The 288,358-nt window shown below is 40.4% G+C and overlaps 2 protein-coding genes and 1 long non-coding RNA gene across 3 annotated transcripts; 1 reads left to right on the forward strand and 2 right to left on the reverse strand.

Moving 5' to 3' along the window:
* The first annotated feature begins 8,683 nt into the window (after positions 1–8,683).
* On the forward strand, positions 8,684–161,423 carry drosha (drosha ribonuclease III). The gene is made up of 32 exons (XM_055059367.1): positions 8,684–8,841; positions 9,720–10,470; positions 10,673–10,741; positions 11,192–11,468; positions 13,189–13,330; positions 15,304–15,464; positions 16,119–16,199; positions 17,359–17,445; positions 17,520–17,606; positions 19,711–19,782; positions 20,002–20,083; positions 20,727–20,801; positions 21,788–21,957; positions 23,851–23,975; positions 29,054–29,153; positions 32,555–32,662; positions 37,319–37,426; positions 48,303–48,441; positions 49,498–49,558; positions 49,764–49,823; positions 54,553–54,652; positions 56,514–56,616; positions 66,874–66,944; positions 75,056–75,100; positions 82,992–83,149; positions 138,147–138,252; positions 139,825–139,966; positions 143,614–143,696; positions 146,033–146,136; positions 148,474–148,566; positions 150,694–150,740; positions 161,076–161,423. The coding sequence occupies exons 2-32, from the start codon at positions 9,722–9,724 to the stop codon at positions 161,207–161,209; spliced, it is 3,939 nt and encodes a 1,312-aa protein (XP_054915342.1). The 5' UTR covers positions 8,684–8,841; positions 9,720–9,721; the 3' UTR covers positions 161,210–161,423.
* On the reverse strand, positions 56,516–59,077 carry LOC129378873 (uncharacterized). The gene is made up of 4 exons (XR_008608105.1): positions 58,972–59,077; positions 58,017–58,101; positions 57,538–57,677; positions 56,516–56,627 (listed from the first exon to the last, which is right to left on the reverse strand). It is a non-coding gene; the product is annotated as an uncharacterized LOC129378873 (long non-coding RNA).
* A 678-nt stretch (positions 161,424–162,101) lies between the features above and the next one.
* On the reverse strand, positions 162,102–239,260 carry LOC129378872 (cadherin-6-like). The gene is made up of 12 exons (XM_055059368.1): positions 238,935–239,260; positions 206,693–207,052; positions 194,585–194,879; positions 190,168–190,287; positions 186,922–187,089; positions 184,471–184,658; positions 177,155–177,408; positions 171,828–171,964; positions 170,621–170,742; positions 168,668–168,785; positions 167,676–167,927; positions 162,102–166,973 (listed from the first exon to the last, which is right to left on the reverse strand). The coding sequence occupies exons 2-12, from the start codon at positions 206,918–206,920 to the stop codon at positions 166,471–166,473; spliced, it is 2,385 nt and encodes a 794-aa protein (XP_054915343.1). The 5' UTR covers positions 206,921–207,052; positions 238,935–239,260; the 3' UTR covers positions 162,102–166,470.
* Between the last annotated feature and the right edge of the window lie 49,098 nt (positions 239,261–288,358).

The following is a 288,358-nucleotide window of genomic DNA, read 5'->3' on the forward strand; positions in this document are numbered from 1 at the left end:
GTTGCTTCTTGATCTTCAGTCTGACCTCGTGATAAATTAAAAGGTCACAAAATCAAAACAGAGCATTCGTGTGGACGGACTCAGACTGCCTATTATTCGCAGCTCGTTTGCTCCGGCGTTGGAAGTTTCCTTCGTGTCGGCTCCACGTTTTGTTTTATTTACAGACAGTGACTCATGAGTTGGGTAACCAATAAATCGAAGCCGGCTTTTCTTTTCTGTTCTCTTGGGAAAGTTTGGCAAAGGCCAAAAGTAAAGGAAGCAACAGTATATCTGATATGTCGTGAAAAATAAATTTTATGCTGATTGGATCAATGCAAACTCCCAAGAGTGGAAGTTGCCAAATCAGAAAGTATTTTGCAGATGTTTTTTTTTTTTTTTTTGTCCAAAGCTCCGGTAATGTGTTATAATTACCAGCCACAAAATCAATGCTACTTGCAGTGAAAGTAAATAAACTAAACCTCAAACGTTCCAACAGTATCTATGTGTTTATTAAGTAATGGAAATTATGAAAACGAATTTGCTTAATGGAAACATAGCAATTAAAAAAAATGCTGTTTTTAATAAAAAGTTGTCAGATGTGTTCAAATAGATATATTTCTCAGAACTGGAATGCAACCATTTTTTTTTTTTTGCATCACATGATTTTTTTTTTTTTTTTTTTTTTTTTTTTTTTTGCACAACAGCCGATTGTCACTACTGGAAAAAAAAACGACAAAAAAGGCAACAGGAAGTGGTACGACAAAGCTTCCTGTCTCTCCATTTTTGCTTTTGCAAAACCGGAAGTTGCGCTCGGTGTTTCCTTCAGAGGTTTCCATGTTGTTTCCTTCGGTAGTTCTTAGTGCAGCGCCCCCACAGGCGGGGAGAGGAACAGGTTCTTCAAAAACAAACTGCACCAGCTGAAAATGTAATGATTGTTGCTATTTTGGCCACAGATTGAACAGAATTTACATGTTAAACTTATTTTTTTATTAAGTGTGCGTGCGTGTGTGTGTGAATGTGTGTGGTTATCAGTTTGTATTGCAAAACCTTCATGTTTTCTGGTCAGCATACAGACAATAGTCTTCTATAAAAAAGAAAAACAATGACAATGGTTTTGCAGGGACAGCAGTGTCTCTTCTTCCTAATAAACCAGAGGGAAACCATGCTGCTTGAGAACATCCTGTTGTTATTCAATCACTGCTTCAAGAAAACCTCGATATGTTTTTCAATAAGAAAGTTCTGCAGGAGGTCGACTCGACAGAACAGCAAAACATTTTGTTCCCAAAGCAGAAATCTGTTGTCTCCAAATCCTGAGTGCTTCTTTTTCAGTCAGACGCTGCGATCAAAACAATGAAGCGCCGTCTAACAAAAGCTGCTGTATTGTTAGCAAAACTTCAGAACCCATAAAAGTGAAAGTTACACTCAATAAAATTTCCATTTGTTCTCATCCTGATCTTTGTTCCTGTTAAAGGTGAAGTCGACAACAGAAAGCTCTTCAAACTAAAGAACAGTTTCATGGAAAATGTAACACGGCCTTTTAAAGCTCTAATTAGCCATTAACATTTTCTCCCTTTTTAACAAAGTACCTTTAACATTCTAAACAGTCAAGAGTTTAATTTAGTCCTGCTGCTTTCTGCGCCTCTTCTCGTCCATTATCAGGAGAATGATGAGCCGTTTAATAAGTGTGACTGACTTAATGTGATATAGACAAATATCCAAACAGCAAAATTAAAATAAATGAAGTGTGCATGTTATGAAGTCAGAGGCTCTTTGGCTTCCATAAGTTATTTTTAGACTTTGTTCGACTCAAAAGTTTTACTTAAATTGTGTCAACTGTTTTGAAGTTAGTTCACTTTATGGTAAATCTTAATGCACTTGAAATAAGACAAAACCAACTTACCAGGAGTTTTTTTAAGTCAATAATTCCTTAATATTGATGAGAATTTAGTTTCACTGTTAGATAATTTCACTTATGTGGGAAAAGTTTCATTTTGTTGGAAATAATAATAGTACTTCTTCATCAATATTAAGGAATTATTGACTTAACACAAGCTCTTATTCCTGCTGAAAAGTTATTTTAAGTTAGTTTTGTCTTATTTCAGATGTGCAAAAACCAGAAACTTGGTAAGATTTTGTGTTTTTGCAGTTTGTGCTTTGAAGAAATTACATTTGACTCAAATATAACATTGGCATTAATTTGTAACATGCTGATTATCCTATAATGTATTTCAAATATTCAAATTCAGAATACTTTATTTCTGACAGGATTTCTTTTAATGCAGTTTTTTTTTACTCCAGTTCTTACCAGCATTTTTACTCTGATGTCACCCAGACAATTAGCATCTTTAATACCAAAAACATTTCATGGTATAAATATCATTATATCCATTGATAATCCCTCAAACGGAACAAAAAAACATGTAAATGTGAATTTTACATCAGACATCCCTTTAATGAGCCATGAAATAGATAACAAGGTACTTTTATAATACACAGTTACATAACTACAGTTTTTTGTTACTGTTTGTAATTAGAGGACAAACTCTTGAAGGTTTTCACTTCACTGCCTTATTAATCCACTTTATACTGAAGTTTGCTCTAAAATGTTTAATAGTTCAACTCCTCCATATGTATGTCTTATTTAAAAGAAGCTGACCTCAGGATGAGTTCGCCCTTCAGGCGTTTAGGAATATTATTAATGATAAATGTCCTTGTAAATGAACAGGAGTAATTAATTCCTTCTAATGTTCTTTTTTTCTCTTTTTGTTGTATTCATCAGGAATGATGAATGTTTTCTTTTCAGTTTTTCTAATAAAGGGACTAATTTAGTTTGGCTGTTATGTGAGCATCTCAATAGTATCAAAAAGTAACTTGCTTCATTGCAGTTATTAAGCAGAGACTAATCACAAAAATCCAGGAAACTTCAGTTTGAAAAGTTTCCAATTTGCTTGAAAAAATCAGAAATGTTGAAAATTTCAAAAGTCTAAAAATTTAAATCTTTGAAACTTATTGATTCCTGTGTTTTATGCCACCAAGATTTAACATAAATGCACTTAATTTCTATTTAGTTTAAAGTTAAATGCATTGCAATTGTAAAGTCTGTCATTCATTATGTCAGACTGAAGTCGGCTAAAAATCTGAACTGATTGAACTGTTTCCACTTTCTTCTCACTCATATTTTAAACTAGAAATTCAAAACCATTTCAACAGAAAATTGAGAATTGTTTCAGAATCGAATCACCAAACATTCACATCTCTACACTTCAAGACCTTAAGTCCAGAATCCAGAACATGCAGAACCAAATAAATAAACCACTTTCAGTGCTTTCTTTGTGTTGCATCTGCATGCAGGTTTGAACCTGCAAAAGATAACAGTGACTTTCTAAAAAGCCGTCAAACCTGCACATTTTTATTCGCAGTGGTTCTTTAATTACAGGAAGAAACAAAATGAGCTCTTCTTTTCTTCTACAGATGCACACAGTGGTAAGAATTTGGCAAAATGTCAAATTTAACTGCTGCGGTTCCAACTTCCAGCTCCGTCTGCATGAATAAAATCATTTTAAATCCCCCAGAAGGAATTCTGACAATTAGAATGATCATGTTTTTTAGTGCATTTCTAAAGAGTCTTGTTCCTGATAACTACTTTCTTTCAAAAAGCAGATGCTAATTACCAAGTCAGATTGAGTTTATTTGAACCCAAATGGCAGCTCAAAACATGCATATGTAAATATGCTTGAATTCCACCTGCTAATCTGCATTTATACTTGCTCTAACCGAAGCACATGAAAACACTGGGGAAAAATCGACTAAGTTTTAAAAAAAGGTTTGTTTTGACAAATTTAAGCCCTTCTTTTAATTCACCCAATGGGATTTATTATATTTTAACTTTCTGCTGCTTTAGCGAGGCTAAAGACGCCGCTCCAGAAACAGGAAGTGGACTACAACGCAGGGCATTTTGGGTAAATTCAACCAAAGCGAACATGTTAGCCTAATGCTAGCGAGAGAAATGACTCGTGTTTTTTCTAGACAAAAGAGAAACGGTTAAAATCTGATGCTACTCCACTGTTAACAAGGAAAATGCCCTCATCATCTTCTTCAGAGGTTTTCATGTCTTCTCTTTTCGAGGTTCTTGTTGCAGCGCCCCCACAGGCGAGGAGGGGAACAGATTTTTCAAATTGGTTTGATACTGCAGTGTGAAAGAGCAGCTGAAAATGTAGCAGATTTAACTGAGTTTACCAGATTATCAGGTGGGAAAACACCTGAAAACAGTTATTAAAATATGTCTTCTAAACAGTTAATTTAGATCCTTAGTTCCATAATTATTTAATGAAAAAAGAGGAAACTATTTTTTTTATTTTATTTTACTCTATACCCGTTTAATGCTTTTTATCTCGCATTGGTTAACTTAAAATGTATTTAAGCAAACTTTCCTCTCTTCAAAGACTCCAACATGCAGCTGAATTTTCTGATTTAGACACATTTCAGAGAACCTGAAGTCTTGCATGAACGCAACCTGTTCACATCCATGTGCAGCTTCCTCATCTGCCTCAACGTTTTGAAGAATTACTCATAATCACAGCAGCAACGAGCGCCTCGGCACTTAGGCTGGGAACATCAGAATACACTCGCTGACTGTTGTTTTTGCTCTGAAATTTATTTTCTCTTCTCTGCACCTCGACACAACACACCGTCTTCTGTCTCAAGTGGAAAATTTGTTTTCTGCTCTTTGTGTCACTTGAGGTAGTTATGTGTCTCCTTCTAGGCGCAGTGAACGCACAGGAGCTCATTTATGCAGAAAAGCAGCTCTGGAGGAAACATGTAAGTCCATTAAAAACATTTTTCTTTTTCTTTCTTTTTTTTTTTTTTGCTTTCACAGTTTCTTTGCTAAAACATTTTCCCAACAATTACAGGACATCCTAACTGTGCATTCATGAGTTGTGATGTTTTATGTTCCTGAATTATATAACAACATCCATACTTTTTATTTCATTTCATGTTACACAATTATACAACCTTACATCTTTGAAAAGCAGAAGTGGAGCCTCCTGCACAACCAACAAGAATGCAGCAGGTGGTTTCTGGGTGGTAAGTCGATAACGCCTTTGAAGGTAATCTATCATGCTTCCTTGAACAAGTTAGGAAAGGTCTAAACAAAACATGTTTTTCCACTTTAATTCTGACTAATGCTGCATTAGTCAGAATTAGGTACTGTCACTGTGAAACCAAATTATCTGCTTCTAACTCAAGGTTTACAGTTCCATGTGAAAATGGCTACAAACAGATACAAGCATATATCTTTGAAAAGCAGGAGTGGAGCCTCCTGCATAACTAACAAGAATGCAGCAAGTGGTTTCTGGATGGTACGTAACATATGGATCTCTGCTGGGGCTGCTAGGTAACCCCAGCAATAGAGAGGCTTTGTGAAATGGGTCGTTTTCCAGACACCAAAAAACATGATTATTGCCAAAAAAGCAATAAGTTATTGCCAAAAAAGAGCTGGAGTTTTTTTTTTTTAAAGTGCTGCACTGTTTTTAGACGTCAATTATACTCAAACGGAAGAACAAAAACATAGAAAATTGTAAATTAAGCATAATAAATCTCGTTTAACATTTCTTTTCACAGAGTAACTGAAGTAACTGGATGCTGGTTTTGTTCATTTAAGGTTCTGAAGAGAAGATGGCGGATATGTGACGGCTTTTTTTTTTGTCATAAATTCAAAGCAATCTTGATGCTTAAAAAGAAAAATGTAGCCGGTGCTGCTGGTTTGTTAATCTACCCAGACAGCAGCTTGGCAGAGCTGCAGAGTCCACCATGCTTCACTGTGTGTTGGGTCCAGCCTGTCCACTGCTTTCCCACACATTTCTCCGTCTCTTTCACACTCCACACATTTCTTTTCTCCTTCTGTTGCCCTGAAGGCTTCGGGGCATTACAAAGCCAGGCAGTGAACTCAGATCTGGCTTTCATGAGTTCTGTCACACAGAACCAGAACTTTGTTAAAAGACTTGAGCAAGTTTTTGTCTCCTCACAACATCAGGAAAATTCTCAGAAAGTTTTAGACCTGATGTGTAAATCACCAGAATTATGGAGCAAATATGAAGGAAGGAGAGTCGTTTAAATTAAAATGACAAGAATAAAGTCGTAATATTACAAGAACAAAACTCACATGAGAATAAACTCAAAATAATGAGTCTTTATATATGAGAATGAAGTCATATTTTTAGAATAGTCATATGAAAATAGTCGTAATGAAACAAGAATAATTCAAAATTAAAAGAAAAAAGTCATAATATCACAAAAATATCCAGTTGTGATATGAAAACAGTCATAATATTCACATAATAAATTCACAATATTATGAGAATAAAATTGTAATGATAACAGAATAAAATCATAAAAGTCAAAGAATAAAGTCATAATGTTATGAAATTAACCTGAGAATAAAGTCTAAATAAGAACAAAGTCATAAAAAACTTTAGTCAGAATATTCTGATAATAAAGATATAATAACACAAAATAATGTAGAAATTCAGAGAATAAAGTCACAAAATTACAAGAATAATACGAGCATATAAGCCATAATATTACAACAATGAAGTTTATTGATATTATTGATAACGTTTATTATGACCTGATTCTCATACGACGTTTGTAATTTTTCTGAATTTTTAAATTTAGCGTAATTCGCCGCAGATCGTTGAGAGACAAAGATGGAGGTTTGACAGGCGATTTCTTGTCATTCAAATGAAGTGTTTATAAAAACCTGAGGCAGAGTGTCAGGGAGAAAATCATCCGTTTTCTGAGGACTGAAGGGCAAAACCAGCAGAAGCCACAGAATATAGATGCTGTTTGAAGTGACTGGAAGTGAATTGTAATGGGATCCTGCTGCCTGCGGCACGTCACAGGAAAACTAACAAGCTTTGTCCAAATCTGTGGATCTTTTTCACAGCATAGATTTAAATAAGAGTTTTTTGCATTTAAGCATAAATATTTTAGTGCAACATGAATACCTGACAGGTTCACAGGGGCGGCGCTGCAGGGGGACAACGAACAAAGGCTGCAGGGAATATATTACCACTAAATACACTAAATAACCAATTCAACTTCTTTCTAAACTATTCATATAGTTCCTTATTTAAACATGATGCACTTTCTTCTGACTGTAAATGCTATGAATAAGCGCTCTACACTGGAAAGCCCTCCTGAATATTTAATGAGATAAAAAATATGAATTTGTTGAAGGACATGAAGGACAATCCTCTTGTTTGTGAAGTAAATCCTGAAGCAGTTCATCTCCAGGGAGAAGGGAGACGAGCCGTGCGCTGCAAAATTCAAAACCTTTCTTCAAAATTAAAGATGTTTTAATGTTTCCGATTACCTCTGCAGAAGAAAGTCAGTTAATTCGACTTAAACAGCTCTTCACTTACACGGAATAAATAAAAACTGATTTTTTAGTTTAGTTAGAATCAAAATTATTTCTATTTGCTAAATGCAAGAAATTACTTGTGAAGTACTGTTCATAACTTCTGTTTTCAAACTTGAAAAGTTGAATTTATTCCTGAAGTTTGGCTTTGGAAAGAGAAGAAACAACATGTGGGCAGCGTTCTCCAAGGTTTGAGTATCCTCATACTGTAACTGACCTTCAGCCTATCAGAAAATGTTTCTGCACTTCAATTCCCTTTGATGGACGATTAGTAATTTGGGACGAATCCTTCCCCCCAGCAAACTGTGTGGGCTTTGACTCCTTAACCTTTAAGACTCATCCATCAACCGCAGGATCTGGATAACGTCACATAAAAACTGGAGCTGGACAACGAGAATCTGCCTGTTTTGGCAAACACCTCAAGAGACGAGGTGAGGTGAAGTGCAAAACAATAGAGATTACACTGACAGGGTGCTGCAGGAGCTCTGACGTTTAGCCGTAAGGCAGAATATTTTGTATTCTTGCTCATCACTGATGTCCCTTTTGGTCAGAAAACAAGGTTTCCATAGTAATGCTACCCAAGACACATTTTCAACTTTATATGGTAAAAAAGAAACAGGAGAGGAAAAGAAATCCAATCCTCTGCTGCCCTCTAGGGTTGTAATGGTAGAAATATAAGCATACATGAATTAAATATATTAAAAAGTATCAGGTAAGATTAATTATGTGTTGTATAGGTCACAACATTTAAACAAAAACATATTTGCTGCCATTATGCCGTTGAAACCATAGATTTACATTCACCAAAGTAAAACACACAGATTACTGTAATTTTAATTCATACGTTCAACTTAATTTAGGTTTGTATAATGCAATCAGATTAAATGAGTTCCATTCTGACAAACTGATTTTTATGGACAGCAAATACTATAAATTTGAAAACATTTGCTCTTTATTTCCCAAAGATTTCATGGGGAACAGATTATTTCATACAATTAAAATATTTGGTTCCAATCTGGTCTCTAACTTTGGCAACAAAAAAAGAGAGCAAATGTTAACAAATGGATTTGTGTTCCATGATGAAAGGATTAAACAGAACAGAATTTCATGCAAGAGCGGCTCCATTTCAGGCTGCACTAAATGGATGTTTTCCCCTTTCAATATGGCGGAGTGGCTGACGTCTGAGTGCAACGTGCAGCTTGTCATACATCGGCAACGAAGTTCTGATTTCGTCATCGTTCGCGTCGTTGAATCTGATTGGTCCGTTGGTGTTCCAGCGTTCCAGATTCCGAGTGGAAACACGGACTCGCTGTTTTTACCCGCTATCCAGCGAACATCGCATCCTCTCGTTGTTACAGCGGCTGTTTAATTCACTAATCTGATGCAGCTAACGTCGTTGTAATCGTAAACGCTCGGAGCGACATAAACTCCGTCTTTTTCAGGTAATTTCTACGGGTTTTGTCCTGAAATGACTTGCTAGGTACCTGGCTAACACGAGTTTACATTAGCTCCTCCTTTTAGCGCTAACGCTCCGTAATTTACTACTTATTTGTTATTTAAGTACCTTTAAGAGGCCTTTCTGTGACATTTTTAATTATTGTCACAATTATTGGTCAGATTTAAACATTGTATGGAATTCATATCCAGGTTAAATCTGGTCTCAGTTTTGAGTGAAAATATTTAAAATATCATTTAATTCATATAAAAGTATAAAAATCAGTCTCTACCTAAATTTCTATCTCAACAAATGTTGTTTTATCCCATAACACTAGATAAAATAAACTATGCATGTTTTTCTAGAGAAGATTTTCATATCAATGTAAAACTGGACAGACGGCAGGGCCGGTCCAACAGTTATTGAGTCCCGGAGCAGAAAGGGGAGAAGATCCCCCTTTTTGGTTCCTACTGGTGAATCCACATGTTGCATTATTAAAAAGTCTCCATGTTTTCTATTAAAATTGCTAATCTGTCATTAACTGGAGTATAAGACATAAAAATGTTTTGCTAAGCCAAAAGTGCATATAATATATATACATTTTGAATTTAAGATGAAAACACATTTATGCTTTTTAACTCTTTATTTCACACAAAGGAAGCCCATGTTATTGCATATTGCAAGAAAAAAAATTTATTTAAGAAATTTTAATTTTTCATCTTGTGCCTTTTAATGTATTTTTAATTTTGCATAAGAGTGGCTACAGTAGTTAATTGTGTCAAATATTTTTATCTGATTAATCGATTATTAATATTATAGATGTAGTTTGTAAACACAGATAAAAACACTTTGAGAATATTTGCTGAATTTAGTTTTTGTCCCCAGTCATGTCTTTCCAGCCGGACCGTGGGGGTCCAAGGGGACAGATGCCCCCCGGCCAGAACTACCTGAGCTCTCCCCCTCCCCAGCCTCCTGCTCCACCCTACCGTTACGACCCACAGACAGGTTCGGGTTACCATGGCAGCGCCGGCTACATGCCCCCGCACCCTGACTTCATGCAGTACCCTCCCCCGGCTCCGTCACAGCAGAACCCTGGCGCTCTGAGTCAGTGCCCGCTGCGCCCACCTTTCCCCAAACCCCCTCCCAATTTCCCGCCTCCCACTTTGCCCAGCTCAGCAGGGGGTCCGACTCCCGGCTCCCAGGTGTCTGCTCAGACCTCCTACCCCCCCTACATGATGCCTCCGCCCCCACTGACTCACCCAACCATGCCTCCGCCCATGAGCTACCACCCCCCGTACACCATGAACTACCCTCCTTTCCCTCCTCCGCCTTTCAACCCCGGCTACACCCAGACCGCCGGCCCCTTCCAGCCGGACCACGGCGTGCGACATGGGGGGCCGTACCCGTACGAGAAGTCCGCCGACAGCCGGAGGTCGCCGGAAAGAGGGTATCGCCATGACGACCACAGGCAGAAGAGCTATGGCTACGGCGAGCGGCACAAAATGGAGTTCAGCGGAGAGAGGAAGGAGCGCGGCAGGAGTCCGGACCGGCGTGGGAGGGCGGAGGGGGTGCGCTACAAAGCTGACTACGACAGAGGGAGGAGTCCGCCGCGACACCGGAGCCGGGAGAGGAGCAGGTAGGGGTCAAACTGATGGCCCGGGGGCCAAAACCGGCACACTTCTGCTTTTTATATGGCCCTCCATCACTCAGTTTAATTTATATTTTAACAACAAGGCAGTTCAAGTGCTTTACATAAAATAAATAAACAAATGAGTATTGATTAATCAATGAAAACCTATTCAGTACTAAGGATCTCCCTCCCGTTTGCTTCCTCACAGGGAGCGGTACCGTCACCGAGATGTTCGCCGATCCCAGTCACCCGATCGCTACAGGAAGAGACCGCGCAGGTAAGACTTTCAGGTTCACACACTCATAATATTTCAAAGAGTAAAATGATACGGTTATGATAAAAGTACAGCCTCTCAAACTTTAATTTCCTCTTGGAACACGACAAAAAACACAAAACTATTTGTGTCTAGTTTCTAGTGCAAAAGTCTTAGTTCACCTGAAACTTTTCAGCAAGAAATCAGAGCTTTTTTTAGGTCAATAATTCTTTGACTCATTTATATGAATTAAAAAGTTCTACTTATAAGTGTAACAATGAGACATTTGTCCCATTTTATAACTTGGTACGATTTTGTGTTTACAGTGGATTAATTGGAATTTATTGTGACAGTGATAAATCAAAATGTTATCTGGAAAACATATTTTCCATGACAAATTATGACCAATAAAGTGATCTTTTTCAGAGTTTTAACCACTTTTAGAAGACAGAAATCTGTTTTTGTTTTGTGTAGTCGCTCAACGAGCCGAGACAGGAAGCGAGGGCGCTGGGAGGAGGAGAAGGAGCGGCGGTCCGACAGCTCGTCGGGGCCGAGCCGGGAGCGGAGCTACTCGTCCCTCCGGAGCCGGGACTCCGACGAGGCGTTCGCCGAGCGGGAGCGCGATCGACAGCGGGACAGAGAGAAGGAGAAGAACGACGAGGAGAAGGAGGAGGAAGAGCTGCTGAAACCCGCCTGGATCCGCTGCACTCATGCCGAGAGCTTCTACTCCAACGACCCCATGGACCAAGTGGTACGTTCTGCTCTGCACGCTCTGGTTCAGGGGTCAAACCCGGAACAGTTGTGTGCTTAAATATTATCAATCAAATCAAGTTACATCAATCAGTTCCTCCAGTTGTTTTTTTGCAATTTTACAATAAATTTAAATTTTCACACTGCAAAAACACAAAGTCTCACAATTTTATATCTTATTACACCTGAAATAAGACAAAACTAACTTACAAGTAACTTTTCAGGAAGAAATATGAACATGTTTATTTAAATAATTCCTTAATATTGATTTTAAAAAATTCTATTTCCATTGGCAGAATATTTTTTTTACATTTTTTTCTTTTTATAAGTAAGATAATCTGCCAGGGAATCCAGAACTTTGTCACCCTGATTAATTCCTCCAGGATTTCATGATTGTTTTTGATTTTTTAAAATCTTTTTTGCAATTAAAATCACACTTTTAGAAATGTTTACAAGAAACGTTGGAATATTTGCACTTAAGTATGATGTCAAATGAGACTTTCTGTCATTCTCCACGTCTATAAAGGATAACTTGACATCAACTAAAGCTGAAGCAGCAGTTTCGTAGAATTAAGAAACACTGCCACCTAGAGGTGGAAGTTAGCATCACTAAACCATTTCTTTGTCATATACAAGCAAAAATATTTAAAAAAATGTCTTGCAAATATTTCTAAATTATTGATTTAGACTGAAAATAAAATCACAAAAACAATCAGTGTGAAAAGATAATTTAACTTTAAGAACTTACTGAAGACAGAGTCAGGTATTTATTAATATTTTAACTGTTTTTAAATGGATTCTGTTATGCATTGTGGAGCATTCACGGTCCTGATGTGGCTGAAAGTGAGAGAGTTTTAGGCCGTGCTGCAGATCGTCAGGCGACGCCTCAGATCACCTCCCGCACGCTAAAAGCCTTCCTGATCCCAGCTCTGTGTTTTTCTCCAACGCTCTGACCTTTACCAGGAGTCTGTGAAGCTGCAGCAAGAACGCTGGCTGCTCTTCCAGGAACGTCAAAGTGACTGTAAATGTCGGAGTAAACCGATTTATCACGACTGTCTGTGCTTTTTCTGCCGGGACAGTGAGGATGTTATCACTGAGTGAAAAACAGAGGACGCAGAGTGACTTTGGCGCTCAGATCAAAGGTTAAATGGAGCCTCTTTATGGGAATGAAAGCTTCATAATTTAATGTGCTTCTCGTTCCGGGACAAAATGAAGTTTTCACGGTTTTCAAAATGAGATTTCAGGAGAGTATTTCAGGTTGCATTCTTCAAGCACTCAGTTTGTCTTGATGATCTTTGTTATTTGATCGGCCCACAGCGCGACTTTCAGTCTCTAGAAACCTAATATCTAATAAAGCGACCACATCCAGCCACTCAGACAGCCAGCCTGGTCGCTTCATACTCTGACATTCCTGTAAATGTCACGGAAAGTTGCTTTAAAGTGTTTTTTGTGTGTAACAATAATTTCTCAGCAATCGTTTGAGGCAGAAATCACATTAAAATCACTTCAGTCCTCTCTAACTGCTGCATGGACTTTAGAAATCGTTAGCATGTTTCTATCAGACGATTATTTTAGTCAGACACCACAGGAAAAAAATCCTTCTTTTAGAGTGATTGCTTCTTCCTCAGTGAGTGGCATTTCAGCCGTATTGTGGCATATTTGTGATTTACGCCTCATGTTTTTAAGCTGCTACACAGAGACCCGTCTCCGTTCTGTTTCAGGGCGACTCCACGGTCGTGGGAACCAGCAAACTGCGCGACCTTTACGAACGCTTCGAGGACGAACTCATAAAGAGGCAGGAACGAGCCAAAGCCGCTCGACCCAAATGGGAGCCGCCTAAAACCAAACTGGACGAGGATCCAGGTATGTTGTCCAAATCTTTACTGGTTCTTACTGTATGAAAAGATAAATCAATGTAACTTTAGTGGAGTTTTCTGACGCCTTAAATAGACCCTTTAATCCCAGTTATGAAGGGACGAATGTGACATAAAATACAACAAAATGACAACTTAGGTGTGTTTATTTGTAACTTTTATTTTTTTAAAATTTTGTATGAAGATTTAATCCTGACATGTTAACTGTTTACGTTTATTTCTGTGAAATAACATTTTAAAAAATAAACTACTATTGTGTCAAACTTTAAAAGTGATGAAAATGCCAGTTAATTATCTGTTTGGAAACTAAAATAAATCATTTAAAAATCACAGTAGAGATATTCTGACTCAGATTTATTCATTTAAAACACTGAAAGTGGATATTCACCATAAATATGCCAGATTTTAGCTCCAGGCGAGTTTCTGTCTGCAGACATTGAACAAGATTAATGAATATATGTCATTAATTCTTTAACTTATGCTACTTCCACTTCTTCTGTTAGTATTTTTACCTTTTCTGTTGCTACTTCTCCTTTTTCTCTTTATTCTCTGTCAGCTTCTACTTCTATTTCATTTTCTTCCACATCTTATGCTAATTTTATGTCATCCCCTACTTTTATTTTTTCTCTCACTTCTTCTTCTACTTTTACTTTTCTACTTCTGCCGTGATTTTAAGACAATAAATTAAAATGTCTATTTTTTATGTTGAAATATTTTCAGTATCTTTAAGAAAATACATGCAATTTACAGAAAAAGTATAACATTTATAATTAAAAGCATAATCTGGCCGAATTTCCTGCAAGGGCATAAACACAAGTAAAGTGCTTTGAAAAAATATCCTCCGAAAACCTTTTCAGAAGAACCAGGAGGTTTAGTTCGGATCAGTTTAAGACGTTTGCTCAGATATTTTGCTGCAACTCCCAGCCAGCGTTGGGTCCTTAAGGCTTTAATGGGGGCGTCCATCTTTTTCTTCTTCTGTGTAACTTTTTGCTACCAGAAACCATGTGCATTAGCCCTAATTTGTTTACGATGCTATCTGCATCTCTCCGTCTGTTTTTGCTCCTATGAATCCCTCTTGTTCGATTTCATTTTGTAAATAAGTGGCTCTGGCCACATGATGAAGTATTGGAGTTAAAAAGCTGATAAGAGCCGAAGAAGCAGTTTAGCTCAGAGCTACGAAACGTCTAAACTATCGTTTTAATCCTGCAGTTTGTTTTTTGTGAATGGAGAGGCGATGAAGGAAGTGAGGGATCCGAGCTCAGAGAGGAAACCGGACCTGCTGGGTCCATTAACCACTCTTTACGTCTTCCTTCCTTCTTTCCTTCCTTCCTTTCTTTGTCTCCTTCTGTCCTTTCTTGCTTCTGACCTTCTTTCCTTCTGTGGCTTCCTTCCTCTGTCCTTCCTTCCTTGCTTCTATCCTTTCATTTCTTTGCTTCTTTTTGACTTTCAGTCTCCTTTCCCTCCTTTCTTCCTTTCTTATATTGCTTCCTTTCCTCCTTCCCTCCTTTCTTTTTTCTTTCTTTCATGCATTAATTAATCTTTCTTTCCTTCTCTCTTCTTTATTCATTCTTCCTTCCTCCCAACCTTCCTTTATCAATTCATGCACCCTTTCTTCTTTCATTGGTTCCTTAATTCTTCTGCTATTCATTTCTTCCTTCATGTCCTTCTTCCTCTGATTCCTTCCTTCCTCTATTCTTTCCTTCTCTCTTGACCATGCATGAATCCATAAATTCTTTCTTGTTTTTTTTTTCCTTTCCTCCTTTCCTTCCTTCCTTGAACCGTCTGTATAATAATTTATTTGATGCCAGTCATTAATGAAGAGTCGGATGGAAATGAGGGCCGACCTCACAGTGAAAACTAAACCTTCTGGTTCCTTTATATTTACACGGTGACTCCTCTGATGTCGGTGACCTTTCAGTGACCTTTCAGAGACCTTTCAGAGCCTTTACCTTTTCGTTGCAGACGACAGCAGCAGCGAGTCGGACTGCGAGTCGGACGGCGACGGCAGCAGCTGCTCCAGCAGCTCCGACTCCGATGTTTTCGACGTCATCGCCGAGATCAAGAGGAAGAAGGCGCATCCGGACCGTCTGCATGAGGAGCTGTGGTACAACGACCCGGGCCAGGTGAGACGAAACCAGTTAGTGCCCAGTTCAGACCAGTGAGGGTTCTGGTGGAGGAGCAGCTGGTCAGGGGGCCGGCAGGAAAACCACAGAGGAAGTTTCTTTCTTCCTTCTTCCGTGTTTTCCTTTTCTTTCTATCTCTTACCTTCATATTTCTTCTTCTCTCTTTTCTTTCCTTCTTTTGTTCTTTGATCCTTCCTTCCCTCCTTCCTTCCTTCCTTCCTTCCTTCCTTCCTATCTTTTTCTTTCTCTCTTCCTTTCTTCCATTTCTCCCTCTTCTGTTCTCTTTTTCCTTTCTCTATTTCTTCTTTCGCTCCTCTTTTCTTCCTTCGTTCCCTATCCTCTCTTTTATTACTAATTCTCCATATTGAAAGTTTCACCACTTCTATCAATCTATAAATTTACATCTAGAATATATAAATGTACAGATGTAAAGATCCAGATTTCACTCCATTCCTCTATCGGGACCGTAATCTTTCAGTGGGAGTAAATCCCTGCAGATTAACTATCCCCTCCTGCCATGTTTCTGTGACGCCATCTTGATTTCTTCCTGAACCTGCGAAAACCTGGGAGCTAAAGGTCGGCAGCCTGCAGCGTTTCCGCCGGTTCTACCTGGCGCCATCATGGATCACTCTCTTCCTCTCTCTCTCTGTCCAGATGAATGATGGCCCCCTGTGCAAGTGCAGCGCCAAGGCCAGACGAACGGGGATCCGCCACAGCATCTACCCCGGAGAGGAGGTTGGTCGCGCTGTGAATAAATCACCCATCGTGACCTTGACGCTGCGCCACAGCACGGCCAAGGGCACCATCTCACTCATTCCCACACAAAGGCCATTCTCCCACGGACTACAATAAACGTGACTCCATCGCCTGTATAAGAAGATTAAAAAATAGACTCGGGTCCTTGTGACTCACTGATTATGTTTTTATGAGAAGCTTTAGCTTCTGTCAGCCTCTTCGGTGGAAGAATAAAACACATTTTAGCCTTGAGATCAGACCTTCATGCAGCATGAATTGATAAAAATTATGCATTGATTAATAAATCCTCCAACCTACAGGAGGTATTTTGGAGTTTGGTCAATTTGCACATCAGTTTTGAGAAGATTTGTTGCATATTTGCTACTTCACATGAGATTTCCAATCCACACGGATATAAAAAGTTGGTTCTCTGCTGTGAAAATGCAAAGTTGTTTAAAAAGTATTCTAGTTTTATTTTTACACATCTTAAAGAATTCAGGTGAAAGACAAGCAAGCTTGATTAAAATAAAGTCAACCTTTTGGCTGACTGAAATGATTAATCGATTATTCAAAGAATTATCAACTATTTATCAATTAGTCATTGACTGGAGTAGTGACTTAAAATAAGGCAATTTGCTGAAAAACAACACATTCAGATCAGATATTAGACCAAAACTGTAACAAGATATACATTTTGCATTAAAAACAGACCTTCACTCTGTAGCTAAAACTAAGATTTGCTACGTGAGATGAGATTTTTAGTTCAGTTCTTTACCAAGTTTTTCTAATGTAACGAAATCATCAATCATTTAGGAACTTAATTCAGTTGCATTGAGGCTCATCCTGTTCAATTCAACTGGAAAACAAACATTTTTGAGGTAAAAATCCTGTTTGAAGAAACGATTAATCGATTCTTCAAATAATTATAAACTCATAAAGTAACTAGAGGCAAAAACAAACATTTGCCAAAAGAAAACAGAAAACATATTCAGACGAGTAATTCAGCCAAAATATAAAAATATATTTTACATTTAAGATAAAATAAAAACTGTCTGTAAATATACAGATTAATTGAAAAGCTTAGTCGTCAATTAATTGTTTACTGAAATAGCAGTTTTATCTGAGATGTATTTATTTCCTGGTTGTAATTTTTGTTCAGCCTTTGAAGCAATGCCGCCCCATGAACAACAACGCCGGGAAACTGTTCCACTACAGGATCACGGTGTCTCCGCCCACCAACTTCCTGGTATGATGTCATCATTCCTCCCTTACAGCAGCTCAGATGTTTCACGCCACCGTTTTCATCCCCTTCTTTTCCAGACCGACCGGCCGACAGTGATCGAGTACGACGACCACGAGTATCTGTTCGAAGGATTCTCTCTGTTCTCCCACACTCCTCTCACCAACGTAAGTCTGAGGAAACGATTAATCGATTAACGTGTCGGTCAGACATGTTTACTGACCAGAAGGAGTTGATAGTTTAAAGCTATAACTCCTAATTCTTCCAGCTTTTATGAATTCATTTCATTACAAATTGTAAGTTTGTGGGTTTGCAGCATCTAAGCACTGCAAAAAGTACAAAATCTTACCAAGTATTTTTTCTAGTTTCTAGTGAAAATATCTTAGTTCACCTAAAATAAGAAAAAACAAACTTTTCATTAAATAGGAGCTTGTTTTCATTCCTAGCAGACATTTTATTTATTATCAGTCAGTTTATTGGTGTAAAATAAAACAGACAGTATTACTGGAAATAAACATGAATCAATTTATAAATGTGATTAAATGCAGTTTAGTGACGCATGTCATTATTTTTTTAAAATACGCGGCATCCTTAAAAAACTTATTTTAAATGGGAATAATTTTCAAGAATGGTATTTTGATCTGAGTTTTTATAAAACAATGAAACATTTGTGTGAGTGAAAGGCCAAGAGGTGTCTATGTCAAACATAATGGATATTTGCTATTGGCTCAAACCATTTTAATCAGGAGGAAAGCAGCTGATTTTTACTCTTCGCTCTCACCGCCGCGCTCCTTTGACCCTCCTCCAGTTAACGCGCTGAGCGAAGCCGTCCTCAGCTTTCAGCTCCAGTTTCCTCAAACGTTACTTCAAAAATCAGCTTCTGGCTGCGGGTCGGCTCCTTTATAGCCGGGCTGACCTCGCCGCCGAGTCGCCGCCGCCGCGCCGTTTGAAGGCCCGTCAGTGGCTGTCGGCCATTAAAGAGGAACGACTCGATCTGCAGCCGTTTGAGCTCAGCCTGGTTTCCGTCTCTTTCCAGAAAACTTAAACTCTGATTTATGGCCACAGACCTACAAAGTTTTTTACATACTGCCAGTATTTTTGTCTAGTAACTTTTCACCAAGATCCAGGAATTTGTTTTAAGTAGATAATTCCTTAATATTGATGAAAATGTTCCAGTTCCACAGGTGGATTATAAGATATCTTCCCCATGTTTTAAATGAGTCATATTGCTTTTCAGGGATGTAACTAATTATTAATTAGTTTAGTAATTGATTAATTAGTTAATCCCATTAAAAATTTGACAAATTTTTCATTTAACGACTTCAGCCTTTTTTTTTTTGTTTTACAATATTAGATTAAAAGATGCAAATGATTCAGTTTCTTTTTTAAAAAACAGCTTTTTTTGTTTTAGTTTAAATGTAAAATATATTTACAGTCCTAAATGCAAAATGCACATTTATTTTGCACAGTTTCGTCTTAATCGCTGCACTGAGTGCGTCGTTCTTTCTGGAAATTACCTTTTGTAGAATCTGTTTTTCTCCTGTTAACAATTAATCGATTGCTAAGCAAACTCATTATTTCAGTACTTGATTAATCACAATTAATCTGATTAAACATTTCAGCTCTAGTACTTTTTCATCAATATTAAGAAATTAGTGACTTAAAACAAGCTCCTGTAATTTCCTGGAAAGTTACTTACAAGCTGGTTTTGTCCTACTTCAAGTTTAAAAACCGCCGTGTTTTGTGTTTTTGCAGTGTATCCCACATGTTTGGCTAATGTGATCAATAGCATGAAAGGCCCTGGAGGACGCGGACCGATCTGAGGCGGATAATTTGAGCGGGCCTCGTTAAAAGCCGGAGCGAGGCGGATTAGGAAAGCTAAAAGCGCAGCGATATTAGCTCGCCGCTAGTTAGCCGCTGGGACGGGCAGGACTGAGCGCTGCTCCCAGGTTAATCTCTTAAAACGAACCCCTGCGCTCCGACAACAAAGACTGTGTAACTGGGGAGATTAAACACAGAAGAGCTGGCTTATCCTTTTAGCCAGATTTCAGTTGCTTAATTTCCACGAATCGGGCCTTTTTAATGCATCTGCCTGCGTGATTTTCTTTATTTTTTTCTGTTTTCCATACATCCTTCCAGTTTTTTTTTTTTTTAAGAAAAGGAGCTTTTAATGAGTTTTCCTTGAAAAGCTGTAACCTCTGCCTATCGCCGTGGTAATGAGACGCCGTGTCCTTTTCTTCTCCTTGTTCTCTGCTCCTTTCATCATCACAGATTCCATTGTGCCGAGTGATCCGCTTCAACATAGATTACACCATTCACTTCATAGAGGAGATGACACCGGAGGTCAGTAAGACACCATTTTATCTTGCGGCTCCTTTTTCTTCTCCTTCTTCTCTTTGTTTTTATCTCAAACGGCGGAGTCCAGCGGCTAATCCTTTCCAGGAGGAGGAGGAGGAGAAACCTCCGGGTTTGACCTACAAAAGTTGATCGGATCGATCAGTCAGATGAGCTTTCAGGTGAATGTTTGATGACATTTCTCTGGGTTTTCCTCCTTGTTCCCAGAACTACTGCGTCCGAGGTCTGGAGCTGTTCGCCTCCTACTTGTTCCGGGACATTCTGGAGCTTTACGACTGGAATCTGACGGGTACGAGACAAAAAACGATTGGCTTTAACATCGTCACAAGAAACGGTATAGAAAGGAAAACATTCCCACAGTATGATAGTACTGCCTCTACTCTGCAAAAACACAAAGTCTAGTTTCTACTGCAGATATCTTAGTACATTTGAAGTAGAACAAAACTAACTTTTCAGCACGATAGAGAAGTCTCTCATCCTCTGATGTGTTGTCCTGCCTCAATTAGAAGAGTTCAAGTATTTCGGAATCTTGTTCACCAATGCGGGAAAAACGGAGGAGATCGACGGGCGGATCGGTGCAGCAGTGAAGCAGCCGCTGCACTAGTCTGTCATGGTGAAGAGAGAGCTCAGTTAAAAAGCAAAGTTCTTGATTTTCCAGTTGATCTACGTTCATACCCTCATCTAGGGTCATGTCCAAAAGAACGAGGTCACGGATACAAGCGGCCGAAATGAGTTTTCCCTGCAGGGCGTCTGGATTCTCCCTCAGAGAGAGAAGCTCAGGCATCCAGGAGGGACTCAGAGTTAAAGTTGAAATGTTAGCTGCATAGATTCATGAAACATTTTAGGTTGAGTCACCTGACTTCAGATTTCATTTCATTCATTGGATCTCAGATTATTTGGACTTTTTGAAGCCTGTTTTCTCTGTTTTTCAGGTCCTGACTGCGACTCTGAGTCTTCTGGATGCCAGCGGTTCCATTTCATGCCTCGTTTCGTCAGATTCTTACCGGGTAGGACTCTTTAAAACCTTCACATGACTGAAATACGAAAGAAGCATCTCAGATTTCTCTGCCGTTTGTGCTGCAGTTCTGCTTGCAGCCACCGGGTGGTGCTGTTGTATTGCTACTATGGCAGCATTTGTCACAGCGGCTCCTGCCATCATGCCATCAAAAAACAATTCCTCTCGCAGCTCTCCCAATTTGAAGAAGCAGCAGACAGACACTTATCCTGCTCTCTTACAAAAGCACAGCAACGGCTAATCTAATGTTTTTGATGTGATCTGTGAGGAGGAACCAGGCTGGCTTCACATTTTTATACAGCCCAGGTGAAAAGAAATGCCCCGCTTCTCGTTTCTGCTGTGGTTCATGAATAACAAACTATTGTCTGGCTTTAAAATGAGACAGAAAGTTCTGGGTTCAAATCTCAGCTTGGATTATTTTGCATGTTCTTCTTGTGCCATTATGGGTCCAGAAACTTGACTGTTCTAACCCTAACCCATGTTCTGATAAACTGGTCCGCCTACAAACCTCAGTCTCTGTTCAGTTGAAGTGAACTCTGATGCTGTTTGAATGTGTATGTGAATGACAAGCGGACTGGATACTGCTCCAACAGCAGGAAGTGGAGCATTCTGGGTAAATGCAACCAAAAAAAGCCAAGTACTAAAAGGGGAAATTGAGAGAAATTCGATAAACCGATAAAATCTGACACCATTTCCATGTTGTTTTCTTCAGTAGTTCTTGATGCAGCGCCCCCGCAGGTGAGAAGGGGAACAGGTCTTTCCAATGATTTGGTTAGTTGAACCAAACTAATTGGTATTAATGAAAGCTAAAAGGTCAAAAGGTCAACCAGCCTTCAAAACATTTACCCAAATTTAATATCTTTAAAATAATTGCAGCACAAATGAAATGTTTGACCCAATTTGAAGAAGTCACTCGGGTATAAATAGCGCATCATATTCAGGTTTTGTACGACTCCTGCGTATGTTTTCTGATCGTAGACGGCGGGAAGGAGGTTCTGTCGATGCACCAGGTGCTGCTGTACCTCCTGCGCAGCAGCAAGGCGCTGGTTCCAGAGGAGGAGATCGCAGACATGCTGCAGTGGGAGCAGCTGGACTGGCAGAAATATGCAGAGGAGTGCAAAGGCATGATCGTCACCAACCCTGGCATGGTAAGGAGTTCTTCTTCTTCTGTCTTGAACTCTGACCCTGCAGGAAGCAGGTTGTGACATGAAGAACTTCCTCTGTTTTCCTCCACACTCAAAGCTTTTAGTCGGATGACATTCTTACCCGGCCTCCGTTTTCAGAGGACCAGCAGCAACTGTGTCCCTTTGAGGGTGAAGATGTGGAAAATATTCCCTCCCTCAGATGTTTTATTGCTTTTATTGATGCTATAAATCAACCTGAGCTACAAGATCCGGCTTTTTTGACAGAACAAAACTCTTTTAATATCAAAACAAGCTGATTTATACAGATTAGCAGTTGAATAAAAACATACAAGATATTATTTGGGTAAATATTTACACCTTTCAAGTCTCAGTAATGCTGCTCATCTGGATATTTTCAGTTTTCCGCCATTTTCTCGTTAAATATTTAAATATCGAGCTGTGAACATGGATGTAGGTGGATCCATAAATCTGATTTAGCTTCAGAAACTTTTGTTTCCTGCTCCAGTCTGAGTTCTTTTCCCAGTCCAATCCGGGTTGCTTTACAAATCCAGTCTAGATTCTTTTCCCAGTCCGGTTCGGGTCTTTTTCCCAGTCTGGTCTGGGTTCTTTTCCTGGTCCGGTCCAGGTTCTTTTGCAGCCCAGTCCGGTGCTTTGATTCCAGATGAATCAGATCATCTGAACTCTGGTTCTGCTTCCAGCAGCGGTGACCTCTGACCCTGGGATGAAACGCTTGGACGATGAGGGAGTCTGGAGGCGAGCCGGTGCCATCCGCTCCCTCTGACCCCCGAACCGGCCAACAGGCGGCTTGTGATCCGGGTTCTGGCGCCGGACGGGCTGCCTGTCATTCGCTCCATCATTCTGTGACGGATCACCTCGTGGTTCAGATTATTTATATCACATCCTGCGTCTCGCCGCTGATTGAGCGATGGCTGCCTGGTGGCTAAACACGTTGATACTGTGAAATGATTTTTCTCCTCCGTCTTTCATCCAGGAGCTCCAAATCCTTGAAATTCAGTTCGGTGTTTGATATTCAAGCTGCTCAGTTTTGTAATAAAGTGCAAACTAAAAATTGATTAAAACTTAAATCTGAAAAATGTTATTCAAAGTTGAAACCAGATATTTTCATTCACCTAATTGGGGCTTATTCTGTCAATTCATACATTTTTATCACAAATAATCAATTAATCATAAAAAAGCTGCATTTCTTCATTTACCCACTCATGTAGAAGTTGGTAACTTTGAAAGTCACTTGATAGATATCAAACTGAAGCAAACTTAATATAAATTTGGCCTGCAACTAATTATTATTTTATTAATTGATTATTCAATCAAATATTTTTGACGATTAATCATATTTAAATTGCACTTTTCCTATTTTACACACTTGGGTGGTACAAGGAGGTAAGTTTGAAAGGCTTTTGGTAGATATCAAACTAAAGCAGGGTTAGTATAAATTAATGTTGCAACTCTTTATTTTAGTCATCTATTATTTGGTAAATTGTTGGAGTGATTAATCAATTAATCATATTAAAAATTGTACTTTTTCATTTACCCACTTGGGTGGTAGAAGTAAGTAACTTTGAAACTAAATTATTTCTGCAACTAACGATTATCAGAATAAAGTTTGCTTTATGCATTCTCGGGCTGCAATTAGTGAGTATTTTAGTAATTGATTATTCAGTTGAATATTTGAACGATTAATCGATTTAGTCGTATAAAAAGTGACCCATTCGTTTATATTGTTTGTGCAGTTTTTGCTTAATTAATGATATAATTTTTACGTTAATTTGCGTTGTTTTTATCTCCAAAGTGGGAAAAGTTTGAAAACGCTCAAAAAGTTCTTGAATTTTTCTGACGGAAACACGAATGCCGTGCCCCTCCCCGCCTGTTTTTCAGAAACCGAGCTCGGTGCGCATCGACCAGCTGGACAGGGAGCAGTTCAACCCAGACGTCATCACCTTCCCCATCATCGTTCACTTCGGCATCCGGCCCGCTCAGCTCAGCTACGCCGGAGACCCCCAGTAAGATCACAGCAGAAGACACAAAACGCCGCGCAGTCGGGCACGGCGACGTTTTCGCATGCGTCGTCCCGGGTTTCTGTGGGGGCGCCGTGGATTCGCAGTGCGTCTGGTGAATAGTGACTTGACATCCGGGGGGCTCTGGGCGACAGAACTGTACTGTGTTGCTGCATAATTAACAGAAGACGAGGCGATGTGAGCGTTCTGACAACAAACACACACAACCTGTTTGCTGAGGCTAAATTTAAACTGATGCTCACAAACTTTAATTAATACCAGACCAGTTAACAGGTAAACATTAAATTCATCCACATTTCATCAGCTTAGAAATTCAAACTTTATCGTTTTTTTCTGGATGAAGAATATCAATATTTCCAGACTTTATTAACTCGGTTTCTTTATCTTCTTTTTGCTTCTTTTTGCCATTTTTTTACTCCCTTCATTTATCTTTATTTTGTTTCCTTCATGTCTTCATTGTGTCCTTTTCTTCTTTCCCTCCTTCATTCCCTCCTTTTTGCTTTCTATCCATCTTTTGTCCTTCTTGCTTACTTTAAGTTTCTTCCTTCTTTCTTTGGTGCTTTCTATCCTTTTTTCTTTTTTGCTCATTTGTTGTTTTTGATCTTTTCTTTCCTCCTTTCTTGTTTCCTTTGCTTTTCCTGCTCGCTCTAGTGAAGGACTTGACTGTTTTCACATGCATATAAATATCTAGATGTTTATCTGATTTCTACTCTGTGATTTAAACCAGAAGTATGTATGATTTACAGAAAACCTGGACTATTAATCTGGTTTTGGATGGTTAAGCTGTCCTGATGGCTGCTTATACTTTAACAGCACGGTGGTGGCTGCATCGTGCTGTAGGGATCCTCTTCTCTTGAGCATATAAAATGCAGACTGGTTGATAATTGGGAAATGAAACCTGCTGGAGGCTGAGATGGAAGATAATCAACCCTAAACATACAACCAGATGTGCAAACTGTGTTGGAATGGTCTAGTCAAAGCCCATGCTTGGATACATTTGAGAATTTGTGGGGGAAAAACGGCCCAGAAAGCTAAAAAAATTGGTTCTACTACCCATTAATCCAGAAACAAATGCACACCACACTTTTTAGATCTTGATTTCTTAAAAAATAGTGTGAAAATTGTGTATTTTTCTCCTTTCAGTTCACAATTACACCCTGATTAATGGAGGAAAGGTTATTGGAAGGAAAACCTTTGCTTGCTCTGTAGGATATAGAGACAAACAAGAGGATAATAATCTGAAAATAAATTTTCCTGATGCTGATGGATTTCGATCGCAGATAATGACGCGCGTAGCGGCAATGGTGGCGGCAATCGCAGCCGCAGACACATCAGCAGCAACATTGATTGAAGCTTCTTCTTCTTCTCCGCTCCCCGCCCAACGGACACACAAGCTATGATAAAGTCAGAGGTCAGGGGACGTACGTAGAGAAGAAATAAATCAGGATGATGGAAGAGGAGTGAAATCACTGCAGAGAATAAATTAAAAATGACAGAAAAAGGTAAACAGAAGATAAAATCTGCGGCTTCGCTTCAACCTGCTGTCTGTTTTCAACTTGCCCCTCCATTTCTTTATTTTTTGTATTTTTCTGAATCCATAAAAGCAGCACCTGACACGAGCTGAAAGTGATTCCTGTCACATTCATGCCTGCAGGAGCAGCCGAGTCTTTCCTGAACTGAAGCAGAGAAACTAATCAGCATTCTGCGCTGTGATTGGCCGCTTTATGTCCTGATGACATCTCCAGGTCTCGGTTTGGGCCTATTAAATAAAAACTGTTTACCTTGTTTTATCTTTATGTTGATATTCTGCAGTTATGTGTCAATTTAACGACATTCAGATGATTTTTACTCTGATTTATGTAAAGAAAACTGTGCAATTCACATCCTTTAAAAGCTACTGTAATCAAATTTTAATAAATGTTTAGCATTTATATTTTAATATCAAACTGAAATTTTTTTAATTTGTGGAATAAATTGAGTTTTAACAAATCAGTTTTTGATAGATTCCACTAATATAAACTAAAGCTAGCAGCAGCTAATCAAGCTAACTGCTACTTAAGCTAGCAGCCAGTAAAGCTAGCAGCTATTTGCGTCAACAACTAGTTATGCTAACAGTTAGCAGGATGGGCTTTGCCCATATTGCATGTCTTTTTTCTTCCTTCCACTAAACTTTCCATTGATATTCTTGTCTGCTGGATGATTGTAACAGACTTCCTCAGGACTGCAAAGGTCATAACATTTTTATATTTAAATTTAAACTTACTTCACTGTGCGTCATCAATTTGTTCCTATATCTAATTTAGTGAAAAAATGGCCGCTGTGCATGTTACACAGGTTGTTGCTAGGCAAACAAAAACTGAGCCGATTGCACCGGTTCTAGATCAGAGTTCAGTGAAATTATCAATTTTCCTTTAGATATACTTCCTGTTTGTTATATAGTTATTTTATTGCCTCCTTGTTGCTTGTCTTTATTTCCCTACCGTATTTTTTCGTTCCACTAAACTTTCCGTTAATGTTTGCATGTATCACTCTGTGAACAGCTCGGTATTTTAGCAAGAGCTTTTTATTGCTAAAGCTATGGAGGGTGTTGGGACTGAAATACTGTAAAGTTAACAGTCTTCCCTTTGATTATGAAGGGCATACACTGCAAAAAACTCAGATTTTACCAAATATTTTTGTCTAGAATCCAGTTCAAATATCCTGATTCTCTTAAAATAAAACAAATCTAACTTAGAAGTAACTTTTTCAGCAAGATTTTAAGTCAGTAATGTTTTAATATTGATGGAAAAAAATTGTTCCACTGGCAGATTATTTCACTTAAAACATACCATTAAGGACTTTTTTGTCAATATTAAGAAATTACTTACTTAACAAAAACGACATGATACAATTAAAGATTTGTATATTTATATAAATATCTTGTAAAGTGCACAAATGTAGCATTTATTACATATTACTAACCATTTTTAGTTTTTAGTTCATTTGAAATAAGACAAACTAATTTACAAATAACTTTTCAGATAGAAATAGGAATCAATAAAAAATATTAGCTTATTGACTATTATTTCACTTATAATATGGAAAAAATGTCTAGTAGTAATAAAATCATTTTTTAATTTAATTGATCGACTTAAAACAAGCTTCTTTTATCTTGCTGAAACAGTTTCTTTTGTTTCATATTTGCACCTAAAGCTGGACAAAAGTTATTGCTAAAATTTTGTTTTTGCACTTCTACATTTTAAAATAGTTTTTAAAATCATCTTCAAGCGATAATCATCAGAAATAACTTTTCTCAGCATGTTTAAATAATCTCTGGGCGATTCTATGGTTTTGTGAATCCGGCGGTTCGTTCCTCGCCGTGTGGAAGTTTTTAGTGACGGAGATTCAGACCAAAGTGTTGGAGAACTGGTGGTTCGCTAATGAAAGCTTCCCAGAGAGCCGCGGCGGATCCGCAGAAAGGTCAATGCGGCGGATTGGGGACCGCCCAGACTGGACCGACTCTCCTTCCCCTCATTTCTCTCTCCGTCATCGTTGTGAGCGGCGGCAGCGGCGGCGAGCTGATAATCGGGGCGGTAAAGCCGCCTTAGTCCCTCGCCTCAGCCTCTAATGAAGTCCCCACTAATAAAGCTCTGAAATTCATCCACTGCTCTCCTTCCTCATCAGTCCAACTGAAAAAACCCAAAAACTACCAAGAATTTTGTCCAGTTTCACTTGAGCTTGGCACAGAGTCGTAAACTTTGCCACATTTTTCATAATTTTATAATTTATTTGCGGGTGAAAACACTTGATAACTTTGTGTTCTTTGAGAAAAATTAACTTGAAAATCTTTATAAGGTTTATTTCCAAGACTTTCTAACTTACAAATAACCTTTCAGCAAGAAATAGGAGCTGGATTTAAGTCAATAAGTCCTTAATATTAATTTACAAAGGTGATATTTTCTCATTGTTGCATTTATAACATTTATTTCCTGATCAATGGAGAAAAAAAATCTGCCATTGAAACAATATTTTTTTCCTGTTAGGTTAAAAAGTAACTATTTGTTATTGAATTGTCTTTTTATGATACAAAACACTTTGAACTGCCTTGTTGCACTGCAAAAACACAAAATCTTACCAAGTAATTTTGGTCCAACTTAGTGCAAATATCTGCAAATAAAACATTTGAACTTGTTTTTATGTAAATAACTTGGATAAAACATGAGAAATTTCTAAAAAGTTACTTTTAAATTAGTTTGGTGTAATTAGTGCACTAATATATTTGCACTAGAAACTAAACCAAAAATACCTTTTTGTGTTTTTGCTTTGTAAGTACATAGTATTCACATTGCACTGCAAAAACACATTTTAAAAAGTAATCTTAATCTAGTTTCTTGTACATTTGAAATGAGATAAAACTAACTTACAAGTAACTTTTCAGCTTGTTTTTAGTAAATAATTTCTTAATATTGATGAAAAGTTGGAGTTCCATTGGCAGAAAAATTTATTTATTAGACATTTTTATCATGTGAAATAATGTCGATGATACTAGTTTTCTGTCATTAATTGACTTAAAATAAGCTCCTGTATTTCACTGAATAGTTACTTTAAGTTAGTTTTGTCTCATTCCAAGCAGACTAAGATATTTGCACCAGAAACTAGGTAACGTTTTGTGTTTTTGCAGTGCTCTCTGTCCTCGGTAATCATAAGTGAATAATGGCGTCTAAACGAGGAGAAAGTCCAGTGAATGGGAGCAGAACGGCCGCAGTCGGCCCCTCGGTGCATCAATCAGGGTTCTGATTGAAAAGAGAGTGGATGGAGGGATCGGGGAGTTCATGTCACCTTGCCGATAACGTCCGTCCTCCTTTCACATGCAAATCACAGCAAAGACGATGACATTTTATAGAGAAATGAGGCTTGAAACGAGCGTTTGAGACACTTTCTTTTTATCCGCTTGAACGATAAAACGGAAACAATCGACTCGAACTTCGGAGCTCAACAGCAGCTGATAGCGGCATGCAACTGTGTTGGAAATAAGGCAAAAATAAACATGAAGGATGATTTAAAAAATAGTTTTCTGATTGCAGGTACCAGAAGCTGTGGAAGAGTTATGTGAAACTGCGCCACCTGCTGGCAAACAGCCCAAAGGTCAAGCAGATCGACAAGCAGAAGCTGACACAGAGAGAGGTGGGTGGAAAGAAAACTGACAAATTTTATCTTCCTGGAACAGTTTTTATTAAGATAAAATAATTATTAATTTTTTTAAACTCATCCTTTGAGTTATGACGCATTTTGTCACTAAATGGGTTTCAAATGCATTCATTTCCACTGAACAGTCATAATATTCCTACCAAGTGTTAAAAACCTTAATCTACCAGGGGAACTAGTCCTTTTTTTAATCAAGAACTGTTGACCTCCTGTGTTGCTGAAAAGTTACTTTTTAAGTTAGTTTTGTCTTGTTTCAAAATATTTGCACTAAAAACTTGACAATATTTTAGTTCAAAGCAAAATACAGCAGCAAATTGTTACATTTTAATTTATAATAAAAGAAAAAAATCTGGTGGATTATTTCACTTTTAGAGAAATATATTATGTGCTTCAATCTGCCAGTGGAACTAAGACTTTTTCATCAAAATTAAAGAGTTTTTGGCTTCACACAGGCTTTAATTTCTTGCTAAAAAGTTATTCTTAAGTTAGTTTTGTCTTATTTCAACTAGAGGTAAAAAACTAGACAAAATGTCTTGGTAAAATAAAACCATTGACTGAACAAGCTTTCACTTTCTTACTGGATTTTAAAATTTTCACCCAACATTTCTATATTATTTTCTGTATTTTTTTCACTCGAAAGGTTTAAAATCTTTCCCTGTTTACTTTCTGTTCTGCTAAAACCCGACTCCCTGTTCTGCAGAAGTTGTGCGGCTCCATCTGTGCGGCCATTGTTTTAAGTCAGGCATGAAAAATGTGGAGCCCCCTTTTTTTTTGCTGCATAATTGAGATGAATTTGGAGCTGTGAATAAAGCGGCGGTAACTGCCCTCCTGAGCCGGGCGTGAAGGTCAGCCCGCTGCCGGGGGAGCGCGGGCGGAAAAGGTTTGGATTTGGTGAAGTAATGACCATGCAGCTGCAGGGAATCCCTCGGCTGCAGCGCTACGCGTGTGGCCCCCGGAACCGGCTCCTTCCTGCAGATCCGGGATCCTCCTCCGCATCGTTTGATTCACTCTCAACCAATAACGGCAACTCTGAGCTCAATTAGTTTGTTTCCCAGGTAGCGCCGCAAAGCTCTCCCAGCTAACAGGCCCTGACAATCCCACTGTCAACCCGCGCCGGAGCAATTAGTGAAGCCAAACACATGCACACTCACACCGCGGGTCCGTCAGGCTCCACCAGGAGCATTAGCCGTGTCAGCGGCGCTGCGGCTTTGCTGCTTACTTAATGCCTCGGGGAGCACTGCGAGACTAAAGCCTCTGATGGGCATCAGGACACAACCTGTCCGAGGTTTTCACACCAGCTGTGTGACGAGAACCGGCCCTCACACCAAAGCTGCAAACTACCTCCCTCTCATATCGTTAAAGGCGGCTTGTTCTGCTTCGTTGAGCAGGTTAGGGTGGGTTTATGGGCGATACGAAACATGTTTGTTACGTTTTCTGCACAAAATCCTCCTTTGATATTGAGATTTTAGGGCTGGTTTAGGGCTTCTGGTCACTTTAAATCCATATAAGCTGCAATCCAACGTGAAAATGGCTGCAACAGATGCACAGTGTAGAACTGTACATCTTTGAAAAGCAGAAGTGAAGCCTGCTGCACAACCAACAAGATTGCATGCAGCAAGTGGTTTCTCAGCTTCCTGGAAATTCATTTCAGTTACTGTCAGCAGGTCACAAAAAAGCTTGCTTTTATTTCTTCAGCTAATCTATGAAAATACCAAATATGACAGTTTAATTTGATTTATTACTAGAAAGTTTAGATACTGTTTAATGCAAAAAAACGCAAATTATTCTATGCTCAATCCTTATTTTCTAAGAAACTTACACTTCAGATGGCGTCTTATTAATAAAATAGTTTGTAATTACAAAGAAAATCTGTTTTATTTTAAATAAAAAAACACACTTTCATCCAAGAAATGTGGAGCTAAAAAGATCAAATTATGAAATTCACCAATCATTTTCTTCAAACATTGAACAATAGAGATGTTATAATGTCTTAACTCAAAACCTCTGTGGTAGATTAAGTCCCATTTCCAGTTAATCTGGGGCGTTTTGACGCAGAAAAGTCAAAACCCTCGACGGAAAGTGGGGACAACATGCAACAGATGTGCGCTCTCCTTTTGTCAGCCATTGATTTTCAGGAAGCATTTGGTGTTTGACCTCAGCCTGATCCAAAATATAAACAGTCCTCTCAGCAGAAGGAGATGACGGCAAAAGTCAAATGTGCCGTGACTTTGACCAGCAGAAACAGAGCGCCTGTACCTCCCTGGTTAATTATTTACTTTTCTTGTTTCCCTCAGTTCTCTGACCTCGCTGCAGCCCCTGCATAATAAACTGTTTACATACGATTCACGCTTCTTTGTGATGACTGCTTTCCATATACAGTGGCTGGCTGGCTGTCCACAGGAGGGTTTGCCGTGTGTGGTGGTGCATGCGCGTGGGCGAGCGAGTTTCTTTTTGATGCACAGTTCAAAGTGGGAAGGCATTATTTATTCATGCCTTTGTTGTTCTTATTTCCTCGGCGAGTCAAAAATTCCTGGCATTCCATTTTAGGCAGATCACGGCTAACGCAGAGCGAGTCGATGCCGTCTCTGCTGAATGAAACACACGCGTGAGCACACACATTAAGGAGGCGCAGTCTGTCAATACGGCCTCCATCTTGGTTATGTTATATCCAGGACTGCCTCATATCTGACTCAGACATTCTGGTCAGTCTCCTGATGTTAAGGTTGGATCCGTGTCCAACCAGCTTTGTGAGATCCTGTTTCAGTTCCAGATGAAACATAAGAGAAACAAGTAGATTTAGGGGAGGGAGAAAGATTGCTTTGATTCTTATTTTGATGAAAATAAGAACTTCTTTCACGCTGCAAAAATACACAATCCTACCAAGAATTTGTGTCTAGTTTCTAGTGTCAACAGTTAGCCTTTTCATTGTAATGGTTGTATGTTAACATTTAGCATTAGCCTAGTAACATTTTGACGTTAGTTTTAGCCTGTCAACATTAGCATTAGCTTGCTATTGTAATATGTTGACATTTTGGTTAGTATCTATGCTGTAAAATTAGAACATAATTCTAATAAAACTGTTTGGATGTTATAAATCTACTCAAACTGTTCTGTAATGCAGAGCAACAGTTTGTGCTCTTGCTAAAACTGTGTCGGTGAAGAGTCGATGGCAGACGTGTTACATCATAATTAAACCTCAACGTTCTGCCATGTTTGTATCTCGTACCATGTGAGGTTGCAGTATGTTGCATGTGGCAGTCTGTCATGGAAACTGAGGTAAAACAAGCATGGCGACAGGAGTGTGTTTGTGTGGACGGGGAGCCGTCTCCGGAGGCCGTGTTCAAGCCGATCAATAATTGACTGGCCTGGTTGTTTGGCAGGAAGCTCTTCAGAAGATCCGGCAGAAGAACACGATGCGCCGTGAGGTGACTGTGGAGCTCAGCAGCCAGGGCTTCTGGAAAACCGGCATCCGCTCCGACGTCTGCCAGGTAACATCCAGCAGCAACGCTGTCAAACTCCGCAACATGTAACGCATTAAAGCTCGTATCTCTGAGGGTTTCACCTTTTTAAATAAATGATAAGCAATCAAAGCAGACACCTTTTTAAATCATCCTTTAATCAAAACATAGACGTAGATCCTATGATGATGTCAAAGAATAAAGGCCTCAAAGCTCTGAAGTTGTAACTGGAGTTTGAATTGAGTTTCTGTTCTTAGAATAGTAAAAATCATAAATCGAATAAAACAGAAATTCAGTGACACATGAAGGCGTTTTGGGACTAATGAACTATTTCAGTTTCTGTTTTCCTTCAGATAGGAGTCATTTTTAGTTTCCTACTTGTTGGCTTGTTAAATATATCCTTTGTTTTTTTAAATTAACTCGCTATTGATTATTGAACGTAAAAAACTAAAGGTCTGGTGGATGTTGATGAGTCTTTTTTTTTTGTCTTTTTAGCCACTTTGAAAGGTGTTTATACCCCTTTTGTTTCACATTGCAGCCATGATTTATTGTATCTTATTGAGCTTTATAATTTATAGTTCCAAATTTTATAAAATTTATACTATCGTTGTTGCGTAACACGTACAATCAAACTGGAATTACAGCTTCAATTCTTTCGACAGTTTGTCTCTAAATCATAGTTTACATGTAGATTTTTAAAAATCGCTTGTTTTTCTTTCCAAAAGATCTCAAGCAGCTTGAACTATATTGAACTATGAGCCATTTTAACATTTTAAAATGATTTGATTGAGAAAAACCCTTAAGATTTTTAATTTTGACAAAGTTTTCCCACTGTGGTCACAACATGACACCATCGTGTTACACAACAGGACAAGTCAAGTTTATTTGTATCAATTATGTTTCTATGGCGTAAAGCTGCAGGTGGTTTACCTCATAAACACTTAATACTGGAACCAATAATGAAAGGAAATAAACATCATATATGTTGGTCAATGTTCCAGTTGTTACTAATCTAAAGGTGGTTAGGTGGTTTTTAGCCTTGAAGGAACTCAGTGTTTTGGCTGTTTTCTGGAAGTTTGACTTCTTAAAGCTTTCTTTGTTTGCTGAAATGAAACTGAAGGGAGTTTAATAAAAATGCAGGTTACATGGAGGAACATGGTGGTGGCAGCATCATGTCGTAGGGAAAAACTTGGAAGCCACTTTCTGTCTCAATCATAGTTGGGGAGAAACTAATTACATTTTTTAAATTTACATTTACTTTTTTAAAGTACTTTTATGTGTTTTTTACGTTGAACTTTTTACTTTTACTTGACTCGTATCATGAAGTATTATCTTCTCTTACTTGATTCAATTTCTGGATTTTCTCCCCACTGAATGAAAAAGAACCAAACATTCACCAGACACAGACACACACCTGCAGTTTCTGTTACTTTTTTATTGAAAGAAACTGATTTGGAAAAATGATCTTTTCTCTGATGCTTTTTATTCCCAATCCCAAAATTTCCACTTAACTTTACATTTTGGTTTGTTTATGTAATTTGTAAATATTAAATGATTAATAATTTGATCTGTTACTCAAGTAATTTATTGGACAGCGACTTTCTACTTTTATTTGAGTAAACATTTGCAAAAGTATCACTACGCTTACATACAATTTTTTGATACTTTTTCCGCCTCTGGACCCAATAAAGTTAGTCGATGAAATATTTGAATATTATTTGTGTCACATCCAGAAATCAGAGACTTCCAACTTTTGTTTTGTGTGATTTTGTCCGTTTTGCATGAATGCAGCTTTGATCCGTTTTCTAATTTCACCTGCTGACGTACAGAGTTGCCGATCTGTCTCTGCTAATAAAAAGGTAACTGATGGGAATGAAAGCTGAATTTCAAAGCGAAACAGAAAAAAGGAGAAGCTCTGCGATGCGACGTTGCTTCCCGAACATCCTCATGTCTGTGGCTCCACTCAGGCAGACGCTGTCAGAAACTTTGCCTGTGATCTCTCCTCTATCGCCGCGCTGCGTCTCCGTTCGAGTGTCAGAGTCTGTATGAGCAAAGTGGACCCCCGCAGAGCTGCAGCACTTACACCGTTCATCACGCAACGACTCCAACCTGACAGTTTATTTACATGCAGCTGCGCCGCCGCGCGACGTTTTCAGAATCGAAACGGGGCGGGAATTTATTTTTATCTGCGTCTTTATCTTTATTTCAGGGGAATATTTAGTTCTTTTACGTATATGTGCCGGTAATTTAGCAGATCTAATGAGGACTGAACTCCACAGCTGCATGTTTTGTTGAGTTCAAACTGGTGCTTAAAATCCTTGAAAATCCTTGAATTTCAACTGGATGATTTCTGTATAAAGTCCTGGGAAGTGCTTGATGTTTTATCTGCGCAGTTTTGTAATAAAGTGCAAAAAAATTGTTATCATATGGTAGTGAATTGAAAGAATTTTTTTTTACTTCATGTGTGTTGTTTTGTCTCCAAAGTGAAAACTTTGTTTGAGTTATCGTCCGCTCTGCTAACTCTGGCCTCAGGCGATTACCGGCAGTGGCTCTGCTCTCCGTCTCCGCCCCGGTTACGTCAGCGTCCGCGCCTCCGTCGGCCCGCGGCTGATCCTCCCGCTCACGTTCGGCGAGGAATGACAGAAAGTTGTAGCCTCACGAGTCAGACCCCGCTCCCCGCGAGGTCTGCCAGGGAAGAATCCGATCCATAATTGCTGTCCAATTATATTTGCTTCAAGCTGTACCGCCACGACTAATTGCTTCATGAATAATTTCAGTTGGAACCGCGGCGCTGCACTCCGAGCACTGCGTGACAGGGACGAGCGATGGCCGCTAAAAGTGACCCCTAATTTCTTCATTTTGAAAGCTGTCGGGTCTTTACAGGAGCCGCTCTCGACTACTGCAAGGTTTTTTATTTATTTAGTTTTCTTTTTTAGTGCTAAAAGGGTTTATTTTGATTTACTTTAGTAATCTTTGTTTTTTTTATTATTCATCTCCACGTATTTTTCCAGCCTTTATCACATCAGTGTCCAAAACACATTTTAGAACCAGGCCTTTTATCTCCTCTCCGGCAGCAGTGAATAGGCTGCTTGGCAGGGAATGGTCTTCTTATTCATGTTAAATAAACAAACTTACTGACTTCAGAAAAGGAAACAGAGCATGACCATGAAAAGAGTGAAATTATTAGAGAAAAATTCTGTTATCCTCCAAAGAAACTTCTAATTAATTCTGAAACTTCAAACTATAAATGTTTTTGTAGTTTTACTTTTATTTATAATAGTTTAGGAGAAATCAGGAGAAAAGGATTAGATGCACATGTTTTGTCTCATGTAGAGATGCACAAAGGACCAATATCCTGTTCATTTATATTTAGATAAACTCTTTTATGATTGCATTTAAAAATAAAAGGATTAAAATTATATTAATATGTATATAAAAAACATTTAAATTTAATGGTGGGACCCAATTAAAAATTTTATTGAGTTAATTGGACAGTCTGTATTTATTTATCTCAATTACGCCTGGGTGGATTTAGCTCCGCCTTCTAGGCGCAGCTCCTCCCCCACTTGGCTCCTTCAGACTAGCCAGCAGCAATTAGCGATCACCTTCTGAGCTCATTTTAGAAGCTACTTCTCAGAGCAACACTTGCTGGTAAAAATGTTAAAGGGTTAATAAATGACTTCCTGAAGGCAGAGCTTTTGAAAGAGAGAGGCTCAATTTCAAGGATTTAAACAAGTTATATTTGATATATATAGCATTTTTTCTATTTTATTATAAGTAAATTATTTAATGAAAATGTATTGTTATGAAATTAACATTAAAATATTTGCTTTATTATGTTTTAAAACGGCACTATGTGCCTTGAAAACACAATAATTTCCCTTTAAAGGATCCAATTTATGCTTTTCGTGTCTAAGCTGCATAAAAACTGTTGCTGGTCTGATGGGTGAAGGTAAATCAGATCTTTTCCCACCTTTTTAATTATCAGAGTGTCAGTTTTAACAAGCCTTCACTACACACACACTCACACTCACACACACGCTTTGTCCTCAGTCAGTCATCAGAACAGGTCAGGAGCCGCGCACACGACCGGGGCCCTGACTTTGTTTAATTGGCTGCTTAACAAGGCCTGGGGACCGTGTCGGTGTGGCCCCTGTAATGGCCCCGGGGCCGCGTGGCATCGCCGCTCGCCCACCCCTCCCTGCAGCAGCTCTAATTAAAACAGGCGGCGCTCCCTCGCCTCCTGCGCGGTGGCGCCGGGGTTAATGTGTGTACACTCGATGAGCCTCCCCGGTAATGACTCCATAAGATCTCGCCCCAACGCTCCTCTTCCTCTCCTCCTCGGCTACTTTTCCCTCCACTTTGTTGAAACTTTTTGCTTTCATATGAGGGTCAGGAAGGGCTGTCAGTGTTTGCTCAAAGCTGAGCGTGTCAGGCTGTCGGCGAGAGCTTCGATTCCACCGCTGTCCTGTCCAAATGTGAATTTCCCTTCCTGTCCTCTTGTCATTCCTTCTCACACTCCAGCAATTGGCTTTTTGATTATTTCATCTCTCTGTTGCAGAGCCCCTCTTAATAAATAATGGCCGGCTGATTGATTTCTCCTCTCGCTCGCTCTCTTCACTCTCCTTTCATATGAGACATGATCTCACCTGGGTGTTTTTCTCCTCCGTTTCTGTCGTCCCGCAGCACGCCATGATGCTCCCGGTTCTCACCCATCACATCCGATACCACCAGTGCCTGATGCACCTGGACAAGCTAATCGGCTACGTCTTCAAGGACCGCTGCCTCCTGCAGGTGAGGCGCAACTCTGTCAGTCACTGCTGCATTATTTAAGGGTCTCCTATAATTAGGGATGTACCGATATGAACATTTTGACCAAAATTTATTTTCTCTACCTTTTTGACATCTTAGGAAATAAAAACAACCAGAAACAATGTGGAAATAAATCAGTGTTTGATTTCAGTTTTATTTATCAGGCTGATACCAATATGTTCAAAAAGTTACTAATATTGACCAATATCACTGTTCTCATATGAGGCATCTCCACCTATTATGCTTCCTTGAACTTATTAGGATAGCATTATGGGCTAAAAAAAAAATGCTTATTACATTTTTCAGTCTGGTCAGTTCCTTACAGATGAGCTGTTTTAGGGTCTCTGTCACTTTAAATCCAAGTAAGCTGCTGGAGGCCACGCCTCTCAATTTAATGTTTACATTCACACATTAAAATGGCTGCAAACAGATGAGCAATTATGCAAACATACTTCTTTGAAAAGCAGAAGTGGCGCCTCCTACACAGCCAACAAGAATGCAGTAACTTGTCTTTTTCCAGCAGCCATTGCACAGAGCCTTCAGCAGTTAAACCAGCTGACCAAATGAGCTGGAACTCAGCTGAGTTTGTTTGTTGAATCACATTGCGCTGTTACTAATCTGGAGGTTTTTGAAACGGCTCATTTTCTAGACACCAACACTCATTAACTAGTTGCCAACAATTGTCAGGGTGCTGTTGTTTATTTATTAATTTTTAAACACATGGGTTGGTTTTAGCATCAATTGAGACTAAAATGGAAGTGCAAAAATGTTCATAAAGCGGTAAAACTAGCTGACCAAATGTGCTGGAATTCTGTTGGGGTTGCTAAGTAACGGGCGGAACTCTGCTGGGGTTGCTAGGTAACAGGCGGACTTGCTGGGGTTGCTAGGTGACGAGAAAATGCCTTCTGATTTGTGCTTCTACCATCTGAAGGTTTTTGGAACGGCTCATTTTTCAGACACCAATAAACATGAACTTCCTGCCAAAAAGCTGCTAGTTTTTTAATGTAAAGCCTTTGGAAACAGGAACCTGCACAAGTGGAAGCATAAAAACGTGCGATTTTTGCATAAAAGATCCTCTTTAAAGTAGTGCGTGCAACTTTTGGCGTACTCTACCCACCTCTGCTGATCACTAACGTGATAAATAAGGCCTTTTGGGAGGAAAAATCCAGAAACCAGGCTTGTGCTGGAGCTTGTTATGAGGAGTTCCCTCATTACTGCAGCTTCTGCTGGGATTGTCGAGGAGGAAACGGGGTTTCAGGAGTCAGCTGGGCGAACACACACCGACACCGACTCACTGTGACTGGCCTGAGTTTGTTTCCCGGCTCCCTGACTAGCAGTGACAGTAGTCAGGAGGACAACAACAAGCCCTCCTCCATAATGTCAGCTCTCCCCTGGCAGGTGTGTGTACACACACACCAGCCCGGCTCACCTCTCCCCGGCTGCCTGCAGCAGTATTGAAGAGCTGTCATAAGCTGATACATTAGAAATCAATGTGTTGTAGGCTGTACATAGTTAAAGAGGGGGAAGGATGCAATAGGACTCGCTCCGGGCTCGCTACTTCTCCGGCCGCATCGATCAGCGATCGGCTTCTTTGTCGTTGGCATAACGACGACCTGTCTCATTCGAGTGCTGGAAAGGAAACAGCGTCGTCCTCTTTTATAAATGAGTCCCGCCTCCCTCGGTTCTCATTCAGCCAAACAGAAACTAAGACGCGATCATTTGGACACAGCAGCTCACGTTGCGACCTGTGTGCGATGTGAGCTGCCACTTTCTATCACAATGATATCCACAGAGGTGTTAATACCGGCTCACTGGTGTTTGTTTTGTTTGTGTGTGTTGGCTTGTCAGAAATTCACCTGAAGCTGCGGCTGAAATGACCCGAATAGAGAACCATCATCAACACACACACTGCTGCACACCCGAGGAGCCAGCCTGCTCAGATCACTGTTATTATTATTATTATTACAATAAACTCTCATTTAATTATCATTCTAAAACCGGTATCACCTGTTAAATTATTATAAAATATGATAAAAAATTCAATTTATTGTATTAATTATGCAAAATATATGAAAATACTATTAGATATAAAAATAAAATTATTTAAAAAATTTTATATTTTCAATAATTTCTAATAATCAAATTACTGTTATAAACATAATGCAAAAATATTCTTAAAAATGAAATGTTTTGAAAAAATATTAACAATAATAATAATAATATTAATATCATGTAATAGTTAATATGTTAATAAATACAAAATAAAATAAAAACAATAATTTTTATTAGTATTAATAATAGTTTTATTCATAATATTAGTATAATATGATTGTTTTTTCCTTTTTAAAAAAATAGCATTAAATTATGAAATTCTAAGAACTAAATATACTAAAAAACGGCATTAAAAATTTACCAAAATAATATGAAAAAATGGATAATGTAATGACATAATTTACTGCTTTTGGGAGGTAAAAAATACATTTCACATCATTTCAAACGGCTAATAAACAGATTCATAAACACAAAAACGAAGGACATTATGTCTACACTTAGTTTGTTTTTATTAATGCAGCATATTGTTCTAGTTTCTCCATCAATTACAGTTTTTGGTTTTTCCAAAAACAAAAATGTTTTTATTTTGTTAGTTTTAGCTAACTGTGTTAGCCTTGTGCTTTTAGCTCCATGCTTCTGTTGGCTTGGATGAGGCCAGGCTGGTTCATTATGAACCAGAATGAGCTGCCAACTTTGCAACTCTGCAGTGTGAAACAGGAACCTGCACACGTCTTGTCCTTGGAGAGAAACCTTTTGGTCTGGCTCGGTCCGGTCGCTCTTCATGTCCACGTAAACACAGAGCTGGGTCCTCCGGGTCCGCTGGGTTCTGAGGGAATGTTCTCCCAGGGTGATCTGCTCATGAAAGGCGGTAGAGAGGCTTCACTGCTGCAGGCCTCAGTTCCAGGGATGAATAAAGGGAAGGGGTCACAAGGTCACCAGAGAAGCGGTTGGGGAAAGAGATGTTGTCTTTTTCCCAGTGGAAAAGAAAGGGAAAAGAAGAAATGTGGATTTGTTTCCCAGGAGATTGAGGTGTGAGGAAGTGGTTTCTCAATAAAGAACCAGATATTTATCAAGCACAAATGATTTTTATGCAATGGAAACAAACCTGTCGTCTGGATGGATTCAGACGGAGCGGTGGCGGCGCTCGCTCCCAAACGAGTCAGGTTTCACATCCTCCGTCACTTCTCATTTAGCTCCACTCTGAGGGGCCGACCGCCTTTAATGAGATGGATGTTTTTCACTGACAGTCTACTCATTAAACACGAGGGAATCTAGTACCACTCTTTGATTGCATTACAAATGAATTGTGGTTTGATACGAGGGCTTGTGTGCTTGGAATTAATCTGCCTCCAATGGGCTGTAATGTGCGGGTGGAAACCTTTCAACTGCTGAATTCCTCCTGAAAACCCTGAAAAGGTATGAAAGTATTACCTTAAATTCTCCTTTTCAGTCACCAGAAGCCCGACGAGTTGCTGTGCTGAGAAACGGATAAATCTCACCGCTTCTTCTTAAGGGAAGCCATGATTGTGTAATGGAAATGCAGTAGAACAAACTGATGTTTGAAGGTTTTTGTTGAATATATCTTCATTCTGAAAATATCCAGTTCTACCCTGTCGTATTGACACATAAATGTGCCAAACAAATACAGGGTGTATTGTGAAAATTAAGGGTTAATTGCAGCTTCAGGGAAGAAAAAAAGCAGGGAAAGTCCAAATCCAGCCACATGAAGCACCCATCCAGCCCAAACCCCACAGACAGACATCTGCATTAAACATATTTCATTTCCAAATATACACACAATCTTAATTTAAAAATTCTCAATATAAAGAATCTTTCTTGACCAAAAACTCTTTTTACATCCACAAGAGTCCAGATAATGTAATCCAATAAAATATCTGGTCCACAACAAGAGTTACATCAACAACCAGCATAATTTAACAGTGGAAACCTTTGAAATGTTCAAGTTTTTCTCAACAGTTTCTGAGATCTGGCTCAATTTCTTTTTTCTAGAGAAATTTTAACTTTTCAAACTCTGAAATTTTCTTCTTTTTTTTCTAGTAAATATTTGAGATTTAGTTCAAAAAATTTGACGTCTTTTCTAGAAAAAAAACTTTTCAAACTAAAAAATGTCCTTGTTTTTTTTCTAAAAAAATTCAGAGTTCTCAAAATTTGGAAATTTTCTGGCAAATTTCCAAATTTCAATCTCAGACATTTAAATTTTTCTGTCAAATTTAAGTCTTTAATCTCAAAATTTGAGTTTTTGGTGAAATTTAACTTTTTTATTTGTTCTCTGTGTTGCTTTTATCTACAATGGTCCTGATGCAGCGTTGCCGTTCCCCCATTGAAAAAAAAGTTTTCACTCTTCCTGTCCGTGGAAATGAAAGATCACGGGGGGAAAACCCGTCAGCTGGGTGGGTCGGTCCAATCCATGTTCTCTGCAGATTCTCTATAATGCTGAATAAAAGCTTACCTGTACATTAAGGAGCTGTTATGTAATCACTACAACTCACCGGCTGTCTGTGAGCTCATTTACCTCTTCGGGAATCAATACACCTGATGAAGAAGAGAATAACCCAACGATCCTGCAGTGAAATTGCAGCCTGGCAGAGTTGGAGCACTCGAAGATTCCCTCCCCCCGGCTGCAGAGCAGCAACACCTCTTTGAAGCTCCTCTTCTGAGAGCCTCCCTGTTAAACATTTAACATTTAAAGCCGGGGAGGGCTGTGGGCTTCTGGAGCTGGAGAGGCACGCATTCATCCCCGAATCCCTCACATCCACCCAACCATCATAATCCCACCCAACCCCTGTTGCTCGACTGCCATTCTTCACTTTTGACCCATGCTGACAGAACGAGAGGCATCGCAGAGGTCCTCAATTATTTACGTGTACAAGTCCTCGGCCTGCGCTCTGATGCTGCGTGCTTTTGTTTGTGAGCTCCATGCGTGTGTGCTCTGTGTGCCGCGGCATTTTGTTTGTTTTCTGATCTGTCTGCTGGCATGTGGTGGAAATGTCCCTCTGTTTGAAGTGCAGCTGCCCTCGATACTGCTGCCGGCTCTTATTATCTGCTCAAGTTTACCAACTTCTATCGCGTGGATCTTAATAAACTCCAGCGATTCATTGTAAGTTGAGTGAATGAATTAGTTGCCAATCTTATGTTATTTTCACACCTGATTGTCTGGTAGACTTGGTTCAATTTGGGATCAAAATTGAAACATTTTCAGCTGCTCTGGTTCTTTGTCTCACTGCACTATGTCCAATGTATCAAACACTTTGAAAAACCCGTCCCCCTCCTCGCCTGTAGGGGAGCTACAGCAAGAACCTCTGAAGGAAACAACACAAAAACCTCTGAAGACACTCGGTGCAACTTCCTTCTTAGAGAAAAGATTTTAGCAGCTGTAAGAATTTTCTTTTGTCTTTGGTAAAATAAAAGCCATTTCTCTTAGACCTTTCCATTTGTTTTGGTTGCGTTTACCCAGAATGCACTGCGCTATAATCCACTTCCTGCTTTTAGAGAGGTTTCCTGTCCATCTGCCGTTCATTTAGTCACCGTCATAAAATGTTTTTATTTTTGTTTGTTTTTTTTATCTAAAGTTGATTTATATTTTCATGTGTCATACACTTTGGTGCACTTTTAAAAATGGCAAATAAATAAACTTGACATTGAAATTTAGGCTCCCAAAAAAGAAAAACTGAGGCCATTATTTTAGAAAGCTGAACATTTGAATTCGAACCATCCAGACTTCACTTCTTCCAAACAGAGATGAAGGTTTTTGGTGGACAAGATTTTGACTTTCTAACCAAACAAACTAGAGTTGGATTAAAGTGATTAAAACGGCCAAAACAACGAGTTTGTTTGGTTGTTTGACGGTTGGTCTGATTTTCAGATCCAAAGTCTAATAATAACTTCACAAGCCAAAGTCGGGCTGATTTGCTTCTGTGTTGCATAAAATAATATTTTACTGTGTAAATAAAGTGAGGTTTGCCTTGAACTTTCTGTGTGAAGTGAAGTTCTCCTGCTGGTTTCTGAGAACAGAGTTTTTTCCTGTTTTTGCTGCAGGCGTTCGAGCAGCTGCTGATCACTAGACTAAAATCACCACCACTCCATAAGCAGGCATTACATGCACAGGCATATTTGCCAATATCAATCAGCTAAAAATCTACCGTTGTTGTTAGTTGCACGGTTGAAACAGCAGCTGTTTGTTTACCTGAGGCTGTGCAGTAGGCAGTCATTGACATGTCTGGCATGGCACAATGGGAGAGTGGAGATTGAAAGATGTAACTTTAAGTGTAAAACTTTTAACACCTGGCTAGAAATTGGTAGATTTCTGCTTGTGTCACGTCAGACTTGGTTCACAATCGCTTTTAAATTTGTCATTTCTCTGTTTAAACACTACAAAGCTGAAGGCCTCTTGAGTAACTATAAATATTGAAAGCTCTCTGTTAGAGTTTTACATATATATCTCATTGGAGCCTGAAATTGATTTGAAGTTGGCTGAAAGAAGACAAGCATTTTGAAACGCAAGCCCAGGGGGGGAAAGAAGTCTGAGTTTCTTCTATTTTCTCTTTTTTGTGGGATGAGATTAACATTCTCCTAATGTAAGATTGATAAAGGCTCGACATATCCTTCTGAGTCCTATCTTTCTCCTTTTTCTTTCCCCCTCGGCGTGTTTGAGATATTCCGCAACGGAAAGTCTTTCTAGGCACAGCAGTTTTTTTTCCCCACCTTCCTCCTCAAACAAAGCCGAAAATTGACTCATGTGTTGCCCTCAGGGATATATTACCTGAAATTCCAGCATTTTTACTGGCTTACAAAAATGTAAGCCATTACTTTTCAGACAAACAGCTTCCGATATTACAAAGAAGAAGCTCTCGCTCCTCATTTCCTTGGAACAGTTGCTGACCCATCATTGCTTGCTCTCTTTGGTACAACACAAAAGTCCTAGTGTAAGCATTAAATCTAGTTAAAGAAAAGTACAAGTGAAAGACATACAGAACTGTGAAGTAGCTACATGTTAGGCCTAGAAGTGTTGGCTTGCTAATTGTTCTGTGAAGTGATGAGTTAAGAGATTTCTGCAGGTGGGAAGAGACAAATCTGTTGCCATTTGATGACTTATGTGAGCTTTGTGAAGACAAATTTAAATTTCAGCAGTGTTTCTACTGACTGGAAAATTGTTTTATTTATTTATTTATTTTTTATTTTTTTGTAAATAACAATTTGCAAAGTTACCATAAAATTGACTTTTCTTGATCTATGTCATGGATTCTTGACATTATTGCCTAGAAAACACTTCTGCAGTGTCTGATAATATTTTAGGATTTGACTACTTTTTAGTTCCATCCATTCATTTATGCATCCATCCGTTCATCCATCTGTTAGTCGCCTCCATTCAGTTGCCAGTCTGTTTGTCCTGAGCCTGTTTTTGACAGGTTTAATGTTTAACGTCTGTCGAAATATAGCAGTTATTTATTTAACTTCAGTTCATAATAAACAAAATAAACTGTACAAACCGGGTTATTTCACAGCATAATAAGCTTTTTCATTTACACTTTGTAAATCGACTTTTATATTGAAACTAATTATTTATATGTCTGACTAGAGATGAGAATTGATGCATCAAATTCTACTCAGTTAAAAAATACTTTGATGCCGCAGAGATATTAAATGAGAAATTATAAATTGTAGGGAAATTCTGTGCAATTGGCAACAAAAAGTGGTCAAACCAAATGATGGTCTTTTGAACTTCTCAATTTCATAACCCCAAATGATTTCTCAAACCTTTATATTTCTTATTTTAATACCTAGTATTTCGTAAAACGGAACATTTCCCAGCCTGGAGCCTTGGGGCTCCCCTACCCATCAGTTATCTTTTGATATCTTGAGAAAATGTCTAAAGAAATCACTAAAATTAATATTTTTATGCTTATAATTGACTGCATCTTGCATACATTAAGCATTAGTATACTGCAAAACTATTTGTTACGCTGCTTACTTTATTATTTAATAGTTATGGAGGTTTGAATGTTGATGCTTTAGAGATTGAGAAAGAATGCACCGTATAGGCGAACCAGTTTGAAAGCTGTCCTTGTCTTCTGATTCATAACTATTAGTCTCATTGGAAGGACAAATTGAAAGATGACCTCAGATTTGCTGTCTTGGAGCTGTTACTGTAATGCACTTGCAGTTTATAGAATTGGCAAACAGCCTTGAGCTTTCTCCAGCATTTGGCCATCTGTGATAAAGAATTAAAGATGCTTACAGATGGAGCAGGGTAGAGATGCATTTGTTGAAGGAAGAAAAGAGACAAGCAAAGGAAATACAGGTCAGTACAAGACTGGATTTTCTTTTATTTCCATCCACCTAACCAGCTACCCAACCATTTTTTTCTCAAAGAAAAATCCCATCTTGATCATGTACCTTTACTTTTCAAATTAAAATTGCCACCCAGCCCTACAATATAATCCATATTGTAAGATTATATTGTTATATTGTAAGGTTGTGGGTTGGTTATACCCAACCTACGAAATAACAAACCCATCCAACCCGTCTTCTCAAAAAGCAATTCTATTGGTTGGTCTGACCTATGCAACCAAAAAGTAATAGACACAAAAGTCCTAATCTTATCCACCCAACCAGGCAAAAGCCAGTCCCATAAACCTACAAAACCATAAACATCATCCCAACGCCACACAGAAAAACCACCAAAGACTAATCCCTGCCCTCCAAAACATACATCTAATCCAAAACTGATCCCTTCCTACCAAAAACCTACTCACATTGCACCAAAAACCAGTTCTATTTATTCACAAAATCAAAAACCTAGCAGATTCTCACACTGATCCTAAAAGCTCATCTTCCTAGTCAAAATACAACATTGATCAAAGTTTGGGTCAACCAACATCAAAACCTGAAATACCCACTTACTCCTCTACGATACTGTGCCATCTACACTCTTAAATCAAAACCAAAGCCACCAACCTGGCCACCAAATCAAAAATAAACTCTTAACTCCAACCAGTTTGTTTTATTAGTGTAACACTCCTTTCACATAGAGCATCTTCTTTTCTTAATGTCTAAACATGATACAGCAAACATATGTATTTTCAGTGTTCCTCTTTCCTGCCACCAAAGCAGAGAAGTTATCTACTTTCAGCCTCCACGTCATTAAGACTCTCCACAACTTTATTCTCTGCAAAAGACAAGACTTGTGGGGTCACAATGAAAATCTGAGGAATACTGTTGGCAGTGAGCATCCCTTCAGTTTCTCAATCTTTGGCCTGCCTGTCAAGCAGTCAGTGAGCCCGACGCCTGTGACTATATCCGTCAGGATTCTCTCGGGCTTCTGTTTTACCAATGGTAGGTAAAACACTGGGGAAATAAACTACCGATTCCTTATAGTCGTTGTTATTTTAGATCAGATTGGGATCTCGGAGGCAAAAGATAACTGCATTTTATTATTAGATTCAGAATTTTGAGGAAGCTGCCATTGCTGTTTGGTAAACAACAACATGGACGCCTTGCATGTTGTTGTTTACGTCCAGAAATTTTGCGCATGCGCACAACGCTGGAGGTTAAATGTTCTTTTTAATGAATAAAATTAAAGGCAACATTGCATCTTTTTATAAGTTAAGCTGACATTGCAGGATGTGAAACATGGACTCCATAATGAAGTGCTGCTGGTGCCTCATTTCTCAACAGCGTAACCCTGGAATGACCTTTGTTAGAGGCATAACAGTTGCAAGTTTGTTTCTGAACTTGCATCACGAGTGCAAAACACGTTTAGATGCTGTTACCGTAGAGGGTGACTGCTGAATGGTTAATGCCAAGAACACTGTAAGGAGAAAACTGTTGAAACAACCTTAGAAGAAAGAAGCAGCGGTGCTGCTCACTGAAAATAGAAAACATAACTTAAAGCAAATGAAAACTTCAATACCTCAAAAGAAATCTTATTTTTTATCTAGTTTCCAGGGGAAACATCTTAGTGCACCTAAAGTAAGACAAACTAACAGATAACAGGTTGCAGTCAATGATTATTGAATATAAACAAAAAATTACTTCACTTATGACGAGACATTTTCTCCCAAGGAAACTAACATTTTTTAATCAATATTAAGGAATTATTGACTGAGAACAAGCTTCTATTTCAAGTTAACTGAGACATTTTCACTAGAAACTAGACCAAAAATACTTGGTAAAATTTGGTGTTTATGCAATGCAGATCGGTTAATATTCATGAGCCACAAAACATCATTGCTAAAGACATTTAAATAACATATGGAAGCATATTAATGGAAAAACAGTGAGGAAAAGGAAATAGATCTGTTTCCTTAAAAACTATGAATATTCAGTGGATGATGAGCTACATGCCTCCAACATGTTGATGCAGTATTTCATGCAAAAGGAGCCCAGACCAAGTATTGAATCTTTATATTATGCAGACATATTTGTCTTTTTTAAATAAGTAATAATAAAATTAACTGAAACTGAGTTTGAATTTTCATTGTAAGATGACCAGAAGTGAATGTTTGCATTTTGATCTGTTGCATAAAGAATAAAAAAAAAAGTAATTTGTAATTTAATTGAAAACAAAGTAAATGCAGAGATGTTAAAAACCTGTCTGAGATGAGATCTTCTGATTTTGTTTCACACCATTTTATTTGAAATGTCTGGATCAGTGTTGAAGTTTCAGATCTGCCTGAAGTGATAAACTTCTCCTGGATACCAGAAAGAAAACTTGTTAATTTGGACTGTTGAGAAGAGTCCGGACTTTTAGAAAAGAAGAAACATTTCTGCTCCCGCTCCCTTTCAGCTGGCCATGACTCATCCCAGTCACCACCTCAACTTTGGCATGAATCCCGATCACGCCCGCAACTCGCTGTCCAACTGCGGCATCCGCCAACCGAAGTACGGCGACAGGAAGGTCCACCACATGTACATGAGGAAAAAAGGTGGGATTTACCTCATTTATGCTTGAAACCAAATATTTTCTCTATAAAATATAAAAAGACGACATTTTCTCTTTTGTCTGACATTAAATATTTAACAAGATAATTCTTTTGTGTGTTAGATCAATTAGGTTCATGATTGGGAATAAAATTATCTGTATCATGAGAGAAAAACTTCCATTAAAGTTCAGATGATTATATATACTGAAATCACTTTAATTATAAGTAATTTAGATATGACTGTTTAAGACTGAAAAAACACAAAATCCTACCAAGTGTTTTGGTTCAGGTTCGATGCAAATATCTTAATAGACTTAGTAACTATACAGCAAAATATAGAAACTTGTTTTAAGAAAATAATTTATTAATATTGATTAAAAAGTACTGAATCCATTTGCGGATAATATAACTTATAACAAGTCAAACTGAAGTCATTTGCCAGTTGAACTATTTACTTAAAATAAGCCTCTGCATTTTGCTGAAAAGTTACTTGTAAGTTAGTTTTTTAAGTGTACTAAAAACTAGACCAAAATATACTTTGTAAAATGTTGTGTTTTTGCAGTGCACAGTGAATATTATGTACTTAAACTGCAAATATACCAAATCTTTTCTGGAAGAACTAGGGGCTTGTTTTAAGTCAATAATTTCTTATTATCGATTAAAAAAAGGGTACTAGTTCCAGCGGATGATTATTTTTGCCTTAATATTAAATTTTTCCAGGTTCTGCAGATGAAAGTAGTGCTTTTTCATCAGTATTATTTAAATCAAGCTCCTATATTTTGCTGAAAAGTTACTTTTAAATTAGTTCTATCTTGTTTGAGGTATTTATACTGAAAACTCAACCAAAAACAGTTAAAATGTAACATTTTGCAGTGTTATTTTGTAATTCCACAAAATCACTAAGCATATGTATGTAATCTGCTCCCTATCAAAGGTTTAGTCAGATTTAATGTCATTGATTTGGAGGGAAAATGATCTTTTTCTGTTTTATAGTGTAAGTAAATGTTTTTCCTTTCCTCCGTGATTAATAATTCCCGCCTGCGGGTCGTTTCTTTCCAGGAATCAACACACTGATTAACATCATGTCCCGTCTGGGTCAGGATGACCCGTCTCCTTCCAGGTAGGCAGCCTGCTGGCTCGTATCTGCTCGTACCATCATTGACCACAGGCGCAATCAGAGCGCCCATTTGTGTGATTAATACGCCCGGCAGGCCCGCTGACAAGAAAATTAACTCTAGCTGTGGGACGGAGGCGTACCTGAGGGGGGATGAAATGAGCTCATTGCTCTGGACTGAACTTGATCAAATCTCCGCCCTTTTCTCCAGGATCAATCACAACGAGAGGCTGGAGTTCCTGGGCGACGCTGTTGTCGAGTTCCTCACCAGGTGAGACTCTCTGATGGACGCCGGCGCTAATCAAAGCCGACTACAACGCCGTCTTTTCTCTTCCCCTCTTTTGTCTTTCTCATTGTCTGCCTTCCTTCCTGTCTGTCACAGGACAGACTGCTCTTCTCCATACTTGTGCCTCATTAAGACGCTGATTCACTGGTAATTGGAACTGGGATGTTACTTGAACAGCCAGAAATTGTCAGTGATGACTTTCAATTAGCCGACAACACAAGTCACTGCCATTAAAAACAACAAACCAAGTATTTCTAGTGCAGATATCTTAGCACACTTTAATTAAAACAAAACTAACTTACAAGTAGTTTGTTTTGTTTTTTGCAAGAAAAGGAACTTTTTTTAGTCGATAATTTCTTAATTTTGATTTAAAAAATTGAGTTTATTTCACTTTTATTAAGAAATTATTGACTAAAAATAAGCTCTTGCATCTTCCTAAAAAGTTGTTTGTTAGTTTTGTGTTGTTTTGAGTAAACTAAGATATTTAGAGTACAAATTAAACCGAAAATGCTTGGTAGGATTTTGTGTTTGTGGATTGCACAGCTGTTATTAATCTCACACTGTAACAACAGCAGCAGCTTTTTATCCTTACAGTGGCCACAAAAGAGCAAATTCATAACTTAGTCACTGAAACATTGAGTTCTGCACTAAAGCAATGAGTCAGTTCTTTTTCTTTTTCTTTTTGAAGCTGCCAGACTTTCTTGTAATCTTTTGAAGTAATCTTAATTATCAGCTTTTCTAACTTCCTGCAGTTTCTCTTTAAACTTTGGTGACTTTCTCAGTCATTTTCCAGGCCAGGACCTTTGGGACAAATTTATTTTCTTATCTATAAATTGACTGTTTTACATCGACGTTCCTTAAATTTGAGTTGGTGGAACCTGCAGAAACTCGCACAAAGAGGCATCAAACATATTAAATGTTATTTTCTTGTTCTTGTCGTTACAACTTTTCTCTACAATAAAGTATTAAGGCCACACTAAAAATATTTTTTAAACAAATAAATATGAGAATAAAGTCATAATATTACAATAATAAAGTCGTATGTGGATAAAGTAGAAATAATACGAGATTAAAGTCATGTTAAGATTTTTTTCTGATAATATTGTGACTATTATTTCAACTTTACTCTGAAAATCAACAAAAATCCACATTGACTTTATAGTAAATATATTGTAAATTTAATCTATATATGTAATATATAAATATATACTATATTTATATTTAATATATAAAAATATTTAATATAGAGATGTTCAATATGTTTCTTTTTCTTGCTGTAATGGGTTTTCCCTTTGATGAAGTATTAGGAAAATATAAAACTAAAAGAATATATTTATAATAATGCAACTTTATTCAGGTAATATGTCTATGTTCTAATATTAATATTTTTGCATTATTATTACCTTTTTCTTGTAATATTACAAATTTTCTTTCTCATAATATTATGACTTCATTCTGTGTTTTTGGGAATTTCCAAATATTCTGTTTTATACTGTTGAATAATTAAAAGATTTAAACAGTTAAGAATAAAAAAAAATTATCTTCTATACTGGATTTTCAGTTGGTGTCTAACCTGTCCTGAACCTGACTGCATCTGTTACATGACAATGATTTAAAACACTTTTAAACATGGTGGTGGTTCAACATTTACAGCCAAAAAACCAAAGAACTGCTGATTCAGGCCACTTAAGCAGAAAATACAAATATATGTGTATTTTCTGCTTAATGTAAAGCATAATCAAGTTCCTATGTTACCATCAGATGTTATAAAAAAGCCATATATCTCAAATATTGCTTCAAAGATACTTTACTTCCTGATTTAAAGTTTTGAATTTGGGTCTCTGTCTCTTTAAACACTCCTGCTCTTTCTGAAGCGCCGCCTTCAGGAAGTTATCCCAACATGGCTCCTCCATTAATCCCTTAATGGTGTTTTTACCAGCGATTCTCTGGTAAATAGCTGCTATAATGAGCTCAGCAGGTGTTTGCTAATTGCTGCTGGCTAGTTTGAAGGAGCTGAGTGGGGAAGGAGCTTTGCCTTGAAGGCGGAGCTGCATTGTTTGAGAAATTAAAAAATTTCTCAAACGTGTTTGCTGAAGGAATAGCATAAAAAATGTTGATTTTTACATGATGCCGCTCCTTTAAAACAAAGTCTGTTTGCCTGGAAGAGAAACAAAGTCTTGTAATTAATTTTCCACATTCTGTACTTCCAACCTGCATCAACACCAGATGAATTAACTGCTTGAAAGCAGATAAAAACTTTTATTTTTCCCTCTGCTCCTGGAACGAAAAGAAAAATGTTTTTATCCAAAAACTCCAATTTGTAACCCGCGTCGCCAACACTTCCACATCAGTGAGCGGCGAGGATTAAAGTCTAATAGGAGCTCCTTGTGGCACACAGACTGCTGCTCTTTATGCAGCGACAAGCAGGTCAGTTCGCCTCCGTTTCTCAGGATATCTCCGGGCATGTTTCAGCCTCTTCCTCCTCTCCTACCCGTCTTTGATTGTTAGTGTCTGACGAGACATGCTTGGCCTGCGCCCTGGCCCTCTGAATTATTTATCAGCCCCTTGTCCAGTTAAATGGCTACAGCAGATCCAGCCAGCTGTCTCGTGCGCGTTGCCCTTGGAGGGTCCGCGCGCCTCTGCTGTCCAGCCAAAAGAACATTTTGCACATGCGAACAGCCCCAAATGTAGCGAGGGAGTCGGTGCCGAACAGAGGGGACCTACAAGATCGACAGATGATGTAAAAAAAATAAATCCAAGTGCAATCCTCTGAATAAAGCTTTTTTCTCTTCACATAAAATTTGTTCGTGTTCAGGTAAGATTTTGAATTAGTCATCATTATTAAAGATGAATGTCCTCAGAAGAAAACTTTGTTCATCATTTTCACGTAAAAAAGACACACAAACCTATTTTTAACAAGACTTTTCTGAAAATGTCTTGATTTATTCAATACACTGCAAAAACACAAAATATTACCAACTATTTTTGCTTCATTTCCAATGCAAATATCGTGAAGTAATACAAAACTAACAAGTAACTTTTCAGCAAGATAGAGAAGCTAAAATCTTCAACATTTACAAAATGAACATTTTTGCAAAACCACAATCTATTTACTTTTTTATACACTGCAAAAACACAAAATCTTACCAAGTACTTTTGCTTCATGTCCAAATATCTTAGTTCACTTGAAATTAGACAAAATTGTGTTACAAGTAATTTTCAGCAACATTTATGAGCTTGTTTTAAGTCAAGGTTTAAAAAGCAGATTTTACAGATAAAAAAAGACACAAATTTTGTTTGAATCCTAAAATTTGGATATTTAAGTTTTTAACCAGATTAATATAGAAATCAATCAAGTCTATTTGTTTTGAACATTTCAGCAGCAAGGCGGTCCAAAGTTAAAAGTCATAATAAACACAGAAGATGTATTAAGTTATAAAGAAAACACCATACCATGCTCTATTTCCATTGGCTGATTCTTCAGATAAAAATCATATTTTTTGAGCCCTGAAGTTTAGATATTTTACTCTTTAACAAGATTCATCTAAAAATGTGACAATATACTCCATACACTGCAAAAACGCAGTCTTACCAAGTATTTTTATTTACTTTTTAGCTCAAATGTTAGTTCAAAACTAACTGACAAGTAACTTTTCAGCCAGTAATATTAATAAAGTGTATTAATAAAGTTCCACTGGGAGGTTACTTAACTTAAAAATGACAATAATGTCTAAGTGGAAAGAAACTACCAGTAGAACTAATTCTTCTAAAAAAAAACATTGTTGAAATTTTTTTACTAATAAGCTCGAGTTTATTGTGAGTTAATTTTGTCTTATTTCAAGTGGGTTGAAATATTTGCATTAAAAGCTAGAATTTTTTTTTCTTAAGATTTAGTGTTTTTGCAGTGTACAGCTGAAACTTTGTCTCCGATGTGATTATTTTCAATTACTCCAAGTGTTTGTTCCAGGTTTTCTCCCATCTCCTGACAAATGGAGCTCTTGTGGGGTTTGCAAACAACAAAAACAAAAAAAAACGGGACGCCACCTGCTTACCTCTCTTAGCGCTGATTGGAAATGACTGAAAGAAATGGCCTGTTTTAATTCAAATGAAATCAAATGACACGCGGCGGTTACGGAGAGGCTGCAGCGTAATGAAAATGGAACCTGCTCGCTGTAGAACCCAGCTGTGGATCCGCTCAAGCGTCCTCAGCCGTCTCTTGGACCCAAACCGGGCCTGGAAGGGAGAGGCTGCTAATCTGTGTTGGAGGCTTTCATTTGGTTTTCTTGGAGACTGCAGCCAAGGTTTCCTTATTTATCAATACTTTGACAAAAATGTTTCCTTTATGTACTATATTTACTGCGTTTGGAGTTAGTTTGACAGTTTTCCATCATTAAATGTGAATTTGCTACAAAAACACAACATTTTAAATGTTTTTGAATGAGTTTCTAGTTTCCAGACTCCAAAAAACATGAACTTATATCCAGAAAAATCGCAGTGGGCCTGTTTTTAGAAGCAGTTGAGACCCAAACGACCATATAAAACTGTAAAAAATTTCAGTTTTTGATAATAGATCTCCTTTAAAAGGAGTTACCAAAACAATGTAGTCTTTTGATGGCTGGTGTAAATCACTTCCTGTAAAAGCAAAGGTTTTTGATTTGGGTTCCTGGAAAAGAACAGAGATGACCATTAAAAATGGATTCCTCTCCGTCCGCAGTGTTCACCTCTACTACCTGTTCCCCAGTCTGGAGGAGGGCGGCCTGGCCACCTACAGGACGGCCATCGTTCAGAACCAGCACTTAGCCATGCTGGCCAAGGTGAGCGTCTCTCTGCAGGTGAGAACTGCACCTGTCTCCCTTCCTGGTTTTATGACTCTGCTGCTTTCCGAGTGCTCACAAGGGGAAGGAGTAATTTTGTCATCCTGCCATCCATACCCACGCATTTATTTATTTTTTACCCCCTCAGGTTTGTAATTGGAGTTAAAAGGTTGTTGTTTTGGAGACTAGTGCAACCGGGGTCCCTGCAGACCCCCGGAGGTCTTCCTGAATCACTCTTCAGCTCCTGTTATCGCTCTGCTTCCACCCCTCCTCCTCCTCTCTCGCTGGCAGCCCAGCCACACTCACTGGCACGGTTTGTAAAGAAACACAACAATAATCGTCCCGTGATGTGGAGAAACCAATTAAAAACTTCAATCTTTCATGTCGCTCCCCGCTGAATACAAAGATGCAGCCGCCCGAATCTGCATTAGCGCCGTGTAGCAGTTTGGCTTGTTTCAATTTGCCGCTCGCGCTAAAGTGAGTGTGATACAGCGTTGGGCGCTGCCAAGTTGTTTACCAGGGCTCCTCTGAAGCCGTCTGCTCAAGAACACTCGCAATTATCTCCCAGAAAGTATCTTCAGCGAGCACTGCCACAATCCGCCACTTCACTCGCAGGGCTTAAAAGTCAGAGCGGGTTCCCTGTGAGTTGGAGTATTTGTGAATTGTGATTTAATTTGTGTGTGTGCAATCACTAGGAGTATGGGAGGTTTGGGGGATGGGGATGGCTGGTACCACCAACAGTTATCAGCCGTAATTAAAAAGCACCCGGCTGCTTTTTGTCTCTGCAGCGCCGCCAGGAAAGTCAAGTTGGGCTATTTTTCTCTTGGCTGGTAGATGACTTGCAGAAAGTTTGACTGACCTCCGTCGCTCAGCAACACAAACTCATTTAGATTACATACAATCTGTGCGGATCCGGAGCCGCTTTGCTGCTTTTCTTCTGGATTCCAGTTTCACTGCATCAGCTTTGGCTTCACAAGCTGCATTTCCATCACTAATGTGGGAATGAAAACAATTAATCAATAGTGGTTTATTACATTAAAATTTGTTCCAATCGTCCAATTTGACCTTCTCTGAATGTTGTAGTTTGGTCACCATCCATCAGAGGGCGCCACTAGTCATTGAGCCAGTTGATACAGAAACAAAGATGGCGGGGGCATTCCAGAACAGGAAAGAGAAACGGTCCAAACAGAGTCCAGTTTGGGATATAAAATGCAAAATCTGTTTTGTTATTTTTTGTAAATATGTCTAATTTTAATACACACAATAAAAAATTTTTTATACATAGTTGCGTTTTCTAAACTGGTGTTCAGCAAAAAAAATGTTTTTATTTCCTTTTCAGCATGACTGGAAAACCTGTCACAAGACTTTTCATTGAAAAACAAGAGTTTTTTTCAAAATGGTCATGTTTCCATTAAGCCAATTTCTTATTGTAATTAATTAAAATGTCTTAAATTCATGCATCTAAAATGAATTTAAATTGAATCCATTTTCTCTATTTCTGAATAGAAAGGCTCTGTCTTTATTGTGACTAAGTTAGACCGTGAACGGGCAGCATAATCTTATTCTTACGAAGGTCACAACTGTTTCACATTTCATCTGTCGTTTTCCAGTGAACCATTTTATTCCTGCTTCATGCCACAGCTGGACAGCACATGAGCACATCCGTCAGTGCCATGAAGTCGAACCTTTTCCAACCAGAGCAATCAACTTCTCATTTCCCTCGAGTTTTTCCCCCTCTAATGCTCTTTTCCTTCATGAAAATCTGCAATGTTGTTGTTTTTTTTCCCTCCTTCGTCCTGCGAGCAGCTACTGCTGAGGCGTCAGTGGGCAGCTTGCTGATATGAGTGCATCTCTTTTCCAGAAGCTGGAGTTGGATCGCTTCATGCTCTACGCCCATGGACCCGACCTGTGCCGGGAGTCGGACCTTCGACATGCTATGGCCAACTGCTTTGAAGCGCTCATTGGTGAGACTCTCCTGAGATAAAAATGGAAGAAATGATTGATGGTAAAGAATTTGGGATAAGCTAAACGTTCAACTTCACTCCTAGGACTGAGTCTGTTTTCAGATCTGATAGTCCGGTAAACTTAGTTCACTGTTGTTCACTTTCACCCTGGACTGTTCCCCTCCTCGCCTGTGGGGGCGCTGCACCAAGAACCACTGAAGGAAACAACATGAAAACCATGAAACTTAACTTTCTGCTCTAAAAAATGAAAACAAAAATTGGCAAAAGACGATGAGTCCTTCCTCCCGCTAGCAATTCCCTTGCATGTTTTTATGTTGTGTTTACCCAGAATGCACTGCTCTGTAGTCCACTTTCTGCTTTTGGAGCCGTCTCCAGTCTGCTTGGTGTTCACATATTCATTTGAAAGGCACCACAATTCACTTCAACTAAACAGAGACCGAGGTTTGTAGTCTGATTACACTTCCACAAACAAATGGACTGGAGACTACAGAGCAGGGCATTCTGGGTAAAAACAATCAAAACAAACACTTTAGCATTAGCAAAAGTGACTCATGTTTTTTATTTTTTATTTTTTTTACCAAAGACAAAGCAGAAATCCTAAACCTGCTAAAATCGGACTTTATTTTTGTTTACATTAAGTGAAGAAGGAAGTTGAGCTCTGTGTCTTCTTCTGTGGTTTTCATGTTGTTTCCTACAGTGATTCTTGGTGGTGCACACCTGCAGTAGAGGAGGGGAACAGGTTTCTTACTTAGTTTGGTTTGTTTGACCAAAGCAGCTAAAAATGTAACAAATGTCTTTAATCAAACAAAGTCTACTGAACTATCAGCTGTGAGAATGTTCAATAAAAGAGATGCAGGAATCCTACTGCAGGTTCTGTGTACGCTTTCAGTTATCTTTCTGTTAATCCTTGAAAACGTTTACCTGGCTGACCTCTGAAAGGTCTCCAAATCTCTGCTCTCCTGTCCCACACGCGGCGCCGCCTCCCGCCTCAGTCCTTGCTAAGCCTCGCTTGTGGGGAGCTGCTCTGGTCTTATCGCCATCTCGGCGCAGTCCAGCCATCTCTGTCGGATGAAAGATGCAGAAAGTGGGTGGCTTTAAAGAGATCATCTCCGCGCCTCCCCTCTGCGCTGGAGAAAAGCAGCAGGCGGGGAATGTGCTGACTGGCACCGTGGCCCCCCTGTCGGCTCTGGGGTCACACCGTTCCCTTGGCGGGTTCATTATTGGCTCAGTCGAAGTGAAGAATAAACGGGGTGCCTATTCTGAAGGGGCGAACTTCCCTGTGGTGACGGCTTTGGGTTACTAACTGAAATATCACCACACGTCTCCTCTCCCCTCTCGCCAGCCCCCTTCTTCTCACCTTCTTTTTAGCTCAAACGCCTCCTTTCCATGCCTACACCTACCTCTGATCTTGACTTTTTGGGTGTAGTTAATGAGTCACTCCATCATCTTGAAGCTGTTCTCCAACAGAGACGTTTAGCTGCAGCACTGCGGAAATACAAACTCTTACTGAGTATCTTTATCTAGTTTCTTGTGCAAATATCCTAGTACTCTTGAAATAAGACAAAACTCAGAAGTAATATTTCAGTAAATACAGGTGCTTCTTCTAAGTAATGACAGTTAAAGGAGTTTCTATTCAAAATTCACATTTTGCTCGTTTTTGCTTCTAAAAACAACCAACAAGCCATTTATATGGTGTCTGGAAAATTTGCCTTTTCAAAAAGTCACATTCGACAGGTTCTGTGCCGATACCTATCAACCCAGGCGGAGCTCCAGCACATTTGTTCAGCTGGTTTTATTGCTGTACAATGGCTGCTGGAAGAGGCAAGTGTTTTGTTGTTGACTTGCCATCCAGAAGCCTCTTGCTGCCTTTTTGTTGGTTCAGCAGGAGGCGCCACTTCTGCTTTTCGAAGATAAACAGTTGTATATTTACACGTCTGTTTGGAGCCATTTTCAGATGTGGGTGTAAGCATTGAGTTGGGGGGCGTGGCCAGCAGCCGATTTGGATTTAACAGCTCATCCTGACTAAAATCAGTTATCGAAGAATGAGTTTGTGCAAGAAACACAAGGAGCATGTTTTGTATAGGCCATGAACCTATCATAACCTGGTCAAGGAAACATCACCTTTAATATTTCAACATGGTAAAAATGTCGAAGTGAAATAATCTTCCAGTTGAACTATAACTTTTTTTAAAATAACACTGTTAAGTGTTAATTTAAAAAGCTCCTACATCTTACAGTAAAGTTACATCTCAGTTAGTTTTGTTTTAAATGTACTAAGATATTTGCAGCAGAAACTAGATCAAAATACTTGGTAAGATTTAGTGTTTTTGCCATGAGTAAAACAGCTGCGCTCACAGATGTGTTGTCGTTTCTGTCGTGCGGAGAATTGACGGGATGCGACGGCCATAATATTCCCAGAAAGCTCCGGCGGCCTGGCAAACGTGTTCTCTGACCTTTGTTTTATTTGTTTCCGCGCCGCGGTGACTGTTGAACCCGGGCTGTGTTGGGAATGACAGATAATCTCCTGTTTTGCATGGACGAGGCTTCCTCTCCCTCTCCCACCTCGAGGCAGGGCCGTTCTCCTGCTCGAGACGGAGCGAATGAAGAGGGAGAGAAAGGAGTGGAGGAATCTGCAATGCAAATAGCTGCCCTGCAACCCTGAATAATTCAAAGTGTTGAATGGAAATCTTGCTTTTCTGATCCCCTGTCATTAACTTCTGCCGGAGTGGGCCATTCTCATTCGGGCTCTTTTGGCCTACACTCCTCCGTTTTTCCTTCCTCTACCTCCTTCAGAGCCACTTTCTCGCCTCTCCGGTCCTCCTGGCTGATGACATGGCGTCCACATCCTTAAAAAGTCTTAAATTCATGTATCTAAAATTAAGGCCTTAAAATGCCTTCATATACATTGAAAAAGGTAAGTTGGCCTTAAATTTATGGAGGCACAACTATTTAATCTCATATATTTAGTATTTTTTCTTTGCTGTCAGGCAAACATTTGAAGCAGTTTCTACTGCTAATATACCATTGATGGCTAGCTAAAAAACAAGCTAGCTCACTTGTGCACTTCACCTTCTTAAACATCTGTCATAAATTAAGTTCAAATTTATCACAGATTGACTGAATCATGTTCATCTTCACCATTGGATCACTTTGGTTGCCGACCTGTACAACATTACATTCATTCTGTGCAAAAAAATGACTTAAGACTGTTTCTTTTGCACATTTCCTAAATGACTCAGGTCTTAAATTTCATTCATAGTGATTTTAAAATGTTCAATTTAATGTTTACTAAAGTAAGACCTCAAAATGTTGGTCTTAAATCACTAGTCTGCCAGGTAGCAATGGTGTATCACTAGCTGTGTTAGCAAGAACCAGGGAGGGAGAAGAGAACCAGGCAATTAACCAAAAAACAATGTAGCTAGGTGGGAAAAGCTATTTAGCTAGCATGCTTGCTTTTTTGAGTCCCATCATGATTTAAATGCCACTTTGGATCACCTGTGTGATTCTACATTCATTCTGTGCTAAAAGTTTGACACTACCTGGATAAAGGTTGTTTATTTTCATTTCTGACACTAAATTTAATCCATAATGGTTTTAAAAAGTCTTAAATTTGAATTGGTGGAACCTGTAGAATCCCTGCTTTAGCGATTCTGTTTGTAAAAACTTGTGGGAAGAGAAAGAGGAGGAGGAGGAGAAGCTGAGAAAGGCCTGCTCTGCTGTTTTATTTAATTTTATTTTTTGGACCTAATTTCCTGGTACAGTTGATGTGTGGATTACGTGCTGCCAGCAGCCGTGGGGGATACAGATGGTGAACCTTTGTGAGGCCTCTCTAAGCTCTTCCCTATTAAAAGAACACAGAGGAGGGATTATCTCTCACTTGCTGAATATCAGATTCATACACAATGCGCTCGGTGGATCCTCTCAAGCTCTGCTGCTGCCTTTGTTAATTGCTACAGTCTTTCTTTTCTCCTTTGTTTCTGCGACTCATCTCTACCTCCTGGTCTGATTTTTCCACAAGTAAAGATATAAAAATTAAAAGGTTCCTCCTACGCAGGCTGGGAGAGTCCAATGATTTGTTGTTTTCAGGTGTGGAGAAGTTTGGAAACAGAACATTATTGTCTCCTTCCTTTCCTCCTTCCTTCTTTTCTTTCTTCTCTTGTTTCCTGTCCTTACTCTTTCTTGATCCATCTTTCTGTTGCTGTTTTTTCTTTTTCCACTCTTCTTTTCATTCAACAATTTGTCCTTCTACTTTTTGTTTTTCTCTGCTCTTTCATTTCTTCTTGTTTCTGTTCTTTCCTCCTTCCTTCAGTTTTTCTTTTCTCGTTGTTTACTTGCTTCCTTCCTTTTTTCCCATCTCGACTCATTGTGTCCTTCCTTCAGTCCTTCCTTTTTTTGTCTTTGCTTGTTGCTTTCTTGTTTCCTACCTTTGTTTTGTTGCTTGTGTCCTTCTCCTTTTTCAACCCTTCCTTCTTTTCTTTCCTTCCTTTCTTACATTTTTAACCATTGTTCCTTTATCTATTCATTCCTTCCTTCCCTTTCCTCCCTTCCTTCCTACACTCATTCTTTCTTAATTTCTTCCCTTTCCTACCCATCCTGCCTTCCTTCCTTTCCTTACTTCCTATTTCCATCCATCCTTCCTTGCCATCTTTATCCCTCCTTTGTTCTGTCATCCTTCTTTTCTTTCCTTCCATCTGTTCTTCCTCCCTTTCTTTCACTTCATGTTCTTTCCTTTTCCCCACTCTCCTTCTCTTTTTTGGCTTCCTTTCCTTGCTTCCTTGGATAATTTTTCCTGTCCTTTTTTCTCGCCTTCATTCATTCCTTCCAGTTCTTTCACTTCTTTCTATCTTCTCCTTCCATCCTTCCTTGTATCCTTCCTTCCTAAACCTTGGTTGTCGTGGTAACATATGCCCTCCATTAGGTCTTTAAATCTAAAAACTGACCTCTGACCTTCAAATTTCTACATGAAAATCCTGAAATCAAAACACTTATTTACACGTTTCCGTTTTACTCTGCATTTTCATCCAGGTTGTGTCTCAGTTTGTGTCTCAGTTTGCTGAGCCGAGCAGCGAGCGGCTTAATATGTGATTTGATGGATTAGAGCCGGAGCGTTTCTGAATAATTCATCCCGGGTTATTAATGCGACCGTCGGTTTTTATTGGTCACAGGAAAACCCACAGACGTCCTTTCTGAACGCAACGTCGCTACAGTCTCCATCTGACTGTTGCTAACGTGAGAAAGTCACATTTCCGACAAATTTTTCTCTGTTAAACATTCATTTTTGTCATCGTCGCACATTAAACTAAGCATGCATAAGCAAAGGGACATAAAACATCTCCAAAAGATACAGTTTAGATATGTTTTATTTTGGTTTTGATGCCAACAGATGTGCGTACCATCGATTTAAAAAAGTTACTTATGGTTTAGTAGCAGTGCAATACTAGCTTACAAACATCCTTTGCTAAACTGTGGTAGCAGACAGACACGGATAAATCAGAAAATTAATATAGTTCCTAAGTATGTGGAAATATCCAAAGCATTTGTCTTTGTTTATAGAAACATTTGACAGTTGTTTTCCAGACATTCATTTTTACAACTCATAGCTGCCGGCTTTTATAAGGCCTGTCCTTATTGGCTACGGCATGCGATAAGGAACAAAATAAACATCGACCATTAAATCAGAAGGAAATATACTATCAAAACACACAAACGTGTATGAACAATCTGCACAATTTGGAAATTCTTTTAAAATAATTTACTCTTCGTTACACTGCGATTCAGATTTTGGCCGATATCAATTGTTTTGACTAAAATGTTGCTCAAAATATGAGGAAAGTTGCTGAACTGGCAACAGTTTGGTAACTGTTGGTGACTGTAATCTTGCAGACATGACCTTGTGGGCCGGTTTGTCTGTGGTTGATTTTTAGACTTTTGCCAAGGTAGAAAAAAATTGGCCAATCACCAATCTCCCAAAATTAAAGAAATCGATGAAGGCGGAGGAGGTTTCCTTTTCATTTCAGTCACTCTCTGAGTCAAAAAAAATCCAGCTAAGGAGGATTTTAGAGGGCAGCATGCGACTTCAGACAAAGCAGTCTGACTCGTTCTTATCTCAGGTTTTCGACTGTTTTTCGATCTGATCCCGCTGCAGGATGAGCTCTGTAATTGCCATGCAAGGCGTTTGGTGCGTTCATGTGTATTCAGGGCGTCGGCTGCAGCTTCACAGGCTGATGGGCCGGACTGAGCGGCGGCCCAGATCTGCGTTTAATGATTGCAGCGTTTGATTGGATCGCTTTGGGCTGCACTTTTTTGCACAGGCAGTCGTCTTGTCAGGAGTTTTCTGGCTCTGCACCTCATCTGGGTTTCTCCGCTGATTGACACCAAAAGGTGTTGCTTTTAGATTTCTAATACCTTCTGAAACCTCTGGAGGATGTTTCAGTTTCTCCTCCTGCTTACTTCCACTTTCTGCTTTCAGTCAGAAAAAGTTTTCAAAATCAAATCAGAAATATTTTCGCCAAATTCGCTTCGTCATCAGAACACAAGGAAAAGTTGCGCGCCTGTTTCCCTCCAGCCTTTAACGTCACTTCGTTTTTAGTTGTGAGGGATTCTTGAAGGAAACTTCAGTTCTCCGGCGCAGGAGGGAGAGTTTATTCCTCCCACAGCCGCTCTCCAGTGGAAACATCTGCTGCAGACCGCAGAGCTCTGGTGGCCCGCGCGGTCGGCCTCGCTCAGACGGCCACACGGCTTCTGATGCACATCTGCAAGACGTTTGGTGGCTTTCTGTGTTTGTGGACTAAAGAGAGCTGATGATTTATCAGCTCTGATTTATTTTAGGGCAGGAAATTGCTTTTTTTGGCTGATAGCTGCACTCCCTTCTGCCATTTCCAAGCTGCGCCTTCTTTTAATTTTACTCTTTAGCAGGTTCTGAAGTAGCTTAAAGCCAAAGTTGAGACTACTCAAGCAAATCAAATAAAAACAAGAAAAGAACAAAATTTCTGTGTGGAAAAACAAACTCCTCCCATAGGGTCAGAGAGGAAATATTGCAGCTAATAAAAGGCTCTTAAAAAATGATTATACCTCAATAAAAACAGAAGTTTTAACAGTTTGCAGCTGAAGATAAGGTCAAGTTTATTTGTTTAGCACATTTCAGCAGTTCAGATTGTTTTACACCATATAAATATAACAAGAACGTCATAAAGTTACCAACAATAAACATTGCATTTCAAATCATAAACACATCAAACATGTCGAGTTTCTAGTGGAAATATGTTATAAAACTTGAAATGAGATAAAACTACCTGATAAATAACTTTTCATCTAGATATATCAGCTCGTTTTAAAGCAATAAATCATTAATATTGATTAAAAAATAGTTTAAGTGGCAGATTATTTCACTTATCAAAAAAATGTCTTAGTGAAATAATCTGCCAATGAAAGTAGTACTTTTTAAAATCAATATTAATGAATTATCTTAAAAGAAGATGCTATTCCTGGCTGAAAAGTTACTTGTAGGTCGTTTTGTTTTATTTCAAGTTTTCTATCATTTTTACACTAGAAACTTGACTAAAATACTTGGTAAGATTTAGATTTTTTGCAGTGTAGACCCAGATTTCTTACCTGATCTCCATTTTCAGTCTCTAATAACTGAAGCTGTTTTCTGACTGTGTTAAGATGTTGAACCACTTACTTTTTTAAAGACCGTTTATTTATAGTTATTTTATCTACAAATGTAAGTCGCCCTGGAATCTGTTGCGCTTCCGTTCGTAGAGTTCAGGTTGAACCCGTTTCCGAAGCCGATGAAGACCAAATCCTGGTGGATTCGTCTCGATTTATTAAACTCCATCAACAGAAAAATGTTTCATTTTCATAAAAGGCGTTAAAAGTCCACACACTGACTCGCGGGGGAGAAGAAGGAAGTTGTCGCCTTTCATTAAAATTCACCGACATTCCTGCAAAAGCTGTGAGTGATTTCCCATTTTGCTTCGAAGAAAGCAGACAAACATAAACATGCTGCCAGAGTGTTTGTGTTTGTCTTCGTTGGAGGTAGTTTGTTTGTGTTTCTTTATGGTCGTGGTGATGCAGGCTGCATCTTCAGCTCCCTCTCTGTGTGTGCGTGTGTAAATGGCCTGTTAGCCATCTGAAAGCAGTCCCCCCTCCTCTTCCTCAGATGATGAATCCCTCATATGTTTTTGATGTCGGCCATGAAGGCAGTTTGCGCATTTAGGCCCCCGCGACCGCGCCGCGCCCCATTTCCACTCGCCTCATTTATGCTCATAATAAAAACCAGCGCGCGATTGTATACCCAATTTGCCAGGTGGTTATTGCTTTCTAAATTGAATGAGCCGCCCTAAGTGTGATGGTTTAGAAGTTGTGTGCAGCTTTAAGGCAGCGTGATGGTTCCACAGATTTCTGCAGGAACACAAGAGGAGCCGAATTACAGAAACAGGCATCAGGATGTGCCAGAGAGGCTGCGGCGTTATTCCCATCTGGAGAGACATTTCACATTCCTGCCTTCATCCCCGTCTTTCTCTTTGTATGCACATTGTGTTCCTTTTCACCTTGCAATTCAAGTTGGATCCAGGGAACATCTGCGCAGATCATTCATGTCCGAGTGTGTAGGCGCGCCACAAAGAGCGGAGCCCTCCGTGTGGGCTTGGATGTTTTATTTCACACAGATTCATGCCTGGACATGCAGTGTAGGCTCAGTTTGTGCCTCTTAATTCAAGCGTAAGGTTTGTGTGACCTCAACCACTTCCATCTCATTGTGGCCGATGCAAACGCCTCCTCCTGCTGGTGGGAGGGAGGCGAGTCCGCGCAGAAACCCCGAGGTCATTCTGCCGCCAAAAAGCAATAAAAATGTACTCCTGCTTTTAATAAAGCAATTATAACTCATTGCTGAGTTCAATTAATTTTCTGCTTCCCGTTTAGGAAAGAGATGAGGAATGTTGAACAGCAGAAATGAGGCGATTGGGTGGAAATTTGCTTCGTCCGTTCTGTTTTATTGTGTGACAAATCAGCACAATTTAGTGAATGAAAATCTAAACAAGTGGAAAAAATACATATTTATAGACACAGAGTCCCCTTTTACTCTGATACCCTTACAATAAATCCAAAACATACACCTAAAGAAACAAATAAAACAATTAATTTTTTAAATATTATCTAAATCAAGTTTTCAAAAGCAACACCCTTTGTGATTTCAATCTAAAAGTTATTACCTTTAAAAAAGTATTATATATCAAATCAATTCACTCATTTATCTCCAGTCTTCTTGTTAATCCAATTTCAGGTTATATGGTTTTTTGCTTCACCTCTCAAAGTAAATATTTATCTTGTTTTTTAGTTCAAGTCCTTTCAAATTCAGATGTTATTTTACTTTGAAGTCTGCCTCTAGGACTTCCTGTGTTTCTTTCTAAAATAAAACTGATTTATTTGAGATTGTTTGTCACAAAAATGCTTACAAAAGATACTTTATATATTTATATACTTTGGCTGCAAAGTGGCAAAAAAAATCAAAGTTTTGGTGTTTGGGGTGCAAACAATTAATCAACTTACGGTTAATATTATCACATTAAAATTAGTATCAATCGATTAACTAACAGCGTTCACTTCTTGCAGTGTAGTAGTTCGGCCGCCGACCAGCAGGGGGCGTCCTTAAGGAGCCGTCCATGAGGATTTAAAGATGGTGGCGGAGCGGTAAAGAAAAATGGCCCAAACAAGAGCCCGGTTCTGGATGTAAAATGGATTTTAAGCGGTTTTGTTTTGAAACATAAACACATTAAGTGCCATTAAAGTTATAACTTTCATTCAGCCGAGACGCGATGATGGAAAAGTGGAGGAAAAACCGAGAAAAACTGTAAGATGGAAATAAATACGGTTGATTTTGAGAGACGTGAATTAATGCACTTGATGGAGAAAATGTTAAATATTAAATTAAAAGCAACCATGGATGGTGCTTCTGTGTAAACATCTTTCTGGTTCAGATATTTTATTCTTTTCATCTTTTACTGTTTATTCAGCAACCTAAGAGGCTCCTGTTTTATTTCTGAGTTCAATACATTTTGTATTTAATACAACAAACACAAAATAATACGATTTAATGTTTTTTAATATAGCATTTTATGAAAAATGTAGTCCTTTGTTATGAAAAGACTGTTGTAAACTCAGATTTTTAAGAAAATGGTTGTTTAGTAACTTATTAATTAGTAATTGTATCATTATTTGCGTTTTGCATGAATAAATGTTGGGCTGTGTGTATTTCAGGGGCCGTGTATCTAGAGGGAGGCCTGGATGAGGCCCGGCAGCTTTTCGGACGACTGCTTTTCAACACTGAGGTGAGTGCAGAAACAGCCGTAAAGGCTCATTTCTTCATATCTCTCTTTTCTGAGAAAGCTGCCGTTGAAGATATTACCACCTCCTAATAATTGGCCAAACCTTCGCACTGCAGGTTCTGGCAAACCTTGAAAGATCTGGACAAAATCTGAGCATTGTTTGGAAAAAAACAAACACAATCCTGGAACAGAGATAATAGTTTTGTTGGACACCTGCTGTTGTTTGCATGTGCGTAAAACCAGCTAGCATGAATAAATGATGAAGGAAGCGGTGTTTGCGTCCGTCCCGGCCAGAATCGCGAGGAATCAATTAGCTGCGTACGACGCTAACTGGCGGTTCGGGTTGTTTGTGAGCCGCCCACCAACAGGAACCGGCGCAACCTGACCAGAACCAGGAGAAAACAAAAGAAGGAATCTGCAAGCAAGACCTTTTTATTCATATTGGTATCAGTGATGCTTATTTCTGTAGTGTGGATTACTTTCATCAGAATTGAGATCAATATTTCTGCATTAGGTTTAGCACTGGAGCTGATTTATTTTTGTGTGTGTGTTTTCCCTGAAGTTGTGAACACATTTGGCCTTGTTTGTCTCTGCTCTTGGCCAAATTTACTGCAAATCTCTTCTGAGTTTGTAGCCAATGTGTTGGAGTGCTGAAACGCCCTTGCTTCTGTTTTTACTGTCGTCGTGCGGCCATGGGAGTCGGCAAGAAAAACGATTTAGTTGAGGGCTGTTTGTATGAAGAGGGATTCGCTTGAACAGATTTTATTTCTTTTTTATTGAAGAGCTGCACAACAAATGTGGATGGGGAGGTAAAAAAGCCCTGAAATTTCTTTTTATTATAGGGTTAGGGAAACATACAAACATGAAAATATCTTATGAAAAACTGTATTAATGAACGCCTCGTTGATGGTGGGAGGCATTGTTGTCATAGTTGAGGGAGGATGCTTCCAGATGGACCAGAAAAACCCACAAAAGCAAACAGAACGGTTATAAATCAGTTTGTTTTCCGTATTTTATCTAATTTATGAAGATCAAAACTTTTTCTTTTGCCTTTGCTGAAACAGAAAAAACAAAATTAGTTAATGGTTTTTGCGCAGAAGTCTTGTTGAATCCATATTATGTTCTTTAAAGGAAACAACTTGACAATCACTAACCACAAAACGTTGTGGGCGATGATGGAGTTTCATCTATTCATCAACCTAACCACACCCACTGAGCAGTTTCCTACATTTTGTCACAAAACAACCAGGAACAAAAGTTGTTTCACTGGGATATGATGGGACAGAAGATGACACATTTGACACATAAGCAGAAGGAAAATATTGCTATTTTTCTCTGGTTTTTGAAAATAATACTGAAAAATGTGCTGTGCATTTGTTTATCCTTCCTAAGACTCGTCACTAAGTGTCCAGCTCACGTCCAGGAACTTTATGCATTCTTCACATTTTTTAATATTCATATATTTAAAATTAAGGCCTGAAAATGTCTTAAATTTATTATAAAAATGTAAGTTGGCCTTAAATATGTAGATTATGGATCTTAAATTTTGTTATTTCATGTAGTTTATTTTTCTTTGTAACTTATGAACACTAAAGTTTGAGTCACGCACAGACACTCATTCTAGGGAAAAAAGCTTGGCATGAATTTCATTCATAATGGTCTTAAAAAGTCTTAAAATTAGTTGGTGAAACCTGGAGAAACCCTGTACCCACTCAGGCTAATGCAAGCTAATGGCTATTTGAGGTCAAACTAATTGAAACTGAAGCTAACAGCTTCTCTGAATTATGCTAACTCTTATGCTAACTCTAAGAAAGCTGACAACTTCCCTGTCAGGCTCGATGCTAGCTGAACCGCGGCTATTCAGGATCAAGCTAACTTCTGAAAATGTTAACATTTTCTCCAATTGCTAGTGTGTTTTATTGCAACTTTCAGACAGAAAACAGACCAAATCGGTAGTTCTCTAGATCTTTTCTTGAAAAATATAGCAAATACTTCTCAGAGTTCTGCTTGGTTTAATTCACGTACCTAAGTCGGTCCTCATTGAGAGGAAGTTTTTCGTCCTCACGTAAAAACTCGTGGTCTTCAGGTTGAGCAATCGTCGCCTAAAGATGCAATCGTGAACCAATCTCTTTCTTTCCTTCTGTCTTGTTTCTCCAATCTTAGTTCTGTATGAAAGACTCTTCAAGAGTGTATTCTGTCACCAAAACCCAAATTTTTGAAAAACAAATAAAATTTTATATTGGCTAGTAATAGCATTTTAAAAATAAAAATTCCATTTGCACCTCACAGGACAATTGCATTCAGCAAGTGACTCACTTGTTTGCAACAAATCGAAAAGGAGTTGAGATCGTTTTCAACTCCAGTTTGAGATCGTCAGACATTCAGATGGAGGATTGAAATAGTGTGGCTTGTCAGCCCCCTGCTGAATCCTCCTGATGGCTGTTCTGTCACACAAAGCCGAGAGGAGGCAGATGGACAAAAGACCAGAAAGCCAAACACCGGCCGCGTGGCGGGGTGCGACGGCTACGGGGGTGGGGAGCAGGGACGGACAGCCAGGCACCGAGAGCCACACAAGCCGCTTGGATCCTGTTGCACTTCCACTCCAACTCTGCAGAAAGGCTCTTTACTCAGCACATTACTGGAACTAATGAGATGAGGTGCGAAACTGAAGCACTTTACATTTTTCTCTATCAAAATGTGGAAATTTTTTTGCTGCTCTGGCGACTTTTCCTTCACATCTTTACATCTGTTCCTCCTCTGGAACAGCGACACCAACCTTCACATCGCCGGCTTGGCAAAGAATTAAAGTCTAGAATTAGTCCCTTGATCGCTCCAATTAATCAGTCAAGTTTATTTTTATAGGATATTTCAGCAACACTGCAGCTCAAAGTTTATTTTTACAACATCATACAATCAACAGTTGTAAAAACCAATAACAAATGTTAAATTTTCAGAAAATATGTTGGTCAATCTTCATTTATTATGGTTCAAAAGTTAATCTAAGCAGGTGGGTTTTTTAGTGTTTCAGCGGTTCTGTTGCTTCTCCATGTTTGGTTCTGGTTCTGGATGCAGAGCAGAACCAGAAGACCTGAGAGATTCTGGGAGGTAGAATTGATAATTAATCATTATTTATTCCTTTCTTCCATCCATTTTACACAGTAAATTCAAAGTGATTTTAAAGTAACAATAAATCAATGCAAAAAAAAAAAACTTCAGTATTTTCAGAATAATTGTGATACATTAAGTATTGAAATAACCTTTTAGGTATTTTTGTGTCCTACCCCATTATCTTGGCAATATAAATAAATGCACACATTTGATCTAAACACTCAATAGCTCCAAACATCCATGTTTAATTCTCACCTGGCTCCACTATTCTTGTTTCCCTGCTTCCACTAATCAGGTTGGCATTCGTAGCAGGAGCCAAACCGTCTATTTCCGTCCCCACAGTTTTCCCTCCCAACACATCACCTTTCCCAGACTCTGGTTCCCAAAACAACAGGCCTTTATGTCGCCTCAGATGGAAACTAGCCTCATTGCACACAGAAGCCTGGAGGAGACAATACATGCTAATTTGCTAATGACATTACTGTGGAGGTTATTAAAGCATCGACGGAGAGGCAGGAGGCATCATCTTCGGGGGGAAGCTGCTCGATTGCTCCCAACCTGGACTCGGCGACGATATTGCGTTGTTAATGCCACTGTTCCGACCTGAGGGAAGCGCCTCTTTCAGGAGCAATCACAATAATGGTCTCTCTGGTCGCCCATGGGCTAATCTGTTGGATTTCATTAACAGCGCCGCGCAGACACATGCACCTCCAAACGCCAAACTCCACAAAGGTTGCTGTGACAACTATGGCGGTCACCATGGTGCTGGGATAATGACGTTTTGGTAATACGGCGTTGCGACGGGCTTCTTTTTTCACAGGCAGCCACAATAAACAAAATGGTTTCCAGCTGGCTTAATTTACAACCCTCTTCATGCATCATGGAGATTTATTTTGTTTTGAAATGGAAAAAATGAGTCAGCAACGCACTGAAAAACAAAATCTTACCAAGTTTCATTGTATAGTTTCTATTTCAAATATCTTATTACACTTAAAGTAAGACAAAGCCAACTTAAAAGTTACTTTTTAGCTACATACATATAAAAAAATGTTTTACTTCCACTGCCAAATTATTTCACTTCTAACAAGAAATTTTTCCTGTTAGTTGCAATATTCTACCAATGGATCAATATTTTGTCCTGCTGACAAATTACTAGTTTTGACTTAATTCAGGTGCACTAATAAATACTATAGCAACAACACTTGGTAAGATTTTATTTTTTCAGTGTACATATAAAATAAACTTCAACAAAATGGATCTGCACTGCAAAAACACCAATTACTTTTGTCTAGTTTCTGGTGTAAATGTCTCAATATATGTGAATTAAGACAAAACTAACTTGCAAATAACTTTTGAACAAGATATATTTGCTTGTTTTAAATCAATTTCTTAATATTGATAAAGATGTCGGCCTGTCACAATAACAACATTTTCTGGACGTTAAATAGTCGCAGAAACTATTCCGATAAACAATAATATTGTTAATCTGAGACCATTTTTAAGTAATTTATTGGTAATAATGCAAGAAAACACTTTAAATTCTGATTAACTTTTAAACACTGGACCTGGAAGACATTTGAAATATCCAAAAATAAATAAAGGAAACAACAAATAAAATCAATTATGAAGTTTCTAAAACCAAATTATCTTTCAAAAGAAAGGATAGTTTAGACCAAAGTATCAGACTGAAGACGTTATCATTCAGTTTTTGGTAAAAAGAGATAAATAATAAACAATAAATTAAACAAATGAAAATTAAGTGTCTTAATTTAGTTAGTTGTTTATGCTTACAAGCATATAAAGCAGATTATTTCACTTTAAACATGGAAAAATGTCTTGAAATGAATTAAGTGATTTTCCAGTCTAACTTTCTAAAATTATTATTAATGAATTATGGATTTAAAACAAAATCCTTTAACTTGCTGAAAAGTTTGGTTTAAGTTAATTTTGTCTTATTTCAAGGGTTCTAAGATTTTGTGTTTTTACACCTTGAAATCTTCAGACCCAAAATTCATTTCACCCTGAATTGGTAACAGAACCGTTATCCTATCGGTATTCTAATAGAAATGTTTTTTATTTTTACCGTGTCGTTGCTCGCTTGTTCCTCACAGAATAATTCATTTTCTTGTTGGTTTTCACTGTTTCAAGCACTGGAAATTTCATAGTAGGGAAATTTAAAACGGCACCTCGACTGTCCGCTGACAGAAAGCTCTTTGGACTCCTTTTTATGTTCGTATTGATCAGCAGTGCCATCTTCTATCGACCTTCCTGCCGCAATACCGCGTTTGATGGATTGATTGGCAGCTTGCAGCAAGAGACCAATTTGTCAGGGAGCAGTGGAGCTTGTCAGAGAAGAAGTGGTAGATGGCCTTCAGTCCCAGGGGCGGTTCAGTTGGGTAGGGGGCGCTGTGCGGCCCGAGTCTGAGCTAAAAGTCAGGTCAGGCTTACGATTACTAAACTTATTTCTTCCATGTGTTGTAAACATCATTGCTCTTTCTATTTGTGTTCTTGCAAACATCTCCCGCCTGCAAAGTTTCACCAAACATGGAGAAAGTTTTCCTGAAGGGAAACAAAACCTTCAATAAACTCTCTCTTTTTCTCCAGTTTTAAATTTGAATACATTTGAACTATAACTTACCTGCTGAGTAAATCTTTCAAAATAATTTCACCTTTTTCTATTGGGTGAAGACATGTCTTAACTTTGCTGTTGATCTTTGATTTCACTAGATGAATTAGATCAACTTGCACCAAAAATAATCCATTTTGAATTGAATTGTCAACAGTTTTAATGAATTTGTACAAAAGCAAATAAGAAAAATCCAATACCGGTAGACATGTTTAAAATAAATCTATTTTTACACTTTATTTTGCTCCTAAAAAACATCCAATGTTGACTTTAATTGCTGTGAAGTGTTTCAGCAGCTCACTAAAACAATTCAGGAATCCAGGTAAACCACAAAAAGTATCATTAAAGGTTATTTTTCTCTAAAATATTTGAATTTGCTTGTACAGGTTATGGGTCACATTAAACATAGAAATGACACAAAAAAATCAAAATTTTAACTGCAAACTTTTAATATCCACTTTTCTTTTTGCCTCCAATTTTCACTTTTATGATAAACTATGCATTTGACAGTGAAATAATCATTTGTCTATTTCCCCCCCTTGTTTGTAACACCAGAGGTAAATCTTCCAAATGGCCGTGGTTCAGCTGCTGCACATGATGATTTGTGGCCCCAGTAATTATACCTTCCTTCTGCTGGAAGAGAGAGAAAGAAGAAAAGAGTAAAAATATTGCTATTCTGAAATCCTGCACTCGATGCCGGCTTAATCATTGTCTGCCTTGTCTTTAGGACGGCTGTAATTGAAACATTAGCTGTTCGGGTCTATATGCGCTATGTGGGCGGCTCGTGTGCGCCCTGTGGATTAGTTTTAATCAAAAACCCAATCACAAGCCGATTCGTCTCGTCTGTACTTCACAGCATCTATTTGTTTTTCTCCTTTGGTTTCCTTTGCTGTTCCTTCTTGTGTGTGTGCATGTGCTTTAGATTGCATTACAATCGTGTGTGTGTGTGTTTTTTTTAGAACCAATACTGTGACTGAAACAAGGCTGTGATAACATGAGATCCATTAGCCGGTGCTATCGATGGTCTTTAAGTGATCTCCACAGCCAGAGAGTCTTTTGTTCACAAGCAACGCCATGTAACCGGCGCCTTCCACCTCCAGTCCCAATCTTGGATACAGGCAACCAAAAGGAAGCATTCACTCAAACGTATTGACCGCCGTCATGAATTTTTCATTGGCTGCTCAAGGCGATGGGCTGCCAGCTGGGTGTGTTGAGAAAATGAGGCTCCCACTCAATACCAATGGCCACACACACCCTCCTGTCCATTGCATTTTAAAGTTTATCTTCTTGAACCTTTTAAACACCTGAGTGATACTGTGCTTTAGAGGACCTGTCCACTTCTCTGTACCACTATGAATCACTCAACATTAGAGCATAAAGCTGCCTTTTGCTCCTTTCTCCTTGGCAACAGCTTGAGCACTTACTCTCCCCCTCTCCCTTGGTACTGTATGCTTTTCCAGCCCTCCATCTCTTTTCCATTTAACCTATAAAGTTACCTCCGAGCAACGCTGAAGAAACTTGTTGATTTTTGTACACATTTGCCTCCCCAGGAAAGGTAGACGAAGTGCGTTTCTCCCTGGAGAAAATATACCTCCCAAAGCTACAGACTACCAACCCGCCTGTCAGTAACATGCTGTGTTTTCCACTCAGATACACCTCACAACCTCCCGTTTACCGTCTCTGCAGTGTGTTGTCAGTTCTGAGTCCTGACAGTATCAGGAAATGAAGTGAAATGCATAGTGTGCAGATAAAGATGTCCATTGTACCAGTTAGAGGATGGTTTTTGGCCTCTTTTGTTCCCAAAAACTTCATAAAACGCGAAACATTCAGTAGATTGCGTTTATCTTTACCCGCTTATTAATGCTTGGTTGTGGAGGGGCAGGTTCGACTCTCCTTTGCTGAGGACAATTTGGAGTAACCCGTCAACCCAATGGACATGTTTTTGAACTCTGGGCTTTTTCTAGCTTTTCTACTTTAGCTTTAAAATAACTGTTTGCTAGTATAAAGCTCAGAGCTCCTTCTACCAAACAGCATTAAAGTAGCTACTAGCTACTTCAAAGCTATTTTGGTTCCTACAAACTAAGGTCAATCTGAATGCTGGTGTGAAGATAAACATTTGATTCTTGCACACAACCAACCTTCAAATAAAATGTACATCCTTTCTGTAATTTTCACTTTGCTTGAAAGATGAACTCAGGTGTTTTAAATTAGTTTTTGAAGAGCAATCAGACTTTTTCACCTTCAGTCTAGTTTTTCATTCATAATTTCCTCTTTTGTTTACTTTTTTTATAACTGTGTTATTTATAATCTCGAACTTGGAAGGCCCTCACGCCATGAATTTCTTCTGCCTTACTCCTCATCTTTGTTTCTGTCTTCACAGGACCTGCGGGAGGTCTGGCTCCACTACCCACCTCACCCCCTGCAGGTTGGTCGAGATGCGATTTATTATTGATGTTTATTTGGTTTCTGTTGCCTCTCATTAAATCTCACCTCATCCATTTGGAGAAAATTGTCTCCTGGTAACCCATAGGCTGTTATTTTTTGCAACGGCTGACTTACATTTTATAACTGTCAAAGTGTTTTTCCACCAGCTTTGTTGTGCTGCTTTCCGGTTTTGGTCAAGACCTTAATCCTCTTTCTGATTTACTCTTCTTCAGCAACATTTCACTCTTTGCTTCTCCCTTTCAGTCGCTCCGCATCGTCACCGTCTCTGCTGTGCTTTGAGTGCCACGCTCCGTAAAGAAACACTGAACATGTCAGCAGTGTTTGTTTGAAATTAGAATTTGGAAGACGAGATCAAAGATGCCATAACAGGATTACGATCCCGAATCACATGAGGTCTCCAGGGACCGCCAGGCATCTTTCTCTCTGATGTGTTTGCAGGAAGAAAGCGTTTCTTTCTCAGAGATTTGTGTTTAAGCTCTGTAAGTGCATGTGCTATAAAGTGTCTCAGCGTTTCCACATGTCTGTTTTTACATGTCTAGTCCAAAATAGCTTTTTTCTGCACATGTGTGCCTCCTCATCCATCTATTTGTCACCTCTAAATGTTAAAGACTCAGAGAGAGAGCTGGGTGTTTTTGTTGAGCCTGTCAGGGCTCAGGATTAACCGACTGCAGCCAGCACTCCGTTTTCCTTGTGAGCTGCACAGTCCCCAGCAGTGAGTACATGAGCGGGGTGGAGCCCCGTGGGTCCACCCCGCGACCCGCCACTGCTCTGTGGTGCGAGGTCTGCTTCCATTAGCCACTTCAGAGCAGGAGCATCATTACTGCGCTGGCTGGTGCTGCTGTTTCCTCTGGGTGGTCCCCTGGTAAACTGTTCCTACTGCATGGTAGCTTGACAGCATCTTGCCCTTTAAACTCAGTAATAATCAGCCTTGTATATAAATGTAAAAAATTGTGTTTTTTTTTTACTTTGACTGCTTTTGATCAATACTTCAACAAGTTTTCTGAAGCTGTTGTTTTTCTAGCTTGTTTCCGTCCTGTTTTTGTACGTGACCTGAACTTATGTTTTCTCAAAGTGAGAACTGGATCCAAAAGTAATAAGAACTTTTAACCATTTGACATTTATTTCAGACAATACAACATTTTCTGAGTAGTTTTTACCATACGTGCTTTTCCTATGGTTAACTGTTAGCTATTTTTATGTTGTGGTTACCGTCCATAACAGTTAGCCTGAGTAGATTCTACTGTAGCTAGCTGTTAGCTTGAGCCAGATATGAGTAGCTTTTACTGATTCTTATTTCCTTATATGTAGACTGGGTGTTTGTTAGCTTTCCCTACCATTTGTTCAGGTAACTGTTAGGTTTAGTCTCTGTAGCTCTAATACACGCTAAAATGACATTTCATGTGATTGGCTATAGGAGTGAGTAGATCTGACCCTTACTAGCTTCAGATGTAAGCTGAAATATTTGTTAGCTTGACTTACAGTTAGCTGTACTTACTGCTAACTTGGGTAGCTGTTAGCTTAAGTAGCTATTAGCTTGAGTGATTCTTTCCTTGTTTAGTTAATTGCATGAGTAAGTTTTAGTAATTTTAGCTTGCAGCATGAATGACATTTAGCTTAAGCCGTGGTTAGCATAAGCAACATTTTGCCTATTTAACTATTAGCATGAGCTTTAGCTTGTTTAGCTGGTAGCATGAGTTCATTGTAGCTCAAATAGCTTTTACTGCTGTTTGTTAGGTTATGTTGGTTGTATTTTAGCTTTAACTGACTTTAAACTACAGAAATTGTCTGATTTAATTCCAGAAAGTGAGGGGAAGAAAGATGGGCATACTTTTTTTTTTATTTGTTGTGTGTAAACTTCTTGCTTCTACTGCAGATAATCACCTCAGAAAGCCAAAACTCACTTGTACTTTATTGAAGATTTTGGTCTACCCTTCATTATCATGATGAATTGACCAGTAGCAGTGCAGTTGTTCAATAATAAAATTGTAAAAAATAAATAAAATCAACCCCAGAAGAAGAGCAAAGGACTCTAAGGATAGTTTGCAGAAGCTGTAAAGCGAGTGTCATTATTCACTCTAATTGTGTGTTTGCTCCAGTAGCTGTTGCTTAGCTGTTCTCATAAGCTCTAGCAATGAGATTTTATGAGTATGTGTAACTTTAGTTGTTTCCTTGGTGAATAGCTCATCATCTGCTGGAGAGATAACAGTTTAACTTAATTGGTTAACTAATTTTAGCTTGGTTAGCTGTTAGCTTTGGTTGCGAAGTTCAACTTTTGGAAACCCCTGCAACTGCTTGTATAACATTGCTCAACCCTGAACACACAGTTTGTATAGATTGTGTCACTGTCTGACATTAATCAGACCGACTTGTTTTAGGTGAATTGGGATTGCCAAAAGTTTTTCTGTTTGATAAAATGTCAGATTTTTAGGCCAGTGTTCGCTTTGACTATATTATCAGTAACTCCAAGCTGTAAAAATTTGATCACTTATTGGGTTTAGACATGTCAGGTGATGTGGATTTGTTTAATGATGGAGGACATGGTCCAAGGAGTTCAGTACCTTATATTAAGTTGTGCATAATTATTAGGCAGATTTTATTCCTCAGGCAAAATGAACCAAAAAACTTATTGACTGGAATCTCAAAAAGTGGAAAAAAGGCTTTCATGGGAACGCTGCGCTCTTAAAATCTCTGATATATGGGTGTGTGATTACAGAAACATCAAACATTTTGTTGTAAATACATGCAAAAAAGATGCAAATTAACTACCAAAGACTTAAGAGTCAAACATGAAGCTAAGAGGAGTCCATTCTCCATCGGCGCGTTCATATTGCAGAAATGTAACGTGCCTTAAACTCTGAACGCAGAGCGGAAACCTGACCACCACCAAACACACCAAGAAATATCTGAAGGCAGATTTTTCAAAGGTTTTATGGACTGATGACAGAAACTCTTGACTGATCAGATGAATGGAGCTCAACACAGGAAAAAGTCTGCATCATTCATGAAGACCGTGATTTTTAATGCAGTACAAAACTCCATTACGTACGTTGAAGTGCACTAGTGCGTGACTCGCCAGCAAAGAGGCTAAGGATAAAAATCTGTAGATTTTTTTTTTGTTGCAAAAATGCCTTCAAAACCCTGTTTATATGCACCAAATAAAAAAATATTTAGATCAGACCAAACTTTTATAAAATCAGACCAAACTTTTATAAAATCAGAATCACTTTAATTTTTATTTGGTGTGTGCAAATGTCTGGTTTCAACTGCAGCTATTCACCAAAGCCAAAATTCACTCGTACTTTATTGAAATTTTAGTTCCAAGCTTCATTATCATTAAAAACGAACTAGGAGCCGTGCAGTTGTTCAATAACAAAATTATGAAAAATCAACCCCAAAAGAAAAGCAGAAGACCTTGTAAAGATAGTTTGCTGAAGCTGTGAAAGAGTCATTATTGACTCTCTTCTTTTAAATCAAGGCTAAACACACGTTTATTTTTGAGTTGCCTTCGATTAATAAATGGAACATTATTGATTTAATCTCTATTCCAATTTTTCACTACTTTCTTTATAACGCTGCAGTGTAATGTTTTGTCTTCATCATGTAAAGGACGTCGCCTTGGCGAAATGTGCAACACAGGAGTTGCTTTGAAAGGAAATGCCATAAAAAATTTAGCCAAGTTGTAGTTTTAAGGAAGTTGCACCAAATTAGAGGGAACGTTTGTCTCCAGAAACGTTTCCCATCGTCATCCGCACATCTATGAATTTGTTTAACCTCAACTGACCTTGGACAAAAAAAGTTTAGTCTGGCTTTATTTGTGCAAAATTAACTTTTTGTACGCTTTTCTAGTTCATTTGGGTTTCTACAGTTTCTGAAAACAGATGCTTTCACAAAACCACCTGGCTGGTTTTTGGGAATAAGTTTGTTTATTCCCAATGAGTCATTGCAGTAAAACCAGTCAGTAAAACCAGTGTTTTATTGTTAAATTACCATCCAGAAACCACTTACTCTATTCTGGTTGTGCAGAAGGCTCCACTTCTGCTTTTCAGAGATGTACGGTTGTATAACTTTGCTTCTGTTTGCACCCATTTTCTTGTGACTGCATCTTATTTGAATTTAAAGTAAAAGAGGCCCTAAGACATCTCATTATCCAAGAATGCTAAAAAACATATGTAATTAACATGTTTCACGTAGATGCTCGTCTAACCTTTTCAAGGCAGCATAATAAATCACCTTTAATGTCACATAAAGTGACAAAGTTTACATCCAAACTGGACCAGACTCTCCTGGTTCTCTGGTGTCTTTGGCTCTGTGTGCATGAAGAGACATTGCATACTGGAATCTGAAACGATCTAAAGCTGTTCTTCCCTCGTCATTATAAACATATTTTTTCATGAGTGTTGAAAGCTCCCAAAGTTACAACATGAAACCCAAAAATTGTTGCTGAAGGGTAACAAGGTGTAACCTAATTTCTTTCCTCACCAAGACGGGGAGGAAGAAGTGAAAGAGGAGCTGCCCTAATGAGGTTTGAGCTGACGGCGGTGGCAGCTCGCCACGGCATGTGTAATTACGCGTGCACACATCTTTGGCATGCGCCGGGCTTGCCACCGCCGCGCCCTGCGGAGGGATGTGGGGCGCCTCGCGGTTTACAGGCACTTCCTCGTGTTTCCAGTTGATCCCACCAACACCAACGCACAGACGAGCTCTCCAGGATGATTTAGTAGAACGTCATTTACGTCGAGTGCGGATTACAAAATTTCTCCTTCGGTTTATCAGGGGGTACAGGAGTGTCGAGCTTGTTGGTGCCTCAGCTCTGATTCCTCCTTCGTTTTGGACTCTGAAAGTGATGCTTTGAAGGCGTTTCAAACATTTTTATATTTATTTATTTCTTCATTGCTTCTGTTGATTCCCCCCTGTGCTCCTCACCCTCTCTTTGCTTCGTTTGAAGCCTTGCTCCTGGCCATTCCCCCTGAAGGATAGCTAGCTCCTGTGAGTGCTGAACTCGTCAGATGTTGTTAGTTGTGATTCATGACATTTAAACGCCTCGCGTTAATTAACAGAGGGAATTTATAAAAAAGAAAAGGGAGGCAGGAATGAAATGTTTCTTGGTACGTGCCGGAAGATGGAACCATGACATTACCGGCAGCGCTCCAATTAAAATACTCGGTTTAAAAATACATCTCTGCTCTGCTCGCCGGCTTGCCATGGGAGACTTTGAAAAATGATGCTTTAAGAGAGCGCAGACAAAAAGAAATGTTGAGAAAATAAAGGATCTTCTGAAGAGCCTTGATCTGGTGTGTTTGGGAGAACAAAGCAGCAGAAGGTCAGATAAATGTGCTTCAGTTATCTTTGAATGTCCTCGAGAAATTGCATGGATTTCTTCTGGAAAATATGTTTTGGTCAAGCCAGTAGTTGCTCCACACAGAGACCAATTAGACGATTCCAGCAGCTTAATTAATCTCCCCATAAGAACGTCTGCATACATTTGTTTATTTACATTTTTTGGCTATTTGAGCATCACAATTCCTCCTCTAATGAGCTTAGTCATGAGCAAATATTGTGGTGAAAGCCTGATAGGCATTTTATCTTTATTATAGGCAAAAAAACCCAATGAAAGTCACTCATGGGGCTTAAATGATTAATCATTATTAATCAATTATTGAAATCAACAAATTTGATGATTTAATAATTAACTAGAGCATGAAAACAAAGATAATTTAAAGATAACTGTAAAATCAATAAATTAATGTTTCTTTTCTCATTTAACCTTCCTGCAGTTTTAGTGTGACGCTCACGAGGAGCGCGGCGAATGTCACGGTCAGCATCGCGCCGTCAGACCGTCAGTACCTGAAACCACACAAACGAAAAGCAAATCAAGAAGCACACCTCCAAAAAAGTCAATGCGACCCTTAAGATTACAGGAAGGTTAAGGAAAGAATGTAATTGTTTATTAGCATCTTTTAATGTATTTCTGATATTGTATGATAAAAGGCATAACTTGATGCATAAAAATATGTAAAATAAACCTTTTTTCACCATTAATCAATTACTAAAATAACTTTTAGTCGGAGCAGAAGTTGCTCGTCTTTGATGAACAGATGACTTGCTGTACTTGTGAGTCACCAGATGAATCGACTGCTAGAAATACCAGAGAAGTGAAAGAGCTGATTGGCTGCTGCGGATCATCTCAGTTTGTTTAGAACTGGGATAAAAATATGCAAACAGCGCCAAGCACTGCACTGGGAGAACTGGGAGAAAAGCTTTTACATGATGAAGACGTTTCTTCTTCGTCACCACCGGGCCTCAGGTTGAATTTATGTGTGCGTAAAAAACAGTTTCCCTGAGGAACACCTAAAAAGATATATGGACTCATTCATCCAATTCCACTGCCAAGGCATCCATCCAATCAACCAACCATCCATCCATCCAACAAACCAATCAACCATCCATTCAATCAACCATCCATCCACCCATCCAGCAAACCAATCATCCATCCAATCAACCATCCATCCATCCATCCAACAAACCAATCAACCATCCATCCAGCAAACCAATCAACCATCCATCCAGCAAACCAATCAACCATCCATCCAGCAAACCAATCAACCATCCATCCAACAAACAAACCAATCAACCATCCATCCATCCAACAAACCAATCAACCATCCATCCACCCATCCAGCAAACCAATCAACCATCCATCCAACAAACAAACCAATCAACCATCCATCCATCCAACAAACCAATCAACCATCCATCCACCCATCCAGCAAACCAATCATCCATCCATCCGATCAACCATCCATCCATCCATCCAACAAACCAATCAACCATCCATCCACCCATCCAGCAAACCAATCAACCATCCATCCAACAAACCAATCAACCATCCATCCAACAAACCAATCAACCATCCATCCAGCAAACCAATCATCCATCCATCCAACAAACCAATCAACCATCCATCCACCCATCCAGCAAACCAATCAACCATCCATCCATCCATCCATCCATCCAATCGATCAACCTTCCATCCATCCAACAAACCAATCAACCATCCATCCAACAAACCAATCAACCATCCATCCAGCAAACCAATCAACCATCCATCCAGCAAACCAATCAACCATCCATCCACCCATCCAGCAAACCAATCAACCATCCATCCATCCATCCATCCAATCAATCAACCTTCCATCCATCCAGCAAACCAATCAACCATCCATCCAACAAACCAATCAACCATCCATCCAGCAAACCAATCATCCATCCATCCAGCAAACCAATCATCCATCCATCCAGCAAACCAATCAACCATCCATCCAACAAACCAATCAACCATCCATCCAACAAACCAATCAACCATCCATCCAGCAAACCAATCATCCATCCATCCATCCATCCAATCGATCAACCTTCCATCCATCCAACAAACCAATCAACCATCCATCCAACAAACCAATCAACCATCCATCCAGCAAACCAATCAACCATCCATCCAGCAAACCAATCAACCATCCATCCACCCATCCAGCAAACCAATCAACCATCCATCCATCCATCCATCCAATCAATCAACCTTCCATCCACCAGCAAACCAATCAACCATCCATCCAACAAACCAATCAACCATCCATCCAGCAAACCAATCATCCATCCATCCAGCAAACCAATCAATCAACCATCCATCCATCCAATCAATCAACCTTCCATCCAACAAACCAATCAACCATTTTGATTTCCTGCTGATCTTCAATAACAAGACTATATAAAAACGGTTAATATGCTTCTATGGACATTGTGCAGATTTATGACCTTTAACCTCGTGTCTCGTCTCTGAGCCTCACCTTTAAATCTGTTTTTTCTCCAACCAGGTGCAGGAGCCGCAGTCGGACCGTCAGCTGATTGAAACGTCTCCAGTTCTTCAGAAACTCACCAGCTTCGAGGATTCGATCGGAGTCTTGTTCACGCATGTCCGACTGTTGGCCAGAGCGTTCACCTTGAGGACAGTCGGCTTCAACCACCTCACCCTGTGAGTAAACTAGGAGTTTTATCTGACCAGATTACCTTCTGTCTTACAGTTTTTTCTACAAACACAAATATTATCAGGGGTTTTCAGCATAATTAGTTCAAATTTAGTTCCCAAAATTTTCCTCAAGGAAGAGTAGCATTACGAAAACATATTTTTACTGAAGTAAAAGTAAAAAGTAGACATCTAAGAAATTACTCAAGTAACTATTTGGTAAAAAGTCAACTAATTAGATCATCAGACAGTCAAAAATATAAAGTTACGTGAAAATATAAGTATTTTAAAGACTAAAATAGCAATAATAAATATAAGTAACAAAAAACGTCAAAATTGGTCAAAAAAATAATTTCCAAATGAAATTTAACAAAAACTGCATGTGTCTGGTGAATCTTTGGTTAAAACATGTTTTTTTTTCATTCAGTGGGAAGAAAATCCAGAAATTTTACTCAAGAGTAGAAATACTTCATAATAAAATGATTCAAGTAAAACTAAAAAGTACAACGTAGTAAAAATACCCCTAAAAGTATTTTTTTTAAAGGTTACTCGGGTAAATGTAACTAGTTACTTCCCGGCTCGTCTTGAACGTCCTGTCAGGTGAAAGGTTTCACTCCTCTTATGTTTTTACGGCAACAGGCTTGATCCCGTCCAACAGAAGGAAAACCCAGGAGACTTTTAAGCCTCCATATCTGTATTCTGTCTCCTAACTGCGAGGCTGTAACCCCATTGCCCCATGGGAAATGCGGTTTTGATTCACTGGATTGTCCTGGACTGAAGGTTTTCGCTTTCATTTATTTCAGCCACATCTCTCACTCCTCTCTCTCCCTCGCTGTCGTGCTTCGGTCCACCTAGTGAGAGTCTTACTTAAATCATTCTTTTTGATGCAGATTTAATTAAGGCTGGCTTCGCTATACATCCTCGGTGCGTGCTGCGCTCAGAGAGCGAGAGAGCAGCCATGCACATGTGGTTTTTCTTCTGTTTTTCTCTGTTAATTGCGGCGTCTCGCAGCAGTGCTGCAACGCCCCTGACTTTGAAAGTGTGTTTTTTTTCCCTCTCCTGCGCCGTGACGTTTATTCGATAGTCGGAGGGGGAAAAGTTGCAAACGTTCTATAGGAATTGATCTGTCGTCGTTGAGTAGCTGTCCTCATTTATTCGTAGCATGTAATTTTTTAAAAATTTCAATTTTCATTAACCCGCCTTCCGGCTAATGAGGCTCTCCTCCTGAATTGTATTATTTTTTTCCCTCCATTCAGACTTGCAGAGCTTATTTGCAATAGACGCTCGGCTCACTTCTGAGCTTTCCAACTCTACACAATAGTGGGTTTGACAGCTAAAGCAAATTAGGCTTGGCAGCGCGCGTTTGATATCTTATTGGCAGGTTGCGCTCTGTAATTGCTTGCTTAGGTTGGCCACAAGGACACTTCTCTGTGTGTTAGTGCACACCGTCTGCACACACACACACACACACACACACACACTCCTGAGCATGCTCTAATCCATCACTTAAATGTCAAACCTCTCTCCAGTCGGGGTCAGTCGAGTTGATTAGAGGTCCAGAGCTTTGTCTCCTCCTGAGCTTTACTTTGAGGACTTTCCAACTGAAGGTTGAAAGCGATATTTTCCAACTCGACGGCGGAGGTTTCTACTTGTTTCAGCCGAATCCGATCGCCTGTCCTGCAGCAAAAGAGCCGATGAGTTTCCGTTTTAATTTATGTTCATCAGCTCATTAGTAGCCGAAGGCGCGTTGACCCAAATGCAGCCGAGCGACGGCTGCCCACGAGGACCAAAGGTCGCAGCAAAGTAGGTCACGGTGTGGTGATGGAGCGCAGAACGAGGTCAGAGAACGGAAAGGAGAGTCAGACGATAAGGAAGGATGTGGAGATAGGACGGCGGGTGACCTTTGGCCTTTCACTTTGAGGACTGGAGGACAAGCTGACCTACATGGTGAAGAAGATGCAAGAAGAAACACAGGATAAATCATGAAGCGCGGCAAAAACACAATTTTACCAAGTATTTTTGGCAAGATTTAGAAGAATGAAGAAAAAATGCTCGACTGCAGACTAAGTCTAAGGGATTATTTCTCAAAATTTGTTAGTTTTCAGCCACATTCTGGCTATTTATAGCCACACAGCAAATATAAAAAATCTTATTATTCTTGAAACAAGATGAAACTAAAGATGAAACTAAATTAAAGTTACTTTCCATCAAAAAATAGAAGCTTGTTTAAGTCTTTTAATTCCTTAGTAGATTAAAAAACTGAAGTTTATTTCTGGAGTTATTTTAAAAAGTTAGCACATTTTTCTGCAAAAACATTAAATATATTATTCAGATCAGCCAAGAACTGAGCAGAAACTATGCAAGTTTTAAAAAAATATTAACACCCACAGGAATGTTGTCTTGCTTTTTTAGTACAATGAAATTTCTAAAGTTTAATATAATAAAACGGATCATTTGAATGAATATAATTAGCATCAAACAACAAATAAGCATAAAAACAATCCAAGCCGAAAACACGGAGAAGGGAGTTTTTAGAAAAAAATAAAATAAAAAACAAACAGACAAAAGTAGATTAAAATTATATCTGGTATGAAGAATTATATTTTATTTTTAAACCATATAGTGTCAAAAATGTGACAAAAAAGTAAAGACAATAGAAATCTGTGATGGAGGGGTGAATACTTTTCCACTACACTTCAGATGAAGTCTGTTTATTTATGTGCTGCCCATTTTCTAAAGAACTCTCAATTCCCAGCCAGCAAATTGCACTTGAATTGGACACAAGTGTCCATACAGAACCAGAACATTATTTCCCTCAGAACCACGAGGAAAATGATTTTAAAGAAAAAAATAAAAAATGGAGAGGCCTTTTCTCTTTGATTGGGCGGCCTTATTTCTGCCCGCTCAGAAGTGCTGTTAGAGGCATTTTAGATCAAATTCAAAGGTGAATAAAGACCTCGGCTCCACACTTTACCTCAATTTCCTCCAGCTTTTCTGGAGAATTGTCGCTGAAGCGAATAAAGGAGGCTCCTTTTGTGCAGCTGCACACATTCCTCTCTGACCCGCTCTATCTCCTCCTTTTTTTGTCCTCCATCTTTTTCCCTTATTCACTTCCTTTCTGGCTGTCACCCCGCTGTTTCCTGCCCGCCTCGACCTCCTGTTCCAAGTGAAATCAGCATCTTTTCGCTCCCGTCTCATCCTGCGGCTCTGGGTTTTCAGAAATCAGGTGTTTCCGACGTTCAACCCTGAAAGTGTGGGGATGATTTCTCCCGAGTCTCACTCGTTCTTCGCCTCGGCTTTTCACGCTCTCATGAGCCGTGGCGGAGCCTTTTCATTAAGAAGCCCTCTGATTATTTTTAATGTGGGCATCAAGCGGTGTCCCTCTCCCCAAACGGCCTGGACCTCAAAGACGCATTAAAAGGGAAAGAAAAGTGGCTCCAACTTAAAGCTTATTCTCCGCTCTTACATAAGCTCCTCACTGTCTTTAAATTAAAATCAACTTCTTTATTTTTCCGTTTTAAAACATTCAAATTGCATCCGACTTTTATTCCTCTCCAGTTTTTTAAACGGACTAATCCTCCTGCGGTGCTAATGCGGTAAAGTCCATATCAAACAGAAAGTTTAAGAGTCGGTTATTTATCAGTTTAATTGTAGCTGGAAATGTTTCCGAGGGACAAAAACACACAGATTCCAGTTTAATTATTCAGTAAGCGAAGATGGAGTGAAAATTTCACATTATGTTAAGGAAAAACGAAGTACACTCTATTATTTAGAAATTTGTTGAACCAACATTTAGCAATTTTGTCTCTTAAAGGGGCAGTGTCATGTAAAATGTACTTTCTTTTATGATTTGAAGCTTTCCCTCCTCATACCTGGAGTGTTTATGATGTTTCTCATGCGTATTTGAGAAATCCTTGGCGACATTCAGCTGTGCAAAACATGTGGGTGGACGTAGCCCCGCCTACAAGGACGAAACTCCTCCCCTCACTCAGATCCTTCAAACTAGCCAAACACCTTATAGGAGCTACTTCTCAGTGAAACCTTGATAAAAAGGTTGTTAGAGTTAATAGGGCTAATGTTGATGACATAGTAAACGTTTCTTAAGTAGCTGCTAGCTGGATAAGCCACTTTATTGAGTGCTGATAGCCGACTCTAGAATAGCCATTAGCTTGAATGATCACTTTCCTAAATATAGCATTCAGGTTTTAAAGTCCAAGTAGCCATTAGCTTAAGTACTTCTAAGTTTGAGTAATTGACATTAGCTTGCATAGATGCTAGCCTACTTAGCTTATAAGTTACAGCTAGCTGATTTATAGCTTGAGTAGCTTTTAGCTTTAGTGAGTATTATTACAACAATTAGGAATCTGAAAGCTTCATTAGCTTCAGAATGTCTTAATGATTCTCCAAACTATAAATAGTTTACTCAACCTCTCCTGCAGTAGATATGAACTTCGGCTCTGAATCCCAAAGAAACCAAGAAAGAACTTTAAAATCAATGTGTTTGGCTTCAAATTAAAAAACAACCACCACACTTTCTGGACTTAGCAACAGAAAATAAACAGAAAATTAAAGCTGCAAGCAGCTCGAACGGCCCTCGCAGCCAAGCGCCGCTCCGGCCTATTGCCACCGCGGGGTACTAGCAACCGTCGCCTCACGCCAGCACCACAGAAGCTCTCACGCAGTTTTCAGCTCCTCCGCCCGCACCACGGAAGCTGTTGCTCAGTTTCCATCAACGCTGACCACGTGCTAACACAGAAGTTGTTGCGCAGTTTCCGCCCCGTCCACCAGGCGGGACGCACTGATGCGTTCGGAGGCGCTCCTTGACGATTCAAAAAATGTGGTGCAGATTCATTGGTTTAGCGAGGATATAGCTGGCGGATTAATGTAGGACGCGCAGTGGAGTCAAAAATATTTCAATGCTGTTCTTCTCTTTAGAGGTCAACAAAGGTCATACGTATCCAATTTGGCGTCAGTCGGATGATCCACTCTATTTCATTGTTGGAGTAATACTTACTCAGAGTGGCGAATTACTGAAATGGTTTGTAAGAAGTAAGAAAACGCTACATTTACTGCATGATTTAATTCAACAAAAAATTATCTGAGACATTTCTATCCTTTTAGAAATGTCAGGCAACGCTCTCACAAAGTTTTCACGCCCATCGCCCGTGGATCTGTTTGTCATTGGTGGAGGAACACTGACACCTACTGCGAAATAGTGATATGTTCTTCATCTTGTTTATCTGCTGTTCATTTGTGGAGCAATACTGACCCAAGTGGCAAATTACTGAAATGGTTTATAAACGCCAAAAATGGGATCAAATCTGAACTTCAATCTAAAATGGCCGACTTCCTCTGGGGTTTAGACCATGGCTCCAAGAGACTTTTTTGTAAGTCCTGACATGGTACACACGTGTACAACGTTTTTCGTAATTGTAGGTTAAAGCATGGCTTGGGGCTTATCATTTAAAATTTTCTAGGGGGCGCTATAGAGAAATTAGGCCACACCCTACAAATATTGTGATGGATTCCTGTCGGGGAGTGGATGAAGATCCATCCTTGTGAGTTTGGAGCAGCTGCGCCCAAAAATGTGAAATTGAGAGCCAAACGTATGGCGATGCCGTTACAGGTCACTTCGCCACGCCGCCACGCCCAGCTGCTCCATCGAAGCTGGTCGGGGTTGGAATCCTCAACACACCAACATGTCTTCTGTGTCTGGGCACAGTTTCATGTTGATAAGGTCAAAGGGGTCAGATAGCGACCGTTCGGAGTAAAACATGACACTTCCTTTTCTCAGGGGGCGTGGCCTAACTGATGTCATCATTCCACCACAGGGTATTGTAGGACACCCGATGATGATCAATCCAGAAACTTTGGTGCCTCTGTGAGTTTCTGTGTAGGAGATATAACAGTTTCTTTTTTTACAGCGAGTAGGTGAACTTTGACCCCGGCTAACCCCCCTTCAGCATACTCAAAAACTCACCGTTTGATAACTTTAGATGGGACATGCCTTATGAGCAGACTGACCGAGTTTGAAGCCGATCAATCGAAATCCCTAGGAGGAGTTCGATCAAATGCGGAGGCTGTAAATGGCAAAAATGGGGTCAAAATCTGAACTTCAATCTAAAATGGCCGACTTCCTGTGGTTTAGACCATGGCTCCAAGAGACTTTTTTGTAAGTCCTGACAAGGTACACATGTGTACAACGTTTTGTAATTGTAGGTTAAAGCATGGCTTGGGGCTGATCATTTAAAGTATTCTAGGGGGCGCTATAGAGAAATTAGGCCACGCCCACCAATATGTGATGGATTCCTGTCGGGGAGTAGATGAAGATCCATCCTTGTGAGTTTGGAGCAGCTGGGACCGAAACAGTGGAATTGAGAGCCAAACGTATGGCGATGGCGTTACAGGTCACTTCGCCACGCCGCCACGCCCACCTGCTCCATCGAAGCTGGTCGGGTTGGAATCCTCAATACACCAACATGTCTTCTGTGTCTGGGCACAGTTTCATGTTGATGAGGTCAAAGGGGTCAGATAGTGAAAGTCACAGTAAAACATTACACTTCCTGTTCTCAGGGGGCGTGGCCAAAGTGATGTCATCATTCGACCATAGGGTATTGTAGGACACCCAATGATGATCAATCATAGAAACTTTGGTGCCTCTGTGAGTTTCTGTGTAGGAGATATAGCAGTTTATTTTTTTACGGCGAGTAGGTGAACTTTGACCCCTGCTAACCCCCCTTCAGCATACTCAAAAACTCACCGTTTTGATAACTTTAGATGGGACATGCCTTATGAACAGACTGACCGAGTTTGAAGACGATCAATCGAAATCCCTAGGAGGAGTTCGATCAAATACGGAGGCTGTAAACGGCAAAAATGGCCTCAAAATTGGACCTTCAATCCAAAATGGCTGACTTCCTGTGATACTTGCACTATGACATTAATTGTAAATTTTGAGCGTCCTGGGGAGCTCTACAAGTGTACCAAATTTCATGTCTCTAGGATAAAGTAAGTGAATAGCAAAGGGTCCTTTGAAAATTTCTAGGTGGCGCTATTGAGCCATTTCTTGTGGGATTTTTGTGATGACCTTAAAAATCAAATTTTTAAACAGGCTTAAGGCCTCCGCCAAGTTTGGTGAGTTTTCCAATATGATAAGGCCCCCAAAAAGCCCCCCAAAGAGGTGGGAAGAAAAATAATAATAATTAAAGCTGCAAGCAGCCTCGAACGGCCTCGCAGCCAAGCGCCGCTCCGGCCTATTGCCACCGCGGGGTACTAGCAACCGTCACCTCACGTCAGCCACCACAGAAGCTCTCACGCAGTTTTCAGCTCCTCCGCCCGCACCGCGGAAGCTGTTGCTCAGTTTCCATCAACGCTGACCACGTGCTAACACAGAAGTTGTTGCGCAGTTTCCGCGCCGTCCAACAGGCGGTACGCACTGATGCGTTCGGAGGTGCTCCTTGACGATTCAAAAAATGTGGTGCAGATTCATTGGTTTAGCGAGGAAATATAGCTGGCGGATTAATGTAGGATGCGCAGTGGAGTCAAAATATATTTCAATGCTGTTGTTCTCTTTAGAGGTCAACAAAGGTCATACGTATCCAATTTGGCGTCAGTCGGATGATCCACGTGTCATTTACAGCCGATCGTATGCACATGGCGAAGTACTACAGTTCGTCATTTTTCATCATTTTCAGCTGTGTTTCTAAAGCACTATTTCATTGTTGGAGTAATACTTACTCAGAGTGGCGAATTACTGAAATGGTTTGGAAGAAGTAAGAAAACGCTACATTTACTGCATGATTTAATTCAACAAAAAATTATCTGAGACATTTCTATCCTTTTAGAAATGTCATGGCAACGCTCTCACAAAGTTTTCACGCCCATCTGCCCGTGGATCTGTTTGTCATTGGTGGAGGAACACTGACACCTACTGCGAAACACTGATATTGTTCTTCATCTTGTTTATCTGCTGTTTCATTTGTGGAGCAATACTGACCCCAAGTGGCGAATTACTGAAATGGTTTATAAACGCCAAAAATGGGATCAAAATCTGAACTTCAATCTAAAATGGCCGACTTCCTCTGGGGTTTAGACCATGGCTCCAAGAGACTTTTTTGTAAGTCCTGACATGGTACACACGTGTACAAAGTTTCGTAATTGTAGGTTAAAGCATGGCTTGGGGCTGATCATTTAAAATTTTCTAGGGGGCGTTATAGATAAATTAGGCCACACCCTACAAATATTGTGATGGATTCCTGTCGGGGAGTGGATGAAGATCCATCCTTGTGAGTTTGGAGCAGCTGTGCCCAAAAATGTGGAATTGAGAGCCAAACGTATGCGATGGCGTTACAGGTCACTTCGCCACGCCGCCACGCCTACCTGCTCCATCGTAGCTGGTCGGGGTTGGAATCCTCAACACACCAACATGTCTTCTGTGTCTGGGCACAGTTTCATGTTGATGAGGTCAAAGGGGTCAGATAGCGAACGTTCACAGTAAAACATTACACTTCCTTTTCTCAGGGGGCGTGGCCTAAGTGATGTCATCATTCGACCATAGGGTATTGTAGGACACCCGATGATGATCAATCACAGAAACTTTGGTGCCTCTGTGAGTTTCTGTGTAGGGATATAGCAGTTTATTTTTTTACGGCGAGTAGGTGAACTTTGACCCCTGCTAACCCCCCTTCAGCATTCTCAAAAACTCACCGTTTTGATAACTTTAGATGGGACATGCCTCATGAGCAGACTGACCGAGTTTGAAGCCGATCAATCGAAATCTCTAGGAGGAGTTCGATCAAATAGGAAGGCTGTAAACGGCAAAAATGGGGTCAAAATTTGAACTTCAATCCAAAATGGCCGACTTCCTGTGGGGTTTAGACCATGGCTCCAAGAGACTTTCTTTTAAGTCCTGACATGATACAAATGTGTACAAAGTTTCGTAATTGTAGGTTAAAGCATGGCTTGGGGCTGATCATTTAAAATTTTCTAGGGGCGCTATAGAGAAATTAGGCCACGCCCACCAAATATTGTGATGGATTCCTGTCGGGGAGTGGATGAAGATCCATCCTTGTGAGTTTGGAGCAGCTGGGACCGAAACTGTGGAATTGAGAGCAAAACGTATGGCGATGGCGTTACAGGTCACTTCGCCACGCCGCCACGCCCACCTGCTCCATCGTAGCTGGTAGGGATTAGAATCCTCAATACACCAACATGTCTTCTGTGTCTGGGCACAGTTTCATGTTGATGAGGTCAAAGGGGTCAGATAGTGAATGTTCACAGTAAAACATTACACTTCCTGTTCTCAGGGGAAGTGGCCAAAGTGATGTCATCATTCGACCATAGGTATTGTAGGACACCCGATGATGATCAATCATAGAAACTTTGGTGCCTCTGTGAGTTTCTGTGTAGGAGATATAGCAGATTATTTTTTTATGGCGAGTAGGTGAACTTTGACCCTGTCAACCCCCCTTCAGCATTCTCAAAACTCACCGTTTTGATAACTTTAGATGGGACATGCCTTATGAACAGACTGACTGAGTTTGAAGCCGATCAATCGAAATCCCTAGGAGGAGTTCGATCAAATACGGAGGCTGTAAACGGCAAAAATGGCCTCAAAATTGGACCTTCAATCCAAAATGGCCGACTTCCTGTGATACTTGCACTATGACATTAATTGTAAATTTTGAGCATCTTGGGGAGCTCTACAAGTGTACCAAATTTCATGTCTCTACAATGAAGTAAGTGAATAGCAAAGGGTCCTTTGAAAATTTCTAGGTGGCGCTATTGAGCCATTTCTTATGGGATTTTTGCAATGACCTTAAAATACAAAATTTTGAAACTCCCTTTACGCGTCCGCCAAGTTTGGTGAGTTTTTGAATATGATAAAGCCCTCAAAAAGCCAATTCATTTGGGTGGAAGAATAATAATAATAATAATTAAAGCTGCAAGCAGCCTCGAACGGCCCTCGCAGCCAAGCGCCGCTCCGGCCTATTGCCACCTCGGGGTACTAGCAACCGTCGCCTCACGTCAGCCACCACAGAAGCTCTCACGCAGTTTTCAGCTCCTCCGCCCGCACCGCGGAAGCTGTTGCTCAGTTTCCATCAACGCTGGCCACGTGCTAACACAGAAGTTGTTGCGCAGTTTCCGCGCCCGTCCACCAGGCGGTACGCACTGATGCGTTCGGAGGCGCTCCTTGACGATGCAAAAAATGTGGTGCAGATTCATTGGTTTAGCGAGGAAATATAGCTGGCGGATTAATGTAGGACGCGCAGTGGAGTCAAAATATATTTCAATGCTGTTGTTCTCTTTAGAGGTCAACAAAGGTCATAGTATCCAATTTGGCGTCAGTCGGATGATCCACGTGTCATTTACAGCCGATCATATGCACATGGCGAAGTACTACAGTTCGTCATTTTCATCATCTTCAGCTGTGTTTCTAAAGCACTCTATTTCATTGTTGGAGTAATACTTAGTCAGAGTGGCGAATTACTGAAATGGTTTGTAAGAAGTAAGAAAACGCTACATTTACTGCATGATTTAATTCAACAAAAATTATCTGAGACATTTCTATCCTTTTAGAAATTTCATGGCAACGCTCTCACAAAGTTTTCACGGCCATCCGCCCGTGGATCTGTTGTCATCGGTGGAGGAACACTGACACCTCCTGGCGAAATACTGATATTGTTCTTCATCCTGTTTATCTGCTGTTTCATTTGTGGAGCAATACTGACCCCAAGTGGCGAATTACTGAAATGGTTTATAAACGGCAAAAATGGGATGAAAATCTGAACTTCAATCAAAAATGGCCGACTTCCTCTGGGGTTTAGACCATGGCTCCAAGAGACTTTTTTGTAAGTCCTGACATGGTACACACGTGTACAAAGTTTCGTAATTGTAGGTTAAAGCATGGCTTGGGGCTGATCATTTAAAATTTTCTAGGGGGCGCTATAGAGAAATTAGGCCACACCCTACAAATATTGTGATGGATTCCTGTCGGGGAGTGGATGAAGATCCATCCTTGTGAGTTTGGAGCAGCTGCGCCCAAAAATGTGGAATTGAGAGCCAAACGTATGGCGATGGCGTTACAGGTGACTTCGCCACGCCGCCACGCCCAGCTGCTCCATCGAAGCTGGTCGGGGTTGGAATCCTCAACACACCAACATGTCTTCTGTGTCTGGGCACAGTTTCATGTTGATGAGGTCAAAGGGGTCAGATAGCGACCATTCACAGTAAAACATGACACTTCCTTTTCTCAGGGGGCGTGGCCTAAGTGATGTCATCATTCGACCATAGGGTATTGTAGGACACCCGATGATGATCAATCACAGAAACTTTGGTGCCTCTGTGAGTTTCTGTGTAGGAGATATAGCAGTTTATTTTTTATGGGGAGTAGGTGAACTTTGACCCCTGCTAACCCCCCTTCAGCATTCTCAAAACTCACCGTTTTGATAACTTTAGATGGGACATGCCTCATGAGCAGACTGACCGAGTTTGAAGCCGATCAATCGAAATCTCTAGGAGGAGTTCGATCAAATAGGAAGGCTGTAAACGGCAAAAAAGGGGTCAAAATTTGAACTTCAATCCAAAATGGCCGACTTCCTGTGGGGTTTAGACCATGGCTCCAAGAGACTTTCTTTTAAGTCCTGACATGATACAAATGTGTACAAAGTTTCGTAATTGTAGGTTAAAGCATGGCTTGGGGCTGATCATTTAAAATTTTCTAGGGGGCGCTATAGAGAAATTAGGCCACGCCACACAAATATTGTGATGGATTCCTGTCGGGGAGTGGATGAAGATCCATCCTTGTGAGTTTGGAGCAGCTGGGACCGAAACTGTGGAATTGAGAGCAAAACGTATGGCGATGGCGTTACAGGTCACTTCGCCACGCCGCCACGCCCACCTGCTCCATCGTAGCTGGTAGGGATTAGAATCCTCAATACACCAACATGTCTTCTGTGTCTGGGCACAGTTTCATGTTGATGAGGTCAAAGGGGTCAGATAGTGAATGTTCACAGTAAAACATTACACTTCCTGTTCTCAGGGGAAGTGGCCAAAGTGATGTCATCATTCGACCATAGGGTATTGTAGGACACCCGATGATGATCAATCATAGAAACTTTGGTGCCTCTGTGAGTTTCTGTGTAGGAGATATAGCAGATTATTTTTTTATGGCGAGTAGGTGAACTTTGACCCCTGTCAACCCCCTTCAGCATTCTCAAAAACTCACCGTTTTGATAACTTTAGATGGGACATGCCTTATGAACAGACTGACTGAGTTTGAAGCCGATCAATCGAAATCCCTAGGAGGAGTTCGATCAAATACGGAGGCTGTAAACGGCAAAAATGGCCTCAAAATTGGACCTTCAATCCAAAATGGCCGACTTCCTGTGATACTTGCACTATGACATTAATTGTAAATTTTGAGCATCTTGGGGAGCTCTACAAGTGTACCAAATTTCATGTCTCTACAATGAAGTAAGTGAATAGCAAAGGGTCCTTTGAAAATTTCTAGGTGGCGCTATTGAGCCATTCTTATGGGATTTTTGCAATGACCTTAAAATACAAAATTTTGAAACTCCCTTTACGCGTCCGCCAAGTTTGGTGAGTTTTTGAATATGATAAAGCCCTCAAAAAGCCAATTCATTTGGGGGAAGAATAATAATAATAATAATTAAAGCTGCAAGCAGCCTCGAACGGCCCTCGCAGCCAAGCGCCGCTCCGGCCTATTGCCACCGCGGGGTACTAGCAACCGTCGCCTCACGTCAGCCACCACAGAAGCTCTCACGCAGTTTTCAGCGCCTCCGCCCGCACCGCGGAAGCTGTTGCTCAGTTTCCATCAACGCTGACCACGTGCTAACACAGAAGTTGTTGCGCAGTTTCCGCGCCCGTCCACCAGGCGGTACGCACTTATGCGTTCGGAGGCGCTCCTTGACGATTCAAAAAATGTGGTGCAGATTCATTGGTTTAGCGAGGAAATATAGCTGGCGGATTAATGTAGGACGCGCAGTGGAGTCAAAATATATTTCAATGCTGTTGTTCTCTTTAGAGGTCAACAAAGGTGATACGTATCCAATTTGGCGTCAGTCGGATGATCCACGTGTCATTTACAGCCGATCATATGCACATGGCGAAGTACTACTGTTCGTCATTTTTCATCATTTTCAGCTGTGTTTCTAAAGCACTCTATTTCATTGTTGGAGTAATACTTACTCAGAGTGGCGAATTACTGAAATGGTTTGTAAGAAGTAAGAAAACGCTACATTTACTGCATGATTTAATTCAACAAAAAATTATCTGAGACATTTCTATCCTTTTAGAAATGTCATGGCAACGCTCTCACAAAGTTTTCACGCCCATCCGCCCGTGGATCTGTTTGTCATTGATGGAGGAACACTGACACCTACTGGCGAAATACTGATATTGTTCTTCATCCTTTTTATCTGCGTTTTCATTTGTGGAGCAATACTGACCCCAAGTGGCGAATTACTGAAATGGTTTATAAACGCCAAAAATGGGATCAAAATCTGAACTTCAATCTAAAATGGCCGACTTCCTCTGGGGTTTAGACCATGGCTCCAAGAGACTTTTTTGTAAGTCCTGACATGGTACACACGTGTACAAAGTTTCGTAATTGTAGGTTAAAGCATGGCTTGGGGCTGATCATTTAAAATTTTCTAGGGGGCGCTATAGAGAAATTAGGCCACACCCTACAAATATTGTGATGGATTCCTGTCGGGGAGTGGATGAAGATCCATCCTTGTGAGTTTGGAGCAGCTGCGCCCAAAAATGTGGAATTGAGAGCCAAACGTATGGCGATGGCGTTACAGGTGACTTCGCCACGCCGCCACGCCCAGCTGCTCCATCGAAGCTGGTCGGGGTTGGAATCCTCAACACACCAACATGTCTTCTGTGTCTGGGCACAGTTTCATGTTGATGAGGTCAACAGGGTCAGATAGCGACCGTTCAGAGTAAAACATGACACTTCCTTTTCTCAGGGGGCGTGGCCTAAGTGATGTCATCATTCGACCATAGGTTATTGTAGGACACCCGATGATGATCAATCCCAGAAACTTTGGTGCCTCTGTGAGTTTCTGTGTAGGAGATATAGCAGTTTCTTTTTTACGGCGAGTAGGTGAACTTTGACCCCGGCTAACCCTCTTCAGCATACTCAAAAACTCACCGTTTTGATAACTTTAGATGGGACATGCCTTATGAGCAGACTGACCGAGTTTGAAGCCGATCAATCGAAATCTCTAGGAGGAGATAGATCAAATAGGAAGGCTGCAAACTGCAAAAATGGGGTCAAAATCTGAACTTCAATCCAAAATGGCCGACTTCCTGTGGGGTTTAGACCATGGCTCCAAGAGACTTTCTTTTAAGTGCTGACATGATACAAATGTATACAAAGTTTCGTAATTGTAGGTTAAAGCATGGCTTGGGGCTGATCATTTAAAATTTTCTAGGGGGCGCTATAGAAAAATTAGGCCACGCCCACCAAATATTGTGATGGATTCCTGTAGGGGAGTAGATGAGGGACCATCCTTGTGAGTTTGGAGCAGCTGGGCCTGAAAATGTGGAATTGAGAGCCAAACGTATGGCGATGGCGTTACAGGTCACTTCGCCACGCCGCCACGCCCATCTGCTCCATCAAAGCTGGTCGGGGTTGGAATCCTCAACACACCAACATGTTCTCTGTGTCTTGGCACAGTTTCATGTTGATGAGGTGAAAGGGGTGAGATAGCGACCGTTCTCAGTAAAACATGACACTTCCTGTTCTCAGGGGGCGTGGTCTAAGTGATGTCATCATTCGACCACATGGTATTGTAGGGCAGCCAATGATGATTAATCACAGTAACTCTGGTGCCTCTGTGAGTTTCTGTGTAGGAGATATAGCAGTTTATGTTTTTATGGCGAGTAGGTGAACTTTGACCCCTGCTAAACCCCCTTCAGCATACTCAAAAACTCACAGTTTTGATAACTTTAGATGGGACATGCCTTATGAACAGACTGACCGAATTTGAAGCCGATCAATCGAAATCCCTAGGAGGAGTTTGATCAAATACGAAGGCTGTAAACGGCAAAAATGGCCTCAAAATTGGACCTTCAATCCAAAATGGCCGACTTCCTGTGATACTTGCACTATGACATTAATTGTAAATTTTGAGCGTCCTGGGAGCTCTACAAGTGTACCAAATTTCATGTCTCTAGGATAAAGTAAGTGAATAGCAAAGGGTCCTTTGAAAATTTCTAGGTGGCGCTATTGAGCCATTTCTTATGGGATTTTTGCAATGACCTTAAAATACAAAATTTTGAAACTCCCTTTACGCGTCCGCCAAGTTTGGTGAGTTTTTGAATATGATAAAGCCCTCAAAAAGCCAATTCATTTGGGTGGAAGAATAATAATAATAATAATAATAATAATAAGAAACAGTAGGAAAACAATAGGCCTTCGCAGCGCTTAGCTGCTCGGGCCTAATTAAAGCTGCAAGCAGCCTCGAACGGCCCTCGCAGCCAAGCGCCGCTCCGGCCTATTGCCACCTCGGGGTACTAGCAACCGTCGCCTCACGTCAGCCACCACAGAAGCTCTCACGCAGTTTTCAGCTCCTCCGCCCGCACCGCGGAAGCTGTTGCTCAGTTTCCATCAACGCTGGCCACGTGCTAACACAGAAGTTGTTGCGCAGTTTCCGCGCCCGTCCACCAGGCGGTACGCACTGATGCGTTCGGAGGCGCTCCTTGACGATGCAAAAAATGTGGTGCAGATTCATTGGTTTAGCGAGGAAATATAGCTGGCGGATTAATGTAGGACGCGCAGTGGAGTCAAAATATATTTCAATGCTGTTGTTCTCTTTAGAGGTCAACAAAGGTCATACGTATCCAATTTGGCGTCAGTCGGATGATCCACGTGTCATTTACAGCCGATCATATGCACATGGCGAAGTACTACAGTTCGTCATTTTCATCATCTTCAGCTGTGTTTCTAAAGCACTCTATTTCATTGTTGGAGTAATACTTAGTCAGAGTGGCGAATTACTGAAATGGTTTGTAAGAAGTAAGAAAACGCTACATTTACTGCATGATTTAATTCAACAAAAATTATCTGAGACATTTCTATCCTTTTAGAAATTTCATGGCAACGCTCTCACAAAGTTTTCACGGCCATCCGCCCGTGGATCTGTTTGTCATCGGTGGAGGAACACTGACACCTCCTGGCGAAATACTGATATTGTTCTTCATCCTGTTTATCTGCTGTTTCATTTGTGGAGCAATACTGACCCCAAGTGGCGAATTACTGAAATGGTTTATAAACGCAAAAATGGGATGAAAATCTGAACTTCAATCAAAAATGGCCGACTTCCTCTGGGTTTAGACCATGGCTCCAAGAGACTTTTTTGTAAGTCTGACATGGTACAGACGTGTACAAAGTTTCGTAATTGTAGGTTAAAGCATGGCTTGGGGCTGATCATTTAAAATTTTCTAGGGGGCGCTATAGAGAAATTAGGCCACACCCTACAAATATTGTGATGGATTCCTGTCGGGGAGTGGATGAAGATCCATCCTTGTGAGTTTGGAGCAGCTGCGCCCAAAAATGTGGAATTGAGAGCCAAACGTATGGCGATGGCGTTACAGGTGACTTCGCCACGCCGCCACGCCCAGCTGCTCCATCGAAGCTGGTCGGGGTTGGAATCCTCAACACACCAACATGTCTTCTGTGTCTGGGCACAGTTTCATGTTGATGAGGTCAAAGGGGTCAGATAGCGACCATTCACAGTAAAACATGACACTTCCTTTTCTCAGGGGGCGTGGCCTAAGTGATGTCATCATTCGACCATAGGGTATTGTAGGACACCCGATGATGATCAATCACAGAAACTTTGGTGCCTCTGTGAGTTTCTGTGTAGGAGATATAGCAGTTTATTTTTTATGGGGAGTAGGTGAACTTTGACCCTGCTAACCCCCCTTCAGCATTCTCAAAAACTCACCGTTTTGATAACTTCAGATGGGACATGCCTTATTAACGGACTGACCGAGTTTGAAGACGATCAATCAAAATCCCTAGGAGGAGTTCGATCAAATAGGCTGTAAACGGCAAAAATGGGGTCAAAATCTGAACTTCAATCTAAAATGGCCGACTTCCTGTGGGGTTTAGACCATGGCTCCAAGAGACTTTTTTGTAAGTCCTGACAAGGTACACATGTGTACAACGTTTCGTAATTGTAGGTTAAAGCATGGCTTGGGGCTGATCATTTAAAGTTTTAGGGGGCGCTATAGAGAAATTAGGCCACGCCCCACAAATATTGTGATGGATTCCTGTCGGGGAGTTGATGGCGATCCATCCTTGTGAGTTTGGAGCAGCTGGGCCCAAAAATGTGGAATTGAGAGCCAAACGTATGGCGATGGCGTTAGAGGTCACTTTGCCACGCCGCCACTCCCACCTGCTCCATCGAATCTGGTCGTGGTTGGAATCCTCAACACACCAACATGTCTTCTGTGTCTGGGCACAGTTTCATGTTGATGAGGTCAAAGGGGTCAGATAGCGACCGTCCACAGTAAAACATGACACTTCCTGTTCTCATGGGGCGTGGCCTAAGTGATGTCATCATTCGACCATAGGGTATTGTAGGAGACCCGATAATGGTCAATCACAGAAACTTTGGTGCCTCTGTGAGTTTCTGTGTAGGAGATATAGCAGTTTATTTTTTTATGGCGAGTAGGTGAACTTTGACCCCTGCTAACCCCCCTTCAGCATACTCAAAAACTCACCGTTTTGATAACTTTAGATGGGACATGCCTTATGAACAGACTGACCGAGTTTGAAGCCGATCAATCGAAATCCCTAGGAGGAGTTCGATCAAATACGAAGGCTGTAAACGGCAAAAATGGCCCCAAAATTGGACCTTCAATCCAAAATGTCTGACTTCCTGTGATACTTTGCACTATGACATTAATTGTAAATTTTGAGCATCTTGGGGAGCTCTACAAGTGTACCAAATTTCATGTCTCTAGGATAAAGTAAGTGAATAGCAAAGGGTCCTTTGAAAATTTGTAGGTGGCGCTATTGAGCCATTTTTTATGGGATTTTTGCAATGACCTTAAAATACAAAATTTTGAAACTCCCTTTACGCGTCCGCCAAGTTTGGTGAGTTTTTGAAAATGATAAGCCCCCAAAAAGGCCCCTCTTTAGGGGCAGAATAATAATAATAATAATTAAAGCTGCAAGCAGCCTCGAGCGGCCCTCGCAGCCAAGCGCCGCTCCGGCCTATTGGCCACCGCAGAGTACTAGCAACCGCCGCTCGACGCCAGCCACCACAGAAGCTCTCACGCAGTTTTCAGCACCTCCGCCCGCACTGCGGAAGCTGTTGCTCAGTTTACATCAACGCTGCCCATGTTCCAACACAGAAGTTGTTGCGCAGTTTCCGCGCCCGTCCACCAGGCGGTACGCATTGATGCGTTCGACGGCGTTCCTTGACGACGCAAAAAAATGTGGTGCAGATTCATGGGTTTAGCGAGGAAATATAGCTGGCGGATTAATGTAGGGGACACAGTGGGGTCAAAATACATTTCAATGCTGTTGTGCTCTTAGAGGTCAACAAAGGTCATACGTATCCAATTTGGCGCCAGTCGGATGATCCATGTGTCATTTAGAGCGATGGTATGTACATGGCGAAGAACTGCATTTTGTCATTTCTACACCCCAATGCGGTTCGGTCAGCAGCCAGCATTCATAGAGTTCATCATGTTATCGTTTTTAGTCAGTATTCACATGATGAAACCCATATAAATTATAGAATAACAGTAAAATATACAGCAGAAAAAACATGACTGCCTCTTAAAAGTGGGCGGGACTACGGTGAGGTCATCAAGTGACCATGGAAATGTGTTCAGGGCTGTTCTCTAGAAAGACAGAGGAAGTGTGATGCAGCTGTCATCTTGCATTTGGAAGTCATTTAATGTTGATGTTTCATGGCAAATAGTAAAAGTTTTACACTAAGTCACGCCCACATGCTTTGATGTCAACTACAACTGACATCTAAATGCAGTGCAACTTTAACGTTATCGTAAAGTGAGTTAGGAAAATGGTAAAGGTTAAAATGTACCAGTTTAATAAACCGCACTGTTCAGTAATAAACCAAGGGCAATGCACATTAATAGAGCACAGTTAACTTTCAGCACATTAGAACAATAGCACAGGCTGAATCCCACCCATTAATTAGGTATTAATCACAGGAAGTGCTGCAACTATATATTACAACCCCATTGGATAGGTAATAAGATACTTAGCATTTTCTCAGAGCTCTTTCAAACGACCATTTAAACAGCTTCTATACATAACAATAAACAAGTCTGAATGTATGAAACTGGATGTATCAAACACACTATTCAGTTTATTGAATTATTAAAGCGCTTTGTTAGCATTAAAAACGTTGCCGAGCTCAGGGACTGGGCTAGCATCCTCCTCAGAATAACTGTTCCAAACATGACGGCTTCCAGAACCAGCAGGAAGGAATAAATTACTCACCGCACTGCGAGTTACGAGTTTTTAAACTAATGCAATGGGCTCTTTGCACCTGCCGCGCTGACGTCACAACTGCATGCCCAAATGCGGCTCTTTTTTCCGCTTTCACTTACTATGACTGCTATAAAAGACAAAGTCGTACTTAAGACACAAATAAAACAATACTATGCACTTTGTTTAAGTTTTCATGAATTTCCAAGCGATTCTCAATTAAGACAGCTTGTAAATATTCATTGCCACCAGTTAAAGCTACCAGTTAAAGCTAACGCCGCACACACAGTTTGCAGCCTTCACTTCACTCCGGATCAGCTTCTTCAGCCTAAAGACGAAGGTAAAAGAGCCGTCCTGTGTTATTTACATTGAATCGCTTCTGTATTCACCCTGAAAGAGCGAGTGTTTGGGAACGAGAGAGCAGAGCTGGACAGCCGAGCCACTGATCAGCATAACACCGCTATAAACACCGTCCTAATGAGCCCTTCACAAACAAGCATGCAAAAGTAATAAAACTAAACAGAAACCTTAAGCAACACGGCCATATTTTTCTAAAAGTAATTAATCTGAACCTGAACAGTCAGCTGAACTAGAACTCAGATACAAGAGCTGCTCTATTTTTGAGCTCTGAGCTCGTTGTGCTTCTTCAGGATTCTGAAGCAAAAAGTCTGAACTGTAATCTGTCCCCCCCACCGCGTTTATTATCGTTAACAATAAACACACGTAATATGCTTGAAAATAAGGCACAAACATTGTCCGTTGAGAAATGTTTAGATAATTAAATAGCAGATTTTTACAAGAAAAATGTCCGAGAATAATGCCTGCTAGCACACGCTAAAGCTAAAGTTAGCCACAAAGTTTAAAGAAAGTAAAACTCACCTTCATATCTGTGAATGTATAACGAGGCGAACATCTTAAAACCTTTCTTCGGCTTACTTGTTGGGGCTTCGGATCGACGTACATTATTAATTGTTACCTTGGAAAAACATTTCTGCCATTTTTCCGAACGGGGAAGCTGAGGTGCAGAGAGGCTATAAAACTGCTCCAACTCCGGTCCAACAGAGCGTTCTTTTCACGAGCGTGGTTCGGATTTGCAGCTCCAAAACCCAAGCAAAATGTTGAGCGTAGTCCGGTTCTGTCGCTCCAAAATGTACAGTCCACAGCGGAACACACCGAACCTCGACCATGAACGGCCGCCGGCCGACTGCCAGTACGTACAGTACTATTAGCAAAGCTACAGTACAGTGCAGTCCATCACAACCAATCAAATTGCTTAAATTTGATTTTACACTTGACTGACCAGTAAGGCAGAGACGACTGGAATTGATGCATTTACTTGCGGTAGTAAATAACAGTTATTAACAAAACGCTACATTTACTCCGTGTTTTAAGCCAACAAAAATTATCTGAGGGCTTACATATAACATTTCAGGTTAAATGTAACAGCTTTCTTTTGGAAATCTCACGGCAGACGCGCTCGCAATGTTTTCATGGCCATCCGCCGTCGATCTGTTTGTCATTGGTGGAGTAACACTGACCCCTGCTGACGCAATACTGGTATTGTTCTTCATCCTGTTTGTCTGCTGTTTCATTCGTGGAGTAAGACTGACCCCTGCTGGCGGAATACTGATATTGTTCGTCATCCTGTTTATCCGCTGTTTCATTCGTGGAGTAAGACTGACCCCAAGTGGCGAATTACTGAAATGGTTTATAAACAGTTTTGCTGAATTACGTTTTCTTTTATTTCTAGCCAAAATTAATTAATATTTGTACTCTCACCCACAAAATAAACTTATATATATAAAAAAACTTATAATACTATATATTTAAATAATTAATAACATAACATAACCTGTATTTCATGGGCTGCTGTTTTCTAGGGGGCGCTGTAGAAAAATTAGGCCACGCCCTACAAATATTGTGATGGATTTCTGTCGGCGAGTGGATGAGGATCCATCCTTGTGAATTTGGAGCAGCTGGGCCCGAAAATGTGGAATTGAGAGCCAAACGTATGGCAATGGCGTTACAGGTCACTTCGCCACGCCGCCACGCCCTCCTGCTCCATCGTAGCTGGTCGGGGTTGGAATCCTCAATACACCAACATGTCTTCTGTGTCTGGGCACAGTTTCATGTTGATGAGGTCAAAGGGTCAGATAGAGACCGTTGACAGTAAAACTTGACACTTCCTATTCTCAGGGGGCGTGGCCTAAGTGATATCATCATTCGACCATAGGGTATTATAGGAGACCAGATGATAATGAATCACAGAAACTTTGGTGCCTCTGTGAGTTTCTGTGTAGGATATAGTAGTTTATGTTTTTATGGCGAGTAGGTGAACTTTGACCCCTGCTAACCCCCCTTCAGCATACTCAAAAACTCACCGTTTAGATAACTTTAGATGAGACATGCCTTATGAACAGACTGACCGAGTTTGAAGCCGATCAATCGAAATCCCTAGGAGGAGATAGATCAAATATAAAAGCTGTAAACGGCAAAAATGGGGTCAAAAACCGAACTTGAATCCAAATGGCCGACTTCCTGTGGGGTTTAGACCATGGCTCCAAGAGACTTTTTTGTACGTCCTGACAAGGTACACACGTGTACAAAGTTTCGTAATTGTAGGTTAAAGCATGGCTTGGGGCTGATCATTTAAAGTTTTCTAGGGGGCGCTATAGAGAAATTAGGCCACGCCCACCAAATATTGTGATGGATTCCTGTCGGGGAGTCGATGAGGATCCATCGTTGTGAATTTGGAGCAGCTGGGACCGAAAATGTGGAATTGAGAGCCAAACGTATGGCGATGGCGTTACAGGTCACTTCGCCACGCCACCACGCCCACCTGCTCCATCGTAGCTGGTCGGGGTTGGAATCCTCAATACACCAACATGTTTTCTGTGTCTGGGCACAGTTTCATGTTGATGAGGTCAAAGGGGTCAGATAGGGACAGTTCACAGTAAAACATTACACTTCCTGTTCTCAGGGGGCGTGGCCTAAGTGAGGTCATCATTCGACCATAGGGTATTGTAGAAGACCCGATGATGATCAATCACAGAAACTTTGGTGCTTCTGTGAGTTTCTGTGTAGGAGATATAGCAGTTTATTTTTTTACGGCGAGTAGGTGAACTTTGACCCCTGCTGACCCCCTTCAACATACTCAAAAACTCACCGTTTAGATAACTTTAGATGGGACATGCCTTATGAACAGACTGACCGAGTTTGAAGTCGATCAATCAAAATCCCTAGGAGGAGATAGATCAAATACAAAGGCTGTAAACGGCAAAAATCGGCAAAAATGGGGTCAAAATGGGAACTTCAATCAAAAATGGTTCACTTCCTGTGATACTTGCACTATGACATTAATTGTAAATTTTGAGCGTCTTGGGGAGCTCTACAAGTGTACCAAATTTCATGTCTCTACGATAAAGTAAGTGAATAGCAGAGGGTAAAAAAGGGTGTTTTTCCAATTTCTAGGTGGCGCCGTAGAGACATTTCTGTTGCAATTTTTGCGACGACTTTAAAATACGTAAATTTTAAACAGGCTTAAGGCCTCTGCCAAGTTTGGTGAGTTTTTGAATATGATAAAGCCCCCAAAAAGCCAATTCATTTGGGTGGAAGAATAATAATAATAAACAATAGGAAAACAATAGGCCTTCGCAGCGCTTAGCTGCTCGGGCCTAATAATTAAAGCTGCAAGCAGCCTCGAACGGCCCTCGCAGCCAAGCGCCGCTCCGGCCTATTGCCACCGCGGGGTACGAGCAACCGCCGCCTCACGCCAGCCACCACAGAAGCTCTCACGCAGTTTTCAGTACCTCCGCCTGCACCACGGAAGCAGTTGCTCAGTTTCCATCAACGCTGCGCACGTGCTAAGACAGAAGTTGTTGCGCAGTTTCCGCGCCCGTCCTCCAGGCGGTACGCATCTATGCGTTCGGCGGCTATCCTTCAAGATGCAAAAAAATGTGGTATAGATTCATTGGTTTAGCGAGGAAATACAGCTGGCGGATTAATGTAGGGGCGCAGTGGAGTCAAAATACATTTCAATGCTGTTTTGCTCTTTAGAGGTCAACAAAGGTCATACGTTTTCAATTTGGCGCCAGTCCGATGATCCACGTGTCATTTAGAGCCGATCATATGCACGTGGCGAAGTAATGCATTTCGTCATTTCTACACCCCAATGCGGTTCGGTCAGCAGCCAGCATTCATAGAGTTCATCATGTTATCGTTTTTAGTCAGTATTCACATGATGAAACCCATATAAATTATAGAATAACAGTAAAACATACAGCAGAAAAAACATGTGACTGCCTCTTAAAAGTGGGCGGGGCTACAGTGAGGTCATCAAGTGACCATGGAAATGTGTTCAGGGCTGTTCTCTAGAAAGACAGAGGAAGTGTGATGATGCAGCTGTGATCTTGCATTTGGAAGTCATTTAATGTTGATGTTTCATGGCAAATAGTGAAAGTTTTACACTAAGCCACACCCACATGCTTGATGTGAACTACAACTGAGATGTAAATGCAGTGCAACTTTGACGTTATCGTGAAATGAGTCAGGAAAATGGTGAAGGTTAAGATGTATCAGTTTAATAAACCGCACTGTTCAGTAATAAACCAAGGGCAATGCACAATAACAGAGCACAGTTAACTTTCAGCACTTTAGAACAATAGCACAGACTGAATCCCATCCATTAATTAGGTATTAATCACAGGAAGTGCTGCAACTAAATATTACAACCCCAATGGATCTGTAAAAAGATACTTAGCATTTTCTCAGAGCTCTTTCAAACGACATTTTAAACATCTTCTATACATAATAACAAACAACTCTGAATGTATGAAACTGGATGTATCAAACACACTATTCAGTTTATTGAATTAGTAAAGCGCTTCGTTAGCATTAAAAACGTTGCAGGCCTCAGGCATTGGGTTAGCATCCTCCTCAGAATAACTGTTCCAAACATGACGGCTTCCAGAACCAGCAGGAAGGAATAAATTACTCACCGCACCGCGAGTTACGACTGTTTAAACGAACAGCAATGGGCTCTTTGCACCTGCCGCGCTGACGTCACAACTGTATACCCGAATGCGGCTCTTTTTTCCACTTTCAGAAACTATGACTGCTATAAAAGACAAAGTCGTACTTAAGACACAAATAAAACAATACTATGTACTTTGTTTAAGTTTTCATGGATTTCCAAGCCATCCTCAATTAAGACAGCTTGTAAATATTCGTTGCTACAAGTTAAAGCTACCACTTGAAGCTAACGCCATACACACCGCTCTAAACACCGTCTTAATGAGCCATTCACAACAAGCATGCAAAAGTAATAAAACGAAATAACACAGAAACCTTAAGCAACACGGCCATATTTTTCTAAAAGTAATAACTGAATCTGAACAGTCAGCTGAACTAGAACTCCGATACCAGAGTAAGCTCTGTGCTCGTTTTTCTTCGTCATAATTCAAGCAAAAAGTCTGAACTGTAATCTGCCCTCCCCCTCCCTGCTGCGTTTATTGTCGTTAACAATAAACACACGTAATATGCTTGAAAATAAGGCACAAACAGTGTCCGTTAGAATGGCTGAGAAATCTTTAGATAATTAAATAGCAGATTTTTACTAGAAAGCTAGCAGGCTTGTGCTAGCAGTTTAAAGAAAATAACTCACCTTCATATCTGTGAATGTATAAAGAGGCGAACATCTTAAAACCTTTCTTTGCCTTACTTGTTGGGGTTTCGGATCGATGTACATTACTAATTGTTACCTTGGAAAAACATTTCAGCCGTGTTTCCCGAACGTGTAAGCTGAGGTGCAAAGAGCCCATTAAACTTCTCCAACTCCGGTCCAACAGAGCCTTCTTGCTCCAAAGCGTGGTTCGTATTTGCAACTCCAAAATCCAAGCAAAATGTTGAGCGTAGTCCAGTTCTGTGGCTCCAAAAAGCAAGCAAAATGTTCAGGAAAACTTTGCAGCTCCAGCTGTCGCCGGCTGACTGTTATTACGTAGCGTCGATCTGTTTTCTCATTGATGGAGTACCACTGCCTCCTGCTGTCGCAATACTGGTATTGCACTAGCAGTACCAGTATTTCTCCACGAGGTGCCAGTGGTACTCCATCAACACTGACCCCAGTGTGTTCTTACTTCGCTGTGTCATAAGTTTTGCTGAATGACTTTTTTTCAGCAAAAATGAATGAATGTTTGTACTTTAACCCACAAAATAAACTTATATATATAAAAAGTTATAATAATGTATATTTAAATAATTAATAACAACATAACCTATGGGCTGCTGTTTTCTAGGGGGCGCTATAGAGAAATTAGGCCACGCCCTACAAATATTGTGATGGATTCCAGTCGGGGAGTGGATAAATATTCATCCTTGTGAGTTTGCAGCAGCTGAGCCCGAAAATGTGGTATTGAGAGCCAAACGTATGGCGATGGCGTTACAGGTAACTTCGCCACGCCGCCATGCCCACCTGCTCTATCGTAGCTGGTCGGGGTTGGAATCCTCAATACACCAACATGTCTTCGGTGTCTGGGCACAGTTTCATGTTGATGTGTCAAAAGGGTCGGATAGCGAACGTTCACAGTAAAACATTACACTTCCTGTTCTCAGGGGGCGTGGCCTAAGTGATGTCATCATTCGACCATAGGGTAATGTAGGAGACCCGATGATGATCAATCACAGAAACTTTGGTGCCTCTGTGAGTTTCTGTGTAGGAGATATAGCAGTTTATGTTTTTATGGCGAGTAGGTGAACTTTGACCCCTGCTAACCCCCTTCAGCATACTCAAAAACTCACCGTTTAGATAACTTTAGATGAGACATGCCTTATGAACAGACTGACCGAGTTTGAAGCCGATCAATCGAAATCCCTAGGAGGAGATAGATCAAATATGAAGGCTGTAAACGGCAAAAATGGGGTCAAAAACCGAACTTGAATCCAAAATGGCGGACTTCCTGTGGGGTTTAGACCATGGCTCCAAGAGACTTTTTTGTACGTCCTGACAAGGTACACACGTGTACAAAGTTTCGTATTTGTAGGTTAAAGCATGGCTTGGGGCTGATCATTTAAAGTTTTCTAGGGGGCGCTATAGAGAAATTAGGCCACGCCCTACAAATATTGTGATGGATTCCAGTCGGGGAGTGGATAAATATTCATCCTTGTGAGTTTGCAGCAGCTGGGCCCGAAAATGTGGAATTGAGAGCCAAACGTATGGCGATGGCGTTACAGGTGACTTCGCCACGCCACCACGCCCACCTGCTCCATCGAAGCTGGTCGGGGTTGGAATCCTCAATACACCAACATGTCTTCGGTGTCTGGGCACAGTTTCATGTTGATGAGGTCAAAGGGGTCAGATAGCGACAGTTCACAGTAAAACATTACACTTCCTGTTCTCAGGGGGCGTGGCCTAAGTGATGTCATCATTCGACCATAGGGTATTGCAGAAGACCCGATGATGATCAATCACAGAAACTTTGATGCTTCTGTGAGTTTCTGTGTAAGAGATATAGCAGTTTATTTTTTTACGGCGAGTAGGTGAACTTTGACCCTGCTAACCCCCCTTCAGCATACTCAAAAACTCACCGTTTAGATAACTTTAGATGGGACATGCCTTATGAACAGACTGACCGAGTTTGAAGTCGATCAATCAAATCCCTAGGAGGAGATAGATCAAATACAAGGCTGTAAAAGGCAAAAATCGGCAAAAATGGGGTCAAAATGGGAACTTCAATCAAAAATGGCTGATATCCTGTGATACTTGCACTATGACATTAATTGTAAATTTTGAGCGTCTTGGGGAGTTCTACAAGTGTACCAAATTTCATGTGTCTATGATAAATTAAGTGAATAGCAGAGGGTAAAAAAGGGTGTTTTTCCAATTTCTAGGTGGCGCCGTAGAGACATTTCTGTTGCAATTTTTGCTACGACTTTAAAATACGTAAATTTTAAACAGGCTTAAGGCCTCCGCCAAGTTTGGTGAGTTTTTGAATATGATAAAGCCCCCAAAAAGCCAATTCATTTGGGTGGAAGAATAATAATAATTAAAGCTGCAAGCAGCCTCGAACGGCCCTCGCAGCCAAGCGCCGCTCCGGCCTATTGCCACCGCGGGGTACGAGCAACCGCCGCCTCACGCCAGCCACCACAGAAGCTCTCATGCAGTTTTCAGCGCCTCCGCCCGCACCGCGGAAGCTGTTGCTCAGTTTCCATCAACGCTGCGCACGTGCTAAGACAGAAGTTGTTGCGCAGTTTCCGCGCCCGTCCACCAGGCGGTACGCATTGATGCGTTCGGCGGCTATCCTTCATGATGCAAAAAATGTGGTATAGATTCATTGGTTTAGCGAGGATATATAGCTGGCGGATTAATGTAGGTGCGCAATGGAGTCAAAATACATTTCAATGCTGTTTTGCTCTTTAGAGGTCAACAAGGTCATACGTATCCAATTTGGCGCCAGTCCGATGATCCATGTGTCATTTAGAGCCGATCATATGCACGTGGCGAAGAACTGCAGTTCGTCATTTCTACACCCCAATGCGGTTCGGTCAGCAGCCAGCATTCATAGAGTTCATCATGTTATCGTTTTTAGTCAGTATTCACATGATGAAACCCATATAAATTCTAGAATAACAGTAAAAACATACAGCAGAAAAAACATGTGACTGCCTCTTAAAAGTGGGCGGGGCTACAGTGAGGTCATCAAGTGACCATGGAAATGTGTTCAGGGCTGTTCTCTAGAAAGACAGAGGAAGTGTGATGATGCAGCTGTGATCTTGCATTTGGAAGTCATTTAATGTTGATGTTTCATGGTAAATAGTGAAAGTTTTACACTAAGCCACACCCACATGCTGATGTTAACTACAACTGAATCTAAATGCAGTGCAACTTTGACGTTATCGTGAAATGAGTCAGGAAAATGGTGAAGGTTAAGATGTATCAGTTTAATAAACCGCACTGTTCAGTAATAAACCAATGGCAATGCACATTAAGAGAGCACAGTTAACTTTCAGCACATTAGAACAATATCACAGGCTGAATCCCATCCATTAATTAGGTATTAATCACAGGAAGTGCTGCAACTAAATATTACAACCCCAATGGATCGGTAAAAGATACTTAGCATTTTCTCAGAACTCTTTCAAACATTTTAAACATCTTCTATACATAATAACAAACAACTCTGAATGTATGAAACTGGATGTATCAAACACACTATTCAGTTTATTGAATTAGTAAAGCGCTTCGTTAGCATTAAAAACGTTGCAGGCCTCAGGCATTGGGTTAGCATCCTCCTCAGAATAACTGTTCCAAACATGACGGCTTCCAGAACCAGCAGGAAGGAATAAATTACTCACCGCACCGCGAGTTACGACTGTTTAAACGAACAGCAATGGGCTCTTTGCACCTGCCGCGCTGACGTCACAACTGTATACCCGAATGCGGCTCTTTTTTTCCACTTTCAGAACTATGACTGCTATAAAGACAAAGTCGTACTTAAGACACAATAAAACAATACTATGTACTTTGTTTAAGTTTTCATGGATTTCCAAGCGATCCTCAATTAAGACAGCTTGTACATATTCGTTGCTACAAGTTAAAGCTACCTCTTGAAGCTAACGCCGTACACACCGCTCTAAACACCGTCTTAATGAGCCCTTCACAACAAGCATGCAAAAGTAATAAAACGAATAACACAGAAATCTTAAGCAACACGGCCATATTTTTTTCTAAAAGTAATAACTCTGAATCTGAACACTCAGCTGAACTAGAACTCCGATACCAGAGTAAGCTCTGTGCTCGTTTTTTCGTCATACTTCAAGCAAAACTCAGAACTGTAATCTGCCACCCCCCTCCCCGCTGCTATTATTGTCGTTACATATAAAACGTAAATGCTTGAAAATAAGGCACAAACAGTGTCCGTTAGAATGGCTGAGAAATCTTTAGATAATTAAATAGCAGATTTTTACTAGAAAGCTAGCAGGCTTGTGCTAGCAGTTTAAAGAAAATAAAACTCACCTTCATATCTGTGAATGTATAACGAGGCGAACATCTTAAAACCTTTCTTTGCCTTACTTGTTGGGGTTTCGGATCGATGTACATTATTAATTGTTACCTTGGCAAAACATTTCAGCCGTTTTTCCCGAACGTGTAAGCTGAGGTGCAAAGAGCCCATTAAACTTCTCCAACTCCGGTCCAACAGAGACTTCTTGCTCAAAAGCGTGGTTCGGATTTGCAACTCCAAAATCCAAGCAAATGTTGAGCGTAGTCCAGTTCTGTGGCTCCAAAAAGCAGGCAAAATGTTCAGGAAAACGTCGCAGCTCCAGCTGTCGCCGGCTGACTGTTATTACGTAGCGTCAATCTGTTTTCTCATTGATGGAGTACCACTGCCTCCTGCTGGTGCAATACTGGTATTGCACTAGCAGTACCAGTACTTCGCCACAAGGTGCCAGCGGTACTCCATCAACACTGACCCCAGTGTGTTCTTACTTCGCTGTCATAAGTTTTGCTGAATGACTTTGTTTGTATTATATCTAGCAAAAATGAATGAATGTTTGTACTTTAACCCACAAATAAACTTATATATATATATAAAAAGTTATAATAATGTATATTTAAATAATTAATAACAACATAAACTATGGGCTGCTGTTTCTAGGGGGCGCTATAGAGAAATTAGGCCACGCCCTACAAATATTGTGATGGATTCCAGTCGGGGAGCGGATAAATATTCATCCTTGTGAGTTTGCAGCAGCTGAGCCCGAAAATGTGGTATTGAGAGCCAAACGTATGGTGATGGCGTTACAGGTAACTTCGCCACGCCGCCATGCCCACCTGCTCTATCGTAGCTGGTCGGGGTTGGAATCCTCAATACACCAACATGTCTTCTGTGTCTGGGCACAGTTTCATGTTGATGAGGTCAAAGGGGTCAGATAGCGAACGTTCACAGTAAAACATTACACTTCCTGTTCTCAGGGGGCGTGGCCTAAGTGATGTCATCATTCGACCATAGGATGTTGTAGGAGACCCGATGATGATCAATCACTCAAACTTTGGTGCCTCTGTGAGTTTCTGTGTAGGAGATATAGCAGTTTATTTTTTGCGGCGAGTAGGTGAACTTTGACCCCTGCTAACCCCCCTTCAGCATACTCAAAAACTCACCGTTTAGATAACTTTAGATGGACATGCCTTATGAACAGACTGACCGAGTTTGAAGCCGATCAATCGAAATCCTAGGAGGAGATAGATCAAATATGAAGGCTGTAAACGGCTAAAATGGAGTAAAAAACCGAACTTTAATTGAAAATGGCCGACTTCCTGTGGGGTTTAGACCATGGCTCCAAGAGACTTTTTGTATGTCCTGACAAGGTACACATGTGTACAAAGTTTCGTATTTGTAGGTTAAAGCATGGCTTGGGGCTGATCATTTAAAGTTTTCTAGGGGGCGCTATAGAGAAATTAGGCTACGACCAACAATATTGTGATGGATTCCAGTCGGGGAGTGGATGAAGATCCATCCTTGTGAGTTTGCAGCAGCTGGGCCTGAAAATGTGGAATTTAGAGCCAAACGTATGGCGATGGCGTTACAGGTCACTTCGCCACGCCACCACGCCCACCTGCTCCATCAAAGCTGGTCGGGGTTGGAATCCTCAATACACCAACATGTCTTCTGTGTCTGGGCACAGTTTCATGTTGATGAGGTCAAAGGGGTCAGATAGCGACAGTTCACAGTAAAACATTACACTTCCTGTTCTCAGGGGGCGTGGCCTAAGTGATGTCATCATTCGACCATAGGGTATTGTAGTAGACCCGATGATGATCAACAACAGTAATTTTGGTGCCTGTGTGAGTTTCTGTGTAGGAGATATAACAGTTTATTTTTTTACGGCGAGTAGGTGAACTTTGACCCCTGCTGACCCCCCTTCAACATACTCAAAAACTCACCGTTTAGATAACTTTAGATGGGACATGCCTTATGAACAGACTGACCGAGTTTGAAGTCGATCAATCAAAATCCCTAGGAGGAGATAGATCAAATATGAAGGCTGTAAACGGCAAAAATGGCTCAAAATCCGAACTTCTATCCAAAATGGCCGACTTCCTGTGATACTTGCACTATGACATTAATTGTAAATTTTGAGCGTCTTGGGGAGTTCTACAAGTGTACCAAATTTCATGTCTCTAGGATAAAGTAAGTGAATAGCAAAGGGTCCTTTGAAAATTTCAAGGTGGCGCTCTTGAGCCGTTTCTTGTGCAATTTTTGTGATGACCTTAAAATACAAAATTTTGAAACTCCCTTTATGCGTCCGCCAAGTTTGATGAGTTTTTGAATATGATAAAGCCCTCAAAAAGCCAATTCATTTGGGTGGAAGAATAATAAGAATTAAAGCTGCAAGCAGCCTCGAGCGGCCCTCGCAGCCAAGCGCCGCTCCGGCCTATTGGCCTCCGCGGGTACTAGCAACCGCCGCCTCACGCCAGCCACCACAGAAGCTCTCACGCAGTTTTCAGCACCTCCGCCCGCACCGCGGAAGCTGTTGCTCAGTTTCCATCAACGCTTGTTGTTGCGCAGTTTCCGCGCCCGTCCACCAGGCGGTACGCATCGACGCGTTCGGCGGCGCTCCTTGACGATGCAAAAAATGTGGTGCAGATTCATTGTTTTAGCGAGGAAATATAGCTGGCGGATTAATGTAGGGGCACAGTGGAGTCAAATACATTTCAATGCTGTTTTGCTCTTTAGAGGTCAACAAAGGTCATACGTATTCAATTTGGTGCCTGTCGGATGATCCACGTGTCATTTAGAGCCGATCATATGCACATGGCGAAGAACTGCATTTCGTCATTTCTACACCCCAATGCGGTTCGGTCAGCAGCCAGCATTCATAGAGTTCATCATGTTATCATTTTTAGTCAGTATTCACATGATGAAACCCATATAAATGATAGAATAACAGTAAAATACAGCAGAAAAAACATGTGACTGCCTCTTAAAAGTGGGCGGGGCTACAGTGAGGTCATCAAGTGACCATGGAAATGTTTTCAGTGCTGTTCTCTAGAAAGACAGAGGAAGTGTGATGCAGCTGTGATCTTGCATTTGGAAGTCATTTAATGTTGATGTTTCATGGTAAATAGTGAAAGTTTTACACTAAGCCACACCCACATGCTTGATGTTAACTACAACTGAGATCTAAATGCAGTGCAACTTTGACGTTATTGTGAAATGAGTCAGGAAAATGGTGAAGGTTAAGATGTATCAGTTTAATAAACCGCACTGTTCAGTAATAAACCAAGGGCAATGCACATTAACAGAGCACAGTTAACTTTCAGTACATTAGAACAATAGCACAGGCTGAATCCCATCCATTAATTAGGTATTAATCACAGGAAGTGCTGCAACTAAATATTACAACCCCATTGGATCGGTAAAAGATACTTAGCATTTTCTCAGAGCTCTTTGAAACGACATTTTAAACATCTTCTATACATAATAACAAACAAGTCTGAATGTATGAAACTGGATGTATCAAACACACTATTCAGTTTATTGAATTAGTAAAGCGCTTCGTTAGCATTAAAACGTTGCAGGCCTCAGGCATTGGGTTAGCATCCTCCTCAGAATAACTGTTCCAAACATGACGGCTTCCAGAACCAGCAGGAAGGAATAATTACTCACCGCACCGCGACTAACGACTGTTTAAACGAACAGCAATGGGCTCTTTGCACCTGCCGCGCTGACGTCACAACTGTATACCCGAATGCGGCTCTTTTTTCCACTTTCAGAAACTATGACTGCTATAAAACACAAAGTCGTACTTAAGACACAAATAAAACAATACTATGTACTTTGTTTAAGTTTTCATGAATTTCCAAGCGATCCTCAATTAAGACAGCTTGTAAATATTCGTTGCTACAAGTTAAAGCTACCACTTGAAGCTAACGCCGTACACACCGCTCTAAGCACCGTCTTAATGAGCCATTCACAACAAGCATGCAAAAGTAATAAAATGAAATAACACAGAAATCTTAAGCAACACGGCAATATTTTTCTAAAAGTAATAACTCTCAATCTGAACAGTCAGCTGAACTAGAACTCCGATACCAGAGTAAGCTCTGGGCTCGTTTTTGTTCGTCATAATTCAAGCAAAAACTCTGAACTGTAATCTGCCCCCCCCCCCCTCCCCGCTGCTTTATTGTCGTTAACAATAAACACACGTAATATGCTTGAAAATAAGGCACAAACAGTGTCCGTTAGAATGGCTGAGAAATCTTTAGATAATTAAATAGCAGATTTTTACAAGAAAAATGTCTGAGAATAATCCCTGCTAGCACAAGCTAGTTGGCTTGTGCTAGCAGTTTAGAGAAATAAAACTCACCTTCATATCTGTGAATGTATAACGAGGCAAACATCTTAAAACTTTTCTCCGGCTTACTTGTGTGGGCTTCGGATCGATGTACATTATTATTGTTACCTTGGAAAAACATTTGAGCCGTATTTCCGGAACGCGGAAGCTCAGGTGCAAAGAGCGCATTAAAACTGCTCCAACTCCGGTCAAACAGAGCCTTCTTGCTCAAAAGCGTGGTTCGGATTTCTAACTCCAAAACACAAGCAAATGTTGAGCGTAGTCAGTTCTGTGGCTCCTAAAAGCAGGCAAAATGTTCAGGAAAACTTCGCAGCTCCAGCTGTCGCCGGCCGACTGCTATGACGTAGCAGCTCCACGACAGTTACACTAACTGACCAGTAAGGCACAGACGACTGGAATTGATGCATTTACTTGCGGTAGTAAATAACAGTTATTAACAAAACGCTACATTTACTCCGTGTTTTAAGCCAACAAAAATTATCTGAGGGCTTACATATAACATTTCAGGTTAAATGTAACAGCTTTCTTTTGGAAATCTCACGGCAGACGCGCTCGCAATGTTTTCATGGCCATCCGCCGTCGATCTGTTTGTCATTGGTGGAGTAACACTGACCCCTGCTGACGCAATACTGGTATTGTTCTTCATCCTGTTTGTCTGCTGTTTCATTCGTGGAGTAAGACTGACCCCTGCTGGCGGAATACTGATATTGTTCGTCATCCTGTTTATCCGCTGTTTCATTCGTGGAGTAAGACTGACCCCAAGTGGCGAATTACTGAAATGGTTTATAAACAGTTTTGCTGAATTACGTTTTCTTTTATTTCTAGCCAAAATTAATTAATATTTGTACTCTCACCCACAAAATAAACTTATATATATATAAAACTTATAATACTATATATTTAAATAATTAATAACATAACATAACCTGTATTTCATGGCTGCTGTTTTCTAGGGGGCGCTATAGAAAAATTAGGCCACGCCCTACAAATATTGTGATGGATTTCTGTCGGCGAGTGGATGAGGATCCATCCTTGTGAATTTGGAGCAGCTGGGCCCGAAAATGTGGAATTGAGAGCCAAACGTATGGCAATGGCGTTACAGGTCACTTCGCCACACCACCACGCCCACCTGCTCCATCGTAGCTGGTCGGGGTTGGAATCCTCAATACACCAACATGTCTTCTGTGTCTGGGCACAGTTTCATGTTGATGAGGTCAAAGGGGTCAGATAGCGACCATTGACAGTAAAACATGACACTTCCTATTCTCAGGGGGCGTGGCCTAAGTGATGTCATCATTCGACCATAGGTATTGTAGGAGACCCGATGATAATGAATCACAGAAACTTTGGTGCCTCTGTGAGTTTCTGTGTAGGAGATATAGCAGTTTATGTTTTTACAGCGAGTAGGTGAACTTTGACCCCTGCTAACCCCCTTCAGCATACTCAAAAACTCACCGTTTAGATAACTTTAGATGAGACATGCCTTATGAACAGACTGACCGAGTTTGAAGCCGATCAATCGAAATCCCTAGGAGAGATAGATCAAATATGAAGGCTGTAAACGGCAAAAATGGGGTCAAAAACCGAACTTGAATCCAAAATGGCCGACTTCCTGTGGGGTTTAGACCATGGCTCCAAGAGACTTTTTTGTACGTCCTGACAAGGTACAGATGTGTACAAAGTTTCGTATTTGTAGGTTAAAGCATGGCTTGGGGCTGATCATTTAAAGTTTTGTAGGGGGCGCTATAGAGAAATTAGGCCACGCCCACCAAATATTGTGATGGATTCCTGTCGGGGAGTCGATGAGGATCCATCGTTGTGAATTTGGAGCAGTTGGGCCCGAAAATGTGGAATTGAGAGCCAAACGTATGGCGATGGCGTTAGAGGTCACTTCGCCACGCCGCCACGCCCACCTGCTCCATCGTAGCTGGTCGGGGTTGGAATCCTCAATACACCAACATGTTTTCTGTGTCTGGGCACAGTTTCATGTTGATGAGGTCAAAGGGTCAGAGCGACAGTTCACAGTAAAACATTACACTTCCTGTTCTCAGGGGCGTGGCCTAAGTGAGGTCATCATTCGACCATAGGGTATTGTAGAAGACCCGATGATAATGAATCACAGAAACTTTGGTGCTTCTGTGAGTTTCTGTGTAGGAGATATAGCAGTTTATTTTTTTACGGCGAGTAGGTGAACTTTGACCCTGCTGACCCCCCTTCAACATACTCAAAAACTCACCGTTTAGATAACTTTAGATGGGACATGCCTTATGAACAGACTGACCAAGTTTGAAGTCGATCAATCAAAATCCCTAGGAGGAGATAGATCAAATACAAAGGCTGTAAACGGCAAAATTGGCAAAAATGGGGTCAAAATGGGAACTTCAATCAAAAATGGTTGACTTCCTGTGATACTTGCACTATGACATTAATTGTAAATTTTGAGCGTCTTGGGGAGTTCTACAAGTGTACCAAATTTCATGTCTCTACGATAAAGTAAGTGAATAGCAGAGGGTAAAAAGGGTGTTTTCCAATTTCTAGGTGGCGCCGTAGAGACATTTCTGTTGCAATTTTGCGACGAGTTTAAAATACGTAAATTTTAAACAGGCTTAAGGCCTCTGCCAGTTTGGTGAGTTTTGAATATGATAAAGCCCCCAAAAAGCCAATTCATTTGGGTGGAAGAATAATAATAATAATAATAATAATAATAACAATAGGAAAACAATAGGCCTTCGCAGCGCTTAGCTGCTCGGGCCTAATAAGAAACAGTAGGAAAACAATAGGCCTTCGCAGCGCTTAGCTGCTCGGGCCTAATAATTAAAGCTGCAAGCAGCCTCGAACGGCCCTCGCAGCCAAGCGCCGCTCCGGCCTATTGCCACCGCGGGTACGAGCAACCGCCGCCTCACGCCAGCCACCACAGAAGCTTTCACGCAGTTTTCAGCTCCTCCGCCCGCACCGCGGAAGCTGTTGCTCAGTTTCCATCAACGCTTGCCACGTGCTAACACAGAAGTTGTTGCGCAGTTTCCGCGCCCGTCCACCAGGCGGTACGCACTGATGCGTTCGGAGGCGCTCCTTGACGATGCAAAAAATGTGGTACAGATTCATTGGTTTAGCGAGGAAATATAGCTGGCGAATTAATGTAGGACGCGCAGTGGAGTCAAAATATATTTCAATGCTGTTGTTCATTTTAGAGGTCAACAAAGGTCATACGTATCCAATTTGGCGTCAGTCGGATGATCCACGTGTCATTTACAGCCGATCGTATGCACATGGCGAAGTACTACAGTTCGTCATTTTTCATCATCTTCAGCTGTGTTTCTAAAGCACTCTATTTCATTGTTGGAGTAATACTTACTCAGAGTGGCGATTACTGAAATGGTTTGTAAGAAGTAAGAAAACGCTACATTTACTGCATGATTTAATTCAACAAAAATTATCTGAGACATTTATCCTTTTAGAAATTTCATGGCAACGCTCTCACAAAGTTTTCACGCCCATCCGCCCGTGGATCTGTTTGTCATTGGTGGAGGAACACTGACACCTACTGGCGAAATACTGATATTGTTCTTCATCCTGTTTATCTGCTGTTTCATTGTGGAGCAATACTGACCCCAAGTGGCGAATTACTGAAATGGTTTATAAACGGCAAAAATGGGATGAAAATCTGAACTTCAATCAAAAATGGCCGACTTCCTCTGGGGTTTAGACCATGGCTCCAAGAGACTTTTTTGTAAGTCCTGACATGGTACACACACGTGTACAAAGTTTCGTAATTGTAGGTTAAAGCATGGCTTGGGGCTGATCATTTAAAATTTTCTAGGGGGCGCTGTAGAGAAATTAGGCCACACCCACCAAATATTGTGATGGATTCCTGTCGGGAGTGGATGAAGATCCATCCTTGTGAGTTTGGAGCAGCTGCGCCCAAAAATGTGGAATTGAGAGCCAAACGTATGGCGATGGCGTTACAGGTCACTTCGCCACGCCGCCACGCCCAGCTGCTCCATCGAAGCTGGTCGGGGTTGGAATCCTCAACACACCAACATGTCTTCTGTGTCTGGGCACAGTTTCATGTTGATGAGGTCAAAGGGGTCAGATAGCGACCATTCAGAGTAAAACATGACACTTCCTGTTCTCAGGGGGCGTGGCTAAGTGATGTCATCATTCGACCATAGGGTATTGTAGGACACCCGATGATGATCAATCACAGAAACTTTGGTGCCTCTGTGAGTTTTCTGTGTAGGAGATATAGCAGTTTATTTTATGGGGTAGGTGAACTTTGACCCCTGCTAACCCCCTTCAGCATTCTCAAAAACTCACCGTTTTGATAACTTTAGATGGGACATGCCTTATGAGCAGACTGACCGAGTTTGAAGCCGATCAATCGAAATCCCTAGGAGGAGTTCGATCAAATAGGAAGCTGTAAACGGCAAAAATGGGTCAAAATCTGAACTTCAATCTAAAATGGCCGTCTTCCTGTGGGGTTTCGACCATGGCTCCAGAGACTTTTTTGTAAGTCCTGAAAAGGTACACATGTGTACAACGTTTCGTAATTGTAGGTAAAGCATGGCTTGGGGCTGATCATTTAAGTTTTCTAGGGGGCGCTATAGAGAAATTAGGCCACGCCCACCAAATATTGTGATGGATTCCTGTAGGGGAGTAGATGAGGGACCATCCTTGTGAGTTTGGAGCAGCTGGGCCTGAAATGTGGAATTGAGAGCCAAACGTATGGCGATGGCGTTACAGGTCACTTCGCCACGCCGCCACGCCCACCTGCTCCATCAAAGCTGGTCGGGGTTGGAATCCTCAACACACCAACATGTTCTCTGTGTCTGGCACAGTTTCATGTTGATGAGGTCAAAGGGGTCAGATAGCGACCATTCTCAGTAAAATGACACTTCCTGTTCTCAGGGGGCGTGGCCTAAGTGATGTCATCATTCGACCATAGGGTATTGTAGGGCAGCCGATGATGATCAATCACAGTAACTTTGGTGCCTCTGTGAGTTTCTGTGTAGGAGATATAGCAGTTTATTTTTTACGGCGAGTAGGTGAACTTTGACCCTGCTAACCCCCCTTCAGCATACTCAAAAACTCACCGTTTTGATAACTTTAGATGGGACATGCCTTATGAACAGACTGACCGAGTTTGAAGCCGGTCAATGGAAATCCCTAGGAGGAGTTCGATCAATACGGAGGCTGTAAACGGCAAAAATGGGCTCAAATTGGACCTTCAATCCAAAATGGCCGACTTCCTGTGATATTTGCACTATGACATTAATTGTAAATTTTGAGCATCTTGGGGAGCTCTACAAGTGTACCAAATTTCATGTCTCTACGATGAAGTAAGTGAATAGCAAAGGGTCCTTTGAAAATTTCTAGGTGGCGCTATTGAGCCATTTCTTGTGGAATTTTTGCGACGACTTTAAAATACGTAAATTTGAAACAGGCTTAAGGCCTCCGCCAAGTTTGGTGAGTTTTTGAATATGATAAAGCCCCCAAAAAGCCAATTCATTTGGAGGGAGAATCGTAATAATAATAATAATTAAAGCTGCAAGCAGCCTCGAACGGCCCTCGCAGCCAAGCGCCGCTCCGGCCTATTGCCACCGCGGGTACGAGCAACCGCCGCCTCACGCCAGCCACCACAGAAGCTCTCACGCAGTTTTCAGCTCCTCCGCCTGCACCGCGGAAGCTGTTGCTCAGATTCCATCAACGCTGGCCACGTGCTAACACAGAAGTTGTTGCGCAGTTTCCGCGCCCGTCCACCAGGCAGTACGCACTGATGCGTTCGGATGCGCTCCTTGACGATGCAACAAATGTGGTGCAGATTCATTGGTTTAGCGAGGAAATATAGCTGGCGGATTAATGTAGGACGCGCAGTGGAGTCAAAATATATTTCAATGCTGTTGTTCTCTTTAGAGGTCAACAAAGGTCATACGTATCCAATTTGGCGTCAGTCGGATGATCCACGTGTCATTTACAGCCGATCATATGCACATGACGAAGTATTACAGTTCGTCATTTTCATCATTTTCAGCTGTGTTTCTAAGAACTCTATTTCATTGTTGGAGTAATACTTACTCAGAGTGGCGAATTACTGAATGGTTTGTAAGAAGTAAGAAAACGCTACATTTACTGCATGATTTAATTCAACAAAATTATCTGAGACATTTCTATCCTTTTAGAAATTTCATGGCAACGCTCTCACAAAGTTTTCACGCCCATCCGCCGTGGATCTGTTTGTCATTGGTGGAGGAACACTGACACCTACTGGCGAAATACTGATATTGTTCTTCATTCTGTTTATCTGCTGTTTCATTTGTGGAGCAATACTGACCCCAAGTGGCGAATTACTGAATGGTTTATAAACGCCAAAAATGGGATCAAAATCTGAACTTCAATCTAAAATGGCTCACTTCCTCTGGGGTTTAGACCATGGCTCCAAGAGACTTTTTTGTAAGTCCTGACAAGGTACACACGTGTACAAAGTTTCGTAATTGTAGGTTAAGCATGGCTTGGGGCTGATCATTTAAAATTTTCTAGGGGGCGCTATAGATAAATTAGGCCACACCCTACAAATATTGTGATGGATTCCTGTCGGGAGTGGATGAAGATCCATCCTTGTGAGTTTGGAGCAGCTGTGCCCAAAAATGTGGAATTGAGAGCCAAACGTATGGCGATGGCGTTACAGGTCACTTCGCCACGCCGCCACGCTCAGCTGCTCCATCGAAGCTGGTCGGGTTGGAATCCTCAACACACCAACATGTCTTCTGTGTCTGGGCACAGTTTCATGTTGATGAGGTCAAAGGGGTCAGATAGCGACCGTTCAGAGTAAAACATGACACTTTCCTTTTCTCAGGGGGCGTGGCCTAAGTGATGTCATCATTCGACCATAGGGTATTGTAGGACACCCGATGATGATCAATCACAGAACTTTGGTGCCTCTGTGAGTTTCTGTGTAGGAGATATAGCAGTTGATTTTTTATGGGGAGTAGTTGAACTTTGACCCCTGCTAACCCCCCTTCAGCATTCTCAAAAAACTCACCGTTTTGATAACTTTAGATGGGACATGCCTTATGAGCAAACTGACCGAGTTTGAAGCCGATCAATCGAAATCCCTAGGAGGAGTTCGATCAAATAGGAAGGCTGTAAACGGCAAAAATGGGTCAAAATCTGAACTTCAATCTAAAATGGCCGTCTTCCTGTGGGGTTTCGACCATGGCTCCAAGAGAGTTTTTTGTAAGTCCTGACAAGGTACACACGTGTACAACGTTTCGTAATTGTAGGTTAAAGCATGGCTTGGGGCTGATCATTTAAATTTTTCTAGGGGGCTATAGAGAAATTAGGCCACGCCCCACAAATATTGTGATGGATTCCTGTCGGGGAGGTGATGTCGATCCATCCTTGTGAGTTTGCAGCAGCTGCGCCCGAAAATGTGGAATTGAGAGCCAAACGTATGGCGATGGCGTTAGAGGTCACTTCGCCACGCCGCCACGCCCACCTGCTCCATCGAATGTGGTCGGGTTGGAATCCTCAATACACCAACATGTTTTCTGTGTCTGGGCACAGTTTCATGTTGATGAGTCAAAGGGTCAGATAGCGACCGTCCACAGTAAAACATTACACTTCCTGTTCTCAGGGGGCGTGGCCTAAGTGATGTCATCACTTGACCATAGGATATTGTAGGAGACCCGATGATGATCAATCACAGTAACTTTGGTGCCTCTGTGAGTTTCTGTGTAGGAGATATAGCAGTTTTATTTTTTTATGGCGAGTAGGTGAACTTTGACCCCTGCTTACCCCCCTTCAGCATACTCAAAAACTCACAGTTTTGATAACTTTAGATGGGACATGCCTTATGAACAGACTGACCGAGTTTGAAGCCGATCAATCGAAATCCCTAGGAGGAGTTCGATCAAATACGAAGGCTGTAAATGGCAAAATGGGGTGAAAATTTGACCTTCATCCAAAATGGCTGACTTCCTGTGATACTTGCACTATGACATTAATTGTAAATTTTGAGCATCTTGGGAGCTCTACAAGTGTACCAAATTTCATGTCTCTACGATGAAGTAAGTGAATAGCAAAGGGGTCCTTGAAAATTTCAAGGTGGCGCTATTGAGCCATTTCTTTTGCAATTGTTGCGTCGACTTTAAATACGTAAATTTGAAACAGGCTTAAGGCCTCCGCCAAGTTTGGTGAGTTTTTGAATATGATAAAGCCCCCAAAAAGCAATTCATTTGGAGGGAGAATAATAATAATAATAATATAATAATAAAAACAGTAGGAAAACAATAGGCCTTCGCAGCGCTTAGCTGCTCGGGCCTAATAATAAAAGAAACAGTAGGAAAACAATAGGCCTTCGCAGCGCTTAGCTGCTCGGCCTAATAATAAACAATAGGAAAACAATAGGCCTTCGCAGCGCTTAGCTGCTCGGCCTAATAATAAGAAACAGTACAGAAACAATAGGCCTTCGCAGCGCTTAGCTGCTCGGGCCTAATAAGAAACAGTACAGAAACAATAGGCCTTCGCAGCGCTTAGCTGCTCGGGCCTAATTAAGCTGCAAGCAGCCTCGAACGGCCCTCGCAGCCAAGCGCCGCTCCGCCTATTGCCACCGCGGGTTACTAGCAACCGTCGCCTCACGTCAGCCACCACAGAAGCTCTCACGCAGTTTTCAGCTCCTGCGCCCGCACCGCGGAAGCTGTTGCTCAGTTTCCATCACGCTGGCCACGTGCTAACACAGAAGTTGTTGCGCAGTTTCCACGCCCGTCCACCAGCGTACGCACTGATGCGTTTGGAGGCGCTCCTTGACGATGCAAAAATGTGGTGCAGATTCATTGGTTTAGCGAGGAAATATAGCTGGCGGATTAATGTAGGACGCGCAGTGGAGCCAAAATATATATGGCGTCAGTCGGAAGATCCACGTCTAATTTACAGCCGATCATATGCACATGGCGAAGTACTACAGTTCGTCATTTTTCATCATTTTCAGCTGTGTTTCTAAAGCACTCTATTTCATTGTTAGAGTAAAACTTACTCAGAGTGGCGAATTACTGAAATGGTTTGTAAGAAGAAGAAAACGCTACATTTACTGCATGATTTAATTCAACAAAAATTATCTGAGACATTTCTATCCTTTTAGAAATTTCATGGCAACGCTCTCACAAAGTTTTTCGCGCCCATCCGCCCATGGATCTGTCATTGGTGGAGGAACACTGACACCTACTGGCGAAATACTGATATTGTTCTTCATCCTGTTTATCTGCTGTTTCATTTGTGGAGCAATACTGACCCCAAGTGGCGAATTACTGAAATGGTTTATAAACACCAAAAATAGGATCAAAATCTGAACTTCAATCTAAAATGGCCGACTTCCTCTGGGGTTTAGACCATGGCTCCAAGAGACTTTTTTGTAAGTCCTGACATGGTACACACGTGTACAAAGTTTCGTAATTGTAGGCTAAAGCATGGCTTGGGGCTGATCATTTAAAATTTTCTAGGGGGCGCTATAGAGAAATTAGGCCACACCCTCCAAATATTGTGATGGATTCCTGTCGGGGAGTGGATGAAGATCCATCCTTGTGAGTTTGGAGCAGCTGCGCCCAAAAATGTGGAATTGAGAGCCAAAAGTATGGCGATGGCGTTACAGGTCACTTCGTCACGCCGCCACGCCCAGCTGCTCCATCGAAGCTGGTCGGGGTTGGAATCTTCAACACACCAACATGTCTTCTGTGTCTGGGCACAGTTTCATGTTGATGAGGTCAAAGGGGTCAGATAGCGACCGTTCAGAGTAAAACATGACACTTCCTTTTCTCAGGGGGCGTGGCCTAAGTGATGTCATCATTCGACCATAGGGTATTGTAGGACACCCGATGATGATCAATCACAGTAACTTTGGTGCCTCTGTGAGTTTCTGTGTAGGAAATATAGCAGTTTATGTTTTTATGGCGTGTAGGTGAACTTTGACCCCTGCTAACCCCCTTTCAGCATTCTCAAAAACTCACCGTTTTGATAACTTCAGATGGGACATGCCTTATTAACGGACTGACCGAGTTTGAAGACGATCAATCAAAATCCCTAGGAGGAGTTCGATCAAATACGGAGGCTGTAAACGGCAAAAATGGGGTCAAAATCTGAACTTCAATCTAAAATGGCCGACTTCCTGTGGGGTTTAGACCATGGCTCCAAGAGACTTTTTTGTAAGTCCTGACAAGGTACACATGTGTACAACGTTTCGTAATTGTAGGTTAAAGCATGGCTTGGGCTGATCATTTAAAGTTTTCTAGGGGGCGCTATAGAGAAATTAGGCCACGCCCCACAAATATTGTGATGGATTCCTGTCGGGGAGTTGATGGCGATCCATCCTTGTGAGTTTGGAGCAGCTGGGCCCGAAATGTGGAATTGAGAGCCAAACGTATGGCGATGGCGTTAGAGGTCACTTTGCCACGCCGCCACGCCCACCTGCTCCATCAAATCTGGTGGTGGTTGGAATCCTCAACACACCAACATGTCTTCTGTGTCTGGGCACAGTTTCATGTTGATGAGGTCAAAGGGGTCAGATAGCGACCGTCCACAGTAAAACATGACACTTCCTGTTCTCATGGGGCGTGGCCTAAGTGATGTCATCATTCGACCATAGGGTATTGTAGGAGACCCGATAATGATCAATCACAGAAACTTTGGTGCCTCTGTGAGTTTCTGTGTAGGAGATATAGCAGTTTAGTTTTTTATGGCGAGTAGGTGAACTTTGACCCCTGCTAACCCCCCTTCAGCATACTCAAAAACTCACCGTTTTGATAACTTTAGATGGGACATGCCTTATGAACAGACTGACCGAGTTTGAAGCCGATCAATCGAAATCCCTAGGAGGAGTTCGATCAAATACGAAGGCTGTAAACGGCAAAATGGGGTGAAAATTTGACCTTCAATCCAAAATGGCTGACTTCCTGTGATACTTGCACTATGACATTAATTGTAAATTTTGAGCGTCCTGGGGAGCTCTACAAGTGTACCAAATTTCATGTCTCTAGGATAAAGTAAGTGAATAGCAAAGGGTCCTTTGAAAATTTCTAGGTGGCGCTATTGAGCCATTTTTTATGGGATTTTTGCAATGACCTTAAAATACAAAATTTTGAAACTCCCATTACGCGTCCGCCAAGTTTGGTGAGTTTTTGAAAATGATAAAGCCCCCAAAAAGGCCCCTCTTTAGGGGGCAGAATAATAATAATTAAAGCTGCAAGCAGCCTCGAACGGCCCTCGCAGCCAAGCGCCGCTCCGGCCTATTGCCACCGCGGGGTACGAGCAACCGCCGCCTCACGCCAGCCACCACAGAAACCTCTCACGCAGTTTTCAGCGCCTCCGCCGCACCGCGGAAGCTGTTGCTCTGTTTAAACTTCTCCAACTCCGTCCAACAGAGCCTTCTTGCTCAAAAGCGTGGTTCGGATTTGCAACTCCAAAATCCAAGCAAAATGTTGAGCGTAGTCCAGTTCTGTGGCTCCAAAAAGCAGGCAAAATGTTCAGGAAAACTTCGCAGCTCCAGCTGTCGCCGAATGACTGTTATTACGTAGCGTCGATCTGTTTTCTCATTGATGGAGTACCACTGCCTCCTGCTGGGGCAATACTGGTATTGCACTAGCAGTACCAGTATATCGCCACAAGGTGCCAGTGGTACTCCATCAACACTGACCCCAGTGTTCTTACTTCGCTGTGTCATAAGTTTTGCTGAATGACTTTGTTTGTATTATTTCTAGCAAAAATGAATGAATGTTTGTACTTTAACCACAAAATAAACTTAATATATATAAAAAGTTATAATAATGTATATTTAATAATTAATAACAACATAACCTATGGGCTGCTGTTTTCTAAGGGGCGCTATAGAGAAATTAGGCAACGCCCTACAAATATTGTGATGGTTATAGTCGGGGAGTGGATAAATATTCATCCTTGTGAGTTTGCAGCAGCTGAGCCCGAAAATGTGGTATTGAGAGCCAAACGTATGGCGATGGCGTTACAGGTCACTTCGCCACGCCGCCATGCCCACCTGCTCTATCGAAGCTGGTCGGGGTGGAATCCTCAATACACCAACATGTCTTCTGTGTCTGGGCACAGTTTCATGTTGATGAGGTCAAAGGGGTCAGTAGCGAACGTTCACAGTAAACATTACACTTCCTGTTCTCAGGGGGCGTGGCCTAAATGATGTCATCATTCGACCATAGGGTATTCTAGGAGACCCGATGATGATCAATCACTCAAACTTTGGTTCCTCTGTGAGTTTCTGTGTAGGAGATATAGCAGTTTATTTTATGGGGAGTAGGTGAACTTTGACCCCTGCTAACCCCCCTTCAGCATACTCAAAAACTCACCGTTTTGATAACTTTAGATGGGACATGCCTATGACAGACTGACGGAGTTTGAAGCCGATCAATGAAAATCCCTAGGAGGAGTTCGATCAAATAGGAAGGCTGTAAACGGCAAAAATGGGTCAAAATCCAAACTTCAATCCAAAATGGCTGACTTCCTGTGGGGTTTAGACAATGGCTCCAAGAGACTTTTTTGTAAGTCCTGACAAGGTACACAAGTGTACAAAGTTTCGTAATTGTAGGTTAAAGCATGGCTTGGGGCTGATCATTTAAAGTGTTCTAGGGGGCGCTATAGAGAAATTAGGCCACACCCACCAAATATTGTGATGGATTCCTGTCGGGGAGTAGATGAGGGTCCATCTTTGTGAAATTGGAGCAGCTGGGCCCAAAAATGTGGAATTGAGAGCCAAACGTATGGCGATGGCGTTACAGGTCACTTCGCCACGCCGCCACGCCCACCTGCTGCATTGAAGCTGGTCGGGTGGAATCCTCAATACACCAACATGTTTTCTGTGTCTGGGCACAGTTTCATGTTGATGAGGTCAAAGGGGTCAGATAGCGACAGTTCACAGTAAAACATTACACTTCCTGTTCTCAGGGGCGTGGTCTAAGTGATGTCATCATTCGACCATAGGGTATTGTAGGGCAGCCGATGATGATCATCACAGTAACTTTGGTGCCTCTGTGAGTTTCTGTGTAGGAGATATAGCAGTTTTTTTTATGGGTAGGTGAACTTTGACCCCTGCTAACCCCCCTTCAGCATACTCAAAAAACTCACCGTTTTGATAACTTTAGATGGGACATGCCTTATGAACAGACTGACGGAGTTTGAAGCCGATCAATCGAAATCCCTAGGAGGAGTTCGATCAAATAGGAAGGCTGTAAACGGCAAAAATGGGTCAAAATCCAAACTTCAATCCAAAATGGCTGACTTCCTGTGGGGTTTAGACAATGGCTCCAAGAGACTTTTTTGTAAGTCCTGACAAGGTACACACGTGTACAAAGTTTCGTAATTGTAGGTTAAAGCATGGCTTGGGGCTGATCATTTAAAGGTTCTAGGGGGCGCTATAGAGAAATTAGGCCACACCCACCAAATATTGTGATGGATTCCTGTCGGGGAGTAGATGAGGGTCCATCTTTGTGAAATTGGAGCAGCTGGGCCCAAAAATGTGGAATTGAGAGCCAAACGTATGGCGATGGCGTTACAGGTCACTTCGCCACGCCGCCACGCCCACCTGCTCCATCGAAGTGGTCGGGTTGGAATCGTCAATACACCAACATGTTTTTCTGTGTCTGGGCACAGTTCATGTTGATGAGGTCAAAGGGGTCAGATAGCGACAGTTCACAGTAAAACATTACACTTCCTGTTCTCAGGGGCGTGGCCTAAGTGATGTCATCATTCGACCATAGGGTATTGTAGGGCAGCCGATGATGATCAATCACAGTAACTTTGGTGCCTCTGTGAGTTTCTGTGTAGGAGATATAGCAGTTTATTTTTTATGGCGAGTAGGTGAACTTTGACCCCTGCTAACCCCCCTTCAGCATACTCAAAAACTCACCGTTTGATAACTTTAGATGGGACATGCCTTATGAACAGACTGACCGAGTTTGAAGCCGATCAATCGAAATACCTAGGAGGAGTTCGATCAAATACGAAGGCTGTAAACGGCAAAAATGGGGTGAAAATTTGACCTTCAATCCAAAATGGCTGACTACCTGTGATACTTGCACTATGACATTAATTGTAAATTTTGAGCATCTTGGGGAGCTCTACAAGTGTACCAAATTTCATGTCTCTACGATGAAGTAAGTGAATAGCAAGGGTCCTTTGAAAATTTCTAGGTGGCGCTATTGAGCCATTTCTTGTGGAATTTTTGCGACGACTTTAAAATACGTAAATTTGAAACAGGCTTAAGGCCTCCGCCAAGTTTGGTGAGTTTTTGAATGATAAAGCCCCCAAAAAGCCAATTCATTTGGAGGAGAATCGTAATAATAATTAAAGCTGCAAGCAGCCTCGAACGGCCCTCGCAGCCAAGCGCCGCTCCGGCCTATTGCCACCGCGGGGTACGAGCAAACCGCCGCCTCACGCCAGCCACCACAGAAGCTCTCACGCAGTTTTCAGCTCCTCCGCCCGCACCGCGGAAGCTGTTGCTCAGATTCATCAACGCTGGCACGTGCTAACACAGAAGTTGTTGCGCAGTTTCCGCGCCCGTCCAACAGGCGGTACGCACTGATGCGTTCGGATGCGCTCCTTGACGATGCAAAAAATGTGGTGCAGATTCATTGGTTTAGCGAGGAAATATAGCTGGCGGATTAATGTAGGACGCGCAGTGGAGTCAAAATATATTTCAATGCTGTTGTTCTCTTTAGAGGTCAACAAGGTCATACGTATCCAATTTGGCGTCAGTCGGATGATCCACGTGTCATTTACAGCCGATCATATGCACATGACAAAGTATTACAGTTCGTCATTTTTCATCATTTTCAGCTGTGTTTCTAAAGAACTCTATTTCATTGTTGGAGTAATACTTACTCAGAGTGGCGAATTACTGAAATGGTTTTAAGAAGTAAGAAAACGCTACATTTACTGCATGATTTAATTCAACAAAAATTATCTGAGACATTTCTATCCTTTTAGAAATTTCATGGCAACGCTCTCACAAAGTTTTCACGCCATCCGCCGTGGATCTGTTTGTCATTGGTGGAGGAACACTGACACCTACTGGCGAAATACTGATATTGTTCTTCATTCTGTTATCTGCTGTTTCATTTGTGGAGCAATACTGACCCCAAGTGGCGAATTACTGAAATGGTTTATAAACGCCAAAAATGGGATCAAAATCTGAACTTCAATCTAAAATGGCTGACTTCCTCTGGGGTTTAGACCATGGCTCCAAGAGACTTTTTTGTAAGTCCTGACAAGGTACACACGTGTACAAAGTTTCGTAATTGTAGGTAAAGCATGGCTTGGGGCTGATCATTTAAAATTTTCTAGGGGCGCTATAGATAAATTAGGCCACAACCTACAAATATTGTGATGGATCCTGTCGGGAGTGGATGAAGATCCATCCTTGTGAGTTTGGAGCAGCTGTGCCCAAAAATGTGGAATTGAGAGCCAAACGTATTGGCGATGGCGTTACAGGTCACTTCGCCACGCCGCCACTCCCAGCTACTCCATCGAAGCTGGTCGGGGTTGGAATCCTCAACACACCAACATGTCTCTGTGTCTGGGCACAGTTTCATGTTGATGAGGTCAAAGGGGTCAGATAGCGACCGTTCAGAGTAAACATGACACTTCCTTTTATCAGGGGGCGTGGCCTAAGTGATGTCATCATTCGACCATAGGGTATTGTAGGACACCCGATGATGATCAATCACAGAAACTTTGGTGCCTCTGTGAGTTTCTGTGTAGGAGATATAGCAGTTGATTTTTTATGGGAGTAGGTGAAATTTGACCCCTGCTAACCCCCCTTCAGCATTCTCAAAAACTCACCGTTTGATAACTTTAGATGGGACATGCCTTATGAGCAGACTGACCGAGTTTGAAGCCGATCAATCGAAATCCCTGGGAGGAGTTCGATCAAATACGAAGGCTGCAAACTGCAAAAATGGGTCAAATCGAACTTCAATCCAAAATGGCCGACTTCCTGTGGGGTTTAGACCATGGCTCCAAGAGACTTTTTGTAAGTCTGACAAGGTACACACGTGTACAAAGTTTCGTAATTGTAGGTTAAAGCATGGCTGGGGCTGATCATTTAAAGTTTTCTAGGGGCCTATAGAGAAATTAGGCCACGCCCCAAATATTGTGATGGATTCCTGTCGGGGAGTGGATGAGATCCATCTTTGTGAAATTGGAGCAGCTGGGCCAAAAATGTGGAATTGAGCCAAACGTATGGGCGATGGCGTTACAGGTCACTTCGCCACGCCGCCACGCCCATCTGCTCCATCGAAGCTGGTCGGGGTTGGAATCCTCAATACACCAACATGTTCTGTGTCTTGGCACAGTTTCATGTTGATGAGGTCAAAGGGGTCAGATAGCGACTGTTCACAGTAAAACATTACACTTCCTGTTCTCAGGGGGCGTGGCCTAAGTGATGTCATCATTCGACCATAGGGTATTGTAGGGCAGCCGATGATGATCAATCACAGTAACTTTGTTGCCTCTGTGAGTTTCTGTGTAGGAGATATAGCAGTTTATTTTTTACGGCGAGTAGGTGAACTTTGACCCCTGCTAACCCCCTTCAGCATACTCAAAAACTCACCGTTTTGATAACTTTAGATGGGACATGCCTTATGAACAGACTGATGAGTTGAAGGCGATCAATCGAAATCCCTAGGAGGAGTTCGATCAAATACGAGGCTGTAAACGGCAAAAATGGGCTCAAATTGGACCTTCAATCCAAAATGCCGACTTCCTGTGATACTTGCACTATGACATTAATTGTAAATTTGAGTATCTTGGGGAGCTCTACAAGTGTACCAAATTTCATGTCTCTACGATGAAGTAAGTGAATAGCAAAGGGTCCTTTGAAATTTCTAGGTGGCGCTATTGAGCCATTTCTTGTGGAATTTTGGCGACGACTTTAAAATACGTAAATTTGAAACAGGCTTAAGGCCTCCGCCAAGTTGGTGAGTTTTTGAATATGATAAAGCCCCCAAAAAGCCAATTCATTTGGAGGAGAATAATAATAATAATAATAATAATAATAATAATAAGAAACAGTAGGAAAACAATAGGCCTTCGCAGCGCTTAGCTGCTCGGGCCTAATAAGAAACAGTACAGAAAACAATAGGCCTTCGCAGCGCTTAGCTGCTGGGCCTAATAAGAAACAGTACAGAAACAATAGGCCTTCGCAGCGCTTAGCTGCTCGGGCCTAATTAAAGCTGCAAGCAGCCTCGAACGGCCCTCGCAGCCAAGCGCCGCTCCGGCCTATTGCCACCGCGGGGTACGAGCAACCGCCTCCGCCCGCACCGCGGAAGCTGTTGCTCAGTTTAAACTTCTCCAACAGAGCCTTCCGGTCCAACAGAGCCTTCTTGCTCAAAAGCGTGGTTCGGATTTGCAACTCCAAAATCCAAGCAAAATGTTGAGCGTAGTACAGTTCTGTGGCTCCAAAAAGCAGGCAAAATGTTCAGGAAAACTTCGCAGCTCCAGCTGTCGCCGGCTGACTGTTATTACGTAGCGTCGATCTATTTTCTCATTGATGGAGTACCACTGCCTCCTGCTGGGGCAATACTGTATTGCACTAGCAGTACCAGTATACGCACAAGGTGCCAGTGGTACTCCATCAACACTGACCCCAGTGTGTTCTTACTTCGCTGTCATAAGCTTTGCTGAATGACTTTGTTTGTATTATTTCTAGCAAAAATGAATGAATGTTTGTACTTTAAACCCACAATATAAACTTATATATATATAAAAAGTTATAATAATGTATATTTAAATAATTAATAACAAAATAACCTATGGGCTGCTGTTTCTAGGGGCGCTATAGAGAAATTAGGCCACGCCCACAAATATTGTGATGGATTCCTGTCGGGGAGTTGATGGGAATCCATCCTTTGAGTTTGGAGCAACTGGGCCCAAAAATGTGGAATTGAGAGCCAAAACGTATGGCGATGGCGTTACAGGTCACTTCGCCACGCTGCCATGCCCACCTGCTCCATCGTAGCTGGTCGGGGTTGAAATCCTCAATACACCAACATGTCTTCGGTGTCTGGTCACAGTTCATGTTGATGAGGTCAAAAGGGTCAGATAGCGACCGTTCACAGTAAAACATTACACTTCCTGTTCTCAGGGGCGTGGCCTAAGTCATGTCATCACTCGACATAGGGTATGTAGGAGACCCGATGATGATCAATCACTGAAACTTAGGTGCCTCTGTGAGTTTCTCTGTAGGAGATATAGCAGTTTATTTTTACGGCGAGTAGCTGAACTTTGACCCTGCTAACCCCCCTTCAGCATACTCAAAAACTCACCGTTTTGATAACTTTAGATGGGACATGCCTTATGAGCACACTGACCGAGTTTGAAGCCGATCAATCGAAATCCTAGGAGGAGTTCGATCAAATAGGAAAGGCTGTAAACGGCAAAAATGGGGTCAAAATCTGAACTTCAATCCAAAATGGCCGACTTCCTGTGGGGTTTAGACCATGGCTCCAAGAGACTTTCTTTTAAGTCCCTGACAGATACAAATGTGTACAACGTTTCATAATTGTAGGTTAAGCATGGCTTGGGCTGATCATTTAAAGTTTTCTAGGGGCGCTATAGAGAAATTAGGACACGCCCACCAAATATTGTGATGGATTCCGTAGGGGAGTAGATGAGGGACCATCCTTGTGAGTTTGGAGCAGCTGGGCCTGAAAATGGAATTGAGAGCCAAACGTATGGCGATGGCGTTACAGGTCACTTCGCCACGCCGCCACGCCCATCTGCTCCATCAAAGCTGGTCGGGGTTGGAATCCTCAACACACCAACATGTTCTCTGTGTCTTGGCACAGTTTCATGTTGATGAGGTCAAAGGGGTCAGATAGCGACCATTCTCAGTAAAACATAACACTTCCTGTTCTCAGGGGGCGTGGCCTAAGTGATGTCATCATTCGACCATAGGGTATTGTAGGAGACCCGATAATGATCAATCACAGAAACTTTGGTGCCTCTGTGAGTTTCTGTGTAGGAGATATAGCAGTTTATTTTTTTATGGCGAGTAGGTGAACTTTGACCCCTGCTAACCCCCCTTCAGCATACTCAAAAACTCACCGTTTTGATAACTTTAGATGGGACATGCCTTATGAACAGACTGACCGAGTTTGAAGCCGATCAATCGAAATCCCTAGGAGGAGTTCGATCAAATACGAAGGCTGTAAACGGCAAAAATGGCCCCAAAATTGGACCTTCAATCCAAAATGGCTGACTTCCTGTGATACTTGCACTATGACATTAATTGTAAATTTTGAGCATCTTGGGGAGCTCTACAAGTGTACCAAATTTCATGTCTCTAGGATAAAGTAAGTGAATAGCAAAGGGTCGTTTGAAAATTTCTAGGTGGCGCTATTGAGCCATTTTTTATGGGATTTTTGCAATGACCTTAAAATACAAAATTTTGAAACTCCCTTTACGCGTCCGCCAAGTTTGGTGAGTTTTTGAAAATGATAAAGCCCCCAAAAAGGCCCCTCTTTAGGGGGCAGAATAATAATAAGAAACAGTAGGAAAACAATAGGCCTTCGCAGCGCTTAGCTGCTCGGGCCTAATAAACAATAGGAAAACAATAGGCCTTCGCAGCGCTTAGCTGCTCGGCCTAATAAATAAATTCACAATTCAAGACTGATTTAAATTCATACGGCAAGCTCTGCTTTAAAAATGTTATTTCAAACTAGAGTTTCTTTGAAATCTGACTCCCTTATTTTTCATCTTTAATTATATGATTTGGTCCACAAAATTAAGACAAAAACACAGGATACTCAGCAATAAACAGACTGCAAAACATTTTAAGTAATTTAAGGCAAATACGTATTTTCTTGTTCCCATTGAACACCAATTGAATATTAGCCTGTTTTCATATGCAAACAGTTGATTATCATAATTTCTGTTTTGATTAATTGTTTAAGCCTCCAAGTTCACTGTCACAGGACAAAGTGCTGCGAAAAACTAAGACATGGAGAGCTGTACAAAAAAAATTGATCACTAATAATCTGTCAGTATAACTAACACTTAATATTAAACTTTATTGCCTCAAAACAAGTTACTCATACATTTTTTCTTTTGTTTCAAGTGTACAAAGGCAATTGCAATAGATACTTGGTAAGATATTGACTATTAGTTACTCTGCATGACCCCCACGGACAGCAAATGTTTTTTATCAAAGCAATTTAAAGTTAACTTTGCCTGACTTCTTTGTTTCACTTCAGGTTTGGGTCCAAATCTTTGAACTTTCTTTTTACAGTGTTTGTTTAGAAAAACAAAAGACAAAGAAAAGTACATTTTTCATTCTCACAAATGCTAAATGAGTCAGTCGAAAAAGTATAATTAACACATTAATCAGAAGTCAAAATAACTGGCGGTTGTTGTGGGACTTGGGTCCAGCGTTCTGTGGCTCATTCAGAAACAAAAAAAGAAAAAACAGAGTGACAGACGTTAAAAGTTAGACTAGACTTTGATCCTTTTGTTGCTGCTCTTCATCCTCTACCTCCGCACCCTCCTCATCTTCAGACGCCGCCTCCTGCCGGGAGCGTGCAGCTATAGATGGATATGCTGAATATACCTCCCGTCTCGCATGGCGTTCCCCTGCAGCCTGCGAACCCTGCCAGCCTGGCCCGACTCCAGCCCACATCTGCAATGCTAATCTATAATTCTGTTTAATTAATGACCATTACAGCAGCAGCGAGCAGCAGTTACTGCAAACCCACCCAACCCCTCTCTAAGTGGGGACTTACAGTACAGAATCACAGCATTTTCTTGGAAATTATGTTGAAATTTGGTTTCTGAACCTCTGCACAGAGCCTCTGCTTTTGCTGTCAGGCTCTCCTGCAGGTGTTTTTTTTTTTTTCCCCGCTAAGCACTCTTTTGTACTTCAGTGCTTGAATTGCATTCAGATCCTCCAAGTTGTCACACCGCCTGTCAGTGCAGCTGTTCCCAGCGGCTGCACATGAAACACACATCCTGGTTGTAGTTAGGAGTCTGAAAGCCTGGTAGATCCGCAGAGATGATGTGTATCCAGATGACCTCGCATGCTCTCCCTATTTAATCCCGTTTTCGCCTCCTGTGACCTTCTTTTCTCCGGTTTGTGTTCCTGCTTTTATCCAGAGGCCACAACCAGAGGATGGAGTTCCTCGGAGACTCCATCATGCAGCTGGTCGCCACCGAATATCTCTTCATCCACTTCCCTGACCACCATGAAGGACACTTAACTGTAAGATCAAATCACTCAAATCAAATGTCATCACCCACACTTCTTACAAGGCTTTCATTTCATTTTCCCACCCACAGACATCCATTTTCCCATCTTTACTTTGTGTTTCTGCCGTCTGCTTTCTAAATGAGTTTAGTGATTTTATCTTGTTTTTTTAGCTGTTTTTTTTTTTTTTATATTTGCACCTCCTTCCGCATTTCGCTCCACAGAAAGTGTGTTTACTGTACTCCGTGTGATGGGTATTGTCACGAGGCCAAACTGTTTGGTGCTTTTCAATAACAAACACGCCTTTTATCTGCAGCTCCTTTGTCAGACAGGAAACATAAAGCTGCATCCAGGTGAAAAATTTCAACCTCGTCAGGATAAAAGCACAAAAGAATCACAGTTTGTCACGTTTCCACATCAAATCAATCAAGAGCATCAAATAAAGGATGGCCAGTGAAAAACAGACTGGAGATTATTTACTCTTAGTTAATAAAGAATATTATAAAACTGCTGACTGTGCATGGCTGGAGTGGAAAAGTCTACATTTTATACCCTAAAACTCAATGAAAGTCACAAAAGTCATTTCCTATTTTATCACTTAATAGAACTCCATAGTAAATTTTATTTTTTGTGTATAAAACTATTTAAAATCCTCAAATAGGACTACTAATTACTTTTGGTTAATTTCGTTGAGATCCTTAACAATTCGGCTAAATTCACCCATTTATTAACTTTTATCTTATTTTTGACATCTTGCTTAGAGGAACCGTTTCTGTCACTGGTATTTGAATACATGGTCAGTTTATTTATATCTTTATTTTTTCTGTACTTTTCAAATCAAGTGAATTGTTGCACATTGCTTCATCAGCTAGCGCTCCCAAAAACAAATCAAAACATGTAGGAAATCAACTTTTACACTTAAAATGTCGTTATATAACCACCTGATTAAATAAGTAGGAAAAAAGTGAATAAAGAATAAAAAATAAGTAGTTTTTTTGATAGCACTAAACATCCATGCATCCCAGCACATGCAGATGTTTCTTGTTTGATATCATTTGTATAAAAGCTTTTTTGAAGGCTGAAAGCTTGGAGCAATATCCAGGAGTCAACATGGAGCGCATCTGAAATGGATTTTGAATCGGATAAAAAGTGCCCATTCAACCAGTGTTGGTGTCTGTTTTTTATTTTTGCCACTTCAGTCGAGGTTGTGCTGTAAAATAAAATAAAATAAAATAAAAATGAGGGCATATCACAGCAAGACGAACTCATGTTAGTCTCTTTTCATTCCATTTGCTCCCTTCTGCATCTCGTGGCTATATTTACCATGTTTGTGTGTTTCTTTTAGAGACTTAAATGCACCCTAACAAGTCGAACATGTTGTCATCCGCTCCGCTCCAAGTCACGATGTAATATTTAAGAGACTGAAACATTTTCTCTGCATGAATTATTCCACGTTCCTCCATTTTCATGCTTTTCATCGACTTCTTCTTTGGTTTTTTTCTTCTTTCACCCCGTGCAGTGAGCGATGCTCACCTTGCTGTTCGGATGCAACACGAGTTCCTGTTTGTTTGTTCTGTTTCCCTGCAGCTTCTCCGCAGCTCGTTGGTGAACAACCGGACTCAGGCCAAAGTGGCAGAAGAGCTGGGCATGCAGGAGTTCGCCATCACCAACGACAAAACCAAACGGCCCGTCGCGCTTCGCACAAAGACTCTGGCTGACCTGTTGGAGTGTACGTTCATTTCTTTAAACTCAGCCTATGTGTAGAAAACCAATCAGTGCCGCCATTTTGATATTTAGTTGTGCTGGACGACTCTTTAAATGTTTCTTTCCTACAGTTATTGAGCCTTAAATATATTTTAAATGTGAGAAGACCACAAAAAAACTTGCTAAACTGCCCCTAGGTTGATGCAACAATATGGATTTTCTGCTTTTTGGTTTTTTCTGCTTCTAAAAACAACCTTTTGTTGAGTCACATTTGAGTGGTAGTGTGCCGTTGCCTAGCAACAAAGCTGAGCCCCTGCACGGTTGGTCAGCTGGTTTTACTGCTGTACAATGGCTGCTGGAAATGCTGTTGACTTACCATCCAGAAACCACTTTCTGTATTCTTGTGGTTTGTGCAGGAGGCTCCACTTCTGCTTTTCAAACAAATGGTCGTATAATTGCGCATCTGGTTGCAGCCATTTTTACAAGCGAGTGTAAACTTTGAGTTGGTGGTAGGGGGGGTGCAAGCAGCAGCTTATTTGGATTTACAGTGACAGAGGGCCTCATTTTGAATCTCATTTGGAATCTCATTTTCTAAGAATAAATTCAAGGAAGCATAATAGTTCACTTTGTGAAACCAGATTTATTGCGATTTTTAGACAGAAAAAGTTTCTATATTTTCAGTTGTTCTGCCAATAACATCCACTAATAGTTACTTCAGCAACCAGTTGAATGTTTCAAACGTCACATCAGCCAAATCAAGCTAATTAAATCCTGGTTCTCATCACCGGTTGTGACGTTTTTACCCACAAACTCAGAACCAGACTCCGGTCCATAACTTCAGAAACCTTCCAGGGGTGAAAAAACAGTCGCAGCGACATTAAGGGACATTAGGGTTTGTCCTGCAGGCTGCGCTGGACCACAGCTTCTGATAATCACAACTTTCTGGGATCATTAGGCCGCCGTATTATTTTTGATGGGATTGCCGAGGTCAGCGCCTCACTGCGGGACGTAAACCGAGCTGCCAGGTGAAATGAATCAATCACTGCTTTGTTTTTTTCAGTTGTGTTATTTCACTTGTAACATGGAGCTGTTGTTGCAGCAATAGCAGAAAGGAACAGGATTATTAAGGAACATTCAGGAGCTCCAGACTTTGTGACTCGAACGCCAGAATATCATTTTAAAAAACTAAAATCACCAAATATGTTGTTTATTAAGCTACTAGACACTAAACTTCTTTAATTAAACAAATATAACAATCCAATTTTATTGTTTTGTAGGAACCAGTTTGCTTGTTATTCTGGGCTTGATTGAATAAATCTGAAACAAATTCATCCATTATCTTAAATAAATACATAATTAATTGCACGTCTTCTTTTGAAAACACTTCCTGTATTTTTATCCGAGTTTCAATACACTGCAAAAACACAAAATCTTACCAAATATTTATGTCTAGTTTCTTGTGCAAATATTGTTTTACACTTGAAAAAGTACAAAAGTAACATGTAGGTAACTTCATTAAGTAATAGGAGCTTTTTTGAAGTCAATAATAGATTATTATTGGGGAATATTTGCTTCAACTGCAAGATTATTTAGAAAATGTCCTGTAATTGAAATAATCTGCCGTTATTAGGGAGGTATTGATTTAAAATAAGCAACTATTTCTTGCTTTAAATAAAGTTTACAACAATTAAAAGTAGATTTGTTTGCGCCAATCTACAAGTCAGATTACACTGAAAACCTGGAAAATTACCTTTTTGTGTTGTTGCATTTGACTGTTTAGTAGGTAAAATTTAATTTAAAAGTTGTAGTTTTGTCCTAATTTATTTTAAGTTATGGTCAGCGGGGCCGCAAAATATCAGTCTAAGGACCACAAATGGCCCCCAACCCCCAATTTGAACACCATTGTATGCAAACATCAACACTAAATGGTTTGACCTTTAAGATCCAGCCAGTCTACATGTTATCAACCTGATATCTTTTCCACATTTGAACAAATTGACTGAAATTGTTACATTTTCTCTAATTGCTCTCCAGTAAAAGATGAATTAATTACAGAGCTTTTCAAACGTCTTTCCTGATTGGGCCACACGCAGCTTTATTTACACCAATATCCCAATAAAGACAAAAAGATTTCTTCTCATCTCTGCCAAACCTTCACTTGAGTTGAAGCCCAGAGTGAAGAGACTGTTTGTCTGTCCAGATTAAAAGATGAATAACGCATGTAAATATGTCTCTTATTGGGACCGAGCCGCCGCGTCCGCATCCGCCGCCGCGTTACGCCAACAGAAAGAGAGCAAACTGGGACGGAAGCATATGGGAAGTTGGGAATAAACACTTCCGGAATGATGAAAAACCAAACTGTGATTCATATCATTTGCCTTTCAAATCATGGCTCAGATTTAAAAAATGAACACTTTTTTTTTTCTGTGGGCTTGAGCAGAGTTGATGACACAGGAGGAAGTGGAGAGGCCAGCGATGGAAATGATTTCAGCTCTTCTCTATATGAAGAGTCGCGCCCCGAGGCGGCGGCAGGCCCCTTACTGGCCCCTCTGAAATATTACCTATTATTCGCTCTTCGTGTCCTGCTGTCTTAGCCGCTGAGATGAGTGAATGCGGCGGCGGCAAATGGGAAAACAAAAGGCGCCGCGGAGAGATGAAGATGACACCGCATGACCTCTGCTTACGTTTGAAATCTTTTTCAGCTGGGTTGGAAGCGCCGCAGTTTGATGTACAGTTTCATCTTAAAGAGGCTGCCTGGGAGTTTAATACCCCCTGAACATTTCCACCTTTTATCATGTTACAGCCGCAAGATTCACTGCGTTTTAATAGAATTTTATGAGATAGATCAACAGAGAGTGATCAATAATTGTTGGCTTGTTGAAGTGAAACAGAGAAATTCAAGACAAATACTTGAGACCTTTTCTAAAACACTTAAAGCTGCTTATTTTAACAGTTCAAACCACAAATGCATTTAATGTGCATTAAAACACAACAATTAGACTACAAAAACTAAATCTGTATTTTTGTCTATTTTCTGAAGGAAATATTTTAGTAAAATTAAAATAAAACAAAACTAACTTGCAACTTAAACTTCCACCAGAATAGTTTTGTCTTAGAATGCTTTAAGACATTTGCACTAGAAACTAGATTTTGCTTTTGCAATATGATGTTAAATTAAACCAAATAAACTCAAATATATCTGTGTTTTTTTTCTGCAACATTTCCCAGAATAAAAAAGTCTTAGTTGAAGGTTTTGTCTTGTGTATGTTGTTTTTAAAAGTGCAGATTTATTTGTTCTTATTCCCCTCTGGGTCGTTTCTGATGCCAAACTTACGAGGCTGGATACATTCTGTGCATTAAAACTTTTGACCTTTGCACTACGTTACGGGACATAAGCCTCTGCTTTATTTATAGTTTACTTGGGTATTTAATTCAGGATGACTTAAGATTGACTGCAGATATTTTGCTACATTAGATGGAAACGTGGTTCTCGTTTCAAAATGTTTACATGAAACTCCAGTCTGCTGCTGAAGCCTTCTGGGTTTTTAGCTTCCATTTATCTCAAAAGAAGAACTAGAAGACTGTTGTTGAGGACAAGTTCTTAACCGGCTACCTTGCTTTCTTTTTTCGTCTTTTATTGCTTTTTTATAAGTGCTCTCTTTGTTGTTGCAGCTTTCATCGCGGCTCTCTACATCGACAAAGACCTGGAGTACGTTCACACCTTCATGAACGTCTGCTTTTTCCCTCGGCTGAAGGTGAGCACCTATCGATGGCCATTCAGCGGCCGCGCCTGATCAATGCGCTGCCGAGCAGGGCACCTTAAGGAGAGAAAAGCGCCGAGGAGATGATGATGATGAGGAGGGAGCTAATGGCCGGGCCCTGATCGATGCAGGGGCCCTGAAGTGGTGCTTGGCTCTCGAATGCCTCTCATAATGGCGGCTCGCGCTGCTATTCCAGTCCACTTTTAATGGAAAGCGCAAACGTTGCAGAGGTGCATGCGTCGGGATGTTGTTGCTGCTCATCAGCGTTTGGCTATTGATCTAAGGAATGTGGCTGAGGAAGTCGAGTGCGTTTCAGAACTCCTGCGGCCAGAGCGGATTTTTATTCAAGTGCCCCAAGTCCAAATGTAGAGAGAAAACATCCCAGATTGCTTGCAGAACTATCAGATACACATATGGCGAGTCCCGCGCAGCCTGGACCTCTCCTTGTGAGGCTGCTGCAGCGGTCTGATATGCCATGCTAATTGCTGTCTTGGTGTGCCTCTCCAGGGAGAATCCTCAGCTCTGGAGGAGCTGAGCTTTGCGTCATGGTCGCTGCAAGAGAGCACCTCATTTCCACATCCAAGAGGAAAAGTTGTGAAACAGCCAGCACGTCTCCTTACACAGCCTTGTGGAAAGACGGCGTGGCACACTGTGCTGCTTCATCCAATTTAGATGGAAATAGAGAGCCAACCTTGCCGTATTTCTTCCCTCCTTTGTGCTGCGCCGTGTGATGATGCATATCGAGCAGCTTGCACAAGTGCATTTTGCAACAGGAGTGGCTTGTTCTGCAGCAGAGGTGGGCTTTGTGCTCATTTCCAAACATCAAAATTCCTCTGCTTCATGCTGAAGGAGCGTGAAACCCTCCCACCGCCCAGAAGCACTGCAAAAACACAAAAGTATTTTTAGTCTAGTTTCCTCTGCAAATCTCATGAACTCTTGAAAAAGGACAAAACTTGCACTGCAAGCTTGTTTTGAGTCAGTATTGGTAAAGTACTAGTTTCCGATTGTTTAATGTATAACATGAGAAAAATGTCTTAAAATAATCTGCTAGTGGAACTAGTACTTTATCGTCAATATTGATAAATTATTGACTCAAAACAAGCTTGTTGAAAAATTACTTGTAAGTTATTTTTGTCTAATTTAAAGTGATCTGAGATATTTGCAAGATATTTGTTTAATAACTCCTTAATCTTTATGTACCATTATTCATTGCTAGAGTGGAAATCTACCAGTGCAACTATTTTGCTCTTTGCACATTTTTGTGTTTCTATTTGGGTCTCAACTTTTTTTTTTATTGCTTTTTTGGGCAATAAGTTCACGTTTTCTTGGTATCTGGGAAACTTTCCGAATTTAACGTGACAGATCAGCAGAGTCCTGCCCGTTACCTAGCAACCCCAGTAAAGCTCAGCTGAGCTCCAGCATGTTTGGTCAGCTGGCTTAACCTCAGTAGTTAAATGGCTGCTGGAAAAGACTAGTGTTCTGGTGTTGGCTCAACTTCCAGAAACCACTTGCTGCATTCTTGTTTTTTGTGCAGGAGGCTCCACTTCTGCTTTTCAAAGATGTACGGTTGTGCAATTGTGCATCTGTTTGCAACCATTTCCACATGTCAAAGTAAACGTTGAGTTTTTGGGCGTGGCCAGCAGCTCATTTGGATTTAAAAATTCTCGTTCTAACTAAAATTTTATTATCTAAGAATAAAGACCGATCCCAACCCGCTCAAGGAGGCAGATCGGGTCACCTTTCAGGAATTATTGTCTTACTTCAACTGTACTGAGAGATTTTCAGGAAAAAACCAGACCAAAAACACTCGCTATGCTTCTGTTTTCGCAGTGAGAGATGGGGGGGAAAGTTGGATGGAGGGAAAAAAAAGAGATGGAGAGCAAGGGAGCACAAGCAGCAGAAGCACTCTTTGTAGAAAATTAATAGGAGCAGACAGTTCTGCATTCAAAGTCTGCCTTTTTATGACAAGGCTGCTTCCCTGTTAATGGAAGGGCTTTTAGAAGTCCCACTTGGATAGGAAAAATGTATCAGGGCTGCACACCTGGGAGACTCCCAGACACTTTTTATTTCTGGCCGGGGATTGGCTTTTGTCTTAAGTAGCTTGTGATTTGTACCCACTGTGAAGACACAGATGGAGAGCCAGTCTAAGAGCGAGCAAATAAGTGAGTCCAAAAGGGGGAGCTTTATAAAAAGCGCTGGGATGGCGGGAATGAAATAAAAGCAAGAGCCAAAGGAGAGGGGTCCTAACTTTCTGCGCACTGATTCTCTCAAAGAAATGGCTTTTAAAGAAAAAACAGATCGAAATGAAATGAGTGGTTTGTGTGTTGCAGGAGTTTATTTTGAACCAGGACTGGAACGACCCCAAATCTCAGCTGCAGCAGTGCTGTTTGACCCTGAGAACGGAGGGCAAGGAGCCCGACATCCCGCTGTACAAGTAAGAGCTGAGAGAAGTCGGGGCAGCGCCGCTCCGTACGCGGCGCTGTGTACGCGCTGCTCGAGGCCAGCTGTGATGCTATTCTGAGCCACTGACCGTCAAACTGCTGCAAACACAATGTTTGAACGTGTTCCCTTACAAATCACTATGGAATAAACATAGTTTTTAAAATGCTAGCAACTCAGAATTTGCTGACTTACTATAAAACACATAAAATTCTATATTTATGTAGCTGATTCATTGTCATTTTTAATAAAATGACTTTAAATTGAATTGTTTTTAGTAAATGAATAAATGTAAGCCCTGTTTTCTGCTCAGGTTTTTGGAGAAATTGTGTCCAAACTATCAAATCTTTCATATGTTGGATTGTTTTAATAAGCTTAAATTAAAACATCTAAAATGTTTCTTTAAACTGTTTTTAGTGGCACTTCTGGATAAATCTAAGCATTAGCCCTTCTTAAAGTCATCATTAAAAGGCTTTTTACAATAATTTTATTAGCAATGTGACTCCAGGTGGTCGATGCTAATAGCTGCTAATGTGACCTTGCTAGTTGTTGTTTTTTTTCTGCCTCTGTTACAGGTGAGTGCAAATTTATATTATAACTCTAGGTTGAGTGTGAGAACACAGGTCTTAATTTGGATTCATGGTGGTCTTAAAAAGTCTTGATTTTTAGGTGTTGAATCCTGCAGAAAGTCTTTTCAGTTACGCATCATAATTCCAAAAGTAAGAAAATAAAGTCTGAAAACCCGTAATTATGATCTCTGTCATTAAAAATTATTATATTCTTATATTTTTGGGTTTCCCTCTAAAATCAGAGCTTTGCTGTTTAGCCTCTTATTTTGCTCACTGTAAATGTTTAGAAAAGTAAAATCTGTTTTCCCTTCTTTGCTGTTGGTCCCAGAACGTTTCTGACCTCCGGTCTGAAGGTCGCTGTGGTGATAAATAAACATGGCCGCCGAAACCTCTCATTCAACAAGAAGTCGAGCTCAATAAAAGACTCGGGACGGCCGCCATCACGCCGCGTTTGTTGCCATAGAGACGTAGAAAACAGGAGGTCAGCGTGGAGACAGAAGTTGGCGTTGATGTCCAGTGTTCAGTCGGCGCCTTCTGTCCCGCTCCGTGTTTATTCAGCTTCATTTTTCCTCCTGCTTTTGTTGGTTTCTGACACGGCGCGTCCCTCAGCGCTCCGCCGCCCGCGGCGAGACGCATCTCAGCGATTCACCCGGAGCGAGCGGCGCTCCGCGGAGACCGGGGTCCGGTCGGGTGATCCTGACTTCCTGCGGCGGCGGCCCAACCTCCGCAGGTCGATGCGAAGACGCTCCTTCACTTCCTGGAAAAATATGGAAGTCGAATCAAAGATTTATGAGGCTTTTTAGTTTCCTTCCTTCCTATTTGGCTTATTTTACTTCATTTAATCCATTTTTTTCTAATTTTCTTTCTTCCTCCTTCTACTTAATTCTCTTTACCTCAATTTCTTATTTTACTTCACTCCTTACATCCTTGTTTTACTTCTTTCCTGCTTTATTCTGTCTTTCCATCATTTTCTTTTTTCCTTCTTCCTATTTTTTGTTCCTCTCTTCGTTCCCTGTTTCTTCCTTTTGCCCTCATTTTCTTATTTACCATTTTCCGATCCTTTCGTCCTTCCTTCCTTTCCTTCTGTCCTATCCTATCTTTATCTACCTTTTCGTCATTTTCTAACTTTCCTTCCTCTGTTCTTTTGATTCCTCTTATCTTTATTACTTCCTCCCCTCTTTTCTTCTTGCCTTGTTGTACTTCCTTTCTTTCATCTTTCTCTATTTTCTTAATCTTTTGTTGAAAGATGTTTTTCTTCCATCTTTCCTTCCTTTCCTGTCGTTTATTTAATCTCTAATTTCCACACAGTTTTATAAAAAAAATCTCCTGGAAAACTCTGCTCTGTTGATGCTCTGACCTCCAGCTGACGCTCCTCCCAGAGGTCAGAGGTCAGGAGTCAGACCAGAGGAGAGGCTGATCCGCTCCATCGCAGCAGGCCGTCAGTACTTCCTGTGCGGTTCTGACGCTCTCGCTGCATTATTGATTCCGCCGTCATAATTGACACACGGCATTAAAAATGGATCGAGTCGCTGAAATAATAAGTAAACGCTGAGTAATTCATCCGAGTCGCAGCGTGTTTGTGCTGCCGTCCCTGCAGGAATGAAACGGACTCGCCGTTTCTTTTCTGTTGAACGAGGATCATTGTTAACGAGTCGCTTCTTTTCTCCGTTTCTCGTCAGCAGCTCCAACCATTTGAGCGACTCTGTTTGCTTCAGATGAATTTCCTGGACTCATGATTGTTTGTTTGTTCCTGCTGATCGCAGGACGCTGCAGACGGTCGGGCCGTCGCACGCCCGGACGTACACGGTCGCCGTCTACTTCAAAGGAGAACGCATCGGCTGCGGCAAAGGCCCAAGGTGAGAAAAATCCCCTCATTCCCAGTCGACAATCCCACTGTAAACATTTTTGTGTTTTTCTTTTCTTTCTTGCTTCTCGTTTTAAGGTTTTACCAGTTGAATGTTTATATTTTAAAACACGAACGTCTGGAAACTCTAGAAAACAAAAATCAGATATTTTTATGTGAAACATGTCGAAATCCTGATCCTTCAATTCTTCCTTTTAGACCTTAAATATCTTAAACTCACAGTAAATTTTGGTTTTGATGGTTTGAACTAACAAAGTTCTGAAATGAAAAATGTTCAGAAAACTGTGATAAGATTAAAAATATCCAACAACAAGCAGCTGCTTTCCTTCTCAGTGCACTACTAATGGGATGAGAATAATGGCTTCGCTGTACTGATGCCGTTTATTATGGCAATTAAGCTCAGCTCTATTGGGAGAGACATTATGCACAATGAAAATGAATCAATTCATTATTGATTTGACATAAATTTTGTTATGAAAATATCACTTTGCTGCTCAGAAGCGAATGCGCCGAGGCGACGCTGCACCTGGGATTTCTGCGGCCGCAGCAGGAGGCGCAGGAAAGCGTTTGTGTTTTTCACACTGCAAAAAATGTAATATTACCAAGTATTTTTGCTCTGGTTTCAAGTGGAAACATATTGGTACATTTGAAATGAAACAAGACTATTTTTAAAGTAATAAATGTGAAGCTTTTTGAAATCAATATTTTTTTAATATTGATTTTTAAAGCATGTTTCACTGGTAGATTATTTCACTTGGGGAAAAAAATCTGTAGGATTATAATAAAAGTGACCCATTCTTCTGTGAACAGGTGAGAATCTATAAAAAAAAACATGTTCAATATGTTTTCTGCACAAAATCATTTCTGGGTAATAAGATTTCAATCTGCTCAGTTTTAGGGCGTCTTGTCACTTTAAATCCAAAAGATCTGCTGGCCACGCCCAACAACTCAACATTTAACTCTCACACGTGAAAGTGGCTGCACACAGATACGCAATGATACAATCAGACCTTTTTGAAAAGCATTAGTAGAGCCTCCTTCTCAAAAAACTAGAATGCAGCAAGTGGTTTCTGAATGGTAAGTCAGCAACAAAACACTTTTCTTTTCCAGCAGCCATTGTACAGCGCATATGTAAAACCAGCTGACCAAATGTGTTGGAACTCAGCTTGGGTTGCTAGGTAACTGATTTATGATGCTTTTTTAAACGTCTCATTTTCCAGACACCAAAATTACTTGGTAATATTGACTTATTGTCAAAAACTGACTATTGTTTAAAGTGCCTTGGTTATTCTTAGAAGCTGTAAATTGAATTATTAACACGTGGAAAATGTGAATTTTGCATAATTGGTCCCCTTTAAGAAAAGATGACTTAAAACAAGTCTCTGGATCCTGCTGAACATTTACTTGCAAGGTAGTTTTGTCTTAAGTGTATTAAGATATTTGTTGTAGAAATTAGACCAAAAATACTTGGTAATATTTCGTGTTTTTGCAGTCTGCAACCTTTGTCTTATTATTATTTTTGTTGTTTTGCATCGCTACTTCCTGTATTCATGGAGAGCAGAGAAAGTGAATCTCCACACGGCGGCCTTTTCAGGGTTGGAGGCGATAAAGCCGCAGCTGAGCCTGCGAGAAATGAAACCTAAATCCATCAAACATCTCATCCTCTCACACACACACACACACACACACACACACACACACACACACACACACACACACACACACACTCATCCATCCATCCACACTTGAAAGCAGTTTCTGTTGCTCTAAGCTGGCGATAAGTTTGTCCCTTTTGCAGAATCTCGGCGCGCGCGCTGTTTTCGTATTTACATGATTTAAGCTTCCAGCCACCTCCAATGCTGAGGTTACGATCAACATAATACACGCAGGACGACGCCGAGTTGCAGACGCAAACGGCGCCCGGTGCTTTCCGAAGTGAGTGCGCTGCGGTACCTGCGACTGTCAGGCTGAAGGGCGCTAAGAATAAAAATAATGCCTCCTGATAATCCTCTCAGCACCAGGCCTGTTTTTCTTTTCTTTGACAGAATTTCAGAAAGTCCCATTTTGAATATGCTAAAATCCTCCCCTGCCTGTGTGTCTCTGTCTCCCTCTAATCCAGCATCCAACAGGCTGAAATGGGAGCTGCGATGGATGCGCTTGAAAAATGTGAGTTGTTCAGCAACACAAACACACTTTCCTTCAGATATTCTCCCAATGTGTCTGTCTTGGTTCTCCTGGATGTCGTTGCTACATGCTAATGCTCTTCATCCTTACACATTGATTGATAGACAGGGAATGTTCATATCATCTTTATTTATCCCGAGTGGAAAGTAAATGTTGTTATAACACATCATAATATCATCCACATATTTTAAAAGAATTGCTTTGGGTGGCAGGAAGGATCTCCAGTAGCAGTCAGTTTCACAACAGATCTGAGGAGGCTTCTGACTTCTTTTAATTTGTATTTATAAAAACAACAGAACTGTTGAAACTTGGACTGATTGTTTTACTGTTCAGTCCACTTCAGTTTGCTCATAAAGTCTGATTTGTTTGAGAAAGTGTGAATGAAAATCCAACAAAGCAAACTCTGTTCTGCCTACAAACTTCGGTCTCAGTTTGGTTGAAGTGAACTCTGGTGTGGTTTGGATGTACATGTGAACGCCAAGCAGACTGGGGACTGCGCCAAAAGCAGGAAGTGGACAACAGCGCAGGGGATTCTGGGTAAATACAACCAAATCGAACATGGTAGCCTAGCTCTAGTGGGAGAAATGTGTGATTTTCACCAAAACGAAAGAGAAATCCTACTACTCTATTTTTATTTACATTTTATGAAGACGGAAGCTTTTAGTGTCGTTTCATTTAGTGGTTCTTGGTGCAGCGCCCCCACAGGTAAGGAGGAGAACAGCTTTGATTTGTTTGACTCAGTGCAGTGTGAAATAAAACCACAGCAGCTGAAAATGTAACAAATGTTGCCGTTTTGTTTCCCAATCGAACCAGTTTTACCCGACTGTGAGGTGTGAAAACAGCCTTGATGTTTATGTGCGTCTCATTTGTGTGGAGGATGCCGCTGAGTGTTAGCAGGGCGGTCAGCCTGCGGGCCGAGCCGGAAACGCAGAACCGGGAAGCTAAGCGCCATTGGACACATCGATCATCCGGCAGGATGTTTCTGTCAGCGATGCACAGTTTGTGTTGCGGCTTTTTTTTTTCCTGTGTGATCGTGTTTCTTCACACCCTGATGGACTCTCATGTACTCATCGCCGCTCTTCAGATTTGAAGGAGTGCGTCTGATGCGTCCCTGATGAGCCGCTGCCCTCCCTGGCTGTTTTTCATCTTGTTATTGTCTTTTCATCAACCGGCACTTAAGGAGAATAGATGGCGGGTTTGAGGCGTTTATGACGTCTCGTTCTCTGCCAAGTAAAACTACAATTACGCGACGCTCGCAAACACATCCACCAGCAATTTCCATCGCGTACCGCCGCCTCAGACTCTCCCTGCATATGTATGCAGATGCATGTGTGCAGAATCCAGATTGTGTTTGGGAGGGACATCTTGGACTGGAATCAGTTGCTTTCTGCGCCTACTTCATTAATCAAACGTACAATTTGTTCTTCTCTCGACTAATTAGCTGGAGGTGAACACAAATGGCTTTGTTGGAGCTGGTCCGTGGAAGTCGCCGAGGGCGCAGAGGTCCGACTTTGATTTCTCTCTGCTCTTAAATGAGGCCTCCAGCCACTTGTGATTGATGCAGTTTGTGTGCTCAGGCTTTAGCTTTTTATGAAACATTAGCGTTAGCGTGTCAGGAGCTGCAGCTCCAGTCGCCATGCCCTCCGTCTTCCTCCCTCTCCCCAGCGTACTCGTCTGTCACCAAGATTGATAGATGCTCATTGCTAGTAAATGAACACTTCCCCCCCTCATAAATTGCTGTTTCATGTGACTAGATTAGCGATGCCTTTTTAAAAGGTCAGTTAATTTAAAATCATCTCTTGGAGCCCTCCCTTGTTTGGTGCAGAGTGCCTCCAGTTGAAGGGCTTTGTTTGTATTCTCACCTAATTTAAAGCTGCGAATTTACAAGTCACCTGTCAGCAGGATGTTCTCTTTTTCACATGATGTTCCCGCTGTGAGCTTTGGGATTTCTAACCTGCTTTAAGTTTTGAGTGCAGACTGTTGGCAGAAGAGATAAAAGTAGATCTTCTTGCATGTGAAGTGGTTGGAAAGGAAAAATGAGGCTGTTTTGAAAAGGTGACTTGAAATGAAACAAACAAATATGTTTGTTTGCTTTTGTATTTTAAGAAGTCCAGGTTTAGCTAAATAGGTATTAATTACAGTTTAATCACAGACTAAAAAATGTTTGCGCTCTTATAAAATAAAACTACATGTGTTTAAAAAGTGATGATTTCATAAATTAGCACCAATTAATAACGTCACTTTTCTAAAATAGTTAAAAAAAAAAATTACCAAAAATGTTTCTGTACGTCTGTCTGATAAACACCATAAAATAACACATTAAATTTCAAAATAAAACGTCAAACATAAATCTGACCAGACTAGAAGTGGGTCGTAACTAGTTACATTCGTTCAGTTATATTTACTTGCTGGGATTTTCACTACACCCCGTCCCTTTTCCTCTCAGCTCCTATAGACTAGCGGCAGCAGCAGTTAGCAAACACCTGCCGCAACTACTTCTCAGTTCAGCGTTGATAAACACGGTTGAAACGGCATCGTGGAAAAGAGCAGGAGCTTCTTGAAGAGACAAAGACCCAATTTCAAAGCATCAAACTTCTTGTTTTTTGATATACAGACTGAAGGTAACAGAGATTGTGCAATAAAATGGTGCAATGTGCCTTTAAAATACGTGATGCTCTCTCTTTAAAGTAAAAATATATTGGAGTAGTGTTTTGGTTAATAATGTTGTTTGGGTCCACCTCTGATTAAGACAACCATTAATGATTATAATCCAACAAAATGATGTGGAATTTGGTTTTATCTATTTTATTAAGAGGCCACATTCTTCAACACATAAATTAATGGCTTTTTTTTATTATTATGATTCATGAATCCTGTCTCGATTCATCATGTCTGAGCAGAAAATGTTCGTCTTTGGTTCCATAGGCAAACATGATTCTGTTTATACAAGCCTGCAAGGACACAATCAGGATTTAAACGTGCTTTTGAAGGATTTATGCGTCTCCTGACCATGAGTTTGTATAATGAGACTTGAGCTCATGTGCTGCAGACACATCAGCTCCTATTGGAGCCGCATTGTCTCCAGTGTGATTGTCAAGGGCCTCGCTTCATTTGTTCGCATAGCAAGACTAATCAAGGACATTAGCCCCGGTGTCATGTAATTCATCATTGATTGTCTTATTGGCCCTCTGTGCAGTTCTGGCTACACCATTACTCCAGCTGTATAACAGCCCTGCCTTGTGTAAGCCTCTGATCGAAAACGCCGCCCTGCATCGTGTCGGGATTCGTTTCCATGTTTTATTTAAAGCCTCCCCGAGTATCAGGAGCACTTGGAGAAGAATTGAACTTCTTCTTTTCTGTGGTTCCGCCGCTGATCTTTTCCCGGCTGACAGGAACCCACGGAGAGGAAGGTGAGGAGACGCGACTGCATTCGCTCCGACAGCTCAGAGCTCATTAAAGACGCCGAAGCCGGACGGTGCCGACTCTGGCCGATGCGCAGGCGGTTTGGGCCGGCGGTTTGGGCCGGCTCCCGCCTTTGATGGCTCGCGCTTTGACAGTCTCCTGGCCGTGTCTGTCAGGGCAGAATTAAACGTGAAGCAAGGCCCACATTGTCAGGAAACATGAGTGCAAACAGATTGAGCTGAGAGCAGCCAGGCGGAGTCATCGGGTCAGTTTCTGACGCAGAGCTTCAAACATAAGTAGGAACGGTTCAACCGTTTATCATTCAATTCTCACAGATAGAACTGGTGAGACTCATCTTCCCTTTGCTTGTTTTGATAAACAATATAGTTTGTAATAAAAGGAGAAAGAGCCTCTATTTGGCTTCTTTACTGTCTTTTACTTTTCTTTACATGTTTATTAAAGTTATTGTTACATTGTGACAGTTAATGTGAAAAATTTGAGCTTCCAGAAATATGCCACTAAGTCAAAAACAACCAATCAGAGCCAAGAGGAGGATCTTAGCGCTGTCAATCACTCTTGTGCTCCCTCCACCCTTTGCTCTCTGCAACATAGCCTGTCAGTAAAGCTAAGGCTAGTTAAGGATAAATGGTTTTCCTCTAAATGTAATTTGTTTCTTCACCATTAGAACATTTAGCAGCACATTCACAGTGTTGATTGACAGCATTAAACCCTCCTCCTGGCTCTGATTGGTTGTTTTGGGTTAGTAGCTTAATTTTTTATGTTATTTCTCTCAGATTTTCTGTCTCATTTTAAACCATCACAACTTGATGATAGTTTTATAAAATCTGGGCTTTTCCATGTTCGGTTCTGGTTCTGGACCAGTAGACCTGAGTGGTCTTTAAGGTTAATACAACCACAGTACAAACGTATTTTAAAGTCTTTTATCTGAGCTACATGAAGTTAGCATGCTAATTCATAGCAGCTTTCACAAAATGAGTGGAAGGTCAGAATAAACTTGTAAACATCAGCTGTTATCCTGCCTCGTTGGTAATCCAGATTCTTTGCAGATTATTGTCTAAAAGCACGCCGCCTCTCCTTTTTCCCCTTTGCTTCCTTGCAGCTGCTTGTTTTTTAAACAATACAATATCTGTTGACTAGGAGAAAAGAGTCTCTATCCAGCTTGTTGCTGCAGGGGAACCACGTTCTTTACTCGGTTCCCTCTAAACCTCTTAATCTCTGGATAAAAGCACCAGGCGGATAAAGAGGAGAGTAAAGAACAGTATGCAGCGTCTGTGTTCGCTGGCTTCAGGGTTTTATTTGCCCTTTGGCATGGCAGGAAAATCCCTTCATCAGCAGCTTTCTGCAGCCGCTGCTGGCCTGTTGACGGATGTGATGCGCTGCAGGAGACGCTCCGTTCGCTCTGAATGCTAAAACAAAACCGGATGCTTCAGAACCTCAACATGTTTTAATCAAGTAAAGGTGGAAAAGTAGCCGTCTAATTTGTTGTGTGTCTGTCTGGTGAGTTTTTGGTTTAATGCAGAAAGTAGAGATACTTCAAAATATAATGACTTGAGTAAAAGTATTTGGTGAAACGTCTGAGTAGCTGATCAAATTATCATTTAAAACTTAAAGACCAAAATATGAAGAGAAGTGGAAATGTTTTTACTTTAAGAATAAAAACAGCAATGAGTCATAAAAATAACAAAAAAAAATAACAAAATCAGGCAAAAGAAAAGTTTTCCAAATCACTTTTTTTCACTAAAAAACTTTAAAAACTTCAACAGAAACTGCAGATCTGTCTGTGTTGTGAATTTCTGATTAAATTTAAAATTTAGTGGGTAACCAAAAGAAAGTAGCAAGTAAAAGTAAAAAGCTAGATGGTAAAAAAGTTTACTCAAATTAACATTAATTTAATATTTAGAAACTACATCAGATGGACTCAAATATAAAGTTAAATGGAAGTTTTGTTATTTTTCAATTGAACATTTTTCCAAATCAGTTTCCTTCAATAAAACCTTGAACAGAAACTGCAGGTTAAAACATGTTTGCTTTTCATCCATGCATTCTGGTGTGACAATAAAAAAGTACAGCAGGGTAAAAATACTCCGAAAAGTAACTTTTTTCACATCCTGCTGTTTGACGGAACATTTTCATTCAGTCTGCAGTCGGTTGTGTGAGTTAATGTGTTCACCGTTCAGCATGCAAAGTAAAGGTGCGTCTTCCTCGGCGCCGGACGGCCGGAAACCGGCCGGGAACCGGCCAGGAACCGGCCCACACCTTCTGAAACCAAGGCCTTGTGTTTTCTGTCGCCGCATTATTCTTTTGTCGGTTGTTCCTGCGCTGCATGTTAAACAATGCAAATGGGCCAAAGCTTGTTTTCCCCCCTCTTGAGTGGGTTATTCTCAAGTCATCTCCCTGGAAAAAATGCTGGTGATTTCCATATTTTAACTGCAGTGTGGCTTTTCCTGCAGTGTGTTTCAGTGATGTTTTTATTCTTCCCTGCCTCTCCGTTTTTAATGGGATACCGCTGTTATCACACACTTTCTTTCTCTGTTTCTATAATGACAAATTAGAGTGTTGCAGCAGAAAGAACACTCATCTTCTTCCCCTCAACAAGTCAAATGCATAATATATGTAAATTGTGGTTTTTGACTGTGTTGCATATGTACCATAGGAGGCCCTTGAATTATGAATACATGAACAGGTTGCAGACGAGTGAAGCTGCTGCTTGTTGGAAATCAGTTAAAGATGATTTCCTCCAGCGAGTTCAGGCTGCAGAAAATGGTGAAAACTATTTCATAACTTCAGTCAAGTTTATTTGTTTGAGCAGCAGCTCAGAAATAAAAATACAATAGCGACTACTTATTAAACATTGGATTTGGTCAAAGGACGTAAACAGGAGGGTTTTTAGACGAGGTTTAAAGGACTTGAAGTTAAGTTTGTTCCAGACTTATGGTGCATAGAAGCTGAATTTCTACATTCTTCATATATTACTGCGTTTCGTGTCTTATTGACCTTTTAAGCAGATCTGTTGCTGTAAGAAATAAAGGCATAGATAGTTTTAGTCCTTTTAATCTGGAAATCTTATTCAAGTGATAAAAGGTCGACTTTATAACTGTCTTTATGTGGCTCTGAAGGTTCAGGTCTGAGTTCATTACTGCACCCAGATTTCAAGCAACTTCTGTGTTGTGTTGGACAAAATAATTGATGCCTTGAAAGATCAGTTTTATTTACTATTTAATATATTCCATACATTTCATCCAAAGATTTAAATCTGTTTTCAAACATCCTTAGTTTTTAAGTTTCTCGGGTTTCGCTGCAGATTGGTCCTTTTCTCCTTTTCCATTTCTTCTTCTCTCTCTCTCAGCCAAACTCAGGCTTTGTTAAAAGCCTCTGAAGCTCTAATTTGCACTCAGTTTGCATGGTCACGAGTTGCGACTGGAAAAACTGCACAGTCAAATGTGATCCTCAGCGAGTCGACACAAACCAGCGGGCCGCCGCCATGCGTGCCGAGCTGCACAGCAATGTAAACGCTCAGTGGAAAACCACCTGAAGTCCATCAACTCCTTCTGTTTGTAACGGCAGGAAGGATTCCCAACATTCTGTTAAAGAACTGATGCTAAATTGTGGGCTAGGATTGATCTCTAAAAACATTAAAAAAAACATAAAGTTACTTTGGTTCTTTTTTGCTATAAATATTTCAGTACATTAAAGTGTGCAAAAGTACTAGCTTATTGTATTACCATTTTATGTGAAAATATTTATATTTTGCTTTATAAAAGCCACAAGTTGCAGCTTCCTGGGTTAAACTAAAAGGCTTCAGAACCAGTTCTTTATGAATTTGGACCTTTTTTTTTAAGATTAACATTGAAATTATTGGAAATTTAGCTACATATTGTGAAGTTTGATGCCATTTTCCACCTGAAAAGTCCTAAAAATGAAAAACTTTAGACCGTTCCCCACACCTTGACCTTTGGTGTGAATGTGCAGAAATGAGAGGAATGACGTTAACGGTCCGGCAGCATATGTTGGTGTGTTTCCTCATTCAGCATTAATGGCGCCTCGCAGATGTGCGAATGGCCCGTTTGGTTCAATTCCTGTTAAATATCCGGATGTTCACATCGAGCCACATGCTCCCTCAGCCTGGAGGATGTTTCACCTTTTTATTTATGCAACCACTTCTTGTTTTTCTGCCGAACACCAAACGTATGGAACTGGAGTTCGGCTCCATCTTCGTCTGTGAAGCAGATTATCTCATTTTTTTCTCGATGGTTTTTGAGATCAGCTGGTTTTGTAGCCAAACTACCAGGGCTGGCGTTTTGGTATGAGGTGTTTGGGTTTGTCCTAAAAAGTATCTCATGTATCTGTCTCATGTATCTGAATGACATTTGTTGCATAAGTTTCATTCTGGAGGTTAATTCTGATGTAACCAAAGTCATTAATGTGGCCATTAATGTTGAATTTTTGTCAATCGTCTATCAATTTAGCTTTTTATTGGACAGTATAATGTGGGTAGAGTAACCAAGAAGCGAACTCGAATAACAGTAACACTATTTCTCAAGTAAAAGTACAAAGTAGCTATAAATTAATTTCTCCAAGTACGAGTAAAAAGGTAAAGAGTAACTGATCAAATCATCAATAACATCATCAGACAGACAAAAAATAGAAAGTTAAGTGGAAATTTTGGCATTAAAGGACCAAAATAACAAAATCAGGCAAAATGAAAATGTTTCCAAATCAGTCTGTCTATAAAAAAAACTTATGAAAGTTTGAAAACTGCAAGTTTTAAACTTCAGCAGAGATCAAGTTAATTCTGGTTTTCATTTAAGTTGTAAAAGAATTTTAGTTACTGCTCATATTTTTGCAAAAAGTAAAGTATGTATATTTTGTCAATAAAGTCTGAACCTGTTGCTACTTTCGGGCTTTCTTGGAAATCACGCTGATCTATTGTTGTCTGGAAGAAAAGTCTTTCTGCTTTGATGCTTTTTCCGAAAACTTAAAGGGTTTTGGGTGCAAAATTTATTCTGATTTCTTTAAAATGAGTAGGGATCCAAGTAGTGAGCCCTGTGGAACGCCAAAGTTTATTCAAGCTGGAACTCTCTTTAAAAACAGGTTAACACCTTGTATTAGAAACCTTTTGTGGAATATTTCCCATTTACATTTATTTTGTCACGTTAAGTAAGTTGGGATCAGATTTAAATATTTTTTTAAGCCGATTAAGAGCAGATTATGTTCTTATCAGTAAAACCTCACAATCACATGGGTGTTCTTTCTTTTCACCATCACTGTGTGTATTTAAATTATATATATTTCCAGGTGTAGATTTTTTTTGCTGTAAATGTTTCTCCCTCTCTTCCCACCGGAACTTCAAATGAGTTATTTATCAGCTTCACCTCTCAGATGATTATCTGAAGTCATGTGAATTCGGCTCACGTTTCGCCTCCTTGATGAGATGGAATCGGCTGCTTTCAGATGTTACTGAAGCTCCAGCGTGATTAGGACCTTCTGAACAGCCACTGAACTCTCTAAAAAATGCAAAAAGCCACTCAGACCAGGCCTGAATCTCCCGTTCATTAAAATGTGACATTTTAGAGATGATTTCACAGGACAGCGTGGAAGTCTCTTCACCTGCCTGACCGTGACTTCTGTCTTTTTTTTCCTGTCCTGATCTTATTTTTTCTCCTCTTCTTCATCTGATAATTATCATTGCTGCAGTTAGCCCTTTAGCAAATCCTCTGGAGGACGCCGCCCCCGCGTTTTCTCTGCTCCTAATGAGAACCAGAGCATGTGACAAATCTGCCTGGGGAAACTTTCGTGGAAGTTTTCAGAGTCTGCGATGCGGTTCGGTTCCTCGTCCTGACCCAAACAGTTTCCTGTTTGTTCTGTTCTCAAACTTGGAAATGGATCCGGCCAAATTGGCAGCAGGACGGGAACCCAAATCTAGGTTTTCAGTACAAACTGCGAGTTTGTGTCGCCAAATCTGCAACCTTTTCTTTCTGCTTCTGAAAGCCAAGATGGAAACATTCGGCAGCTTTGTGCAAAAAATGTAAATGCATCTTTTAAGGATTTGAACATACAGTTACAGTCAGAGGAGTTCATTATGTCACTGTTTCAGGCCTGATAAAGTTCACTGGACAATAAATTGTCTCAGAACTTTTTGTGATAAACAATATTATTGTTCTGAGGCCATTTTCAGATAATAACGGCAAAATATTCAAGAATAAAACTTTAAATTCTAATAAAACTGGAAGACATTTTAAATATTCAGAATATGTAAAGAAAACAGAAACAACAAATAAAATGAATTATGAGACCAAAACACCAGACTGAAGAGTTTTATCAAACAGTTTTTGATCAAAAAAGAGAAAAATGAAAAATCAAGCAAATGAAAATTTAGTTTTTATCGCTAATGAAATGATTAGGGTTATAACTTACATACAACCCTCATGCACCAGTTTAATTTTGCCAGTAAATTATAACAATGTGAAAAGTTAAGAGACCACTTAAAATGATCAGTTTCTCTGATTTTACATTTTGTAGGTAAATATTTGAGTAAAATGAACTTTGTTCTTTTATTCTTCTGACAACACGACTGACATTAGCAGAAATTTTGTATTTGCAGAAAATGAGAAATGGTCAAAATAACAAGATGCAAAGAAAACAAGTTCATATTCATTTAGAAACAACAATACTAAAGAGAAATCACTATTGTATCAGATTTAGCTTTATTGCCTCTGTTTTACTGTTTACATTTAGAAGTGTCTAATTATAATTATCAGGTTGAAACCAAACAAAATGGATCAATGTAAGGAAACAAACGGGCCGTTTTGTTGCAACGTTTGAACTGAAACGGCCCATTTAAAACCCTGTAATCTGTGTCTCAATTTGCTGACCTCGTCTCTTCTCTCCTTCCAGATAACTTCCCACAAATGGCTCATCAGAAGCGCTTCATCGAGCGGAAGTACCGTCAGGAGCTGAAGGAGATGCGGCGAGAGCGAGAGCGGCAGGAGAAGGAGACGGACGACGCCGCGGCGGCGGCCAGGAAGTGACGGAGAAGCGTTAGCCAGTCAGGCGAGAGCTAGCGAAGGTTGATTGAGTCAGGGTGAGTCAGGAAGCCACAAATGTCCAGTTTTCTACTTTTTATGTCTGAAAGGTCCTGGTAACCCAGGATTCACTGCGTTACCAGAAGAAGCTAACAACTAGAAACAAGAAGTTTTTATAAGATGGGATATGAGATGTTAAAATAAAGTTTTAAAATTCTGCTATCAGTTTTTTTTCATTTCGATACAGAAAAACAGTTTTGAATTGACTTAAAATGTTTCCTTGTTTTAAGAAAAGACATAAACATACTGAATTACTAATTTGTTTGATAACTGCACCAATACACCAATAGCTTCACAAGCTAGCTTAAAAATGGAAAAAAGAGCATAAAGCGTAGAGTTATACTGAATAGATCTGCCGTTATGGATCGTGCACATTCTCATTTGATAGCCAATTTATAATTTTTCAATATTGGGACCGATACAGACATTGATATCGGATCTGTGCATCTGTAATTCTGAGATAGAAACCACTAAAAATGGTCCATTATGCTAACAATGTCACCATCTGTTCCACATTTGCCACTCATCCACTAATAACCAAAATATTTTTTTACCCCCTTGCTTGTGATCCAATTGGCTGTCTCACAGATCTTAATTATAGATTGTTTAATTAACAATTTCCCCAGCTCAGACGCCTCTGGATCCAGCTATTTAACAACGGCAGACACATTAATAACTATCTGTGGTGGAGTTGAGTCTTTTTATATTGAGATTCATTGTAGATAAGCCTTACATACCTGAGAGGGCGAGAAAGTGTCTGCTGTGTTCGCCTGCAGCTGCTGTCACATTTTTCAAATCAAAGTTTCCATCTTTCACAGAAAACCTCGCCGAGTCGGCCTCATTTTAAACATATTTAATATGTCATATAAATATTCAGTACAAAATATCACGGTTTACAAAGCAGAGTGATGAATGGCCGGTCGCGTCGGGCCTCCGCGGACTACCACTAGTTCTCGGGTTGTTTCTACATAAACAAAAGTCAACCACATTGCCACCGACGGATTTATAGCATAGAAGAGGCGAGGCCCACCGCGTCTGCACATCAACAACCACAGATCTACTGCATCTGGACTTCAGTGTCTCCAACCGTTTGCCTCACAGCAAGAGAAAGAAAAGAGAAACCCAATAATGGTGACATGATTACACCCCGTATGGAAACGGTAAAATAAAACACTTTTCTGTTTACATCCATTTGTAGCTAAATTAACATAATCGAGCTGAAAAATGCCAGCTAGCTACCTGGCTGATAATTAGCTAGCCTTGAAAATGTAGCAACCTGCAGTGGTGACATTAACAAGACAACCCACTCTACTAGCCTAGACAAAAATCCAGAAGTGTTTAGTTAGCCTCCAAATGCTAGTTGCTAAAGCAGAAGCCAGTTTGTAAAATTAAATGTCATCAGGCTTATGTAGCATTTTTCAACCCGTGTCAAAGATGCTTTACCATGAAATCAAAGTTTAATACTTTAGCCACTTTGTAATGCTAATCATTAGCATGTAGAAGTTTAATACAGCTTGTTGTGCTAGCATTATGAAGCTAACGCAGTGATTCTTGAGTCATGCTAGGTTTTTGCTATGTTCAGCAGCCTTGCTATGCTAACAATGAACTTGTTGGATTGTACAACAACCAGGTAGTCAGTAGGAACAGGTAGCAAACTCTAAAATTTATTTTGTCTTGCATAAGTATGTAGCTTGATTAGCATTGAAATGCTAGTAACCAAAGTGGAAGACTGGCTAGTTTAGTACTATTAAGATGCTATTTGTCAAGTTTGACATGTTAGTAATGCTAATAATTATCAGGCATATGTTGGTTAAAACTAAATTCTGAATTTTAATGCTAATGATGCTAACTGTCATTACTCTAATCAGAAAGTGTTACTGCTGATTAGCTTGGATATTTATTAGTGACCCCATGATAATGATCAACCTACTAGAAAGTCGACTTGATCATAGCATAAAAACATGTAGACAGTGGGAAGTGGTCACTTACAATAACATTTCTTCTTTAAAGCAGCTAATATTTTAAATGCTAGTAGCCAAAGAAGTGGATGGTTATCAAGCTTGGGTGGGAATGTAACTTTCAACTTTTATTTGTGAAATGTAAAAATTACTGGGAACTCTGCAGTAGTAACTCGGTTCTTTTTCTTACCAAACTCAAGGCAGCAGGAATTAGCATACTGTAGCTTTTCTGTGAGAAATGTAAGCAGCTAATTTGGATAGCTTCAGTGCTACTAGCTAAATGTTAAAATCCTTGTCAGCTTCTGTGTATTGAATCTAATCATTTACATTAATAAATGAAATGCAATCTGCAATATTGGCGATGCAGTGCTGCAGATGCTCATTGTTAGCATTATTAGCTTAAGTCTAGCAGAGAAAGGTGCAAGTCTGTGGGTTCTTAATCTGAACATGTTGGTCGAATAATCGGACAGAAGAAAAGATTTAGATTTTAGGAGGAGAATGAACCATAAAGCTTTCTTCTGAATGTGATCTAACTGGATCTCTTTACTCTTTACTATGCTAATAGTAGCTAGCAACACAATAATTCTCATTTTCTGGCTGAAGAAATTTCAATCTTTATTGATTTATTCAAAGTTTGGTAAGTCAGCTTGAATGATTTTTAAATAAAACTTTTAGAAATTGGGTTAAAAAAACATGGCCGCCACATATTGTTTTCATTTCTGTTAAGGTGGTTAAATTAGTCAGGCATAAAACTGGACAGCTATCTGTTAGACTGGTTTTCAAAGTTGGACCTGGAAAATTGTTATATTTATCAGAGTTTTGTGATCAGATTTAAAACTTGTGCTAAAAATGAAAGCATGATCCCATTATTGGTCAAGCTAGCCGTTAGCTTGGTGTATGCTGCTGCTTTATTTCAGTTTGCTGCATGTTTTGGTTTTATTTTCAGACAAGTTGTCACCTTGTCATTGGTCACCACTGGTTGCTAGGTTATCAGGGTTAGCAGTTAGCCAGATTTGGTCCTCCTGCCTGTTTTCCTGTGCTGATGATTAAATGCTTATCATAGCAACACTGTTTCAATCTGAAAACTGAAGTTAATAAACAAAACAATGTTTTATTGTAACCTCTCAGAGTTTTCCAGCCTCTATAATCAGCCAGCATGTTTAACAGCCGTCACCATTACAGACGGAGAGAAGAAAGTAGCTCTTTGGCGATTATGCCGTTGTGTTATTTCTTTTCCAAATGTCTAACAAATGTCAGCCTCTTCACAGGTTGGCCTTTTGTTCAAGTGAGGGCAGAGCATGTTGTAGTTTCTCCCTCTCAGAAACAGACACTGGGCTGAACTCAGAGCTGTTTACTCATCTTCAGAAGGTCTTTGACTAATTCTGTTAATACTGCAGCTTAAGGATCGCTCGCCTTTGTTTTCCAAATCACATTTAAAGCGAACCTCTCGTGTGTCCTCGTCGATGCGCTGACCTTCTCTCCGAGCCGAGGACAATCTTCTGGGTTTAAAAGCCTAATTCTGCGCCGCTCAAAGGTCAGGTGCCCCTTCGATAAGCATCTTTATGGAGGAGGCTGGAGGTCCCGCAGGAAATCAGCTGGGTAAAGCCCAGCGTTTGCTCTGGCTCCACAGCGAGGTACAGTGCATGTAATGAGGCGCGAGGAAGGAAAATACTGGTCCTCTTTGCTTTTTGGCACATTTCTGTTGCACAACTGCTGCTTCTGAGTACAAAATATCAATTCCAGGACTTGATTCAGACGTTCTGGAGGCCAATGAGGCTTTATTCCTGGGAAAATGATCTATTTTCATTCATTTTTAAAAGCTCAATCTCCACTTGTAATATTCAAATTTTCCGAAATAACAACCACAAAACATTGGCATGTTAATAGAAAGTTTAGTGGACGGATAAAATAGTGGTTGGTCGCGCTGTAACTCTACTTTTACTTTGCAAGCTGTCAATTAGATGCGTAGAACCAAAACTTTCTACCTGGATAAAAAGGAACATGATTCAGAACTTCATTCATTTCTGGTAAAGTCAGCAAGAAGTTTTATCAAGACCAGTATTTTCCTTATTGGATCAGATTAAAACTAATCTGTGCAGGTAGTTCTTAAACTTCCCTCTCCTGGGAGGAAATAATCCATCACCTCACAACAAAAACCTCAAAACTGTTTACATTTAACGTTATATTGGTGTGTAGAAGACAGAAGCTGCGTTTCCATGAAATAAGAAACGTGTTAAAACCATGCCGCGCCATTAATCTCCATCTACTTCCTGTCGTCTTCTTTGCCATTTCCACCAGTGGAAAACATTTAATTAAAACGCAGCTAATGAAGATATTTGAGATGAAATCATTTAACAACTTGTAAATTTACAACAAACCACCACAAAGCCGTGGGTGGAGTATTTATTTCAATGCCTGTTATTGAACGCAAACCATCAATTGTGTTAGAAGCTCTTCACTGCCATCTAGTGGTTGGAGTCCTGCATAGCAACTGAAAACAATCTCTTTTGGGGGTTTTTTTTAAGAAAGTGGCAAATTTATTTTTATAGTCACAATTTGTGTAGTTTTTACGGTGAATGGAAACGCAGCTCCAGCCTCCCGTGTCGATCTGAGGTGAATGAAGTTCAGACTGAAGAAGTGGGGAGAGATAAAAATCCCTAGAAAAGGAAACTGTACAGCGGACTGAGTCATATTACCGTACGTACACAAGCTAAGATAGAACTCACAATATGCAGCATGTTTTAGTCCCAGAAACACTGAAAATACGTCGGCATATCCGTTGGTCACCAAGCTGCTTGTGGAGAGTCTGGAAGTCTCAGGCAGCTTCGGGGAAAAAATAAAAAACAACCAAATAAAATCTGTCTATAGATTCGGGACTCGTTTGGACCCTGGATACACACACAGGAAAAACAAAAGTGAAGGATAAAAAGTCTTCACTGCGTCCCTGCAAAAACGCAACTAACACTGACTGGACACACAAAGCCTACGTCTGGTCACCGGAGGGACGGCTGGACGGCGCCGGAACCCGACGTTCGCGCCGGAACCCGACGTTCGCGCCGGAACCCGACGTTCGCGCCGGAACCCGACGTTCGCGCCGGAACCCGACGTTCGCGCCGGAACCCGACGTTCGCGCCGAAACCCGACGTTCGCGCCGAAACCCGACGTTCGCGCCGGCCGCGCCTCCACAGGCCCAAACCGCCTGAAGGTCCAGATTTCATGTCGCTCCTCCGTCCGTGCGTTGGGTTCTTGTTAGGAGTCGCTGTCGTCGCCGCCGTACATGTCCGCCAGCTTCTTGAAGCGCGGCCCCCACTCGCTCAGGTAGTTGTAGTCCTGGTCGCCCTCGGTGGTCACCGACTCCAGCGAGCTGAGCGACTCCGCCACCGAGCCGTTGCCCTCGTAGGCGTAGGTGGCCAGCGAGTCGTACGGCGGCGCCGTGGGGTCGCTGTCGTTGTCCTGCAGGCGCTGGTTGATGAAGTCCCTCACATCGCCGTTATTGTCCCGGCTGGGTGGCGGCGGCGCCACGGCCCGTCGGACCGGCGGGTAGAAGGTCTCGGGGATGATGTCCCGCCGCTGCTTGCTTTCCTCGATGGCCTCCGGGTTGCGCAGCGTGCCGATATCAAAGGCCTGCGTGTCCTCCTCTCCGCCGCCCTCGTCGTTGTAGCTGACGACGTTGTCCCTGACGTCCTCCTTGGAGATGATCAGAGGCTCCTTCTTCCTCTGGCGCCTCAGGGCGGCGAACAGAACCACGATCACTGCGGCACAAACAAACACCACAAATCAGAGGCTTTGTTGTGAAGGCCGCCGACCCTCCGGAGGGAATCGTCCATGTTTTCCACTGATGTTCATGGACTTTGTTCTGGTACCACTGCATTATGCATTGTGTCCGCTCAGGGCCACCGTCTTTTCACAGCATGAAGGAGCCACGCGTGACGACATGAAGCTGGATTCTCTGGGTTCAATCAAAGCCCAATTCTTACACTGCAAAAACATCTCACCAAGGAGTTTTATTTAGATTCTAGTTCAAATATTTTAACTCATAATTTACTTTGGAAACTTGTTTTAGGTCAATAATTTCTTAATATTAATTAAAAGAAATGAACTGGCTGATTTCTTTTAATTAATATCAAGGAGTTTTTGTTAAGATATTTGCAGTAGAAACGACATAAAAATACTTGGTAGGATTTGTGTTTTTAAGTTCGTCCTCTGAAAGACCAGTGAACAATTTTCTAGGTAAGATTTTTGCTTTTGCACCGTCGACTTAAACATCCTTCTGCAGCTCAGGATTTTATCTTTTTATTTATTAACGTTGGTCACAGTCGGCTCAAACTAAATTATGACGGCAGCTGTTGTTCCTGACACAATAATCCACCCACCAGAGGAGACGCTTCAAATTAAGAAGTGAAATATGAAGCCGCCTCTGAAACACCTGCCGGGGCTCGGACTCATTAACTCACTGAGCAGGATGACGACGCAGAGCAAGATGGCCACCAGGGCGCCGGTGCTGAGCCCCGCCCTCGCCGTCAGCGCCTCCGGGTTGCACAGCTTCATGTTGCCCTCGCGGTCGCAGGTGCACACCCTGATGGTGAGCGTGTTGGTGCTGCTCTGCACCGGGAACTCGCCGTCCGTGATCACCACCGGGACGTGGTACACGCTCTTCTGGAGGCTGTTGTAGCTGTTCCTCCTGGTCAGGATCCAGGCCGTGTTGTCTGGAGAGAAACGGGTTCAGAACCGGCAACACGACTGACACCAATCCCACAGCATGTCGGTGGGATTTCAGGGTAATACTGTTATTGTTAGCTAGCTAAATAGATTCCCTTGCAAAACACGTCTGCTACATTTTTTTGCCTTTGTACGAGAGCTTATTAGGGCCCAATGTAGAGAAGAAAAAACATTTCTGCCAAAAATCTCAAAACATTTTCAACTTTTTTAGCAGAAGTTTATAATCGCTCTACAGTGGCCATAACACGCCGTCGTACCTCTCATAATGAGCTGTTTTAGGGCCTCCTGTCACTTTAAATCCAAACAATCTGCTGCTGGTCACACCCACCAACTGAACATTTACACTGCAAACAGATGTACAGTTAGACATCCATAAATCCTTGAAAATCAGAAGTGGAGCCTCCTGCACAACCAACAATTATGTAGCAAGAGGTTTCCGGCTGGTAAGTCAACAACAAAACACTCGTCTTTTCCAGCAGCCATTGTGCAGCAGTAAAACCAGCTGGTAAAAATGTGCTGCAGCTCAGTGTCTGTAGAATAACATTCAACATTTCAGAGGTTTTTGAAACAGCTAATTTCCCAGACAATAAGAATACAGATTTTTTTTAAGTGATTGTCCCATTTTTAGAAGCAACACAAATAAAAGTACAAAATTATTACAAAAGATTCTTTGAATCGAAGGTGTGGGCCTCCACCTCCACATCAGACCCAGAGGTCGTGAACTGACCTTTGTTGTCACGAACGGAGAAGTTGGCCTTGCCGACGGCCTCCGGCGCCAGACTGAAGATGAAGCGATGTCCTCCGAGCGGCTCGTCTCGATCCGTGGCGCTCACGATTTGTATCCTCTGCAGCGCAAACGTCAGATGTTACAGCGACCCGATTCTGAACCCCAACAGCGTTCAAAACATAACAGCTCTGAATTGATTGCAACAATGGATGTGAAATGAATATGATTTGACTGGGAAAGTATGAAGAAAGGCTCCATGGATGCGTTCCAGCTTCACACCAGAGGATTCTTGGTGGGTTTCCAGGATGGGGTCATTAAAACAAAAGCACATGTGCAGGAACCGATCCAGGACTTTCCCAACAAAGGTGGGGTGTTGATTGGTCGTTTACTGACCCGATTCAGGAGAAAAAGCTTCATTTTTATCTCTTTAAAACAAACTGCTGCACTGAGCTCAATTCTTCTGCATTTTATGCTTTTGTCAACTTTTTTTGTAGAAGAAATGAGGCTAAATTAAAATCTGGCCCTTTGTGAAACAGTCAGATGATTGCAGCACAAACATTAAAATTATTTTAGCACAATTTTCCTCCATCAACTCAACAGATTTATGATCTGCCAGCAGATTAAATTTACTGTTTTCAAGCTTTTATGCCAGTTTTTAAAATTGAAGTAATTAAAAATTATTTTTTGCTTCAAATTTACAAGTTACACTCTGAACTGAATCTTCCATTACCTGTAAAGGAAAAATACTTGGATAGTACCTGTCTGACAACATGAAGTAGGGTAAGGGGTATTTTTGTTCATCTGCTTTTAAAGATAGTTTTTATGGCCTCCTTCATACTTCCTTACATTTATTACTAAAAGAAAAATAACAACATTGAATCCTTTCTTTAAAGATCGGTGGTGTCTAATCTTATTTTTCTTTCCAGTTTTCCATCTTAAATCTAAAGCGCTGATCAGTCGGAGCTTGTCTTTGGTTTTGGGAATGCATTTTTTAACAGCAGGGTTAAAAGACGAGGTCGCGAGCGTGAAGCCAGGAGAGACCCGGCCCGCTCCCTTCACTGAGGTTTTTATACATCATCTCCACGTTTACAAGGCCAGGCTGTCAAGGCTCCCTTTGTTGCAGACTTCCCGTGTTGCAAACATTTCAACATGCATGAATCACACAATAAAACAGCGATTGGACATGAAAACAGATAAAAGACAGATTCATCCTTGCAGACAATAAGCGGAAATTCTTTTTTTTTTTTAAGCAGCATCAGAAAGACAGTTTTAGATTTGGCCTTCCAGGGTCCAAACTGGCAAATAAAGGAAACTAAACCATTCAACTATTTTTCCTTTTTTTTAAATTCAACTGCGGTGCGGTTCAAATGCCAAACGATCCGCGAACAGCTCCAGAAGCAGGAAGCAGAACATAGAGCAGGGCATTCTGGGTAAACGGTATGTGGTCTTTTACCAACAACTATGAGAAATCAGTAAAAACCTGATGCCAATCCACTGTTGTTTACGTTTCATGAAGAAGGAAGTGGTGCTCAGTGTCTTCAGAAGTTTTCATGTTGTTTCCTTCCGTGGTTGTCGATGCAGCGCCCCCACAGGCGAGGAGGGGAACATGCTTTTTAACTGTTTGGTTTGTTTGGCACAAATGTTGCAACTTTGGCTCCCAAACTTACTCACTTTAGTTTGAGTAAGTAATCTGTAGCTGCTGGCTTGTGTAGCTGTTAGCTTCAGTAGCTAAAGTTAACAGCTACTCCTTTGGCTCTACCTTTCATGTCTTTATTCTATTTGAAACCGAGAGGGTTTTTTAGGACCTGAGATGTGGAACAAGCATCTAGTCCTTTTAAAACACATGTGACAGACTTGCAGATTCTCTCTGAGGTCTGCTAATTGGACACCTAATCCTAGCGGTGCGGTCCGGATGAAACCCTGGCGATGGCTTTGTGCGCTGTAATAACTGACCTGATTAGCCTTGGCGTTCTCACACACAAATGTCTCATAATTGGTGGCAAATGTTGGAGCGTTGTCGTTGACGTCCAGCACTCTGATGTATACAGGCACACGGCTTATCTGTCGCGGGTTGTCTGGGAAACACAAAGGTGGACACAGTGACTTCACACGGATAATTATTCCTTCACAGGCGTCTGGTGCTGAACACGTGAGGCTTTGGCTGCGTTTCCAGGCAACCGCTTACATCTAAATCAAATTATGTGTATATAAATAAATAATGAAAGAAAAACAAACTCTGTGCAACAACAAATAACCGACTCCACAGTTTAAATCTGTTAATGTAAGACTCTACATGTGAAATCTGTGCAGAGGTTTGCGGCGTTTCAATCACAACAAGCGAAAATGAGACACATCAGAGCTGCAACGTCAAAGTAATTACTGCAATGGAAAAACAGAAAACTGAAGTTTGCTGAAAAATTTATTTACTTCTGAAATTTACCCCTAACAGATTTTAAATGTCAAACTAATTTGAATTTCAGATATGATTCAGATTTCATATCTGCTACACAGAGCATCCTGATCCAGCTTTGACATTAAGTCTCTCTGGACGAATTTCAGGCCATTTATTTCTGCAGAAACGGTTTTAATTCAGCAAAACATGGTTCAGATCAATCTTCTGCTTCCTACATTTATGGACATTTCTCTTTATCTCCGTTTCAATCCAAACTACCTCCATGTTTGAGTCTGATGCTCTTTTCCTGAGATGCTGTTCAGTTTACAGCAGATGAAACGAGACTCATTATTCTCTTCAGTCCACAGAAGATTCTCCCCAAAAGTCTGGAGTCCATTTCTGAAATGTCGCAGTGCAAAGCGGCTGACCCTGGAGTTGGAAACTCTGGCATCCACTAATCAGAGATTTGAGTTTTTGTCCTGGCACTGATGCGGGTCAGCAGGTCATCAGTCCGGGCTCGGGTGAAACAAAATGGCGGTGAAAGCAACCAACTAAACTCACCCAACTAAAAACACCTCTGAATAATCTGGTCAATCCAGACAGCAGGTGAATCAGGCCTCTTTATGCAGGTTTCTACCATACAAGTGCCACTCACATTTGGATGACGAACAGCATTTCCCAGCCAGCACTTCACTTCAACGTCCAAAGATCCAAAAACCCAATTTGGCAGTGAGAATGCAGAGATACAGAACCGTCTGCTGTACTTACTGAACTCTGTGGCGATGACGGAGACGTTGTGCCAGGCGTTCTCCTCTCTGTCCAGCTCCCGCAGGATGAACACCGAGCCGTTTCCTGCGTGGATGTTGAACACTCGGTCCATGTCTGTCCGCCGGTCGATGGTGTACCTGCACCAAACACACAGAGGGATGAAAGCTTGTAGAGACGGTGGCGTGTTTATCTGGAGCGGTCACTTCAGAGTTCATAAGGGGAGTGAAATGAGGTATATGTCTGGGTAAGAGACTTGACTGGCCTACCTGTGGTGTAACGCTGGAGTGAGGTGAACTAAAGGCTTATTCAAGTCTGAAGATGCTTAAACTGTTTCCTTGAGCAGGATGGGTCTGTGGTCCGTACAAAACATGCTTAATACAGTTTTTTTTTAAACTAGCAAGTGGTTTCTGGACGGTAAGTCAACAACAAAACTCTTGTATTTTCCAGCAGCCATTGTACAGAGCATACAGGGGTAAAGCCAGCTGACCAAATGAGCTGGAACTCTACAGGTATGTGTTTGAAACGCCTCATTTTCCAAACACTAAAAAACATTAACTTACTGCCAAAATCAAGTGTTTTTTTTTTTTGTTTGTTTTTTTTACGTTTGGGTTTTTAGAAACAATAGAAACCTGAATGGAAGTACAAAAATGTTCAAATAAACATATTACTGCTAAACCTGGGCAATATTGCTTAAATATATAAAAAAAATTGTCAGATACAATTTTAATAATTTGTTTTTCTTCAATTAATTTTTTTAACAAGGAATTACAAATGATAAATATTTGCAAAAAGTGTTTTTTGCTTTAAATCAGTCATGCAAAGGAGCAGCAGGGCTTCCAGGAATTTTGCTTGATGACGAGAATACAGTTGCAGCAGAAAGATGCAGTTTTACCAGAAGGACATTTTAGATTCTAAGTAAAAGAAAATAATAATTTTAACAAGGAAAAACAGCTTTGACAGAGATATAAAGATTGATATGACTAGCAGTTTGTGAGCTCATGCTGCTGGTATTAGTCAGCAGCTTTATTCTTGTAATAAAAAAGAAAAACTGTGACCTGTCCCTGGACTTCAAAGTCTAAATTAATAGAAGTTTTCAAACAAAATGGCCGCCTGAGGAACGCTGATGTCACTGAACTATGGAAACACAATAAATCCAAAACTTAAATCTTTAAAAAACAAAAAATGTTATAACCCAGCCCTAATTATTGCATGTAAATTATTCAGTTAGAAAATGACACCCAACAGTCTGTATCCCGTTAGTTAAAGTCCATAAATTTACAGCTTACTGCAATAACGCATGTAAATTTATTAAAGGGTCGCATATTTTAGGAGTTTATATTCCTTAATTATGATGATTATGGAATGAAATCAATAGAAAATTGAGTTTTAAATCCTAAATGTCACATTAAAGCCAACGCAGTCATTGACTGCTGACCTAACAGCTGTCCGTCTGGCAGTCAGTGATGAGCAGCAAAACGTCGCTGCCAAAGCAGCTGCCAGCCACCAAACGCACCGACGACGCTTTAAAATCAAGATATAGCAAATTCAGCTCTAGGCAATGCTTTTCTGCAATACCTGCATTGAATTTACACAAAAAATGACACTAAAAGTACTAGTAATATGGTTTTACAACTGTTTTTTAGATGGTTTTTCTTAATAGATTGGAAGCTACATGTAAAATCAGTTCTTTTCTTGCAAATGTTTATATTTATCTTTATAGTAAATCCTCAAAGATGTCATAAAATAGTGGCTCTTTAAAAGTAACGGCAAGTATCCTGTACTTGCTTCCATGCTACGCCGCATTGATGCAGTAATTAAAGCAAAAGGAGCCCCTAACAAATACTGAACACACGTACTATAAAGTGCATTTACATAAGAATATTTTTTTTATTTAATTTTTACTTTTCCTGTAAGAACATGTATTTTTAAAGGAGAAAATACTTACATTTATAAATTGATCTATTATTGATTTATTACATTTATCTAAAGATTAAAAGACTTCACAGGTCAGAAAAAACTAAAATCAACAAAGTAATGCAATAATTTTTATTATTTTTAAGGTTTGTTGTCATTTTATCTCAAAAATGTAAAGATTTTTCATGTTTGTTGCGTTAAAGGAAAAACACAGATTTTTCCTATTCTTTCAGGCCAAGATATTTGCACTAGAAACCAGGCAGAAATATTTAAATCAGAACATTAACCTGGAAGTTAAACTGTAACAAACATCTGAAGTTACAGTGAAGAGAATCGGTTGGTTTGGTTGTTTCAGCAGCTTTGACCTGTGGTGGGGAGTCGCCTCTTCACACAAACAACACAACAGTGGAGTGTTTTCTCTGCTTGCCGTGAAAACAGCGGCGTGATTAATGGAGGCGCCGGCGTCACGAGGGCCGGCGTAAGCGGCAGAAGAACCCCGAGGGGAGGCCCTGAACGCCTCGCTGCGCCGCTCTCCTCCTTCCACAGATTTGTTTTTCCCACCGTTTCCTCCTTCCTCGCCGGGCCAAGCTGAAACTCTAACCTCGTTAAATCTGTGTCAGACGTGGGCTCTGCTAATTGCTTTTCTAAGAATCGCAATAATTCAGCCGGCTGGGTCAGACTCTGACGCGGAGATAACGGCGGTGGCTCGGCCCGGCCGGGGATCCGAAGTGCTGCGGTAAGCAGGCCGCCAGCCGGTCGGACGGATGGGAGGTCGCACAGGGTCACGGGAACGTTGGCGATCAGCTAATTCTTCTACAGATGGGGAACGGCGGCCATCTTTACAAATCACCTCCTCTGTGATCATTTACTTCTCCTTCCATCTTTATTCCTGAAACATTTGAAACATTCAGGAAGCCTCTTCAGTGTTTTTGCTGAGCTAGCATATTTTATTTCTCTGGTGTCAATAAACCATGATTCCTAAATAATTCCAAACGTTTAATTTTGGGGTAATTTTTTTAGGGAACATATTTTGTAAATTTAAAATTTTTGTACGTTTTTATTCTTCCATTTGTGTCTCAGTTTCTTTGGAAAAACAGCAAGAGAATTTAAAACAAAACTGCCGAGACATTTTTGGACAATATCTTCATTTCCATTAGAAAAAAGTGAAAAAAAGTCATCGGTATTCCGCTACTGACGAAAAAACACAATTTAGCAATGGGAGTGCTTCTATGAAGTAAGAAAAACGTTTCATACATGAAAACGTTTATGTGATAAGTCATTAACAAACATCCTCCTATCACTTCCTGTTGTCCTCTTTGTCGTTTCCACCAGTAGTAACATTTTGTTCATCCCACGACTCATGATGCAAATCAAGTGTTTCTCTTGGAGTTTTGCGAGAAACAATATTGAAAAACTTGATTGTGCTTTTTTTAATTAGTGTGTTTCTATTAAGCAAATTTATTGTTGTAATTTGAATTATATGACAAATAGAAACAAAGTTAACAAGTCACTTTTTTGGGTGTATGGAAAAAGAGCCATTTCAAAAACTTTGCAAATGTGACAGATCAGCAGGCACTGCCCGTAACCTAGCAACCGATGTGGAGTTCAAGCATGTTTGGTCAGCTGGTATTACCACTGCATGTACAATGGCTGCTGGGAAAGACAGATGTTTTGCTGTTGACTTACCATCCGGAAACCACTTGCTGCATTCTTGTTGGCTGTGTAGGAGGCTCCACTTCTGCTTTTCAAAGGTGTACAGTCAGCTTATTCTGATTTAAAGTGACAAGACGCCCAAACGGCTCATTCTGAAAGGAGCTAACAACAGGCAGAACTGAGCAGACTGAAATCTCTTAAGAATAAGTTTGTGTAAAAAATGTAATTAACATGTTTTGTGTAGCCTGTAGACCAATCCTAACCTGTTCAAGGAAACATTAGTGACATTTAATAAGGCAACAGTAAACCACTGGATTTTTAGCCTTGATCTAAAGGATCTCAGTGTTCCAGCAGTTTTGAGGTTTTCTGGAAGTTTGTTCCAGGTTAGTGGAGTGAAATCCTGAATATTCTTCATGTTTGAGATTTTTTTAGAGGAATAACTTGTTGCTGCTTTAAATGAAGTACAAAGTCAAACATGTAGAGTGAGATCCACTTTAGCTCCACTAAACATGAGTTTTATTTACTAGCGGCAGCTGTCAGATTGCAAATAATGAAACGTCCATTTTTATTTATTTTTTTACACCTTCAGGGGTATTTAGTCACATGTCAGGCCGGCCAGCTGGACAAAAACCGAAGCCTGAACTTTTAATGAGGACAACGTCCTCTAAACATATTTTAAAGGCCTGAGTGTAATTAATTAATCATTCGACGACACCGGCTGAATTTCTAACACCTCAGCAACAAAGTGCTCCTCATCTCCATTAAAGCTGCGCCTCCCCATGATCTGTGTTTGCATTCCTGTGAGCACGTGTCTGCGTGTGTCACTAACGCCAATAAATCCAAAACTTTCTGATCCCAGGCAGCCTGCAGGCCTCCCTCCCTCCTCCGCGGAGGAGCGGCGGTAAATGCCACCGGGAAGCTTTGCCGCTGATGACGGGTGATAAAAGAGAATGATATCATATTTGACACCTGCAGTAAAGCGCTAGAACTTCAACCTTGAGAGCCAACTCCCTCAGAGGGTCGTAAAAATGAAAAAGTCTGCGCCGGAGAGGAGGTGCCGCCTCGCACCTCCCCGCCGTCGTTCCCGTTTATTGGAGTCATTCGGATAATTACGGATCTGCATGAACTGGGGGAACTCTGGACCCGCTGCTGCATCTGCCAACTCTTTGTTTCAAACGCCTGTAGTGATCTAAAAAACATTCCTTACTCTCAGACATTTGTTTTGTCCATTGCTAACATTAAAGCTAAATGTATTTTATTTCCAGGGTGCTGAGCTTTTATTGACCAAATCCAGAAGTTACTAAAATCTCCAGCAGATTTGAAAGCTGCTTTGAGTCGGGAACATAGTCAAACTGTTAGGAAGGATTTTATGCAGTCTGGAGCTGAAGCCTAAACATTTAAGAAAATCAACAGTTTAACTGCAAAAACATAAAATCTTTGAAAGTATTTTCTGTAGTTTCTATTGCAAAAATCTTAGCACACTTAAAATAAGACAAAACAAAATTTTCAGCAAAAAGGAGCTTATAATTTTATAGCATTGATGTGAAAGCATTACTTCCACTGGCAGATTATTTCACATTTTTCCCATTTTCTAAGTCAGATGCATCAAACTTGAGGCTCGTGGGCCAAAACTGACCCACTAACCCTGTTTATGTGGCCATCAAGACTAACGAATCAGATGCTTTCACTAGAAACTAAACTGCTTTTTATGACGGTGTGTTTTTGCAGTGCCAGGACAGAGTCCAGGTCCGGTCGGTTACCTGACCAGGCTGTGTTTGTCGTCCGGATCCGACGCGCTGACCGACCCGATGATGGTGTTCCTCGCCGCGTCCTCCCTCACCTCCATGATGTAGCTGGGGCGCTCGAAGACGGGCGGCTCGTCCACGTCCTCCACCACCACCTTGACGCTGGCCTCGTCCCGGAAGGGCCCCATGGAGTAGAAGCGCGGGTTGATGTGGACGTTTTCCACCTGGATGCGGAGGCTGTACTGACGCTTCTTCTCGTAATCCAGAGGCTGAAACAACAGACACGGCTCACATCCAAACATCCTGCCATGTTGGTTTCAACAGCAGATTCAGTTTTTATTCATTAAATGTCTCTGGAATCATCTAATGACCTCATGTGAGGGACTTAGTGTCTTCAGAGACACTAACAAGACCTCTGATGGACACAGCGTCCAATAATCCAATAATGTGACTCATGTCGCATTTCAGTACGGGAGAAAAAAAACTAAACATGAAGATAACAAGGCTGCCTTAATTTAAAAAAGGCCAGGATTTATGTCAGGAGTTTTAAGACTCCAGATCTGATTCATTTGAACTGAACAGAAACACAAGAGAAAAAATAAAAACAACTTTTCTTCTGTCGACGCCTTTAGATGCTTTTCAGCTTGATTTCCTGATGCTCGGCTCGGCGGCTCTGTAACAATCAATCAGCGCTGCGGATTGATCTTCGCAGGGTGACATCTGTTCCTTTTGGTGTGTTTCTTCTTTAAATGAAGAGATCAGCGCCACAGATTATCGCTCGGCGGCTTCGGCGTGATAAAATATGAAATGGAGTGCAGAAATCTCATCTGGTTCTCTGATTAAAAGTGGACCAAGCAGAAAGAACCTGCAGCTCAGAAGCTCAAACGCCACAAAATAAGTTCAGTAAAACACCTTAAACTGCTTAAAACCCAAATTTAAATTGATTATTGACTAAAACCCAAATTTAAATTGTTACTGATAGCCTCAGCAAACACAAAAAGCTCAGAAAGTGTCAGATAAGAAATAAAAAAAGCAATGTTTTCCTGCCAAATGTGCTAAAAAAAGTCCTTGCTTTCTTTTCTAAAAAAGGAAAAAATGTTTTCAAAAATTGACTTTAGTTTCTGTTTATTGGCGCCTTCAGTCTCTAGAAAATCCATCTTCTTTCGTTCTTCCTCTGAATTTGTTGGTCTTTGTCTCTGTTTTCATCTTGTCCTCCGTCTCTCCTCTTGTTCTTCGCATTAGTTTCTCTCTTTCCTTCTTTCTCTCTTTCTCCTCTGAGCGTTTTTGTTTTATAAGTTCACCTCCGAACCTTTTAAATTTCTCTCTGAAACATCAGACTGATGATCCTACAGATGATGGAGGCCGACTAACAAGATTATTTCAGGTCATGGGAATATTGAAAATTAAGCTAATGAGGCTTAAACGTTTTTTCTTTCAAAGCATGTAATGCAAAACCACAAAATGCTCCCGAGTATTTTTACTCTCCAGTGCAAATGTCTTGGTAAAATTGAAATAAGACAAAACAATAAAACAGATTCAAACTTCTTGAATTAAAATTTCTACAGCTACATATTTTTTGTGTAGTTTCTACTGCAAAACTAACATGCAAATGACTTTTCATCAAGATACAGGACCTTGTTTAAAGTCAGTAATTCCTTAATATTGATTTTAAAAAGTAATTGTACCAATGGCAGATTATTTAAATGTTTATTTTTTGTAAAATTTAAGGAATTCTTGACCGAAAAAATCTCGTATTTCTTTTAAAAATTTTTCTTGTAAGAGATTAGCACAAGAAGTAGAATTTGTTGGTTAGATTTTGTGTTTTTGCAGTGGAAACGTCCTACTTTAGCGCTTTATTTTGCTCAGAATGAAAGGAAACATCTTTAATTATCTTGGATTATTCCTGTAGTTGATGTTTCCCTGTTTCTAGAGTTCTGCTGCTGCTGTTTTCTTATTTTTTGACTTGGCTTGTTTCTGAAGCTGCAGCCAGCGAAGGTATCCCTGCAATGATGGGATTAATTGGTGAATGTTGCATTTTAATGAGCGCAGAGCAGGAGCAGCTGGATCAGAGCGAACCTCCTCGCAGGCAGCCAACCACACGCATAAAATAAAATAAGAGGATCATCGAGGGCCTGAATTATGGAAATGAAATCCAGATGGAAGGAGCCCCTGAATCACGGCATATTAGAAGTGATTGATTTCTGCAGTTTGCCGTTAAGGTGGAGGGGGTCCATGTTCCTTTGAAGGGCCAATGGGACGACAGGCCTGTTTAATTATCAGGCTCAGAGTTAGAGCACGCTCAGTCCGCGCTGCTCGCCGCGCCGCAGCGCCTACAAAAGGCAATTATGTCATCCGCCGCCTAATGACGGCGTGATGGAGGGGATCGATGGGAGGCTGCGGCCCGATGAGGCAACGACCAGATACAGTTGGATACATCAAACGGACCTCAGCTCCACGCTGCCATCCATACCGGCATCAATACTCCTGCATCAACCTTGAGGAAGAGCGCAGCTCGCATGAAACAAATGTACTGGAAGTGAGAGCAGGCGCACGATGAAATCCAATAACGCCGCTGTCCGTCTGCTGCCCGCTGAAGCAGAGAGGAAATACAAAGTTCCTCTCTGCTTTTTCCTGCTATTGATTGGGCCGGTGTGTTTAAAGTGAGGCTGCGGGGGAAAGAAGATCACCTGATTTTACTCTCAATAGACTTATTTGTACAAATTAAACGTGACTATTATGCTTCTTTGAGGAGGTTATGATAGATCTATGGTATATACAAAACATGTTCGTGACTTTTCACGCAAAATCTTTCACAGATAATGAGATGATAGTGAGAATGGGTTGTTTTATGGCACCTTGTCTCTTTAAATCCACATCCGCAAACAGAAGCACAATTGTACAACTATGCATCTTTGAAAAGCAAAAGTGGCGCTTCCTGCACAACCAACAAGAATGCAGCAAGTGGTTTCTGGATGGTAAGTCAACAGCAAAACACTTGTCTTTTCCAGCAGCCATTGTGCAGCAGTAAAACCAGCTGGATAATAATTAGGCCTGTCAGAATGACAAATTGTCCCAGAAGTTATTGTGACAAATGATAATATTGTTTGGAGACCATTTTCAAGTAGCATAACAGTATATAATCTGGCATTATACAGTTATAATGCAAGATTAATCATTAATAAACCTTAAATTCTAATAAATAATTAACACTGGAAATGGAAGACATTGAAATATCCAAAATAAATAAAACACAAAACAATCATTTTCCAAAAACATGAACTTATTCAAAAAAAAAAAAAACTTTGTTTTTAGAAGCAGTAAAACCCAAATGACATCATTTTACATCTACATTTCTCCAAGTCTGAGCTTTAGACCTGAGCCGCAGCGGCGCGGCCCGTTTGGGTTTTAGGCCAGTAAAGCAACCACAAAATAAAGGTTGATTCCTGAGATTCACCTTTTGAGAGCAATAATACTTGTTCACTCGTTTGACTGCCGTGCCGACCAACTATACATCTGTTTTTATTGCCTTCAACTGCCTTCAGAATATCCACTTTCAGAGCTGAGAGATTTTTAGCTGGTAACTTCAGAGGAGAATAACTTTATGAATGTTACTCAATGATCTAAACTCGTAGAATCAGACAGAAACTCCTGGAGTCAGATTAACGGCCACGTTATTTCATAAACTAATTATCCTAAAAATGTATTTCAAACAGATCATCGCACCTTCAGAACATCTAGATTGTTTTCCAGTGGTCACAGTCAACCCAAACCAAGAAAAAGTCTTAATATGATCAGAATTAAATGGTAATATTCAGAGAATAAAGTAATTTTATCAAAAGTCCACCATGAAAAATACCAACAAATTAATTATCAAAGATTTTTTCTCATTCAAATGACCTTTCTCCTGATTTTGAGACATTATCCTGACAAAATTGTATATTTATTCTGCTAACAGTATAACTATATTCTCGAAATAAAACAAAAATTCACAGAGCCTGGCAACAAAAATGTATGACTGAAAAAAAGCCTCTTTTTGAACATAAATTCTGTTTTTTGTCATGTATTTTTCTGAAAAAGAAAGCAAAAGATAAATAAATAAAAAAATTCAAAATTGGATTTGAGATGAAAAAAATAGAAATTTTATTTTTTAAGCCCAAAATTCAGGTTTTTAAGATTAATATGATTTTGTTGGATTTCTGATATATTTATAATCTAACTCACTCAAGAAGCTTTTGTCTCATCATCGCTCAGCTTGATAAATGAGAATATGAGAAATCCAGTAACGCACATCTTTTCAAAGAGTGGCGCTAGCTGTTCAATCCTCCAGCCACTGAGGGGCGCTGTTATAAAACATAACTTAACAAAAACTTGATATAGAGTTACCAAACTTGAACAGTGAGCTGCTTGACTGTTTGGATCATTTTGTTTTTGCCGTTAATGTTTCAAGAGTCCTTAATAATTCGTCTAAACTGCCATTGACCCATTTACTTACTTTTATTGTGTTTTTGTCATATTTTGTCTCACGATTGGGTAGAATTGCTTCTGTCACTGAAATATTGCCTGTATGGAATTATATGTCGTCCATTTACAAGTCGATAAACTCCTAATGATGCCGAATCCTGCATTTGTTGGGTTTTATGTTTAGTGTCACGCAGAGTTCAAAGGTTCAAAGGTTGCCTTTATGAATGCACACATTTACACTTTTCTGTTTGTTAAATGCATTTCACAGCTATGCAGAGCACTGCGAGCGTCAAACTGGTAATGAAACGGCAAACAGAGCAACACAAGGCCGCCGTCCCTGCGTGTGATTTCAGCTTGTATACACCAGAGAAAATCAAGCTGTGAACATCCAACAATTTACATCACAAACGCTACAAATACCTCACATTCCCACCGTATGTGGAGCAGATTTATCCTTGATGATCGTCTACTTTAGTGCCATTAAATCACGTCGCTCATTTAACTTTACAAAAGGGTATTTACTTTCATCGCTGATGTATTTACATCGCAGCCCTGCACTGCGCGGCGCGGCGTTCAGCCTGGCTTCGGATGCACAACTTTAATCCAGTGATGCTGTTGGTGCATTAATCCCCAGCCGGGCGAGGCAGATGGCTGCCCTCACGGAGTCCGGCTTTTGCTGGAGGTCTCTTCCTGTTAAAGAGGAACTCTCCGCTCCGACTCCCTGTGAATCCTCCGAGGATCCCATTACCCCGAACTGGACTCTGTTAAAACAAACCGGACTGGACCGAATTTATCTGGACTCCTGTAAACTGTTTGCTTCCTCTTTAGACAAGGGCTGCAGTTCTGTGCAAGAGGGAGCCATTTTAGTTTCCAACCTTACACTGTAAAAACACAAAACCTTACCAAGTATTTTTGATCAAGTTTCTATTATAATATCTTAGTACATTTAATTTACAGGTAACTTTTCACCAAGATATAAAAACTTTTACAGGCAGTTTTTAGTTAAATAATCTGCCAGTGGAACTAACACGGTTTTAAATTAAGGTTAAAAAGTTATTGACTTAAAACAAGTTGTTATATTTTGCTGAAATGTTACTTGAATGTTAGTTTTGTCTGATTTGAAGTGTACTGAGATATTTGCTGGAGGAATACTTTGTGTTTTTGCAGTGTGCAGCCCTACCTTTAATAAAGACCAACAATAATTCTTGGCATAAAAGCCCAAAAGGAAAAGCTTTTACTTTGAAGCAGCCAGCCTGTTCTTCATGCAACGCACCAACTAAAACCTAATCCTATTTTAATGTAAATATTCCAGAGTGATGCAAGAAAGCGCTGCGGGTCACAGTTAAACTGCACCCCGCTGATGTGTAGAAACTACTTAATAAAGTAGGCATTAAAACAACATAACCTCTGACTGAGCGCGGCTGCTCTGTAAACACACGCCAGGCTGCAGAGGTGTGTGTTTGCTGCAGTAATAGACCCCCACCAAAAGCTGCTCACAGTGTAAACAAGCACTGAAAATCTCCAAGATCAAGAGTTTAATATCCTATCTGTGTTTGTCGTTCTTTTAGGAGAAAAAACACAGATTTACACGGAGTCTACGCAGTTTGTAACAGCAGCAACAATCCTCTGCCTGGTGTACACAGGATGTTCATGCTCCGGAGTTGTTATGCAGCCTGTGTGGCTGGAAAATGGGAACTTATTTGCTCAATTAGAGGCTCCTGAGCCACGTCTTGCTTTGATGAGCTCTGAGTGTTAATAAAAATCTACATTAACTGAGTCTTTTCAGAGAAACATGCAGTTGATGATGGTGGTTTCTGTGTTTTAATCTTGTTGCTGTCTGCAGACGGCCTCTGAGGAGGAATAAACGCTTTCATCAATTAGACTGAAGACAGCCTTACAGACAAGACTGAGGGGGAAACGCTTTCAGCTGCTGGAGATGTGAGTCTCTTTAGGCTAAATGCCGTCGCATCTGCAGAACACGTCAAACTGAAACAGTGAGAAACGAGGATGGTGCACAGCGACGCAGATTTACTGATTATTTTACTTTTTGTCGCATATAGAAATTCTAAATGTGTTTAATTCAGATTCTAAGTATCTTAAGTATTTTTTGTCTAGTTTTGAGTGTAAATCAAGCAAACAATAATTCCTTAATATTGATCAAATTTACCAAATACAGTGTAGATTATTTCACTTAAAATGTGGGAGAAATATCATTATAAATGAAATAATCTGCCATCAGAACAAAACAGAAAAAATCAAAAAGTATTTTTGTTCTAGTTTCTAGTAATAATATCATAGTAAATTTGACATAAGCTGGTTTTAGGTCAATAATTCCCTAATACTGGTAAATAAAAATTGTTCCACTTGCAGATTACTGAGCTGAAAACATGGGATAAATATTTTAAAAAATGTCTTCTAATGAGTTAAATAATTTGCCAACAGAACTAGTATTTTTTTTAATCAAATTTGGGGTTTTGCAGAATAGTTGTAAAATCTGTCTTCTTTTCCTCTCTTTGGGTTTTCATAGTTCAGTGATGTCGCCACTCCAATGGCGGCCATCTTGTTTCACAGTCGTGTTTTACTTGAACTTTGATTATATTTTGCATATACTTTTATTTCACATCCTGGGAACTGTAGAAACTTTTCTCTCATTGAAATTACTTTTTTTTAATAGTGTATTTATTCTCCTGTTATTGTAACTGTATTCTCCTCATTAAACAGAAATTCTTCATGCTGTTGCACAACACCGAGAGAGGAAGCCTGAAATAAGAGCCTCTGAAACTCTTTTCAGATTTTTGCGTAATTTTTCTCACTCCTTTGTGTTTCCCAGTAAAATCCAGCAGTTTGTGTTTGTAATTTGAGCTGCTGACCTTTCTGAGCACGATGACGCCCTCCTGCGTGCTCCTGTTGGCGTAGACGTCGAACACGCCCGGCCCGTCGCTCCCGATGATCCGGTAGTCCATCTCGGCGTTCTGGCCGATGTCGGCGTCCATGGCGTGGATAACTCCCACCGTGGAGCCCAACTCGTTGGACTCGGGCACCCTGAACTCGTACAGGGCTGCAAGGAGATCAGATTGTTACAAGAGACCTGATATTTGAAGATCCTTTATTGATCCAAAAGGGAAATTAAATGTTTGTGGTTCCTTGAACAATAAATCTATTGTGGATACAAAACATGTTTGTCACATTTTATGAACAAAATCCTTGTTCATAAAACAGAGCGAGGGCTGGTGCATTCCGGAGGTTTCATAAAGGGATCATTTTCCAGACACCAAAAAACATTAACTTACTGACTTCACCTAGTTTTGTCTTATTGATGAAAAATGATTCTGCTTATATGATATAAGCAGAATATCTTATAATCTGCCAGTGAAACTAGTATTTTTTTTTTTAACAATCTTGCTGAAAAGTTATTTGTAAGTTAGTTTTGCCTTATTTCCACTAGAAATTACAACAAAAATTCTTGGCATTATTTTGTGTTTTTCCAGAATTGGGTTGTTTTTAGAAGCATAATGAAGTACAAAAATATGTAAAATGTAACATTCAACATTTTTACCAAATATGAGGAGAAAAAAAATCCGAGGTGTGTGGTCATGACAACCGAGGTCAAATCTTTTCATCTTTTCAAATGTTGATCTTTTTTTTTTTATATAAAAACAGGTCAGAAAAAGGTAAAGCTCCTCCCAGAAGGCGCTGCCGAGAGAGAAACTGTCTTTTCTGACCTTGTTAATGTGAAAAGCAGCAGCGTAAGTGGGTGAGTCACAGAGTTCAGGTCGAAGCGAATCGGGAGCGTGTGAATAGATTTATCGCCGTTAGATGTAAAACATCTTTCGCTTCCAAACCGACTCGCTACAAACCCTGCTAGCATAAATCCAAGGCCAATTTGCTCAACATAAATTAATTGCCTCTTGTTTTTGGTTTTTCTTTTTTTTTATGCGCCAGATGATTTCCTGGTTCGGGGCGAGGCGACGGATTGATGGCTGCATCCAGCAGGCTTAAACGAATCGGCTGTGATGTACGCGCACGCAGCCCGCGGAGACAAACAGCACACACTCACTAATAAAACATGCTGACAGTGTTTTGGCAACGCCTGAGTCGGCAGGTCTATGTGACACTTAACTCCAAACACATTCACTGAAAGGGGGAAGCTCTGTGCGAAGGTTTCCCCGAGGCTAACAGGTATTTAGCATCAGGAGCAGAAGAAGAGGCATCACTCCGGCAGACAACAATGATATCGCTTCCTGACACTCTTCCTCCTTTGGGTGTCCCGTTACAATCTCTCTTCCTCTTTCTGCTCTGTCTCTCTATAGTTTATTTATTTTTTTGTTGTCTGCCTGTCTCTCCATCCTCCCTCGCGCTCCCTCGTTCTATTGCCGTGGAGATGACAGCGTCTGCCACCGGGCTCGCCGCGCGAGAACGTGGAAATTCAATACGATTCCAGGCTCAGCGTTACAGAGTCCCCAATCCCTGTTTTGTCAGTTTTTAAGCTATTTATAGAAAAGGTCATAAAGGATTTAGTGGACAGAGGTCAGACTGGAGCAACACACAGGGAGGGATGGATGGACTGTTTTATGGACGGAGTGATGCAACACTTAGACTTCTCCTCACTAACTCCTCCACTGTCCTCCATCATGCTGTCGGCCCCCGCTGAGACCGGCCAACGCTGACTGGAGGCTTCGCTGGGGCCCTGCAGCCATGTTGCCCTGCCACACCAAACAGAGCGAGGGCTGGGGGAGGCAGGAGGACGCTAATCTGCCCACCCGACGTGGGCAGATGCGCGGGAGGAAGAGACGGGAGTGAGAGGAGGAAGGCGAGTCGGCCGGCATGTGGTTTGATGGGAAGAACGCACGGGGCCGGTTGGCGCTCTAAAGTGAGAACAGCGGGTTTATGGAGTAAAAAGCTGCAGAGCAACGACTTAATAGTCGGAGAGAGACAAAGAGCGAGGAAGAGGAGTGGAGATAAAACCCAGGGAATGCTCTCTCTCCGTTTAATAGGGATTACAGGCCTGATCTGATGCACTTTGCGGGACCCTTCGCTCCGTCATATGGCTCTATATTTAATTATTCTGTGCCTTTAAGAGGTCCGCCGCAGTCACACACAACCCAGAGCTCCCTGCAATAATCCAAATTCATTTTGAAACTGACACCAGATGGGGGCTGCCAGCCTGGCACCGACTCCTGCTGTTGACTGGTCACTCTGCGTGTGTGTGTGTATGCGTGTGCGTGCGTGTGTGCATGCATGCGTGTGTGTGTGTATGCGTGTGTGTGTGCGTGTGTGTGTGCGTGCGTGTGTGTGCGTGTGTCCAGAAGGCCTGTACTCACTCTTGGAGAAGCGCGGCGGGTTGTCGTTCACGTCCGACAGGGTGATGCTGACCGTGGTGGTTCCTGAGAGCCCGCCCATCTGGCCCGCCATGTCTTTGGCCTGGATCACTACCTGGTAGTCCTGCTTCACCTCGCGGTCCATGCCGGGCAGCGCCGTCTTGATCAGACCTGCAGACGGAAAAACCAACACGACAGTGGGATTAAATCCAGATTAATCCCCCAAATTACAAAAACACGCTGGAAGCAAAAACTGTTTTACAAACTCAGATAAATTGGGAACCAAAATTGCAAACTTTTGGTTTTTGAAGACTTAATTTTCCGAAAATCTGTTTTCAGCATGTAATTTATGCCCAGGGTGGCCATCTTGTTTCACAGCTTTTATTTATTCAAAGTTTTAAGCGAAGACTATGATTTTTATTTTATTTTGGGAATAAAGTCACAATATTACCAGAGTACAGTTGTACAGCAATAAATATGAAATAATACAATAATAAAGTTTAAGACATGATATTAGAATGAAGTACTAATTTTATAAAAACCTCTACATGACAAAAAGTTAAAAAATAAATAAAAATGAGAAATCTTCAGCCTCTTGTAGTTAAACAAAACTTTCTGTAGCATGGCTCTAATACTTTGTAATACAACTCACAGAACCAGTTTGTTTTTTCAGAGTGTGTTTCCACATTCACACCGCCCCAAACGAACTGGACATGGAGATGGATTAAAGCGGACTAAACACGTGTTTATTTGCTGTTGTGGTCACTGAATGCTCTTGCACCTGACTTTTGGTTGGACTGGACCATAAAAATATCTCCCAATTAATTTCCCTATGAAAATCAGTAGAAATATACAAATTACCCCTGATTATGCATGATATAGGCCACTGGAGAACATGGAAGAAATACTGCCAGTAGGACACAATGTCAGAATTAAATATATCTCAATCAATGCTGCAAATTTCAATATTGTACAAGTTAGTATATTAAATTACTACAATTAGTTGTTTGTCCAAGAAAACCAATGGAATGGAACCAACTGCAAATTGCCCAGTTGGAATTGAAGTTCAGTCCAGTTTGATTCATACCAAAACATTTCAAAATAACCTCAATGCAACACGATCAGATTCCAAACAGTCCAGTTTGTTTCAGTCGTTTCCAATACAAGTCAATCAAAGTAAATGAAATATAATTTACTAAATGAAAAAAGAATAAAGCTAAATTCAGTCCAGTTTATTCAGTACAACCCAGATGTAATTTAGTAAGACTGCTAAAGATTCAGTTTATTAACAAAGATGATTATTCACACCTGGTTCAGCTTAATCAGACTTTTATTGATCATGAATCAGTTCAATTAAAAGAAACGCTGAATTGATCCCAGAGGGAAATTAAATGTTGTTGTAACTTATATTTTACACTTTTCTTTTTTCTATTTCAGTTCACAATAACGTTTCTCCCTCTCATTGACTAGAGTCTTGAAAACAAATAATTTAATCACTGCATGTTTTTTAAGCTAAAAAGCGCAATCTTTAATTTTCTCAGAGTTGAAGCGACATCTGAAAGCTTCCAGGATCGTTTGTCGCCTCCTCTGTGTTGATGTTTGCACCATTATAGCGCTGAGGAGTTGCTTGCTCCTTGAAACGCCTTCCGCTTGGCGTTGGGACAGAGCGAGGCGGTAATTGGCAGCATGCTGAAAAGGTGTGCTCAGACTCCCATCAGGCCCTAAATCCAGGCTGCTGCTAAACGCTTTCATTTGAAGCAAAGAAGCTGGTGGGAGTTCAAACTCAGAACGATGCAAACTTAATAAATTTCACCTTGAATAAAGCTAAACTTTCAGGGATTGAGGGTTGAGGAAAAGCAGAATAAGATTTAAAGCAACAAGGGAAGAGATGGATGTTTTGAATCAACTTTTCTTTAGTTTTTGATGGAGAACAATGTAAACCATGCATTTTATCAGGGGGCAGACACTGGTATGATACCAAAGCTAAACACAGCTAACCTACACAGATATCCTGAAAAATAACTTACAAGGGTCGACACAAATATGTTAAAATATGGATAACATGAACTGAAAATGACTAAAATCGGCCTGTGATGATGTAATTCAAAAAAACAAATGGTGACAGCTATCATCGACCAATTCCACTGGTTAAAAAACATCTAACATCGACCAACTCCAAAATCAGCTGATATTGTTAAAAATAACCACCATTGGCCAATATCAACATGTTCAGAAACGGCTAACATCGACTGATGGCAACTCTAAATTACGCTAAACAAATCAATTTCACCTCGAATAAAGCGAAACCGTCAGAGTTTCAGTTTCAGTTTGAGCAGAATATGAGAAGGAGGAGGATTTCTTTTGTTTTTGTCAGGCGACTTCACTTCCTGCTTCCACCTTTGTCGTTCCTTAATGACTACAAAACCCAGAGAAGAAGAGGAGGAGTGGGAAACAAATCCTGCTTATAACGCGATGTCCAGGCATGTCTTTGTGTAAGAGGGGATGTCAGCTTACATACCACATGTGGGATAAACCATATTACTGTTAATCCCCTCACTAATCTGCAAATGGCTTTTTTTCCCCGACTCTTTTGTTTAGACGCGAGCGGGATGCGTTCCAAAGCGCGCAGTAATGATTAAAAGTAGATCTTTAGGACGGCTGATTTGCAGCAAATCCCGTCTCCCCTCCCCGCTCCGCCCAGCGGCGGCGGCTTCAGAGGAGGTGAGGCGGGCGGGTTTCTGGGAAAACTAGGCTGGTTTCACTGCGTTCTCCTGTCAGGGTTTGTTCTTGTTCGGCTTCTCTTCTGAACATTTCTGTTTGCTCACCGTGGCGCCCTGCAGGCAGCACCCAGTCTGCAGGTGGAGCGGCTGGAGCTCAGCTGCTCTGACAGTTTTTACTAAATATTTAGGTGGATCCAATGAAAGAAACCTTGATTTACAAAAGTAATCAATAAAAGATTATCAAAATGGCTCATTGACTGCTGAAGCATCAGTTCAATCAGTTATTTGAGTGAACTTAAATATCAGAAGGACAGAAGAAATAAATAAACATAAAATGAAACTAAGGTAACAAATGAAGAAAAAAAGAGGTGAATGAGTGAAGCAATAGATTTAATAAATTTTGCCTACTTTTCATCCCTAATTAATGCATAATGAGCAGTTATTAATGATTTATAAAATGTTCATGGTCTCATTGTGAAGTTGTACCTGAAGTTTTATTGTAAATAATTCTTTAAAATGGCCAACTGACCTGTTTCTGGATCCACGGAGAAGTACGGCTGACCCTCCAAGATGCTGTACACCACCTTGGCGCTGTTCCCGTAGGTGGCGTCGTCTGCGTCTGTGGCCGTCACCTGGATCACCGAGGTGCCTGCGCCGAGAAAACAGCATCAGGACAATGATTCACATAGTGGCTGAAGAACGAGCCTCTGGATAATCAGTCGGGCCGATGAGACGTCCGGTCCTCCTTGGTATATGAATGATCGTTTCTGTCTCTTTACGTTACCAGAAGCAATCCTTATCACAACGCCGCGAATATCTGCACACATGATGGATCTCCACGGCTAATCGATTGGCCCTAATGTAAACATATCTCTGCCTGCAAACCCCAAGACACCCATCAACGTTTCCGTGGATCCAGAGTCTGAGAAACAAATACAAAGCCTAGAAAAATATTCAGCTTCTTCACATGTTGTTGCATTTCTGCTGTGAGTTTTAATGTCTTTTATTTGGATTTTACCGAATGCAATTTGTTATAGAGAAGGAGGTCGAATGTACATGCAGTCCACACTATTCATATTTGACAATTTGGGCCAATATTGGTATCTGATTATAATATTTTTATTTCGGCTGACATAGAAACATGGACTGATATCAATGCAAAAAATATATATCGGCCAATAGCGATATATTAAAAAACAAGTACAGATTTGGTAAAAAAATATTTAAATTGGGCTCTGCTGATAAGATAAAAAAATAGCCACCCAATATGTTACATAACACATAATATTGGTCAATACAATATGTAAAAAACGACAACTGGCTGATGTTAAAAACAATCTGGTGTTACCAAAAAGGTAAAAAAAAAATGACTAAAAATCAGCCAATATTGTTAAAAATTACTAGGGTTAGTTGATACAAAACCAGTTACCATTGGCTAATGTTGAAATATGTCTAACACCGATTCATAGCAATGTTAAAGAAATGGTGAAAATCAACAAAATCCAAAGTTAAAATGGCTAACATTAGCTAACACCGACATGTGTAAAAATGGCTAACATTAGCTGATACCAATATGTGTAAAAATGGCTAACATTAGCTAACACCGACATGTGTAAAAATGGCTAACATTAGCTGATACCAATATGTGTAAAAATGGCTAACATTAGCTAACACCGACATGTGTAAAAATGGCTAATGTCGACCACTACCATTGCTAAAAATGGCTAACATTAGCTAACACCGACATGTGTAAAAATGGCTAACATTAGCTGATACCAATATGTGTAAAAATGGCTAACATTAGCTGATACCAATATGTGTAAAAATGGCTAACATTAGCTAACACCGACATGTGTAAAAATGGCTAATGTCGACCACTACCATTGCTAAAAACGGCTGACATTAGCTGACACCGATATGTGTAAAAATGGCTACCAATGACAGAAACCAATGATAAAAACATAACCTACTCTAATGTTAATCCCGAAAAATCACGCATCCCTGGTTCTGGATGTTTAATGTGATAAACAGCAGAAAAGTTAAATCGGAGCGGGGAGTTTTTGTGCCTGGATGCAGGTGAACATTTGTGATCCACTTTCTCTTCCAGAAGGAACAAAGGGAGACCGTTAGCCAAGCGCTAGCTCCCAAACGGCGCCTCGCGGGCCAAGTGTTGCCTCATTACATGCAGAGGGAAATTAATTGAGTAGAAATATTTAATGGCAAACTGCTATAAATACAGAATTGTGCAACAGAAGAAGAGAGCGACATGATGGAAGTTTGCTTATTTGATGTGAGCCGAGGCGAAGGGAGACGTTGAAACCAGAACCGTCAGACTGAGGCAGCGATTCGGGGAGATTCTCCAGGAAGTTCAGCGAACCCTGATCGCTAATACCTCTGACAAAGGAATTAGACTCAAAGAGGCTTTTTTCTGTCACAGATCCACATCAGTCACCTTTAAATCTTTAAGTCAGGAACGATCACATCACAGGATTTTCTTCTTCTGCTGCCGCTTTTTTCTCTGCAGGGTTGCCAGGTCTGACAGTATCCAACCCTGTTACCGATATGTTTGAAAATGGCTAACATTTTTAAACATATCGGTTTAAATGTGTTTAAACCGATAAAACCCTTGCAGGTTGCCAGGTCTGACACTTAAACCCCCAAACAGATGGTAGCACCACATATTGTCATTTATATAAAATAAGTCCAAGACACTAAATTTATTAAAGGTTTTGTGCTTTTCTGTCTGTCATAATACTAAATTGAACTAAAAATTATTGCGATAAACAATAATATTGTTGTTTTGAGACCATTTTCAAGTGGTACTAATCAGAAAATAATGCAAGAACAGGTTCTTAAGCTCAATAAACTTTAAATCCCAAAATCCCACTGAAACTGGAAGAAATGTGCAAAATAAATAAAGCAATAAAATGACAAATAAAATGAATTATAAAGTCTCTGGAAACAAAACTGTTCTTTAAGCATCACACTGCAAAAATACAAAATCTTATCAAGTATTTTTGGCCTAGTTTTTAGCATAAAAATAAAACAAAACTAACTTATAAACAAGTTTTCAGCAGCATATAAGGATATTCTAAGTCAACAATCTGTTAATATTGATGAAAAAGTTCCACTGGCAGATCTTTGAAGTTATAAAATGGGAAAAATATCTTGCTATAAGTGAAATTATTTGTCATACTGCTTATACTTTTAATCTACATTAAGAAATTATTTACTTAAAACAATCTCCTATTTGTGGTTAAAAAGTTACATAAGAATTAGTTTTGACTTATTTCAAATGCAGTAAGAAATTTGCACCTGAATTTAACCAAAAATACTTGGTAAGATTCAGACTGAAGACTTTTGTCATCCAGTTTTTAGAAGAAAGAGAAAAACGATGAATCGTGTAAAGGGAAATCACGATTAATTGATTAATTGATTATTTGGACAGCTCTAAAAAAGGAGCCCAGGTTTGATCAACCTGTGTTCTATGTGGCAACGCCGTTTTTTGGCAGCAATAAAAGCCAAAGCGAGTGTCACTTTTAAAGGAGCGGTGTCTCTGCGCAGTGACTCGTGAACTCATGCTCTGCCATGCGCTGACATCACACCTCGCCTGTTGCCATGGGCACCCGTGCTGCCCTCAGATAAGTGGCGGCCCTCTCTCGCTGGGGGTTGCTGAACCGAGTGACAACTGTGTCACATGTCTGACCGCAGTCGCCCAGAGACACTTTTCTTATGTTTTTCATGCTGCTATCGATTGGGAGACTTTCTGTGTTGTTTATCTATATTCATGAGCCGCTTTTAGAGCCAGAATTAAACTTTCATTGGGAGGAGAGTGATGGTGCAAATGGTGCGGCCACTGCAGCCGCAAGGATTAAAATCCACACTTCTTCTCTGCAGTGACAGAGCTGACAGTGTTGCTAATTAAATTCAATTAAATTCTGCCTTAATAGACTACAATACTGTGTTTAAAAGATTATCTGCTGCAGCAGCTGTTTAGTCTGGTCTCCTCATCGCTCGTTTAATTAGACGTGCTCTCTTTGTTGAGTTGGCGTCATTATGATGATTGATAAAATCCCACTGATCCACAGTTTTATAACATCTGAATCATAATCCTGTTAATGCGGCTCAACCTTCACCTGAGTAAATGTTGATCAATTTAGGTTTTTACGAGTTGGTCGCAGCCAAAAGCTCCAGCAGAGACAAAAAGACTCGCTGGGTATCATGAAATATTAAGCAATAGGACTCATTAGGTTAAGGTTGGTGTCTTCATCAGAGGTTTAGGTTGTTGGTGCAGCGCCCCCACAGGCGAGGAGGGAAACAGGTTTTCAAACGGTTTGGATCATTTGCAGCTAAAAATGCAACAAATGTTGCAACTTTGTCGCCAAATCAAACCGAATCTACCGAACTAAAGCAGAGGTGTCAAACTTTCAGCTGTGTATTTAGGGCCACTGTAGGTAACAAACAAAGATGGAGCAAATTTCTGCCAAAAAAAAAGAAGAAAAGAAAACATTTTTAAACAAACAAGAAAATTAATAAGTTTGAAAAAAAAAAATAGAAATTTGTTAGATTAACCCCAAAAATTATCTAGGAAAAAAAATTAATTTCTGAAGTCAAACTCAAAAATTTTAAGACATTTTCTAGAACAAACTTTGACATTTCTGAATTTTGAAAGTTGAAAATTTGCTACTAAATAAAATAAACATTTGAGAATAAATCTTATAAATCTTATAGAAAAAAAACTGAAAAGTTTGACTGAAGTTTTGACTATTGGAAACTTTTGAAATCAAAAATTTCAGAAAATAGTCTAAGTTCTTCAGAGTTTATCTGGCAAACTTTTTAGCTTTTCAAACTCAAGAATGTCCTTGATTTTTCTAGAGCTGTGCTCCTCCCTCGGCCCCAATCCCCCGCCATACGAACCCGAGGACCCGGAGTTTCGAGAAACGTACCGACGTCGGACATCTCGGCCACCCGGGCGATGTACGGGTCCTTGGTGAAGCGCGGCTCGTTGTCGTTGATGTCGTGGATCTTGATGATGAACTCGGACTCGCCCTCCAGCGCCTCGTTGGTCAGCCGGTTGACGGCCTTGGCGTGCAGGATGTAGTAGGCCTTCTCCTCGCGGTCCAGCCTCTTGGTGGCGTGGATGTCGCCAGACTTCTCGTCGATCTTGAAGAGCGTCCCGGCGCCCTCGCCGGTGAGGACGTAACGCACGCTGCCGTCTCCTCTGTCGCCGTCCGAGTGGAGCTACGAAACAAAGCAAAAGCCTTCAAATCAGCAAAAATCTCACTTGGTTTTCTTGGAGATACAGTGGCTCAACATTTTATAAATTTTAATGTATTTTATATCAAAAATCAACACAAAGTAGCAAATTAAATGAAAAGGAAAACAAAACAACATCACCAATATAGAACTCAGTGCAAATGATTTCATTTAGAAGACACATAATTCATAAAGAGAGTAAATTATTCTCATTATAAATGGAGCTGTTGTACAGTGGCGCTCTTAAATGGTGGCCAAAGGGGGCCAAGGCCTCTTTGGAAAATTGCTGGATTTTTGTCAAGTTTCTATACATGTTATAACGGAAAAAAATACTGAAATAATCTCATAATCAATGAAATTGGGCTTAATTATTTAGATTCTGATCATGTATGTGTGGTTTTTGTTTAAGTTTTGTTTTAAATTGTGTTTTATTTTGGATAGTTAATATATCTTCTAGTTCTAAATGTGTTCTCTACAATATTAAAGTTTATTAGTCTTTGAGAAATCAAACTTACATTCATTATGCCGTTATTAAAATATTACTTGAAAACGGTGTTAAAGCAACATTATAATATTTTGCCCTGTAATAATTGTCATAATTTGAGCCTGTCACTTATAATGTATTCTAAGTGACATTATACATAATCTGTTTCATCAATATTAAAGTATTATTGTCTTAAAACAAACAGAAGTTACTTTAAGTTTGTTTTGTTTTTTTCCCAGTATACTAAGATAGAATCTAGATGAAAAATACTTTTGTGTTTTTGCAGTGCAGCAGTTTGTGTAATGCTCATTTTAATAATTTTTCACTTTGCCACTTTCTGCTGCTAATTGTTTCAAACTCAGCTTCACGAGAGCTTTCACATTTGCTTAATTTGCTTTTATGAACACCGAGCTGCAGCTTGTTGAGAAGGACAATAAAATTATCACCGGCTGCAAAAAGAAAAAAAAAAAATAACAGTGAGAGAACTGTCTGACTGCTTGACTGACAGGGAATCTCTGTCAGAAACACATCCCTGCGATGAACACTTTGTACCAGAAACTGCCAGCAGAAACAATTTTCAAAGCAGAGTCGCACTTTTCAACGCGGCGCACACAAACATCAGCGGTCCGACCAATCTGGGCGCTGGCAAATAAACGCTGACAGCTTTGATCGAGCGTGTTTGGTGTCATTTAACAGATTCGTATCATCTTTAGTAAACTGTCACCGCGTTATGATGACACACGCTTCATGGCTTCACCTCGCCTCTGTGAAAATCTGCCACGAGAGAAGCTGCGTTCGCTGCGACTGTTGCACTCATGTCGTCACGATCTCCGTCCTGGAAGTTTCCAGAACGCTGCCGCTGAAAAGGCGGCCTAGTCAAAGCCAAACTGGAACGTAAATGCACTCTGATGGTTGACAAATGTAACTAACTCATTATATTATAAAACAATAAGTATCACTGCAAAAACAGTTTCGAACACAAATATCTTAATAAACTTAAAAAAAAAACAACTTAAAAGTAGCTTTTCAGCAAATTATAGGAGCTTTTTTATGTCAATGATTCCTTTCCAATAAAATATCTCAGTACAAATATCTCAGTAAAGTTGAAATAAGACAAACATATATAGAGACAGGAGTTTGCTTTAAGTCAATATTCCTAAATATTGATTCAACATTATAGTTCTCATAACATGGGTAAAATATTTTGTTATAAGTGAAATAATCTGTATTTTTACCAATATCAAATAACTATTGATTTAAAACTGTTTATATTTTGCTGATATGTCACTTGTACGTTTGTTTTCTTCAATTTTAAGTGTAATAAGATGTTTAAACTAGAAATTTGACAAAAATAAAAATAATTTTTCAGGGGGCCCATGCCTCCCCTAACCCACCATTTAAGGACACCACTGCCTTTAAAGCCAGAAACAAAACATCTGCATTAATAATTAGATTAAATCACAAATTCTTGACTTTTTAAATGAGATTACTTTATTTTTCAGTTGTTTTGATTTTCATTTCCCATTTTTTGTGTCAGTTTATCCCAATAAAACACGAAAGTAGCGTGATAAAACGATGAACCGCTGCTTCTCCCTCTCCACATGAACACCAGCTTAGCATGCGCTGACATTTTAATTCCTCCACCAAATCCCCCTTAACATATTTATCTCAGAGAACTCATCAAAAGCTCGTCCAGCCCCCTTTTCCTCCTCCTTCACCCCGCTTCAATCATCATGAAAATGATAATTATAACTTCACAGAGGGTCAAAAATGTTTGCAGACACAGTAAACTAAAGAGACGGTTCGATTCCAGCGCCTCGTCCCGGTTTTCAGCGTGACTTTCTGCCGTTTTTGGCCCAAACTGAGGACAGATCGAGGGTGGATATTCTTGCGTCGCGTTTGGGTCACGTGGGAAACCAAGTCTCATCATATATTAAAAAGCTTTTCATCGCAGGTGCTGGGAGGCTTTACTAATTCATGGAGTTTTATCGGGGCTGGCACACGCGAGGCCGACAGCTTTCTGGATTAGAGTATTTAACACTGTTTTGTTCGGCTGCCTAACGTCCTCAGAGTTTCACCACGTTTGGATTTGGATCTTGACGGTTTCATTCGCTTTGAATCCTGGTCAAAGAGACTCTTCTCTCTGCAGAAACACACAATCGCATGGGTCGAGTTTCTGGTGGAAGAAGGAAAAACTGACTTATCGATAACTTTTCAGCAAGAAATAAATATTTTCCATTGACATGATTTATTGTTTTTCTGTTTTCTCTCTCTCTTTCTACCCAAACTGGTCTTCAGTTTGGTGTTTTCTTGTTTCCAGAAACTTCATGACTCATTTATTTGAAATGTCTTCCAGCTCCAGTTGTTAACGTTCATCAGTTTATTGATCTTGGAGGATTTGTTCTTGCTATATTACCATTATATTACTTGAAAATGGTCTCAAAACGACTATATTATGATTTGCTACGATAACTTCTGGAATAATTTAACATCGAAAATACAGTTTTCTGGAAAAAATCGCTTTATAACTAGACTAACAACTCGCCTGTCCAGAGATGACGGTGCTAAAGAAAACAATGACTTTTTATTTGTGTGTTTTTATTACGTCAAGCCCTCTGAACTGTCTTGTTGCTGAAATGTGATTAATTTAACTGATTAATCTGATTTATGTGACAAACCTAAACATGGGAGCTTGTTTTGGGTTTATAATTCCTTAATCTGGATGAAAAGAACCGGTTCCACTGGCAGATTATTTCACCTACAACATGTGAAAATGTTGCAAGTGAATTAAACTACAAATTTAAGATCAATATTAATAAATTAGTGACTTAAAAGGAGCTCATGTAAGTTAGTTTTATGTTATTTGAGTCAGAAAAAGAAAGTTGCACTAAAACTGGGCCAGAAATACTTGGTAGGATTTTCTTATTTTGCAGCGGGAGAATATTCTGCTTCCAAACACAGACTCGGTCGGCTGAAAACAATCCACTTCAACTTTATTATCTTCCTCCCTCTGTTATAGCTGCAATGTCCTTTTCTATGATTGTCTATCAAGCCGCCTATCTCTGCCTGCACGACTGTTCAGTTAATAACCATCGAGTCGTCTCCTTTGGGCTGAGATGTGAGATAGACAGTGTTGCACGCGCCGTGTCGGCTGTCATTTCTATGGAAACAGAGAGATCTTGAGGTTTTGAAGAGTTCCTCCTCATCCTCTGTGAAAGACATTTAATAGAAGACAGTTCAGGGATCGAACTCCAACGCCTGCTGCTGTGACCCCGTCCCTCCCAGCTGCCCACCTTGCCGGTGAGAAAAATGTACCGCTGGCCTTCTCCTCAAATTAAGAGGAAGAAGAAAAAAAAAAAACTTATGTGGAAATCAATGTGGCAGCCCAATGTGCATTCACAATGGCCTTTTGATCAATTTATATTGAAAATACAATTAAACTGTCACAGGGGGAGAAAAGAAAGCCACATGTGCTTTCAGTGTGGTCACCAAAAGGGCCCGGCACGTCAATACCCTGCTTTTTCTCCTTTGCCCCCCTATGGTCCCAAATTGTTGTAAAAAAAGGCAGAGAACATGACGCTATATCCATTAGCACTGGGGGTCTTCGTCTTTTCAAGACAGAGAGACGGTAAAAAGAAAGCACCATCTCATTAGGTCACCGTGTCGATAATAAAACTTTCATTTTAAAAGGAAGGAAAGAATGAGGAGAAGACTGCAGTTAGCAGCTTGCTAGCATAAGTTAGCTTAGAAAAATGAAATAAACACAAACAAAGAGCTTAGCTTTGTGTATATTAACTCAAGTAAAAAGGGGCTAGCAGCTAGTTAGCATATTTAAAGCTAGCATGAAGATAAAGTAAGAAAGTTGAATAAAACTACGTGCTGCTGAATAGCTTTGCAAATTCTTAGCATATCTAACATTACAGTAAAAAGTTTATTAAGTAGCGCAATTTTACAGTAATTGCTTAGAAATTAAGACAGGGAGAATTAAAGTTAGCTTTACGAACTTTATAAAGTTTATAACATATAATTCGGAAACAACTTTAAATGTTTAAAGTTGTCAAATTGCTAATTAGCTTAGCAAAGAAAGAAATAAAACACTGAATCTAGTGACTAGTTAGCTTAGCTTTGAATAAACTAATTAAGACCAGCAGCTAGTAAACATATTTTAAGGTACAGTAAGAAAGGTCAATAATGCTACCTGCAGCTGGTTAGCTTAGCATATTTTTAGCCTCCGTAACTGCAGTAAAAATTGCATTCAGTAGCATAGTTTTACAGAATGAGCTTAGAGGCTCAATTATTTCTTAATATTAAAGAGAAAGTCATAGTTCCACTGGCAGATTCCTTCACTTATAACAAGACAGTTTTCCTGTGTGATAAGTGAAATATTATGTCATTTGTATTAGTACTTTTTATTCAATATTCAAGAATTATTTACTTAAATAAATAATTTTCCTATATTTTGTTTAATAATTACTGTAAAGTTAGTTTTATCTCATTTCAAGTGTACTAAGATATTTAATAGATTCAATATTTTGTGTTTTTGCAGTGTAGAAATAGATAATATTAATACTGTTTCTTTTTGTACTTATCTAAAGATGCAATTACTTCTATTAGCAAAGTGGCCTTTTTGGGGAATATATTTGAATAATTTTATGGTTTTAACTCAAAAGTTGAGGTCAGAGGATTTGCTTGTATCAATTAAAATTTATGTCACAAATTGTGAACCGTCGTTCTTTTCATAGCATACTTGGAGCATTTGCAATTGCAATCAGGTGTTTACCTTCTGAGAAAATGAGACGTATTATTTCCCCTGGTTTGCATTTCTTTCACAGCAAAAACATTCGTATCTCTTCCCACAAGCTTCATCCTCCAGTCTGAAGAGGGCTGAAGAGTGAAGTGGTGCTTGTCAGACATCTGTGCGTGAGAACTTATCAGGGAGCCGTCTTTGTTTGTGAAATTAATCAGCTCTGAGTGCAGCAAATGTTAGCGCAGGCTCGATCTGGCCACCATTTGTGCTTCACTCGAGTTTGGCCAAAAGAGATGGCACTGGAAACGGCCTGCTTAGGGCAATTAGCCAGTTAGCCTTTAAGGCCGCGTGTCGAGAACTGGCTGCCTTTGTCGTAGCCAGATGGTAGCCTCAGATTGAGCACAAAAATAGCCCCCGTCGAATAACGACCGCTGACGTGGAAACAACTCCAGGTCGAAGGTGAAATGTCAGTTAGCACATTTCTATCTCCCCCAGGAGGTTTAGCATCTTTTGTTTTTGTGTCACGTCTGAATGTAGAAGCAGTCTGAGCGCGGTCCTGAACCAAAGCATATGCAAACAGCAGAAGGTCCTCCAGTCACACAAGGAGCTACAAGAGCTTTTGATGCAAATGAAGCGATCCCATCGCGATGCGCAGGCCACGTTAAGCACTTATGTGGTTTTAGGTTGAAGTTTCATAGCATCAAAGTCTGAACAAAAACAGCTGGTTAGTGTTTGGGGGAAGCTGCATTTATTAAAGGTGACCCATCACGCTTCCATGAACAAGTTAGATTAGAACGATGGTCTATACAAAACATTTTTTACACAAAATCATCATTAGTCAGAATGAGCTGCTTATTTAAATCAGAATGAGCTTCTGCTGGTGCAGGCCACGCCCTCCAACTCAATGTTTACACTCCCACATGAAAATGGCTGCAAACAGATGAGCAATTATGCAACTGTACTTCTTTAAAAAGCATTAATCGAGGCTCCTGCACAACCAACAAGAATACAGCAAGTGGTTTCTGGATGGTAAGTCAACAACAAAACATTTGTCTTTTCCAGCAGCCATTGTAAAATCAGCTGCCCAAATGAGCTGGAGTTAAGCTCGGGTTGCTAGGTAGCAGAGAAGTGTCCGTACATAAAGTACACAGGTAAAGAAACACCAGTTAGGACATCTGTCATATAATGTGAAACTTTTTCCCCCACATTGAAAACAAAATAAAACCAATAATAAGAACTGAAGTAAACCTGGATATTTACATAAACGTATCATTAACCTGTGTTCACATTTGTCAGGCAAAACATCCTGTAATGAATCAGCTCATTACAACTCGACTTAGTTATTAGTTACTAATTGTGTTTACACAGTAATTATTAGCAAAAACAGAGATCAAAGTTGTGAGATTAAACTTATTACTTCATTCTAATAGTTTGATCTTTTTTGACAAAAAAGTCAAAAAAGTTTTATGCAACTTAGTGAAATTTTATCCATTTGTTGTTTTTATTTCACTACATTTTACAGAAAATGCTGAACTTATTTCCTTTAGTTTTAATTGTTCAGACACACGTTAATGGAAAACCTTAAGCGACCCGTGAACAAACGATGATTGCCCGATGTGTTGCCCGATGTGTTGCCCGATGTGTTGCCCGATGTGTTGCTCGATGTGTTGCCCGATGTGTTGCCCGATGTGTTGCCCGATGTGCAGCCCGATCTGTTGCCGATGTGTTGCCCGATGTGTTGCCGATGTGTTGCCCGATGTGTTGCCCGATGTGTAGCCCGATGTGTTGCCCGATGTGTTGCCCGATGTGCAGCCCGATCTGTTGCCCGATGTGTAGCTCGATGTGTTGCCCGATGTGTTGCCCGATGTGCAGCCCGATCTGTTGCCCGATCTGTTGCCCGATGTGTAGCTCGATGTGTTGCCCGATGTGTTGCTCGATGTGTTGCTCGATCTGTTGCCCGATGTGTTGCCCGATGTGTTGCCCGATGTGTTGCCGATGTGTTGCCCGATGTGTAGCCCGATGTGTTGCCCGATGTGTTGCTCGATGTGTTGCCCGATGTGTTGCCCGATGTGTTGCCCGATCTGTTGCCCGATGTGTTGCCCGATGTGTTGCCCGATGTGTAGCCCGATGTGTTGCCCGATGTGTTGCTCGATGTGTTGCCCATGTGTTGCCCGATGTGCAGCCCGATCTGTTGCCCGATGTGTTGCTCGATGTGTTGCTCGATGTGTTGCCCGATGTGTTGCCCGATGTGTTGCCCGATCTGTTGCCCGATGTGTTGCCCGATGTGCAGCCCGATCTGTTGCCCGATGTGCAGCCCGATCTGTTGCCCGATGTGTTGCCCGATGTGCAGCCCGATCTGTTGCCCGATGTGTTGCCCGATGTGTTGCCGATGTGTAGCCCGATGTGTTGCTCGATGTGTTGCCCGATGTGCAGCCCGATCTGTTGCCCGATCTGTTGCGATGTGTTGCCGATGTGTTGCCCGATGTGTTGCCCGATGTGTTGCTCGATGTGTTGCCCGATGTGTTGCTCGATGTGTTGCCCGATGTGTAGCCCGATGTGTTGCTCGATGTGTTGCCCGATGTGCAGCCCGATGTGTTGCCCGATGTGTTGCCCGATGTGTTGCCGTTTCTCCCGCCACACCCAAACACATTACCGTGGAACCCGCCCCGCTCACAAACGTATCGGCTAATCAACAATCAGCGGCAGGTCGCCACCGCAGGCCGCCATGTTGCATCGTGTCGCAAACTCCTTGCCTCTCTGCAAGGTGAGCAGCTGATAATGAGGGACGCATGAACACAAAACAACAACAATAATCACAAACAAGCCCCTTCCCTCGGGTTTCCTGAGTCACGCAGGACGGGGAGGCGCGCCACGTCTGCGCTCATCAACCTCTCTTTGTCTTTCCTGTGAGTTCTAAGCAGTAGCTGCAGGCCACTGTTTGCATGTTGCACCGGTGTGTGTTTGTTTGTTTGCATGCAGAGCGCGCAGCTCTCTTTGCGAGGGACTGTGTAGAGCAGTCTACCCAGCAGGCCCAGAACCACTGGGGCCTATCAGAGGCTGTAAATACTTTATGAGATATGATAGTGCAGCACAAACACTCCTCAACCACAGGCCATTAACCGTTTTCAGTGGATATGTGCCCTTTGGTAAAGTAAGAAATAATGAAATAAACAAACACTCCCTTCCCCCGGTGACAGTGCAGCTCCTCTGAGAACGCCGCGCGGCTCGACTGCTAATGAGAGCCGCAGTTCGCTTCCTCTACTTCACCAAAATTAAATAAAAAACTCATCGGCTAATAAAGCAGGATTACCAGCAACTAACTCCTAAAGTCACTCAGGGTCTCTTTAAATCCTGCAGGCAGGGCCACGTCCAGCTTCTCCTCTACGGGGCTCAGGAGGGGAACTGCAGTCTCAGATAGGATCAACATTTGCACAAATCTTCACACTGAAACAGTTTCTGTCCAGTTTCTGGTGCTAATATCAAACAAAGCTTTCAAGTAACTTTTCAGAAATATATGGGAAATTAATTTAGCTAAATAATCTCTTAATGTTGATAACTAGAACTAAAACTTTTTCTTCAATATTTATGTAATATAAGCTCCTAAATCGTCTGAAAAGTTGTTTGTAACTTAGATTTGTCTTATATTGAGAGTACTAAAATGTTTGAACTTACAAATTTACTTGGCAGGATTTTTTTTTACAGTGCATCTTCTATTTTCTACTGTCACATTCTTATGAGATAGAAAAGAAACAATAAAAACGGAGTAATTGCATTGTAAAGGACAAGAGGAGCATTTCAGAACTGCTGGATAAATTGTTCTGCAGGCTGAAGCCACGCCTTTTCCTGCAAGTCCTGATCGAATCGTCCAAATTCCTTCTTTCTTTGTTGAGCTTCTTCAGAAAAGATTGAAATTTCATCTGTTAGCACTTCACAACTCTATCAAGAATCGGCAAAGAGCAGGGAGAGGCCGCAAACAACAAGAGGCAGGATGCAGTAATTCAAGTGCGGTTTCATCATTCAGTCTAACTCGGTGTCAAGAGCTGCCCTCTTGTTCATAATAACCTGCCATTGTGTTGTTTCCAGTTCGTTTTTCGGCTCAAACAAAGCCCGTTTTTGTCCCGCGCCGCGCTCCCTTCGTTGATGTGATGTCACTCGCTGTGACAAAAGCCGTTTTCTTTTGTGCTTCTCCAGATTTTCCTCTCGGAAAGCGTCGGCCTCCCTCTACCTGAGGACACAGATGCGCTCAAGTCGAAAGCCGCTCTTTAAGAGCTCCCCGCCTCACTTTATCTGGCAATTAACGAACTGTAATTGCAATCAGAAAAGATGCAATCCTGCGGTAAAACTGGATACTGGAGCAGACAATGAGGGAAAGCATCCAGCTGCTCGCACTCAGAGAAAAACGCAAATGCCGGAGTCTTGATTAAGTATGCGACTGGAAGGTTGGCGCTTAAGTGGAGATGGCCTCTGAGGCCGCGGCCTCTGGCTCTCTAAATGTACACCACACTCTGATAATCCATTCTTCTTCTGCTATTAGTCGCTTTACGAGCTCAAAGGACGAGTGGCGCATCAATCACCGGCCTCTAAAGACAAAGTGGTTTGATCAAGCTTTGTATTTACATTTGATCTCCACTCACTCAGTTTCTTTTTTTGTGGCTGTAATCCTTTTTGTCCAGGACTGAAAGTCAACCTTTAGCCGCGGAGGACGTATGTTGCAGAATCTCATTTGGTTGGATGACTCTATCCTCCGCGGAGACGCCATTGGAATGCAAAGCGCCGAGTCCATTCAACTCCCAGCACAAAACCGCCTTTCTTCCCCCCGCTCCGTCTCCCTGACCTTGCCACGACGCTCCACAATCGCCTCAATTACAGTAGATTGGAAGAGGAGGCCGATAGCTTGACTTCCGCTCTGCTGCATGTAAAGCAAGCATTATATCGGCAATTTCTTGTACACAACCCAAATCCCCCCCAAAGCTTCCCTGCCAATGATATCTGGGTCGACAGCGAGTTTTCATGAGGCCGGACCGGATAATACCTTCAGAGGAAGTTATGTTTGACTTGATGTGAGCAGAAATGACACGAAGCAAGCAGCCAGTGGAAAGCGAATTGGACAAGAAACGACAAACAAAGCCTGAGGATGGATTGAAGGCCTGAACGACAGCATGGCGTCACCAGAAGACGGGCCGATCCCTGAAGCTCAAAATGGAGCCTTCGTTTGGCTCATCTTCGTCATGCTTGGTTTATACAATCGTTTTTATGGGAAAAAAAAGGGTTACAAATGCACAGCCTGACTACAATATCTGGTTTAAAGTTTGTTAGCAACCTGCAGAAAAAGAAGACTCTCCTTGCTCGACTTGTCAGATTTTTGTTTTTGGCAAAAAACAACGAGCCGTTTCTCCTGCTAACGCTAGGCTAGCACCTTTGATTTGGTTGTATTTACCCAGAATGCCCTGTGCTGCAGTCCACTTCCTGCTTTTGGAGCGGTTTCCGGTCTAACTATTAAATAATACAAGAATAAAGTCTCAATATTTCCAGAATTAAGTTGTAAATTTATTGCAACTTCTACAGGAAAAGTAATCTTGAAATAAGAAAAACAAGGAAATAATTAACTTTTTAACAGATCAGCATCAAATTATTAACAGTATCAGGACTTTGCGAATCTATTTTGAGGAAAGAAAGGAACATACTTGAAGAGTTGGACTCTTTCAAAGCTTATTTCTCGTAATTTTTGCAACTTTCTGCTGATATTGTGACTTCGTTCTCTTAGTCTGGCCCTAATGATCTGTCGTACCCCTCTTCACACAATATTGTGAATTTCTCCAAATTAATACGAAAAAGTGCTGCATTTCCACATATTAATGGAATTTTTCAACCACTATTTTCTGAATAACCCAAAGTTAAAACCAGAAAATTATATAAAAATGTCTCAGCTGAACCATATAGGACAAAAACCACAGACTATTACACCCAATATGTTGGTTCTTTTTTGCATTTTGAAACTAAATCCAACAGTTGTAAATATGCAAACTGTTTCAAAGTTTAAGACGAAGCGCTTGCAGACGAAACGCGCTGCTGCAGCTGCTTTTCTGACGGGAAGTTTGGCCTCCAACAAAAGAGCTGTCAGCTGAAATAATGGCACGGATTATAAAACTCCAGAAAGCAATTCAACCGAGTGAGGAGAAAATATGTTAGTTGTTCCCACTCAGCTGTGTCTGAAGTTTGGAGCTGGCAAAAATAAAATAGAAGAAATAAATAAAAGGGATTGTAGAAATATTGAGTAAGGAAGACGTCAAAGTGTCGAGGCACGTCCACATCGGCTGACACAAAAACAGTTAAAACCAGATATTTACGTTCACCCAATAGAAGACAACTCTTCAAAACAAACAAAATTTGAAATTTGTATCATAGATTCACTAGAAATCAAACAAATTTATATTTAACTTTTTAAATTAAGTTTAAAAACAACAAGAAAATGTAATACAATAATAAAAAAAACCTTTTCACTTTGTTTTTAAATACCAAATAAAAAATAAATAAAAGTTGAGTCAAGGGAAACATGCAGAGATTTACCTTTCCCACGTACTGCATGTCCGTCCCAGTATACTCCTCCAGCAGAAAGAACTGGTTCCACATCCAGCCCCGTTTGGAGCGCCGGAGCGGGACTCCGTTGGCGTCCTGACCCGTCAGCCCTCTCCGCCCCCCTGTAGTCCTTCGCAGCGCCCTGAGGCTGCAGCCCGGACAGCTGAGCTGCACCACGGCCCACAGCATCATAAGAGCGCAGAGTCTCCGCCGATCCATAACCACAGCAGCAGCAAGCCTCAAACCGCGCCGCTGGTCCGCGTACGCCGCTTCCTGGTCAGAGGATCAGCTGACCTCTCATGCTGCGATCTGCTGAGGCAGGACTCGTGTTGGGCGGCAGTCAGTCGGCGCCTGGAACCAAAACACAGAAGCTTAAACTCAACTCTGACGTTTTTAAAGATGAAATTAAACAAAAATCAAGTTCAAAATGTATCAGCTTTCCTTAAAAAAGATTAATTTCTAGTATAATCACAATAAGACAAAAGTAACTTACTAGTAACTTTCCATCAACAAAAAGAAGTTTAAGTCAATAATTTCTTAAAACTGATGAAAAGGCACCAATTCCAGTGGCAGATTATTTCACAAAATAAAACCCCAGGCTCAACGTTTACATTCTGTCAAGAAAATCCGAGATCATCCCGCTTCCCCATGCTGGAGATTTTAGTTAACAGTAACAACAATTAAAGTTACCTTTAAAATAAGTCACACAAGTGACATCTAGATCCAACAGTAGACCCAGACTGCAAGAAAGTAAACCTGGTTGTTTTTGTCTCCTGCAAACTTTGCTTTCATTATACTTATTTTTCTATCTAATCATAAGAAATCATAGTCAGAGAGAGAGATATGAGACAGGAAGAGCAGGTTTCCTGGAAAAAGAGGAAGTTTCCAGCTTGTAGCTATAAAAATAGCTGAGACTATTCCTTGTTTAAAAGCATAAAGTTTTAAAGGATAAAATCTAAACATTTTGAGTAATTAGATAAGATTTAAAGTAAAGTACTGATATTAATATTGGTTTAATTATAACAATACTTACTGACACTTGTGAAAAACATACAAGTAAAACAAGTAACTGTAACTTTGGTATCAAATAATAAAAGAGTAAAAGTTTGGTTATCATAAAATTATAAATTAATGCTAAATTAAAGAAACTAAAAGGGTTTATGAATGTGATTTTAACATTGAACTTGAAATGGTGTAAAACATGTATCTGCTATTAAAGATCACTGATGATGTGTTGGAGGTGGATAGAAGGTGAAAGGTCAGGGGTCAAATGGGGACTAACGGAAAAGCAGAGACGACCAAGACCTTATTAGGAGATAGCTTTGAAGAACTTAAACGTGTCAGAGACATGGGAGGAACATTGAGCAACCCTGAGACATTAGCCAAGACATCAGGACAAAATGTCTCTAAGACAGTGATGGATATGAGTTTATCTGTCCAAACAGTTACCCAATAAAGCACAGCAACAGTGTTAGCCAATGAAAATGCACTGAAAGCAGGTATAAACCCTATATAAGGGGAGAGCAAAAGAGGAATCATTGGTTGGATCCTCCAGGCAGCTTCGAGTCAAGACCGAGATGGACAAAGAACTCTGCAGCTGAAGAAGAGCCGGAGACACAGGGACGAAGACTGTCCTCACATTTGAACTGCACCAGAGTTCACTTCAACCGAACCAAGCAGAGTTTGTACAAGTTCAACTATTAGATTATTTCTCTTATAACATTTTCCTACAACAGAGATTTAGGGACATACTAAAAATAAATGAGTAAAATTAAATTTGTAAAATTAGGAGAAATTTTTTAAAATAAAAATAAAGTCGGAGAAAATACAAAAATAAACTTGTACGGAAATAAAGATAGAATGGTGGGAATAAAGTCATAATATTTACTTTATATTTCAAATTAAAGTAAGCACAATTTGTTTAGTTTAGAAGTAAATCTAAGAAACCTTAGATTTACTTACAATAGTAGTGAATCGTATTACTATTACCATGATTTTCTAAAGGTAATATTACTATTACAGGAAAAACTAATAAAAATTAATATTCTTGTATGAGTTTATTCTCGTAATTCTTATTTTTGTTTTAGTGTCTCTAAGATTAAACTGCCTCTGGAACTAAAACTTTTTCATTAATATTAAGGAATGAAATATCTTGCTGAAAAGTTAAGTTAGGTTTGTTTTATTTCAGGTGTACTAAAGTATTTGCAGTAGAAACTAGATGAAAATACTTGGTAATATTTTGTGTTTTTGCAGTGTAGCTCTTCTCTCCTGCTCTCCTCTTCAGTCCGTCTGGCTCCACTCCTGCTTGCAGGTCAGGGTACTTAATTCATGTCCGGAGACATCCTCCCTACATGCCCAACATGGCACACCCGGACTGAACAGGCGCGATACGGCGGAGCGTTGGAAACGCGCCCCAGCTGATAACCCTCCTCCCAAACCGCCCAACCTCCAGGCAAAACGAGAACAAAACGAAACCCAAACTCCGTCCTGCATTATCCGTCTTGTTCCTTCTTCGTCTTCCACCTGCCATCTGGTTTCTTCCTTTATCTGCACAGGAATCCCACGGCTAACGCATCCAGTTGTGCAGCTTCTTAGTTTTGATTTTCTCTGCAGAGCTGGAACTAGTTACCAGGACAAACATGTTTTGTACGTCTGTATTTTGATGAAATTGCAGCAATTTGCATCATATCCTGTTGAAGTGGCAACAGAAACGACAAAGAGAAACCTCAGCAGCAGCAGCAGAAGAAGAAGAAGAAATCCTCTGAGGAAAAACCATTTGCTGCTTTTCAGTTCTTCACTCAGCTAAGATATTTATTTTACAATATGAGAAACGCGGCTTTGATCACTGCAAAAACACAAAATATCACCAAGTATTTTAGTTCCAGTGCAAATATCTTAATTCATTTGAATCGAGACAAAACTAAATTACAAGTAACTTTTCAATAGTGATAAAAATGTCCTGGTCCCACTCAGATTATTTCACTTATTACATGGTGAAAAGAAGTATTAGGGTCTAGAAAGCACAAATAAATTATCCTTGGAATTAATTTAATTATGAGAATAAACACGCACGCTTAATAACTCGAGAAAAAAGTCTATATTTTGACTTCATTTTTGTGTTATTTCAACTATTCTCTGTTTTTTAAAACATTTTTTTTCAACTTTATCCTTTTTTTTCATTATTCTTACTTTAGTTTGCTCTTATTTTTTAGGGTTAGGCTTAGGATATTCAGCTATTCTTATGTGAATTTATTCTCATAATTTTACAACTTTACTAAAAAAAATTTAATATTTTATTCTTCTATTTCTTAGATTTTATTCTTAGAAATAATATTTCAAATATTCTCTTACACGTTTATTTATGTAATTTTACAACTTTCTTCTTGCACTTTTGACTTTTTTTCTGCAACTGTGTTCTGATAATCTTATTTGATGTATTTATAGTTTTTCTTATTATATCTCTTTGGAGGAAAACATCTTATGTGAAATAATCTGCCTGCAGAATTAGTCATTTTTTGCTATTCAAATATTGACTTAAAACAAATTTAGATGTTCTCCTGAAAAGTTTCTTGCGATTTAGTTTGGTCTCATTTAAAGTGCACCAAGATATTTGCACTGGAAACCAGACAAAGCATGTTTTTGCTGCTTGTCACGTCTCCACAACAGTTTCTTCTCATATCTAAAGAAATCTGTTCGCGCCGAGAAGAAAAACCAACAAGCAATCTCACACAGGACAACCGCTGAGATTTAAACTCGCAGACGCCTCGCCACACCGACTGGGACAGCTTTGTACCAACTTCTGTTCAGGGAGGAGGTGGTTTGATGTCGGCGTCTTTGTAGGCCGTTAAACAAAACAAGCTGCATATTTCACCGCCGTGCCAGTCTGTCAAGCTGTTTACAGCGGTTCAAAACATAATGGAGAGTTTGATGCACTTGAGCGTTTTCAGCTGTTATTATGGCTCTGGTTTGTTCCTCCAGCAGCGATTTTGAAAGACGTTTTGACTGTCTTTGTTTACTTCACACCCACAAGCCCCATTGCAGAGTTTACCAGGGGCACAAAGTCCAACGGCACCTAAAGACGCTCCAGTCGGGTTGTGGTTTTTTTGGTTTTTTTCTTCTGTTGCTGCTCCGACACGCCCATTTAAAGCAGAGTGGACCTTCAGAAAAACTACAACACGAGACACAAAAGGGAGAATAAAAGAAACTCAGAACAGTCACTGATGGCAGAGGGTTTAGTTTTCTTTGTGCTGTAGCGTCTGACAAGGGTTTTTCAAAGCTAAAGCACAGCTGCTAACTGGTGCTTTCGTGCAGCACATTCCTGATCTTCCAAGTGAAGAGACAGAAATAAAAAGCAATGCATGTTCAAACCTCAGAGTTTTACACCCCGACTCAATATCTTCAATCATGTAAAAATGGCTGCCAACGGATGTGGTATTACACAACTGTACATCTTTGAAAAGCAGAAGTGGAGCCTCCTGTACAACCAAAAAAACTGATGTCTGGATGTTAAGTTATTTATATTTATAACTTTCTTATACTTTCTTCTTCAATATTGAGGAATTAATTACTATTTATTGCTAAAAAGTTACATGTAAGTTAGCATTGCTTTTAAACGGCTCTGACGGCTCGTTAGGTGACCACCGCATGGTGTATTTATGTTTCTATTTATTTATCTTTGTTAATCTGATCTGTACAGTTTCTGAAAAAAACAGACGGTGGTTTGGGTTTGGGGAGATCGAAGGTCTTGAACTAAATGTAGCGAAACAAGCCGAGCGAAATGATCCAAAAATTCCAACATGCAGTGACTGGCTGCTGCCAGGAAGACACAGGAAGATGCAATTTTATATTTTGTAGATTTTTTCTAAAGAAGTATGTTTTTTTTCTTTTCTTTTTATTTTATTACTATTTGTCCACTAGAAATTAGTCAAGAAATACTTTTGTGTTTTTGCAGTGCAGCTTCTCTGATTTCGGTCTCCGGCTCCTCTGCGGACTTTGCCGACTCCCGTTCCCGGCGTTTTGCCCTCCAGATGCACAAACAGGAACTTCAGCATTCAGGTGCTTAAAGTCAGACCATCAGATGTAGTTACTGTGACAACGCTAACGGGGGGAGAGGAGTCGGTTTGAAGGAGAGTTAAAAACGTCCCGTCAGAGCAGCGTCAGCAGCAGCGGGCCCATCCATTACCCGACCTGTCTTCCACAGGCAGTTACGGCTCGGCCCGCTTTCCCCTTAGGAGGCAGATTGAAGCCGGGCTGAGGCCCGCTGCCTCTCCTTTCCCCCTGCGCTGCAGTTTAAAGCTCCTCCCTCACATGCATTACTGCTGAAAGCCAGTCACTTTGCATGTGTCCTCTGCCTGAATCAGCACAGCCAGGGGAAAAAACACGGCCTGCCAGGCCCATCCAGACCAGAACCTTAGTTATTGTTTCAGAAACATCTTTATTACAGCCAATCAAACACATAATCAGAAACGGGGAGGTAGATTAGCAACATGTTTTTACTGAAGTGAAAGTAAAAAGTAGCCGCCCTAAAGATTACTAAAAAACTAGTACAAATTATCTCAAAGTTCTGGGAGACTGATCAAAATATTATTTAAAATAAAAAAAAATTACTTCATCAGATGGACCAAAATGACAAAAATTCATATAAGTAACAAAAATAACAAGAAAATTGTTTCCAAATTAGTTTCTTTCAATAAGTCAAACTGCAGCTGTGTCTCTGTGTCTGGTAGGTTTTGGGTTAAAATATGTTTGTTTTTCATTCAGTGGGTAGAAAATCCAGAGATTTCACTCAAACAAGAGTAAAAATACTTCATAGTAAAATTACTCAAGTAAAAGAAAAAAAGTAAAACGTAGTAAAAAATACTCCGAAAAAAAGTTACTCAATAAATGAAATAGTTACCACCTAACTCTGCAAATTACAATATATCATTCTTGTTGCACTGATATCAATATTAAGGAATTATTGACTGAAAACAAACTATTATATCTTCGTGTAATTTAGTTTTGTGTTATTTTAGTTGTACTAAGATATTTGCACTAAATGTTACTTTGTAAGATTCAGATTTTTGCAGTGGTCACACTGGAACTGGAAGACAATTTAAATATATCTATAAAAAAAAAACAACAATTAAAATGAATTATGAAATCTCTGTAAGCAAAACTGACCGTCAAAATAAGAGCCAGTTGAGACCAAAACACCAAACTGAACACTTTTATCATCCAGTTTTTTTACTTCTCTGATTGTTTTCCTCATTTTTAGTTCCTATTTAAAACTAGACCCAAACACTCAGTAGGTTTGTGTGTTTTTGCACTGAGTCATTTTTCCTCCAGTTCTTTAAACCTAATCAGGTGTTTTTGCTACACTTCTCCCAGGTTCTGCTCCGGTCCCACAAACTAAACATCGGCATTTTGTATTTAATTTTCTGAAGCTGTATAAAAAGCACCATGTCTCTAACTCCGAGGGACCCTGATGTAAAAAGGAAAACGCAGAACTGAGCAGAATTTATTGCTGGAGAAAAGTTCAGGATTCCAGATTTAGCAGCAAATGGAACAAGGTTGCAGCTTCCCATCCAAATGTTCTGGATGGATTCTCCACTTTTGGCTCTTTTTTCCTCTTCCAGCTCCCAGCACACTCGACTTTATGAATTTAGTTAATTGACGCTGCTGAGGAGCGTGTGGGACTCTGAGCTATCGATTTGCTGTAGGGCTGGTTGGAAATACCAGCCGGTCTCTGGGGCCGACCCAGGAAGCTTTCCACCGCCAGTCCCTCCGCTCTGCCGGCCCGGTTCTTTTCCCACAGACTTCTTCATAATGTCACAGTGGAAAAGCCCAGGCTGCTCGGCGAGGTGACCTCGACCTTTGACCGCATCTGTAAAAACGGCCGAAAGCGACGACGTCCGGCGAGTCAGCCGGAGCTTTTGCTCTGCAACGTCACAAAACGTTGGGGCCGGTTGAAAAAAACGTTGGCCGAGAAAAAAACGTTTCCTGCTTCACGTTGGTGAGCAGAAGACGCTGGCAGCAGATTTTCTTCTGACTCGGATGGAGACGATGCAATTTATCAGGAAGGATGAAAATCAAAAAACTGAAAAAACGATTAAAACAAACGTTATGATTTCCGTCTGCATAAAAACTGGATGATAAAACCCTTCAGTCTGGCACTTTAACTTCAACTAGGACAATTTTGTTGTATTACTTGAAAATAGTCTCAAAATATGATTGTTTATTGAGATAACTTCTGGGACAAGCAACACTTATCGTGACTGATTTAGGGATGAAATAATCTGCCAGACGTTTCAACTTAAAATATGAGAAAAATGTCTTACAAGTTGAAAATGGCTGCGAACACTTGCACAATCATACAACCCCACGTGTCTGAAAAGCAGAAGTGGCGCCTCCTGCGCAGGCAACTGTAAAGCAACATGTGGTTTCTGGATGGTAAGTCAACCACGGAGCACTCGTCTTTTCCAGCAGCCATTGTACGGCATGTGGAGCGGCAGCATGCTGGACCTGGGCTTCGGTTGCTAGGTAACGGGATGAACTCTGCTGAGGTTGCTAGGCAACGGTGCAGTGCCCATAGAATGTGACTTAATACTTTAAGGAATTATTGACTTAAAATAATTTACTATTTTAAGTCAATAATTTTAATGTGACGCAAGGTTGAGGTAGGTAAGTGTAAGGCTGAAACTACTATTTTAAAAATCAATTATTTCACTGATTAATCAAATTATTTACCTACTAATCTAATAAAACAAATTAAAAATGGCAAATTCTGCAGAGTTTTCATCTAACCACTGAATCTTTCTATACAATATGAGAAATACATGAAAAAAATTTAAATGAACACAGTTAAATGTCTTAAATGCTCTGTTATGGCCTAAAATGCAATAAAGGAGCATAACTTAAGGATATGTTGAATAATTGATTAATTTTTGTTTTAACCAATTAATCGTTAATTAATTTGAACCAAGTGAAGCTAAAGCTGCCCTAAAGGAGTTTTTGATAGAACATATTTATATACAAAGGTTAGTTTATCGATCTTAAATCACCTTTTCGGCTTCATTACTAACATTTAGACAATTCAAAACAAGAACAATTAACGATTAATCGCTTATTAAATGGGTTGAATTTATTAATCATGACTAATCCAATCAGTCGTTGCAGCCCTATGTCAGTGTGTGCATTCACATATAATAGTTTCCTGTCGTTTCCTTTAGTGGTTCTTGTAGCAGCGCCCCCAGAGGCCAGGAGGGGAACGGCAGGTTTTAAATTAGCAAAATGTTACAAATGTTGCAGTTTTTTTCCCCAATCAAACCGAGTCCACAGGACCATGAAATGGGAAAATATCCTTTTTTATTATTTTGCTCAAACATCAACACCCAATAAAAGAAAACACAGCCAAACATAAAAATGTAAATTTTTTGTAACTTTTTATTTTATTCTTTATAAAGAAAATTTTTATAAAGAATAAAAGATAAAAATTAATCCAACTTTTTAGACATTTTTCCAATGCGGCGCATTTAATATAAATCTAATGATTCGGAAACAGCTTAAAAATGATCTGCAGTTTCATGCAACGCCTCTGATATGCATATTTGTTTTCCTCCATGTCGGACGGCGATTTTCCAGAACCAGGATTTGTTTTAGAGTCTGGATCCAAACCGCCTCTGTATCCATGACGATCCCATTGAAACATGGCGTCTCCAAGTGGCTCCAGGCGAGTTTTTTAAAAAACAGCCTCAGGTCTCATCTTGGCGTCATAATGAAGGTGTGTAATAGAACATGACACCATAATTATATTCTCTCAGTTAAGAGCCAGTGTTTACAACCCGACGAGGCTGCCTCTGTTTTCTCCCTCTTTGTCTCGCCTTCGCTTCATATCATGTGCCGTTTGATTGCATTAAAAAAAGCTTGATGAAAAATTGAAAAAAAAAAGTAAATTACTTTAAATTGCCTGTCACAGATTGTGTTGAGTTGGCGCGGAGCAATAAGGCTCATGCAACGCGGAGATTAATGTGTCTGCTGCCAGTTTCTGAACGAGTCCTCGCTGGAAAACAAAATGGATAACGTTTCGGAATCAGAGCGGTTATTTATTAAATGTATCTATCGGTCGCATCAGGATAGAGACGGGCCGATACGCCGCGCACAAATGCGTTCGTCAATACATATTGGATCTGGCCGGCTAATGGCCTTCCTGCTGCAGGTCTGAATGAACCTGCACTGCAAAAACACAACGGGAGGGAAAACAGGAGCAAGTTCACGCCAAAAATATTCAGAATTCAATTTTTGTTTGAAAAGTGCAACATTTGTTGCAAAAAATGTTTTAGATTAGAATTTTCTGAAATATATTAGAAAATTTCAATGTTTTAAAAGTAAAAAAAAAAATGGTTCCAGAAAAAAAAATTTAAATTCTGAGATTAGTCTCATAAATTTTCTAGAAAATGAAAAGTATATAATTTTCACATTTTAAAAGAAAAAAGTAAATTCCAGAAATTTTGAGATTCATCTAAAATAAAAAAAATCTAGAAAAAACACAGAATAGTTTGAAAAATCCCCAAATTTGTTAGGATAATCTCACAGAATAATACAAGAATTTTTCTACAACAAATTTGAAACTTTTCTGGAAAATTTCTGAAATTCATCTGAATTTTTTTTTGTAGCAAATTTTACATAAGAGTTTCAAATTTGGAAAACTTCACTTTTCAGTCGACACTTTGTCTCTGTTCTACTTTTGCCTCTTTTTTCAGGCTTGGATGTTTTTGTCCTTTTTGATGTGTATAAAGAAAAACTAAAAATACTACAAAAACATAAACTCTCATCAATATCAATGAATTATTAATTTAAAAAGCTCCTATATATCCTTATTTCAAGTCTACTGAGATATTTTCAGAAGAAACTTGTAGAATTGTATATTTTTGCAGAGTTGTTTCACAATTTATTACTGTATTATTTATGCTGTAAAGCACTTTGAACTACCTTGTGATACTGCAAAAACACAAAATAACATGGAAAAAATGTCTTTTTAGAGATAAAAACGTACTCTACCAGTAGAACTAGAACATTTTTATCGATATTAAGGAATTGTTTACTTAGAAGAAGCTCTTACTTCTTGCTTCAAGGTTATTTATAAGTTATTTCAATTGTACCAAGATATTCGCATAAGAAACTAAAAAAAACGGCGTTGTGTTTTTGCAGTGTGTCATTTCCCCAGTATTTTAATCCTAATCAGGTTTTTTTAGCTTCACTTCTCCCGGGTTCTGCTCCGGTCCCACACCGCCAAGCGAACACCCCGCTAACGAGCAACACGGCAAAAAGCGCCCCGGCGCGCCTGTTGAGCCGGAGACTTCCACTGCAACCCGCAGAAACCCCCCTGGGTGCAATTAAAAGTGAGAAAGGAGAATGTCAGCCAGGGGTCGAGCGAGGGAAGAGACGGGGGGAGGAAGTGAAGCCACAGGTAACGTCGCAATCCGCAGAGGAGGCCCTTAAAGGCGGCTAATGTCCGGAGGAGTCTGCAGCAGGTTGCTCGTCCCGCCAGTTTGATTCCGACTCCGTGTCGTTTCATGCAGCTCCGACCCAAATCCGGGGCTTCCCATTTGTCTGGTTGCCCATGTGGGTTAGTGGTTCACAACGCAGCTCCCTGCTGAACACCGCCCAAACTCTGCAGCTGGATGAACTTTTGCTCCACAAATCTAACAGGAATCTGTGCAAAAACTGGATCAGGAAGCTAATAAAATATAAAAATATACCTAAAGGGTTTCCTTCTTCTGGGAGCTAATTTTGCTGGGCGACAAATTGTACCAGAAGTCATTGCTATAAACGATAATATTGTTGTTTTGAGACAATTTTCAGGTAATATAATGATAATAATGGCATAATTATGTATACAAATACAGTATCATAGACCAGTAAACGTTATATTCTTACAAACATTTTACTGCAAGAACACAACCTTACAAAGTAACTTTGGTCTATTTTTATTAAAATGTTCAGTTTTCTTTTTTAAAAAAGCAACAAAAATGTTTATTTGCATGTTTTGACATATTCATTTCAATGGCCGACAGGTGTGTGACGAAACGCCAAAACAAAAACAAAGAAAAATGCTGCAATCCCAGGACAAAGGAACAAAAAACTGCAAACTTGCTCCACAAAATGGAAGTGCTGCTCCAGACCACTAGGGGGAGTCAAACAAAGATCAAATCAGATCCTCAGTAAAGTCAGGAAGTGCAAGCGTTAAATAGAGGTTAAAAAATTTTCGTAGGTGAGAAAATAAAACTCACAGCTTCACATTTCCTAGCGATATGAAGTATTTAAAGTGTTTTCATACATGTTTCAAAATATAATCTTCCTTGGAGATTTTGATACTTCTGATCTTGTTATTAGTGTCTCCTGAACTTTGCCACTGTCCCCAATAGAAAATTACTTATATTTTCTTCCTTGGAATTTTTTTAGTTTGAAAATTTGTATTAAGAAAAATACCTGAAGATATTTGTATAGGAAACATTGTTAATGCAGGTCAGAACTGGAGCAAATCTGTTTCTTGTCCACAACAGGTGATCTGGAGACAAATAACGCTTTTCAAATTCTGAGTTAGATGTTAGTTTGTTAGGTCTTCAAATTACTACTATTATTATCAACTTTTGGCTGCTTTCTTACCATCCTTGGACTCAGTTTCTTTTGTGATTTTAGTCACTTTTCTGATTCAATGGAAATATCGCAATTGCACAATTGAGTTTTTTCATCATGTTCTCAAAGTTTTGCGGTCATTTTTAATTGAAAGAGCAGTTAATGCTGGTCAGGACTGGAGCAAAACTAATAAGGTAATTGAATACAACCAGAATTATAGAGTTTCTGGTGACAGACTGCGCTTTTAAATCTCTGAAGTGGGTGTCGTTATACTAGGTCTTCAAATTATCACTGTTAAGAGGCAAATTTCTTAGTTTTCTTTGTTCTAATTTGTTACCTTTCATTTTCTTTTTCACAATTTCTTATACTAAGTAATTCTGCCTGTACACAAATAAGGTAAATTATAATTTATGCCCTTTGACCTTTTCTTCTGAGCTTAGAGGCGACAAATTATTAACAGGTTTGCTGATGTGCTAACAAACCAAAACTCATTATGTATTGTGCTAATAACCAAACACAGGATATTTATCCGCCTGTTCGGTGCATCATGAAGAAAACCCATTTTTCTTTTTGTTGCTCCAAACTACGCCTTCATATTTTGGAGCAACAAAATATGAAGGGTTCAGGTCTGATCAATACATTAGTATTGATCTTTTGTTTTGTTGTGTCTAGACACAGTGTCGCATTGTGTTGGAAATGACTTCCCCTCAAGTAAACAAAAGGGACTTCACTGAAAATATAACAAAATTCTGCAAAAACAAGCCTCATCATCATCATAAAACTCTAAAAATCTGTGATGAAATTGGAACGGATCGGAGGAAAAACACTAGAGGATTCTTAGTCCAAATTAGGATTCAATGCAACAACACTGGAATTTAGTTACTGGTGCAACAAGTCCCCCTTCTGTGCTTCTAAATTACACATTAAGATTCCCAGAAAGACACGAACACCGGAATGATTCCAGTTAACGGATGTTATTGCATGTTCAGGCACAAACGAATACCACACCTGAGGACAGAAGAAGGAATAATTTGAATTGTTTTTGTTAAAACTGCAGCAAAACAACAACGAGGGACAAGCCAAACGCTACTTTAAACATGCTAACGGGTAAACATGCAGAATCTGGAGTAATTTTTACCATCATGGGGATAAAATGAGGTTCTGCAGTCAGCAACGTGAGCCGACAACTTGGGAAAAAAAACACCTTTAGCAACAATTATTCTCAGCAGTTGTTTCTGTTTAAGGAGGGACTTCACTCTTACACCAAACAAGCCCATTTTATCACAAATCTAAAATATTATCGAGGATTTGTGGTTTAGTTTCTAGTGCAAATGTCTGAGAACAAAAGTGACTTTTCAGCAACATACAAGACTTTTGTAAAAATATGACATTTTTAAAGACTTTTAAATTCAATATTAAGGAATTATTGACATAAATAAATTCTTACATCTTCCTAAAAAGTTACTTTTAAGTTACTTTTGTCTTATTTCATTAAGTAATAAGATATTTGCAGACCAAAAACTGCAGAAACACAAAATCTTACCAAGTATTTTGGTACAGTTTTAGTCCAAATATCTTAATTAATACGCTTCAAAAAAGACAACACCAACTTACAAGTAACTTTTCAGCAAAAAATAGGAGTCAGTAATTCCTTATAATGGTAAAAAATTATTAGCTTCGTTGGCTGATTATTTCACTTTTATTGTTTTAAGCAAAATAATCTGGCACTTTTTCATCATTATTATGGAATTCTTGACTTTAAACAAACTCGTATTTCCTTCTGAAAAAATACTTCTCAGTTAGTTTAGTCATTTTTAAAGTGTACTAAGATATTTGCACTAGTAATTGGACCAAAATGACTTGATGAGATGTTTTGTTTTTGCCCTGAAGTCCATAAATCCCAGATTCTCCTCATCCATTTATATCAACGACTTTGTCCCGGATTAAAGCGCCTCCTGGGAATCCTGCAGGACGGAAACGGGAGCCTGTCCCTTTAAACGGACGACGGTATTCCAATAAATTATCTCATACTGTCCCTGTCAGATGTCCTGCTCCAGAGCTCACTGCAAACACATTAGTTCGCCTGGCTGCCCAAATGCATAGCAAATAACCCATATAAATCACACAATCTAGGCCAAGTCAATGGGAGCCATTTTGCCTGTTTTCTAGTTATTTCCTCAGCAGGGCTTGCATCACTCCACTCTTACAGCCATCGACGGAGTGGCCTACTTTAGGAGCCACAGAGGGTTCCTGAAGTAACCATTCCTCTTGCGCTCTTGATTTTATGTCTGCTCAGTCCGGACTAAATTGCAGGCTGCCAGTTCTCCGCTCTCAGCTGTCTTCGCGGTTTTCCCTCGCCTTCTCCCGGCTGTCAGTTTGACAAAAACAAAGATGGGGCCTCTATGAGCTCCGGTGTTTACAAGGGAGTAACAGGCTAGGTGAAGAGGAGGCTCTGAGCTCATTTTGAAAAAAGGCCTCCCTCAATCCGCTCTCGTGCCGAAGCAGAAGTGTTTCTCTACATTAAAACAGCAGAATTCAATGGATTTTATTGAGATGAGACCAAAAAAGCTTTTAATTGTTTAGAAGATGTTTTTGTTCTACTAGCACAAAAAGAAACAACTTTTACATTCAGAAGCCATGAAGCTAAAGAACTTTTCATTTTTTTCAATTATTTAAAAACACTTCATGGGACTCTTATGTACGTAGATAAACATAACATTTAAGCTAACATTAGCATGCTAGCTAATTTTGTTTTAAAAGTTAAAGTTAACTTGCTAAATGAATTTAGTTAATGTTAACCCACATTAACTAAAATGTTAATGTAGCTGCCATTGCTACTATTGTTGCTACCATAATGCTATCATTATGCTAGAACATAATAGCATTTAAGCTAACATAACCTTTTTAGCTAATTTTGTCTTAAATGATAAAGTTAACTTGCTAAATGGATAATATTAATGCTAGCTAACATGCTAGCACAAACCAACACAAAAGAATTGTAGCTAACATTAACGTTTTAAGCTAATGTTGAATACAAAGATAAAGTCTGCTGCCTGACAGGATTAATTTAATGGTACCCAACATGTTATTATATTCCAAAATGATTATATAATTTAAGCTAGCATTAGCTATTCAGATAATTTTGTCTTAAAAGTTACCCAGCATATCAGTGTAAAGCCAACATGATAATAATGGGAATTAAGCTAACATGAGTTTTTTGGGCTAATTTTGTCTTTTAGAAAGTTGACTCACTGAATGGAATAAGTTCATATTACCAACCATGTAGGCGTAATCATATATAATGAAAGCTAATTTTAGCTAATTCTGTCTTAGCAGCTGAAGATGTCATGCTAAACGAATTAAGTTAATATTACCCAACATGCTAGCATCAACAAACATAATGACAGCAATTAAGCTAACATTACCTTTTGGCTAATTTTGTCAAGTCGACATACAGAATGAATTAAGTTGATGTTACTCTCATCTGATTGGCTGTTGTAGGCTCCAGCTTTGTGCTACACTGCCCCCTACAGGTTTGGAGGGTTTAAACCAGGTTTATGTTGATGAAAAGTTTCCTGAAACGTGTAAGACATTATGCTTTTTAAACAATTAACTCACCAACATCGGAATCGGTTGATATTAGTTATTTTTTAACATATTGGTATTGGTCCGATAAATAAAACTAGGCTGATATTAGTAACAGATATTTATGTCCGTCTTGGTAGCAAAGGATCATAGTTCTTTTTTTTCTACCTTTCAAAAGTGTAATGAAATAACAGCAGTAATATCAGCTCAAATATTCAAATCGGTGCATTCGCAGTAGAGAAACAAACAGAAACTCCTGACTGTCTGGGTTGGCTCATATAAAGGTTTCTACTCTTGGTGAAAATGGTGGAGCAGAGGCTCATTTTCTCCACGCAGGCTTGGATTGGGCCATATTTTAGGCAGGTGATGTCTTTGTTTCAGCTGCATTATGCGTCGACGTGTGACAGTCGTGTTTGTTGCCGTCTGACCCGTTGATACAGTTGATAAAGCGCCTGAGTGGAAACGTGGCTCGGCGTCGCTCCTCCTTCGTGTAATTGTCACAACGGGGACGCCGAGGCGGACGTGGCAGCACAACTCCTCTGCTGATTTTCAATTCTCCGCGCCGACTTTGACCTTTCGCGCTCCCCCAATCAATGCATCTGCTTCCACAGACACACGACTCGTTTAAAAAGCAAACGATGCGGCTATCCGGGCGATGGGGGAGGGGACAATATTATTAACAGATATACAGAAATAGCAACCTTTAATTAGAAGACTTCGAGTGGATGTTATTCCAGCTCCGGCCTTTTGGCTCCAGATTGAAAAAAGAAAAAAAAAAACGCACACGCCTGACTGCACTCGGGAAGCAAACACTGATTTGCATGAAGTCGGAGGCTCCCATCACCACCAGTGTTCCCACAAAGGCCGCAGTGGGGGAAGGCAGAGCTGTCATTCAGCCTCCCTCTCTCTCTCTGCGCTTGTGTTAGACCAAACGGCTGCCGGTGACCAAACATGTGCTCCAGCGATCGCACAGCAGAGCAAACAGGCGACGGCTCGTGTGCAAACGGCCGATTGAGCCGTCTCCGCTGCCATGACCACATCTGCGCGCCACCAGGGTACCAGGCGTTATTAATCATTACACGCGGGACATTTAGCGAAATCGGACCTCCATTTATTAGCCGTGAGTGTAGGATTGAAGAACTGGCAAGAGGAGATAATGACTTTAAGCTCCCATTTAGACAATTAATTCCCAGAAGTGGAGTGAAGCAGAAGTCGGCTGTTGGTTGTGTTTATGTTGACACAATTTGAAACCATAATTCAGGACTGACGGTTCATTATTCGGCACTAGAGCCGGAACAAGGGAAAGTAATAGTATTGTGCATGTGGTAACAACAAATTACTTGTTTTTATTTGGGTTGCGCTTAGGAAAGCAACAGAAAACAGATATTGACACATTGATTATACTGCAACATTATCTGCCAGTGAAACTAATACTGTTTAAAATTAATGCTGAGGAATCATTGACTGAAAACGAGCTCCTGCTTCTTGTTGAAAATTTACTTTTTAAGTTTTTTCTGTCTAATTTCAAGTTGAAGACATTTGCACAAGAAACTAGACAAAAGATAATTGGTAAAATTTTTCAATTTTGCGAAATCGTTTCATGATTAATGACTATTATGTTTATTATGGTGTAAAAAAAGGTCTTTGTTACACTGCAAAAAACAGAACAAGGGAAAATGTGTTGCTAAAAGTGAAATGATTTACCAGTGAAACCAGTCACTTTTCATCCATGTTAAGGAATTATTGACAATCTGCTGGAAAGTTATTTGTAAGTTAGTTTTGTGTTTTTTAAAGTGAACTCAGACACTCGCAGTAGAAACGAAACATAAATTCTTCGTATGATTTTGTGTTTTTGCAGTAAAGTTATAAACTTTGGTCGTTTCTGTTCCAAACAGATAAACTAGTAAAGTTGCGCCTCGTCTTGAAGCCAACGGGATCTAAACTCGGAGTTTTCTCTCTCTCAAATTATTATTCCTGAAGCTCAGGTTGGTTTTCTTTGCCTGTAATGAGGAAGATTGATTTACGTTGGCGTCCGAATCCCGAGCCGCTCCACAGCCTCTGAACCCTGCAGAGCACACATCTTTAATCACGCTCGCTTTTTCCCCCGGACTCCAGATTGTTTGTAATTACCAGCCTCCTCTGGGGGCGGGGATGTTAGCTCAACAATAGCCACAGCCTTTAAGGTTAAAGAGCGGCGCTGTAGTCGGCCATATGGATGACGCTCGCCTTATCAAGCGGCGGCCACATTGCTGCCACGTTTCCACCTCCAGTTTCTGTTTCCATTTCACACCTGGACTGTTGCTAGATAGTTGCTTTCCGCCCGCAGATCCCCGGCCAGCAGCGTCCGGTCAAACAGGGTGTCGCTTCCTTCGCTATCTGCCGCCGCCTCACGCTGGTCCAGCTGAAGCGGCGCAGATGAACAATCGATACGGCATTGAGGCGTCTGCATGGTGGCAACATGGAGGGGAGCGATCCCACTACGACGTAAACATACGGTTCTGTGTGAAACGTTCCCGCTGCTCTCTGAGGTCGGCTTTTCCTTCCTCTCCTCCTCGAACCTCCGCTGCACTAAAGGCGACATACACTCCTGATCAAAATCTTAAGACCAGTCAAAAAATTGCAAGAATTTGCATTTTGCACTATTGAATCTTAAGAAGATTCTAAGTAGAGCTTCACAATGTTAAAAGAAAATATTAGTGCAAGAGACAAAAACATTTGTGCAGGGAATTTTCTGAAAGCTGCATTTACACTCAAACATGATTTTTTCAGCTGATCAAAAGTTTAAGACCATAGTCTTTAAAAGCCAAAAGCTGTGCAAAAATCTGGATTCCATGTCATGTTCTGTGAAGTCTTTACACTGTCAAGACCTCCAGATGGCAAAAGCAAAAAAGTTCACTGACTTTGAACGTGGCAGGATTGTTGAGCTGCATAAGCAAGGCCTCTCACAACGTGCCATTGCTGCTGAGGTTGGACGCAGTAAGACAGTCATTTTGCATTTTTTAAATGATCCTGAGGGTTATGGAACAAAAAAGTCAAGCGGTAGACCCAAAAAAATTTCACCAGCTCTGAACCGCAGGATCCGATTGGCTGTCCGTCAAGACAAGGGACGATCCTCTACCCAAATTAAAGCCATTACTGGTGCCGACTGCAGCCCGATAACCATCAGACGGCATCTGCAAGGGAAGGACTTCAGAAACAAAAAACGTCTTCAAAGGCCACGTCTTGTTCAACACCACAGAATTGCCCGTTTGGACTTTGCAAGGGTGCACCAAACATGGGACATTGAAAGGTGGAAGAAAGTTGTCTTCTCTGATGAGAAAAAGTTTTGGCTTGATGATCCTGATGGCTTCCAACGTTACTGGCATGACAGGGAGATCCCACCTGAGATGTTTTCTACACGGCACAGTGGTGGGGGCGCCATCATGATTTGGGGTGCGTTTTCCTTCAATGGAACAATGGAGCTTCAGGTTGTGCAGGGGCGTCAAACAGCAGCTGGCTATGTGGAGATGTTGCAGCAGGCATCCCTCATGACTGAGGGCCCTCGTCTGTGTGGTAATGATTGGGTTTTTCAACAAGACAATGCTGCAGTTCACAATGCCCGCCTGACAAAGGAGTTCTTCCAAGAGAATAACATCACTCTTTTGGACCATCCTGCATGTTCCCCGGATCTAAACCCAATTGAGAACATTTGGGGATGGATGGCAAGGGAAGTTTACGAAAATGGACATCAGTTCCAGACAGTGGATGCCCTTCGTGAAGCCATTTTCAACACTTGGAGCAATGTTCCCACTAGCCTCCTGGAAACACTGGCATCAAGCATGCCTAAACGATTGTTTGACGTCATCAACAAGAATGGTGGAGCTACTCATTACTGAGTCCTTTTTTTGGCACTTTGATTTCTGTTTTGGGGGGTTTTGGAGGTTTTTTGAGCTATGGTCTTAAACTTTTGATCAGCTGAAAAAATCATGTTTGAGTATAAATGCAGTTTTCAATTAATTCCCCGCTCAAATGTTTTTGTCTCTTATGCTGATTTCTTCTTTTAACATTGTAAAGCTCTACTTAGAACCTTCTTAAGATCCAATAATGCTAAATGCAAATTCTTGCAATTTTTTGACTGGTCTTAAGATTTTGATCAGGAGTGTATTTCACTTCCTTAAACAGGTTAGGATAAATCTACCCGAAAGCTGCTTTTGTCACTTTGAATCCAAATAAGCTGCTCAATGTTTACACCTGCATGTGAAAATGGCTGCAAACAGAAGTGCAATTATACAACTGTACAACTTGGAAAAGCAGAAGTGGAGCCTCCTGCACAACAAGAATGCAGAAAGTGGTTCCTGGGTGTTAAGTCAACAACTAAACTTGTCTTTTCCAGCAGTGCAGATTGGTAAAATAAATCTTATTTTGAGTCTAGTTTCTAAAGGATTTAAGAAAATAAATTCTTAATATTGATAAAAAAAAGTTGCTAAAAGTTTCTAACTTCTAACAATAACATAATTTCTTGTAACAATGAAATAATTTTCAAATGGAACAAGAACTTATTTTCCAATTTTAAGGAGTTATTTACGTATAACGATCTCCTCTGTCCTGCTGCAAAGTTACTTAAGTTACTTAAGTTTATTAAGACATTTGCATTAGAAACTAGACCCAAAATACTTGGTAAGATTTTATTTTTTGCAGTGCTCTGCTATATAAATAAACCGAAATGGATTGCTTACTGACTGATGACACACGAGAGGAAGAAAAAACACAAATATTTCAGACCTGCAAAACGCTGAAATCAAATTCTGTGTCTTTGCAGACGGAGCAGAAACTCTGCTTTATTCGGCGAATGGGGGGGCATTATGTTTCCTGCCATGGATGCTTGATTGATTCTTTTGCACAGCTTGTATGCTGCACATTTGCATTTACATTCCCAGAGCTGCCTCTGACAGAAAAGGGAAGGCTTTTGTCCCAAACTCCCACAGAAAACAAAGGCGTTCTTATGAGGCGGCCCGAAGAACAGTCCCTGATTCTCCGTCTCCCAGTCCGGACTTAAATACTCCTCATTCCTTTCTCATTCACCAAGAGCCCCCCCTTCAGCCTCAGCGCCAGGCGAGGTGGAGGAATAGCTCACAAACAAAAAATAAAGGAGTCAGACCAGGCATAATGATTGCTGAAACTGTTTACTAATACTGCTCGGCTTTATTACAGAGTGCCAGAGTTTCCATTACTGCAAACAGAGAGAGGCGAGGAAGAAGCAGCAGCAGCAGAGGAGGAGGAGGACAGAACAGAAGGGAGGGAAACTGCCAACATCAGATTAAAAGAAGAGGAAGAAGAAGAAAAAAGGCGAGACGGGCTCAGTTGATTTACGCCTTCATTACTCTACCCTAACTCTGCTTATTGCAAATCATGATGCTGCTTTATGAGCTGAATCCTCTATTACGACAAGGCCGGGAAGACGGCGCTTTAGTCTATAAAGCAAGCATAGAGGAACCGCCAACCCGCTCATCCGGACCGGGAAAAATGAGAAGAAGAAGAACCAGACGGGCTGCAGAGGGGCAGGACATGTTAGTGGTTTCTCTGACCAAAACCTCAAACACAGAGCTTCACGTCAAGCTAACGTCCGTTTTAATCAAACATCTTTTGAGAAACTTGTAAGAATTTAAATAAAAGTGTCACTCAGACAACGCCATATTGTTTACGCTCTGAGCTCGATGCTACGGCGCCGACTAACCAGAACCAAATAGCCAGAACCGACTAGCCAGAACCGACTAACCAGAACCGACTGGCCGGAACCGACTAGCCGGAACCGACTGGCCGGAACCGACTGACCAGAACCGACTAGGCAGAACCGGAACCGACTAGCCAGAACCGGAACCGACTGGCCAGAACCGACTGACCGGAACCGACTAACTGGAACCGACTGGCCAGAACCGACTGACCAGAACCGACTAGCCAGAACCGGAACCGACTGGCCAGAACCGACTAGCCGGAACCGACTGGCCGGAACCGACTGGCCGGAACCGACTGGCCGGAACCGACTTTCAATTTAAACTGTCAAAAGCTGCAACTGTGACAGTAAAAAAGTTAAGATTGTGTTAACTTTTTATCATTGGTAAGGTATTATTGACTCATCTGTAAGTTAGTTTTGTCTTATTTCAAGTGTACAAAGATATTTGCACAAAAAACAGACAGAAATAGATTTTGTGTTTTTGTAATAAAAGTCTGATAACTTACAGGGAGACCATGTGTGGAAGTTGGGCGTGAATGTAAACACCTGAGGGAAACTCGCCACCTTTCCTCAGACCTCTTGTTTGTGCATTTGAGTCAGAAAGTGGACATATGTATTCAACTACTGGCTCATAACCCGTGCAGAGAACGATGTCAGAACCTGACCTGCAGCCTGGTTCTCCTCACTCTCATAAATAATGGACGTCAGTGAGGCATCTGTCAACGTTTGCTGTCAGCCCCGTTCCAACCGCGTGTCAGACGGCACCGCGCCGGATCCCCCTCCCCCCGCGGCCCGGTTCCCACTGTCCAGGAACTCCACCCACACCGCCTCGGTCTCGTCTGCTAATTTATGGGTCGGCGTACCAAACGCCGCCTCCTTTCTGTCGCGCTCGCCAAACACGCCGACACAAACTCAATCACCCGGAGGAGAAAGCAACCCGCACACCGAAGACCTCCCTGTGGCTCAATAAATAAAACAGGAAGAAATCATCCGTCCTGCTCCCCATGTAAACACACACAGCTCTTTTCTTCTTCCTTTCTTTTTAAGAAAAAAAGTCAAAATTTTAAGAAAAATATTTTTTTCAAAAAAGCAAAAATTTGAGAGGAAAAAGAAATGTAGAAAGAAAAAGTAGAAATTTGAGACTAGAAGTTGGAATTTTGAGAGAAAATTCTGAATTTTGAAAAAAAATTGAAATTTTGAGAGAAAAATTTTTGAATCTTGAGAGAAAAATTTCGAATTTTGAGAAAAAAATTGGAATTTTGAGAAAAAAATTTGGAATTTTGAGAAAAAAGCTGAAATTCTCAAAAAAAAGTCGCAATTGTAAGATTAGTCAGAATATTGAAAAAAAGTTGGACTTTTAATGGTAAAAGTCAAAATTTTGAAAAAGAAAGTCCCAAATTTGAAATGTCGGAATTCTGAGGAAAGAAAAGCAGAAATGTTAGAAAGTCGTCATTTCTGTGAGTCTCCATCAGAACAGCGAGGCCTCACCGTCTCGCCTGCTGATTTATGGGTCGGCGTACCAAACGCCGCCTCCTTCCTGTCGCGCAGACACAAACTCAATCACCGGGAGGAAAAAGCAACACGCACACCGAAGACCTCCCTGTGGCTCAATAAATAAAAGTGGAAAAAATAATCCGTCCTGCTCTCCATGTAAACACACAGACACACACAGCTCCTCACGAGGTGGCAGGGAGCAGTAAACACACACCTCCGCTGCCTTAACGTGTTTGTTGACTTAAATCTGTCAGCGCTCTCTTAACATTAAACACTCGCTGGGAGTTCCTGCTAAACATAACCAGGGAGGTTCCTCACTGCGTCTGGCTGCCGAACCCGTCCACATGCGCTGAAAAAAAATCACCAAGCATTTCTACAGTTTCTATCGCAAATATCTGAACACTCCTGACACAAGACAAAACCAACCAGCAGATAAGCTGTCAGTAACACAGAGGAGCTTGTTTAAAGTCAATATGGATGAAAATATTCTGCTTCCACTGGCAGATTATTTCACTGAGAACATGAAGAAAATGTAAACCGTTGTTTACGTCCTGATTGCTGTTTCCGTCTTCAAACCGTTGAAATCGTTGGATTTGGGCCACATTATGATAAGACGATAAATTAACCCAGGATTTATTGCGATAACGATAACGTTGTTGCTTGCCGACCGTTTTCAAGCAATAAAATGGTGATAATGCAAGAACACATTGTCAACGATCAACAGACTTTAAAATGTCTAACACTGGAAGTGGAAGGCATTTTAAATATTAAAAAAACAATAGAAGTAAAACAAAACTGTCCGAGTCGAGACCAAAGCCTCAAAGACTGAATTAAAGCTTCGATCGATCGAAGGTTGAGTGACTGACGTATTCAGCCGATCTGCCTCGGGTTTGGATGGTTGCGCCTGATATCGCCGCTCCGAGGCGCCGCCATGCTAATGAGCGTTGCAGTGTAATTAATACAAATGGAATGTTTAATGCAGTTTTTCCATTTCAAAGAAACTCCCCCGGCATCTTTCCCCCCCCAACAATAGATTGAATTCTGTTGCGTCGCCCCGAGGAGAACAATAACCCGAGTTTGACGTTGCCTTCATTCGATCAAACTCAATTAAAGACGAGCGCTCGCAGCCACTCCGGCAGCGGCGGACCGCCAGGCTCGACTCGGAGCTCTCCTGCCCCGTTTGTCTCCGGCAGACAGCGGCGTCAAGCAGTAATTGGAGGCCTTGCAGACCCAAACCACGTCCGTTTGTCAGTTTGTCGTGTCAGAGCTCAGCGTTCGGCTGCTGGGTGTCGGCGGCGGTGGCGACCTTTCCACAAGGGGGACGAGTTCCTCCTGCTGGCGTCTGAAACACAAGCCTGATGTTATTATTGCTTTGTGTCCTTCCCAGAGGAATACGCGGTCCCACCGCGGCGCGCTCGCTTTGATTCGACAGGTAGCGTGCGTATGGGTCTTCTGTTTGCCTGGCTCACAATGAACCGTCCCGATGTTCTGAGAGGCAGCAGAACAATAGCAGAACCTCTCCTTTCTTTGGCTCTGGGGACCGACAGCAAACAGGACCTCTGTTACGGTTTGCCTGCTCATTTGGAGCAACGAGCAGCACAAAAAAACAAAATAAAGACGAGGCATTGTGCAGCACAATGTGAAGAGGCCGACAATGGAGACCAGATATCCTCCACAGCACAGACAGCAGACTATTATCCACAGACGGAGAAGTGGTGGCGTGGCGGCGGCGGCACACAGCCTCCCTGGAGCTGCCGGGCCGGTCTGTGGCGATCCGACGGCCGGCGGGTTGAGGTGTTCCACGTCATCCCAGATAACCTGGATCATTACTCCTGGAGGCTGTTAGAGCGAAAATCACATCACTCTGCTCTCACTGCTGCCAAGAAAAACTGACACGCCAAGTCACACGCCAAGTCACACTTCAACACACGCAAACACACACACGCGTAATTACGGGCTGTTGCCAGAGTGTGAGGGGTTAAAGTCGCAAGGCGTCTTATAGAGAGTCCCAGCAGCCTGAAGTTGACAGTTCTTGAAGCAAAGCAAGCATCATTACCGCCTTCGCCCTCTTCCTAAACTCTACCTCCGTTTTCATCCCTTCTTCTCTTCCTGATTGACCTTTAACCTCCAACCAACCAACAACCAATATTATCCCACTAACCTGACAAACTGATTTACTGAGAAAAGTCCCAACATTCAGACAGTCATGTCAGGGCACCGGTTTCAAGATGCACACTACAAAACCAGACAGAATCAGTAAAACGTAGGAGCTTGTTTTAAGTCAGTTCTCTCATTAAAAGAGACCTATTTTGCAAAATTTATATTTTACACGTTTTTATGCTTCCATATAAAAATAGTTTTTCGAAATTAATGTTTTTTGGTGTCTGGAAAATGAGCCACTACAAAAACGTCTCAATTGTTTGGTGCCATTTGTTAAAATAAGCTCCAGTATCTTGAGGATATGATGGTGTATTGGGTCCATTGTAGCTAGAAACAACAGAAAAACGGGAACTTTTTTGATATTAATATAAAATTTTCTTGAAAAAAATTAGAAAAAACTTTAAAATTTCTGAACAAATTTTTTTTCAAAAAACAGAAATTTGAAGATTATTAGAAATTTTCTAAAAGAAAAAAAAAATCTCAGAAGTTTTTAATCAATCCACAAATTGACAATTTCAGAATTTGAAAAGTCACAAGCTTCCTAGAAAAAAAGTTGAGATTTGTAGATGTATCTCTAAAATTTTCCAGGAAATTAAACAAAAAACATTATGAGCTCCAAAACCCAGGAATTTTCAAATGAATTTTCTGGAAAAATATTGGAAAATTTTTTAATTTCAAAAGTTTTCATTTGATTACTTGCCAAACATTAAATAAGAAAGAATAAATGCACACGTAAGAGGCAAATAAAATTTCAGGATTACACTTTTGATCTAAAAGACGCTGAGAATTGACTTTAGTTGTTTCTTAATTTAACATAAAAATACACAAATTGGAATTGCAAAAATAATTGCAAAATTGCGTTTTTTACAGAAACCGAAGGATCGACCCAAACAACAGCAAACATCTAAGAATCAAATCGCCGATGCTAAAGAAATGCAAAGCAGCACATTTCAGGGCTGCAGCCATAAAACCCTGATGTTTCTCCATGATTGCGTAGCGTCCAGTCGCTCCGCCTTCCTGCCTGCACCGAGTCTTTTCTCCTTCTTTCTCTTCCTCCATACTCTTATTAACTGGCTGTCATGTTCAGCAGCCTCCCCCAGATAGTGTTTAGCGTTCCTCAGTCCACTTACTGCAGCCAGAGTTAAGCCTCTGGGCTTTGCTCAGACAGGAATCCAACTAGAGAAGAGTAAAGGAGTAGAGGGGGGCAGGACCGGCGGACATGATCTGTCTGTCTGCTGCTCTCACTCAAACTCTTCCTACCTGAAGGCAACAGCACCAAAACATTCAAGAAATGACTTCCGAATGGGATTTCCAGCTCCGCTTTTCCTGATTTAGTGAAAAAGTCAAGAAACGTTGATCTCCTTCTGGAACTCTGGACGAAATACAAACACGCAGGGTGTGCGTCACATTTTTACCTCTGCAGGAAGTCGTATTTTCACCTCCGTCACTTAATCTGAGTGTCTGCGTGGCGTCTGCGGAAACCCACGAACAAATTTCCATGAAATTCAGCGGCGAGCTCAGCCTGCAGCCGGGAACAGCTGATGAGATTTTGATAGTGATCTGGACTTGTGATTTCTACCATTAGGTGATTATTGTTGCCCCTGCTGCCGCCGCCGCCTCACCCAAACCTCATATTGGATACAGAGATTTAATTCCAAATCCAATCCGGAGTCTTACCAGGGCCCAGAAATCGATTTTAACACACAGGTGCAAAGTTTGGTGTCCTTGGACGTTCAGGGCGTCAAAGTTTCATCACCACATTTTATGGCACTGAAAAGTATTTAATATTTCTTTTTGTAATACGGTTCAAAAACACAATCTTGCACGTTGGTTTTGTCTTATTTCACGTTCATAAAACCAAAAATACTTGGTAAGATTTTGTGTTTTTGCAGTGTAGGACTCCAGTCACACAAACAAACACGATTTACATTCTTAAACTGTAATTCAAAACCGCGTTTCAAATTTCAAACTGTACTGATGCTCTTATTTTGAAATTAGTTGGAATTTATCTTGAGAAACGACGATTCAGGATAAGAAACTTATTGCGATAAATGATGAACGATACGATAAACGTCCTCAGGTGAAACAAGGTAAGAAATGACTTGCACGGCCTGCTTCAGCAGTGTCATTTCCGCGACTCTGAAATTGTGCCACGGTCCAGGGGGCTTTGTTGTAAATCACTATCTGGCCCTGTCAGACTGCAGCCCACTGCTGCCTCCTGGCTCAATAATATATCTTGTTAAATTGTGTTGAGAAGCGTGCGGAGAACCAAACACCTTTCTTCTTTTCTACATCGTTTGTTTGCCTCCCTCTGAATGTGTGCGTCCTCCAGCTGAAAGGGAACGCAGGAATAAAAAAAATGCATTTTTAAAAAATAAAAAAAAGCTTGCTAAACTCTGTCTATCAGGGTTTTGTTGGTGACTCAGTTCGACTGCTTGCTGGCTTACTGGTTGTGAAGCAATTTCTCAGACACTTCATAATTAGAAAAACTGTGGCGCTGAGCCAAAGTTTAAGAGGACGGGGGATAAAAATTATAAAAATAAATATGCTGGCAGCTAGTATTACTCAACATTGGCAACCATGTACTCCGTCTCACACCCAAACAACGGCAATCTAAGTGACTTCATAACGAAACTCTGGATTCCCAGGATCCTGAGCTGCTGTTCAACAGTTTTACCTAAAACGAAGCGTCTCCGTCTCCTCATTTAGTAAATAAATGTATGAGTTTAATCATGTGCAATTGGAGTTCACATTCACAAAGCAGGAAGAGATAATTACCTGTTGTTTAGTGTCTACTACTGCTACTCTAAAATCTACTATGGTAAATTAATCTGGGATGGACTTTCTGTGTGGATAAAGTGCAAATCGTATCGCATGGAAGAAACAGTTATCGATTATTTTTATATGCTAATGATTGACACATATGAATGTTTGGCTGATTGGAGTTGGATGTGAATTGATAAAATTATAACTCTGACTTTAAAATCAGAATCAATGTGAGAATTTTGAGAAAAAGTAAAAAAAAATAGATTTTTGAGAAAAAATATTCTAAAAAGAAATTTCAAAATGTCTATAAAAGTCAAAATTCTGAAAAAAGTATTATGAAGAGGAAAACGGATTTATGAGAAAAGTCAGAATTTTAAAAAAAAAGTTTGAGAAAAATTTTAATTTTGAGGAAAAAGTCAAAATTCTGAGAAAAATCTTAAAAATTCTGAGAAAGTAGTCAAAATTTTAAACAAAATTGTAATTGTGAGAAAAGATGACAAATGTCTGAGAAAAAAAAATCTAAATTCTGGGGTTTTTTTTCAGATCTTGTCGATCTACGTAGGATGTTACTACTGGTGGAAATGACAAAGAAGATGACAGGAAGTGGCTGGAGGATAATTTTTTAATGACTTGTGCAATCAAACTTATTCACTTGTAATTTTAATCACGTTCTTATTTAGTTGGAAACTCTGTAAGTTACAAATTCTGTTTTTCTGACATTAGCGGAATATCGGCGAAGTTTCGCAAACACATTTGTAATGAAAACGTGTCTTCTGACCTAAATCTCTCTCCACATTGTGGAGACCGTTGCCCATTGCAACAGAAATGTTATCGTTTCATGTCACGCATCAGAAGTCGAATATCATCTCTTCCCTTTAGGTTGCTTTCCCTCCAATTACAGTTCCAACCGCGCCATAAATAGACGTCTCTGAAGGGAATCCGTCTCATTAGGCAAAGACCGAGTTATTAAGTTCCCACTCTGCCTGCGAGGAAATTTGTTCCAACGGTCAAACGAAGCCTCATCAACAACGCAACAAAGCAACTCCAGTTTCTCATCGCATAAAGGAAATGTTGACTAAAGCCCTCAGACGGGCAACTGTGTCTCCGAGGGATTCTTTCTTTCCAGCTCTCATGGTGCACATGTTGACCTAATGACCCAGATAAATAAAGACGGTAATTAAATGCTGAAAACTACAACTAACTGGTACTATATTATTCATCATTCAAGCTAACTAAAACATTGCGTTCTTCATTTTTATGTTTTTGAATCTAATTATTAGCTTTTCAGTCTGATGTGAAATTGACTTTTTCCTCCTGGCGACACTTATGCTTTTCCACAAAATGGCGGATGACAGAAGTTGGGATGAAACTCCAAAGTCAGTCAGTTGTTTAACAATAACTGCAAACACGTTTTGAAAATAAAAACTTTTGAACCATAATCAATGGAAGACTGATCAACATATTTGACGTGAACTTATGATTTTGACGAAATGTTTGTGACTGTTTTCTGAATTGGTTGTTTTATGATTGAACTGCCTTGTTGCTTAAATGCACTTTGCTGATTAGCTTGATTGATTGATTAATTGATTGAAAATGGTTTCTTCTGTTGAGTATTTATTAGCCATAATCAAAACCCTTTGACCCTTTTTTGATTCTGACCAAAGTATGAAAAGATTAACTCTACTAATGTGTCTTATAAAAACAAAACTAATCAATATTTAACTAGCAATGCTTAACAAAAAAATAGCAAACACTGTAAAAATGAAGACAAAAGGAAAACAAAATAATTTAAAAATGAAAAATAAATCAATCGCATGATAGATGACCACCAAAAACTTGACGACAAAAGTTTTCAGTTTGGTGTTTTGGTCTCTTTTTTAGACATATTTCATAATGAATTTTATTTTCTGTTGATCTGTTTGTTTTTTTTGGATATTTAAAATGTCTTCCAGTATTGAACGTTCTTCCATTATTATACCTTTATTACCATTAAATTACTTGAAATTGGCCCCAAAAAAATATTACTGTTTATTGCACTAACTTCTGGAACAACTTATCGCCTTTGAATCTTTGCAGTCACATCGACAGACCGACTTTATTGCAACCTAATTTTCTTTTCCGGATTGTTTGGTTCTAAAAACCTCAAACATTCAACCCACATCCTCAGTTGTTCACTCAAAAACCCAATGAAGTAACCGAATACGGCCCAGAAGGCCGTGATATTGATTAATCCATGAACTCACGTCAGAGTTTCTGCTTCCTGTTTGAATTCGGATTAAAAGGCGAGACGTACGTCTAAAGATGCGACACTTCCTGGACTCCTTACTGCTCCACAAACATGAAGGAGAAGGAAATCTGTCTCATGGGGATTCATGAAGTTGCTACTCTAATTGTGAGGAAACCCAAACATAGACTGGAGAAACTTCCTGAACTTTTGAGGAATACAAACAAAGATCACGAGAATCATGGGTTGTTGTCACATGAAGGAAAAGTCTTATGCCCTCAAACAACCAACAAGGATGAACGTTTGAGCCACAAGCTGCATGTCTTGTCAACAAACACAAAATCTTTCCAGGGATTTTTGTCTAATTTACACTTAATGAGAATAAAACTTACTTACAAGCTTGTTTTGAGTCAATAATTTATTGTTCTTGCTCCACTGGCAGATTACAAGAAACAGTTAAAGTTGAACGTTTTAGCAAATTATTGACTCAAAACAAGCTCTTATTTCTAGCCGAAAAGTCAGTTTTGCCTTTTTCCATGTGAACTAAGATACTTTTACTAGAAACCAGAACAAAAATACTAATTAATATTAATTTTTGCAGCTTAGACACTTTAATCCAACATGTCTAAGTTAGTTTTATTGTGAAATTCTCAGCTAAATTAGAGACACAAGGATTACACTGCAAAAACACAAAAGCTCCCCAAGTATTTTTGGTCTAATTTCTAGTGCAAATATCTTGAAATAAGACAAAACTAACTCACAAGTGACTTTTCAGCAAAATATAGGAGCTTGTTTTAAGTCAGTAATTTGTTGATATTGATGAAAAATGACAGAATTTCTTGCTTTAAGTTAAATAATCTTTCTATGTCATGAGTAAAATAATCTGCCAGAAACGTTTTTGCATTTTAAATCAAAATTAAAGAATTTTTTGACTTGCAACAAGCTGGAAAGGTACCTGTAGGTCAGTTTTGTTTTATTTCAAGTGCACTAGACCAAAAACACTTGAAGTAACATGTTGTGTTTTTGCAGTGTAACTCTGATCTATGAATCATTCAGGCATAAAATCACACATGACTAAACTTGGCTCCAAATAAGCAAACATGAACGTTATTGGACTGTAGAAGGAAACCAAACAGAGACAACATTTAATCTGGTCTAATATCAAATTTTCTGGCTAAAATACCTGAAGTGAAATAAAGGATTTTGGTAACATTTTTTATCCACAAGCCCAGAACCAAACATTCAGCTTCTATGAGGCACAAATCTGGAAGAAACGTCAAAAAAAACAACAACCCCAAAACACTGAGCTCCTTTAAATCAACAGATGGAAAATGAAACATATTTTATGCTTTTATGATTCTGACGATAACCGTTGACAAAATGTAGTTTCTGGACTTTTTTTTGGACTGTCCATCTCATTATGCAGCATTTTACTTTATTTTAGTCACAAAAACATTCAACGCAGCTTGAAAGAGCTTTAAAACAACAACACTGTCAGAAACAAAACATGAATGCCATCAAATAACTTCATTTGATTTGTCCCCACATGGAGGAAACGTTGACTAAACGACCGCAACACGACCCTGGACACCCGGATCGGAACCACAGAGGGAACCGGGACTCCATTAGCTCCAGATGTTGCTGCAGAGACTAGAAATGCTCGATGAGGCCCATCTGGAGCACAAATAATGTCATCAGCTCGGGTCACCGGTCATAGTCGCCTGGCCTAGGGGTAAACCCATCATCCTGTGACGTCAGAGCAACGACTAACCCTTCATCTCGAGTCGGAAAATCCCGCAGAAACACTCTGGGAGAAGAGAGGATGCTCTACACACACACACACACACACACACACACACACACACACACACACACACACACACACACACACACACAGGTTTCAATATGCAGCGCCGCCCATGTTCCTCTGCTTGACTTTGATCAGCCAGATTCCACCTCTGTCTCTTTCATCTCTGAACTTCAAACCTGGACCGTCTGCTCCAGTCGGACCCGCTTTGCCTTTACCTTCAGAGCAGCTCAGAAGTTCTTCATCCAAAAACAAAAAGACCCAGAAAAACTGGGAAAAAAGAATAATAAAAAATCTCTTTCTTTTCAAATGTAAACTCCATCCGTTCAGAGCAGAAACTCATCCAACTTCTGGGCTGATCAGACACAAGACTTCAGTTTCTACACAAAGGTGGAGCAATCTGGAGGCAACTTTCGCCCCATCACTCAGGCTTCAGTAAAACAGCCTTTTACAGCCGCGCTGCATTATTCAGGCAGGGCATCAAACATTCAGGCAGGTCGTGGTTTGCAGTAACCCTGGAGGACAACTTGATTCAACTCCACATCATCTGAAGTCTGGTTCCGAGACCAGCGGCTCCGAACCAGCAGGACAGGACGCGCAGCGCAGCGCACAAATAAGCATCGGAAAAGTTAAAGAAACCTGGATGCGCATCGCAAATATTCTCCTTTACCAGAACAGATTCAACATCCAGCGGTGATCTGCTGGAGGCTTGGTGGCCGAGACCTCTGCTAAAACCCGGACTGTCACACCGCCGAGCATGTTTGCTGTTTAAGCTGAAGGCATGTGCAATAATAATAATAATAATAACAATTATCATTATTATTAATAATCTGCGTTTTGGAAGTTAAAAGCGAAGCAAATCCGCGCTTACCTGATTGTTGAAGTTTATTCCAGCGCAGAGAGATTTTCCCACGACGCACAGAATAGTAAAAAAAAAAAAAAAAAACCCGCAAAAGGTAAAAAAAACAACCCCGCACGCCGGATCGCGGAGTATCCGCTCGCTGCGGCTTTTGTTGCCCGTCGTTCCTTGCCGACTGCGCGTCTCAGCGGCGCTGCATCACTTCTCGCTGTGTGGATGTCAGAGAGGCTGAGGGGACTCTACCCTCCCATTGGCTGCCATTCACAAGTCCCCCAGCAGAACAGGCAGAGGAGAGGAAGAAAAGGAGAAAACACACCACCCACACACACGCACACGCAGACACACACACGCACACACACACACGCACAGAGAGAGAGAGAAACAAAGGGGAGATAGTGAGGCGCTGCGTAAACACGATGCTTAACTTTAACGTCTGGTTTCTGATGAAGTCAGAGGCTGATGACGATCAGTCAATAAATGATCGATTTAAACAAAGGGCTGCAAAATCAGCGAAATGTTGATTTAATTCAAAAAGTTCAACTCAACCGAGATTTCTCTGCACTGTAAAAAGTCACACTTAACTTTTCCCATTTTAGGTTTTAATATCCAATTCATTTTCTTTTGCTAAATACCAGAATATTAGTTTAAACTCAGATATTTTCATACAATATGATTAAAATGTGATCTTTGTCATGTTTTATACATCTGTGAACTGGATTTACAGATTTTAAATAAAAGAAAATCTGAAAAACACCCGAATGCATCAACATCCACAAGTCTGGTTCAATTTGGCTACAATGTCCAGATGCCTGAAGGTGAAAACATCAAGTAACCTCATGAAGAATCTTGATCATTTCATCATCATCTGGTTAATTAATCAAATCTACAAAACTCAGGAACAAAAAACAGAGAATCCAAAAGTGAAAAATTATACAGGGAGTGTCGTTGTATTGTATATGACACTTCTTAAAGGACTCTGTCGCTTTAAGAAGCTCCTGCTCTTTCCGAAGCTCCGCCTCCAGGAATCATCACAACTCTATTAACCCTTTAGCAACGTTTTTACCAGAGTTTCACTAAAAAGTAGCTCCTATAATGACGTCTGCAGTTCCAGCAGGTGTTTGCTGATTGCCGCTAGTCTGAAGGAGCTGTGTTCACGCAGCTGATCGGTTGCCATGGAGATTAAAAGACTTCTCATGCAAGCATGAAAGAATCAAGGCAACACTCCAGGTATGTTTTTCATCTGGAAATGAAATTGTAGTTAATTTGTAATTCAAACAAGTCTGAACCAGAAGTGAGCCGCCATCTTGGTAGGAAACATCGTGGACAAGCTATGACAACGAGGCGAGAGATGATCCGAAGCTTGTGGCTTGTTCATTGTTGTGTTAGTAACTGCCTACCAAAATGGCTGACAGTTACGAAGGTTCTGGAAGTGAGACGTCACACGAGAACAATGTGTACTGCCCCTTTAAGAGCCGATATGAGTGGCAAAGTAGTTGAATGATGGGAAATATGAGGCAGAGCAGAGAAACTAGAGGACAAACTAAAAGAGGCTCACATTGCAGGTAAACCGTTTGAAGACTTTACAAAATGAAACCATTCAAGAGTCTGTAGCTCATTTCATTCATCTATTGTGCTAATCAGGCGACTGTATGCAGGATGCTGGGGTCAGCGGTAGGCGCAGACAGATAATGAAAGGTTATCAGGTTCCTGATTGTATTTAAATCCAGGAGTTGGTGTGACGGGTCGGCTTCTCCTCCTCCTCCTGCGGTCCTGAACCAATCAGCTGGGATCTGTTTGAGCCTGTAAACTCCTCTGTTTGAGTGTAATCAAACTAAAGCGGCTCATAAATGCTTCGTCCAGAGCTCTGCGTTGATCAGATTAGCCTGTAATCTTTGTTTTCTGCCTCTGATTGTTGATCCACAGAGTGGCCTCATAAGCTTCTGGGATGGCACAAAAAAACAACAACAAAAAAACATTTACATTTTAATACACTGGGCTGCAAACAGAAGGTAGCGCTCATTCATAAAAACAAAAGCGTGAATCGTAAAAAGCTTTATACGATTCATATTTCTCTAAAAGGTTAACAAGGAAGCAGAACAAGAGTAGAAGAAGAAGCAGCTTCTGGTAGACATGAAAGATTTTGAGTTTATTTCGTGACGGATTAAGATGATGCTGAGGAGGAACCCAGAAGAAATGCTAAGTCACTGGTTGCCATCGTGATTCCTGATTTATTTATTTTTTTCTAGGGGGGAAAATGGAGAAAAGTTTAAACCTGGAATAAACATTCTGTTATTTAACGTTTTGCACAGGTCGGCGGTGTTTTATGTGGAAGATGAGGAAACTTAAAGAGACAATTTAGTGGCAGGTTTGAAACAAAAGGATTAGAAGTGAAACTTAATGGGATTAAACTGCGGTTTGAGTTTGAGGACTCCGGATTTTGGAGCGACTGAGAAGAAAAGACGTCCGTGACAGACAGAGACAACAGAGGTGGAACAGGTTTTTAAAAAGACTTAAAAACTGTAGTGTAAAAAGTTTGAGTGGATAAAATCAAAATGTTTTGGAGAATCTGACAAAATAATCGGATAGTGAAAAAACAAGGAATGAATAAAATAATAGAGATGGAAAAACTGATTAAGATGGATGGATGGATAGATGGTTGGTTGGATGGATGGATTGATGGACGGATGGATGGTTGGTTGGATGGATGGATGGATGGTTGGATGGATGGATGGTTGGTTGGATGGATGGATGGTTGGATGGATGGATGGATGGATGGATGGATGAATGGATGGATTGATGGATGGTTGGATGAATGGATGGATGGTTGGATGGATTGTTGGTCGGTTAGTTGGTTGGACGGATTGATGGATGAATGGACGGATGGATTCATGCATTCATAATTAAGCTCATAAACGGCTGAATGACAAACTGAATTAAAAATTTTCTTCCTCTAAATCCGCTGACTCGACGTCGTTTCCAGCCTGATTTGGTGAAAACTGAAACTTCCCTCCATCCAGACGTTGCAGTGGATCCGACTGTCTGTCCAGCTTAAGGATTTACTGCCTTTATGGTCTGAAAACAGCAAACTCTGCAAACATAAACCGCCTCATAATTAAGCCAAGATGTTGCGAAAGCAGCTCAGCGCACATGACAAGATAATAAAATCAGAGTCTAAAGTAAATCCAAGTCATTTTCTCAGACAGGCAGATAATGAGGTCATGATTATCTGTTATAAAATCCTCAAATATATAAACAACCCACAGACAAAAAGTCCATAATGTCATGGAAATAAAACCCCAAATACACCAATCTTTTATTCATCATCTGAGCCACATTCTTCTTCAAAACACTTAACGGAGCCACGGAGCGACACGAGCCACAAAGCAAGTGTCATCTCTAATAAAAATGTAGCACCCATCATAGTGCAGCATCAAGAAGGAAGGGCGCTCTGCAGGCGTTTATGGTTTTCCTCCCCGCTTCCCCAAATCCACAGCAGCGCCGCCTGCGCTGCAGCACCGCAGCGTGCTGCACGCACGTTCCCACCCATGCACTGTTTGTGTCACGATGACCACTGGCTGCTGTTAGATTCATGAGTTTAATCCCTGGAAGCTCTCCAAGCATCCACTTTGCTGCTGTCCTGTCCTCTCCAGCGAACATCAAGCTCTTTGCCTATAGCGCAAAACGCACCGAGCCAAAGGGACGTCCGCATTTGGCATCACGTTCTATCAGGAGATCAGGCTGAGATGAGTAAGAGCTGCCCTTGACTGCACCACTGCTGCTGAATCACCTCCGTATTATTATTATTTTTTATCTCTTTGCAGGTTATTTAACAGCCTGTCGCCATTAAATGACAGTAAAAAACAGGCTGTGAGGGATAATTCGGTCCTCGCTCACAGCAACGGCGGTTTTAGGGTGTTTTCACATTTCCTGCGTTTTCAGCTGCTGTGGTTTGCTTTCACATTGTTCTGTGTCAAACGATCCAATCTAATGGAAAAACCTGTTCCCCTCCTCGCCTATGGGGGCGCTGCACCAAGAACTACTGAAGGAAATGACACAAACACTGAGCGCAACTTCTTTCACAAAATGTAAACAAAAATGGACTGGCGTTTTAGGATTTTGTTTTGTTTTGATTGAAACACGAGCAACATTTTTTGCTAGCGTTAGCATTGTGAGTTTTTTTGGTTGTATTTACCCAGAATACCCTGCTTTTTAGTCCACTTCCTGCTTGTAGAGTAGTCTCCAATCCACTTGACGTTCACATATGCATTGGAACCGTACCAGAATTCACTTTAGGTGGAGCAGCTCTCTTTTTTTAGAGTTCGATTCCCCAAACGAACCGGACGTTGATTAACGTGAACCAACAGATCTGCAGCCTCAAGTGTCTGATGCTTCCTTTACAGATAAGAAAACCTCAAAGATCTGTTTATCCCACATCTTATTTAAGGAGAAAACGACGTTTATGGGGAGCCAGGTTGAGACAGGAGACGTGAAGGGCGACCTCGGTAAAAACACCTGACAGTGGTGATACTTCAGGAGCCGTTTGAAAAATAATAATAAAAGAAAACAGAGAAATGCAGGGAGAGAAAGAGCTGCCAGGACTGAGGGCCTCTGTGTTTACAGGCATCCATATTTCATTAACGTGTCTCTCACCTTGCCAGAGTCTGTGTGAACCTGACAGTAACAACGGAGGACACGATGAGCTACGATCGCTGTGCCAATCCAGAGGGAAGGAAGCTAATCCAGGCCTACGATTGGCTCATTCTGAACGCCAAACATCGTCTTCATCACCTCAAACTGATGATGAGGCTGCTGGGTCTGTCTGATGCTTCCTGTACAGATAAGAAAACCTTAAAGACTTAAGGAGAAAACGATGTTGATGGGGAGTCAGGTTGAGACCTCGGTAAAAATACCTGGCAGAACTTGAATAGAACCAAACCCAATCAGGACTGGCTTGATTAACAAGGTTCTGGGTTTAAATTCATGAACTAAACATCTGGAACAAAGAAAACATGTCAATAGAACTAAACTGACGACACGAAGTAGGAGAGACCACATGGATGAATGGATGGATGAAGAGAAATCTGCTGCCTTTTCCTCTGAAACGTTCAGAAGTGGAAAACATTTATAGATCCGACTCCAAAATAACTAATTATTACTTTTCTTTAAACAAACCACTAAAAATTCTAAAACTATTTTCTAACTATAATTTCCTAAGCTTTGTGTTTAAGCCCAAATCTCTTGTTTGATAGGTGGGATTTTGAGTCCTGCTGAGGCAGAACCCCTAAAAAAAAGAAATCAATAATTCTCCTTTTATACACACGGAGTCCTATAAACAATCCCAGAAAAAGATCAATACGCTACAGCAACGTGAACAAGGCAGCAGAGAGGAGTCAGGCGCCCCGGCATCGCACATATCACAGCCTTCCTTAAAGACAACCAGATACTGCGCTGTTCTTTGGGGCAAAGATAAGTTTTTATCAACTTAGTTTCTCAGCTCCCAGGAGAAATAAACACAGGAAAACATTTGGATCTTTCTACTCTGAGAGGAAAGAAAAAAAATCACTGTGCAGCAAATAAAGCAGCGCGTTTGCAGTCGCCTGCCTGAGTCATCCATTTTCCTTCAGTCATTGCAGCTCAGATAAAGCAACACTTAACATAATGAATTAATTCAGGCGCAGGCGTGTTTACAGCTCACATATTACATGTTGTGTAATTATCTTTGAATCAGCTCACTGTTTTCATGCATTCACAGCTGAAACAGATGATGGTCACAAGTTTTCAACGACTCGGCGGATTCTTTCTCCAAAGCCTCGGGGCTCAAATGCGGTTTGACGTTGCCAAATGATTCGCATTTGTTTTGACTGCTGACCAAGCTGCCGACCAAAGAAAAGGTAGAAATAAAAATAAAAGAGAGACGTTATAACCCTGAGAATGGAGGAAGAAACAAGTTCAGAGAGTTTATTTTTGGAGGGAGAACGAATGGTTGGATTTCAAACGTTGTCGTTTCCATAAACATTTGTAAGGCGATGTTTCAAAATGTGCATCAATACGTTGATGCAAACCTGTTTCTGACACTACATTTCCCTGCAGACATGCCAAGTTAGCTTGACGCTAGACATAAATAACCACAACGCCAGGTTAGCTTTACACTAGACGTAAAGCTGGCTTTACATCTAAGTTAGCTTTACGCTAAGTTACCGTATAATGCATTTTTACTAAAAATACTTGACTTTAGATTAATAATGACTTTAGAAACCAAATCATGGATTTGGTAATTTATTAAATCATGAATGAATTGATAAATTACAAATCTTTCATGGTTTACTAAAAGGTACGATTCCATTGGGTTCGAGTTAGTTTCAGTAGCTCTCTTCCCTTATTTTTTTATTTTATGTTGATCTGAATCTTTTAAGCGTGACAAACAATAGAAAATATAATAAATCTGTAACGGGGCACATCAGGATAGTGATGAGTTTTCACATAATTAGCCCAGTTTATGATTTCTGGCAGGACCACTGAGGACGTCCCCACACAGCGGGGCTAAGCGAGGAGCCAGCTGTCCAACAGACACGGATCATCACTCAGTCCTGTCTCTTTTAGTCCATGCAGTCGATTTCTGAGTATCCGTTTGAGATTTAATAGTTGCTAAACTTGTGTGAAAGTGGGCAGAAATAAAAGTTAGAATGAAAATGAAGCTCCTTTAAGATCTAAGGAAAAAGTTTTAGGTTTTTTTTTTGGATGGATCTTTCTATTCTCTAATCTGAATCAAACTCCCAGAAAACTGCAGAACTGCTGAAACACTGATTCCATCTTCTATCATTTTCAATCAAGACTAAAAGAAGCACCTGATTGATCTGCCTTTGATTAATAATAACCGGATAATTGATTGTTATATCTGATGTGTATTTATTTGCCCGTTTATGCAGCGTTTCTGCAAGAAGAGCCAAAAACGGCGCACACTAAATCAACATCCGGTCTGGTCCAGAACTTCCCCATAAGTACAGGTTCTGGTTTTACAGTCGGGTCAATTAAAGTTCAGATTTACATGCTAATGCGTATTTACTGTAGGCAGATATTACCACCTCGGCAGACTGATGAGGTCTTCCCTGGTCTGCATGTGTACATGCTGAACACGGCGCTATGAGCCGTTCCCAATTATGGGACGACCTTTCTGCAGTTTCCAATGAGCGCTTTCCAGCATCAGCAGAAAATCACTTGTGAATGGTGTTGCAATTTTTCTTCCCTTTTGAGAAAAAGCTCACAGTGCAGGGATTAGGATCCATCTTTGGACAGTTTATTTTCTCACATCCCCGCAACAAATTGTTGTGACTACTCTCCGCTTATTGGAGTGTGAGGGAAGCAGAGCAAACAGTGTTTGCACGGCGGCTCCCTGTGACCCTGCAGAGATTCTCCTGACAGGACGCAATAATCAAACATAATTCTCTCCTGACAGATCGGCAGCCACGCCTCACGCTGATCAGCAGATTAGTCAATGAGGATAATTTAAGGCACTCGCAATAACTCCCAAGAGCCACAAGGCTAATTCATCCCAGATCACCAACGCTCTGCTGGCAAACATCGCTTTTTCCTATTAAAGGAATACTGCAAAGATGTGACTTTTCTTCTTGAATGAGTCACAGTCTGAGGCGAGTCATCTGACTTTAATGGACGTGTTTATTGAGGAGCATAAAAATGTCATGACTCTGCAGCCGGAGCACCCCGCGAGTGCTGGTTTTAACCGAGGTTGGCACTCCGAGCCACTTCGGGTTACGCTGTAAAATAAATCACTGCCGAGCGTCTGAAAGGGAATTTAAGCTCCAATTTTCAGCAAGCTACAGAAAAAACAAACCATACTTGATGGTGTAAAAAAGTACACCCTACATTCCTACTCCTCAAGGTTCATGAGCCGTGCTCTTTTTATTCTGAACGCATGTCGCGTTCTTACTGGAATGTCTTGATATACATGTCATATGCCACCTTCATGGAGACACTTTGGTCGAGGTTAATGTTCTCTTCCTCGGCAGCAGACCATTGTTTCCAACCTTTAGCAGGACAGGTGCGAGGTTTGGATCTTTCCATCGGTTGAACCTGATCTTGGTCGTCGATATCCTGCACATCCTCAAACGGCTGTTCCTCGATTCGCTCCTCTGGTGGTTTGACCAGAGCCCTGGGGCTTGCAGGAACTTCCAGACGAGGAAGTTGAAGACTTTGGGGAGGTTGAACTGTGACTGAATCTGCCAGCTCTGAAGAAGGGCCTGTGTTACGTGTGGACTCATTTCTGACAGAAGTGTGCGGAGGTGGTTATAATCAACGTAGTCACCGTTCATTATCATGCCAATGCAGCTGACAAAGGTTAGCACGTTCACCTGGAGCGTCCCTTTGGCTCTGGATGGAATCCTTCGAAGTACCGTGTCCATCCAGACCATTCCATGGTCCCGGTACTTCTCCAGATTCCTAGAGTAGCTGAGGGAACGGCGCTCGACCTCTGTACAGACTTGCAAGGTCACTGTAGTAACCTTTGACAGCTGTATGTCATGGCCCTGACCCTCCAGAACAACGTAGTCCTTACAATTCCAGGTAAGATTGTGTGTCCCCCGCACATCCCGGAACTTGATGTGCAGGAAGAAACGCAGCTTTTCTGACATAAAACCCTCAATGAGGCACTTCTTTACATTTCTGTCATTTTGGACCATCATCTCCCGTGCTCTGCCAAAGGTAAGTGGAGCAGGGAAACTGTTCTTTGTGCTCAACTCTTCGCAGAACAGCTCCAGGTCAATAGTGCCACTTAGACGACCAGGTGGTTGTTCTGCTTTGAGAGCCGCAAAAGGTATGTCGTCATTTCGCCTGAAGATGTCACAAAGCAACAGGTGGACAACCCTCACACCGAGAAGGGCTGGAGCAGCATCAAGGGCCTGACACACTGGGAAGATCCGCTCCAATCGCTTCGCCTGGAGCTCATTTCTAGTCCAATGAAGGAGTGGAGGCGTGACCTCATCAGCACTAGCAGATTAGTGTGGGGCCAATCCAATAAACCCTCTAGTGTGAGTAAGGCTATTTGGATTGACCGTGTTGGTTCTGAGGCTCACACTCAACTGAAAGTCAGAAGGTGAGAGGGGATGCCCGTAAAAGAGCTCCTCCAAAACGATCTCCAACTGAAATGCTCTCCAACACGGATCGTATCGGGCAACTCCTTCGTTGTGTTTCAAAAATGCTGCGCAGCTCCTTCAAGAAGTGGGTGAGCACGTTTCCCAGAGTTGACATGAACCCATGCTCCAAACCCGTGTCTTTGAATGGGATTACCAATGGGTTCTCAATGAAAAGCATGTGTAATGCTTGCACACAGAAGCACTCCTTTGGATCTACCTCCCATGGGATCTCGCCCTCGAATCGGCGAACTTGCTCGATGCGAAGCTGGATGGATAGTTTCTCCTTCAGGTCCTCCATGTGCTCCACATACTCCCATGCCCTGGACATAAGGGCCCGTTGGAACTGGGGATGAGACAATCGGCATGTGGCCAATTTTCCACTAACAGGATGCCTATATGGGAGCTTTAAATGTACATGTGGGGAGTCCACTTAAAGCTGAAATGGCTGCTAACAGATTATACAAAATATCCAACTCTACATGTTTGTAAAGCAGAAATGTTTCCTGCTGCGCAATCGACAAGAATTCAGCAAGTGGCTTCTGGATGCTAACGCAACAACACTGTTCTTTTCAAGCAGCCATTGTACAGTGCATATGTAAATGCCCTGTGAAAGGGGGATATTTTAATAAAAGAGCCGGACTCGATGCTTCTGCTCCAGTGATTATTTTGATCTAAGTTTAGCTTCCAACATACACAGTGACATCCATGTTGAGACAGCAGTATATTAGCAATGGCGCCAACAACGAAGCTAACAGCGGAGCTAACAGCGGGATTCCTTAACATTAGCAACATCGAAAAGAACTTACAGCTTCCCGGAAGTAAATAAACTTATTTACAATTTGCAGACATATATTTATGTACATACTCATACCTGTGAAAGGGGGATATTTTAATAAAAGAGCCGGACTCGATGCTTCTGCTCCAGTGATTACTTTTATCTAAGGAGGAAGTTCCGGTGCTCTTCACTAAGTCTAGCGCAGGCGCTAGACTCCCCCTGCTGGTTGACTCTGGCCACTGCTTCAGCCGAATTAGACTAGGCAGCCTCTGAGATAACAAAATTTCAATCCATCACACATACAGTGGGAAAACCAGCTGACCAAACATGCTGGATAAATTGCCAGGTAATTTATGGCAGGAGGTTTTTGAAATTAAGAAGCAGTAGAAACACAATCATAAATACAAAAATCTACCAAAACTTTTGAAGGGTGTGCAAAAACCCTGAGTTGATTAAAAAAATAAAATAAAGTTGGAGGCTGGGAGTCCGAGCCTCTCTGGATTATGCTGTAAAATAAATCCCAGCCGAGCGTCTAAAAAGGATTTTAACGGGCAGTTTTCGGGACCTCCCGCTCCACGGGACCTCGGATGTTAAATCTGTAGCCGTGGTTCAGGGCACCTCCGCCACAAGCGGAACGCAGCGGCGGCACGGGGGAATTGTATCAAATGTGCAGCGATATTCGCCGGGAGGGAGTTCATATTTGCATGACACCCCGTGTTTGGAAGCGTGCACTCATTAACCGACCCCTCCCCGACCGGAGCCGATGCCTCTCCGCCTCTCAACGGCAGGGCCTCTGCTTCTGGGCATGCTCAGTGAGCGCGGATAATCAAGCCGAGCCGAGGCCTTTGACAGGGACAAATCCGTCTCCCCTCCATCAGAGGATGAACTGGTGGTGCTCCGGCTGGGAGGAGGCGGCGGTGGTTTGGATGAGTTTTATAAAAAGATTTCGTCACGTTCACTTCTCCAGAACGAGTCCTGCTAAACGATGATGATTCTTCCAGAGCCTTGCAAAGAGTGAGGGAGTTCTTTCCCCACCGCTGCAGAGATTTCAATAGCGTCGCTTCATGCATATGTAAGGGGGATGAATTCAGCAGCTTGCAATTTAAGGTGATATTCAAAGCCTTGCAGTCCTTCCTGTGTAGATATACGGCTTTGCAGGTTTCTCTGGTAATTGGTGCTAACATCTAAAGACTATGTAGGCACACTGCATCTAAGATAGCGCTCCTTTTCTGCAACAAAGGGAGAAAACGACTTCCATCACAGCTTCCAGGAATGAAACGGAATATTAAAAATTCAAGATTTGCATTTTAACATCGTATTCAGCCACAGCAGATAAATGGACACAGACTGGCGGAGACACAGCACCTTGTGGGAGTTTCTACGCTCCTCAAACTTCTTCATTTTCCACAAACTTCAACGACTTTTATTGGGATTTCATGTCAGAGACCAACACAGCATGGAACATGAATATAAAGCAGATTAAAAAGGAATTGTATGTATTGACAATCTTAGTAAAAAGGAGAAAAGGAGATGTGGTTTGTGGCTGAATGGATGGAGATTTAGTTTGATTTCGATGGATGGGTGACAATAAAAGAGTCAATGTTGTTAATTAGAGACTTTTTATTAAGGTAAAACAAATGAGAACCAATCAATTTTAAGTAAAAAAATGCAAATAAAGAAGCACAATATATGTACAATATAATCTACAAACACAAAATTATTAGAAAACTCGCCTGTTTGCAAATTTCTTTGTCCAACATTCGGTAGAAAAAGCTACTAAAGTAGCTGAAACAGAGACTGTTTGGTGTCATTTGCAAAGCAACCAATCAAAAAGTACCATTTAGTTTTCTTGTTGCTGATTGGCTGAAATCCCAACAACAGACTGTTGATGCTAGCTTCTGTGCTAGTGCTAATACGTTTCCAGTGTTTGTATTGATACATATTTATGTTTTTTGATGTGTAAACTATTAAAATATGCAGTTAAAAGTGTCAGTTGTTGTTTCCTTCAGTGGTTCTTGGTGCAGCGCCCCAACAGGCGAGGAGGGGAACAGCAACTGGTTTGATTCATTTGAAACAATGCAGTGGGAAAGAGAATCTCAGCAGCTGAAAATGTATCAAATGTTCCAACTTTGGTCCCAAATCGAACCAAACCTTTTAGAGTCGCATTTTAAAGTTGCCCTGTGCTCTTGGTTCTGTACAGAAACATCCAGCATGAGTTCAGGTATAAAACAACATACTGGACAGCATCACACTCCTACTAAGTTGTAAATGGAGCAGCTTGGAGGAACTTTGACAGGTCAGAGGTCAATAGAAGATGGATGAAGCTACATCTGACCTATTTGTAATTAGGCGACTTGTGAAGACAATTCAATTAGAGGTGAATACATATGAACCCCTCTGTTTACTTCACTTTGCAATCATGCACTGCTTTAATTATCCTGTCCCATAAAATCCCAATAAAATAAGGTTTTCTGGTTCTGACATGACAAAAGGCTCTGTAAGTCATCCCTGTTTCGGTTCAGAGAGCGTCCCGGCACCCTGGGAGACGGCGGCATCTAAGACAACACTGTGACCCTTGGTGAAGTGAAAGGAAAAAAAACACGGTGTTCATTTTGATGGCATCATAAATCATGAGGCCCATGGCAGGCAGCCCAATTGTGCTGTGAGGGCAGGTTGAAGCTCCCATCATCCCTCCTCCTGTGTCCCCTGGCTGCGTCTGGAGAGAGAAGTGGAACGACAGGAACACGCCCTGCTCTACTCTTTTATCAGCGATGATGGAATAAAAAAAGTAAAAAAAAGATGGACAATTGGAGGTGTTCTGGTAGATTCCTATCCAGGGCTTTTTGATACAAATCTGACAAAGTCAGGAACAGCAGAACAAAGCAAGCTTTAACACGACTCAGACGCGGTTTCTGAGGAAGACTTTCAGATCCAGCAAGAGAACATGGAGCTGGTGAAAGTGAGGAACACGAAGGAGGAGGCAGAAACTGTCAAATCTAAGACTTTTTAAGCCCTTTTCAATCAACATGAATGAAATTTAAGACTATAAAAAGACTATTAATATAGAGAATCATGTGGGTTGAGCCAGTGGGGAAAACAAACTTCCTCCAGACAAGTGGCAATAAATGTAAGACTTTTTAAGACCAACTGAATGAAATGTAATGTTTTTTTAATTTTTTTTAAGCGTTTGTGTTGTTTTTAAAAGCAGTTGAGACCCAAATAGAAGGATAAAAAAACGTGCAAAATGTAAATGTAAAGAGTTTTGAAGGATGTGCGGACACACTGGTTTGTGAAAAGAAAAAACGTTGGAGTGTGTGTGTGTGTGTGTGTGTGTGTGTGTGTGTGTGTGTGTGTGTGTGTGTGGGTTCTGAACAGGGCTGGCAGAAAGACGGGGAAGTGTTTTGGCTATCAGCTCCAGTTTTGGCGTTTGGGTTAAGATGGCTCCAGGGATCGGTGGCAGTGGGAGGAGGCAGCTTTTCCTTCTCCTTCCTCGCGCCGCTCATCCTCCCCGCCCACTCCAACAGCCGCTGACACGAGCTATCATGGGGAATTTCTACAGTCTCATTCAGTGAGAGGGAAGGATTAGGCCTGAGCTCAACCACAGATGGACTCAGTCTGCCCCCTATTAATAAAACCTCCTGTGATGTTGTGGGGTTTTTGCCTCCACTTCCAGGCAGCCAGTGGACACGAACACAGCGCCATGCTAATCTGGCTGTTATAAAAGTTCTACAGAAACTGATGTGACAAATTGAAAGAGTGCAGGGAGGGAAAAAATGGAAAAAAAAGGGAAAAGTGCCCCCTCTTCCTCTTTTTGCATAATTTGGTTCCTATTAGCGACATCATTCAGAGGGCTTTCTCCGATGATAATTTGGAAATCTGGGGTTGCGGCGCTAATCCAGCGGCATTACACTTTACCGAGGGATTACTGAGTGACAACTTCAAGTGAAACGAAAGATGTAAGGGCCTCTTAAGCCGTGTTCCTATTAAAAGCCACAGTGCGGCGTGACACTATGGCAGGCTTCACTGCACACTTGCCAACTAGTCTGGGATACATATCCCCTGATAAACGCTCCAACGCTCAGAGGGATTTCTGCATGTTTTCCCCCTTTTTATTTCTTCAACTTCCACATTTAGGCGCTTTAAAACACTTCTTTTTCAGAAGGGATTTTTTATTTTTGTTTTTTTCGGATACTGCGGGGTAAAAATTGTCGACTTCTCTGCCGCGGAGTTGCCATTGAAGTCCAGGTGATGACTGTACAAAGTTTAATGAGTTTTGCTTTCCTCCATCAGCCGTGAATTCTCTCAGGTGTTCATGGAAATTAAAGCACATTAAATCCTAAATCCAATTAATTGCAATCAAGGTTTTGTTTTCAGAGCTTCACCGTAATATTAGCTTTATAATTACACTCTGCTCAGGAAAGCAATTGCAACTTTGCAACAACAAAATCTGGGTTATCATAGACCTTTTTAATCAGGGATGAAAGGAGAAGAAAAATTTCACTTTACTCTACAAGCTACAGGGGAAAAATGTTTATTTTATTTTTATTAAAAAAAAACTGTTTCTTCTCCTTTGTGTTTCTGTTATGTCCAATAATATTTTTTATGGAAAAATGACAGAGTGATAAATCAGGAAATAAGTGTTTTTTTTGTAGCTGGATACAAAAAAACAACACAAAAAAGTTTGTTTTACATATTTTCAGCTTCCATAAAAATACAAAATGAGCCAAGTATGATTTGAATATTTATTTGCTAAAGTTTGTTACCCGTAACAAAAGTGCAAGTCATCTAGTACCTGTAACCACACACTGATTTAATTACCAAGTTTTTCAACATCAGTAGAAAACATGAGGGAATTTCTTGCAGCATAAAAACATCCCATCATGCATCAGAAGATCTGAAGAGACAAAAATAACTGAGAGGGTTTGGCTGAAGTAAATTTATATGGAGATTTACTTTGCATAACAGACAGGAACAGAAGTTTGATTACTCAGCAAGTTGATAAGTTGCTGAGTCAAACTTCACGCATGACGTAAAAGTTGGATAAAAAGAAATAAAAACACTTTGACAACTATCCGGTATCAGAATCAATTCCACATGTGTTTGATTAGTTTGATTGGATATTTTGGGGTTGAAATGATCGTGATTGAGCCGTTCAGACTGTCATGAGAAAGTTAGATATGGGTCATGAATGGGCAAAAGAAAAATCAGACTTGTGTCGTATTTGCTTGACGACGTGAACAATTAGTCGTCCTCTTTCCGCATCTCTGAGGCTGGCAAAAATGTCCGGTTAGATTGAGGAGCAAAGTTGCAACATGTTACATTCTCAGCTGATGTGGTTTTCTTCACCTGTTCTCCTCCTGGCCTGTGGGGGCGCTGCACTGGAAACCACTGAAAAAAACAATACAAAAGCCTCTGAAGAAGACACTGAATGCAACTTCCTTCTTTACAAAATGTAAACAACAATGGAGTGCGGTTAGCGTTTAGTGGTTGTAGGATTTCAAGGCATTTGTGATGCTAGCACTAGATTCTTGCATTTGTTTTGGTTTTATTTACCCAGAATGCCCTGCGTTGTAGTCAACTTCCTGCTCTTGGAGCGTTCTCCAGTCCCCTTGGTGTCCACATTGAAACCGCACCAGAGTTCACTTTTTTGGTTTGCTTACTGAACCGGACTTTCTACACAAACAAACTGGAGTTCAACTGGACATGGCTGGTGTGAATTCACACTTAAAGTCCCATTTATCAGCCGAGTGCTCCCTCTGCTGGTTCTCTTTTACCAACATAGTTTACTGTGGCGTTGACGTCTGAATAGGTGAAAGTCTTTCCTTTTCTCAAGGTTTTTATTTTGGGGATAAATAAGTAACTAAATGGCACAACAACAAACATTTTCTCAGAGAAAATGTGGAGAAAATATCCTCCACAGCGACCTGAATGTACGGCCAGTTCAGGACTCATCGCTTTTCTCTCCTGCCGGCTGACTGGATCCCAGGAGAAGCGACAAAGTAACTGTTCAATCTCAGGTAATTAACTTCACCGCGACCCAGGGTACACTCGCACCAGACACTAGAATCCTTTAAGCACAACAGCACATTAGTCATATCCCACAAGGCCTTGCAAATGGCAGGACGAGAAAAAAAAAACAAAACAAAAGCAATCTGGGAATTCATCCAACCCATATAATCACCAACAAACACAGGCAAACTATATCTATTAGCCTGTATAATAACAATAAAAAGGGGAGCGGATGAAAGATGAAGAAAAGAAAAGGGATAATTTGCTTCAGGGGTGAATTTTCCAGATATATCTCTAGTATAAGAGCGATAGTCAGCACCAAAACATTATGGAGATGTAGTTACGCAGCAGAAGGCAGGCAGTGCTGAATCAGGTCCTCGGTGTAAAACAGACAGGTGTTGTTTGGTTGCAGGGAAATCTAAACCAACACCTGAAAAACCCTCATTATTCCTCACCGAAATGAAAATATATGTCACTACAAAAGTACTGAAACATATTTTACATTTTTATCACTTCTTTTCCCCCTTTCTGATTTTGCAAATGCGATCAAATCATGAGAATTTTACATAAAATGCAAAGTGAGTCTTAAGGCGTGAGATGCAAATGATCCACTTTACATTCAGTTCTTGTTTGAAGAACTCCCTATGTGGCGAGCTCACACCCAGAAACGTGTGGCTTTTTTCATCTTCTGTTAAAGCTTTTCCTATCAGATGAATTCGTGTAAAGATAAGAACGAAACCGCATATCCGTACGAGTGATTCCCCTCTCGTTCCAGGGATAACAACCCAGATCAAGATGTCTATTTAACAAGCCGACTTTACTTCTGCAGGATAGATTGCTTCACTGAAATAATCATTTTCTTCAGCGTAAAATTCTAGAAAAGTCAGATTTGTGCCTCTTTATGTTTACTTTATGAAGTATGCTTTGGAGTTAAAACTAGGGCTGGAAGATACAACTGAAAAACTCATCAAGATCAGTGGGTATGGATAATTATTGATCAGTTTTTTTTGTTTTAAACATCTATAATTTCTCCACTTAAGAAGTAAAATATTTGATTTTCCAGTTTCATTCTTACTAAATTTTTCACATTATCACTAAAAGCAGCTCTTGCAAAATCAGTGCAATTTATAGTTGTGTTTAAACTCTAATTGTTTGCTAATATGCAATGCATTTTGACTACATTTAAATGTTTTGTGTCAGTAAAAGCAGTATCAATAAAACAATCAGCATGCTGAGGTCAAAAAGACCATTTTATTCCTTAAGTGCCTAATGTGTCAAATTTGCATCATACTGAAATTGACGTTAATTACATAAATTAGTCTTTACTTGACAGTAAAAATAAATCATATTCACTGATATACACATAAACTCCACCATGATAGGTTTAATATAAGTTTTGGATCTGTAAATTGATAAATGTAGAGAAAAATACAGTGAAACACATTAGGACTGAGCCTAAAAATAATACCTTACCTTGTACGCCAAGAAGACGTGTTTAATAAGTGAAAGGTGTCTGAATGTGTGAAACAGTGAGAAAAGACAAACATGTTAATTAGCCCTGAGATTTACTAATTACAGGAAAATATCACATTTCCAGCATTTTTTCACACGTCTCTTCATAGAAAAACATTTTGTCTTCATAAACGTCTATTTTGTCTCACAAGATGCTCGACTTTGAGAGAGCGAGTTACGCATTTACATTTAGGTTAATTTTCTGGAAATCTTTTCAGCTTTTAAAGCAAACAGAGCATTTATCTGCTTAATTATGAATGCAAAAAGCACTGGGACTTTCTAAACTAATGTATAAACAACTATTAAAGCAATGTTTACAATGCCTTTCAAATCCATTACAGGCATTTTGATCAAAACCACTCTGCCGATAGAAAGTGTAGGTGGATTAAAGTGCTTAGTTTCATACAGTTAAACCAACCAAAGTGGTAAAGAATCCCATCTTTATCAAGAAACATGCATGCTGCTCAAACCGTGTGAACAAACCGTTCCCAGCATGTTTGATCCTCCGCCTCACACGTGTTTTTTTGTCATACAAGTCGAGTCGATGAAATATAAATACAGCGTCTGCATTCAGTCGATGTAATACCTCGCAAATGTCAAAGCGGTTGGAATCAAACGGCTTATTGAAATTTCAACGCGGCTGTATGGGTGTCTCTAATGAGGTAAGAAAAGAACAGTGTTGCTCTGACTGTGCAGCAGTCCAACCAATTATCAGCCTTCCCTGCTGCTGAACCATGGGAGAAAGTCCATAGGTGATGGGTTGGTGGTGATGGGTTGGTGGTGATGGGGGGGGAAGCCACCTTATTTAAGTGAGAGGGAGCAGATAATGGACTTCTCTTTCTCACTTCCCCCGCGACACTTTGAACAAGCAGCAGAGCCGGCCGGCGCTTCCAGCCTCCAGCCATCAGGAGAGCCGGGATGTGATTTGACTGTACGTGTCAAACAGTTTGATTGTCTTTAGAAATGTTTTATTCATCAGACGGTGGCAGAAGCTGCTCACCTCCAACTCTGATTTGCTGGCAAAACAGACAACATCGTCCAGAATGAGCAGTTACTGCGACGTTTCATGGAAGGAAAGAAACGACTTTGAGTAAAGATCCTCACAAGCTGAATTTTCTTTACAAATACACGCAAATCTCTGTCTGTATTCTGCTGTGGCGTTTCCATTAAATAAGAAATGACATTAAAATTACATTCATAATTCAGTCATCGTTGGACATTTTTACCTATGTGTAGATCTTTCATAATGAACAATAAGTCAATTAATCGCATGACAAATGAAAACAAACTCAATCATTTCCATTTCTACAAGTTATTATCTCATTTTCTACCAAAAACTGGATTAAAAAAAGTCTTGAGTTTTGTGTTTTGGGCTCAACTCTCCTATTTTCTGAATTTTGTTTACAGAGATTTCATAACTGATTTCATTTTTTGTTTTGTTTATTTAAAATCTCTTCCATTTCTAGTGTTAAATGTTCATTAGAAATTAAAGCTTATTGATTTTTGAGATTGTGTTTATTACCATTATATTGCCTGAAAATTAAGTAAGGATATATATTGACATTGACATCAGTATCAGCATCTGTTTGTCATTTTTCACCATATCAATTTTGTTCCAATGAATAAATCTGATCCGATACTAAATGAAACTGATTGGGCAAAATTCACATTTTTTTCTTTTTTGTGCTTAAATTTTTGGTTTCTACTGCTTCTAAAAGCACTAAAAAAACATCTAAACATTACATTAATATTTATTGGATTGCTAATCCAGCTTGGATTGTGAGCTCCAGCACATTTGGTCAGCTGGTTTTACCACTGTATGTGCTATACAATGGCTGCTGGAAAAGACCAGAGTTTTGTTGTTGACCTACCATCCAGAAACATTATGAATTATTGCTGGTTGTGCAGGAGGCTCCACTTCTGCTTTTCAAAGACGTGCTGTTGTACAATTTCAAATCTGTTTGCAGCCATTTTCAAGTCAGAGTGTAAATGTTGAGTAGGGGGATGTTGGATTTAAAGAGACAAAACACCACAAAATTGTTAATTCTGACTAAAATCTCATTATCTAAGAATGATTTTGTGCAAAAAATGAAATGAAACGTGTTTTGTGTTGCCCATAAATCTATCCTAACCTGTTCAGGGAAGTATTATAGGTCACCTTTACAATTTTGCTCACAGTGATGACAGTCATCACTGTGACTCAGCATTTTCTGTCAGTGTTTCTCAAAGCACTCAGTAGGATCTTTTTCTTACAACAATCATTTTTAGGTAAGTTTCATAGATGTAATAGCTGAAAGAAGCATGTTTAGATTTCCTGTCCACATTTCTAAAGAATTACTTTAAGTTTTAAGATCTTTTCTCCACTTCCTTGTCTGGAGGAACACAGATAAACCACAACCATGCTAATTCATCGGAAGACGAGTCGGATATTGGCATGTGTTTTCCTGCAGAAAGAGACAAACTGACAGCAACATTAATAATCATCTGCTTTTCTGTAACTTCCTGCAAACAAATCAATAATAATCAGCTGCAGGGACGCTACAGGGCATCAAATCAGAGGTGTTTGCACAGCCACCTACCTCTACCCCCTGCAGCATCTTTAAAACATCTAACCTGGCAAGATGACAGGTTAGCCAAAAGTTGTCCAATTAACCGGCCACATGCGACTCTGTGACTTTGTTTACGAGGCTTGGTTGGCTGATAATTGGCCACCTTAAAATGAGCCAAATGCAAAGAAAAAAAAAAGCTCTGAGGAAGTAAACAAACCGGTACTCTGGTACTTACACTATTGATGGGCTTGAAGGGTTGAATGGAAATGGAGGTTAGATAGTGTTTGTCTTTCAAATGCATCAAAAGTGTCACTAATTGTGTTTCAGTTAGCCATAAAAGTCTGCAAACTGGAATTATGAGGATAAATTAGCTCAAGGGAGCCGAGCTAATTTTGAAAAACACGCGTTTTCTGAGTTACAAGTACTTTTTTGCATCAAACGAGTTGTGATTTACAGACAGATGTACTGATGGAAACGCCAAAGAACACAACAGGAAGTGGCAGAGGGATGATGTTTTTATTTTAATTTTTTCCGGACATTGTGCAGTTCATAAAAACTTGTGTTATTCCAACATGTTGAATCCATAACCCTTTTACAGATCAGTTGCAGCGTGATGTCATGTGTCAAAGCTCCCACCCGATCTCCCTGGTGGAGGGCAAAAAGCTTTTCGCTAACGATGGCTAGCATTGGTTTAAGGTATCAATATAATGAGCTAAATCTTAAATGACCGCCTGATATATACAAGAAAAATGACCAATTATTAACACTTCAACAACTAGATATCAAGGTCAGGAAAAAGTTTTATTAAGAAAAAAATAGGGAGGGAGAGGAAAGTAGTTCAGTTATGCTAGCTTGACTATGACAACTTTAACATGCAGATGTGATGTGGAATTCGGTGCGTTTTGGTTCAGTTACAAAATAAAAACACGCAATCCATACACCATCCCTGACAGACCATCTGTAGAGCAGGGGTGCAGATTAGCTCATCAACCACCGCTGTGTTAGATGAGCTAATAGCAGAGGAAGCTAATCAATTAAAGCGATCACTTACTAATCCTCGCAAAAAGAGCATCAAGCCTGAAAACATAAAACTGTAATGAATGGAATGTTTCGTTCTTTGTGTGGGAAATGTTCGAGTGTTTTGTTTTTTTGGGTGTTGAATCCTGAAACATAAAGTGACGTTGTTGCCAGTTGCCGTGGCAACGAAACTGTGTGTGTGTGTGTGTGTGTGTGTGTGTGTGTGCGTGTGTGTGTGTGTGTGTGTGCGTGTGTGTGTTTGTGTGTAGTGTAGCCGATTGATTTTTAATAAACCTTTAATTTTACTTTCTTAGCGAAAACACAGCAGTTACGAAATTGTGTTTTTTGCCATTAGCAGAACACAGACAGAGCACATTTGTAACGGAAAGCAGGTAGAGGAAGACGAACCGATAGACTGAGTCGTACCTGCAGGTCACACAGGAATCAAAGAGCGGATACTCCAAACGGACAGGAAGGCTGTTGGGCTGTGACAGGATGGCCTGCTGCTTTTATCAGTCAGGCAACGAACGGCGGTGGGACTGAGGTCGCAGAAGAGCAGGAGATGACTGATTCGTGGGCTGACTCGCCGGCTCTGTGTGGAAATGTGTGTGTTTGTGTCTGCGAGCCTGCAGGACACACAGCGGATGACAGATTGGCAAGGCCGCGGATGGGCCCGGCTCCATCAGCACCGCAGGCTGCTCTGATGCGTCTGTCCACAGCCAACTAGAACAAAGCTGTGATTGCTCGAGTTTCTCCCTGTTATGGTTACGTTGTTTCAGAGTCCAAACCACAATCGTTTTATTTGCCAAGTACAATGAAGGTAGAAGTTTGTCTTGGCGTTGCAGAAGGAGAATAGTGTCTGGATGAAGCAGCTGGTTGTGTTGGTGCATCTTATAAAGTCTATGGGTGTTTTCACACCTCAGAGTCCAGTAGACTCGGTTCGACTGGGGACTAAAGTCCAAACATTTGTTACATCTTTCACACTGTTCTATGTCCAACAAACTAAATCCTTTAAAAACTTGTTCCCCTCCTCACCTGCGGGGGCACTGCACCAAAAACCACTGAAGGAAACGACATGAAATCCCAAAAAGACACTGAGCATAACTTCCATCTCATAAAATGTAAACATCAGACAACACTTCTAGGTTGTCTGAGGATCCATTTCTGTTGCTAGCGCTAGCTTAGCAAGTTTAATTTGGTTGCATTTACCCATAATGCCCTGTTGTGTAGTCCCGGTCTCTAGTCTGTTTGCAACTGGAAACGAGTCTTTCAACTTGTTGGGTTTTGGTTCAGAGGAAATTTGAATCATTCTCTCAGTTTTTTGTGATATTATAAAATTAGTTCTCAATAAATCATTTCCAATATTTTCCCATAGCACAACCAACAAGAATGCAGCAAGTGGTTTCAGGATGGTAAGTCAACAACAAATTCTTGTCTTTTCCAGCAGCCATTAAGCAGCAGTAAATCCAGCTGGGTAGTTTATAAGCGCTTGGGTTGTTTTCAGAAGCAAAAGAAATCACAAAAACATACAAAATGTGACTGTTACATTAGAAATCTCCTTTAAAAACAAACTAATTTTCTAAAAATGTCATGTCCCGGTCCAAAGGATGCAAAACTATTCCAAAGACGATTATATTTTTGTAGCTTCACTCAAAAGCCTCATCTTGTCCTCACTTGGTAAACATTACCTGGAAATGTTTTGCTGAACTCCATTTTCAGAGCTACAGGTATTTGTTTAGTGGAGTCAATGGCTGCTGATTGTTGGAAAAGGTTTGAAGAGTCGAACTAATTACAAAAGCCTGGGACTCAATTCGAACTGATCAGCAGGTTCGACTGCTTGAAAAACAAAAGTTCAGGCGGAAGTTTGAAATGTTTCAGATGTTTTACATCATGGTGTTTTTAGTGCTTCTTTACACTGCAAAAAAAAAAAAATTTAACCAAGCATTTCTGATCCAGTCTAATGCAAAAAACTAACTAAAGTACAAGTAACTTTTCTGCAACATGTTTTAAGTCAATACTTTCTTAATATTGATTAAATTAATATTTAGTTTTATTGGCAGATTATTTAACTTATAAATGGAAAAATGTTTAAATTAAATCTGCCAAGTTACTTGTAAGTTAGTTTTGTTTTATTTAAAATGAACTAAGATATTTACAGTAGAAACTAGGTGAGAAATACTTGGTTAAAATGTTTTTTTTTACTTTGACAGCTTTCTATTGATTCAAACTCACTTTGTGGTTTAGGCTAAAAAAAAAAAACCTCCAAAAAAGGAAGGCCCAAAAAACAAACAGAAAATGTGATAAAGAACAATTAAAAAATCTCTCTGTGTTGTTTTACTACATTTCCAGTGAGCTGTTGGTGTTTGGAACCATATTTTCTCTGTTGTCATTGTAAAACCATCCCATAAAACCAACCCATTCCAAACTTCTGCAGTAAATTTTCCACACATATGAAGGTATATTTGCTGATTGACGTACTAAAATGGGCAGATAGAAGTTCAAAGGAACCAGCCTGTTTTCCTGGCCTTTAGCATTCAGCTCATCTCTGTGTTTTATCCTGTTCTCTGTTTTTCCAGCTGACTCATTTCTTTGATAACAGTAAATGAATTGAGACATTTGTCCTCTATTGACGTTAAAACTGGATTTGGAGAAGCTTTAGGAAACAATCAGAGAAGTACAGCTGCCGATGAGGGAAGGCTTACCTTCAGCACACACTTTGTTGATCTTAGCGATTCCTCTGCTGTACATTGTTTAATTGAAGATGATTAAATATTTACACAGCGGCTATGGATCTAATCGCCTTCAGAGCTGAGCAACAAGAGCTTGTTTGAAGTTCAGATGACCTACTATGGTTCCTTGATCAGGTTTGGATAGGCTATTACATTTTTGTAAAAATAAAATCATTATTAGGTAATAAAATTTTTTGTCTGAGCTGTTTTAGAGCCTTCTGTCGCTTTAAATCCAAATAAGCTGCTGCTCAACGTTTACACTCACACCTGAAAATGACTGGAAACAAATTCAAAATTATACAACCCTACATCTTCGAAAAGCAAAAGTGGAGCCTCCTGCACAACCAACAAGAATACAGCAAGTCGTTCCTGGATGGTAAATCAGCAACATAATACTTGTCTTTTCCAGCAGCCGTTGTACAGCGCATGCAGTGGTAAAACCAGCTGACCAAACATGCTGGAGCTCCGTTTCGGTTGCTAGGTAACAGGCTGGGTTTGGCTGGGGTTGCTAAGTAACGAGCACAGTGCCAATGAAAAGTGACTCAATAATCGGGAAGTTTTTGGTGCAACTCATTTTCCAGACACCAAAAATATAAAAATATTAAATCATTGCCAAAAAATGGGCTGGTAGTTTGTTTTAAACTGTTTTTAGAAGCAGCTGGGACCAAAATGAAAGTATAAAAACTTAAAAATGTGAATTTTTTCATGACGGATCCCCTGAAATTCTTCACATTAGTTTGTGGCTGAAGAAGCGAAGCCTCTACTGTCGTCATCGTCAGGTAGCCATTTCCCCACCGCCACCCTCAATTAGTCCAGACGCCGCTGATGATTTTACATTGTTCATGAATGCAAAGTTTTGTGATATAAAGCTGGGGTTAGCTGTAGCATGACTAATGATTTTCTAAATGAAGGGTGGACTTCAATGAGCGCCTTAAAGAGCAGCAGAGATTTTAATTACTCTGCTGTCTGGCTGCCGGAGCGACCTTCAGTCAGGACCTGGACAGAAGTCAATTACAGGGACGCCGTGTTAAGTCCATATCGGCCACAGGAACGAGCCAGCATTCGAAATGGCAAACTGTCAAAGGTCATTATGATATTAATCCAGGAAAAAGAAGAAAAAAGTTAGGAAAAGAGCTGAGAAACAGTGGATTCAGTAGTACTCTGGTGATTTATTACCCTAACTTGAGCCGATGTGTAAAACATGTCAGAAAATGGTGGAAAAGAAGCTGTAAACTGTACAGTTGTGTCATCTTTCCGCATTGGTTTTCAAAGCAGCCTCCTGAAATGTAATTATCTCAGTACTCGGAGTGCATAGCTGCAGAAACAAACATGCTGACTGTCGGTACCGTCGCCACCCACAGCTGCACACGCGGCGAGCCGTTCCACTCAGGAAGTCAGACGCTTCGAGTCTATTTGTCTTTGGTAATTACCATTCAATAAGGGAAAACCCTTGGTAATTATTCTCGGCGTGCCGTGAAACCGATCGTTGCGACTCAGCATAAACACGGAGTCTGATTGGAGCGAACCTGCCGCCGTCAGATGTTGGGAGGGCGAGGTCGTGACCCTGGAGTTCACGGTAAGAGAGGAGGTTCATCACTGATGGCACGGAGGCAGCATGTGGCTTCAATTTGACTGATTGCGGAAGAAGAAGAACTCAAATCAGCCTCACCCTGAATGAATGATTATTTTATTATTTGTTAAACAATCTAAAAATGTTATCTGGGACGCGACGGGTCAATTCAACTGCTGCTCCCGCTGTCAGGTAATCTGGCTCCAATTTAGGCTTTAATAACTCTCCCTCACCAACAGGTGAGAAATTATTCCATTTATAACTGTTTATTGTTTGATGACTATTGTTTACAGCTCATGAAAACTGGCACTTTATGCACTCAGGACTTGTTTTGGACTCTAAATTAGTGAGAGCCAAAAGAAAAGACCCAGGACACAGACGGACTGTGTTCCTGGGCTGACCTGGGAAGACGGACGGATGGACGGATGGACGCCCAAACAAATGACTGTAAAAACGACACAAATAACCAGAGGAAAGAAGCCTGCCCACAAAATGTTCGGAGAATGACGGGAGAAATGATGCTGGGGCTCAAGAAAGCGCAGAAACACAACTGCAGAAACAACACAGCTGCACACAAACGACCGGAGAAATGATGGACGGATCCACAAAAGACTGGAGAAGAGACTTAAAGATGCAAGAAAGACTCCACATGACTAATGGACACACAAGATCGTAGAACCAACATCATAAACGAATGACTGTAAAACCGATGGACTGATGCATAACTGGTAGATGCTTGAGACCACGGAATGACAAACGGATGCCCAAATGTCAGGAGAAAACACAACAAGGGAGCACCGATGTCTGGATGCACAAGACTCCAGACGTAACAAATAAAAATGGACTTACACACAAAAGACTGCGAAAACGATGGACCGACATATGACCGATGGACACATAGAGACGATGAACTGACTGCAGAAATGATGGCCAGACGCTTGACTGACGGACACCACAGAAACGACAAGCAGAAGCTAAAAGGATCGTAGAAGCAAAGTACCGACGCACGAATGACAACAGACTCACAAAAGACTGGAGACACAACGCCAGAATTGAAGGGTGCCTGATGTAATGGGCAGACGAATGGATGAACTCTTTTCTTTCCTCCATTTTGGACAACCTGAAAGCTGCAGGTGTAACTCTGAGGTGTTGGAGCTTTTAAACCGCCTCAGTCCATTAGAAACCGAAGACAGCCAAAAAGCAGGATAGACGAACGTTAGATTGCTACTTACAAAGACACGTCAATCTCACACGGTGACGCTTCAGCTCTTAGTGTGCAGCATCCATCAATACCTCATGCCCCTCTCCTTCCCTGCACCACTGATGGGACTCCCATATCTGGCCTTTTATCTCCCCGACACGCCTCTCCCACTGATATTTACATGAAAGCTATAGGCCTGGCTGGGAATAATCTGCACTGATAGTGAACATCTTGTATAGCTGCAGGAGAAAAAGCAGTTTGGAGTGCAGGCATCCTCTGCAGTCTGAAGCCGGGCGCATCAGAGCCGCCGCAATCTGTGAGAAGGAACGCCTGCATACAGCAACCAGATACAATCACAGATACCGAGCTGTTCGCAGCGGGGGGCACAGATGAACAATATACAGCGCAAAAATATTCCTGTACACACGAGAAATAGAATCCATTTCCCTCCAGTCAATTTTTTAACATCTTCCTGCGCACACACCACATGCAGCATCATCTGAATCTGCAGTGATTCTTCAGCAGTCGAACATGGTGGAGAATCAAGCGACAAATAGACTTTTTGAGATCCAATAGGTTCAGCCGGGTCGCCAATTAAGAGTTTCCTAAATACGGAGATTGGAGGCACTCAGCAGTCAGATGACAGGAAAGACAGGAAGCTGTTATCACTGAGAGGGACGAGCGTCTTAAAGTATCTGTCTGCAACATGGCTTCCATCACAAGTCAGAAACAAGAGGGAGAAAAGCAGCGCTGTGCTAACAATGAGCCAAACTACAAAGTTTTTTAGTAATGTTTTATGTCTTTCAAACAAAAGCAGCAAAATGTGAAGTTGCAACAACAAGAAAATGATTTTCTTCATGGTTTAAATATGAGCGACGTCTCTTGCTATCTTTTTCTCGTCGTAAAACAAACCAAGCTAACCATGTTGTGGAAAAAAGTTTCAGTTTTCGGTTTGTTTTTTGGATGTTTTGTTTTGCATGTAAACACAAAACACAGGTATCAAATATTAAGTCAGGGGCCTCTGCAGATTTGCTGGAGAACTGACTGCTACTGGAGCATCATTTCAATCCATAAAAATATTACAAATATTTGAATACAACTTAAAGCAAGATTCAATTTTTCTTTTTTTCTTTGAGATAAATACAATAAAACACGAATAAATTAATGTCAAGTTGAACAAAATTATTTGTATTTTCTTATATTAAAAAATCCCACAAATTATTAACATTTTTATTTTTACCTGATAAACAATAAACTAAACGGAACATTTTAATAAAATAAGCAGATCTCTGTATAAAATGGATCTGAACATGTTTGTAAATTCAAACAAAGAAACATTTTGGTGTTTTTAGCAACAATGACAGTATATTAGGAAAATTGCAGACAGAACAATTTGAGAATTAAAAGGAAAATAAAAATTTTACTTTTGAAATTCATAAACTTAAGAACATTTCAAAATTTAAAACTCTGAAATGTCAATTTTTTTAGATAAAAATTGTGATATAATCTCAAAACCTTTTAAGTTTTGAAACTCAGAAATGTTAAAAGTTTTTTTATAAACATTTTCTAAGATTAATTTGAGTTGTTTTTGTGGACATTTACTCCTTTTTAATTGTTCCAAGTTTATTATATGGGACGTTTCTTGTCCCTGTTGCTGAAAAATTACATTAAAACAAAATGAATACTTTGTGTTGCATCTCCTGCAATTAAGGAAAATTTCACCCCAACATTGTTTGTACCAAACCACTTAGACTTTTCTATAATTATGATAAAAACATGTGCATTTATGCTGAAAACAAATTTAACACAGACTGTACTACTGTCTGTGGGTCTACCACATAAAAATGCCAATAACATCCATGCAGTTTTCTGGTTTTAATGTGACAAAATGTGCAGAAGTTGAAAAAGGGGAGAAGCTGCTGAGAGGTGGAGGAGTTTTTAAGCTGCAGCCGACATCAATGCAGAGAAATCCAACAGCGAGGTCTTAAGAAGAGAGGTTGCTGGGTCATGTAGCAGCTCAGAAACCTTTATTAAACCATCAGAACGGTGTGAAGAGACATAAACAACACCGCTAAGGGCCAGCAGAGAAAATAAAAATCCCAAAAGACGGATAAACCCGAGCTTGACATTCTGAGTTCATTAGCCAGCTTCCACTTAACTCTACCTCGTTTGCAGAAATCTCTCCTTACATCACTTTTAATTATTTTCCATGTGTTATTTCTACCTCTGTTTCCAGAGCGAGATGTAAAATATATGGGAAAAGACTTGACAAGCTGTTTACCAGCAAATAATTAAAAAAAAATGTAAAAAAGCAACATGTTGCTAATTAGCGTCCTGGTCAACACAGACGCCACGCTTAATGGAAAATATCAGCATGGATGAAACGCCTGTTTGACAAATTACAGCGTGTGGCGGTGGTCCGCGTGTGGGTCCGCGTGGCCGGCGCGTGGAAACGCGTTCACGCCGCAAAGAGATCAGAAATGAGGCTTTTCACAGAACCAGTGCGTTTTAAACGGCTGTAAAAGGAGCCGGCGGGAGAGCTGCGAACCAACAGACACGTTTTTCCTAAAAGAAGCCAATGAAAGAGATGCACACAACAAATATTTATGAATGATGAATGAGAGAGCTTTCAGAATCAGAAGTGGTGCTTAATAAGAAAGCTTTCTCTGTGCATTCATCTGCACACGCGCTGACAAAACTTTTGTTCACCTCATTTATCTTGAATAAACCCCCCCCCCCACGCCCAGACCCGCAAAATAATCATAACTGTTGAAAATTGGGAGAAAATTAATCTGGCAACGCGTCTGTGTGAATAAAATCTGCCATTATTAGCTAATAAGGGAGCTGAGAGAAATTTAAGCTGCAGCGTAACCCAATCAGCTCATTAAATCTTACAAATATCTTTTTATTGCCTTGTTGCGGCAGGAACACGTGCGGCTGAATCAATCACTCAGCCGACGCTTAATGTTGCTCACATTAACATCCACAGTGACTTGAATGCATGTCTAATGAACATAAAACTATAAACTAACAAAACAGCTTTTTAATGAGTCGCTTAGTCTTCATTTGAAAAGGTCAAGATTTACATTTTTAACCGTTCGAAGACAGAAACGATTATGTTCTGCGAGATTCAGTTTAAATGAAATTTTCTAACTCATTATCAAAGTTTCTTCAGTCTCTCCAGTAGCAGTCTGTATTACAGTATGTGAGTTGGGCCTCTGACTGAAGACATTGAGAAAGTAGATTTTTTGGGGCAATTTTTTAAATTTTATGAAGAATTCATCTTATAGCCATTATTATTTAATATTAATAATGTATTTAACTTTATACTAGGAAAAGTTGTGAGCTGGATGTATTAATTAGTACAGGTCTGTTTTCTCAGTTTTCTGTTTTTCTAACTCAAAGGTGTTTTCTTATGTACTGTAACAGGATGTTTCCACTGACAGAAACGCCGAACAAGATGACAGGAAGTGGTGGGAGGATGATGTTTTTTTAGTGACTTATGTGATTTTAATTGCATTTCTTATTTAATGGAATTGCAAAATTCTGTTTTTTTGACATTAATATCTACAGTTTTGTACATTTGAGATGGAGATGCAGCTACTGTGAGACAGATTAACATGAAAAAAAAAAACCTTTCGTTTACATTTTAGTTGAATAATTATCGGGTAATTTTGAAGTTTGGTTCATGTTTCTTGGCAATAAATAAACAACTTTTGACTTTTGAAAGAATGAAGTCAGAAATGAGTTCAGAAACAAACCACAAGGTTCTTTCTTTGACTATTTTGTTTTGAAACTTACAATGTTGAGACAGTAATGGTTCCAGAACAGAACCAGCCTTATTTATCACATCGATCGGCTGTTTCCAGTCTCTGGTTCTGACGTTTCTGTAAGTGCAAAACTCACTAAAGGAAAGATGTTATTAAATTTTAGGGAATACTTTAATGCATTTCTTGTATTGCATTAAAACGCTTAAGAGGTCAAATGGAAAATCTGCAGAATGTGCTTTACTCGATTAATCGTTAGATGAAGACATAAATGGGTGTAATTTAACCTCTGAGCCAAAAGAATAACATTTATAATCAATATTATCTTAAAAACAGGCAGAAAATCAGAGAGATGTCACAGAAAATCCTGAAAAACGTCCAGGAATGTCGGGTTTGTTTTTGTTTCTGTGAACCGAAGCATTTCAAGCATGAATTATAAGAGCTCCTTTCCAAGTCAGGCCAAATTCCCAATCAAGATTTATAATTCCCAAACCAGCAGCACAACTCTAAAACAGAGAAACGAGACACAAAGATAAAAACTCTCAAATATGAATATTTTTCCAGTTAAAACTCCCGTTTGCTCAGTCATAAAACTCCATTAAATGCCACTCTGCATGTAATTAAATCTCCTACGGTCTGCATACAAAAGATGAGTGTATTATTTTTAAGGACTTTTTTGAAAAATGCAGCTGTGTTTGGGGTTTATTGAAAAAAAAGAATGACGTTTTATTAAATCCACACTGAAAGCTTAAACATCATATGAAATCCTCAAGTCCCAATAAGGAACCAAACATGTAATTGATGAACAAAACCCACGGGTAACCTTTTGACCTCCAAACTACCTGTAAAATGGAAAAAATAGAAAAATCAAACAATGAACATTCATTAAAAATGTGATTAAAATTGCACTGATCTTCTGCTGGGGTCACAAAGCCAGGAGATGAAAGCTGATTTTTTACGCGTTTTCTTGTCAGGCAATCGGGTCCAATTACTTCATTTTTCACTGAAAATATTTTATACCATTTCAGATGCTTTTGATTTGTGCGCAGACGGACTGTGGGGAAATTGGTGCATCTCAGAAGGTTGTGACACAAAATTCTTCAAATCTTACATAAAGGGCTTTTCTTCCACAGCAATGGATGCAAGTGTTGAGCAGTAAATAGTCACTTTCCATAAAAAGACTTTCTAATCACGGATTTTCCTTTCTACATGTTGTCTTGGAGATAATTGGACGGATCATTCAGTCCTCTTAGATTCAAAAGGTCAGACTTCTCAACTCCACACATTTTCATTTTTAGCTCCTTGGTTCTTTTCCAACAACCTCAGAGATGATATGATGCCACAACATCAGGCGACTGTTACATCCGTTCACCACTACCTCAGGAAATCATTTGTCAAACGCCATGAAATGTTGGTAATGTTGGCTTACATGCTAACAGTTTGTCACATTATTGTAAAAAGAAAACAAAACAAAATAAAAAATAAAGTTGCAAACAGTAGCATGTAATGTGTTTGCTTGCTTGTAGTCATTAACCTATATATAGCTTTTATCCCCAATAGCAGCAATTCTGGGTAGCACTTAGCTCAAGTTAAGGTTAACCTACGTAGCTTTTAGTCAAAGTAACAGGTTGCTTATGAACCTTTTAGTCCATGTATCAGTTAACATATGTAGCTTTTAGTTCAAGTATCAGTTAGCATATGTAGTTTTTAGTTCAACTATCAGTTAGCATATGTAGCTTTAAGTCCAAGCATCAGTTAGCATATGTAGCTTTAAGTCCAAGTATCAGTTAGCATATGTAGCTTTAAGTCCAAGCATCAGTTAGCATATGTAGCTTTAAGTCCAAGTATCAGTTAGCATATGTAGCTTTAAGTCCAAGCATCAGTTAGCATATGTAGCTTTAAGTCCAAGTATCAGTTAGCATATGTAGCTTTTAGTTCAGGTATCGGTTAGCATGTGTACGTTTTTTACATATGGTAAGACGATATAGTGTTTAGCTTTGTAACAGTTAGGCTATTTAGCCTTTAGCTCAAGTAGTAGTTAGCCTATGTAGCTGTTAGCTCCAGTGACATTTAGCCTCTGTAGGCTTTGGATCGTTTAGATTATTTAACTTTTAACTCCAGTAACAGTAAAGCAATAAAGGTCTTAGTCCAAATAGCAGTTAGCCCTTGTTGTTTTTAACAACCAGTGAAATATTTTGAGACACTGGAGCTAAAAGATGCTTTATCCTTCCACTAACCACCTGCTAAAGTGCTAAGTGTGCATCTAGAGGATGTTTGATAATCACCTCCTGGTGATAAAATACCATTTCCTGTGACATTGTGAGTGTTGGTAAATCCAAATTATTAGTGGCTATTAACCACTTTGTCTTATTTATAGAGAAAAAAACGTGCCTAAACATGTCTGTGTTAGATACAAATTAGCTTTGGTCAGAGGAATGTTTTTATTTCATATCTAAAGATTAAAAAAGCCTGAAAGATTAAAGGAAAAAACATTCACATTTCAGACATTTTGAAGTAAATCTTTCCTGCATCTGGAGAACATTTTACCCCTCCTGTATCTACGAACGTCTTAACTAATGGAGACATATAATGTCTGCAGAGTCACTATGGATTTAATTCCTTACAGACTGAGAAAACCATGCAGACTGATTTATGAAAGCGGTTGATGCTAAGAGCTTTTTGAGGAGCGAAAATGCACACAAACAAAAGAGGAGGAGTGTTCAGACTGCAACAGGAACAAGAGCAATTAGTTCGTAAGATGTTGCCTTTTCCAACAAAGATCCTGATGACCGACCGGAGGAAACAAAATAATCATAAAGAGCAATAAATCGGTGTGGGAGGAAACAACACAGTAAGGCACTGTAAAAACAAAACCGTATCAAGTATTAAGACAGAACTTAACATGTAGGTAACTTTTCAGGAAGATAACGAAGTTTCTCTGAAGTCAATAATTCCTTAATATTGATGACATATTGCTAGTTGCATTGGCAAATTATTTCGCTTAAATATTTATATCTAGAATAAAAATATCTAATATGTGAAAAAAAATCTGCCAAAGGGTCAATATTAAGAAAATACTGATTGACAACAAGCTTCTATATCCTGCTGAAAAGTTACTTCTAAGTTAGTTTTGTCTTATTTCAAGTGTATGAAGATATTCGCCCAAGAAACTGGAACAGATATGCGTAAGATTTTGTGTTTTTGCAGTGTACAGTTGAAATAAAATGAAAAAAATCATGAATTTTCCAGAGGTAAAGTACTTGCACTTCAAAAACGCAAAATCCTACCAAGTATTTGTGTTTAGGTTCTCATGCAAATGCTTTTCAGCAACTTATAGAAGCTTGTTTTAAGTCAGTAAATGCTAGATATTGATGAGAAACATGGGGAAAATATCAGTGAAATCAGTGCAACTAGAACTTTTTCATCATTTTAAGGATTCATTGACTTAAAGCAAACTGCTATTTCTTGCTGAAAAATGACTTGTAAATCTGTGTTGTCTTAATTCAAGTGCACTAAGATATTTGCGTTAGATTTTGTGTTTTTGCAGTGCTCAGAGAACGAGAAATATAAAACACCAGGGCAAAGATAGCAGAGGTTTATGCACTTTGTGTCAGTGAAAATGAAAAGCACATAACGGCTGAAGCAAGAGAGTGACGTGTTTGTGTGTTTTTAATAAAACCTTTACAATGCTGCAAGGACAGGCCGATTCAGTCAGTTTCGGTCGCATCCATGTAAATAAAAAGCCGCTGCGCTGCAGCCTATTAAACCTCAAGGCCTCGCATCCTGGATGTCACCGTCAATCTGAAGCTGCAGGAGAAACTTCAGTGGTGAAGCTGCTGCAGACCGGACTCTGCTGTAAACACAGTGAGGATAAGCAGACACCGCTGCGGCTTCATCAGCGTCTATAAATCAATATTTGCTGTCGCCATGAGCAAAACAGGCCTATTTTCATTGCATTGAAATTACACATCCAATGAGAATGGCGCCGAATAAATCCGATGCGTGCAGGCGGGATGTAAAGAGGGATGTATTCATTTCAGCGCCGCTGTCATAAATCAAGCCTGTTTTTCACGCCACCTGTCAGCGATTTATTGCCTAAACTAAACCGCCGTTTTCCTGTCATCTCCTCAATTAGCCGGACCGCCAGACTCACTCCCGGCTTTGTTAAAACATCCCAGCCTTCCCGCCTCACTTTTATTGTCTCGGTGAAGATTCCCACAGCGACGCCGGCAAACGCGGGAGCGCTGACCCCGCCGCTCCAATTTCCCGCTGATCTAATTTCCACACAAGAGAAACAGAAGAAGAAGAAGAAGAAGAAGAAGAGGAGCGGTGAATGGAAGCGGCCACTTTCAAGCCTGGAAAATGGGCCGGCCCCTCGGTGTGGTTTCACCGGGAACCGGGGCATCAGAAGAGCGCAGAGGATACTAATGATCGCGTGACGCGGTGCGGGAGCGCGAACCTGCTCCAGACAACCCGTCCTATGTAGGTCAGCGAACAGGTTCCGCCTCAACACCTCTACCTGCAAATGACAGATCCTGTCCTCATTTCCTGCTGATATATCGCAACATGACGAATGTGGCCCTTCGGTGATACATTTGTTTCACTGCAGCTTTTTAATCATCTGTAAACCAGATGAGATCATTTCTACTTTTTATTTCTTGGAGCATTTTAAAACCCGTTTCCACTGTGGCGTTATTTAATAAATAAAAACCGCAAAAACATCAAATTTCTACTCCAGATATCTTAAATGAGACAAAACTAACTTTTCAGCAAGATGTAGGTGTTAAAGCCGCTCGCTAACGATGACTGGCAATGATTTTAGCAGTCAATATTAATGCATGTCTGATAAATAAAGGAAAAAAGGAAACAGGAAGCAGACAACTAAATAACAAGGTTAGGAACAAGTTTTATTACGACAAAAATGGAGTGGGAAGGAGGTCAGCTATGCTATGCTAGCTTGACTTTGACAACCATAAGGTGTTGATGTGTGATGTGGAATCGGTACATTTCAAAAAATTTAAAAAATGCCAATCTAAACAACAGCTGACAGATCATCAGCAGAGCAGGTGTTTAAATAAACAACCACAGTGTGAGCTTAGCTGATAGCTCAGCTAGCTTAGCTGATAGCTCAGCTAGCTTAGCTGATAGCTCAGCTAGCTTAGCTGATAGCTCAGCTAGCTTAGCTGATAGCTCAGCTAGCTTAGCTGATAGCTCAGCTAGCTTAGCTGATAGCTCAGCTAGCTTAGCTGATAGCTCAGCTAGCTTAGCTGATAGCTCAGCTAGCTTAGCTGATTGAGTCGTTACACAATTTTTCTGCAATATTTCCCTTTTGCTGAGGCGGAATAAATGAATTCATTTAGTCAGTGCGATCGTTCGGTCATAGTGGAGCTGTGCACAGACTTCTGAATGTAAACAACAACATGCCAGGGGTCCACAGTACAGCAAAAAACATCTTGCTAAAAGTAAAATAATCTGTCATCAATATAAAAGACATTATTGACTTGAAATAAACTCATATCTTGCTCTAAAGTTTGTCTAGACAGAAATTGTGTTTTTGCGATTAATTTGACTTGGAAATCAAGATTGACCAACATATTTATTTAGTTTTTAGTAAATGAAGTCAGTGTTGGCGATAATTCAATATTTCCAGACAGAAACGTTCATTTCTTAACAAAGTGTCTCCAGCTTTACGCTCCAGCTGCTTTCCAGACTTTCCAGGTGATAAAAATAAAATCAAAGCGTTTGATATTTGAAGTGGTACAGCAAACATTATCTGGGATTCTGCTCAGTCATATTTTGTTATTAAATGATTAAGCAGGAGATAAGCGCTTCCAGCAGCGGCCAGGTTTGGTGGGTTGCGGTTCTGTTGAAACGGATCAAATCTGGAAACTGAAAACTAACAAAGGAAAGAGAAAAAATTGGATCTCAGCTCCGTTAGAATCAGATAACATATCTGAGGTTGACTGACAGATGCAGAAACTCTCCCTTTCAGAAGCAAATTTCATCCCTGACATTCTACATTTAACTTTTTTAATCCCCATCTAATCTGCTTCTGGTAGCCAATCAGCAGGAACTTCCTGTTTGTTCTGCTCAGAAGAAACACGAGTTGAGAGAAAAAGTGTCATGGCCGCCGCTCAGGCCTGCCGGTTGCCATGACGCTCGGCTTCCATTAAAGACACAACGCAGCATCTGCTGACCCCGACGGCGCCGCCGCGACCTTCAGGGAGACGGACGGATGGACGGACATGTTCCAGCGAGGGATGGAAAAAATATGAATTCAGTTGAGAAGGATGGATGGATGGATGATGGATGGATGAAAGGATGGATGGATGGATGGATGGATGGATGAAAGGATGGATGGATGGATGGAAAGAAAGAATGAAGGACGAGACATTGGAAAAAGCAAAAAGTCCAGATTTACAAGTAAAACATTTCAAGACAAATATTCTATTTAAAATCCAAACAATTATCCAGAACCGAACTGAACAGAACCTCTTTCTGGTCCCACCCAGACCAGAACAGAACCTCTGGTCCCACCCAGACCAGAACAGAACCTCTGGTCCCACCCAGACCAGAACAGAACCTCTTTCTGGTCCCACCCAGACCAGAACAGAACCTCTTTCTGGTCCCACCCAGAACAGAACCTCTGGTCCCACCCAGACCAGAACAGAACCTCTGGTCCCACCCAGACCAGAACAGAACCTCTTTCTGGTCCCACCCAGACCAGAACAGAACCTCTGGTCCCACCCAGCAGACGGGTCAGGAGCAGCTCCATCTCCTCTCATCCTGATTCTCTGTATTCTGTTTCCTTCCTGAAGCTTCAGAACCAATACCAGAACCGACCCGTTTGTGAATTCCTGCCGCAGTCGGCTGGAAGGAGCCCCGCTGCATTATGGGTAAAATCACAGGAAATGAACGATCTGCGAACTTCCTGCGCAGCAGCTGAGCTCTCTGATTTGATTTGCCGTTAATTTGCCTATTTCTCTTCTGCTTGCACCTGAATCCTTGGACAGCGGCGACGCCTCGTTACCGACGGCTGCAGCTGCTTCCATCCCATAATAACAACAACTCAGCTGCACGGCATTATCTCTGCATAAACTATTGTTATTGGCAAAGAAACATCCATCCTGTTTCCAACAATGATTCTTTTCAATAAAACAGTTTGCAGCATCAAAAAATAAAATTAAAAAGTGCAAAAAACTAAAGTTTTATCTGGTTTCTGGTGAAAACTAGCTTATTACGACTTATCCCGTTAAACTACGATTTTATTCTCATACTACTACAATGTTACCTTTGTAATGTTTCTTTTTTATTTCTTTTATAATCGTAACAAGATAAATAAAAAATGTACTGGACATTTTTCATTCCTATGTCGGCATAATTTTACCTTAATTAAAGAAATAAAAAAGTTAATGAAACAAATTTGTATCATTCTGGAACTGTAGCTTCAAAACAATCAATCCGAAGTGCCACAAATGGCCCCCGGGCCGCACTTTGAACACCACTAAGTTAAACAAAACCTTTTTCCTGTATCATACGTGAAAAAACATGGAAACTAGTTTGTAGTTTTATTATAAATACTAACGAATTATTGATTTAAAACAATAAATCAATAATTATATGTTGTTGAAAAGTTACTTTTATGCTATTTTTGTCTCACTTTAAGTGTATTAAGATATTTGAACTAGAAATTAGACAAAAAATACTTGGTAAAATTGAGTTTTTTCTAAAATTCCCAGTTAGAACTGGCTGGTAGAAACTATCTGACATCCTATTTTCTCTTCCTCTTTGTCTCAGACTGAGTCGTCCCTCCGACTGCGGTTTGTTCTGCCGCTTTGATGAAACAGAGAAATTAGAGGTCATTTTGGAAAGCTCCAGAAATAGAAGGCAATCCAAGTCTTTTTTCTTCCCAGTCACCAAATCTCAGAGGAGTCTGGTGAAATCAGACTTGTTAGAGTGTAATAGTGGAACAATGCGAGACGCCCTGCCAGATAACATTTCATTAGATCCACGGACAGGAACAGACACTTTTATTCAGGAAATACAGCCAGACCAGCCAGTCGCTTTCTTAGTAAAAGGTTTCCAAATGTTTAAAAGTGCAAATTACCAACTGGTTGAAAGAAAAGATCCCAAAAATGGTGCAGATTATTCTGTTTTCTGTGATGATGGTTTTAAATCGCCACATTATCCGAATCCTGCGGAAGAGAATCGGAACAAGATAAATGTCCCGATTCTGAGATTCAAGTCAGGAGTCGGAGAAAAAAAAAAGAATTCTGAGAAATAAAGTTATAATTCTGATCAATATTCCGAAAAATAAAAATTACAATTCTGAGAACAAGTAAGAAAATTGAGAAAATGTGATCATTGTAAGAAAAAAGTTAAAATTCTAAGAAATGAAAATTCTGGGGGAAAAAAAAGTCAAAATTCTGAGAAAATTCTAAGAAAAAAGTCAGAATTCTGTGCAATAAAATCAATATTTTTTACTTTCTGAAAGGAGAATTTTTTGGGATATTCTAAGGTTCTTGTAAATGTTCTTCCTTTCATCTCTAAAGCTGGAGTGAAATAAATATTTCTGCCCTGACCCACACTGAATTTTCTTATTTATACCTGAACAAACAGCAGAAATTATCGCCCAGAAATCGTCAGAATTTGGCTTCATTTCTCCTGCAAATGTAAAGTTATTTATTCCTCAACGTTATAAAATGCTCAGGATGTCTTTTTTGCAGTCAATTCTTTAAGCAAACAGAAAATAAGAGAGAAAATGTCGATTGATTCATTTCAGCTGCCTTTTAATTGTCCTGTTCTTCACCCATTTAGCACCACTCAGCCTTGAGCCTACAAAGAGCTTCTAATACTGCTGCATTCGCAGGCATCCACGCACAAAAGCCTGAGCGCCAGCGCCATTCAGCAGATAATTGAGAGGAGAGATTGGAGGCAGCATTTCAATCTGGGTTCATCTGATAGACTTTGATATTGCTGCATCCTTGTTTCAGCACGACTGCAATGAAACCTCTTATCTGTTGGGCCAATAAAATCTAAAAAGCAGAGGTCCAAAGGTTGCATTGGGACAGGAAAACGATGCAGAGGTGGATTAGATTTTTGTTTTTTTTAGGAATCCATCAGCAAACAAGTTGTGCACTGCAAAAACACAAAATCTTTTTTCACTACTGAAAATATCTTGATAACTTTTCTATATCAAGGCTCCCCAAACAGTCAGACGCTACAAAATTTATTAAGAAACATAAACTTTTAGAATGTTTCCCATCATTTTTAATCCATATTTGATACTACTTAGTATAGATTACGCTTCATTTATTCAAATTTTACTTTTTTTTTCTTTCGTTTTGTCATTTTAGTGTCAGAAACTTTTTCAGTTTGCTCTGCTAATTATGTTAGCAAACAATAACTACACTGTTCTTGTTTACATGACAAATAACATTTCAGTGCATTATTTTAGCTTCTATTTTATAATAAAGATAAAAAATCTGATTTGATTCTTTTTTATAAAAAGGTAAAACTAATTTACAAGAAAATTTTCAGCAAGATACAGGAGTTTGTTTTAAGTAAGTACATTTTTAATATTAAAACAAAAATACTAGTTCCATTGGCACTTTTAACAACATTTTTCCCATTTCATAAATGAAATAGTCTAACATTGTAACTAATATGATTAAAAATGCATGTTTTTGTACTTTCATTTGAGTTTCCACTGCTTCTGAGAAACATTTTCTGTTTTTTATCTGGATAACAAACAAACCTTCAAAAACCTTCAGAATGTAAAAAACCTTCAGAATGTAAAAAACCTTCAGAATGTAAAAAAACCTTCAGAATGTAAAAAACCTTCAGAATGTAAAAAACCTTCAGAATGTAAAAAACCTTCAGAATGTAAAAAAACCTTCAGAATGTAAAAAACCTTCAGAATGTAAAAAAACTTCAGAATGTAAAAAAACCTTCAGAATGTAAAATCACAAATCAGCAGGAACCGCCCCTCACCTCCCACTCTGTAACCTAGCAACCCAGCGGAGCTCCAGCCATCACCTAGCAACCCCAGCGGAGCTCCACCCATCACCTAGCAACCCAGCGGAGCTCCACCCATCACCTAGCAACCCCAGCGGAGCCCAGCACCGTTGGCCACCTGCAGCTCATTTACATTAAACAAACAGAAAGACCAAATAAAATGAATTATGAAATCTCTGTAAACAAAATTGTCCTTCAAAAAGAGCTTGAGTTTGTTTTAATTTATCATAGGTTATTATCCTACCTGTTCAAGCAAACATCCACCTTTAAGCAATTATTGACTCAAAACAAGCTCCTATATCTTACTGAAAAGTTACTTTTGATGTATTTCTGTTTTATTTTGAGTGCACTGAGACATTTGTGGAAGAAACTATACCTAAAATCCTTGGTAAGATTTTGTTTTTGCAGGAAAAACTCACCAATTCCTGAGTGAGATTACTGGGTTAGCTCCCTCACTCCCACACAGGAGCGTCGGGAAATGACACACAGAATCAGCGGAGTTAATCTCGGCCAGAATCACCCGGGGAATAACGCTCCCTCAGCTCATCAGAGTCACAGGGAAAGTTGAGGAAGACACCTCCAGCAAACCCCACCATAACATATCCAATATCCCTGACATGCTGTGCTCTCCGCCCGGGTGTCCTCTGCCGGGGGAGGGAAACCGGAGATTAGATCATATTAGATAACAGGCCGCATGACCCGCTAGCTGGGATTTGGTGGCGTGTTTTCAACCTTTTTCCATCACCGACGGGATTCGGCGATTCTTTTTTTCCGAGCCTGCTTGTATCTCGTCAGGGCTTCTTCCAGAAACGGACGGATCAAAGACTGTTTTCCGACTCCTCGCTACAGATTTTCTGCGTTTGCTGACAATGGATTCCCAGGCCGCACTGCTGGTTAATTATCATCCCTTTATAAGTCTGAAAAAACAGCTGAGCCCTGTCTTTTTTTTTAATCCACAGACAATATTCCAGAGACTGTATGCTCAAGCAAAAATCAAACAAAAAGGGAATGTAGGAAGGAAGCAAGCAGCTGCTTTCCTTAAAACAATAAAACTGTTTAACCTGTGAGGATAATAAATAGAAACAGCAGCTTTTAATTTGGAACATTTAATCAGACACACAAATTTTTTTTTTGACTTTTCAAACTCTGAAATTTTTGTGTTTTTTTAAGAACATTTCTGAGCATAATCTCAATATTTGTGCCTTTTTGTCAGGAATGTAGCCTTTTTAAAATAACTTTTTGAACCCAACGGAACGTCGTTCAGAACCGATGCTTAGCTGGCTGTGGTCGCTTCAGCCAGTAGATCTGACACCTGGGCGCACCAGGAGGGAACGTCCCTGTCAGGGAAAATGAAGAAACTGATTGAAAGTTCACCTTTGCGAGAGCTGAGTCATGAGAAAACCCAGGAAGGTGACACGGCGCATAAGCAGGAAGACAATTAACCTCCAGTTTGGTCACATTTGTAATTCAAAGGCCTGCTGAATCACCCGGCGGCAGCAGCTTCTCGTTTTGCTTTTTTTCCTCTGATTTGGCCCGTTTCACTTCATCCTGTACTTCCCAGTTATTGGCAAACACAAACAGCTTGTTAGCTGGACGGCGTTTTGGCCGCTTGTCTCCCTGCCAGGTGCCGACTGGAACCGATCCGCTGGACCTGCTGCTGGGATAAGGCAGGGGAACGTCTCTGGGGTCTGAGTGAAGGGGTCCGCTTCAGCTGCTACAGACAAAACCCAACAGCTCCCTGCAGCTCTGAAGCAGACATCCCTCAAGGACGACTGGCATTATTTTTTTATCTCTGTGATCAGCCTGCATGTATAGAAGAAGATTAGAGCCACAAAAAAAGAAAAAATCTGAATTTTGAGTATAACTCAATGTCAAAATAACCTCACATTCTTATGTTGTTGGAATATGGAAATAATCCCAGCTGTTTGCAGGTTTACAATGCGATTTGTAAACCTGCACTTTATGCACACTGAAGACGTGTCCCAAAATCTATTGGGAAGATCTGAGTTTTAATGCCTGAAGCTGTACAAACTAAACAATTCTTATTGTGAGATTAATGGCAGAAATCTGAGAAAAGAATCAGAATTTTGAAAAACAAGGAAGCTGAGATTTAAATCAGAGTTTAAAAAACATAAGAATTTATAAACAAAAACAAAAAAACTCTGAATTTAGACAAAAGAACATAAGGATTTTGGGAAAAAAAATCTGAATTGTGAGAAAAAAAAGAATTTTGAGATTAGCATAAAAATTTGGAGAAAAAAAATGTGAATTTTTCACCACTTTTTTCTTTCACTTTCTTCACATTTTGTGTTAAATCTCACCCAAAAAGTGTGATTTAACACAAAATTTGAAAATTCTAAATAGAAATGTTAAAATTTTGAGAATAAAATCATATTTCTGAAAAAAGAACTGAATTCTGAGACAAAGTTTCAGAATTTTGAGGAAAGTGAAAATTTTGTGAAAAATGTCAAAATTCTGGGGCAAAATTTTGTGTTCTGAAAAGAAACTCATCAAAAGTCTGAGAATAAAATCTTATTTCTCAAAGAAAAAAAATTCTGACAAAAATCAGAATTCAGATAAAAAAAAGAAAAAAATGTCTGAATTTCAAGAAAAAAGTTTGATTTCTAAAAAAAAAAAGCTCATCAGAATTATGAGGAAAAAAACAGAGAATTCTGAGATTAAAGTCAACATTTTATTTGACTTTCTTGGTCCTGATCCTCTTCCATAAGAACGCTCTCTGTATGCTCCAATAACTCAGAAAACAGCTATGTAATATTTCAGATGTTACATGTGAAATTGGAGGTGAAAGATCGTTTACTGCATTAAATATGAATGACTTATTAGGGGTCTACAGTCAGTTTCTGCAGCATGTCAGTCTGTTGCCTCACCTCAGTTTATCCTGACATCACACAACTCATTACCAGTGGCTGAGTCTTTTAAATTTTGATTTCACTGTTTTCTTTTTAAAGCTTTCATTTCTACGAGGAGCTGCTGAAGTTTTGTCAGAACACCAAGAATTTCTCTCATTTAGGAGGCAAAGGTAGGAGGAGAAAATGGATCCGCCTGCAGCTTTTTTATAGCGATAAAGCACACATGATATTAAAATCCTTCCCCAAATTAGAGGAGGATGTATAATTCAGTAGGTGGTGAACATCAGCTGGGCTAAAAGCAGCACTAATGAGAAGTGGGCTCGGTGCCTCTGAGGTAACGGCCCTCCTGTGTCCGTCTGCTTTAATGTCCGGCCCAAAACACAACGGCTGCACCCAAAAACAGGAGTGTGTGTTGGATGTCAGAGGAAACCTCCAGCCTTCCTGTTTTATAATAAACCATGAAACAACTGTTTCCTCTTGTTGGTGAGACAGTCTGTTCATTTTCATGTTGCTGTCAAAGTCTTGACCACAACCTCACACCAAACTAACTTAGCTGGGATGGATGGATGGATGGATGGATGGATGGATGGATGGATGGATGGATGGATGGATGGATGGATGGATGGATGGATGGACGGATGGATGGTTGGATGATGGACGGATGGATGGTTGGATGATGGATGGACGGATGGATGTATGGATGGATGGTTGGATGGTTGGATGATGGACGGATGGATGGACGGATGGATGGATGGTTGGATGGATGGATGATGGACGGATGGATGGATGGATGGATGGACGGATGGATGGATGGACGGATGGATGGATGGACGGATGGATGGTTGGATGATGGATGAATGGATGGTTGGATGATGGACGGATGGATGGATGGATGGATGGACGGATGGATGGATGGACGGATGGATGGTTGGATGATGGACGAATGGATGGTTGGATGATGGACGAATGGATGGTTGGATGATGGATGGACGGATGGATGTATGGATGGATGGATGGATGGATGGTTGGATGGTTGGATGATGGACGGATGGATGGATGGATGGATGGATGGATGGACGGATGGATGGATGGATGGTTGGATGGATGGATGATGGACGGATGGATGGATGGATGGATGGACGGATGGATGGATGGTTGGATGGTTGGATGATGGACGGATGGATGGATGGATGGATGGATGGATGGATGTTGGATGGTTGGATGATGGACGGATGGATGGATGGATGGATGTTGGATGGTTGGATGATGGATGGATGGATGGACGGATGGATGGATGGATGGTTGGATGGATGGATGATGGACGGATGGATGGATGGATGGATGGATGGATGGACGGATGGATGGATGGTTGGATGGTTGGATGATGGATGGATGGATAGATGGATGGATGGATGGATGGACGGATGGATGGATGGACGGATGGATGGATGGATGGACGGATGGATGGATGGATGGATGGACGGATGGATGGATGGATGGATGGATGGATGGATGGATGGATGGATGGATGGATGGATGGATGGATGGATGGTTGGATGAATGGATGGTTGGATGGATGGATGGATGGATGGATGGACGGACGGACGGACGGATGGATGGATGGATGGATGGATGGATGGACGGATGTGTCTAGCAGATGTTTCTGCTTGTTTGTGGGTTGCCATGGTCTCAGCCGCCCCTGAATGATTTAAAGTGAAGGAAAACAAAGCGGGCTGTCATCCGTCGCTCCCAGAAGCCCCGACATGAGTCTGCATCAGATCAGTCTGAACGCGGTTTAAGCCGCAGCGACTGACGTGATGAAGATGCGGCTCAGCAGAGGTTCTCAGACTTTATTGGTTAAAAGCTTTCTGATGGATTTTAGGGCATCTGCAATGTTTCAAATGGCTTTTTCAACTTTTGTGATAAAACCGTGAAACGACTCTTCCTTCATGTTGGACATCACTCTGTTCATTTTCCTGTTGCTGTCAAACTCTGATGCGAAAGACAAGGTTCATTTATTACATCCTAACACCAAACTATCTCTACACAGCTGACATCACAGACAGATGAACGGAGGGATGGACAGATGAATGAATTGCTGGTCCCAGTGAACCAGAACCAGATCCAGTATAAAGATCCCAGCAGAGTCAAGGTAGATAATATTCCCACAAAGCAACAAAGAAGCTGGTTTCACTGCCAACAGCCAAGCCTGGGGTCCAGCTGGCCAAGTCCTGGCTCCTGGGACTCTACCAGGCCGCCACATGGGCCCACCAGAACCAGCTGGGTTCTATTCTGACCCAAACCTTGATGCAGGAAGAGAAAATAAGCCCCATCACCTTTTTCAGAATATCTAAGAACAGTGACCCTGACAGGGTTCTGCAGGTTTCACTAACTAAAAATTAAGACTTTTTAAGACCACAATGAATGGAATTTAAGACCTATATCGCCACAGAAATGTGCAAATTTCACCAACGTAACTGGCAACACATTTAAGACTTTTTAAAACCTTTATGAATTAAGTTAAAGAACCAACATTATTCATTATGGTTTCATAAATAAAGACCTAGCAAAAAAGAAAGCTGACAAGGGTATGTCAACAGTGACTCACTGGTAGTCTCAACCATCTCAAGACTTTTTAAGACCACTATGAATAAAATTAAAGAGCAGGTAAATGTATGAACTTCACATTTTAAAACCTTAGTGTTAGATACATGAAGTTAAGACATAACAGAAAAACCTGTAGGATACAGCCGAGTGTGTCCGAAGAACAGCTTGAAATTCTTCAAGCAGTATAGACTGGATCACTGGAACATGGTTGTAACATTTGGGGAATAAATGGCCAGATCTGCCATTAGTCCTGTGCATTTTCCAAAAATTATGCATCCTGAGCCAATGCATGCGTGGGGGTTGCTCACCATCCAAAGGAGTGGGCTCCACCATAACTCCGTCCAGGAACACGGCCATGAATACAAGGACAACTTCTACAGCATCACCGTTTCCTCCGACTGCAACATAAAAGTTTTGGGTCTGTGGTTAGTAAACTCCTCTCATGTTGAACAAGAACCAGAAATGGACATTTCAGGCAAAAATACTGACTTCTGACTCATTTCTAACCATCTACTCCACACCAAACATCCAACCTTATCATAGCTCAAACTGTGTCATATCAGCAAATGGCTTGATTTGAATAAACTGCTGACTGAATGATTGAATGTGTTTAATATTTACCATGGTAAATAACAACTCCGTCTTATTTTAGGATGAAAAACTCAAACCATCTGCGAACCGGTTTGTAGGGCTTGATGCACTGTTATTTTAGCGCTAGCTATTTCTCTAGCTAGCGCCTTGCTGACCCAGAATTCCTTGCTCTTTAGTCCACTTCCTGATGCGGTCTCCAGTCCGCTCGGGCTTCACATAATCAATAAAGATTTGATTAAAGCAGATTAAACAGAGCTGGTGTGAATCCACACCAGTGGTTTGACACTGGCGTGTCAACTTAAATTTCTGCACATACATTAGGATGATGTGCATCCCTCAAAACAGTAAGAGCAAGTGTAAACATAATTATTTTGCTTAGGAATTGAACAACATTTGGAAAGAAAGCGCTAAAATGGGGACTCCATCTTGCTCCAAAGCTGGCATTTCGACACACAGCTAAAATGTGACACTTATTTTCGGTTTGTGGCTCAAACGAAACAAAATGGGACAAATAACACAAATATAAACACAATTCTTATGAAGCTTATGATATACTAAAACCAATTCCTTAGAAAATAAAAGATATATTTTAAAAATGATACCTTCCTCCAACTATTTGCCCCCAGGATCAGTGTGTTTTACCATAGATCGTTATTCTGTGGGAGCGTTAAGAAGGCACCAATGGCCGCCATCGGTAGAATTTGGTCCAGAAGTCGATTTATAACAAACCGGAGAGGAAAAGAAAACTTTTTAAAGCAAAATAACCAAGACTGGAAACAACAACAAAACAACAACTACCCTTCCATTCCTGTTGGATTTCACAATGGAATTTGTCAAAATACATTTTTTTTTAAATCTCTTAACTTTGCCATCGTTAAAGGTCATAAAACAAAATATCCCCTTCAGGGAAGCATTTTAGCTGCTTGTTGACGTCCACTTAGTCAGAAAACTCTCCTCTCTCCAGGCCCTCGTGGACAACAAGCTCGTTGACTGTCCACATTCGGGCCAGAGGTCTCCGGTGTCCTGGTTCTGTAGGACGGGTTGTTCAGAACCAAAATCACAAGGACTGACCTCAGAAAGAGCCACTACAGGATGTGGATTATTTTATGTTTTTACACATTCAATTAGAACCGCTATGAGCAAACAGTAAAAAAAAAAAACCCAACTAAACAAGTACGGAGCTAATTTTATACTGAATAAGAAAAATACATTTTTGGACACTATCATATTATAACATGATATTTATATTGGATAAATGTGTTATTACATTGTACAAATGCAAAATATAGTACAAATGTGATAATTATATTACATAATCATATAATATATGACATTAATGATTTTGTGCTGTATAAATATGACAGATATGTTGCATAATGTGATGTTATTTTGAATAAATAGAATAATTAAAATGTAAAAAAACAAACAAAAAGAAAAATGTCAGAAATTAAAAAACAAATTTCATATTTATATTTATGGTTGCAGGATCAGTTTAAAGAGAATAAATGCTTTCTGAGGAATAAAAACCTCTAATAACAGTGCATTAGCAGAGTTTCTCCTTCACCTCAGGGTGAACATTGACTTCTGATTTCAGCGTCTGTTGCAGAAATTGTCACCTTACGGGAACCTGCAGCTCTGGAGCTAAAAGCTTTTACTCAAGTCACACGACTCAGATAAATATTTCAATACTTTATTCTAAGATTTCCAGATTCAGAAATTGTTTAACGCAGAGGAGTCAGCAAATGTGTGCAGATATAACGTCAGATTCAGGCGCTGGGAGAGACGGCGAATTCAAGCGGCGCCGTTTCTGGTCCAGAATGACGAAACAGGACCAAACACTTAGCAGGACGAGCCGCCATGTTCTGCTGACTCCATTTCACTGCTGTCCAATGGAAAACATCCAGAGCTGAGGCTTTGAATGTCGCTGCTCTTCATCAAGAGCCGCGACATTTAACTTTGGAGTGAGAAAAGAGAAAAGACATGAAAGCCTGAGCCGCGGTGATGTTACACAGATCTACATTTCTCTGACAGTCGAGTCCCTGCAGGGCGAAAGCAGGTCGTCATACAGAGCTGGATACGACTAAAACATCTCAGCCAGGCATCAAATTACACATTATTCCATATGGAGGGCTTTTTCTTTACACTGCAAAAACACAAAATGACCAAATTCTGGTTTATTTTCCAGTGCAAATATCTTAGTATATTTCAAATAAGGCAAAACTAAGTTAGAAGTAACTTTTAGAAAGTTTGTTTAAAGTCAATAATTCCTCCTGAGATTATTTCACTTATTACAAGACATTTTTTTTTACCACATTATGTGAACTCTGGTGCAGTTTGAATGCATATGTGAACGGCAAGCGGACCAGAGACCAGGAAGTGGACTACAGCGCAGGGGATTCTGGGTAAATACAATCAAAACGAACACGCTAGCCTAGCAAGAGAAATGGTTTGTTATAAACGACAAAATTTGATGCTGACACAGAAGGAAGTTTCATTCAGTGTCTTCTTCTGAGGTTTTTGTGCCGTTTCCTTCAGTGATTCTTGGTGCAGCGCCCCCTCAGGCAAGGATGGGAACAGCTTTTCCATTTAGTTTGAAAGTCTGAAAATGTTGCAACATTCGTTCGTCCTCAATGGAACCGAGTCTACCAGACTGAAAACAGCCTTAGCAATGTTACATGTAGAGCTCTAAGTAAATATTAAAGAAGAGTTTCCAAAATTGCGTATTATTCTGTCGTGAGGGCAAATAGAGGAAACTGGAAAACATGAAACTGCGACAGTGACAAAGCTTGTTTTTCAAAGATTGCAAAGAAACACTAACCTTTTAGATTTTTTAATGCTTAAAAAAGCACAAAAAGCCATTTATAATTCTGGAAAGTTGTGACAAAACAAATAAGTTCAAGTGATGTGAAATTTTAAAGGAAATTATTATTTTCTCCCCTTTATTGCACTGAAATTCACACAAAAAGTAGCAATTAATATGATAATAAAATGCAGAGAGCTTTTCATTATCTACGACAATAAATTTCAGCCCCATTTAATTTTTTTTAGTCTCTCATATGTTTAACAATTTGAACAG

The sequence above is a fragment of the Poeciliopsis prolifica genome, unplaced genomic scaffold, assembly GCF_027474105.1.
Source record: "Poeciliopsis prolifica strain line A6 unplaced genomic scaffold, Auburn_PproV2 SCAFFOLD054, whole genome shotgun sequence".
Classification (NCBI taxonomy): Eukaryota; Metazoa; Chordata; class Actinopteri; order Cyprinodontiformes; family Poeciliidae; genus Poeciliopsis; species Poeciliopsis prolifica.

What these genes read in the sequence shown, in the direction of transcription:
- drosha (XM_055059367.1), top strand. Translation starts at nt 9,722, where the DNA reads ATGTCTTTCCAGCCGGACCGTGGGGGTCCAAGGGGACAGATGCCCCCC. An exon ending in GCATCTACCCCGGAGAGGAG is followed by an intron (nt 16,200 to 17,358) that starts GTTGGTCGCGCT and finishes ATTTTTGTTCAG; the next exon opens with CCTTTGAAGCAATGCCGCCC. An exon ending in AGAAGCTGACACAGAGAGAG is followed by an intron (nt 29,154 to 32,554) that starts GTGGGTGGAAAG and finishes GTTGTTTGGCAG; the next exon opens with GAAGCTCTTCAGAAGATCCG.
- LOC129378872 (XM_055059368.1), bottom strand. Translation starts at nt 206,920, where the DNA reads ATGGATCGGCGGAGACTCTGCGCTCTTATGATGCTGTGGGCCGTGGTG. An exon ending in CGTCATCGCCACAGAGTTCA is followed by an intron (nt 170,743 to 171,827) that starts GTAAGTACAGCA and finishes TGTGTTTCCCAG; the next exon opens with ACAACCCGCGACAGATAAGC. An exon ending in AGAACGCCAAGGCTAATCAG is followed by an intron (nt 168,786 to 170,620) that starts GTCAGTTATTAC and finishes TTTGCGCTGCAG; the next exon opens with AGGATACAAATCGTGAGCGC.